This window comes from Meriones unguiculatus, chromosome 1, assembly GCF_030254825.1.
Source record: "Meriones unguiculatus strain TT.TT164.6M chromosome 1, Bangor_MerUng_6.1, whole genome shotgun sequence".
NCBI classification, from domain to species: Eukaryota; Metazoa; Chordata; class Mammalia; order Rodentia; family Muridae; genus Meriones; species Meriones unguiculatus.
In genome coordinates this window covers 163546909-163835266 of record NC_083349.1, presented here as the reverse complement: position 1 = coordinate 163835266, position 288358 = coordinate 163546909, and the positions used below count along the sequence as shown (strand labels likewise).

Genomic DNA, 288358 nt, shown 5'->3' with positions numbered 1-288358 from the left:
TTGAAAAGTAAGAGCTTAATTTATTTGGTGGAACAAGTGTCACGATGGGATAGCATTCAGGTGCTCCTACAGCAGTGTTTCTCAACCTTTCCAATACTGCAACCTTTTAATGTAGTTCCTCATGTTGTGGTGACCCCACCATGAAATTATTTTTGGTGCTACTTCATAATTATAATTTGCTACTGTTATAAATCTGATATGCAGGATAGTCTTAGGAGACTCCTGTGAAAGGGTTGTTTGACCCCCAAAGGGACCATGACCCACATGCCACTGTTGTATAGTATAAGAGATAAAACAATGATAGGAGCAGAAAAAATATTAAAATGCACCATTCCATGAGTAAAAAAAACATTTAAAGTTACAGACACAGCAGATGCTGAGAAAGTAGCTGTGATTGTTAAGGGGATACAAACCACTAACAAGAAACCTCCCCATTTCCATTGTGTAGGGGTGGGGAATAGGAGAGGTGCTCTTATGGTAAGACCTAGACCATGGGGAAAACGCTATCTGATGCAAATACAAATTAATAAGGAGAAAGCATTGAGACCCTGGGGACATCCAAGGAAGGAATTTGTCTCCTGGAAAATAAAAAGATTTTCAACTTGTCAGATGACCTTACAGCAGAGGCTCCTCTTGAAAAAAAAATAAGAAGAAAGAGCCTATGCTTCACTAGGAATGCAGTAAGTATGCTGGCAATGCCAGGACCATGTGACATTCACCAAGGAAGGCTGGAGGGGAAGCAGCCCAATAGGGGCTATGTGTGCTGCAGTAGCACAGATAGAAGGGCAAGGCTACCTAAGATCTTTGAAGCCAGATGATTCCATCAGTAGCCCCAGATACCAGACATGGAACTTCAGAACTTGGGGCTCATCCTTCTGTGTTTTGGCCTTTCTTGTTTCTGATGAATCATCCCTGTTTGAATGAGAAGACTTATTCTGTGCCACTGTATTTTGAAATGTGCATTCACAGTTAAGAGATTGCATTGAATCTTAACAGAGACTTAAATTTTTGGCTTTTGTACAATTTTGTAAAGACTATGAAGACTTCTGAAGTTGGACTGGATATATTTTACATTGTGAGGTGACTTTGAACCTATAGAACAAATAACAGAAATTGTACTTTTAAAAATATATGTTTGAGTGTCAAATTTACAAAAGATGGCCTTGTGATGGTAATATTTTCAACTTGACAGGGTCTAGAATCACCTGGGAGACAATTCTCTGCACATGACTGGGAGAAAGGTTCCAGATTAAGTTAATAAGGGATAAAGATCCACTCTAAATAAGGGCTATACCATCCCGTAGTTTGGGGTCCCAGACTGAATAAAAAGGAGAAAGCAAGTAGAGCGCTACCATTTATCCTGACTGTGGATGCAAAGCACCATCTGCCTTACACTTCTACTGCCAAACCTTCTCTGCTATGAAAAACAGTGCCTTCACTGTTTAACAGTGTGAGCCAAAGCAAACCCTTCACTTCTTAAGTTTCTTTTGCAAGGAATTTTCCACAGCAATGAGAAGAGTAACTGGCACCAAGGTACATACCTATAATCTCAGTATTGGGCAAGGCGAGAAAGGAGAACCACAACTTTGACATAAGTCTGGGCTATGCAGTGAGAATCCGTCTCCCCCCAGAAAATGAGAAAAAAGTAAAATATTAAGTGAAGATGCAACTAGGTTGATAGAGTACTTGCCTAGCACACATAAAGCCCTGGGTTTGTGTCCCAGAACCACATAAAACAAACATAGTAATGCATGGCTGCAATCCCAACACACAAAGACAAAGGCAGGAACATAAGAAGTTCAGGTTCAGTCTTAATCATATACTGGGATATATGAGACCCTATCCCCAAAAGCCAAATAAATGAAGCTATTGTCACAAGGTCTAGCTACCAGGAGACTTTGTGTCCTTGATGTCAGTCATGGATTTCAAAAGCATCTGAAATGTCTCCCATGTTGTCTAAGCATGTCTCCACCAACTTCCAGTGGTTGCCTTGGTACCCAGTAGATAAATAATGCCCTCTACTTACAGCTCCCAAATCTATAAACATTCCTTCTTCCCTCATCTTTCTTGACTTCCAGATCTTAGTGGCCATTTTATACCAACTCTTCTAGTTTGGGCCCTGATTTTGCACTTTCACTGCAATCTGTCAAGATCTATTAATGGACCATCCATTACCTGATATTTCTTGACTGTCCTAGTCCTATACCAACACAGCTCCTTTCACCCCATTTTTCTACTCAGTATTGCCATTACAGTACACTGTTAGAAGATATGCCTTAGGCCAGGTTCCTCATCAAAAGCTGCGGAGACATAATTCCATACAATCAGCAAGAGAACAAACTCTACCAGTCAACACCAAACCCTTAGGAGGGGGACAATCCCATGATAGTACCCCCAGACACCTCTTTGAGGTCATAGAGACCCTCTCACCTCACGGCAGTGTCTAAGAGAGGTTGAGAGGGAGCATGAGGGTTCTAACTTCTGATTTATGCATTAGTCTCTCCAGAGAGCCATGAGAAAATCCAGGAGCTCAATCTGAAGCCAGATGATTTTTGTGTTGCATCAGGCACACTGTTGTAGCTCTTCGGGGACCCTGGAGTTTTAGGACGTAGGAAGGGAAGGGAAGCAAGACCCGACAGTGGGAGATTATAGGAAAGAAACAATTGTGGCTAGTGATGTGCTGACTACCCAACCTGCACGGATTTGAGAAGCCGATTATTTCCAGGCGGCAACACTGATATAGAGAGATTGTAATGTTGCAGGCCCAGAAATAAAATGCCTCATCTCAGGCTAGCCTTAATCCCCTAAATAGCCATTCCTTGACCACCACTGTGTAGAAACTAACATTTTGTGATGAACACATAGAAATCTTTTGGATTCTATTAACTTAGTAGACCACTAGCTTTCACCAGCACGAAAGCTAATAATATTATCAGATAGCTCTGAGGAATATCGAAAAGCATCCTTCATCTTGTTATGGCTCTCCAATATACCCACCAATATATTTTAAACTTGCTTTGATTTATTACTTTCTTTGTCCTCTAAACTTATAAAACTTCATGAAAATGTTCTCACATTGGAAGAAGGGATTTGTGGTAACCTAAACCTGTGCCCCTGGGCCATGGTGAATCAAGTAGATCCATAGTAAACTATCTTTTATTCCCTTTAAGGTGAAAGCTGTGGTGTTTGTGTGTGTGTGTGTGTGTGTGTGTGTGTGTGTATGTGTGTGGGGGGGGTACATACTGAATGAGCCAACTTTGCTTGCCTTCATGTAGTCCTTACATCAGAACATAAAAGTTATGAGTTAGCAACAGCTAATCACTTTCAGTAAAGTGGAGGCACACTTACCACAAAGCTTGCATTTGTGCTTTTTTTTCTCCATCAAAACTCTAAGCACTAAATAATACACATGTTGTTTACTCTCAGAGTTAAAAAACATTTTGAGAGAGTTAACAAATGCATCTGCCCTCTGAGGGTTCTGGGAGGAAGTAGAATGCAGCACAGGTAGGGCAAAAATGAACCAAGACACTGACTTCCAAGGCTTCATTCTGATGGTTCATAAGAAGTACGACTTTGACTTTGGGTCTGACAGGGAGTGTCCAAGGGAGGGTGATGGAATGTCACTCAGAAGTGGAAATAGAATAGACAGCAGAAGTGGATGAAGAGAGGGAACTGGGAAGGAGATGGAATTAGGAGGGAAGCAAGGGTGGGGATCAGATGTGGGAAGAACAGGGGTGGAAGGTGAGAGGGCTGGGAACAAGAAGGGAAACTGAGGGGGGACATCTATTTGTCAATCTAAGGCATGCGATGAGATAGGCTCCTGGGAGGATATAGATGTGACTCTAACTGAGACTCCTATCAGGAACAGTCGCGAAGACTGAAGTGACCACCTGCTAGCCAATCAGGACTAGTGGAAGAAGAGGAACAACAACCTACCAACAAAACCTTTGATCTAAACATTACCCTGCCTACAAGAATTACATGGATAAAGAGGGGAGAAAAGATTGATTGAAAGTCCAACCAATAATTGGCCCAACCTGAGACCCACACCACTATAGAAAGCCAGGCCCCAACATTAATAATAATATTCTGTTATGCTTATAGACAGGGGTTTAACTTAACTGTCCTCTGCAAGGCTCCAGTCTAAAGCAGATTGATTCAGATGCTGGGACTTGCAGCCAAGCATGGTATGGAACTCTAGGAGTCCTGTAGAAGTGTTGGGAGAAAGATGGAAGGACATGGAGGGGACAGGAACCTCATTTTGCTATATAAATGCCCAGGATCAGGATTTCCCGGGAAAACAAAAACAACACTCCTATTTAGATTCATCCCTAGTAGAAATGTTCTAACAAACATTTAAGAAAGGAATTATACGAAAATTGTATGTAATTATACAAAGAGAGTAAGTATTCTCTTAAAGAAAAGGAGAGTAAATTCCAGCTCATTATATGAATCCAGCACACTTTGATGCTATGACCAGAAAAAAAAGATGTAAACACACAAACTAATGTTTTCTATTCACATAGAACTGAATATCATCAATAATATGCTATTAAAGCAAATCTATAAATGTATATTTCTAAAAGGTTAAACATGATATGCAAGTAAAGTTTATTCCATAAAGAAAGCCTGGTTCTACATTTGAAAATTAAGCAATGCAATTTTTCATTTTAAAAGAATAGGAAGATTACATAATTACCTCTGTTTAAATAAACTGTTACATCTAAACAATAGAATGTTTCAGTAGAAGGAAATGAACTATCAAGTTGTTAAAAGTCCTGTCAAAACATTGAAAGCACATTTCTAGATTAAAGAACTCTAGCTGTGATGACACACACATACATAATTCCATGTGTGAAAGGCAAATTGTCCTTAGTAAAGGTCAGTTATTCTCAGGAACTTGAGGAACAGAGGATGTATAGGGGAACGCAAGGATCTTTTAGGCAGTGAGATTGCTCTGATACAGTAATGGTGTATGCTCATCTATATATACACTTGTCAAACATCACAAAATACGTAACAGAAAGAGTGGGTGCTGAGTCTAGCTATAAATAATAGTGAAACTGCGCAAGAGAAAAGAGGACATACTGATCTGTTGTGCACTTTCCAGTTAATTTTTGCATGAAACTAAAACTCTTTTTTAAAATTAAATCTGTTCATGATAACAAAGCCTGTCACTAACATCAGATTTAATGGAAGATGTATGCAAGAACTTTCACTAGTTTCCACTTCCTTGTATGGAAGGTTCTGGCCAGTGAAGCAAGACAGGAGAGAGGAAAGTCAGATAGAATGGGAGAGTACACTCACTGTCCACTGGCTGGCAACACCATTGCACATGCTGATAACATTATAGAATCCACAAAGCTCCCACAACTTATGAGTTAGTTTGGGAAAATTAGTCATCGGAGGTCAAAATGCAACGGCTCATGCCATTCCTATGCCATTCAAAATTTGAATTGTTGTCTTACATCTTGATTGTCATGTCAGCAAGTCTAGTCCCCATATCCCCAGGAGAAAGGGAACTCTTTAAGCCACACAATTTCTCTCTGCATGTTGTCTGCTACAAGTTAAAGACCCAACAATATCTAACGTTCATGATTTTCTAGGGGTGGGGATCCTGAGACTTTTGTGCATCTCCAACATTTGGCCTACCCAAATGACTTTCAAAGAGTCGATGCTCAAGAAAATGTCAGTAGATTAAATGAAAATGTGCAAGGCAAGAATATAATGTTATAAAAGGGATATGAATTTTATAAAAGGGATAAAGGCCAAAGTAGAATAAAAGGATTGAATGGGGAGGAGATGGAAAGGTAGGGTCAAACAGGGAGTCTTAGAACAGACAACTAAGACTAATGGCTTCTTGAAAATCCATGTGGAAACCTACACTGGAGAAGTTTCCTAAAACGTGTTATATGGAAGCCATGTAAAGGAAATAACTATGAACTGAGGAAGACAATACTCCAACTGGACCTCATATACTACAAGTGAAACCCTTAGTTCTAGGAATGGATATCTTCTTGTTAAATCAGGTCAAAGAGTACCTTAGCCCCCACCCCCACCTCTCTGCTCCAAACATCACAGGCTATTGCCAAAGCTTTTGGTTACCTTCTACATTCTGACAGTAAGGTTCTATAGCTTAAAACACCACTTACCTATGTCAACAATATGGAGAAATTGAGCTGATGTCCAGCTGGAATCTTAAACCTAATTGACTAGCATTTATAGTGCATGTTACTAGACAGGTAAAGCAATTAGCAATATCACCCAGCTACAAACCATGCATTCTATAATAGTGACCTGCCTATAAGACATACTTGTTTAATACTAACACAACTGCGATGGGAGTAACCAACCAACTTTTAAAATTGGATTAAGTCCTACTCCATGAGATGAAACTCATATTTGACACTATGATTGGTTATGAACCCTAAGGAAAAACCTACTACTCTTACTCTGATAAAGAAACACAACCATGAGATGACTCCTAATGACATAGTGATATGCCCATAGCTCACTGATTTGTTCAACACTTGTGAAGAAGCTTCTTCTTACTGTCACTGGTAATTAACACAGTGACCCTCAATTGGACAATATGCAGAGAGTGAGAAACTCTAAAGCTCTCCACCCTAAACGGGACGTCTCTATCAAGCTCCTCCCTTCAAGGCTCAGTGATCTATGCCAAAGAAAAGAAAAACAAGGTTATAAAAGTCAGAGCAGGCGGATGGTTCCTAGAAAAAGAGCATCATCCAGACACAACAGGGCTGATATACATACGAACTGACAGAGAATATAACAACATGCACAAAACCTGTACAAGTTCAAACCAGACAAAATCTCAGCATGGCAAAAGGGCAATGGACACAAAGTCCCAAACCCTAACCAAGAAGCTATTTACAATTGATACCTGAGAAACAGGGAAAATCAAGATTTTTTTTTAATGGAGTGAAAAATGGGTATAAATCAACTCCATGACAGGCCTGATGACCAGGATTAGCTGCTCAACACAAAATAGACTCCATGGTGCGTGTGTGTGTTTGTTTGTTGTTGTGCTTCTGTTTGTTGGTTTCATAAATTTTGTCTCTTTGCTTTTTCATTTGTTTGTTTATATATAAGTTTTTTTGAAAGATATAAAGAGAGAGAGAGAGAGAGAGAGAATATGAACCTGGATGGGTAAGGAGGTAGGGAGGACTTTGCAGAGTAGTAAGGGGATATGAAAATACTATCTAAATAATACTGTAAGAAACAAGTCTAAGTCAATAAATACAAAAAAATGTGCAAAAAGATTTTATCACAGATTGTTTAATGCTGTAAAAGACATTTTAAAATTCCACTAAAAAACAAAAGAAGAATTAAAAATTTCAATGCAAAGGAATCTGAAATTATTTTAAACCATCTGACTCTTAGAATGGGAAATACTTGCTCTACTAATCAGGAGTCTCCAAAATAGAACCAAAGAATGGATATATATCATAAAAGGGGCTTCATAAGAATGGCTTACATATGGCATGGCTAGTTCAGCAACGACCATCTGGGGATTCTTCTAGGGATTCTGGGAAGCCAGTAGCTATTCTATTCATAAACCCAGATGCCTTGGCAGTCCCTGAAGGCCTGGAGGTTTCATGGAGTGTTTCTGGTTTTCAATCTACATTAGAATTTAAGGAAACCTGGCTCTTAAATCAGTGAAAGAGTGTAATGGTGGCAGCAGCAACAACAGCGGAATAGATGCAGTCTTCAGCAAAAAGAAGGGGTAAGCCAACAAGCCCTGCTGCTTTTTCCTGGGACATCTTAACATCCACACCAGCAGGAGATATGACCTACTGCTGCGGAGGCTGGGTTACATTCAGTGAGTTCTTTCTGGAAATGCTCCCACAGGCCTACCCAGAGGTGTGATCCTTAGTTAGCTCTGAATCAAGATGGCAAGGCTAACCATCACAGTTGCCCACCGCATGCACAGAAGATAAAAATGACCACAGCAATTTCTTTTGTTTGTTTTATAGAGTCCCTGGTGGGACTTGATCTTCTACCTGTGCTCTCTGTTATTAGCTCATTGGAAGCAAGGGGGTGAGAATCCTACTCCCAAGCTCAAGCTCAGGCATGTGGAGATGTTAGAAACTATGCAGGCTGCAGAACCAAACAGGGTGGTGATCCTTGGTGATGCTCTGCAAGAGTGTGGTGTATCTAGTTTTAACTTTTAATCATTTCCCAGGCATAGCCACACTAGAGGAACAGCTCGAAGTCAGCCACAGTACTGACTCCTCTTTCTTCCTTCCTTTCTCTCCGTAGGGACACCAAAGTCTCTACAGATAACCCAAGTCATCTCGAGATACCCAAGACCAAGTTCCCAGAACAAAGGAGATTTGGTTGCCCCAGAGAGACAAGTATAAGGGACAAAGACAGGAGACAGAGAAAAGGGGAGAAGGGGAAGAGAAGACAGATATAGCTCATAGGCAAAAAGTGATTTATAAAGGTAAAAGGGAAAACTCCATGTTAGAATGAGTTGGTTAATTTAGATTGAGAATGTAATTAAGGTGGTCAAAAGGGGGCTTTTGATTGCTGAGCTTTAATACTTTGATAGCTGGGTCTTGGTAGTTAGCCTCATGAAGAGCTAGATTTAAGAATGTAATCTAATCGTTTTTAGCCAGACAGAGGGAATGGGGGAGAAGGCCAAGGTCTCCAGAACCATGTTTGCTTGAGTGGTTAGAGTCTGTTCATCTCTTTCTTTCTTGCTTGCTTGCTTGCTTGTTTTCTCTTTCTCTCTCTCCTTTTTTTTTCCTTTTGTAAGCTTTACTACGCAGAAAAAGATTTCAGGCTAGCCTTGAGAACTATAGAGCTACTATTGCCACTATCCCTCAATTACGAGGATTAAAAGCATATATCCTGTGCCCACAGCTGCCTCTTGTGAGATGAGTGGTCTCAGGGAGCCTCTTAGCTTTTACTCACCATCAAGCAGGCTACGTTACACATACGCATCAGAAACCACTATGTCTGAACTGTACGGAGAAAAGAAGTTCCCAATACAACACTATTAGTAATTTGTTTTATGTAATATGCACTATGAACTAATCAAGGACTTTCTCAGAGCCTGTATTTTCTCTCCTGTCAGAGAATGTGAGAAGCCACGTGGCTGTTTCCCAATCAACCTGGGTGAGCGGACTCAGAAGAGAAGTCATTAGTTCTTCCAAGAATGTCTGGGGTCTTTCCTTCCTTCCTTCCTTCCTTCCTTCCTTCCTTCCTTCCTTCCTTCCTTCCTTCCTTCCTTCCTTCCTTCCTTCCTTCCTTCCTTTTCTTTCTTCCCCTGTGCACAGAGAAAGATTTCATTACTGATAAAGACGAAGGCACCAATTAGAAGAAAAGCTGAAAGTGCTGTTAGCTAACAGCCACAGGTCCACAGGTTCCAGCTGCTATTTCTTACCCCTGGGCCTCTAGAATTCTGGAGCAATTTGGGAACTGAAACATAAACCAGTAAACAGCTCCCCTGCGGAGGTCCCAATGGAGAAAACATGCTGGGTCCCGAATTTGCTCAGAAACCTTGTCTCCATATTCCAACCCAGCCAAGCCCTTCTGCTCTCTCCCAGCTGCCCTCCCAGCTGCCACCAGGTGCTCATGCTTTGGCAGCAGTAGGCCATTTGAGGCTGACAGGATTGGCTCGCTGCCTACCTTTGCATTGCCATTGGAGTCTTGCTATTCTTGTCTGTAATGGAAGACAATTGCAGATTCCCAGGAATTGTTTCTGAGTAGAAAGAAATGGAAACATGTGGGCTTTTCTGAAGGAGTTAATTAAAGACTCGACATGATGCAGCAGCTGGTTCCACACTGGTGGGCTTAACACAGCAGGAGCCTTAAGTGGTGGCACAGCAGTCATTTGCCCTGCCTTTCCATCCTGCCTGCCAGGTTTTCGCTAAATAGACTTTGGGGCATATTCCTTGGCTGAGGTTCCTCTAAGCTCTCTGTCTGAATGTGCAATGGGGGGAGCAAGCACTGAGATAGCTAGCTTAAAGGTGGCCTGGACTAAAACAGTGGTGAACATGTTGCCAAAGAGTGAGGCCACCAAGATCCCATGGATAATTCCAAACCTGTGGTCATGGACAGCCCTAGTTGAAATTTGTGGGAAATAAAATCAAACCAAAGGCATAAATGTAGGGAAGGGACCTGTGAGGTGGAGGTGGAATCTGATGAACTGGAGCAAGATAAGAAAGAGTAGGGGTGATGGTAAACAATGTACTATATACATTTATGAATTTTTTCAAAAAAATCAATTTTTAAAAAGTTTCCAGTTGAGGGGAATTGATTAGATCCTATGAACAATGATTAGTTAGTTAATTTCTTGATATATTCACACTGTAATAGTATTATTAAAAGACACTAGAAAGCAGGAAGAGAAGCTAAGTTGAAAAATAGTGGGTCACTGTAGGCGTGCCCTAAAAAGAGGTACCTCGTTGCCAGTCTCTTTTGCCTCCATTTATCTCCCTCTCTGCCATGAGGTAAACAACTTCCCTCCAACATGCCCTTCCTCCACTATCCTTTTCCTTGTAATAGAACAGAAAACCACCTATGAACTTAAACTCCTGAAGCCATGCAAATTTTAACAGCTTCCTTCATTAAGGTGTATATACAGGGTATTTGTCTCCACAGCAACAACAACAAAAATGAGCTAGTTTGTTTTTCTACTGCTGTAATGAAACACTGACGAAAATCAACCTGGGGAGGAAACAGTTTATTTATTTTATAAGTTACAGTCAGTCTATCGTTGCTGAATCCAAGTCAGAAATTGGAGCTGAAGCAATGGGAATAGGGCTAACTAGCTTGCTCCCCCTGGCTTTCTCAGCATGCTTTCTTACACAACCCAGGCCTAACTGCCCAGGGCAATGCTATCAGTGGGCTAGGCCCTTCCATAGCACAGGTTTGGAAAATGCACCAGAGATATGGTCATAGGCCGATCTGACAGAGGCATTTTTCTCAATTCAAGTTTTCTCTTTCCAGATGAACCTGGTTTGTATCAAGTTGACACACACACACACAAGCAAGCACAATGGCATTTCAATTATTTTAGTTGATGCTGAAAACTGCTAAAACTTTCAAATTTGTAAGAATGGAGTAAATGACTTTTGTTTGCAATAAGATATGATTTTGAAAAACTAGAAAAGGATGTCATGGAAGGACTGAATGTTTGAGCTCATTAAAATTCCTGAGTTGAAATCCTATCTGTACTGGTGGGTCTTGGTTATTGAGTGAATGGGTTTTAGGATCATGATTGCAACATACCTCTGTGTGTGTTTCTGATTGCACTTCCTGGAAGGTTTGACTGAGGAAGGTTGATCCACTCTGAATATGGGCAGAATTATTTCATAGACTAAGGTCGCAGAGTGAATAAAACCAAGAAAGTGAGCTAAGCCCTTGAATTGACCTCTCTGCTTCTTGGTTATAGATATGATATGGCCAGCTGCCTTACTCTCTGGCCACCAGGACTTCACCACCATGGTGGGCTGCATGACCTCCACCTTTAAGCTAAAGTAAACCTTTTCTCTTTTAAGTTGCTTCTTGTCAGGCAGTTTGTCACTGCAACTGGAAAGCAACAAATACACTCTCTTATCTGATTCTTGCCATATGAGGATACAAATTACAAGTCACCTGTTCAAAACCAGAAAGATGACCTCACCAAAACCAAGTCATGTTGGAACATTGATTTTATATGCACCATACTCCAGAACTGAGAAAGCAATTTCTTGTCACTGGAAATCCAATCTATAGCAATGGTAATTTCTTGTTAGTCAATACACTCGCTTGGTATGGTGACCCCAACTCTAACCCAGTTTGATTTGTTCTATCATCTTTCTCTATCTTCCTTATGCTCCTTTTCTTTTACATCTTTTTTTCTGGTTCTGTCCACCATTGTCAGAAGCCCCTTTTCTTTTTCTCTTTCTCTTCTAAACTTTCCTGCTATCTCCAAACTACTTAGTGGAAAAAGTATTTATCCAAAGGTGGAAGGGAGGTGGTTTATCCAATTCTAATAGACTTCACAACTACTCATTTCCTGATACATTTTGTTGTCAAACAATCTGCACTAAGTTACTGCAGATAATGGGAAATTGTGTGTGTATAGTAAGGGCAAAAAGAGAAAGTTTTGTAGTTAAGAACAGCAAACATCTTCTGTCACTGACCAAGCCACTGATAACACATCTCTTCCAATTAGATCCCCTCTGAAGGCCTATGTCTAGTGATACTGGTTCAGGAGCTGGCACTCTACATGTAGGTAGAGAAAGAAGCCCATGGTGAAAACTGCTAGTTGCTCACATGTGTTGCAGTAAAGACTTCACTGGGATTAAAAAGAACCTTAGGATAAAAATAGTCAAGTCAGGAACGCAAAGGATGACAGCTAAAGCCATATTTGAGATAACCAAGGTAAACAGATAGGAGAAAGGATAGGGGTCTAGGCCAGCTGCCCAACAGCCCTTCAGTAAAATGGTAAGGCAACATTGTTCTTTTGTAACAGAGTAACGATAGCTTCCAAGAAAGCCTCTACATCTTCCATAAGAGAATTCATCTTGTAGGTGAGGAGCTAAGAACAGCTGCGGCTATTGTTCGGTAACCGTGAGGAATGACGAATGCTTATGATAACTGACAAGTGAGAAGCCTGCAGGATCAGAGCACAGTGGTGTCAGCTGGGACCACAGTCTGCACACACCAACATTAACAACTAGAAGAACCAAAGCCAGAGATCATAGAGGAGCTTCAGCCAGCCCTAAGTGGATGGGTAGCACATCATGATTGAGACAGGGGGACACAAATGAAGCATCCCAGAGATCCTTCATTGGCTCAGCATGTGATATTCCAGAGAACTAACCAATCTCATAATAATTACCTCATCCTGTGTTCAATTTCAATAATATAAAAACAAGAAAGTTCAGTGTACTCCTCCTTGGGATCCTCTGAGTCCATTCCCTAGAGTATCTCTCAGGTCAGAATCTTTCCCTTTCCTGTAATTCTCCTTGGTGAAGCTTGTTTGTGTTTTATATGGCACCACGAGAGTATACAATGTGTCATTAGTTTTCATTGACATAGCAGCAAACTCAAGTCACTGTCCCAGATCATTCTTTGATGGTCATGAGCTTTGAGTACACTAGGTCCTTGGGTCAAGAAAGACCCCACTGCATTATAAAATTGCTTCAGTCTAGACACACGTGCCCATTTTCCAAAGGCTCAGCTAGAGAATGGGCTGCAAGTCCACCCTGATAACACCTGAATAGGGAATGTCAGAAACATTTTATGGTGTAAGGAAGCCAAAGATGAAAAGCCATGTAACAAATTCTAAAAGCTGCTCTATTCCAAAGGCCATGTTCTGGCATGTCAGTCCCTCTCCTATATCCTCCAGGTCAGAATTGGGATTAGCTCAAACAGAAAATGACAAGCCTGCATTTCTCATGCCTTCCCCGCATGCCTGGCTCTCCCACCTCTGCCACCCTCACTGCCTTTTGAAAGTGACTTTATTCTGAATTCCACCTGCTAATTCAAGCACATCCTGGTCCAGTCCTCTCCCGCTTCAGTCTGTTGAGGAGCAGCGTTTGTATAAAGCTGGAGAACAAACGATATAGATGTATGTTGCCCTGGAGATAGAAGAAGGTTCCTGAAGTCCAGACCTTCCTGGCCCATTGTCAAACACTCTTCAGAAATGCACCATTACTTTCTCCTTTGAGGCTAGAGAAAAATAGAAAAGAAACATTTAATAATAACAACTTGGCAAACAATTCTTTCTTAAGTGCTCCTATAAAGGATTCTGGTAGAAAAAGTGAATACATGAATGGATAAATCTCCCAGCTAGGCACTCTTTAGTTCTTAGTGCAATTAAGTAAAATCCTCACAAATATAACACATATATATCTCCGGTTTGCAGAAACCACATACAGAAGAAACATTACAATAACTATAATAGGTGTAATAATCATGCCAACAGCAATGGAGTAAGGCTGTTGGATTGGTTCAACTTAATAGCTTCTCTGCTGCCTGGTTTTATGCCAACTTGACACAAGCTAAGGTCATTTCAAAAGAGGAATCCTCAACTGAGAAAATTCCCCACAAGACTAGCCTAGGGGCCATGATAGACATGGGAGGGCCCAGCAAACTATGGGCAGTGTCACCCCTGGGCTGGTGGTTATGGATACATTAAAAAAAAAAAAAAAGAGGCTGGGCAAGCCATTGTGAGCCAGTCAGTAAACAGCACTCCTCCATGGCCTCTGCATCAGTTCCTGTCTTCAGTTCCCTGCTCTGTTTGAGTTGTGCGCTGGCTTTCCTCAGCTATGGGCTATAATCAGAACAGTGACCTGAAATAAATTCTTTCCTCCCCAGGTTGTTTATGGTCATAGTGTTTCATAACCACAATAGAAACCCCTAATCAGGACAGCTTTCTAATTCTTCACTTTTCTTCCTTTTTCTCTTTTTGTCTTTTTGTTTAAGAAAGAGTTATCTGAAGATTTGATGTCTGTACAATTCCTCTCTAACAAATGTGCTCTATCTGGACAAAGGTCTGACCTCTCAGACATTTGAGTTTTTTCCAAAGCTGCTGACTTCAGTGAGGCTAAGAGACTGACTTTGTTCCCTATACCCAACAATTGCAACTCATGTGACAAGGTATAGTTTATACCCTGGGTACACTGTTCATGGGAGGTAAGATGGCACAAGATAGGAAAGAAAGCAGGAAATCCCAAGCTGAGTGGTGTCCTGCTCATTCCAGTATGGACCTTTCCATCTTCCACTGCTCAGCACCTCCCTCTTTTCTACACCCACTGATGGTTCTAATCTGCCCTGAATTTATGTGATTCCAGTAGAACCTTGGTGCTGTGTCCACTTAAATGATGTCGGCATATCCTTAGTGTCAACTCTGGTTAGTGGGAAGGTCAAAGGTGCACACAGGATACAGGCTCTCAGGGAAAACTATACCCTGGTCTCCATGTCAAACTGACTTGGGCTATATATTGGGCATGAAGACAAACTGAGCTCTGTGCTCAGACCAACCACTGTTTCTGGTAATATTAAAAAGTGTTTGAGGTCTCAACCAGTAGAAAGTCAAGGCTTCCTGTGTGGTTTCCATGATCTAGCATGTAGTAAATATCTTCTATTCCAGGACTTTTTCTTATTCTGTTGCTCTCACATACCTTCCCTTGGTGTCGTACTAGTTATGGTACTTTGGACATGGTGTTTATATCTTTGGGGGCTCATATGCTCGTCAGAGACCTGAACTAAGAATACCTCTTCTTGTGACTGTTGTCAAGATGAAAGAGACATTGTTCCAATGAGAACACTTACTGTAGTGTCCACCACAGTGTATCTACTCCCCAAGGGGGTCCTGTTTCTGCTGCTGGAGTGCAACTGCTACTATAGCCAACTTCTTGGCACCATCCTCACCAGTGTCACCATAATTGTTGTCAGGTCCAAAAGAAACCTGAGAAAACTGAAAGCACCCTCTGGCCTCCAGGTTCAGTCAAGTACCCTTGGCTCTTCTTAGCTGCCTCACCCCACACTCTACCCTAAATTTCACCTCATGGGCTTCCCTTCATCCAGCTTCTCCTTTCTATATAACCTTGCCATTTTGGCCTTGTACCTTATTTGCTCTCTTGGTTGTTTTCTCCCCCTCTCTCTTTCCCCTCTCTCTCTCTTGATCATCATCTTGCTTCCCCTTCTCTCTCTCCTTTCATAGCCCAGTTCAGTTACTGGCCCCATTCAGTCTACTACTTTCTCATCTTTACTCCTCCAGATGTCTCTCCCTTACTCTCCCTCATATCTATAATAGAAACCTTGTCAACCATGCCTCATGGTGGTCATATCTTCATTTTATTCAATCATTCCATCATCCTCATTGACACAGCATCCTCCCTAGAATTATCACCATCCTCATTGACATCAGGAATATCTTCTCCTCCTTCTCCTTCTTCTTCTTTAGTTTCATCGTCACTGACACAGCATCCTAGTGGGACTAACACCATCATCACTGATATAGCATCTTCACTAGGGATATCATGATCATCACCACTGACACAACATCCTCCCCAATGTTATTTTCATTCTTGTCACTATTGTTATTAAGTATAAAAATTATGCTGAAAAGCAGTACAGGTATCACTACCCCATTTTACAGGTAGAAGATTAAAATGAAAGGGGAAATAATGATACCTTTAAGGAAAATTGAACCGTGGATATCTTAGGAAATGCTTGACTATTACAGTGTAATTTATTATGCAAAGTTGCCCTTTCTGACAATCAGCAATTGAGATGGTAACAGAAGGCTTTCAGCAGGCAAACAAACCCAGCAGGGAACCTGCCCCCGGCTCTTGTCTCTTTGCATGATACATCATTAAGCTAGACACCTTATAGAGAATAGCCAAGAGAAAGTCAGACTTCTGTGGCCTGTGGTCATCAGATCATGTTGTACGTCCTTGAAAGTTTAGCTGTCAAAGCTGCAACAATTTAATGGTTACACTCAGATTCCTCGTATTAAATCTTCATCTTCTCTGTGCATGTTGGACACCTATAGTTGAAGCCCTCCTGCTTGCTTTATGAAAAAAAAATGGATTACAATATTTATAGGTACAAGTGAAGTAAAGGAATTTGTTACACACATGCACACATGCACACACACACACAGTGAGGTAGAGGAGACATACTACTCTATGCTTCCTGTCTAATCAGTGTACACAAATATTCTACAAATATTGTGCGTTCTTTTCCTTTTCCAGCTTCTTATTTCTTTCCTGTCAAATGTTTCATTTCCAGATAATTTTGTTCCTGCTAAGAGGAGAAGAAAGCAATGACCCTGATGATTCTTATGGTACCATGGCTCTTCAGAACCTATTTGCATGGGAGTAGCACAAATCACCTTGCTTATGTGGTCCCTCAATACCACTCACTTTGGTTCACCTCTATCATCATCCATGATGCCGCATCTCTCACAGTATTCCTAAGAACACTGACCTCCATGTCCACTAGACAAGAGACAGCAATTATGCAAAGGACTTACATGTGTTGTAGAATCACAACCTCCAAATTCTTCCAAGGAGATGAGAGACACCACCTCTGGCAGACTAATGTGGGTTCTGAGGTGACACCACTACATGATTTTCTGAATGCTACAGGCAACAACTAAGGATTTACAGAGTAAAGGACATTGTTGCAATACCAAACCCCCAGGAGCTACACATTGGGGTCTTCACTGTAGCTGGGGTAGGAACAAGCAAAACCATGACATGTACACACACATGACTCATGTCCAAGTGCAAGCGATGCAGGAAAGAAAAGGAATAAATAATTATGCTTGAAAAGGCTATAAGGAATCATTATATATGATTGCCAAAAATTATATATAAGCATATGTATGTACATACATATATAGTTTAAATGAAATTAGGTTTCATGGACTAATAATACTGTCCCAACAATCCACAGACTATCCAACAAAAAGACCAGAACTGGGAGTTTCAAGATGGCAGCAGCCAGAGTTCACTGAATCTGAGTGGCAGATGACCAGAGACAGTGGTTACAGCGAGTAATCTTAAAGCTGACCCCAAAACACAAACATTGGTGTTTCCCTGATGGAAAGGGATATCCTGGGAGCTGGGGACCCCAAAACAGCTGTCTTCCAGATCCAGGAGTCTCACAAGATACCGTGGAGCCGAGTGCTAATCTACACAGGTCCCCAGTCCCAAAAATGCTCCACTGTAACAGACAAACCTTGGAACAAGTGCCACAGACACTTCCAGCCTTCGAGATCCTTGGTCTGGTGGAGGACAATTTTAAAACCATCCCTGTGTGCAGAAGGGCCTGATATTGGATGGCTTAACTAACAGTGAAGTCTGGCATGAGCAAGTGAACATGAAAGGACCGTGCACAGACTGAACGTATGTTTTCTACATATATGTAGCCGATGGACAGCTCAGGCTTCATGTGTGCCCACTAGTAAGGGAGTAGGGGTTGTCTCTGACATGTCTCCGTTGCCTGTTTTTTGATCATTTTCCCCTGGCAGGACTGCCTTACCAGGCTACAGAGGAAGAAAACAAATTCAGTCCTCATGTGAACAGATGAGCTGGGGTGGGTGGTAAGAGGAAGAATATCCAAATTAACAAAATCAGAAATGAAAATGGGGACATAACAAGACACCAAGGAAATCCAAACAATCGTTAGGTCTTACTTCAAAAGCCTTTATTCCACAAAATTGGAAAATCCAAAAGAAATGGATGATTTTCTTGATAGATTTCACCTACCAAAGGTAAATCAAGATCAGATAAACAGTTTAGAAAGTCCTATAACCACTAAAGAAATAGACAATCATCAAAAGTCTCCAAACCAATAATAATAATAATAATTTTAAAAAGTTCAGGGCAAGATGGTTTTAGCTCAGAATTATAACAGACAATTATACCAGACTTTTAAAGAAGAGTTAATACCAATACTCCTCAAACTATTCCACATTATAGAAAAGGAAAGAGCGTTACCAAACTCATTTTATGAAGCCACACTCACACTGATACCCAAACACACAAAGATTCAAAATAGAGAATTTCAAACCAATTTCCCTCATGAACATTGATACAAAAATACTCAACAAAACAATCACAAACAGAATCAAAGAACACATCAAATATATCACCTACCATGAATAAGTAGGCTTCATCCCAGGGATGCAGGGGTGGTTTAACATACAAAATTCCATCAATGTAATTCACCAGATAAACAAACTGAAAAAAAAAAAATGTTCATCTCCTCAAATGCAGAAAAGGCCTTTGACAAAATACAACAACCTTTTATGATAAAAGTTTTGGAGAGATCAGGAATACAAGACCTAAACTTAAACATAATAAAGGCTCCATACAGCAAGCCGATAGCTAACATCAAATTAAATGGAGAGAAACTCAAAGCAATTCCACTAAAATCAGGGACAAGACAAGGTTGCCTGTTCTCCCCATATGTCTTCAATATAGTACTTAATGTTCTAGCTATAGCAATAAGAGAATGAAAAAAGATCAAAGGGCTGTAATTCAGAAAGGAAGAAGTCAAAGTAGCACTATTCACAGATGATATGTTAATATACATAAGTGACCCCCAAAATTTGAGCAGAGAACTCCTAAAACTGATAAACACCTTCAGCAAAGTGGCTAGATACAAGATTAATTTAAAAAAAAAAATCAATAGCCCTCCAGTATCTAAAGGATAAATGGGCTGAGAAAGAAATTAGGGAAACTACACATTTCACACTTCACAATAGCCACAAATAATGTAAAGTAAATTGGTATAACTTTAACCAAGCAAGCCAAAGACCTATATGACAAAAACTTCAAGTCTCTAAATAAAAAATCAAGGAGAAAATCAGAAGATGCAAAGGTGTTGCATGCTCATGAATCAATACAATTAACATTGTAAAATGGTCATCTTACCAAAAGCAACCTACAGATTCAATGCAATCCACATCAAATGCTGACACAATTCTTTACAGACCTTAAAGCAACAATTCTAAACTTCATATGGAAAACAGCAAAACACAAAAACAGACAAAAAACAGAATAGCTAAAATAATCATATACAAGAAAAGAACTTCTGGAGGTATCTCCATTTCTGATTTCAAGCTATACTACAGAACAATACTAATAAAAATTGCATGTTACTGGGCGTAGAAATATACTGGTTGATTAATGAAATTGAATTGAAAGACACAGAAACAAACCCACATACCTATGGACACTTGATTTTTGACAAAGGAGCCAAAACCATACAATGGAAAAAAAAATCTTCATCTTTAATAAATGGTGCTGGTCTAACTGGTTGTCTACATGAAAAAAAAATGCAAATAGATCCATACTCATCTCCCTGCACAAAACTCAACCCAAGTGGATCAAACACCTCAACATAACACCAGATACACTAAATCTATCAGAAGAGAAAGTGAGAAAGAGCCTTGACTTCATTGGCACAGGAGACAAGTTCCTGAATAGAACACTACTGCTCAGGCTCTAAGATCAACAATTAATAAATAGGACCTTTTGAAACTGAAAAGCTTTGGTAAGGTCAAGGACACTGTCAATAGAATGAAATGACAATCTACAGATTGGAAAAAGATCTTCAACAATCTTCCATCTGACAAAGGTTTAATATTCAAAGTATAAAAAAGAACTCAAGAAATTAAACACCACCAAACAACATAATGCAATTTAAAAAATAGGGCACAGAGCTAAACAGAGAACTCTTAAGAAAGGAATATCAAAAGCCCAAGAAACACTTAACGAAATGCTCAGTGTACTTAGCCAACAAGGAAATGCAAATTCTATCTTACACCTGTCAGAATGGCTAAGATCAAAAACTCAAGCAACAGCACATGCTGGTGTGGGTGTGGAGAAAGAACACTCCTCCATTGCTGGTGGGAGTGCAAACTTTTATAACCACTTTGCAAATCAATCTGACACTTTCTCGCAGGAGTATCTTTTCTAGTTACATCCAAATTTCTGCAAATTTTGTAATTTCTTTTTTTTAATAGCTGAGCAGTATTCCATTGTGTAAATGTACCACAGTTTTAGATTCTGGCTATTATAAATAAAGCTACTATGAACATGGTTGAGAAAGTGTCCTTGTTGTGTGGTGGAGCATCTTTTAGGTATATACCCAGGAGTGGGAAAGCTGGGTGTTGAGGTAGAACTATTAAAAACAAAGAAATTACAAGAAGACCAACAGAGCCAACAAACCAGGGCTATGAGGGGCCTGCTGAGACTGAAGCACCAACCAAGGACGTTTGCATGAACTGAACCTAGGCCCCCTACAGCAGCTCAGACCTCATGTGGGTTCCCTAGTAAAGGGAGCAGAGGCTCTCTCTGACATGGACTCTCTTGCCAGGTTTTCTTTTTTTTTTTTTTTTTTTCAATGCAGTTTATTCAGGAACATTGAACAATCCTCGGACCCTGGGGAAAGCCAGCCCACAGCTTAAATAGCCTCTGGGTAGCCAACCCAGGCGTGCCACGTGGGCAATGCAGATAGGTCCACATACATGGAAGCAAGCCAGATCCTCGGCCTTAGCCAAATGTGGAGTTGTTCGTGACAGAGAGCACTCACCATCGAGAAGGTGGAAGGCGGAAACCAGCTCCATCTTTAAGGCATAGCATTCCGCAGCTCTCTACAGTCCCCCCTTTTTGTTTTAGACGCATCAGGCAAGAGTAGAGGTCTGATCTCTGATATTAGAAATAAATTGGGACTTTGTACAGATGTTCATTTAGGTGTCATCCACCCAAAGAGCATCAGACCCGTCCGGACTGGAGAATTCGATACTACGATGGAGCGGCTGAGAGTGGCCATTGTCACAGTAAATTCTACCAGAGTGGACGCAGGACTAGCCACAGGATTATCACCATGGATTGCTGCAGCCATGAATCATCTTGCCAGGTTTTCAATTACTTCCCCCTGGAGGGACTGCTTTGCCAGGCTACTGGGGAAGAGGAAAAGCTCAGCTCTGATGAGCTGGGGTAAATGGGAAGTGGGCCTCCCCTTTTCTGAGGATTAGGGGAGGGGGAGAGGATAGGACGGGGAGCCTGCAAGTTGAGGAGGGATGGGGCTATGTATGACCAGGATGAAAAGTGAATAAATAAGTAAATTAATTAAATTTTAAAAAGACCAGAACTGGGCATAAGAAGGCTCCCTTTGAATCATTGGTCAAGGATGTGCAAAAGACTTTCCCAAACAATATGGGCTATTGCTATTTCCTTTGGTTGACTTCTAGAAACTGAAGATAAATGTCTATTGCTGAAGGCACGATGCACTTTGAACAAAGAACTCAGAAGGCTCAAGCTGGATATGACTCAAAAGCCTCCCCACTGAAGACTAGCTTTCATAATACCAGACAGTGCAAGCTGCCAAGGGAGAAAATCATTCAATATTCCTACTTAAATATAAAGCCTGTAAACCGCAACAATGATCATCACAGCAAGATATCCCTAAAGCTATAATACCGGCACTTACACCTTGGTGTTAACCAACATTGTCTAATTGGGCTTAAGACCTGCAAAACAGGAATGAAATTATGGCTGGCATTGTAAACCTAGCTACCCACCCATCACTAGTGAAGTCATAGATCTCAGAGAACCGACTACTCTCATTTCCTAAACTAGTATAATTTCTAACTGCTTTCTAAACCCATATTCTCATGTGCACAGACAAGTAAAGTTCTTGGCCCTCAGTAATGAAGCTTCTTTCTGAAGCAGACAGAAACAATTATAGAAATTGATAGCTAATCATAATGCAGAGAATTACTGACTATGGGTACCCATCTCCAACAGGCACAACTACAACACAACCCTTATACACAAGGCTAAGGGAATATTACAGAAGAAGGGGCAGAAAGATTGAAAGTGCCAGAGGAGCAGCCTAATGCAATATTGAGTCTTCTACATATGATGAGCAGCCTATACCCATGAAATCGCAGCAGTATAACTACTTAAATCATGAACAATGAAAACACCAGTGTGGTTGGGAAAATCACATGGGACTGACTACAAGTAATGAAAAACTGCTGAAAGGAAGAATTAGTCTTCTACAGAGATGAACATGCATGCTATCTGGTTAAAGAATAAGAGGCCGTGAATTTAAAAGGAAACAGAGGGGAATCATGGGGGGAAGAGGTGACGGAAGGAAATGCGGGGGGTAGAAATGATGTTATTTTATTTTATTTTAAATATATAGTGCTAATTAAAAAATAGGAAAGAGAATAAAGCAAACTCACAAGTTGAAAAGAAAAGAGAAAGAAATGCAATTTTTGTAGCCCAGTATTTGGCTAACATATCCTGGGAGTAAACCACACAAAAGTAATATGTTGGCACAATACTAGTTGTCTAGGATTATGTGATTCTTTAAAAAAAAACTATATTCTTTTTCAATAGTTCATTTACCAGGCTTTTCTCTTTAACCTAGGACCATGAGTCTAGTCCAAAGATATAAGTCCTGAAACTCGTACCTGGAATAACACGTGTGCCTCTGCACAGGGAAAGCAGATCCTCCTGGAGTGCACTTTGTTCTGTTCAGGTGGCACTGATGAAACTTTGATGAAGACAAGACAAAGGTCCAAGAGCTCTTCCTTTACAGCATCCCAATATTTGAGTGACAATTGGGTGCAGAAGTGATTTGGAGGCACAAGATTCATGCTCCTCCAAGACATAATTAGATCAGCCAGGTGAGAAATGCCTGGTGTGGGTAGGACAAAGTTCTCTGGGCTTCATGCCAAAGCCAGTAAAATCAGTCTCTGTAAGAAAAGCCTAAGCTGTACTGCCCAAAACAAGTCTGTGGCTTATTTTTATATACAATTTAAACTTGAGAGCTTAATGTCTGCCTTCCTACCAAATACAGACACAACACACACACACACACACACACACACACACACACACACACATGCATGCAATCACATACAAAACAAAACAAAAATATATCTTTGGTTCTCTATTAAGAGTGGAAACAAACAAACAAACAAAAAACACCTAGAATTTTGTACTTAGAGTAATTCTAAAATGAACCCACGATTCTCCCCAATATTTTGAGATTCCTTTTCACTCAGTTGATTATTTTCACTGCTGTGCAGAAGTTTTTAGTTTTATGTGGTCCCACTTGTCAATTTTTGGCTTTATTTTCCCCAGGCAAATGGAGACCTCTTCAGAAAGTCCTTTCCTAAACCTGTAAATCTAAGGTACTGCCTATGTTTCCTGCCAAAGGGTCAGTGTCTCAGATTTCACATTAAGGTCTTTGATCCACTTGTACTCAGTTTTTATGTAAAGTGATAGATATGGATCTAATTGCATTCTTCTATTCTTAGATATTGAGTTTTCTCAGCACCAATTGCTGAAGATGCTTTCTTTTCTCATGTGTATGCTTTTGTCTTCTTTATCAAACATCATATGGCCTTAGGTACATATACTCCTGTTGGGGTCTTCTATTTTGTTACATTGGTCTACATGTGTCTTTGTGTCAATGTGTTGTTTGTTCCCCTGGGGTTCTGGAATATTTCTTGAGGTCTGGAATAGCAACTCTTCCTTCCTTGTCCATTTTGTTCATCCTTTCTTTCACTATCCTTGGTCTTTTATAGTTCCAGGTGAATATGTAGACAGTACCTTCTATTTGTATAAAGAATGATGTAAGAATTTTGATTGGAATTGTATTGAATCTGTAAATTGCTTTTGGTAGAGTTGTCATTTTCTACAACATGTATTCTACCAATCTGAGAGCATTGGGAGGGATTTCCTTTTTCTAATGTCTTCCTCAATCTCTTTCTTCAGAGATATGAAGTTATAAATAAAGTTTTTACCTCCTTGGTTAGATTTATTCCTAGATTTTTTTTTTTTAGTCTTTTGTAAATGATAGCACGTACATGGTTTCTTTCTCAACACAGTTATTGTCTCAGAAGTAGGCTACTGGATTTTATAGGCTGATCTTATATCTTGCCACTTTACTGAATTCAATGATAAATTATAGGTTTGTGGTAGGATTTTTTTTAAAAGAATTATGTATACTATATCAACTGCAAATAGATCATTTAATTTTTCTTTTACTATGTGTATCCCTTTCATTTTCTTCTCTTGTCTTATTGCACTAGCTCTTGCTTCAAGCACTACACTGAAAAAAAGTAGAAACAGTGTGCATTCCTGTTGCATTCATGATTTTATTGGGATGGTTTCAAATTTTTTTCAATGTAGGACAGTGTCATCCCTGGATTTTTCATATACAACCTTTGAGTCTCCAGTTCTGCCTCTCTTCATTGTGCCCACATCCTTCTGTTTTTCTTTCTTATCCATTTCTCCACCACTTAGTTGCTCCTCTTAGTGGTGCCTGGGGTCTCTGGGTATCTGGGGTCATCTCAGAAGTAGTCTCAGGACTGCTATGTCCCACTCGTGCATTTTGTATGGCATTAGGCAGAGGTCATCCTGGGCATGCTCTGCCCTCCCAGGTCATCTCAGTCTAGATCCCTGTCCAGATCCCTTGGTGCCCCAAACTCACGGTGGTGTCAGACTTCCCCACCCCCTTTTTCAGGGAGTGTTAAGCTACTAATATTCAGATATTCACAGGTTAGAACACTGAATGTAAACATGGCCTCTCTCCTCTCTGCCACCTACTGACACACATGCAATGGCAGTCATACCTGCAATGACTATAGGGCATTTTAAAAATTATGAACATTAATACATACATACACACATATATATATTTCTTTTTTAATTTTTTTCTTTACTAATTACACTTTATTCACTTTGTAATCCCCCCGTGGTTCCCTCCCTCCTCCCATCCCAATCCCTTCCTTCCTCCACCCTCTGCATGCATGCCCCTCTCCAAGTCCACTGACAGGGGAGGACCTCTTTTCCTTCCCTCTGATCCTAGTCAATTAGGTCTCACCAGGAGTGGCTGAGTTGTCTTCTTCTGTGGCCTGGTAACGCTGCTTCCCCCTCAGGGGGAGGTAATTAAAGAGCAGGCCAATCAGTTCATGTCAGAGACAGTCCCTGTCAATAGAACCCACTTGGATACTGTACTGCCATGGGGTACATCTGTGCAGGGGTCTTATGTTATCTCCATGCATAGTCCTTGGTTGGAAAGTACACAATAAGGACATTTGCTCAACCATGTTTGTAGCAGCCTTATTTGTAATAGCCAGAAGCTGGAAATAGCCCAGATGCCCGTCAGTGGAGGAATGGATGCACAAATTGTGGTATATCTACACAATGGAATATTACTCTGCAATAAAAAACAAGGAAATCATGAATTTTGCAGGTAAATGGTAGGATCTGGAAAAGATCATCCTGAGTGATCTATCCCAGAAGCAGAAAGAATACTCACTCATGTAGACATATAATATAGGATAAACCTACTAAAATCTGAACACCTAAAGAAACTAATTAAGAGGGAGGACTCTTGCTAAAATGCTCAATTCCTATCCAGAAAGGCAAAGAGGCTGGACATCAGAAGAAGGAGAAAAGAGGGAACATGTCAGGAGCCTGACACAGAGGACCTCTGAAAGGCTCTGCCCTGCAGACTATCAATGTAGATGCTGAGACTTATGGGCAACCTTTGGGCAGAGTGCAGGGAATCTTAGGAAAGAAATGGGAAACAGTAAGATCTGGAGAGGACAGGAACTCCACAAGGAGAGCAACAGAACCAAAAAATTTGAGGACAGGGGTCTTTCCTGAGACTGCTATATATATATTTCTTAGGAATGTTTATTTATTATTTTGAGAATTTTCTGTTTAGGCCCTACCACTTGTCTGCTGCTCAGTGACATGGTGAAGGAGAGAAGTTATCCTTGCCTCTGGTCACCTACAGCAGGCAGAAAGAGCTAGCTCCAATGCCATTAAAGCAGGAGGGCTGACCCTACCTCACCTGCTCCCAGGGGATCGGGCCTTACACCTTGCCTGGATAGCACAGTAGAACTAGCCCTGGACATGGTGGTTGCCTGTGAGCGGGTACTGAGGGAGTGAGCATGGGATAGCCATCCCTGCCTTTTGTCTGCTGTGTGATGGCACAGATGAGGGAGAGACACTCTCCTCCTCTCCCTCTTCCCTTGGTAGGCAGTTGAACTGGCTCCAAGGTCATGAGAGTGGAAAACTGGCCATGACCTTCATCAGGTGCAACACTGGAGAGAGCAAGCCCTACACCTTGACTAAGCAGCAGGGTAGAGCTGGCCATGGTTGCAGGGGTTGCTAGTGAACTGGCCTCAAGGGCATGAGAGCAAGAGAGCTGGCCGGCTGACCAGGTCAGATACCCCTCATACCCAGATCCAGGGGTTTGCATTGGACCGCCCCAACCTCTACCCCATCAGTCTACCCCATCAGCTGGAGTACATGAAAGGGCTGTCTTACAGATCTTCATGACACAGGGCAGCAACAGGACATCCAGGAGGTGCCCCAGTGAGGTTCCAGTATTGTTAGAGTAGCAAAAGCCAGAGGCCTCATACCAGACCAAGGAGTCATTGCAATGAACACTTACAAGGAAAGAAGTGTGGAAAAAAGGGTATACTGTGGCACACACCATGGCATGCTACAGCTTCCACAATAAGATTTTTTATTTTTTCTGTTTGTTGGGGATAGGTTGCAAAGGTGGAGAGCAGGAACAAAGGGAAGGGGAGATGAGTGTAACTGGAGTGTGGAATTGATGTGAAATTCACAATGATCTAATAAAAAGCTTTTAAAAAAATGTCATCATCCTTAGTAAGTAGAAAATGCAAATCAGGAAAAAAATTTAAATTTCGCCTCACTGCAGTCAGAATGCCAAAGATCAACGAAACAACTAACAACAGATGTTCCAGAGGATGTGGGGAAAAGGGAATACTCGTTCACTATTAATGGGATTGCAAACTGGTACAGCCCCCTCTGGAAATCAGTGTGGAAATTTTTCAAAAATCTAAAAATAAATCTATCACATAAAGCTATATGATTTCTTGTCATTTGCCCAAAGGACTTACTCCACAGATACTCACTTGGCCTCTATTCACAATAGCTAGTAAATAGGAAAAAAAAAAAAAAAAAAAACTGATGAAGTGACAATGAAAATGTGGCTCATACAGAGCATGGAACACTATTAAGCTTTGGAAAAAATAAAATTATAAAATCTTCAGTTAAATGGTTGGGAGTAGAAAAGTCCATATTGACCAAAGTAACCCAGACCCAGAAAGACAAATATTACATATTCATTCTCATTTGAGGGTCATATCTTCAAATCTTTAAATGTGAATCTATAACCCAGAGTAATAAAAGAAACCAAAAAAGGGGGGGTATTGAAGGGGTTATTACTAGAGAGGGAAAATAACAGGATAAAAATTAAATGAAGTAGCAAATCATAAAAACAAGAAGATACTTAACTGAGAGGGATGTCAATACAGAAAGAGATGTAGGGAATATGTTTAAAAAAACACTAAAAATTTGTAAGATTATAAAAGACTGTATAATTTTCCCCAAATTTACATATAAGACATATAAGTATGTATTATATATATATTTTTAATGAAGTTATGCCATTTGTAATGACAATGCTTCCCAAGAGCCATTGAGTATTTAACAAAAGACTATTACTAGACATGAAAAACCCTTTTTGAGTTGTTGGTCAAAGAAATTGAGAAGAATCCCCAAACAATATAGGCTATTGTTTTTCTACTTGGTTGCTTCCCAAAGGTTGAAGGCAAGTCCCTATTGCATAAGATGGCACACACTTTAAACACAGAATTGGAAGTAATAAAGCTGGATCTTACTCAAAAACCTCTCCCTGAGGACTAGCTTCTATAATTCCAGGAAGTACTGTAGAGCTGCCAAGGTAGGGAAACGACCAATAGTCCCACCCATCCATGATGCCTGTGAACCACAATAATGACCAGCATGACATCCTGAAAGGTCCAATCGTGTCATTTATATCTTTGTGGTAACCAATGTCTACTCAATTGAACTTCAAGCCTTCTCAACAAAAGGGGAAATCACGCCTCATACTGGCAGCCTAACCAACAACCTGTGGTGAGTGGATTGTAGATCTTAGATGAGAACCTCCTGTTACCACTTTAATACACCAGTGTAATCCCCAACTGCATTCTAAATACTTTCCCTTATATTTGCAGATAAATATAGCTCTCATCGCTCATAAAATGGATGTCAAATCATCTTTGTTTCAGGTAGAGACCATTATGAAAAAAACGCAACTGGTAAAGATGCAGAAAACCAGTGAGAGCAGGGTGCCCAGATTCAGTGGATACATCTGCAACACAACTCCTGAACCTAAGGCTTAGAGAGAGCAGGAAGATTAGTAAGTCTTTTGTGAGATAAGCTCTACCCAAGGCACCTCAATATATGTCAGCCTGAACAGGACCCAAATGTTGACAATACAAAAGACAGGCTATTGCGAAAGGAGAATCTCGTGGGGCCCCACCTTTAGAAAAAGGTCTATAGGCAACTGAGGACTGTGAAGAAAAGGAAAAGTAGCTATTTCCAGGGAATTACTCCCGAATTCATTTTCCAGTTCCAAGTAGTCAGCTCTAAAGTCATACACATGGAAGTAACAGTAAACAAACTGAGCAGACTATTTTTATATATTTAGAAGTGTGTGTGTGTGTGTGTTTGTGAGACAATAACAAAGAGAGACGTTAGGCTATTAATTTGAGCGTGTGAGAAGGAGGGTATGAGGAAGCAGTGGAAAGAATGAAAGGAAAGAGATAATGTAATTGTATTTTAATTTAAATATATATTTAATATAAAAATAAAATAATATGATCCTGTGAAATCTGTCTCCTTCTAAATGTTTACTTATGTGGTCATCCATCCATGCTGTTAGGAATTATCTCACAATCGTCTTCCTTGTGAGCTTGCACCTGAGCTCAAACCTTTCAATCCCATTATGACTCTAAAATGTTGCTAAATGTACAGGGACTATACCTCTTGTTGTCTCAAAAGTGCCAATTTTATTTGCTGAGACAAAAAAGCAAATTGATAAGCATAAGTTCTAGGCTTGCAAACATAGAGTAATGCCTTGCATCTCAGTGCAGCGTGTTCAGCCAAGCCAATGGAGACCACCAGGCTGTTGATTATTGTTTCTTTAAAGGCTTTCCAAAGGTCCCAAGGAAGATGGGCACGATCTGTGGTAACTTTTAAGCCCATCCAGAAGTTCTACTATTACTTTGTTGAGGTGTTCATTCACACAAATACAATGAAGGCAAAACCAAAAACCAATGTGCAGATTGGGGCGGGGCGGGGGATTAAGGAGTGTTGGATAGTAAGTTGCAGTTAGAACTAATAAGTAAAATCCTGACACTGTAGTAATTCACTCTGTAGTAAGGCCCAGAGACTACATACCTTAAGGTACGTTCCTCTCCCCGAAACTCATGGAGGGGCCTGAAATTGGGGAGAATTGGCTGTTTTTCAAGCAGAAAAGAGGGTGAGAGGAAGAGATCTCTAGGACTCTGTTTGTTATTTAGGAAAGTATAGTCACACAGGTGTGGATGTGTGCTAAGCTCAGTGTAACTGTTCCAGGGTACGGTGCGTGAATGCCCATGTGCACATAAAAATGCATTTGCTTTCTGATATACATATATGTACTTAACAATAGCTAGTCCTTAACAATCATTTATAATTCTATATGCCAAGTGCTATCCTGACTTCTGTGTAGACAGTCCCATTTTATCCCCACCAGAAACCCTAACCCTAACTCTTAACCCTAACCCTAATCCTACACCTAACCCAGCAATGGTTCAAAACGGATGCTGAGACTCACAGTCAAACATTCAGCAAAGCAAAGGGAGTCTAGTGGAAGAGTGCGGGAAAGGATAAAAGGCTGCCGACATGACAGGAGCTCCACAAGAAGACCAACAGAGCCAACTAACCAGGGCCCAGAGGGGACTACGGAGTCTGAAGCACCAGCCAAGGACCATGCCTAGACTGGACCTACATATATGTCCTCTACATATATGTAGCCGGTGGGCAGCCCAGGCTTCATGTGGGTAAACTAGTAAGGAGAGCTGGGACTGTTTCTGACATGTGTCTGTTGTCTGCTTTTTGATCACTTTTTCCTGACAGGACTGCCTTACTAGGCTACAGGGGAAGAGGATGAATTCAATCCTCATATGAATAGATGAGCTGGGGTGGGTGGATGGGGGGGGGCTCCTCTTTTCTGAGGAATAGGGGAGAAGGAATAAGGTAGGAAGGGTGAGACTGGGAGGAGAGGTGGGAGGGAGCTATGATCTAGGTGTAAATTAATTAATTAAAAAATATTCTAAAACTAAAAACTCTGACATGGTGTTAGTCAATTTTCCATTACTATAACAAAATACCTCTCCAATTAAACTAAAAGGAGAAAGTTTAATTTTGACTTATGGTTTGAAAAGTACCAGTTCATGATTGGTCACATACATTGTTTATACCATCTTCCAGACAGGACATGGAACTCAGAGAAACTGGAATTACCTAAACAGAATTGAGTCGCTTAAAAGTCCAAAATACATGTAGTAGGGGTTACTGAGGTCCCTTTCCTAGCCAAGGAACTATTGCTACTTAGATTTAGCTAAGGGAGGTAGAGTCTTTTTAATGGGAAGTTGCCTGTAGCCCAGTGAATGTGCCCCTGACCATGCACAAACACTAGTCAGACTCAATAGGTTTTATACTTGAAATAAAGAAAGAAAAGGAAAGAAGAAAGGAAGGAACAGAGGGAGGGAGGATAAAGGAGGGAGGGAAGGAAGGAAGAAGAGAGGAAGGAAAAAAAGAAGGAAGAAAGGAAGGAAGGAAGGAAGGAAGGAAGGAAGGAGTAGGAGAGTAGGAAAAGGATGATGATGAGGAAGACAAGGGGCATGAGGAGGAGAAAGGGGATGAGATGAAGGAAGTGGACCAGGAGGACGAGGACCAGGAGGATGAGAAGGACAAGGAGTAGGAAGACAAGGAGGAAGAGGCTGTGAACAAAGCTTAGTACTTAAGGCCAATTGCTCTTGCAGAGGAGTGGAATTTGATTCTAAGCACCCACATAGTGACTCACAACCATCATAACTCCAGGTTCATGGGGGTTCAATGCCCTCTTCTGACTTTCACAGATACTAGGCCCTTATGTGGCACACATACAAAAGTACATACATACATACATACATACATACATACATACATGCAGGCAAAACACTGATACATATAAAATAAATCTAAAAGAAAAGAACTTGAACTTGGGAGGCAGATGTTTTGGGGGTGCTAGTAAGAATTGGAGGAGGAGAGTGGGGGTAGATATGATTAAGATACATTGCAAACGTGTATACACACGATATATACTCACTCATATAAACATACAACATAGGATAAACCCACTAAAATCGGTACATCTAAACAAACTAAGCAAAAGAGAGGACCCTAACTAAAAGGCTCAGTCCCCATCCTGAAAGGCAAAGAGGTTGGATATCAGAAGAAGAAGAAAACAGGAAACAACCTAGGAACCTGTTACAGAGGGCCTCTGAAAGCCAGAAGAAGAAAACAGGAAACAACCTGGGAACCTGCCACAGAGGGCCTCTGAAAGCCTCTGCCCTGCAGATTATCAAAGCAGATGCTGAGCCTGATGGCCAACTGTCTGGCAGAGTGAATGGAATTTTAGGTAAGAACTGGGAAATAGCAAGAGCTGGAGAGGACAGGAACTCCACAAGGAGAGCAACAGAACAAGAAAATTTGAACACAGGGAACTTCCCAGAGACTCATACTCCAACCAAGGACTATCCATGGAGATAACCTAGAACCCTTGCACAGATGTAGCCCAGGGCAGTTCAGAGTCCAATTGGGTTACATAGTAATGTGAAGAGGGACTGCCTCTGACATAATCTGATTGGCCTGCTCTTTGATCACCTCCCCCTGAGGGGGGAGCAGCCTTACCAAGCCACAGAAGATGACAATGCAGCCACTTCTGATGAGAACTGATAGACTAAGATCAGAAAGAAGGAGAAGAAGACCTCCCCTATCAGTGGACTTGGGGAGGGGCATGCATGCAGAAAGGGTGGGATCAGAAGGGGAGGAGGGTGGGGCTTATGGGGGTATACAAAATGAATAAAGTGTAATTAATAAAAAAAAGAAAACAATTTTTAAAGCCATTTAAATATTATTAAAAGTTAATAATAATAATAATAGATAGGTTTCTAAAAATAATATTAATAGATAGGTTTTTAAAACACACTTATGAACATGCATTTGCTGGTCTTAAACACAAAGCCCTGGATTTATTTTTTCCTAAGAATCTTCCCCACAAAATCCTGGCCTTGATGGTTGGTGTAGTTCATCTTGCTAGAGCCACTTCCCACAGTAAAAATCTTCAGTCTGCCTTTGGGGCTGGGGGATACTTTAATTGCAGCTTTCTTTGAAAGTAGAGTTATTAATCCCCAGTGCCAGCACTGGCTTGTTGAATGGGGAAGAGTTACTCCCCAGCTACAGAATGCTTTAAAACAGTTTTTTCAGCAGTTCTCGTAATTCTGCTTCATCTGGCCACAGAAAACCCTCATTGGGAGTAAAACTGAAGATATGCTCATGGAGAGAACAGTGCTGCAGGCTTTAAAATGCACCTGAAGTGAAAAAGCTCCTTCTACTCTGTTTATTCCTTCCCATAGCTGCTTCTTTTCATCTTCATTTTTTGAGCAGTTGGTGAAAGGATTTCTTAATATTCAGTCACGTTAAGAAGCAGAAACTGCCATTCATGTCTTCTAAGCAATAGGTTAGAAGTTCAAGCAGTTCAAACTAAGTTCAAACAGTTGTGTCTAGATATGATATAATGTATGGGTGAAGCCTCCTCCGTCAACACAGCAGAACACTCAGGTATCTATACACAAGACATGTTCCACTGGCCCAAAGCCCACCTTCCTTACTTTATAGGAGTGCCTCAGTGTCCCTGATGCTGGGAAGCTGGAATGGAGCCCACCAAAGAAGTATTCAAAGCAGAAATATGGATCCCGAGCACTAGCAATACTGCAAGGTTTATGTATTCTTTTTATGCAACTAACTTGGAGGATATTACTTAAATGCTTTAGCCTCTCAAGTAGTTGTTGTTTTTCACTACACTTTTCTAAAATAAAAATAAAGTCATGATTTTAGGAAAGCAAGTGGTTTAATACAGATAATTCATCATATCTATGCTCTAATCACCAAATTAAGGAAAAATCCATGACACTCTTTTCCACCGTATTCAAGAACAGTAACCCAAAGGACTTATTCAGCCTTCTTTCACTCCTGAAAACTGTCAGGAATCTGTGTAGTAAACATTCTATAAAGTTGTGGTCAACTGGTGGGCATTGATGCCACTATCAACTGGGTAATGCAGAACACAATCAAAATACATTATAACCCATTATTTTGTTATGCTAACTAAAAACTACTGAATTGAATTAAGAGAAAATGCAAACCAGGGCAACACTGTAGACCAACTACCTCTAAGAAAAATCAAGATAACAATTTACCCAATGGTGGCAAGATTCATTTTTCTCAAAAAACCTTGAAAGATTGAACAGGACAAACAACATGGCTGCCTACACAGTAATTTCATCATTGTTATTCATTTCCTTAAACTTCAATAGCTTTCATTTTTAAAACAGTTTTAAGTTACATAAAATGTGTTCAGAAAAAAATAGAAGTCAACCAAGTATACCGGGCATGGAGATAACCTAGAACCCCTGCACAGATGTAGCCCATGGCAGTTTAGTGTCCAAGTGGGTTACATAGTAATGGGAAGAGGGACTGCCTCTGTTTTAATCTGATTGGCCTGCTCTTTGATCACCTCTCCCTGAGGGGGGAACAGCCTTACCAGGCTTCAGAAGATGACAATGCAGCCACTCCTGATGTGATCTGATAGACTAAGATCAGAAGGAAGGAGAGGAGAACCTCCCCTATCAGTGGACTTGGGGAGGAGCATTCATGAAGAAGGGGGAGAGAAGGTGGGACTGGGGGGAAGGAGGGAGGGGTTTATGGGGGGATACAAAGTGAATAAAGTGTAATTAATAAAATAAAATTTAATTTAAAAAATAAAAATATAATGTCAAAAAAATAGAAGTCACTTATGTCTCCCCTACTCCATACAAAAAAAATGCTTTCTATTACTATTAACATGTAGAATGAATACAGTATGTCACACCTGAATCAATATGAATACATTGTATTAACTAAAAATTCCATATTATACATTAAGGTTCACAGTTCCATGGGTTTTAACTAAGCCACTGGTCATTAAAACACCCTGCCCCTCTTGTTCACTGCATAAACACCACACACACACACACAACAAACACACACATATACAGATATACACATACATACATACATACATACATACCCAATCATGTAATGTTAACCTCCAATGATCTGTTTTACTGCCTTTATAATTTCTCACAAAGCCATATAGTTAGAATCACAAAGTGTATTGTTTTTGAGTTGGTCTTTTCTTGGGAAAATATGCTCTATTGGTTGGCTGCTCCAGTTCAAGGCTCAAACTCTTGTACCCTCAGGTGACCAACCCCACTCAGAAGCTACCTGGGGATTCACCTCATTAGATCCAGAGGAACAGACACAAGGAAGATGTTTCTACTACCAGTGAGGTTCTAAAAATTTGGATTTTGATGTGGAGGAGCCATGAAAAAAAGTTCATTTTTTTAAGTTTTCGTCCTGAATTGTCACTGTGATTTTATTAAAATCTTTTTATGTTTTCTGTATTTCCACAGTTTTTATTCTTAATTGATTTTTAAATTCTATCAAATGGTTTATTTTATCTTTTACGTTATAAATCTCTTCTAAGTTTTCAATTAATAAAAGTAATTGTACTTATTGAGTTTTTTTCAGATGATTAACTGACCACACATTACTAAAACCTAGCCATTTTTCACAATGCAATGTGTATTTTTTCTGTTTCAACTTGATAAAAATTCCTTTACTATGCATTCTCTATTCTCATGATAATTATTGGTCAGTAACTTGATTGTAAAATCACAGCTGCACTGTCAGATGAGAAGTTTTGTTTATTTTAAGATAAGCTTCTCGAGGCCCAACAATGTGAACCATGCATCCCAATTGGCTAGATGATGGACTAGTTACTCCAGGTTATAGACATTCCATTTCAAATGTCTATTTATAAAACATCTTTCTTCCTAGATTTTGATTTAGTTCTAATTTGCTTTCTAGTACTATGGTAAATACCATGACCAAAAGAAATGTGGGGAGGAAGAGGTTTATTTCATCTTACACTTCCAAGTAACATCCCATCGTTGAAGGAAGACAGGGTATGTACTTAAGACAGGAACCTAAAGTCAAGAACTTGAAGGAATCCTGTCTACTGGTTTTCTCCCAGACTCAAGTTCAGTTGTCTTTCCTATATAGCTCAGGTTCAACCATCTAGAGATGAAACTGCCCATGATAGCCATCCTATCTACTAGCAAACATGAAAATGTTCCCACGGACATAGCCAAAGGCCAATGTGATGGAGGCAATTCTTCAGTTGAGGTTCTTCTATCTTAGGTTGGTCAAGCTGACATCTAAGATTAGCCATGACAGGAGTCCTGGGAAGAAGAACTGTGTTTACTATTAGGTATTGTAGGCAGTGGGTATTCTTGACTTTGTGGAATATGGAGATGCAAGGACAGTATGAGTGGGAAGCCGGAGAACTAAAGGCCACTTGGTAATGGAGTGTGGAAGGAGTATCATGAAAACCATCCATCATTTCACATCTCAATTTCTTTCTTCCTCAGGAGTAGAAAATAGAGCTGACAATGACTTCCAGTGTCTGGATTGTGGAGCTCAGGTATATGGGGATCACTTTGTCCTTTGCTTTGGGTCACATGCCATTCTTCATCAGGTTGCTCATACTTTTCTTGAATGTTCCCAGAAGAGCTATTGACATTTATGAATTTAATAAAGGACCCAAGGGACCATAAATATTTAGGTACATGCATACACTAAAGCAGTGGTTCTCAACATTCCTAATGCTGAGACTCTTTAATATGGTTCCTCATGGTATGGTGACCCAGAACCATGAAAATATTTTGCTGCTACGTTTTAGCTGTAATTTTTCTATTTTTATAAATGGTAATGTAAATATCTGATACATGAGATAGCTAATAGATGACCCCTGGGAAGGAATCACTTCCCTGGAGTGTGCACAGCTTCTCTACCATGGTCATGTCTCTAATCTACTGAAATGGTATCTGGCCTATGAATCATGCTCTGTCTATTGCCTTTTATTTTACTCATTTCATGTTGTTCTGAGTCCAATAGTGTCCCATATAAAGGAATATCTCATGTCCAATCAGTTGTTATCCCATCCCAGTGTGGGAAGCCTAAACCTCAGAAAACCAGTGTTGGCCTTCTGGTGGATGCAGGACACAAGCCCATGAGATTGTCCAGAGAAGGGGGGTGCCATCACCTTAAATTGTTTGACTGTTCAGATTACAAACAGATGTAATGTACTCAGTGTAGAAAATAGTGTTCAGAGGCAAGTAGGAGGGGCATGATTGGACCATGAGCCAGCTGAACTGTTTGGAGTGGAACCTGTAATGTGAATGAGGATAAAAATATGATTATGAGTTATTGGTCAAGAAGAGTCTAGAGATAACCAGAAAAACAAAACTATTGTCATTGCTCTTGGTTGTCCACAGTAACTTAGATGATAATACCTTATTTCTGGAAGCATCACTCAATTTCGATTGCTAGACATTGAGACAAATCAACTTTGAACTAATGAGGAAATGTCTCTCTATTTCTCCCCCTATGTCTCCATCTTTCTTTGTGTCTCCATTCCTGTCTCTGTCTCTTTGTCTTTCTGTCTTTTTCTATCTCTCTGTCTGTCTCTGTCTCTATCTCTCTGTCTTTCTTAGCTATCTTACATAGTGCCAGAAAGTCTTACACAGCCTGTTGGGGGAGAAAAGACATCAATAATTATTCCCTGAGTGCTACAATATTGATATGCCTGTCAAGATGTACCCACCATACAATAGTGGCGTGATAGGTATAGGGATATCAACTGCTTTCTGATCAGATATGAGGCTTGCTGCACAGGAGAGATTTCATGCCTGGTACTGCAAATCTGTTCAAAAGTTCGTGACCATGGATACCATAGGCCCTAAGGAAGAACCTCTAGTGTTATCTAGCTAAGTCTTCATGCTGTCAAACTGCCTTTGAATCATATGTTTTTTACCTACAGATTTGTGTTCCTTGCAACTGTAACCAGAGAAGCTTCTTTTAGCAGTGAGTAGTGCTTTGAACAGTCTTATAACTTGTAAAAGTACTGACAGTAAGTAACTCTGCATGCGCTGATGTAGCTGGGTCATCTATCAATCTACCCTCAGCCAACACTCAGGGAATTTTACAAAAGAGAGAGTACAGAGAATGTAAGAGGTGATAAACAGGAAGAAGAGCTGTGAAATACTGATTTCTGGACATGGTTTGGCTATTGCATACTCATAGAAGCTGATGTTGCCTGCCCAAGGCTTGCACAAGGTCAAGCCTTGTGCAATGGGAAGGAGCCATTGGCAATTGATGGCTGCTGAAGAAAGGGGGGAAATAAAAGGAGAACATCTTTCTCCCAGGGGAATCAGAACTGTGTGAGTAATGAAATGAGCCTGGGAGGAGGATATGAGAGTGAGGACACCCCAGAATTCAACAGGTGAGCCTGTTGACCTGGACACATCAGAGAAACAAGACTGCTGATCGTACTGAATGCCTGAACCAGTGGGTTCAGAGAGTACTTGCTCAGGGATCATCTGAGACACAGGAAAAGCAATTGCAAATATCCAGCTCTATCGGAGATAGTATTTCTAAGAGAATTCTACCATTTTTATATGTAAGTCCTAGATACAAGGGTTATAGATAGCTGTTCATTTGACCATCTAGCTCTGTGAAGGTTTGGTGTATGTCCCCATGACAACAATCTGATAGCTGTGATTCTTTCTCCTTCTAACCTTTGGCAAGGATGCAAGTGGACACCTTCTCTTTGCATCTGTCCATTCTGTCTGCCCAAGCACAAAGAGGGTATTAATGTGATTGTCTTCATAAGACTTTCAAACTCCAAAGCACATGGCATTCTCTGGTGCAGTGTTCTGCTCTTTAGTACAGCTGAGGAAGCAAAAATAAGACAACCAACCCAGAGCCATGTCATGAGTTTATGACCTTTATGAGTTTGGGGTATCAGGCAGGACACTTCCCTTCTCTCCTCCATGCCCTCCTTTGCAAGAAGAAGCAAAGTTTAAGAGGAATATTTCTACTTACTTATTCTTATTTTGACAGTGTTTCTGCTGAGTCTGGACATTTCTTATGTGGGTTAGGTGTACAAACAGTAGAGGTTCAAAAGATAAAGATCTGGCTATGTATATTTGGAAGAGAGAGAAGAAGAAAAGAAGGAAAGTAGGGAAAGAGAGAAGAAGGAAGAAAGAAAGAGAGTGAGGTTCACTTCTGGACCTGCAGAGCACTTCCTCTTTAGTCAGTACTGGACAAGAACAGTACAGCCCAGTGTCAAAAAAGAGAATGTAGAAAGTCCAAGAAACTTTCTCTGTGGACAGGGCCCCCATAGATAAATCTCGCTTTTGTTTTCTATCACCCATCTTGGTATTATTTTGTTCTTTTGTCTTGGGTTTAGAGAATAAAGGTGAGAGAGATCATGCTATGACCAGACCACCTGCTCCTGTCTGATCTTTCTTTCTGTAAGATTCTTACCTGCTCCAAAAAGCTAACTCAGACACTTGTCCCCAATAAGCCAAGTATACACAAAAGCAAAATGAGAAGCATGGCAAGGAAATTCATTCAGTGTGACCATATAAAGAAAAACAGTGCTTAAATACACACATACACACAGCACACACACACACATGCACAGGCAGTACCCTACAGGATATAGGTCCATCAAAGAACTTTCCTATATAGAACACCATTAAGGCCAACAATTGATAAATGGATCTTCATGAAACTAACAAGCTTCTATAACAGCAAAGCAAGCAATCAATCTAATGAAGAGTGAGAGAAAATCTTTTCCAGCTGTATATCTGACAGACAATTAATGTCCAGAATATACAAAACTCCAAGAAATAGAGTCAGGAAAACAAAATGACCCAGTTAATTAGAAGTGGTCTATGGGTCTGAAACGATAGTTCTTAAAATAAGAAACAAAAATCTCCAAGAAATATTTTTAATAGTATTCAACAGCCTTTGCAATTAGAGAAATGCAGATCAAAACTATTTTGATATCTCATCTTCCACAAGTCAGTGTGGCTAAGATCAACAAAACAACTGACAATGAAGTTGGATAAAATGTGGGGGGGAGGGAACCACTCGTTCACTCTTGGTGGGACTGTAAACTGATGGAGCCGCTCTGAAAATTGATATGGAGAGCTCTCAAAAAGTGGAAATGGCTCTACCACATGATCCAGCTCCACCACTTCTGAGTATATGCCCAAACTACTTGACATCCTACTCCACAGATAATTGTTCAGCCACATTGATTCCCATTCTATTCACAATAATGGAAACAACTTTAATATCCTTCAAAAGATGAATGGATGATAAATGTAGTACATATGCACATGGATTTCTATTCAGCTGTGAAGAAAAATGTAATTATAAAAGTTTTCAGTTAAATGGATGAAAATACAAAACATAATGGGCCCAGAAAGAAAAATGTGCATGTTCTCTCCTATTTGTTAACCCTAGTTCCAAATCTGTAGACGTGAGTGTTTCACTTAGAATAACGTCACATACCAGAAAAGTAATGGGGGGAGGAAACTGTGGGGGTGACAGGAAAAGCTCTAGTGAACATGATAATATGATGGGAAAAAGAAGGATGGAGACTTTAACTGGGAGGAGGGATGAGAGGGCAATACAGGCAGAAGAGAGTTAAGAGAGATATCACTAAGGATGTTTGAAAAAAGCCTAGGGTGGTGTGTTATTTTACAGTTACTAAAGTACAGGGCTGACCGTTTGGTGGGGATAACATATTGGTTTGCTTTTCCTTGGGAAGACTATTTTTCCCTCTCAGCATTTCTTAGATGCCTGTTTTTTTATAGGGTTTCTTTAGTACCTCTATTGCTGTTGTCATGCTTAGGCAGTTGTGATAATGAGACTATGTCATGCAAGTAACATTACACAGAGAGAGCACGTTGTAAAGTTGTACTAGTACTTGTGTATTTACTAACTGTGCATATGTGTGTACAAATATATAGTTTAAATGAAGTTAGTCCACTTGGAGTGTTAAAGTTTCTTCCAATAACCATAGACTAGCAAACAAAATCCCTAGTACCATATATTTAAAAAACTCTCAAGATAATCCTAAAGCAATATAGGCTGAAGACAACATACAATTTGAAGACGGGACTTGAAGAAACTGAGCTGGGACTGACCTGAAAGTCTCCTTCCTATCCTAAGAACTACCTCCCTTAGTGTTTCAAAGTCCTATGCAATCTACCACAGGGAAATAGCAACCAACAGTCCTACCCAGCTGTGAACCCGAGAACCACAGCAAATGATCCAGTGGCACTTACATCTTTGCTGTGACTAACAGATATATCTAACTAGACATAAGGCCTACTCAATGGGATGGAACATGTGCCTAGTGGTGGAACATAGCCAGCTATATATGGCAAGTGAAATCATGGAGCCCAGAAGAGAACACACTACTTCCAGTTTTCTAAACCAATATGATTTCTAGCTCTCATGTAAATACTTATCCTTACACCCACAGATTAAGTATAGAAGTCGTCAACTTTAAAGGGAGTTGGAGGAGACATGAGAGAAATTGGAGAAGCCAGAGAAACAGGTGGAAATGATGTAAATAGTATTCATCTATGAAATTTTCAAAAAGAATTTTTTGTTATTTTAGACAGTGCTTCTCTGTGTAGCCCTGGCTGTCCTGAAACTTACTCTGTAAATCAGACTGGCCTCAAACACAGAGATCTGTTTGTCCCTGCTTTCTAAGTGCTGGGTTTAAAGGTGTTTACTACTGCCCTGCTCAAAACCATTTTTTTTTTAATTTAACAAAACTGAAAAGGAAGTTGTCTCCTGTGCCAATGAGTTCAAGGCTCTTCCCCACTTTTTCTTCTAAGCGGTTTAGTGTGTCTGGTTTTTATATTAAGGTCTTTGATCCACTTGGACTTTAGTTTTGTGCAGGGTGATAAGTATGGATCTATTTGCATTTTTCTACATGTAGACATTCAGTTAGATTAGCACCATTTGTTGAAGATGCTGTCTTTTTTCCATTGAATGGTTTTGGCATCTTTGTCAAAAATCAGGTATCCATAAGTGTGTGGATTTATGTCAGGGTTTTCTATTCGATTCCATTGATCCACCAGTCTGTTTCTATGCCAGTACCATGCAGTTTTTAGTATTGTTGCTCTATAGTACAGCTTGAGATCAGGAATGGAGATACCTCCTGAAGATGTTTTACTATAGAGAATTGTTTTAGCAATTCTGGGTGTCTTGTTCCATATAAAGGTGATAATTTTTCTTTTCAAGGTCTGTAAAGAATTGTTTTGGTAATTTGATGGGCATTGCATTGAATCTGTAGATTGCTTTTGGTAAGATGGCCATTTTTACTATATATATCCAGAAAGGCAAAGAGGAAGGACACCAGAAGAAGGAGAAAAGAGGGAACAAGTCAGGAGCCTGACACAGAGGACCTCTGAAAGGCTCTGCCCTGCAGACTACCAATGCAGATGCTGAGACTTATGGGAAATTTTTGGGCAGAGTGCAGGGAATCTTAGGAAAGAAGTGGGAAACAGTAAGATCGGGAGAGGACAGGAACTCCACAAAGAGAGCAACAGAACCAAAAAAATCTGCGCACAGGGGTCTTTCCTGAGACTGATACTCCAACCAAGGACTATGCATGGAGATAACCTAAGACCCCTGCACAGATGTAGCCCATGGTAGTTCAGTGTCCAAGTGGGTTTCATTGTAATTGGAACAGGGACTGCCTCTGACATGAACTGATTGGACTGCTCTTTAATTACCTCCCCTTGGAGGGGGGAAACAACATTACAAGGCCACAGAAGAAGGCAATGCAGCCACTCCTGATGAGACCTAATTGACTAGAATCAGAAGGAAGGAAAAGACCTCCCCTATCAGTGGACTTGGGGAGAGGCATGCATGCAGAGGGTGGAGGAAGGGACAGGAGGAGGGAGGGAACCACAGGGGGGATACAAAGTGAATAAAGTGTAATTAATAAAGAATAAATTAAACAAAAGAAAAAACTACAAAATAACTTAAATTTATACAAAATAAACTTAAATTTCAATAAAAAAAAAAACTGAAAAGGAACAAAGGTGGTCCCAGTAACCAATCAAGTCAATTTCTGGATGCTGAAGTTCAGATATGAATAAAAAGCTACAAGTGTACATGGCTGAGAAGTTCTGGTCAAGGTATGCTCGAGCCCACCATCCTTGGCTCTGCATGCTCTGTCCTGCAAAATGATCTAAAAGTTTGTCAGAACTGTATTAAATCCTTCTCTGGGAGCCAGTTCCTGGACTTGGCTGGCATGAGACCCTCAGCATTCTCTCAATATGGCATTCCTAAGGGAATTTTAATTTTATGGAGATGGTTCTTAAACTATGATACAGTATGATAGACAAAAGGGGAAACACAGAATATCTTCATTACTTCCAGGACAGTTACATCCAGAAATCTGTGTTAAATTTATTGCTCCAAGTATTGGTATTGGCTTTTCTGGCCATTATACTTAAATCCATTTTCATCATGTAATTTTCTGCTTAACTTTTAAAATATGTGTCTATATATTTTATTTTAAGCATTCAAATAAAATATTGTCCAGTAAAGAACTCTGACGAACGATTACTAATGCCTGATGAAGACATAAGGTTTAACAATGCAAAATCATATGCCTAACGAGCTTAATGGTGTCATTCTTTTAAGCTGTTTAAAAGTTCTTATTATATCATTTATTCTCTAAATGTACTTGGCAAATCTTTTTAAACATATAATGGAAAGATAAAAATAGCACTTGAATGAACTAAACGTCTAAATTAAGGGAGGCTACATTAGTGAAGTTATGTCAAAATCTAGTTTCCTCAGCCCTTGGAGAACAAGTGTGTGCAGAATCTCTAGTTCAGGTTGAGTGGATGGAAGCCATGGAACCAAATGCTCAGAGATTCCCAGTCAGTGTCATCTTTTCTGGATAGGCTCCCTGTGAGGAGGTCTCTGAACAGAACTGAAAGTCCACTAAAGCAGCCTCCGACTTTGAAGGTGACTTTCAGTCCTAGCCTGCTCCATAGGCTCTCAAAGGTGTTACAGATGCTTCACATCTGGAGACTACATGAAGTTCTTTGCTGCTTTCTGTGCTACAGGCCTGGTATATATGGGAGAAGCAGAAGAAAAAAAATTTATTCAGGTATCTTTATGAAAAAGCATAATACTAAAGAAAAATGGACATCGACCTGTGTGCTTGTGTATCCCAGAAGATGTGAGAAGTACTATAGGCCAAGCTGCTCTAAGACCAGACATGTCCTGAAGGATAGAAGCCCAAGAGCAAAGCCCCAGGATTTGGCCACTTATAACCATCTTTGCCTGTTACACAAAAGGTACCTTCTTGCTGTGTTTGCGATGAAAGGGGTGGGCATCTGAAGGCCTCTGTCAGAAGAACTAATCATCATCATTTGACTTCTGTCTTCATCAGCATATCACCTCCCAATGTCCCCCATCTCCTAATACTATCATGTGGAAATAAAAATTTCAATATATGAATTTAGGAAACACAAATCATTTAGATACTCACAAACCTCAAACCTCTACCTGTGTCTCTTTCCAGAAAGAGTATATTGGGCCATTTTAGAGAAGAGCCACAATGCTCACACCTCATCTTAGGAAAACCTAGTTTGGTCGCCATTAGGAAATAACACTTTAGGAGAATGTTCTGTTTCTGTGGGCCACAATTTAACTATGACTGTCTTTATGGTCAGACCTAGTTCTGCGAGCTCACTTAACAACAGTTAGTTCCTTTAACTCAGAGGCTCCAATGGTACACTCCCACACTTACAGCATAGTGGGAAGAGCTGACCACACAACACATGTCATCATTAGGCCAGTGTTTGACATGGGATGGGAGTTGCATTCATAGCAATGATAACTGTTAGTTCTCATTATCTTCACAGCCCTTATAGACTACTTGTGAAGACAAACATTTTAATTAAGACAAAGCATTTGTAATTTAAATAAAGAAATATCACAAGTAGCTTTGGGAAAATTTGTGAAGACAGTTGACCTCTATTTCTAATTTCTTTTTTTTTAAGTTAAAAAAGGGCATCAACCCACTCTTTATTTTAAAATTTTTAAACGAAAATATTAAATTTAACAATAGCTTCAAAATATGCAGATCCTACAATCCTTGTAGACAAAAGCACATATCCGGAATTGAGTACCCCAATGAACTCCTACATGTTTTTTTTTTTTTTAATTTTTTTTTCAATGCAGTTTATTCAGGAACCATGAACAATCATCAGACCCTGGGGAAAGCCAGCCCACAGCTTATATAGCCTCTGAGTAGCCAACCCCAGCGTGCCACGTGGGCAATGCAGATAGATCCACATACATGGAAGCAAGCCAGATCCTCAGCCTTAGCCAAATGTGGAGTTGTTTGTGACAGAGAGCACTCACCATCGGGAGGGTGGAAGGCAGAAACCAGCTCCATCTTTAAGGCACGGCATAAGCAGCTCTCTACAGTTCCCCCTTTTTGTTTTAGACGCATCAGGCAAGAGTAGAGGTCTGATCTCTGATATTAGAAATAAATTGGGACTTTGTACTGATGTTCATTTAGGTGTCATCCACCCAAAGAGCATCAGACCCGTCCGATACCTTTTTCTCAGAGGCGGGACCTGGGGCATCAACCCGCATGCAATCAGACATGCTCTTCTCTGGGTCCAAAGCGGCTGACCCTGAGTGCAGTGCTTAGCCTCGCATCCTGAGCGTAACCTTTTAGCTTTTTATGGTAGCCAACCATGCTTGGGGAGACTGTTCTGCTTCAATGGCTGTAAAGGCCTGAATGATCATGGCTTCATTACACTGTTGTGAGACTCTAATCTTGCATATACACCACAGGAAAACCAAGGAGACCAACACCAGAAGGCCTGATAATGCTCCCATGCCCGCCCATTCCTTCAGATGATTCATGGCTGCAGCAATCCATGGTGATAATCCTGTGGCTAGTCCTGCGTCCACTCTGGTAGAATTTACTATGATAATGGCCACTCTCAGCTGCTCCATCGTAGTATCGAATTCTCCAGTCCAATTACCTAAAATATAGCTAGACAATTGTTTAGACAGATTTGCAGGACAGGAAAAATACTCATGTTGTATGCTAGTGACACAAAGTCCAGCATACTTTCATTGATAGCCAGGTTGAGCGATTTGCCATAGGGTATCAATTTGCTCCTGCACGAGGTCAATCCTCTGATTGAACACCATCAAGCTTCCTTTTAGTTGAGCATTAATTCCTTTTTGTACATCTAAGGCATGAGCTACATTGGCTAAATGATTATTCAGTGTCTGAGCAGTCTGCCCAGTATGACTCATGGCTAATGCCACGGTGGTAGCTCCAACAGCCGCCAATGAGATGGCAGTAACAGTGGCAGCTGTAGTTCCAAGATCTTTTTTCTGTCTGAAGAGAGTCATAGCGTGAGGGGCATCAATGGGTACAGGCACCCAGCGAGGCATGCGAGTAACCAGGGCATACCTAAATTCACTAGCATTCCAGCATTGGGCAAAAAAGCAAGTATCATCACCACAATTACTTGGCTCTATCTGGCTAATAATGAATAAAAATGGGGGATATAAACAAACAGGTGTGGGCTTATAGGAAATATTATGAGAAGCCTTAACCCCTTCGTTGGAACGTCTTGCATCAGTTCTAGAACTAGCAGTGGTGGTGTCCGAGGTCTGAGTAGGTTCAGGAGACCATTGCCCCCAGGGCGAGACATGCTCCATGTAAATTGACTAACTCCATGTTTTCCTCCACTTTTGAAAGTCGTTTAAGGTTCTTAAAATATTTTTCCCTTTTTTTTTAAATTTTTCCTCAATTACACTTTATTCATTCTGCATCCCCCTATAAGCCCCTCCCTCCTCCCCTCCCAATCCCACCATCCGTCCTCCCTCTGCATGCATGACACTCCCCAAGTCCACTGATACAGGAGGTTCTCCTCTCCTTTCTGATCTTAGTCTATCAGTTCACATCAAAAGTGGCTGCATTGTCCTCTACTATGGCCTGGTAAGGCTGCTCCCCCCCAGGGGGAGGTGATCAAAGAGCGGGCCAATCAGATTATGTCAGAGGCAGTCCCTCTTCACATTACTATGTAACCCAATTGGACTCTGAACTGCCATGGGCTGCATCTGTGCAGGGGTTCTGGGTTATCTCTATGAATAGTCCTTGGTTGGAGTATGAGTCTCTGGGAAGTTCCCTGTGTTCAAATTTTCTGGTTCTGTTGCTCTCCTTGTGGAGACCCTGTCCTCTCCAGCTCTTACTATTTCCCAGTTCTTACATAAAATTACCTTCACTCTGCCCAACATTTGCCCATCAGGCTCAGCATCTGCATTGATAGTCTGTAGAGCAGAGGCTTTCAGAGGCCCTCTGTGGTAGGTTCCTAGGTTGTTTCCTGTTTTCTTCTTCTTCTGATGTCCATCTTCTTTGCCTTTCCGGATGGGGATTGGACATTTTAGTTAGGGTCCTCTCTCTTGCTTAGTTTCTTTAGATGCACAGGTTTTAGTGGGTTTGTCCTATGTTATATGTCTATATGAGTGAGTATATACCGTGTGTGTCTTTTTGCTTCTGGGACAACTCACTCAGGATGATCCTTTCCAGATCCCACCACTTACCTGCAAATTTCATGATTTCCTTATTTTTCATTGCTGAGTAATATTCCATTGTGTAGATGTACCACAATTTCTGCATCCATTCTTCAGTTGAGGGGCATCTGGGTTGTTTCCAGCTTCTGGCTATTACAAATAAAGCTGCTACAAACATAGTTGAGCAAATGTCCTTTTTGTGTACTTGAGCCTCTTTTGGATATATGCCCAGGAGTGGTATGGCTGGATCTTGAGGAAGCGCTATTCCTAGTTGTCTGAGAAAGCACCAGATTGATTTCCAGAGTAGTTGTACAAGTTTACATTCCCACCAGCAGTGGAGAAGGGTTCCCCTTTCTCCACAACCTCTCCAGCATGTGTTGTCAATTGAGTTTTTTATCTTGGCCATTCTCATGGGTGTAAGGTGAAATCTCAGGGTTGTTTTGATTTGCATTTCCCTAATGGCTAGTGAGGTTGAGCATTTCTTTAAGTGCTTCTCTGCCATTCAGTATTCCTCTACAGAGAATTCTCTGTTTAGCTCGGTTCCCCATTTTTTAAGTGGATTACTTGGTTTGCTGCTTTTCAGCTTCTTTAGTTCTTTATATATACTGGATATGAGTCCTCTGTCAGATAAAGGGTTGGTGAAGATTCTTTCCCAATCTGTAGGCAGTCACTTTGTTTTGATGATGGTGTCCTTTGCTTTGCAGAAGCTCTTCAGTTTCATGAGGTCCCATTTATTGATTGTTGCTCTTAGAGCCTGTGCTGTTGGTGTTCTGTTCAGGAAGTTTTCTCCTGTACCAATGAGTTCTAGGGTATTTCCCACATTTTTTTTCAAGCCAATTTAATGTGTCTGGTTTTATGTTGAGGTCTTTGATCCACTTGGATTTCAGTTTTGTGCAGGGTGATAAGTATGGATCTATTTTCATTTTTCTACATGTAGACATCCAGTTGAACCAGCACCATTTGTTAAAGATGCTATCTTTTTTCCATTGAATGGTTTTGGCGTCTTTGTCAAAGATCAGGTGTCTGTAAGTGTGTGGGTTTATTCCTGGGTCCTCTGTTCGGTTCCATTGATCCACCATTCTGTTTCTATGCCAGTACCATGCAGTTTTTAAAACTGTTGCTCTATAGTACAGTTTAAGATCAGGAATGGAGATACCTCCAGAAGATCTTTTATTGTAGAGGATTGCTTTAGCAATTCTGGGTTTCTTGTTATTCCATATGAAGTTGAGAATTTTTCTTTCCAGGTCTGTAAAGAATTGTGTTGGTAATTTGATGGGCATTGCATTGAATCTGTAGATTGCTTTTGGTAAGATGGCCATTTTTACTATGTTAATCTTGCCAAGCCATGAGCATGGAAGATCTTTCCATCTTCTCATATCTTCTTCTAATTCTTTCTTCAGAAATTTGAAATTTTTTTTATACAAGTCTTTGACTTCCTTGGTTAGGGTTATTGCGAGGTACCTTATGTCATTTGTGGCTATTGTGAAGGGTGTTGTTTCCCTAATTTCTTTCTCAGCCCTTTTGTCTTTTGTATAAAGGAGGGCTACTGATTTTTTTGAGTTAATTTTGTATCTGGCCACTTTGCTGAAGGTGTTTATCAGCTGTAGGAGTTCCCTGGTAGAGTTTTTGGGGTCACTCACGTATACTATCATATCATCTGCAAATAGTGATAATTTGACTTCTTCCTTTCCAATTTGTTTCCCCTTGATCTTCTCCAACTGTCTTATTGCTCTAGCAAGGACTTCCAGCACTATGTTGAAGAGATATGGAGAGAGTGGGCAGCCTTGTCTTGTCCCTGATTTCAGTGGGATTGATTTAAGTTTCTCTCCGTTCAGTTTGATGATGGCTATAGGCTTGCTGTATATCGCCTTTACTATGTTTAGATATGTGCCTTGTATCCCTGATCTCTCCAATACTTTAAACATGAATGGATGTTGGCTTTTGTCAAATGCTTTTTCAGCATCTAGGGAGATTATCATGTGGTTTTTTTCTTTCAGTTTGTTAATATGGTAGATCACATTGATGGATTTCCATATATTGAACCACCCCTGCATACCTGGGATGAAGCCTACTTGGTCATGGTGGATAATATCTTTGATGTATTCTTGGATTCCGTTTGCGAGTATTTTATTAAGTATTTTTGCATCAATGTTCATAAGGGAGATTGGCCTGAAATTCTCTTTCTTTGTTGATACAAGAAGATTGAAATAATCCCTTGTATCTTGTCTGATCACCATGGAATAAAGCTGGACCTCAACAATAACAGAAATAGCAAAAAGCCTACACACACATGGAAACTGAAAAACTTGTTACTAAATGACAGCTGGGTCAAGGAAAAAATAAAGAAAGAAATTAAAGTCTTTCTGGAAATCAATGAAAATGAAGACACAACATACCCAAACTTGTGGGACACAATGAAAGCAGTGCTAAGAGGTGATTCCATGGTGATCAGACAAGATACAAGGGATTATTTCAATCTTCTTGTATCTGTTGAGGCTTGCTTTGTGACCCACTATATGGTCTATTTTGGAGAAGGTTCCATGAGGTGCTGAGAAGAAGGTAAATTCTTTTGTGTTTGGGTGTAAAGTTCTGTAAATGTCTGTTAGGTCCATTTGATTCATGACCTCTGTCAGAGACATTGTTTCTTTGTTTAATTTCTGTTTTGTTGACCTGTCCTTTGTTGAGAGTGGGGTGTTGAAGTCTCCCACTATTAATGTGTGGGGATCTATATGTGCTTTAAATTTTATCAATGTTTCTTTCACAAATGTGGGTGCCCTTGTATTTGGGGCATAGATGTTCAGGATTGTGATGTCTTCCTGGTGGAATTTTCCCTTGATGAGTATGAAGTGTCCTTCCCCATCTCTTTTTATTAATTTTGGTTGAAAGTCTATTTTATCAGATATTAGAATGGCTACTCCTGCTTGCTTCTTGGGTACGTTTGCTTGGAAAGTCGTCTTCCAACCCTTTACCCTCAGGTAATGTCTATCTTTGTGTCTTAGGTGTGTTTCTTGTATGCAACAGATTGCTGGGTTTAGTTTACGTATCCATTCTGTTAATCTGTGTCTTTTTATTGGAGAGTTGAGTCCATTGATGTTGAGAGAGATTAATGACCAGTGGCTGTTAGATCCCTTGATTTTGATATTGGCTGTGGTCATCAGGTTGTGTGCTTGGTTGCCTTTTGTTTTCCTGAAGTGAGGTTATTTATTTCCTATGTTTTCTTGAATGTAGCTAGTTTTCCTGGGTTGTATTTTCCCTTCTAGTGTCTTCTGTAATGCTGGATTTGTTTGTAGGTATTGTTGAAATTTGTTTTTGTCATTGAATATCTTGTTTTCTCCATCTATGAGGACTGAGAGTTTTGCGGGGTATAGTAGCCTGGGCTGACATCTGTGTTCTCTTAGGGTCTGCATGATATCAGTCCAGGCCCTTCTGGCTTTCATAGTCTCTGTTGAAAAGTCAGGTGTGATTCTAATGGGTTTGCCGTTATATGTTACTTGGCCTTTTTCCCTTGCAGCTTTTAGTATTTTTTCTTTGTTCTGTATACTTACTGTTTTGATTATTATGTGGCGGGAGGATTTTCTTTTCTGGTCAAATTTGTTGGGTGTTCTGTAGGCCTCATGTATTCTAATTGGCCTCTCCTTTAGCTTGGGGAAATTTTCTTCAATGATTTTGTTGAAAATATTTTCTGGGCCTTGAAGAAAGGAGTCTTCTTTTTCCTCTATACCTATTATTCTTAGGTTTTGTCTTTTCATATTGTCTTGGATTTCTTGGACGGTCTGTGTCAGGAATTTTTCGGATTTAACATTTTCTTTGACAGATACATCGATTTCTTTCATTGCATCTTCTACACCTGAGATTCTTTCTTCCATCTCTTGTAGTCTGTTGGTTATGCTTACCTCTGTAGTTCCTGTTTTCTTCCCTAGATTCTTCCTTTTCATTATTTCTTCCATTTGTGTTTTCTTTAATTTTTCCAATTCTATCTTCAGGTCTTGAGTTGTTTTGTTTACTTCCTTCACCTGTCTGATTGTACTTTCCTGTTTTTCTTTTAGTTCCTTCAACTCTGTTTCTTTCATTTCATTCAGTGCTTTAAGCATTTCCTTTCTAAAGGCCATAAACTGTTTGGCTGCAGCTTCCTCTATTTCTTTACGGATGGCAATATTCTGTTTGAGTTTATCTTCCTCTATGTCTTTATGTATCTTATTTGTTTCCTCTGTTATCATCTTCATGAGCATAGTTGTTAGGTCATCTTCTTGGATTTCAGTTATGCTGGGGTGTTCAGGGCTACTTGCCCTTGGGTAACTGGGTTCTGGAGATGCCATATTGCTCTGTCTTTTGTTGCTTGAGCTTTTACGCTGGCCTCTACCCATTGTGCTATCTTAGGTGTTTGGGGTTATTTTCTGGTGGTTCCTGGGGATCCTGTGGTGGAGAGAGTCCCCTTTGCAGAAAGCTGGTTTTTCCTGAAGGATGTCTTCTCAGATTTTTGGGTATAGTCCCTGGATGGCTGGTGTTTTTTCAGGAGTTACTCACCTCAGGGATATAGACCTGAGTGGTAACTGTGGTCTTTGTTAGTCGAGAGGGTTCTCCTCTCACCCAGGGAAGTCCTGAGGGCAGCTGCCCTGTTTCTGGGTTTCTTGTTGTAAATTTAATGATCAGCTGCTGTGACCCAGTTGGACATCAGGCGCGTAGCAACTGTTTGTGCCTGTGTCTGGAGCACAGCTGAGTGATCGCGCCTCGGCCCCACTGGTCTGCTAGACTTTTTCTAGGGAAGGATTGGGTGATTTAAGTCAGTACAGTTTCCTTCCTTCCCTGTGGATTCTCTGGAGACACGGACTCCCAGTGTCTTTTTTTGCCCTGGTGCACACTGCTCAGTGTCTGCCAGCTGTCTGGTGCGCAGAAACTGCCTGTGTCTGCCTTTGCGGCCTTTGGGAGCCTGGGTGCCTCCCTAAGCTGGGTAATTTTCTGGGGACCTTTTCAGGCTGGGGGTGTCGGCTGAGTGCTCTGAGATCAGACCAGCCGTTTCCCTCCCTGTGTGTTTGCACTGGACAGTGAAACTCATTCGCTGGTGCCCTGGTGCCCACAGTTCTATCTCAGGCGGCGAATCAGGCACGCAGGCAGGCAGAGCTCTGTGCTGCTGGAGCCTGGGTCCCCGGCTCTGGCTCCGGGCTGGCTCCTGGGGTGCCCGTGGAGCCCGAGTCTTTTCCAGGGGATGTCTGGGACACCTAAGGCCAGTCCCAATCGTTTCCTGTACCCTGGGGTTATCTCTTGACTGAAAATTCCAGTCTCTGATAGTGTGGTGCACACGGTTCAGTCTGGGACCGTGACCAGAGACACTGGCTTGTGGCTCTGGGCTGGGGCTGGGGCTGGCGGCCGGCAGCCAAGAGTCTGGCGGAACCGGGATCTCTTCCGCAGTTTAGCCCGGTGAGTTAAAAGCTGATTGAATCCCCCACCGTGGGGTATCCTCTCACCTGGGAAACACAATGACTGTGTTTTATGGCCGCGAGTTCTGATTACTGGTCACTGTGCTGATCCTGCTGCTGCTGCTCAGAATGAGAGTCCTCCCGGCGCCGCCATCTTGTCCCTTATCTTTAAATTTTTTATTAATTACACTTTATTCATTTTGTATCCCCCTATAAGCCCCTCCCTCCCTCCTCCCGATCCCACCCGCCCTCCCCTTTCTGCATGCATGCCCCTCCCCAAGTCCACTGATAGGGGAGGTTCTCCTCTCCTTTCTGATCTTAGTCTATCAGTTCTCATCAAAAGTGCCTACATTGTCCTCTACTGTGGCCTAGAAAGGCTGCTCCCCCTCAGGGGGAGGTGATCAAAGTGCTGGCCAATCAGATTATGTCAGAGGCAGTCCCTCTTCCCATTATTACATATGTTGCTGACATAAAAATTAAACATATACAACAGGACAAGCAGTTCAGTCTTTGACAGCAGTCACAGTGAGTATTAAGAGTTCAGCTAGGATTTGTAAAACTAGTAGAGTACCTTTGAAAGTCTTTCTTTCAATCTGAATTAGTAGTTGAGGTTGAATTTCTTAGTCTTGGAAGCAATTTAACAGTGAGAAGAAGTATACTTGCTTAATTCTGAATTTTGCTCTGGAGGAGCATATATATTTAGCTCATGAACTATGTCAAGTTCTATGGGCATTCATATACTATTATGCATCAAGAAATAACTTAAGAAAATTTATTTTTTAATTTAAATATTTCTGTATCATTTTTTGTTTTTATTAATTACAGTTTATTCACTTTGTATCCCTCCTGTAGCTCCCCCCCTCCTCCCCTCCCAATCCCACCCTCCTTTCCCCTTCTCTACCCATGACCCTCCCCAAGTCCACTGATAGGGGAGGTCCTCCTCCCCTTCCTTCTGATATTAGTCTATCAGGTCTCATCAGAAATGGCTGCATTGTCTTCCTCTGTGGCCTGGTAAGGCTGCTCTCCCCTCAAGGGGAGATGATCATAGAGCAGGCCAATCAGTTCATGTCAGAGACAGTCCCTGTTCCCATTACTATGAAACCCACTTGGACATTGAACTGCTATGGGCTACATCTGTGCAGGGGTTCTAGGTTATATCCATGAATGGTCCTTGGTTGGAGTATCAGACTCAGGAAAGACCCCTGTGCCCAGATTTTTTGGTTCTGTTGCTCTCTTTGTAGAGCTCCTGTCCTCTCCAGGTCTTACTATCCCCTCTTCTTTCATAAGATTCCCTGAAACCCCACTCAGAAAGGCAAAGAGGATGGACATCAGAAGAGGGAGAAAACAGGGAACAGGACAGGAGCCTACTACAGAGGGCCTCTGAAAAGCTCTACCCTGCAGGGTATCAGAGAAGAAAGTTTCTTGATCTATGAAAAACATTGAAAATCATATCCCCTGTTTCTGCAGGTGTTTCTTGTTTTTGTTTGGTAATATAAAACAGCAATACAGAATTCACTGGATCTATTGCTACAGGTGGGAGACTTCAGGATGAAACTCAACTCTAAAGACAGCAAAGCTAGCACAGGGTGAACACTGGGAGTTAACAGATGAAAATGACAAAGGCAGTTCAATTACACATCAAAGAATGAGAAATTGTGACTTAGATGGTCTACTGAGAATGGCTGTTCTTAACTTCTTAGGTGTCTCCAGAAGGTCTGTATTAAATTCTTCATCCGTAACTAGGGCAGCAATGTTAGAAATTCATGAAAATGTTAGGAAGTAGAAGCTCCTGTGAGGTCATCATATTATTGGTTTTATTCTCTCAAGTGGAACTGTGGGTCAACAACTTCTCCCATTACCCAAATCCACCTTCTGCTTCCAGGATTCTATCTTTCCATTAAGCAAAGCAATCAGACCAAGCTAACATAAAACAAGGCCTCAAAAACTGTGAGCCAAAGTGAACTTTTTCTGTCTAAGTGTTCAAAGAATACATACATCACAGACAGAAAATGAGTTTAATATAGGATTCTTACTAAAGGCCAGCCAAATGCTAGTGACCTCATTATTAATCAGGATTCTTAACTCTTAAAAGTAGACTGGGCAGCCATTTTATTGCCTCCATTTCTCCATGAGGTGGGAGGAAAAAAAAACCCAAATATGCATATGTGAAAAGATCAAAAAATGAGGCCCCTGGCAAGAAGCCTTAACTAAAAAAAGAAATGGGAACAAACTGGCAGGACCAGTGAGAGCGAAGCCAGCAGCACTCTGGATGAGTCACCTGGAAACTTTTGTTTCTATGCATAAAGATGTCTCTGGTGGACTTGAAGAGGCTGTTTGAAGCTGCAAGAAAAGGCCAAGATGATGAAATGAGAACGCTGATGGCAAACAGGGTTCCATTTACTACAGATTGGCTTGGAACATCACCTCTTCAACTTGCAGCTCTGCATGGTCATTATTCCACAGCAGAAGTGCTCCTTCAAGCAGGCATTAGCAGGGGTATCTGGGCCAAATCAGAAAGGACCCCTTTGCATATGGCTACAGCTGATGGACATGTACATATCATGGAAGTGCTTGTTGGAAATGTGAATGCCAAGGACATGCTGAAGATGGCAGCTTCACACTGAGCCACAGAGTACCACCACCAAGATGTTGAATTGCTTATCAAATATGAAGCTGGTGTCCATGCTTTTAGCAACTTTGATAAATCTGCCTTTGGCATAGCAATGGAGAAAAACAATACTGAGATTCTGGTCATCCTTCAGGAAGCAATGCAGAATTAGGTGAATGCTAACCCAGAGAGAGTCAACCCTGTGACTAATCCTATCGCTGTGGCTGTTCCATTCATCTCTACCACTGGAGAGGTTGTTAACCCCACTAGCTTTATTTCTTCAACCAACACCAAAGCAACCTCAGCTAATTTAGAAGAAACCAAAAAAGGAAATTCTCTTGACTCCTCAGTCCAGCAAGTGGTGGGGAGTAGAGGCCAGAGAGTCATCACCATAGTGACTGATGGAGTTTCTCCGGGTAATATCCAAACCTCAATTCCTACTGGAAACATCAGCCAGCCATTTATTTTAACTGTGTAAGATGAACACCAAGTTCTAACTGTGCATGCTGGTCAGATTACAGAGAAGAAGATAATTGAAGGTGAAGAAGTTGCCATTGGTGAAGAGACCAAAGATGGCAGAGATGACGAACAGTGTTGAGGAAATCAAGGAAGACAGTGAAAGAGAGGTTCTGCAGCAACAGCTCCAGGGGGCCAATTGAAGAGCCCAGAAATACAAACATCAGTCCCTCAAGAAAGAGCAAAAGCCAGAACAGTATCATATCAAGCTGGAGGCTACGGCTCAGCAGCAACCCAATGGAGCTGATTTCACCATAGTTGAAAAGGTAGCTGAAGTGGGGGCCATAGTAGTGTCAGAAGGGAAATCTTCAGAGCAACACGAGTGATGAGGTCAGGAAGTGTTTCCTTAGAAACTGTTTCATCGTAACATGCAAAGGCCACACTTGCACTCATGTATCTTTTTTTTTTTTGAGAAGAGAATGCAGAGAGCAAGTACTGTGTACAAATTAAGACTGATCTTAAAAGGTAAAAATTGCAGGGCTCAGTGCCTAGGATCAGGAAGATGATGTACAGCTAGCAAACTCAGCAGGGCATTAGGGGCATCTGAGAGACCAAAGGACCAGGACCAAATCTCTCAGCTCACATCATTGTTTTAAACAAAGTACTGGGCATTGTGAACTGATTTTTTTAAGTAATTAACTTTATATCAAAAGAATTTAAGATAATACTTGTAATGCATATACACCAAGAGCCTATAATGATTATACCTGCAAATTTTTAAGTGACCTGAAAATTTGCCTTAGATTTATGAATCCAATTAGTTTGTTTAAAATCCTCCTCTTGGGGAAGAGGAAATGATACAATATATTTCTAAAGGAACAGGGCACAAGTTCTTCCTAGTTAATCCACTAAAGAGAAATGTATAAGCCAGGCCTAGTAGTACACACCTGTAATGCCAGCATGCAGAAAGCTGAGACAGAAAGCTCATGAGTTTGAGGTCAGCCTGAGCTATAGAGCCTCCTTCAATAAAAGAAGGCCAGGTGTGGTGGTGCATGCCTTTAATCTCAGCACTCAGGAAATAGAGACAGGTGGATCTCTGTGAAATCCAGGCCAATGTGTTTCACACATCTAGTTGTAGGCCAGCCAAGCCTACAGAATAAGACCCTGTCTCCAAATAAAACAAGGCAAAATGAAATGAGAGTGGAAAGGTGGCTTGGTGGCTGGTTAAGAGTGTCACTTGCTCTTCCAGAATACCTGAATTCAGTACCAAGTACCTATATGAGGCCGCTCACAACTACGTGTAACTCCAGCTCCAGGAAACCAATTGCCCTGTTCTGGCCCATGAGGATACCCACACATACATATATGAATATTTTTTAATTAAGTTCATTGAATGCAATGTTTCATGCTTTGGGAACCCGAGGCAGAAAGATTGGCATGATTTTGAAGCCAGCCCAAACTACAATGTGAAAGCATAATGTAAGAAAAGAAAATTAAATGAAGTGTGATGGTACACACCTCTAATTCTATCACTCAGGAGGTAGAGGTAGATAGATCTCTGTAAGTTCAAGACCAACCTAATCGGCAAAGAGAGTTCTGGGATACCCAGGACTACATACAAAGACACAGCCAAAATTAAAAAAAAAAAGATGGAAGAAAGAAAGAAAAAAAATTAGCAATTAGCAAAGAGAGACTGATTATGATCCCCTGATAAATTGTATTTCCATAGCTTAGATACCAGTTTAAACACACACACACAGAAAAAAAAAAAAAAATCAAACCAAGCATAGTGGTATGTGCTTGTAATCTCAGTGCTTGGGAAGGTGAGACAGAAAGACCACTGTAAGTTAGAGGTTAGCTTTGGCAACAGTAAGATCTTTCTTAAAAATTAAGAATAAAACCATGAAATAGCCAGGCATGGGGGTGATGACCTCTCCTCCCTGCACTTGGGGAGCAGAGGCAGGCAGGACTTTGGGATTTATTTATTTATTTATTATAATTTATTCACTTTTTATTCCATCTATAACCCCCTTCCTCATCTCCTCCCAGGCCCACCCACTCTCTCTCTTCTCCCCCTACTCCTTTTCTCTAGTCCACTGATAGGAGAGGACCTCCTCCCCTTCTATCTGACCCTAACCTATCAGATCTCATCAGGGATGGCAACATCATCTTCCTCTGTGGCCTGGCAAGGTTGCAACTCCCAGTAAGAGGTGATCAAAGAGCCAGCCACTGAGCTCATGACAGAGACAGCCCCTGACCCCCTTACTAGGCAGCCTATGGGCTTCCTTTGAACAGAGGGTCTAGGTCTCTCCATGCATGGTCCTTGGATGGAGTATTGGTCTCTGCAGGCTGTCTTGGACCAGGGTTTTTTGGTTCTGTTGCTCTCCTTGTGGAGCTCCTGTCCCCCTCCAGGTCTTTTTATCTCCCCCTTTTTCCATAAGGTTCCCTGCACTCTGCCCAAAGTTTGAATGTGAGTCTCAGCATCTGTTTCAATACCCTATTGGGTAGAGTGTTTCAGACGGCCCCTGTGGAAGGCTCCTGGCCTGTTCCTTATCTTCTCCTACTTCTGATGTCTATCCTGTTTGCCCTTTTGAGTGAGGTTCCATCCTCTTTCTTATGGTCCTCCTTGTTGTTTGGCTTCTTTCGGACTATAGATTTTAGTATGTTTATCCTATATCATATGACTAATATCCAGGTATAAGTGAGTATATATCATATGTGTCTTTCTGCTTCAGGTTACCTTACTCAAGATGATCTTTTCTAGTTCCCACCATTTGCCTGAAAGTTTCATGATTTCCTTGTTTTTAATAGCTGAGTAGTATTCCATTGTGTAAATGTACCACAATTTCTGTACCCATTCTTCAGTTGAGGTACATCTAGGTTGTTTTCAGATTCTGGCTATTATGAATAGAGGTGCTATGAACATAGTTTAGCAAATGTCCTTGTTGTATGGTTTAGCATCTTTCATGTATCCCCAAGAGTGGTATTTGGATCTTCATGTAGCACTATTCCTAATTTTCTGAGAAAGCACCAGATTGATTTCCAAAATGGTTGTACAAGGCTACATTCCCACCAGCAATGGAAGAGGGTTTCCCTTCTCCACAACCTCTCCAGCCTTTGGGATTTTAACTAGTCTGGCCTACATAGTGAGTTCCATGCCAGCCAGGACTACTCAAGGAACAGAAAAAAAAAATGTAAAAATAAAAGATAAAAAAAGCTGAGGACATAGGTCAGTGGTGGAAATGATGTTGTGTGTGCAAGGAGCCCTGGGTTACTCCTTTGGCACATATGTACACAACAAAATGAGGGCAAGAGTGCAAAGAAAGAAACAATTGACATCAGATTGTTAAAAGCTAGAAAGAAGATTTAGTAATATATAAAACCCCCATCCTCCAAGCTATGCTTCCAGAGTTCTGGAAGATGGCCAGAAAGAGGCTGCTGAGCTCTGAAACTCTAGTCTTGAGGTGGAAACTGTATAGTCACTGGATGTTATAAAACTACCTTTATGAGGGTCATTTGTCCTAGCACCTTGTTTCCAAACATCTATTTATATAAAATCAAGGTCAAAATTAAAAAAAAAAATAGTAGACTAGACAAGGGAAGACAAAAGGCCAAATACAGGCCTACCCAAAATAGACTTCAAAAGTCTGACCAGAAATTGGTTAAGAATGCTGTTGTTGGTGCTACTGGTGTAGCTCTTATTACCCTCTTGAGCCTTCCCTGGGAGTGGCCTCTGAATGAAATGCCCTTGGGAAGATCCAGTTAATGGACTAATTAAAAATAAGGCATGGAGAGGTGGTCTGAGTCTGTAGGTGAGGCTTGACAGCTTGGAATGTGCATCTGAAGAGTCATACTCAAGGTCCTTTCAAGTGTAAGGTAAAGCTAACTACTCAAGAAGCAAGGGCAAGAGGGGTTGCCAATGAGGACTAAAAGAGCCAGGTCAAGTGTCACAGTTCAGAGAGCAGCCAGTCTCAGTGGTCATTTTCCATACATCAGAGTAGTATAGGCTCAAATCCTGGAGCCACACTGTCTGGTTCATCTGTTTCCTTCATCCACTAACTTAGAGCTCTTGGGAGCAGCTCTCCTCACAATGACTCTGTGCCCCTCTTCCAGGAAAACATGGGTGAGGGCAGAGCCACTGCAAGGCTTGACGTAGCTGAGACCACAAATCTTTTTGTGTGCTATCTGGACTATGAACATGCATCATTGAAGCAACAAAAAGTCCTCCGTCAGTGATACCCAGCTGTGTCCTCATGTCAACTGAACTGGCCCCCATATTGTGTTAGCTTATTGTACAATCAGGATTACACTGATATAAAAGAGTTTAAAATGAATTCCAGCATAGCATGGCAGGATTGATCAGTCCTGGGAGGCCAAAGGGATAATATCACAAAAGATTATAGAGAAAAAAATACTGGGGTTCGGGAAACATTCTTGAAACTTTGATAATATTGAGTCAGGGAGACTTGAGTGACACTTGGGTAACATCCATGTACCCTTTTGTTAAGTGATAATGACTTAGGGATCCCACTGCAGAATCCAAAGCCCAGAAGACAAAATATATGATGCAGTAGAGGAAGAGGATGTCTGAGGATGGCTGAAACAGGGCAAAATTGGTGCTAGGATATGACTTCTGAGCAGCATGCCACCATTGTTACCCACTCTCATTCTCTTTGGGTCAGAGATCTCTTAAGGTGACTAGATCTGGGTCTCCACAGAGACATTGCTAAGGTTAAAGTTCTGAGGACAGTAGCTACTACCCTCATAATGTCTTCTCCCCTGGGCCTATCTTGGAAGCAGCAGAAAGCCATGAATCTTGTTTAACGATTGGTTAGAGGCATCTTCCCGACAGCCACACTTGCGGAGGTCACATCACCTGGTGCAGCATTGTGGGACACGAAGATCCCAGGTGGACTGCAGAACTTGAGAGCACATGTAATGAGACCTCCTGAGTTGCTGTGTACACAACACTTGTACTTTTAAAACAACAGAATATTCACATATGAGGGGTCTGTGCCAAGGAATGAAAAGAGGTATATCCCACACTGGCAATTGGCAAGGAGAGTTGCCAGGAGGGAAAGGGTGTCAGGGATGAGTGATTTAAGCTCTCTGTGGCTTACATGAACAGCCGTCACAGAACACATCTACTAAAGGATGTAATGATTTCCTTAGTATTCTATCCCAAAGTACCAATAAAGTAGAGGGCTCTAATATCTGAATGCAGAGATTTTATTAAAATGATAAATGACCTCTCCTGTTCTCATTAGTTTGTAGCCCAGGGAGAAGAGGCAGGTGTGGCTGTCTATGAGGGACAAAGTCCCAGCCAAAGAAATAGCCAAAAAGCCCGGAACTTAGAAGTGGGTGAACCTGATTTCCAGAACTAGGAGCACCGAGGACCTGCAAAATAGCTTAGGCTGAGCTGATGGAAGAAGGACAGGGGTGTGGCTTACAAAGAGCTCTTTTTCTCAGCAGATTCATCAGCCACTGAAGAACACTGCATGGAGCTTCCTCCTGCCAAACTCTGTCCCCACTGAGATCTGTAACATTAAGATAGTCACCGCCCCTTCCTATAAGCCTAGGCTTCTGCAAGATATTAAATGCCATTCTTCTCTGTAAAGATACACATGAGTTAATCTTTCCAAAGTCTGTGATGGACTACCCATAAAAATATGAGTGAAAGTTAATTTTAGAAGAAGATTTTTGTAGAAATGGGTGTACATGAATATCAAGAAATTTAGAATGCAGCCCAGGAAGTAGACCTGAGTTGGCTTGTAAACTAGTGAGTAGCAGAGATCTTCTGTCTACAGCCACATCCTCTATGAAAAGCAGTTGCCTTTCCCCTGATGCATACCCTTATTGGGAGCTACAAAGAGTGTTTGCCAACCTTTGAAACACTTTCTGTGCACACATAGCATGACACTCCTGAGCATGGCACAGTCACTAACACTAGACTAAACTTCTTGCAAAAAAAAAAAGCTGTGTAAAAATAATGTGTTGGTTGTTTTCTGGAATTAATCTCCTGAGAGCAGAGAACAGCGGTCACAGAGAAGGGACACACTGCTGAAATCGGATGTGTTCTGCTTTGCCACTCTACATTGTGTAAAACAGCAGCTTTCAGGCCATACCTTGACCTAGATGTCTTCGCTGGACAAAGAAGCATTTGGTTCCATTCTGAGGACATGATGATTATACCTTCTTGTGCAAGTAAATACCACTTGCCCAGGACCAGCCAATCACAGACACAACATAGTCTTAAAATTCAAAAGATACCATCCTATTTATCAGCTAACGGAGGCCATCTTTACACATGGGTATATTAAAACCACACTGAAAAGAACAGCCCTGAGAGTGCTCAAATACAGCAGACAGACTGTGAAAGCAGCTCAGTCCTTTCGATCAGACACAGAAAAGCTGTACCTTACAGACTACCATGTTCCGTGCGAAGGCTTCAACCTGGAGTGAGGTGTGAAGACTACTCAGAAATATACCATAAAAGAAAGTAATCCAAGCAGGATAGCTCAAAAAAAAAAAAATCTATCGTCAAACTGTCTCTCCAACATGCTAGAAAGGAAACACTACAGAAAATGCCTTCCTTTACTCCTAATGTTGCCAGTTTATTCAACGTCCTCATCTAGAACCCTCCCCAAAACAGGAGCGCACCTAATGTTGCAATGGTGATGGTCTCATCTGAGACTCAGCCAGAGACTAACAAACAAACAGTCCCTGACTGAGTCTGGTGTTTCCGCTAATCTTGGCCCCTGCCGATGCTGCAACACACTCAGATTGCTACCCATCCGTTTCACTGTTTGTATGTTTATACCTAGTCTTGTACCTCCCTTTTATGGCTACCATGATTCTGTACCTTGCCTTTTAAACTGGATTCACTCCCAAAGCTCAGCTCAGTCCTGTGTCTTTGCAGCTCCTGCAACCCTTAAATCTTTGCTCTATAGAAAATCTCCAACTCCATTCCTTAGTAATATTCCTAAGTGTTTCAGTACCTTACTTTGAATCTGCATCAGCTCCAGTAAGGCCTCTTTTGGACTTCTTGAACTCTGGTGAAGCCTCTCTAGCCCTTTTGTAGCCGTTTTGTAACCCACACGTATACATAAATACAGTAATGATTAGTGTTTGGTGGTTAATAGGCAATCTGTGAGTTAATTTTAGTAGCTAAGACCAAAATAAATGAATATGTGTGTGGTGGTTAGTTTTAATTGTCAACTTGACAGAATCTAGAATCACCCAGAAAGAAAGGAGGGCCTGTGCCTATGCTGTATCTATAGAGTGTTGTCTTCACTATGCTCATTCCTGTCATGTGGGAAGACTCATCAACCACACCATGCCTTGGGTAGGACATTCAGACTTGTTTAAGAGTGAAAAGGTGAGTCTAGCAGTAGCAAATATGCATTATGTCATTGCTCTCTATCACTTATAGATGTGGCCTGACTAGATACTTCAAGTTCCTGTCTCATTAATGTCCCCAAAATGATGGACTGTGCCCTGTAATTGTGAGCCAAATAAACACTTTCTTCCTTCTCCATTAAGTTTCTTTGTCAGGTTTTTTTTTTTTAAGCAACAGGAAGAGAAACAAAAACAGTATGATTGCCAATAACCAGTTATAGAGAAATAAATTAAGACTAACTGGCAAAATTTCAGCCAACAAAATTTCAACCTTGTGAATTCAATGTTATTCAATTAAATTTTGACATTCATTATAGAAAGGCACAAATATGTCAGCCTGTGTTTCTGGCATAGCATGTTCACACCACACCAAGAAAGCCTCGTATCATTAGGCTATCCACCTTAAGATAAATATTGGACCTATTGAGAGAGCAGGGCAGCCACCTCACTAGTCTCAAGAGGTGAAGTGTCACCCAGAGTGTGTCATAAGTGGCAAGGAGTAGAAATGTGCATCTATTACCTTGAAGCAGGCTGATATGTGTTGGCTCATAATCTACACCCTATCAAAGGGGCCTCTGTGGCTTGCAAACTGGAAAGAGACAGAAAAGGCCCACCCAGATCTAAAAACTGGAATTCTAGCCCAGTGAAATTAGGGGAGCCCATTAGTACCTCAACTCATATAATCAAACTTGAAAACACCTAATTTCACATGACCCACACAAGGCCTTTCTCTGGAGGGAGAAATGAAGGGAATGGGATATACTATCAAAGCAAGTGTACCAAGCCTAATGGGTCCAAGAAATCCATGTTCCAACTGCCTCTCCAATATAACTTGAAGAAAAACACACTCATATCCCACTCTAGTGAAAGGCCACACTTTTGATTGTGTTGGAGAGCACAATTGGTCTTCATGGAAGGGGAAAAAGACAAAAAATTAAGTGGGTAGGAAAGACTGTGAATTTTAGTATAGTTGAGAGCAAAAGGTGAATATAATCAAAATACCTTGTCCAGCATCCTCAAAGTACTAATAAAATTATTATAAAAGAACATATGTTTCTAATAAGACCTCTTACTCCAAGTGCTTATAATTTATATATTCTCTTTCTTTCTCTGTATCAGGCCTTTTAGGACTAGTGATGTTGTGAAATATTTATTAGGTATTCATCTCTATTTCTTGGCATGTAATTCCTAAAATCATCCTTGGAATGTCCAAAGAGCTAAATATGTTCTGTAGGCTAAAAATGTGTGTGTGTGTGTGTGAGAGAGAGAGAGAGAGAGAGAGAGAGAGAGAGAGAGCTTTAAAGCTAATCAGAAAGCGGTTGGTTACTGCAATAACACCTATGTCATTATTGCTACAGTGTATCTTGCAGGTGGGTCACTGTTGGAGGTTGCAGAGTTTGTAGTTCGATGGAGTATTCTGATGATTACTTTCCTCCTTTAACAGTGTGAAGAGTGACTTCCAGTACCATGCATGTTAGTCAGTATGGGTAAAAATTCTAATTGGGCAACAGCTCTACTTCTTCCTGCTCAAAAACGTACAGAAGTTTTGTCTTCAGCAATACATCAGTGCAGTATCTTAACTGCGACACCTACAAAATGAAATTTAAAAAAAAAAAAATGTAGCCAGGAGTGGTGTTACATGCCTGTAATGCCAGCACTCTGGAAAGCAGAGGTAGGCAGATCTCTGTGAATTTGAGGCCATCCTTATCTATAAAGCAAGTCAGGACAGCCAAGGCTACACAGAGAAACCCTGTCTCAAAAAAAAATTAAATACTTTCAGCATACAATGGCACAGAATATACAATTTCAGTCCAAAGGGGGAAAATGAGGACATAGTGGGGAAATACTTGACCAAAAAAGACTAGAAACCAGCAGACCAAATATTGAATCTGGTAGCTCCATGCCTGGTATCTAGGATCTTAGTTTCATAGGAATTAGATGGCTCCACAGTTCCAGCTTTGAAGCCTACAACATACACCTTTTTCTTGGGCTGGTTTGAACTGGTTTCACTCCCTAAATGCAGCTTTCCTTGACATATGTCTTACAATTGACACATTTTATATCCTGAATGTAGCCCCCTCCCTCATCTCCTTCCTGTCCCCAATCCTTCCTTCTTCTCCCCTATCTTCCTCTCCTAGACTACTGTTAGGGGGAGTCCACCTCCCCTGCCATCTGACCCTAGCTTATCATGTCTCATCAGGACTGCCTGGCTCCCCTTCCTCTGTGGCCTGGCAAAGCTTCATCGCCAGGGGGAAGTGATCAAAGAGCAGACAACTGAGTTCATGACAGAGGCAGCCCATACTCCTCTTACTCAGGAACCCACATGAAGACTGAGCTACCCATCGGCTACATACACCCATGCATGGTCCTTAGTTGGTGCATCAGTCTCTGCAGGAGCCCCTGGACCCAGAATTTTTGGCTTTGTTGGTTCCCTTGTAGAGCACCTGTCCCCTCCGTGTCCTTCTATTTCCCTCTTATTCTATAAGACTCCCTGCACTCTGCCCAAAGTTTAGCTGTGAGTCTCAGCATCTGGGTTCAAAACCCTGTCGAGGGGAGCCTTTTGACAGACCTCTCTGGTAGGCTCCCATCCTATTCTCTCCTTTCCACCAATTCTGGTGTCTATCCTGTTTGCCTTTCTGAGTTCAATGCTTCATACAATAGCCCTCATAGCTTTCTCACAGGGACTTCCGTGCCACACACTGCCTGGTCTCACCAGCTCTCTGACACAATGGAGGAAGAATGCATGAACCGTGTATCCTTCCTTTCCATACTTCTGAGGCCAATTCCATGAGGATGGTACTGTCAAGTTCAGCTGACAGCTTAAGATGGATCCTTGCCTACTTTTACCACATTTATAGTAGCTTTTGTGTGTTGAAAAAAAAATGCTTTCTAAGAGTAAGAAACCCCTTAGGCTTTCTTCTTTCGTAAGTTAGAAGCTCGTCAGGATGGTGCCTTTTCCTAAAGGTACCCTTAAGTACACTTATCATTATTTCAGTGCAGAAAAGGGGCCTCTCCTTAATGGTACTAATATTTTACAATTACACTGTTTCTAGCCCATGTCCTGGCTACATAATTACGCTTCCCAGAGTTCTTTTCCTCTCAAAACTGTATTTTTTTTACAGCTTTCTGACAAATTTGTTCTTTTTTATTGTAGACACACATAAGTATTATCATTAGTAATCATGTAACAGAGCCCGCATTATGCAGTCATGAAATTGCAGGACATGGGCAGAAAACAACCAGATTCTTTGCCAAAGTATCACAGCTTCTAGCCTGGTTGCTATTAGAGGCTTTGTTCCCCTTTGAAACTTTATTAGCCAGGCAGCCAGAGTCTTCATTGCTCTCTATTATTGTCTTGCAAGTTCCTAAAAGAATCAGCTGTCTAAGCTATGCTTACATCATTCAATGACTTTTCTCATTCATAGTTCCAAAGCCCTATACATTCTTCAAAAAAAAACGGTCAGGTTCTTCATAAGAACCGTGTTCTTGGTACCAAGTTTTGTAGTAATTACTGTTTGAAACATCATAACTCAGAGTAACTTAAGAAAAAGTTTATTTTGGCTTACTGTTCCAAAGGAAGGAACCATAATGTTTTGGGAGGCAAGGCAACAGGTAGCCCAAACAGGAAGTTGGAATATTACATCTTCAACCACAAACACAAATCAGAAACAGTGAACTGGAAGTGGGTGGAACTATAAACTCTCAAAGACCTGCTCAGTTGGAACTTACTCTAGAAATGTTATACCTCCTGGGGTTCCATAACTTCTCAAAACAGTACTACACCTGAGAACCTAATCCTCAAATCCACAAGTTAAATCACAAGAGTAGTGAATCTTGCATTTAAAAAATGAAAAATTATTTTGAGATTCCATCTCACCCTTTTCACAATGTCTGTCATCAAGAAAGCAAACAAGGGATAAGAAGGAGAAAAGAAAGTAAACATATAACAACACAGGAAAGGGTGTGGGGAATAGGGAGGCCTCATTTACTGTTAGGGAAAGTATATATTTAGATAGACATTACATAAATATATACAGAGTTTTCTCAAGTAGCTCAAAATAAAACTACCCTATGGCCCAGTGATTCCAGTTTTGGTCATATACCCAAAAGATTCTATATCCTTCTACAGAGAAACTTGATCATCCCTTTTCATGGCTGCTCTATTCATAGTATCTATGAAATAAAATTAGCCTAAATGTCCATCAATAGGATGGATAATGAAAATGTGGGGTATATAGATAATATAATTTTGTTCATCCATGAATAAAAATGAAATTATGCATCTTACATGAAAATTTATGGGACCAGAAACATTATTAAGTGAAGTGTAGTCCAGGCTCAAAACAAATAAAGCATGTTCTCTCTCATATGAAGATCCCAGCTTCTAATTTTTTTATATAGATGTATTACTGTGAGAGTTTACTGAGGCTAGTAAGCTAAAAGGGGGTCCATAGGATGATGAATAAAAATCTTTAAGGAAGAAGGGTAGGTTTGGGTAACAACATGTATGGTATGAAAATGAAAGGTGAAGCACTGAAAATGGAAGAGCTTAAGGAGGGTGAGGACAGGAAGAGTGAGGTCAGGGAGGGCAACCAAATCCAAGTATTATGAAAACGTCCCACAAGGAAACCTGCTTCTTTTGCATGCTAAAATCACTCAATAAGGAGACAGCCTGGTTATCACCTACCTGTAGCTCATTGATGGTGAGGCCAGAACAGAACGAATATAATCCCAATGTCTGCCTAGGCTTCAGCGTCAGTTCAAAGTGAGCCTGAGGAATTTAGTGAAACCCTGTCTCGGAATTAAAGGATGAAAGAGAATCAAGGATGGAGGACTGGAGATTCAGCTTACTGGTGGAGCTCTGACGTGATTATATGTGCACAAGACCATAGATCTAATACTGTCCACAATGAAAACATTTGGGAAAAAAACCACGAGTTCAACCAAAACAAAAACAGAAACCGACTTTGAACAGTTGCAGGTTCCCGGAGAATGAAACCTGTAGAGCTATAGAGGCTTTTCACTGTGAAGACCAGCTGTGGTTTGCTCTAAGTAACTGCTGTAGGTTACCACCTTGGTCTAGATTACTGTGCCTTGTTCTGAATCAAAGCCAGGCAGTGCTATACACTATGTGACACAGTGGGTATCAGGCTATGTGTTACCCTGGGTGACTATATTTTACAAAGCCTCAGATGGTTCTATTTTTGGTGAAAATTCAGGGCAGAATGATTCTGCATCTTATTTGTCCACATAGACACTGCCACCAACAAAGGAAGTAACACCCTTACCTAAAAGTGTTTTAGTGATTTAGGTAAGCCTAAAAATGAAGGAAGATTACGGTGGCAAAGGTCCCACTTATGAGGTCATCAAACTATGTTGTATATGTAGAGAGCTCCCAATAGTCTTGGGCTTCAGCTCATCATACTTGCTCTAATGATATTGTCATCTATCCATCCATTTGTTTGTCTGTCTGCTTGTCTCTCTGGACCAGATCATCTGTGTCATCCAGACCTGTCTTGAATTACTACTGAGTAACATGACTCTGTGAAATTGCAGAAACTTTTCAACCGGGCTTTTTGGTATCTTCCCTAACACCTCTTCACCTGTTCCATCCCTCTGCCACTGCCATCAATAAGGCATTCTTGAACTCTGCAGCCTCTTTAATCCTTTTGTAGTCATTAAATAACTCTGTGTGTCTCTGTCTCTATCTCTCTCTGTGTCTCTCTCATACACACATGCACACAATCTCTATGTGAAGTAGAATGTGTGTTCTAGTAGTTAATATTACTAATTGATATTAGAATAAAAGATCATGTGGTTGCTAATGGCCAAATGGCCATATTATCAAGAGAAATGAGAATTACTAGGTACAGACCAGCCAATGAAAGTGAATGCATCTTATGAAATGATTAATATTCAATTAATAATTCTAACATTTTGGAAAGATGAAAGCAAGTCAACCTATGATTATGACAGAGTCTGTCATGACAAACCCTTTCCCTCAGGCCTAATTCTCTACATGTCTTAAGCTGAGACTTTTATGTTATAATTTACCAGAAACTCTCCATCTTTTATTGCTTTTTGGGTGTGGCTTATCCCCAAAAAAGAACAGTTGGAAAAACTGATGTTGAAACTGTACCGAAGAAGAACTTTAATTTTGATGTGTTCATCTGGGATCCCAGGACTTTGGTAGACCCACCCCTCCATCTCTGCTGCCTGTGGCTCACTGAGATTCTCTCTTGAGTCAGCTATACCCTGGGCCTACAGCTTTTCTCGGAAGATGTCTCAAAGTTCCGACATCCCAAGCTTCCTGAAGTTTCCATTGGAACTTGGCCTTTAAGTTCAGAACATACACCTTTGTGTGCAGAAAAAGGGGAAACACCTACACAGTCAGAAACCCCTTTCATAGTGTTCTGTTTAGGCTCTCTCTTTTCAAATTAATTTGCATTTTCTCAAATTAATGCCTTTCATGGGTACGGTCTTTCCCTAAGAACTAGAAGTCCAAGTTTATCATAGCACAAGATACCAGTTTCCTCAGAAATAGTCTCATTAATAATTACAGATGCTTTGTTGTCTCTACAGTCTCCTTGTCAGAAGGCCATGTGCTGCATAAACAAACCACATTTTCTTGTATTTCTGTACCTTCTGTCTCTCTCTGTCTTTTATCGTCTCTCTGTCTCTATCTTGTTTTTTCTTGAAATTTGCTCCAACAAACAAACTAGTTCATTTTCGTTTAAATTTAACCTCATTTAAGTATTCAGAATATGGTAGAACACAGCTATAGTTCTTGCCAAAATATTGCCTCAATGGCTCCAAGCCCAGTTTCTGATAGAGTGCTTGTTCTCTGAAATTTCAGGAGCCAAGCCTCTATTTTCCACATTTCTCTCAGCATTATTGTCTTTCTAGTTCCCTTCAGAATGACCTGTTTAGCTCTGCTATAGTACTCAAGTAATTTTTGAACCCAAAGTCCAAATTTCTTTTTTTTCACAAACCAATTCTAAAGCTCAAGAACTACATGGTCAGGCTTATCACAGCAAGCACTTTTCTCTGGTATAAATTTTCTGTATTATTTACTTTCCATATTGCTGGAAACAAAATACCTCACCAAAGAACCTTAGAAAGGGGGCTTATTCAGGCTCTCAGTACCATGGTACAGTCCATCATAGTGAGAAGTCATGGTAGCAGGAGCCAACGGCACATGCTCACATTGTGTCCATAGTCAGGAAGCAAAGACAAAGACATATTTGGCTCACTTCTCCATTTTATTCAGTCCAGGACCCCAATCCATGGGATAGCATTGTCCATGTATAGAATGTGACTTGCCACCACAATCAAGCTGATTTAAAGAATCCCTCACAGGAAGAGCATGTCTGATTGCATGCGGGTTGATGCCCCAGGTCCCGCCTCTGAGAAAAAGGTATCGGATGGGTCTGATGCTCTTTGGGTGGATGACACCTAAATGAACATCGGTACAAAGTCCCAATTTATTTCTAATATCAGAGATCAGACCTCTACTTTTGCCTGATGCGTCTAAAACAAAAAAGGGGGAACTGTAGAGAGCTGCGGAATGCTGTGCCTTAAAGATGGAGCTGGTTTCCGCCTTCCACCTTCCCGATGGTGAGTGCTCTCTGTCACGAACAATTCCACATTTGGCTAAGGCTGAGGATCTGGCTTGCTTCCATGTATGTGGACCTATCTGCATTGCCCACGTGGCATGCCTGGGTTGGCTACCCAGAGGCTATTTAAGCTGTGGGCTGGCTTTCCCCAGGGTCAGATGATTGTTCAAGGTTCCTGAATAAACTGCATTGAAAAAAAAAAAAAAAAGAATCCCTCACAGACATGCTCAAAGATTTGCTTCTATAGTGATTCAAAATCCAATGATGTTAACACTGAAGACTAGCAATCATGGATACTTCAGTGAAGTTGCTTTCTTCTTTCTTTGCTTTCAACATCTTCACAGGGGCCATCTTTACAGCCAGCCCCCAGTAGCCTCCACGCCTTTTCTACTTCCAGTCTACATTACATCCTTCCTCCTTGGCTCACAGAGATGGAGACAAACTGCCTGTATCCCTGTGTCAGAAGCCCATGTCCTGGAAGGGAGGCTTTTATCCTAAGCATGGGGTCCATCTGTGTCTAGTGTCTCATCTCAAACCTTGCTTTCTGAATTTGCTAAACACTATTATTTCTGGTCATTCTTGGTAACATTTGACTCCTTTAAAAAAAATTATCACTTAAAATATGAAGTTTACAATATATCTATTGCTTTATGCACCCCCTGTTTATTCTAGTGTGAAATCGTTTTCCAGGTACTAATTAATTCTGTCAACACTTCCTTTCCTTGCTGGATAATTTGCAGTTTGGGGAAAGAGGATCCTGCGTGCATGGGCATGTTGCCAAAGGTATCTCAGTTCTCTCAGACATCGTATTTTCTGGTCTTCTGTCACTCAACCCAGCTTGTTCTGTACTCATTTTCATTGGCTGCCTTTGGCCATTAGGACAAGCTGTGATCCCAGTCGTGTTTTCAATGTAACCAGCCTTCAGAGATGAAGATATTTGACAGAGATATTTGTGTCTCTCACTTTGACTATTAAACTATGGAAACAGTGGATTCTAAGATACTGAAAAATTCCCAGGAATTTCTTCTTCTTTTTTTTTCCCCTTTTCACTTTACTTCACAAATTTTTTTTATTAATTTATATTTTTAATCACTTTACAGCCGAATCATAGCTCCCTTCATCCTCATCCCAGTTCCACCTTCACACCCCTCCTCCCTTTATCTTCAAAGAAGGGAGGACTCTCCATGTGTTTCAACCTATTGTGCCACATCAAATCACAGCAGGACTAAGAATATCCTCTCCAGCTGAAGCCAGACAAGGCAGCCCAGATACAGGAAATGAATCCAAAGGTAGACAACAGAGGCAGCGACAGGCCCTGATCCTCTTGTTAGGGGCCCACATAAAGAACAAACTACACATCTGCTACATATGTGTAGGGGTCTAGGTCTAGTCCATGCATGCTCCTTGGTTGGTAGCTCAGTCTGGGTGAGACCCAATGGACCCAGGTTAGTTTACCCTGTAGGGCGTCCTGTGGTATTTTTGATTCCTCCAGTTCCCTCAATCCTTCCTCCCACTCTTCCATAAGACTCCCAGAGTTCAACCTATTGTTTGGCTGTGGGTCTCTGCATCTGTTTCCATCAGCTTCTAGATGAAGCCTCTCAGAAGACAATTATGTTAGGCTCCTGTCTATAGCCACAGCAGAGTATCATTAATAGGGTCATGGGGTGGGTCTCAAGTTGGGCCAGTCATTGCTTTGCCATTCCCTCAATCTCTGCTCCATCTTTATCCCTACACTTCTTATAGGCAAGGCAAATTTTGGGTCAAAGGTTTTATGGGAGGATTGATGTCCCCCTCCATCAACTGGAAGTCCCATTGGGCTACAGTAGGTGGCAACTTCAGGCTTCATATTTCCCACTGTTAGGAGTCTCAGATAGGGTCACTCCCAGTGACTTCCAGGGGCCTGTCATGTCCCATAGATGTCCCAGGCTGAATTTCATTCTCTCCCCTCTTTGCCCTTCTCCCCACCCCACCGTTGCTCTCCCCATACCTGGTCCCCACCTTTGCTCTCCCCACCCCTTCACCCACACAGTTCCCCCCTCCATTTAGTTGCAATGACTATTTTATTTCCCCTTCTGAGTGAGAATCAAGCCTCCACCATTGGGCCCTCCTGTTGTTTAGCTTATTTGGGGCTGTGGCTTGTAGCATGGTTATACTGTACTTTGTGGCTAATATTTATTCTTATGAGTGAGTACAAACCATGCATGTCTTTCTGAGTCTGTCTGGGTTACCTCACTCAGAATGATCCATCCATTTACCTGCTAATTTCATGGTGTCTTTAGTTTTAATAGCTGACTAGTATTCCATTGTGTAAGTGTATCAAATTTTCTTTATCTGTTCTTCAGTTGAGGGACATTTCCAGCTTCTGACTATTATAAACAAAGCTGCTATGAACACAGTTGAGCAAGTGTCCTCCTCTGGATGGCAGTAAGTCCAGTCCTATTCTCTCCCCTGCTCAGCAACTGGTTGTAAGTTGATATATTGGCATATCAAGAGCAGTTGGGGAGCAGTGTTTACACACATTGAGGCAGGAGATTTTTCAGAACAAGGATCACAGCCAGATATGGGGGTGTACAGAAAATCACCATTTGAATTACACAATAACTTTATGCCTACACCAAACTAAAGAAAAAGGAGAAAGCTAACTCCCAAATGTTGTCCTCTGACCTCCATACATGTATCCATTATCCACCCCAACACACACGGGGTGGGGGGATTTGAACGTCTTTGTATGCCTATTATGAAACTGTCTCTTTGTATTTAAAGTTTTATTTGTGTTATGTTTGTATATGGGTATTTTTGCCTACATGCACAGATATGCCACTGGGTCCCCTGGAACTAGAGTTACAGATTGCTACAAGCTGCCATGTGGGCATTGGGAGTTGAACCTGTGTGCTCTAGAGGATCAGCCAGTGCTCTTAAACACTGAGGCATTTCTCCAGCCTGCTTTTACATTTAAATAAAACAAAGATAATGAGTATAAGTAATGTTTGAGTGAATCATTCAGTACATGGAGGAATATGGTTTTGAAGTACCACTCATTTCTGTCATTGTAATCACACAGAATAGTAAAAGGGATGTGTCTTTTTTTTTTGGGGGGGGGGGGGGACTGTGAACTCAATAATTGTAATCTGAAGAACTCACCAGTAGGGCTTTTATGCAGAAAGGGGTTGAGGAGCATTGGATGCTGTCACTGCCTTGGGATACTGAAATTCTTGAGTGAGAGACATGGGAGACATTGTGGAGCTGCATCAAGGCTTATGGGTATACTTGGATCTCAGGATTTTGTACCTGGACCCACATATCCACACAGCACACTCAAGAATACGCTTTCCTGTGCTAGGTGTGGCTTAAAGGAGATGTCTTTTTATCTTTGTGCTTTCACCCACTACTAGCCCCATTTCCTACCACAGATTTTACCATTAAACAGGATCTGGCTTAGCTCAAATCAGCTCAGATCAGCAAAGCACAAGTAACTGCCCTTTATCCTCTGACAGTTCCTCTCTTGTATCCCCTCCTAACTAGTCTTTCTGTACGCCATCATCTCACAGGGTACTCACACCTTATTTGAAGTTTCTGCTTCACTCTATGTGAATCCCACTGTGTTGACCAAGGTCACACACCAAAAGCAGTGTTTGTTTGGGCTACATGACTGAATGGATGAGTTTCTCCCACAGAAAATCCCTTGCTCCTGCTCAGAGCACATCACTCGGCATACTTCTCAACCTCACTACAGCACAAGGTCACACGATTGTTGAGGCTCTGCTCTCTGAGATCTGCTCCAGGGTTTTTCTGATCCTGTGACCACATGGCAGTGCTAGCTGCCTTTAACTGCCCTATGAAAGCCAAATGCTCCGCAAGCAGCATTCTCTCCAGACTTTTGTAGTTATAACCTTGGTATTTTTCTATCGTATGAATTACATTCTTCTCTCTAGAGTTTCACCAAGAAATTATTTCTAGGTCAAATACCAGAGAAACATTATGCCCTGCATTACAGCCCCACATCCTTGGATTTTCCCTTATGTCACTATTCAGACATACTTCTCCCTGCACAGCTGCAGAGTTAGGATCACAAGAGACACACAAGGACTGACAAAGGCCAGAGGACCAATACTTTATTGTGCAATCACATTGTGACCATCCTTTGACAAGGTCTTTGGCTATTTGATTCTCTTCATTTGGCTGCAAAGGTCATAGCACAGCACCTGGAAGCTACTGAACACAGGATAAAAGCTGAATGCATTTCAAGTGAAGCTGGATTCTAACTTCACAAACATCTGGACAGGCTATGTTGAGGACAGCCCATAGTCCTGTTGTGATAGACAAGTTTCTGTGAAGGTTCAGAAACTCGTACTGGATACTGGTTGGGGAGCAGTAAGGAACTGACTGCTTCCCTGGGGCCTGTGATAGCCACTTAGCATGGTTACAGAGACCATGACATGAAGTGGAGGTATTCAGTGCTAGAGGAACAGATATTTCAGATTCTGCATGGCATCTTATAAAGCAAGGACAAGCTCAGACCTGAGGTAGAGAAGATTACCTGTCCAACCATAAGCACCAGACCTGAACTTCTATGTGTAGAAACCACTTTGTGTTTTCTATGTAATCATGTTTTACCTTCTATTTATCATCCCTTCCCCAACTCTCTTTCTCTCTCTTTTTTTAGCTCACTCTTCTTGAGAACACAATGAGAAAGAGAGGTGCCCTCTCTCCTTTGGCTGCCTCTTCTGGCTTCTCTTTCTTCTTCCCTGGAATTTCCCTTCTCTCTATTTTTCCAACTCCCCTCTTCTCTTCTGTCTCTCCTCTGGCTGCTGTCTTAGAGAAGAAGCCACACAGGGAAGATATATAAATACCCCTTCTCCTGTCACCTGGCATATGGTCCTGAAGGTATTTCAGAGATAGAAGGCCTACCTAAGTGATCACCAAGAGCAGGAGTCAAAGCTAGAGTTAACTAGCTTTTGCCCTTTCACCCATCTCCCAGGTCTTACTTTCTCAAAAGAAAGAAAAAAAGGGGGGAGTGGCTTTTATCAGCTCATCATGGTTATAACATGCACACTCCACTATTTCTGTCGGTAAAAAGTTCAAACTTGATATGTGACTGGACAATTTCACACATTTGGGAACAGTGAAAATTAGCTCAACAGGCTGCTCTTTTCACTGCATAATTCAAAAATGACTTCGTTTGAAACTGTCATGCTATTCAGGCTAGCATTCCATATTATTATATTCATCCTTATGAGTCCTGCAACAGATTACACAAATGTGGTAGCTCGAAGTAACTCAGGAGCTTCAGACGTCATGTGTGGCCCAATGTACTTCATCATGGTTTGACCATGGCTGATTGCTTTAGACACACTCATCCTTTAGCTCCGTCTCTTTCCTCTACCTTCTGCATCAGTAGCACAACATCAGAGGCCTTTTTCCTATTCCTCTGCACGATCCCACTTTGCTCTGATTATTAATAATTCTGGGATAACACTAGGCCTACCTAGATCATTGGAAACAAATTTCCCATCCTTATGTCTTTTAATTGATCTTACATTTTTGTCAAATCCCCTTTTATGGTCACAAGTTCTAAAGAAAAAAATGGAAATCTTTAGGAGCCATTATTTTGTTTCCTTCACATACTTCCTTTCTCTCAGCCCTTGAAATATCAGAGAAAATGTACATGACAGCATGTGAGAGTAAAGCCAGGCCAGGCTTTGGGACTGTTCATGTTATTTCAGGTTTTACATTTGTTTTCTCTGGAGCTGCTCGGCAGGTTAGGAATGGAACAACTACTCAGGGTTTAAGATCAAAGCCAGAATCCAACAGTTTGTTGTTTTTATCATTTGGCTACTATTTGTGGGATGAAATAGTGTGAGTAGCAAATAGCTCACCAAATAATAGGATGTGACTACAAATTTAATAGGAACAATTACTGTGGTCTATGCAACATTCAGGAAAAAACAAATGGCTACATGGAAAGTCTTCCTACCTCTCTTACGCTTTGTTTTCCCTGCCTAAAGAGCACTGCACACCATCCATGGCTCCAATATGTCAAAATCAAAATCATGGTGTTATAATTTGTCCCCTTCGTGTGAATCTATAATGAAGCAGATGCTCAGTAACTATTTATTGGAGACTAAAATACTTCAGATCCCTAAGGAACCATGTACCCAGTGCTGAGAGTGGAGACGGAGGTGCCAGGTGGGAGGAAGTCAGCGGGCCTTGTTTTGTGGTGACAAGCTTAATCTCTCAGGTGTGGGGGCCTGCTCTGAGAGTCTGAGCATTTCCTCTATCCTCAAGTAACCTGAGTCTCGTAGGAGGCAGTGTGACGGCTAATTTGGGTTGTCAACTTGACTGCATCTGAAACCAACTAAAACACAAGCTGCTGGACACTCCGGTGATGGATGTTCCTGATCAGTTATTTGAAGTGGGAAGACCCACCTACACGTGGGTAACACCATATGGTGGCAGCCCGTGTAAAAGGACACGGGAGAAGGAAACTTCGCTTTTGCCTGCTTGTCCTCACTTTCACTGCCAAATACATCTCTCCTATGTATAGACGTGGTGTCCCTTTACTCATAGTAGAACCAGCCTCTTCAGGGATCCACTGTGGACTGAAGGCCAGCAGCTCTGCAGAAATCCTCCAGGCCTCCAGATTCCAATTGGGATTATTAAGCCATCCAGCCTTACATACTAAATAACTACTAGATTCTCAGCCTCTCCAGTGTGACAGACATTGAAGGACCACATACCTAGACCACATCTTGTAAGCCAATATAATAACTACATGTATATATATATATATATATATATATATATATATATATATGCATATATATGGCCATATAGAGAGCCATATAAATAATAAATCTCATTTATATATATATATATATATATATGTGTGTGTGTGTGTGTGTGTGTGTGTGTGTGTGTGTAGTCATTTTATCACTTCTGCTCTTTTAAAGAAACCTGAATAGTACAGGTAGACAAGTCCTTCGATAACTCCTTATATATCAACTAAACAGAAGCTCAGCAACTATTTATTGAAGACTAAAGACCCCCTCTCCAATATGTCCTCAACCACAAAGAACACAGCCTCAGGGGGCATGCCAAGAGACACAGAGAACAGAAACCTTGCCAGGTTGGTCAGATTCACATTGGGCACACCCACAACCCTCACAAACAACCACAATAAGAATGTGGTCACCAAAGAAGCAGCAGTCAGGTAATGAGTTTTACAGTGAGGAGCAGACATGTGAAAACTGCCAATGAGCGTGACAGTCTGCTGCCTGGGGAAGAATGGGAGGGACTGTGTAATCAAACGGGCTCCTCAGGTCATGTAAGGGGCAACCTCTGCAACTGTTTCTGGAAGAGTTGGGTAGCCCATACTCGTTGCTTCACACATAAAGCAACATGGTCACAGGTTCTGGGGCATTCTGTGACCTGGGATCATTTTTGGTGTTGTTGCTTATTGGATCAGCTTCAGGATTCAGGAAAACGCTATCTCTCCAGAGGAGGAAAACAGCATTCTTCAGGACAGGTTGAGTATCTAAGGATTATAGCAATAGCTGGACTACAGGGATGAATATCAAGCATCAGTGACAGGGAAGGAACTTCATGTGCCATGTGTGCATTTCCAAACTATACCAGAATACTTAGGTTATAATAGGTCATCTTTTTCCAGGATTTTGGGGGCTCCATGAAAAGTCATGATGACAAAACAACATCAACAGGGCAGTGGGGTTATAGTTTCTCCTAAGCTGAAGCAATACCTCATGACTTTGCTTTGAGTAATAGAGCATACGCATGCATATGATGCCTCTTTAGTGAGTGGTAGCAGTGTGCAGTGGAGGCACCTGGTGCTTGGAAATAGCCCTACACTTCGGCTCCATCACCCACTAAGCAGCATAAGCCTGGGAAATTCATTTAGCCTCCCTTGGCCATAACTTGCCTACCTATGAAGTGGAAAAATGCTAGTGAGTAGACTAAATGGAACAGTGAACACAAAGGTAGTTTTGTACTATTGTATTACTTATCTGTCTCCTTGCTGTTGCAAAATGCCTGACAAGGGGAACATAAGGGTTTATTTGGCTTAACATTTCCAGCAGGGCTAGTCCATTGTGGCAGGCTATGGCATCAGAAGCAAAAGGCACTAATAGAATTCAAGAGATGGAAGAGAGAATCTCGGGTGCTGAAGATACACTCACAGAAATTGATACTTCTCTCAAAGCAAAAATAAAATCAGAAAAATCCCAAACACAAACCATCCAAGAAATCAAGGATGCCATGAAAAGGCAAAATATAAGAATAATAGGAATTGAAGAAGAAGAGAAGTCCAGGTTACAAGGTCCAGAAAATAATTTCAAGAAAATCATAGAAAAAAATTTTCCCAACCTAAAGAAAGAGATGTCCACAAACGTACAAGAGGCCTACAGAACACCAAATAGACTAGACCAGAGAAGAAACTCCTCACGCCACATCATAGTCAAAACACTTAATCTACAGAACAAAGAAAAGATGCTAAAAGCGGCAAGGGAAAAAGGCCAAGTAATATATAAAGGCAAACCTATCAGAATCACACCGGACTTCTCATCAGAAACTATGAAAGCCAGAAGAGCCTGGGGAGAGATCATGCGGGCTCTAAGGGACCACATGTGCCAACCTAGACTACTTTACCCAGCAAAGCTTTCAATCAACATAGATGGAGAAAATAAAATATTCCACGACAAAACTAAATTTAAGCAATATTTGAACAGCAACCCAGCCCTACAGAAGATACTAGAAGGAAAATTCCAATCCAATGAAAACAAATATACCCAAGAAAACATAGGTTAATGATAATTTCCAACAAAAGTCAAAAGCAAACAAGCAATGATTCACAGTAACATCGCCAACTCCACAATAATAGGAAATAACATTCAATGGTCATTATTATCTATCAACATCAATGGACTCAACTCTCCAATAAAAAGACACAGACTAACAGAATGGGTGCTGACAGGAACCAACATTCTGCTGCATCCAAGAAACACACCTAAGCAACAAAGATAAACACTACCTCAGAGTAAAAGGCTGGAAAACAGTTTTTCAAGCAAATGGACTCAAAAAACAAGCAGGAGTGGCTATCCTAATATCTAATAAAATAGATTTTCAACCAAAACTAATCAAAAAAGACATAGAGGGGCACTACATTTTCATCAAAAGAAAAAATTCACCAAGAAAACATCACAATTCTAAACATCTATGCCCCAAATACAAGAGCACCAACATTCATAAATGAAACATTATTAAAGCTTAAACCACACATTGATGGCAATACCCTAATAGTGGGTGACTTCAACACCCCACTCTCACCAAGGGACAGATCAACTAGACAGAAACCAAATAGGGAAATAAAAGCACTTACAGAATCCCTAAATCAAATGGACCTAATAGACGTCTACAGATATTTCCACCCAAACTCAAAAGAGTATACCTTCTTTTCAGCACCTCATGGAACCTTCTCAAAAATAGACCATATAGTTGGTCACAAAGCAAGCCTCAACAGATATAAAAAGATTGAGATAATACCTTGTATTCTATCGGACCACCATGGACTAAAGCTGGACATCAACAACAATGGAAACAACAAAAAGCCAACACACACATGGAAACTGAACAACTTGTTACTCAATGACAGCTGGGTTAAGGAAGAAATAAAGAAATTAAAGACTTCCTAGAATTCAATGAAAATGAAGGCACAACATACACAAATTTATGGGACACATTGAAAGCGGTGCTCAGAGGAAAATTTATAGCACTAAGAGCCTTCAAGAAGAAATTTACAACATCACATACAAGTAACTTAATGGCCCAACTGAAAACCCTAGAAAAAAAAGAAGCAGATACACCCAAGAGGAGCAGAAGGCTGGAAATAATCAAACTCAGGGCTGAAATCAATCAATTGGAAACAAATAAAACTATTCAAAGAATCAATGAAACAAAAAGCTGGTTCTTTGAGAAAATCAACAAGATAGACAAACCCTTAGCCAAGCTAACTAAAAAGCATAGAGAATTTATCCAAATCAACAAAATCAGAAATGAAAAAGGGGACATAACTACAGACACTGAAGAAATCCAAACAATCATTAGGTCATACTACAAAATCCTATACGCCACAAAATTTGAAAATTTAAACGAAATGGATAATTTTCTAGATAGATTCCATCTACCAACATTAAGTCAAGATCAGATAGAAAGACTGAATAGCCCTATATCCCCCAAGGAAATTGAAGCAGTCATTAACAGCCTCCCCTCCAAAAAAAGCACTGGGCCTGATGGTTTCAGCACAGAATTCTACCAGACCTTCAAAGAAGTGCTGATACCAATTCTTCTCAAACTATTCCACAAAATAGAAACAGAAGGAACATTACCAAACTCATTCTATGAAGCGACAGTTACCCTGATACCCAAACCACACAAAGACCCAACAAAAAAAGAGAACTTCAGACCTATCTCTCTTATGAATATTGATGCAAAAATACTCAATAAAATACTTGCAAACCGAATCCAAGAACACATCAAAGATATCATCCACCATGACCAAGTAGGCTTCATCCCAGGCATGCAAGGGTGGTTCAACATACGGAAATCCATCAATGTAATCCACCACATAAACAAACTGAAGGAGAAAAACCACATGATTATCTCCTTGGACGCCAAAAAAGCATTTGACAAAGTCCAACACCCATTCATGTTTAAAGTATTGGAGAGATCATGGATACAAGGCACATACTTAAACATAGTAAAGGCAATATACAGCAAGCCTACAGCCAACATCAAACTCAATGGAGAGAAACTTAAATCAATCCCACTGAAATCAGGGACAAGACAAGGCTGCCCACTCTCTCCATATCTCTTCAACATAGTACTTGAAGTCTTAGCCAGAGCAATAAGACAACTAAAGGAGATCAAGGGGATACAAATTGGAAAGGAAGAGGTCAAAGTGTCACTATTCACAGATGATATGATAGTATACATGAGTGACCCCAAAAATTCAACCAAAGAACTCCTTCAGCTGATAAACACCTTCAGCAAAGTGGCTGGATACAAAATCAACTCAAAAAAATCAGAAGCCTTCCTATATACCAAAGACAAAAGGGCCGAGAAAGAAATTAGGGAAACAACACCCTTCACAATAGCCACTAATAACATAAAGTACCTTGGGGTGACACTAACCAAGCAAGTGAAAGACCTGTTTGAGAAAAACTTCAAGTCTCTGAAGAAAGAAATTGAAGATCTCAGAAGATGGAAAGATCTCCCGTGCTCATGGATTGGTAGGATTAACATTGTGAAAATGGCCATCCTGCCAAAAGCAATCTACAGATTCAATGCAATTCCCATCAAAATACTAACTCAATTCTTTTTAGACCTTGAAAAAAAGATTCTCAGCTTCATATGGAGAAACAAAAAACCTAGAATCTCCAAAACAACCCTATACAACAACAGATCATCTGGAGGTATCTCCATTCCCGATCTCAAGCTGTACTACAGAGCAATAGTAATAAAAACTGCATGGTATTGGCATAGAAACAGAAAGGAGGATCAATGGAACCGAATTGAAGACCCAGAAATAAACCCATGTACCTATGAATACTCAATTTTTGACAAAGCAGCCAAAACCATTCAATGGAAAAAAGATAGCATCTTCAACAAATGGTGCTGGTCTAATTGGATGTCTACATGCAGAAAAATGAAAATAGATCCACACTTATCACCCTGCACAAAACTAAAGTCCAAATGGATCAAAGACCTTAACATAAAACCAGATACGCTAAATCTGTTAGAAGAAAAAATAGGGAACAGCCTAGAACTCATTGGCATAGGAGACAACTTCCTGAACAGAACTCCAACAGCACAGGCTTTAAGAACAACAATCAACAAATGGGACCTCATGAAACTGAAAAGCTTCTGTAAAGCAAAGGACACCGTCATCAAAACAAAACGACTGCCTACAGATTGGGAAAGAATCTTCACCAACCCTCTATCTGACAGAGGGCTAATATCCAATATATATAAAGAACTAAAGAAGCTGAAAAGCAGCAAAACAAGTAATCCAATTAAAAAATGGGGAACGGAGCTAAACAGAGAATTCTCTGTAGAGGAATATAGAATGGCAGAGAAACACTTAAAGAAATGCTCAATGTCATTAGCCATTAGGGAAATGCAAATCAAAACGACCCTAAGATTTCACCTTACACCCATCAGAATGGCCAAGATGAAAAACACAAATGACAACACATGTTGGAGAGGTTGTGGAGAAAGGGGAACCCTCCTCCATTGCTGGTGGGAATGTAAACTGGTACAACCACTTTGGAAGTCAATCTGGTGCTTTCTCAGACAATTAGGAATAGCGCTTCCTCAAGACCCAGCTATACCACTGCTAGGCATATACCCAAAATTTGCTCAAGTACACAATAAGGACATTTGCTCAACCGTGTTTGTAGCAGCTTTATTTGTAATAGCCAGAACCTGGAAACAACCCAGATGTCCATCAACAGAGGAATGGATACAGAAACTGTGGTATTTTTACACAATGGAATACTACTCAGCAATCAAAAAGGAGGAAATCATGAAATTTGCAGGCAAATGGTGGGAACTAGAAAAGATCATTCTGAGTGAAGTATCCCAGAAGGAGAAAGACAAACATGGAATATACTCGCTTATATAGACCTAAAAGATAGGATAAACATAATGAAATCTATACACCTAAAGAAGATAATCAAGAAAGCAGACACGGGGTATGATGATCTATCCTCATTTAGAAAGACAAATGGGATATGCATTGAATGTATGACAGGAGTCTACCTAGCAGTGCTCCAAAATAGATACTAAGACTCACAACCAAACCTTCGGCAGAGTGCAGGGAATCATATGAAAGAAGGAGAGTTTGATGTGGAAAGGATAGGAGCTCCACAAGGACCAAACGTATCTGGGCACAGGGTCTTTTCTGAGATGGACACTCAACCAAAGTCCATGAGAGGATAAAACCTAGAACCTTTGCTCAGATGTGACCCGTGATAGCTCAGTAATCAATTGGTTTCCCATAGTAAGGGGAACAAGGACTATTACTAACAGGAACTCAATGACTGGCTCTTAGACCTCCCCACCTCCCAAGGGAGGAGCAATGCTGTTAGGCCACAGAGGAGGACTTTGCAGCCAGTCTTGAAAATACCTCTCTCTTGCTTAGTTTCTTTAGATGCACAGGTTTTAGTGGGTTTGTCCTATGTTGTATGTCTATATGAGTGAGTATATACTGTGTGTGTCTTTTTGCTTCTGAGACAACTCACTCAGGATGATCCTTTCCAGATCCCACCATTTACCTGCAAATTTCATGATTTCCTTATTTTTCATTGCTGAGTAATATTCCATTGTGTAGATGTACCACAATTTCTGCATCCATTCTTCAATTGAGGGGCATCTGGGTTGTTTCCAGCTTCTGGCTATTACAAATAAAGCTGCTACAAACATGGTTGAGCAAATGTCCTTTTTGTGTACTTGAGCCTCTTTTGGATATATGCCCAGTAGTGGTATGGCTGGATCTTGAGGAAGCGCTATTCCTAGTTGTCTGAGAAAGCGCCAGATTGATTTCCAGAGTGGTTGTACAAGTTTACGGGTCTGATGCTCTTTGGGTGGATGACACCTAAATGAACATCTGTACAAAGTCCCAATTTATTTCTAATATCAGAGATCAGACCTCTACTCTTGCCTGATGCGTCTAAAACAAAAAGGGGGAACTGTAGAGAGCTGCGGAATGCTATGCCTTAAAGATGGAGCTGGTTTCTGCCTTCCACCTTCCCGATGGTGAGTGCTCTCTGTCACGAACAACTCTACATTTGGCTAAGGCCGAGGATCTGGCTTTCTTCCATGTATGTGGACCTATCTGCATTGCCCCCGTGGCACGCCTGGGTTGGCTACCCAGAGGCTATTTAAGCTATGGGCTGGCTTTCCCCGGGGTCCGAGGATTGTTCAATGTTCCTGAATAAACTGCATTGAAAAAAAAAAAAAGAAATTAAAAAAAAAAAGAAAAAAAAAGAAAATACCTGACAAAAGGGAGTCAGATGAAAGGGGAGGAGGTCCTCCCCTACTAGTGGACTTGGAAAGGGGCAGGGAGGAGATGAGGGAGGGAGGGTGGGATTGGGGAGGGAATGAGGGATACAGCTGGGATACAGAATTAACAAAATGTAACTAATGAGAAAAATAAAATTATGGAAAAGAAAAAAAAAATTAAGGGAAGAATGCTGATTACCATGAGCCAGCAGGAGTGGGAAGATAAGAGGGGTAGGGAAGACATTAACCAATGAATATTAACTAAGTTGCAATTACATAAGAAGTATGTTAGATGTGCTATTATTCCATAGATCAGTGGTTCTCAACCTTCCTAATGCTGCAACTATTTAGTACAGTTCCTCATGTTGTGGTGACCCCCAAACATAAAATCATTTAATTGCTACTAAATAACTGTAGCTTTGCTATTGCTATGAATCACAATGTAGCTCTCCGGGTTTTTTCCCTCAAAGGTCTTAGGCAACTAAAAAAGTCATGACCCACAAGTTGAAAACTACTGCTGTAGAGTTACTAGAGATAGTAATAATGTACTGTGTTTCTCTAAATGATAAAAAGAATATTAAATATTGAGTATTTCACATGAAAAAATTATAAGTGATTGAGATGATGTATAACTGTGTCTTAGTTTGAACATTTTACAAAATACATATACATACACAGAAAGACACACATTATATAGAGAGATAGATATACAGATCACATATTATCCCATTATTATATACAATCATTTTTGTGTCCATTAAAATAAAATACAATAAATTTATGAATAAGAGCAATAATGGTGCTATTCCTTTCTTGTACTCTTGTCTTTGGTTTGCTCAGCTGAGCTCTATGTGTCTTTCTTATTGGAATAAGCTTGAAAATAATCTTCTTTGCCTGTTTTATTGCCTGGTGCAATTTTTCCTTGACATTTCCATGGCAAACCACTGTAAACCAAACTAAACATGTGAAAGAAATGCTTTCATGTACTGACAAGCAGATAGGACAGGACTGACTCCTAAAGAACAGTGAAGCACACAAGCATTTCCACTTGGGTGTATTCCCAACTGTGTGCATTGGTTCTGGATTGCTGCTGCAAAACAAAAAAAGTAATAGCTCTGTGGCTTGAAATAACAGAAGCATGTTATCTTATAGCCATTATTTCCTAAAGAAGTCAGGACCTTGGAATGGTTAAAAGAAAATAGTCAGAAATATTGTGTTTCTGGTAGACGATCTAAAAGACTTTCTCTCCTTTGGCCTCTCTGCAGACTTTTTTTCTTGCTCCTGGCCCAAGTCCATCCTTAAAGCTAACACTACAGTGTTTTCAGATTTCCTGGCACCATCTGTTTCTGAGCACATGAGAGATCCTTTATTTCCTCAGTTCTCTCTTTAATAATGAAGGATAATCTCCTTGAAGTCACCCAATTATTAGCCATAATTCCATCTGTAACTTTAATCCTCGTTCCCATCAAGGAACAAATTCACCCATTTCAAGGATTATTGGCTTCTAGGGTTAGGGGTTGCATTAGTCAGCCGGCTATGCCATGGCTCAGATTCAAAAAGTCAATTGCTATGTTCTATATGTTGGCTCTTCTAAGAGTCACATGCCAAAACCAATGTGCAAGTGTTATCAGGTAAAAGCCTTTAGGAAGTAGTTAGCTTAAAAGGACAAAAAAACCTCTTATAGGGTTAAAACCCATAACAAAGCATCCAAAAGCAGTTCATTGACTTCTTTCATCATGACTGACTCTTTTCATCATGCAGAGGTAAGCAAAAGAGTAAAATTAGACACTAAACCTTCTATTACAATGGCCTTGGATGTCCCTAATTTCAGGACAGTAAGAAAAATGCCTATTGTTTATATGCCGATACAGTACTTTTTTATGACAACTAGAAGATCACCTCCATCTTCCATTGTAGTGAAAACACATGATAATATAATATATGGATAACCAAGTGCTCAACTTATAAAGAAATTGGCCTAGAATCAAAGGAAGTACACGGAAATGGTGACACAGAAATTCACATGCATTCATTTTTAGTGATTGCAGGTTGCAACTGAAGAGAACAAGTGGATATTCGATATATAATATAGGATAAACATACTAAAATCTGTGCACCTAAAGAAACTAATTAAGAAGGAGGACTCTGGCTAAAATGCTCAATCCCATTCAGAACAGCAAAGAGGCTGGACATCAGAAGAGGAAGAAAACAGGGAACAGAACAGGAGCCTGCCACAGAGGGCCTCTGAAAGGCTCTACCCTGCAGTGTATCAGAGCAAGTGCTAAGACTTGTGCCCAAACTTTGGGCGGAGTTCAGGGAATCTTATGAAAGAAGAGGAAGATAGTAAGACCTGGAGAGGATAGGAGCTCCAGAGGGAGAGCAACAGAACCAAAAAATCTGAGCACAAGGATCTTTTCTGAGACTGATACTCCAACTAAGGACCATGCATGGTGATAACCTAGAACCCTTGCACAGATGTAGCCCATGGCAGTTCAGTGTCCAAGTGGGTTCCGTAGCAATGGGAACAGGGACTGTCTCTGACATGAACTGATTGCTCTGTTCTCTTTGACCACCTCCCCCTAAGGGAAGAGCAGCCTTACCAGGCCACAGAGGAAGACAATGCAGCCACTCCTGATGAGACCTAATTGACTAAAATCAGAAGGAAGGAGAGGAAGACCTCCCCTATCAGTGGACTTGAGGAGCATGAGTGGAGAGGGGGGAGAGAGGGTGGGATTGGGAGGGGAGGGGAGAGGACTACTGGAGATACAAAGTGAATAAAGTGTAATTAATAAAAATTAAAATAAAAAATATTAAAAATAAATAAAAAAGGAAAAAAAAAGAATTCCTATAAGACCATTTAGGTATAGATAGCACAGCAGCAAGACTAAGATCCATATGGGCCAAAATAACTAAGGTTGGACAACCCAGGGCTTACAGGTCAGCAAAAAGACAGCTGACATGAGCTGTCTGGGGCAACCAAAAGTAAGCAGTGATACAATCTTTGCTATAACTATTTATGGCAAAATGACATTTTTGTGTAATCTGTATAAATACAGCCTTGAGGTTAGAGGTGAGTGCCTTTTGTCTTCTACCTTTTCCAGTAAGTTTGTGTAGACCTGTATGGCCTACCTACCTCATGTGTGCTGGTCTGCATAAGTGTGCATGTGATCTTGTGTATGACCCATATGTGCTAGCATGTTCCTAGATGCATTACATGGTCTGACACTCAGTATCCTGTGTGTCCATAACTAAAACATGTCTTATCTGCCTATGACTCCTCACATTCTCTTCAGCCTCATAGCCTCCCATGAGCCCCCTCCTTTCCCAGCCAGGAGGTCAGACCTGACATCTGGCAGAGTCAGCATGATGCAACTTCAGAATGATAGCCTAGAAGAAGTAGACAGAACTCCTGAATTGATAAGAAAAAAATCCCAAGGTCCAGTGGCCACCTTGCCAGGAGAGGAGTGAAGTAGGTAAATTAAACTGGCTTGTTATTGACTATGCTACAGGTTGACATGAGGACATCGTGAATCATGGGAAAACAACATGGGGAGTTGGAATGAGAATGGAGATAGCAATCTCAGGAATGTGATTAAGTTCATTAAGATCCCTTTATCAAAAATGAGACCAACTGTCAGAGACACCAGCCTGTGCTGTGAATCAGGCCAGTAAGGTAGAGAGAAATACCTTCAATCCAAATGGTCATGTCAACAGACAGAGAACAGCTGTAGAGCCTACTCTCTTTATACTATGCCAGAATTGCAGAGCTGGCAAAGCTCTACCAAGGGACCCATAAACTGTCACTGATAGTAGAGGACATGAGGAAATTAGCCTCCATTACCAACTACCCCTCTTTAACTCAGCTGCTGAAGGTCCTGGGGCCATATAAACAGAGAGAGCACTAGCTAATAAAACGGTAGTAATAGGTAGAGTACATCTGTTATTGTCCAGTGATGACGGCTTACCAAAGTCTGGGTAAATGGTCCTCCCATATCAACTTAATACAGACATTCAGAAACTAAAAACTATGCCAGGACCCCAGGTGTACGCAGTTCCTCCAAGCAGCAAGCATGAGAAACAGTACACATTGTATGCCGAAACAATGGCTCTGGTGGGTAGAGCTGTGGAGCATTTCCTCCACCCTTCGGCTGAGTGCATTTTGGGTGCTAACAATACCAAGGTTCGGGAGTCAGCTCAGGCATGCAGTATTCTCCAGGGTAAGCAAGTCCTTTGGGCCTCACTGCACAGGGCTCATGCCATGCTGCTGCTAATGGATGTCTCTCAGTGGCTGAGTAAATCATAGGGGTGGATATTTTGTGAGGGCTGATTGCCCTCCAAACCAAGTCCTGTAAATTCAGATTGTGTAAGTACTATAAAGCCGGTGATGGAGGCAGCCTTTGCCATCACCTGGCAAGGGCTGTCAGCTTCAAGGGGTGGTCCACATGTACCAGTATCAGTTGCTTTGGGGGCAGCATAGATCCTTATAATGCCCCCATGTGGCCTGTGCAGAAGCCAAACTACATTTTAAAAACAGCAACAACTAAGATTAGGCACTTCCCCTCATACTAAGGCTGGACAGAACAACCCAGTAGGAATACAAGGGATCTAAAAGCAGGCAAAAGCATCAGAAACAAGCCCTGCTTTCTCTGATATGGCATGTTTGGTTGATAGGCCCGGGAGGCCTGCCATTTTCTAAAAGGAAACAGAAAAGAAGTAGATGGGGAGGGAGGAGGGACAGAACGAAGGAGGAAGGGAGGGAGAGACTAGAAGGAGAGGAGGGAAAGGAAACTGCAATCAGGCAGGCTGTAACCTATGAAAGAGTAAATTAACAAAAATAAATAAATAAATAAGCCAGCAACTAATGTGAAGAAAAGGTCACAATTTTTAAAGAGAGCAAGAAAGGGCATATGGGAAAGTTTGGAGGGAGGAACGGGAAAGGGGAAATGATAAAATTCTATTATAATCTAAATTTTTAAAATAATTTAAAAAAGTGACTGTAGGTTATTGAGACCCCCCATGCCAGATGCATCTGTGCCATTCACCATGCTCCTACTGAACTAACCAACTTTGGCTTTGGTTTGTGCCACTATGTAGTGGAACAAGAACAACTCATTTACCTGAGACAGTCAACAGTGGACTGGACATTGGTTGTGTGATGCTGCAGCATCATTTGTCATGGCTTGGTGGCTCATCAATTGGGGTTTTGAAAGAAGGTCACAGTAGTCAATATACCATTATATTGAAGATGTTATGCTAACCTCATATTCTTGTGCAGATTTGGAATCCATGTCTTTGAGTCTGAGAGTTGCTCTGAGTTCCTGCAGTGGATGATAACCAGCTCCAAAATACAATAGTCTGTGTCTGTTTAGACAAAAATGACAGAAGATGTTAATGTTCCCCTGACAAGAGAGTTACAGAACCCTTGGTACCAGTGAAATTTATATGTTAACACAAAATATGGGTCCCTCAAAAGATATGTCCTATAAAACCAAACCCTACAGAGGAGAGACTGCCCTGCCCTCTACTGTCTATCTACTGATAGATGCAGGAGAAAGCCACGACCCACATTAAATGTGATGACAGTGTAACTGTCCAGTATGGTATTTTGATGAAACAGAAGTTGGTCAACACAGCTGGTGAACTAGATTAATGATAATTAGGATAAATTAGTCTATATGCCTAAGAATAATAAATGAGCACCCTCCACTCCACAGGTACCAGTCCCTGTGACACCATCGCAGGAACACCCCTGATGGTTAAGTAAGCCTGTAAATGTAAAACACAAAAAAAAAAAGATCCTAGTTGCCTAGAGGCCTAGAGCCTGAAAGCCCAGAGAAACTATGGTCTGAGAACCCATATAACTTCCTCTTAAAGGCTTACTAGTGGTCTTGAGAATAATTAGGAGATAAGCAAAACCTAGGTGTCTGAGAACCTATAGAACACATGGTTGTTAAGTAGACTCTTCCTGTGAACTATGGTTTCAGGGAGCATCCCTAGGGAGCTGTTCCCATGAAACTCCTACTGTGTAAAAGTGGCGGGTTGAACAGAACATGAGGGTACTAAACAAACAATGCCTGGCACTAAATATTTTGGGAAAGCCTGAAATAAACTGGAAGTCAAACTTTTCTATAGCCTTTTCTGACAAAAGTGACTTTTGCCTGATTCTGTGTAAATACAGACTCAGGGTCATTGGTGAGCACCTTTTGTATTTTGCCTTTTTGCCAATTGACTTATGTAGGCCTGTGTATATCTACCTATGACCTGTGTGCTGATCTGCATGTATGACTTTACCTGCCTGTGTGAGGCCGATATGTGCCAGTGTGTGTCTGGGAGCCTATCAGTGTCTACCTGCCTAGGTCCTCAATGTCTGGGAATAGAGTATGTCTCCTCTGCCCGTGACTCTTCATAATCTTTGAATATAATGACTTCCCATGGCCTCTTCCTTTCCTGACCTCAGAGTTCAGAACTCAGAAGGACTCTTCGGGGATTAACAGAAAAATGGAGCTAGGAGTGTCTTTCTTTGGTAGAACACTTGTCTAGCATGTGCAGAACTTGAAAGAGAAGTAAGAAGAATAAAACTCAATGAAATGAGATGAAAAATAACAAAAGCCTGAATTGGATTGCAGGGGCCCACATGGTAGAATGAAAAACTCCTAATCCCACAAGTTGTCCTGGGACCTCCACCTGTGCACATATGTACACACAACATTCACACAAATGAATGGATAAATGTGAAGTGAAATTTAAAATAAAATACTTAAGTAGTTCTTTGAAAATATTAAAATTTTTGTAAATTTTGGTTAAATTGCTCAAGAAAAAAGAAATGCAAATACCAATGAATAATGAAGAAGACATTAAATCCTTCAGATATTAAACAGTAATGTGAAAGTATTATGAGCATATTTATACTGATAAAGTTAATTGTTAGTAAAAGGCAGAACCTTCACAAAAATTACTCAAACACATATAGAAAATAGAAATTCCATATTTCTATACATACATGCTTGGGCAGGCACATATACATCCCAAAGGAATTGGGTTTGCTATATGAAAGTGTGTGTGTGTGTGCGTGTGTGTGTGTGTGCGCGCGCGCGCCTGTATGTAGGTGTATATATGTGTCTGTGTGTATGTCTGTATATGTGTGTATGTGTGTGCCTATGTTTGTAATTGTGTGTATGCATATGTGTGTCTGTGCATGTGTCTATGTGTGTGTGTATGTGTGTGTTTGTATCCATGTGTGTTCTTCTCTGTGTGTATATGTAAGTATGTATGTGTGTCTGTGTGTGTTTCTGTATGAGTGTGTGTATGTGTCTGTTTCTGGGTGTCTATGTATATGTGTGTATGTGTGTGGGAATGTGTGTGAGTGTATCTACTTCTGTGTGGGAGTGTGTGGTTGTATCCATGTGAGCTCTTACCACTCTCTCTTGTCAATTGCGTAACTATAACAACCCAACACTGGCTCATTTTCCCATGTGCCCCACACTTACACACTGGGCATAAAACTGATAAAAAATGATAGTTGCTGCTTTCAGATTTCTCTGGGAAAAGAAAACCCTTAAACTACTCTTTAAGATAAATATAGCTCAACAGAATAGAATGTGCATTTTCAAAACAATTTATCAAGTTTCCATTTAAAGCTTTTCTTTACAAATAGGCATTACTAAAGAGGCTTATTTTGGACTTTTTTTTGTGACAGCAAATGTGACTATGGATTAGTTGATTGTAGATGCCTGAGACGCTTCATGGCCACATAAATAGTAAAATGGCAACTGGCCATGGCTTGCTCTTTTGTCTTCCACCAATATCCTCTGGGGAATAAATCCATAAAGTTTATGGTCTCTGCTCCTGAACCTACCATCAGTCACCCAGTAGGAAGCTCAGCATTATTTGTTTAGCCCAGTTCTAATTTGCCCTGGTGAGTGAGTGTGATTACTTCAGTTTTACAAGGTTTCAGAAATATGCCATTGTTATTGCCATCCAGCATTTCTGTGCTTTTGTTTTGCTTTGCATTTCACATTAACATCACAAAATCAAGTATTGCTTATTTAGGGGAATAAATAGCATAAACTGCTGGGTATGTGCCGTGTAGGCAGCCTGCCTTGCTCCAGATCTGCCTGTGTGGGCTGGCACCATTACACACCTGCTTTCTCATGCAGATCTCTGTTCCCTAATGCTGCTTCAACAGCCTCCACACAGTTTCTAAAGCAAAAGGGAGGTTCTGCCTCCATCAGTGCTTTATTGCAGTTGGACAGAAGACCCCATCCTGGGTGGCAGATGAGGAACAGAGCTATGGCCTGGCCAGAGCATCCCTTACCACATCTGTATGGTAGTCACCATTCACAAAGGCTTTTGCCCCACCCTCCAGCGTCTGGTGTGCCTTTTGTGAGCAAAGCACTGCAATGAGCTCTGTTTTCTAGACTGATCAAAGAAAATTGTACCTGTAAATCTGTTACACACTCAGCCAATGACAAATGAACAGTTTGCATGCTTGAGCATATTTCCAGATCCCACCATTTACCTGCAAATTTCATCATTTCCTTGTTTTTTATTGCTGAATAATATTCCATTGTGTAGATATACCACAATCTCTGTATCCATTCCTCCACGGAGGGGCATCTGGGCTGTTTCCAGCTTCTGGCTATTACAAAAAAGGCTGCCGAAGGTTTGGTTGTGAGTCTTAGTATCTATTTTGGAGCACTGCTAGGTAGAGTCTTTCAGATGCTTTCTGTGGTAGACTCCTGTCATATGTTCAATGCATATCCCATTTGTCTTTCTAAATGAGGATAGATCATCATACCCCATGTCTGCTTTCTTGATTATCTTCTTTTTTTTTCTTTTTTTTTTCTTTTTTTTATCAGTTACATTTTATTAACTCTGTATCCCAGCCGTGTCCCGATCCCTCATTCCCTCCCAGTCCCTCCCTCCCTCCCTCATCTCCACCGTGCCCCTTTCCAAGTGTATAGATTTCATTTTGTTTATCCTATCTTTTAGGTCTATATAAGCGAGTATATTCCATGTTTGTCTTTCTCCTTCTGGGAAAAGGGGAGTTTGATGTGGAAAGGATAGGAGCTCCACAAGGACCAAACATATCTGGGCACAGGGTCTTTTCTGAGATGGACACTCAACCAAAGTCCATGAGAGGATAAAACCTAGAACCTCTGCTCAGATGTGACCCGTGATAGCTCAGTAATCAATTGGTTTCCCATAGTAAGGGGAACAAGGACTATTTCTAACATGAACTCAATGACTGGCTCTTTGACCTCCCCACCTCCCAAGGGAGGAGCAGTACTGTTAGGCCACAGAGGAGGACTTTGCAGCCAGTCTGGAAAATACCTGACAAAAGCGAGTCATATGAAAGGGGAGGAGGTCCTCCCCTATTAGTGGACTTGGAAAGGGGCAGGGAGGAGATGAGGGAGGGAGGGTGGGATTGGGGAGGGAATGAGGGATACAGCTGGGATACAGAATTAACAAAATGTAACTAATGAGAAAAATAAAATTATGGAAAAAAAAAGAAAATATAAATAACCTGTGTAGCCTCTAAATTGCAGCTCACCTATGAAAGACATGAGCCAGGATTTGTTCAAGAAGTCTGCCTAAATCAAGCCAAACAGATCTGTCTCCCCTACATTTAAGTGTCTCTAGTATATTGAACATTCTTCTTTACATAAATTAAAATTCTCTCAGGATTTCCATCTGATTCTCTTTGTGACAAATGTGATTTTTATGAATTTTTTTATTTTTGTTGTTGTTGTCAACCAATCCTTGAAATTTGTAGATCCCCTAATCCTCACACAAGTTGGTATATATGCAAGAAGTTTAAAATGTGATTCAATAAAAATGTTCTTTGTTAAAAAAAAAAACAAAAAACAAACAAACAAACAAAAAAAAAACAAATAAGGCTGCTACGAACATGGTTGAGCAAATGTCCTTATTGTGTACTTGAGCCTCTTTTGGGTATATGCCTAGGAGTGGTATAGCTGGATCTTGAGGAAGCGCTATTCCCAATTGTTTGAGGAAGCGCCAGATTGATTTCCAAAGTGGTTGTACAAGCAGGCGTGGCCGTGGAGGGCTGAGCATGACGACTGGACTCGCCTCGCTGCCGGGCAGGCAAGGCGTGACAATGTCTCAGGGCTCCGCCACCCCGGCGAGGGGCCGGTGATGTCGCCCCGTCCCAGGGTTGTGGAGCTGAAAGTGGCTGAAGTACTCTCCTGTAATGTACCCGAGCGCCAGTGAGGGAGGACCATGGCCTGCCCCCAGCCCCTCTGGCTGCTGGCCCCCAGACACCCCAGCGGCACCTCTCGCTGGGAGGCGAGTTCCAGAATGAAAAGCAAGAATGGCGTTGTTGCAGCATCCGGCAGTGAAACTGAGGATGAAGACAGCATGGACATTCCCCTGGACCTTTCCTCTTCAGCAGCCTCAGGCAAGAGAAGGAGGAGAGGCAACCTGCCCAAGGAGTCAGTCCAGATCCTGCGGGACTGGCTGTATGAGCACAGATAAATCGCGTACTCCTCGGAGCACGAGAAAGCACTGCTCTTGCAGCAGACACACCTGTCCACACTACAGGCTCCTCCCTGACGTGCTAAGAAAGGATGGCATATTTCTCCTTCACAATAGCTTTATGAGACCAGTGTTATTGTCTCTTCTATTTGCCAGATGAGAAAAACTGAGACTCAAGTTGCTTGCAATAACATCTTAAGAATAGACAAAGCTCTTGTGTATCAGCATCCAAGACTCATGCCTTCACTCATGTACAGCTACTGGCCTGTACCTGGCTTTGTATCTCTCTGTGTCCAAACCACCCAGTCCTAGCAAAAGAAGCTTGAGAGCAAGGTGTCATGAAACCAAAGACAACTGAACAAAACTATGATTACAGAGACTATAGTTCATTCAGGGGTTTACTGAGGGAAATGTGGTCCTGGGTGACAAAGATTAATTGGATGCCTGAAGTTGAGGCCAGAGTGGGCCAACTACCTGGGTCAGAACAAAAGTGACCTCACCCTGACTGGAATGCACTTGGCTTAAGTTAAACTAATATCAGAGGGACAGTTCTCTAACAGCCAAGCTCCACTGTGCCTCTGTGAACTGTTTGTTTTGTTTGTTTGTAATTGGCTGAGACACTGTGCAGTTAAAAAACAGCCAAGGATACTTATGGGCAAAGGTGGTTATGATCCAAGTCAGATGAGTCATGTCAAGCTGAATCCACACACCTTCCTTTCCACATTTCCAAAACTACCTCAGCCTGCAGTACTTTTTTTCACACACTGTCCACTTATGGGAGGACAAGAGGGACTGTTCCACTAGTCTCAGCCTGAGAACCTCCATGAGCAAATACACTTCCAAGTACTCACGGAGTAGCTTGTCTCCAAAACATTATTAGAGGCTTTTCCCCGTTTCCTTCAGTGGTAAGAACCTACCTTTCTATCGACTTAGAGACAATATTCTCCTTATTATCCACCCCTCAAATCACTGTGCTCAAATATTCTGGTGATTACAACACACATTGAAGCTGTTTGCATTCATCTTAGCCATCATTTTAGTGACTCACAGTTAACATCTCAATATTCAAAAACATTAGCTCCTCTGTTCATCATACTTTCTGACTACACACACACAGAGAGACATACACACACTCACATGTACTCATACTTACATGCACTCATACATGCTTACAGTCACACACATACACCTATTACACACCTTCACACAACTCACACACATGCACACATACACACACATGCACACACTTGTGCATACACACACACACACACATGCCATTTCCACAGGATGAACAGTTGTTGACTTGAATAACAGCTGAAGGGTAATCATTCTGCTAGAGTCAGTTCTGCCCCTCACTAACACTCGAGGGAGCCTTGGGGTCACTTTGCTGAGAAACCAGCCAGATATGAGCAGAATTGAAGGTCACTGAGGATGGACCAACCCTCTCTCACAGTCAGCAACTTGTAAAACCAGGCACTAAAACTATAGGACTTGGATAAACTGTCAGAAGAATGGGGTCTGTGCCATATTATTAGTCCTAAATGGATACACAACATTTTAAAATACCTAAAGTTACTGTCTAGTCATGCTTTCTTGTAAAACACACACACACACACACACACTATCATCTCAGGAGTAAATGAAAATTGGCTTATTTATCTTCTGGGCAGGAAAACACCCTCATAGAAGGTTTCTGTCCTTAAGAAACTTAAGAAATAGTGTAAAGTTAACCTAAGATGTACATTAATAGAATGGTCCCTCTGCCGAATGCCTACGTGACCCCTTGAGAGTTTTCAGCTCTGCAATGGTCCCTTTAGCATTGTCTGCTCTTAACCCTTGACTGTATTTGACTTTCCTTTGTCATAAACTCTGCCTTCTACACTAAACACTGGGTGTCTCATCTAAACTCTTTCAACAGATATCAAATGACTGGCAGGCTAAGGGGAAGAGGCAGAGTGGTTAGATCTCAGGAATAGCTTGTCTTTCTCATTGATAAGAGGAGAATAAAAATGTCACCTACCTCTATAGGTCGTTGTGACAATTACAGAGCACAGTGCCTAAAAGCATGGTTTTAGATGCTTAGATTACTATCCAGGGTTGGCATGGACCCTTTACTGGTCACCATGTGACAACACCAAGCCATTTCTGCTCCCTGTGTTTTGCTTTTCTTTCTTCACTGTACATGAAGCTTGGTGAGAAGCACCAAAAGGTTAAAATTATTTTTTAAAAAGTACTTTAAATAGTTTAATTGGCTTTATTTTCAATCCAAGAGTTGGTATTGTCCCAATAGGCTGAACAGGGGAACTTTGTTTGATAGACAGAGGCGGATGGACAGCAAAAAGCAGAAGCGAAGAATAAAAAGTAAACTGGTCACTTCAAAGTACTTTCCTTGAAAGCCTAAGGTATAAAGACAAAATGGGGACTAATAGGTTAACATCAAATTTCTTGAGATTATTGTTTCTGCTTTTTGGTTTGGGTTTGGTTTGGTTTGGGGTTTTTATTTGTTTGTTTTGTTGGTTGGTTGTCTGGTTGGTTGTTTGGGTTTTGGTTGGTTGGTTGGTTGGTTGGTGTTTGTTTGTTTTAAGCAGAGGGAACTTCATTTTGACAATTAAGATATAAGACATAATGTTTCAGAATGCATGATGACTGGAACAGCCATAATAATGTTCAAAAGTCATTAGCCAATATATTCTGTGATTCATTTTTATTTTTGAGATTATGATAATTACATTTCAATGCAGCCACTCCTGATGAGATCTGATAGACTAGGATCAGAAGGAAGGAGAGGAAGACCTCCCCTATCAGTGTACTTGGGGAGGGGCATGCATGGAGAAGGAGGAGGAAAGGGGAGATTGGGAGGGGGGAAGGGAGGGTATTATAGGGAGGATACAAAGTGAATAAAGTGTAATTAATAAAAATTAAAATAAAAAATATTAAAAAATAATAATAATTACATTTATACCTTAGGTTTCCTCCATCCAAACCCTCCCATATACCACACTCCACTCTCCTTCAAATTCATGGCCTCTTCTTTTATTAATTGCTAGTGCATGCATATAATTTTTAATAAAACCTATTCAGTTCATATAGTGCTATTTGTATGTATGGTTTGTCACTGTATCATGATACAGCTGATACACATTTCCCTGGGGCAGACCACCCCCTTCACTCTGAGCCTCAGTTGCCTGTAGTTCTTTGTTATAGGGTTGAAGCCTCATCAGCTTTTCCCTGTCCATTTTGGCATGTCCATTTGGTATCTTCAGTTGATGGTCAGGTTGGAGCAGTCAGGTTGGTGAGACCTTATGAGCACAGCTTCTGACATTACTCAGAGACCCAGTCTCACTGCGAACTCCCTGAACCTTTGACTCTTACAATCTTTCTTCCTCTTCTTCCACAGAATTCCTAAGCCTTAGGAGCAAGAGTGTTTTGTAGATATATCCATTGGGACTGGGCTCCATAACTCTGAATTTTGATCATTTTAGTTTTCTCTAGTGGTCTCCTGTTGCAAAAATTGGGCTCAGAGAGCCTGAGCTGGAATTGACTTGAATGCCTCCTTTCATTAGGACTAGATTTTGTGACACCAGAAGGTGCCATTAAGATTTCCAAAGGAGGGAGGGAACCAACAGTTCTACCCAGATGTGATGCTTAAGAACCACATCAATGACCAGGATGGCCATATAACTTCACAGATGCACTAGTGATATGCATACCTTGTCACTAACCAATCTCTCTAACTGGTCTTAAGACATGTTCAAAAAGGGAAATCAGACCTGATATGGAAACCTAGCTCACTAGTCACTGGTAGCAAAGTCATCATTACTAGAGGAGCATCTACAATCACTAGTTTATTAAACTAGCATAATCATTAACAACAATTTATAAACATGTGTTTCACATCCACAGAATAAGTGTGGTTTTCTGAGATACTTAATACTTTAAAATTAAGTTATTTTTATTCTCTGACTGTTTAATACACATTAAATTAAGTTTAATTTTACCACCTTTTATTAACCCCCCCTCCCCTGTTGTTTGTTTTTGAGACAAGGTTTCTCTGTGTAGCCCTGGCTATCCTGGAACTTACTCTGTAGACCAATCTGTCCTTGAACTCACAGAGACCCTCCAGCTTCTGTCTGCTAAGTGCTGGGATTAGAGCTATCCGACACCACTGGACTATACTGCTCTGTTTCTTTCCCCTCTTCATTCCAATGAAATAATTTTTCTTCCCAACAAATCCTCTTCCTACTTGCATGTCTTTGTGTATGTGACCCACTGAGTTTAATAGGGTTGCCTGCATGATCATGGGTTGGAGGTTATCTACATCAGTATGGGGAACTTATCACACCCCTGAAGAAAGTGACACCCCTCCCTTAAGTGTAAATAGTTCCACAGGATGAGGTGAGGCCTCCAAATCCATTCATGGTGACTCTACCTTCATGACTTCATCAGATCCCAAAGTCTCCATCTCCTAATATCATCCATTTTGGAAGATCAAGCTTAAATACATGAACAGGTGGGGCAAAGGCAAACATGCAGATCACAGCATTCATGGAGGTTCCAGGTACTTTATGTTACCTTCCTTGGGATGAAGGTAAAGGAGAGAGACTGCTGGGAATCCAATGACCCCTGGGAGATCTACAGACAGAGGTGCATCCTCATGGAAAACAAAAATATTTCTATCTCTTAGTCTTAGGTTTGGTCTTCATTGTTATACTGTGAGCTCCCAAACTCATGAGGAGTACTGAGCTCAGTTATTGGACTTCATTACAGGTAAATCCATGGAAGGGCTTCCTGGATGGCAGGCTGTGTCAGTAATGAATTGATGTCAACCTAAAATTTGAACCAGTAAAGAAAGAGTAGACAAAGTTGCTACAGGCTTTGCAGAGTCACCATGCCTTCCTAATGAGTAGAATGGAATTTATCATAATCTCAGAAGGATGGAAGAACATGGAAAAGAAAATGGTGAGTGGTGAAATTGAATAGAAGGAACAATTTCTAATACAATAAAGCAAACTAAGGTAATTAGCTGATATTAATGTATATTTTGGGGTAGCTGGAAGGCATCATTTTGAATGTTACCAACATAAATGACAATGTTTGAAGTGATAGGCCAATTACCCTGATCTGATCATTATGTTAGAATTATTTATTAAAATGTACCCATAAATATGTATGATTCATATGTCAATTTAAATTATATATAACAAACACTTTTTAAATATTTAACACCATTAAGTGAGCAGGAAAACTCAATTAAAACTACTGTGGAATTCCAACACACCCTAGTCAGAATGGCTACAATGAAGCAAAGTACAACAAATGCTAACAGGATGTAGGGAAAGGGGACTCCTTTCTCATTGTTGGTGTGAATGTGAAATGGTGCATCATCATGAAGATTGATAGGGGAGGTTCTCCTCTCCTTTCTGATCTTAGTCTATCAGTTCACATCAAAAGTGGCTGCATTGTCCTCTACTATGGCCTGGTAAGGCTGCTCCCCTCCAGGGGGAGGTGATCAAAGAGCAGGCCAATCAGATTATGTCAGAGGCAGTCCCTCTTCACATTACTATGTAACCCAATTGGACTCTGAACTGCCCTGGGCTACATCTGTGCAGGAGTTCTGGGTTATCTCTATGAATAGTCCTTGGTCTGATTGCATGCGGGTTGATGCCCCAGGTCCCGCCTCTGAGAAAAAGGTATCAGACGGGTCTGATGCTCTTTGGGTGGATGATACCTAAATGAACATCAGTACAAAGTCCCAATTTATTTCTAATATCAGAGATCAGACCTCTACTCTTGCCTGATGCGTCTAAAACAAAAAGGGGGAACTGTAGAGAGCTGCGGAATGCTGTGCCTTAAAGATGGAGCTGGTTTCCGTCTTCCACCTTCCCGATGGTGAGTGCTCTCTGTCACGAACAATTCCACATTTGGCTAAGGCTGAGGATCTGGCTTGCTTCCATGTATGTGGACCTATCTGCATTGCCCACGTGGCACGCTGGGGTTGGCTACCCAGAGGCTATTTAAGCTGTGGGCTGGCTTTCCCCAGGGTCAGATGATTGTTCAACGTTCCTGAATAAACTGCATTGAAAAAAAAAAAAAAAGCTAAAAATAGAACTATAGTATCAAAGGTAATATTACTCCTGTGCATTTACCTAAAGGATTCTGTTCTATGCAATGGAGATGGTAGCTCATTCATGTTCATTTTTCTGCTATCCACAATAGCTAGGAAACTGAAACAGAGTAGATGTCCATCAAGAGATAGATGGATAATGAAAATGTGGTACATGAACACAACTGAATTCTATATAGACTAAAGATTTTTCAATAAATCATGAAATTTGCTGGGAAATAAAAAGAACTTGAGGGACAACCCAGCCAGAAAAAAAACAAATGTTTTTTTTTCCTCTCATTCATATTAAGATACTAATGTGGAAGTGTTTAAATTTATGTTTTTGTATTAGAATGAGTATTTGTAGAGAATAGAAAGCAAAATGGAATTCATGAGAGATAGCCAGAGAGGCCTCCTTGGAGTGAAGAAACAAATAATATGTGATACAAACATAGAGGGAACTAAATACCAAGTCAGAGGGTTTACATGGGGCTAATGGATAGTGGGAAGCAGGAAGTTGAGGGAGACAGTCAACCAAAACTAGGGATGATGGAGAAAACCTATAGAAACTAACTACTATATAAATTAAAAAGTACCATTTTTTTTAAAGTGACTTGTTCATGCTCCAGCCATGCAAAATCCCAACATATAGGGCAAGAAGGTAGATATGTAATACTACCACTAGCTGAGAAGCTCTTCTTACGTTTTGGCTTCTGGGAGAGGAAGCATCATTAATGCTATGACCCCAGAAAAGCATACCGCATACCAAAGTGGACATTACAAGAGAAGGGTCAGAAAGACTGTAGGACAAGAGGACCAAGAAGTCTGATGTAATATTATGCTTCCTTCCTATGACAAAGAAGCTGCACCCATGGAATCTCAACAACATGGCTCCCAAACAAGCCTCAAGAATTCAAGTAGATGAGAGAAACTCACTGGGCATTCTTCCCTCGATCAAGAGCTTCGAGCAATGAATATTGACTTAGAAAGGGAGAATTAGTCTTACCCATTGATAAGCCCAATGACTGGTGATTTAATACCAGGTGATCAGGCCTAGAAACATCTACAGGCAACACTGATACATAACAACAATGGTTAAAGACAAAAGACCTATAAATGTGGGAGGTCATGGGAATGATAGGAGAGAGAACAGAGAAGAGGGAGAGGAGAAACGATGTAATTCTATTTTAATTAAGTACAAAATTAAATGTAAAACAAGAAAATTCTGCTCTCAAACACCTCAAGATATTTAAGGAATAATCCCAGTGTCCGGACTTCACAAAAGCTCCCCAAACAATGCAGGAGCTGCATAAGAGGAGCGTTAGCAGGCCTTCTGGTGTTGGTCTCCTTGGTTTGCCTGTGGTATATATGCAAGATTAGAGTCTCACAACATCGTAATGCAGCCATGATCATTCAGGCCTTTACAGCCATTGAAGCAGGACAGTCTCCCCAAGCATGATTGGCTACCATAAAAAGCTAAAAGGTTACGCTCAGGATGCGAGGCTAAGCACTGCACTCAGGGTCAGCCGCTTTGGACCCAGAGAAGAGCATGTCTGATTGCATGCGGGTTGATGCCCCAGGTCCTGCCTCTGAGAAAAAGGTATCGGACGGGTCTGATGCTCTTTGGGTGGATGACACCTAAATGAACATCAGTACAAAGTCCCAATTTATTTCTAATATCAGAGATCAGACCTCTACTCTTGCCTGATGCGTCTAAAACAAAAAGGGGGAACTGTAGAGAGCTGCGGAATGCTATGCCTTAAAGATGGAGCTGGTTTCTGCCTTCCACCTTCCCGATGGTGAGTGCTCTCTGTCATGAACAATTCCACATTTGGCTAAGGCTGAGCATCTGGCTTGCTTCCATGTATGTGGACCTATCTGCATTGCCCACGTGGCACGCTGGGGTTGGCTACCCAGAGGCTATTTAAGCTGTGGGCTGGCTTTCCCCGGGGTCAGATGATTGTTCAAGGTTCCTGAATAAACTACATTGAAAAAAAAATTTAAATAATTAAAAAAAAATCTGAATAAAAAGAGTAAGACATGACGGGTAAGGCAGTGCTTAGTTGGGGAAAAAGGAGTTCGGCAAGAGTGGCAGTGCCGCTTGGGGACCTTCTTCATGTCACATAATAGCCACATTAAAATTGTAGTCTATGAAAACTTAGGGTATCAGAATAGAGTTCCAAAGATCCATCCTGAGTAGCCCTTCCAATCACCAACGTATCCTTTATGACCACCAGTTTAATTCTCTTCTTGTTTCAATTTCTGGTTATGCAGAAATTGTAACTATTTGTAAATACTCATTTAGATACATAATAAACATGCTAAAGCCTTTTGCACACAGAATCTCAAGTTTCTGTTACTGTGTCAAATAGACTTGCAGTCATATCCTAATCAGCTTGGGCTGCTATAACAGAACTCCAGAGACTGGAGATCAGGAAATAATTCAGTTCCCAGTCAAGATATGCTTCCTGGCAATCACTGTGTCCTCAAATGGCAATAAGGACTTATGTATCTCTTCTCCACTTGTAAGCATATCAATCCTTTGATGAGCCTCACTCTCATGACCTTACCTAACCCTAAGTACTACCTCTGAAGGGTCTATTGGCAAATTAGGAGCTTAGCATATGAATTTTATGGGAGTGCACATTTAATTCACAGCAGCTATTATGCAAAACTGTGGTTCTGAAAAACTGTAGGTGTTCTGAGCTGGGGCAGGGACTTTCAGTTCTTAATAAGGGATACAGATGCCCAGTGAAGCCCAACCACTGTGACTGTGAAGTGTACCTCCTGAACTCAGAAAAAGCTCCTTGGCTAGGAGCACAGTAGTGGTCAGAGGTCCTAAGCTCTGCTTTGGCCATCCTTGCACATGCTGGCTGAAACCTGTTGTGAGGAGTTGTCAACAACATCACCTGCTGTAATTACTCTAGTCTCTCCACCTCTCAGACCTCCCCTCGGACTCATGTCCTATGGTTCAAGCCTTCAGTTTTTTCCCCTGGAGTGGGGGGGGGAGGAATGCCTGCTGCCCACCATTTCTACCATTCTTTGCACTAGAAGAAACAAGGGGGGTTTATACAATTCTACCCTGAAGGCCCTTGGATTGAAACTTAAGGCAATACATTTTATCTTCCTATTCATTTTCTGAGTTGGATAGTTTCAAGAAATCTCCTACTCTTTGAGGCTTCCTATTCTCACTACAAATACAATATACTTATAACAGAATATATATGCAATACTCATAAGCATGTGGGGGAAAAAAAGTACACATGCTCTGAGAGAATAACTTTAATACATCTTACCTATAGGGGTTTTCCAAGGTGTCCTGGGACTAAAAGACTTGTGAACATCTAAGTTTAGGAAATGCTGAACATATTGCTATAACTGTTTGACAAAGTCCATGAATTTGTGTGCCTCCTCGGTTATTATAACTTACCTACTTGGTAGGAAGACCATTCTGTTGTGATGGAGACATATCTAGGAGAAACAGTCTCACAGCAAATGTCCTGATCCTCTGGCTCTTACTATCTTTCCATCTCCTCTTCCACAGTGTTCCCTGAATCTCAGGTGTGGAACCGGGCTCTGCATCTCTGCATTTTGATTGGCTGATGTTTTCTGCCTTGTGCTGGAGAGACCTAGTCAATTACTCAGGGCTAGTGAAGTCACTGATCTTAAAGGAGAACCTACAACCTCTATTTTACTAAATCAGCATTATCCCTAACTATATTCTAAATATCTGTCCTTAAAACCACAGATACGTTTCTCTTTGCAGCAATTAGGCTGTTAGTCATTTGAATGCAGTTTGTTTCTGTGGTAAGACTCATTTTTATGGTGAGATTATCTTTGTTTTGATCTGCCCTCTGGAACCTAACAGCTTCAACAAATGTTTGCTGAATGGGTAAATAATCATTTACTATACAGAAACAATTACACCCTGAAGGCCTTAGATTGAAACTTAAGGCAATACATTTTGTCTTCCGATTCATTTTCTGAGTTGGGTAGTTTCAAGAAATCTCCTACTCTTTGAAGCTTCCTGTGTTGGTCTGTGTTCTATGGTGGAATCTTTTGTTCAAATAGAAGATAAAAGATCTCCCTCCAGTGTGGCTCCTGGTGACTGGCAAGGTGGGTCTGACAAGCTGATTGCTCCCTATATGGCCACTCTACAGGCTGTTTAGGTACCTCAGCTCTGCTGAGAGATGAACATAAAAGATTGCAGTGATAGTGCTTTGTATGAGCTAGCCTCCAAAATAATTTTTGCAATACTCATCACAGAACCGAGTATACTATCTGTTAGGGAATGGATTATCCAAAGACATGGATATCAGGCAGAAGAGTCACTGAGAGTTAGCTTAGAGGTAGACTGTCAGAGAAATTCAAATACCTGCTAGTGTCCGCACAGAGAAATAAGTAAACTCGATGTTAGCGTTTAATTTTTGTTTGATTCACAGATAATACCTCAGTGAAAATAACAGCAAGAATATAAGAAGAAAACAGAAAATTCCAGCTCCCGCAGTAGTGTCGCATCACTTCTGATACCGCCTGAGAGCTGCACTGTTTGTTATCTTGTACAGTTGCTCCAGCTTTTACTCCTTCAGACACAATCAGCACTGAAAAAAATAAGTCTGTCATTAGATGGAATGCTAGGAGGTCTTTATTGAAAGAGTGCTTTCCTCCTGATCGGTGCATGTGTTTGAGACGTTTCAAACATTCTCAGATCTCACTAGTCTCAAACACAGCAATTGCACTTGGCAGCAAGGAAACAGAAGCAGTTGGACTCTTTATGTATGAGAGAAAAAGAATAAAAGACATCAAGACTGTGGGGGAGTCAGGGAAAAGTCAAGAGAGATAAAGAAGGAAAGGAGGAGAAAGAATCAGAAAAAAGAAGAGAGCACATTCTTGCTCTAAGGTACATAGTTTGTATCACCACAAAAAAAGTTCAGGCAGAAGAATATAAAATCAATTATGTAAACCTATGTATTATATAAGCTAAACACATGTATAAATGAATTAACCAATTTATTATTAATCTACAAACACACAGAATAAATGAAAGAAGGATGTGGGGCTTTCTAAGAAAAAGGGATTTCCTCTCCCTTTTTAGACCTTGACAGACCAAAGAAGCTCTTTTCTTCTCCTGAAACGTACCTCTATCCCACATTGCTTGCTTGCAGTTTTAATCCTAATAATGCCATAATTTCCGTGTCTTGCTGTATCAAAATGTGCCACCCATGAGAATCGACAGTCATGCTAAATATGAGCAGTCCCACAACCCTTGCCTCTTATAATTATTGGTTCTCTTTTGCATTCCTATAAGGTGTACTGTTGCTTTTGTTTCCAGTACATTCCACTTGTAATCTTTTCGGTTGAAATATAATCTCACACCAAGATATTATCATGTCATTAGATCTGTTTTCTGAGTTGTAGTCCATATTGCAAATAATATACAGTGTCTCTTAGTATCTGTGGAAGATTGAATTCAGAACTTCCTGCATATCAAAATTTATGGATGCTCACGTCATATATATGAAAGTATGCAGTGTTCACATACAGTATATACATGGCTTCCTAGACACTTCAAATAATCCTCCAAATTATAATATCTAGGATGATGCAAATACTATGAAAGTAGTTGTTATACCATATTGTTTAGGAAAGAAACAAAGATATGCAGGTCAGATGTCATTTTTTTTTTGGTCAGTATTTTCAGTCATCAATAGATTTAATCCATAGATGCAAAGCTCAAGGATCCCAAGAGCTTTGTTAAGAATAGGAACCCTCTTTGTAAACATTTTGGTTTCTAGTTTTATGAACTGAATAATGTGCCTTTTAAATTTTAATGTGCCTTTTGAATTATTTTAAATAAAAATAAAATTTTAATAATGTGTCTTTAAAAAATATTATCAATAAAATTTTCTACAGATTTGCTATTCATCATGATCTGTCACAGATTCTGTCATGGGGTGCTATACATCATTTATACATCACTCCAAGAAGCCTTGCTCCAATATCCTCTGCTACACACTCAGGTCTCCTAACTTCCCCCGGGCTGAGCATGTGGAAAGCTTGTCATCTTTATGACTCAACTGTTTCTACAAATAGACACCTTTTTCCTGGAAAAGCACTGGCGAGGTTAGTGAGCTTGGTTAGGTGGGTCAGATAAGGCTTCCGTGCTGGTAAAGCTGCCTTCTACTAGACAGGGGCGCCCCCATGTGCCGCCGCCGTGAGAAAGCACTCCCTTCACCGGAACCTTGATGTTAGAGCCTGGACAGGACAGATGAGGAGTGATCACAGTTATTCATCTGAGTTTTATACTTTCTGGTAGAAGACTCTTCCTGTCTGTATCTCTGCAGAGATGTTGAGGCAGTTGGGCAGGGACAGTGTAAAAAAGCAAGTGTTGCCCTTTAACAGTCGTGACTTGAGGATGCAATGCAGAAAGCAAATGTAACTGGAAATTCTGTGCGAATTGAGTCTGTGGGATCCAAGCTATCGTAAAAGTGTGTACATGCAAACACGTGTATAACTGTAAAGTTACTTAAACATATAAAAGGGAAATGCTGAAATTCCCTTGACAAAAAAAATTAGTTATATAAAATGCAACCTACCTCCAAGATAATTTCCTACTGTGATGAGCTGACAATGATTATTAAATCATCTTCTGGGTAATTTTTATTAAAATTATTTTGGTGTGAGAAGGTTGATACAGGGTCTCATTAGCTAGCTCAAACTGACTGACCTCAAATTCACAATTCTCCTCCAACCTCAGCATTCTAGATCAGAGAAGTACATCATCATATATGGCTTGATAGAGATACTTTGAATGATAACCACATATTTGCAGGCATCATGTTAATGATATTTAATATTATTCCAGCCAATGTCACTCATGTGTGACCTTCCAGATGGGTTAAAAAAAAAAACCTTTGTGGTAAGAACAATAGGGGTAATTACTGAAACTTTACTTTAAAAATCTAAGACATAAAAGAAAACCATAGAAATACAGAAATTGTGTCCAAATATGACCTAAAGCTAGACCTCATGATTCTCTAGACACTGCAGCTGTTTGGAACCATAATTTTCAATAATGTAATTACACCTAAAGTTCATATCAAGCTCATATTCCGGTGAGTTTTCTTCCACAGAATAAATTCTTATAGCTGGGTCTTGAGGAAGCACTTTTCTTAATTATCTGAGAAAGCACCAGATTGATTTCCAAAGTGATTGTACAAGTTTACATTCCAACCAGCAATGGAGGAAGGTTCCCCTTTCTCCACAACCTCTCCAGCATGTGTTATCATTTGAGTTTTTCATTATAACCATTTTGATGTGTGTAAGGTGAAATCTCAGGGTCGTTTTGATTTGCATCTGTCTGATGGCTAAGGACGTTGAGCATCTCTTTAAGTGTTTCTCTGACATCCTATATTCCTCTACAGAGAAGTCTCTGTTAGCTCCATACCCTATTTTTTTAATTGGATTACTTGATTTATTGTTTTTTAACTTCTTTAATTCTTTATATATTCTGGATATCAGCCCTCTGTCAGATATAGGGTTAGTGAAGATCCTTTCCCAATCTGTAGGCTGTTGTTTTGTTCTGACAACAGTGTCTTTTGCTTTACAGAGCTTTTCAATTTCATGAGGTCCCATTTATTGATTGTTGCTCTTAGAACCTGTGCTGTTGGTGTTCTATTCAGGAAGTTGTCTCCTGTGCCAATGAGTTCTAGGCTCTTCCCCACATATATCCAAAAGTTGCTCAAGTACACAACAAGGAGATTTGCTCAACCATGTTTGTAGCAGCTTTATTTGTAATAGCCAGAACCTGGAAACAACCCAGATGTCCATCAACGGAGGAATGAATACAGAAATTGGGGTATTTTTGCACAATGGAATACTACTCAGCAATTAAAAATGAGGAAATCATGAAATTTGCAGGCAAATGGTGGGATCTAGAAAAGATCATTCTGAGTGAGGTATCCTAGGAGGAGAAAGACACACATGGTATATACTCACTTATTTACACCTATAAGATATGATAAACATAATGAAATCTATACACCTAAAGAAAATAAACAAGAAAGAGGACCCAGGGTAAGATGATCAATCCTCACTTAGAAAGACAAATGGGATGGACATTGGATGTAGGAGAAAACAAGTAACAGGACAGGAGCCTACCACAGAGGGCCTCAGAAAGACTCTACCTAGCAGTGTATCAAGCAGATACTGAGACTCATAACCAAACCTTCGTCAGAGTGCAGAAAATCATGTGAAAAAAGTGGGAGTTGATATGACCTGGAAAGGACAGGAGCTCCACAAGGACCAAATATATCTGGGTACAGGGCTCTTATATGAGACTGTTTCTCCAACCAAGGACCATGTATGGATATAATCTAGAACCCCTGCTCAGATGTAGCTCATGGTAGCTCTGTATACAAGTGGGTACCCTAGTAAGGGGAACAGGGACTATTTCTGACAGTAACTCAATGGTGGGCTCTTTGACCTCCCCACCCCCCAAGGGAGGAGCAGCCCTGCTGGCCACAGAGGAGGACTTTGCAGCCAGTCCTGAAGATACCAGATAAACCAGGGTCAAAGGTCCTCCCCTATCAGTGGACTTGGAAAGGGGCAAGGAGGAGATGAGGGAGGGAAGGTGGGATTGGGTGGGAATGAGGGAGCAGGATACAGCTGGAATACAAAGTTAATAAAATGTAACTAATAATAAAAAAATAAGAAAATTTAAAAAGAATAAATTTTTATGGAGTAGTAGAACACTACTTCAGAGAACAAGCCACTAAGGTCATAGCAGGAGGGATTTTTTTGTTTTGCTGTTGTTGAGACTCTCACTGTGCAATATCCTGAGTTTCTATTTTCATAGTCTATTATTCTGAGAATGATGTTCATTGCCTATCCCTGAATGGCTTCTTGTGTGTATTTTATCCCCTACCATTTACTATTCAGAAAAAAAAAATCAAAGCTCTTTTTCACTGTTTGACTAGTGAAATAAAAGTGATCATCTCATTAGATTATAGAAGTTTTTTTTTTCCTAATAAATGACAAAGTTGCAAAAGAAACCACCATTCCATACCTTATTCCTTCAGTGAATGGTCTGGATCTACAGTTCCCATCTTATAAACACAAGGCCACATACAAGAAGTGCCAATCAAATCACAAAGCCACTAACACTGACATTTCAACCAAATCCAAGCAGCTGCTAAGATGAAAGCTCACTTCTTTTAGCCTCCATAATCAAATGCTTGGTTTACATTCTACTGGATGCATTTTAACTGACAGAACCTATAGTGACAATGTGAGACCATAAATGTCATCACTGGGATTAGACAGTCACAAGACTGTCTAAGCAAAAACAGTGTCAAGATTATTCATTGAAAAACATGGAAGGATGACAAGATTTAATGGACCTTTTCTTCAGTATCAACTGCCTCCTCTTCTGCCCTCACTGCTTTCTTCCCTGCTTCTGGGTTGTTGTTGCTGTTGTTTTTGAGATGTATATAATCTAGAAAATGTAAAATTCAGTGCAGCATTATTCTCTAGTACATCCCAAGGAGAAATATAAACTTAGTGGATACTTAGGTGGACATTGTGTGGGTGGTAAATTATTTATGGTTGGGTGGTTATATATGTGGAAAGATGATTGATTGGGCAGATAGATGGTTAACTCAGTTGAGAGATGACTGATCTAATAGATAGATAGATAGATAGATAGATAGATAGATAGATAGATAGATAGATAGATAATAGATACATAGACACATAGATACATAGATAGACACATACATACACACATACGGATGGATGATAGATGGAGGAGTGGATGGATGGATGGATGGATGGATAAATTGAAGACTTCTAGTTGCTACAGTTATATAGTAAAATTGGTTATTCCAAGATAAATATCTTGGAATTATATTTTCCATAATCTCGATTGCTCAAGAAAAATATAAATGCCTGAATTTTATATATGTTTTCAAACATATTCTACAAACTACACCTTTAAAAGTAAAAATAAAATTTAAGCGGTACTTAAGATAAACCACTAGTGTAACATTTTATAGTTTTTTTGTCCTAGTAAATCTTCAGGAAAAGAGTCTATATTTTATAGTTAAGAGAAATTTAGATGCTTCTACACAGCAAAGGAAACTATCATCATAGTAAACAGCTTACAAAACAGAAAAAAATGGCGGGTGTAATTCAGTTAGGAGGTTAATATATTATATTTATTTATATATTATATCAATAATGCAAAAATTAAACACCCCAAAAACCCAAATGCCCAAAGCTATCAATCAACAAATGGATGGATGAAATGCAACCATACCACAAGTACACTTGCTCAGATATGTTTATAGCAGCTTTATTTATAATATCCAGAAACTGGAAACAACCTAGATATCCTTCAACCAAAGAATGGATAAAGAAAATGTGGTACATTTACACAATGGAATGCTATTCAGTTATTAAAAATAAAGACAGTGCAATTTGCAGACAAATGGATGGAACTAGAAAGCATCTTCCTGAGGGATGATGCATGGTGTGTATGCATGGTAAAAGATGTGTGGTATGCACTCACTTACACGTGGGTATTAACCATAGAGTACATGGTACCCATGCTACAGTTCACAGACCAAAAGAAATCAAGGAGGACTCAAGGGAGGATGCTTGAATCTCACTCAGAAGAGGAAATAAAATAGATGTCTGAAGTAGATGGAGGGAGGAAACTGGGTGGGAAAAGAGATGGGGAGAGGGGGGACTGGGGAGAGAGAATGAAAATAGGTTCGGGGCATCTCTGGGACAGGGAAGGCTCCAGGCAGCAGGAGATATGGAGCCTAATCACCCCCGGTAGCCAAGTGGGACTTCAAATGAAGGAAGGGAGACACAAACCCATGCATAAAACCTTCAAACCAAAATTTGTCTTCCCTACAAGAAGTGTAGGAATAAAGATGAAGCAGAGATTGAGGGAATGGCAAACCAATGACTGGCCCAACTTGAGACCCAGCCAATGGAATAGAGCCATCCCCTGACACTATTACAGATACTGTGCTATGGGTACAGACAGGAGCCTAGCACAATTGTCTTCTGAGAAGCTTCATCCAGAAGCTGATGGAAACAGATGCAGAGAGCAACAGCCAAACAATAGGTTGAGCTCTGGGCGTCTTGTGCAAGAGTGAGGAGAAGGATAAAAGGAGATGGATGGGTCAAGGACACCACAAAAAGACCTACAGAGTCAACTAAACTTGACCCATGGGGCCTCACAGAGATTGAACCACCAACCCAATAGACTGGTCCTAGGCCCCTGCATATATGTAGCAGATGTGCAATTTAGTCTTCATGTGGATCACCCAATAACTGGAGAGGGAGTATTTTCTCAATATGTTGCTTCCCTTTTTATCCTGTTCTCCTAACTGGGCTGCCTTGTCTGGCCTCAGTGGAAGAGGATGCTCCTAGTCCTGCAGCAATTTAATGTAACAGGGCCGGTTGTTACCCATGGAGGACCTCCCCCTTCTCTGAGAAGAAGAGGGAAGAATGAGGGGAAGGGTGGGAGGTATTGGGAGGAGAGGAAGGAGGACTGCAATCGGTATGTAAAGTGAATAAATAAATTAATTAAAAGAGAAAACATTTAAAAAGAAACCTAGAGGTAAAAAGAAAGCATGAAAGCAAAAAGTAGGCTTGGGATGAAATAATACAAAGGGTACAGGAGGGTGGGGAGAAGAGTAGAGGAGGAGTGTGTAATTTTAATGCCATAATGAAACCTAGTGTTTTGTTTAAAAATTAATTTTTAATGTTTTTGAGGATTTCAAACATGATTGCACTGTATTTACATCATTTAACCCCTCTCATTCCCACTCCAACTCCTCCCACCCACAAAGTTAGTATTTTCCGTATGTTCATGTATATAGGGCTGATAACCTGGAACTTAATAAGCTATCATGGGTGTTGTCCCTGTAGAAAATGAAAAACTTGATACTCATTGACTGCCTATTGTTCTTCAACTAGGGGTGGGTCCTCTATCCTTATTGGCATGCTGACTGGTATAGTCATTGTTCAGGTCCTGTTTAGTCAAGCATATTTTTGAGATTTTATGGCTGAGGCATCCCTATCATGTCTAGAAGACCCTACCTAGTATCAGGCTAAGGTCCTCTGGTTTATGGTCATGCACAGTGTTCCTCAAGCCTTAGGCAAAGGGGTTGCATTAGAGATGCACCAATTGAGGCTGAGCATCCTACAATTGCTTGCTCTCTGCATTTTACCTGTTGCGGGTTTCTCTGATAATCATCTCTGTTGCAAAAAGAAGCTTTTATGCTGAGGGTTAGAAGCTGCATTTATTTGTATGAGTATATGTATTTATAATACATTTAGAAATTATATTGGTTTTGGAAAATGGCAGTAGTAGGCTCTCTGGTGTCCATGATGCTTTCAACCGCGGGTAGTTGGCTAACTTAACAGTACCAAGCATGTGCTCCCTCCTTTTGAGCTGGCCTTCAGTCCAAATGACTTTGTTACCTATTGGTTATTTCCAAGCTATTCCAAAGTCAGTTTAGTTTTTAGGTCAGTTATAGCTCTATTCTTTCCAGTCCTGTCTTATCTTCAGCAATAGATTCATATATTTAAATTCTGGTGATAAAGAGGCCAATGGTAACAACCTATATTTTTAAGGATTCCTTGGAGCTTTGTGACCAATAATTCAAAGGAGGATTCTTTTGCCAAACATTGAAGTATTTTTTTTAATAATCAATATTTCCTGAGGGGAGAATTATCAGTCCATGTGGCATAAATTCATTTAAAATACATATCTATGTATACATGCATGTATGTGTCTATATGTATGTACTCTAAATTAATATATATAATATGTTTACTTATGGCTTTTATAAACTTTCCTAATGTGCATCTCCTTCCTTCCTCTCTGCATTACTCTCCACTAAGTTAATTGTCTCTGCCCCCAACCTGGTTTTCCCCTTCCTGACCTTTTATAGTACCTGTGACCTACTATCTCTCTAGAACTCCTTCTCCCTGCTTCTCCTATAGAACCTTTTCACTTCTCTGGCTTCTGCAGTTAATCCATTCATGTATTCAAATATAAGGATCCAGAGCTAGGATACAAATAAATAAGAAAGAATATGTGGTATTTGCCTTTCTGGGTCTGAATTACCTCACTTAGAATAGTATTTTCCAACTCCATCAATTTACCTTCAAATTTAATGATTTCATATTTTGCCACAGTTGAAAAGAACTTCATCATCTATATGTACATTTCTGTTCTCTCCATTCATTATTAGATGGACATCTAGGCTACTTCCATTTCCTAACTATTATGAATAGAGAAGCAATGAACATGACTGAGAAAGTATATCTGTAGTAGGATATGGAGTCCTTTGGGAATATGTAAAGCAAAAAGACATGAAGACCAATGAAAGAAAATAGAAAATACAAATGTGAATGCAAAAATTATAATTAGACAAAGATGAAAAAGTACATAGTAGAGGAAAGATAACATCTTCACGAAATGGTTCTAAAAACTGGATGTTCACGTGCATAAAAACATGCACAGTTTGCAATCCTGCCAACAGTGAATGAGAATGCCACTTCTCATCCCTGCCAGCATTTGATAGCAGTTGATTTCTTTTTTTTTTCAATGCAGTTTATTCAAGAACCTTGAACAATCATCTGACCCTGATCTTAGTCATTCATACTGGTGTAAAATGAAATCTCAAATTAGTTTTAGTTTGCATTTCTCTGATTGCTAACAATTTTGAAACCTTTAAAAATATTTCTTAACCATTTTATTTCTTTTTATTAGAGCTCTCTTATCTATGCAGCCTTTTCTTGTCCACTTTGGTTTTTTGAGCCTTTTTGTATTGTGTGTATATATATATAAAATACACATACATATATATGCATATATATGTATATGTATATATATATATATATATATATCAACCTTTTATTAGCTGTGTAAGTGGAAAAGATTCTTTTCCACTCTATTGGCTCCTTCTTCACAAAATTGATTTTATTGTTGCTGTGCAGAATCTTTTTAATTTTATGAGGTCCCATTTGTCAGCTGGTGACCTTAATTTTTGAGTAAATGGAGTCCTATTACAATACTCTTTCTTGAATCTGTATTTTGTACGGTACTGCCTACATTTTTCTAGAGGCTTCAGCATTTTAGGTATTACAGGGACATATTTGATCCTTTTGAAGTTTATTGTTTGTTTAGAATGATAGCTACGGGTCTAATTTCATTTATCTACATATGGAACTCTGGCATTCCTGGCACCATTTGTTAAAGATGCTGCCTTTCCTCTAATGTGTATGTTCTGCATCTTTGCCTAAGATCTCATGGCTATAATTATTTGCATGCATATTTGCATTTTCTCTTTTGTTTCATTGATCTTTTTGTATTTTTGTCAGTATCATGCTATTTTGATTACTATCGCTCCACAATTGAAAACATCTCAATTCAGAGCAGACGTGTTGCTAACGCTAGCCAGCATCACGGTAGTAGTGATTACCTTGAAGAACGTAATTTACTATTCTCCTGGTGACATTATCTGGAGCTTAGGCCCTTCTTCTTTGGGCCTCATACAGGAAATACCTTCTTTCAGCTGCATGGAACATTCCCGATTCATCACCCCATCATATGTTCCTATTTTAGGTTTGAGCCACAAAGAAATGAAATATTATCTCTATGTGGGATATTATATTGATATATAATCAGGAAGCCAGAAAAGCTAAAATCTAGGGCCCAAAGGGATAAATATTTGAGAGTTGTGCTTAGTAGTTGTAAGCAAAACACCCAAGCATAGGCTTTGATTTTTTTAAACCTACTTTATTTGTGATTCCTTAAGACTCTAACTCCCTTCCAACCATCAACCCTAGGTAGAAGAGACAAAACGTCAATAGGGAAATGGGTTATAGGCCTCTTTAGACATGGTGTTTTGGAATGATTCCACTCTTCATTGCCAAAATATACAGCAGTCCAGCAAACCAGCAACAGCAAAAGTAGCAACAAGGACCAGCAGCAGTAGAAACCGCAACAACCTAACTGAAGTGTTCTCCAAAGCGCTTCTCTCTAAAAGCATCTCAAAATAACCTAACCCTCCCCCCTTCTGGGCTCCTATTTATGCTTTCTCATAGGGATATTTTCAGCTGGCAAAAACCACGCCCCACTCCCTCACAAGGCAGTTTCCAGCTGACCAAGATCACTTGCCTTCCCTTGAGGCTGTTATCAGCTGGCAAAGATCACAAGCCCTCTCACAAGGCTATTATCAGCTGTGGGTTCTTATGTCCCACACTTGGGATTACAACAAAAACATATTTTCATAACACAACCAAAACTTTCACTACACTCAAGAGAGTAAAGGACGATTTGTTTGGGTTCTTTGTATCAGAGGCTTCAGTGCATGGCAACTTGTTTCAAAGAACAGCATGACGGCATCAAAAACGTGAGGAACATGAGGCTACTCATCTAACTGCCATTAAGAAACATTGAGAAGAAGCATCCCACATCGTGGTAGATAGAAAGCTAAGAGAGCCACCAATGACACACTCTTCAATGACATACTTCCTTCAAAAAAGCCCTGCCTTCTACCACCTTTCAATAGTCTATTTATTTAGTGTGTAGAGCAAGCATTTCATTAAGATGTAGCCATCATGATCTATTGGTTTCTTGAACTAGTTTTATAAAAGCATGTGGAGGTATTCTCCATTCGTTTATCTATGTGTTTTTTGTTTTTCACTGTCAAGTTGGCAACCAATATTAAAACTCACAATATTCAATACGGGATTTCCTGCAGTATACCATAATAAAAGAGGCCTCTTGATGGCCTTATTTGAGTTGAAAGTATGAATCACATCCATCCCAAGGTCTCCAGAGATCTAACCTAATTTAGGGCAAAACTCACGCTGGCAGCCAACATCTCTGATGAATGCTCAAGATGATGGATACACATTACAGTCCTGGTTCTTTCCTAACACTCATTTTCTCTAGTTCATCTCTGGTGATTACTTGTCAACCTATATCAAGGAGACTTGAAATGATGTGGACAGCTTTGCTTCTTTCCAAATTTATTTTCCTTGATTGTTTATAGGTGTCTAAGGACTGTGGGTATTTAAAACTCAATAAATGAAATTGTGTAAAGTTGAAAGGCAATCTCATTTGCTATTTATGCAAGTTGGGTCTTAGTACTTAGAGTAAAAAGGCATTTGCACAATCAGACATACATAGGCAGTAAAACAATGCATGTGAAACCAAAAGGAACACCTGAGCTCAAGACTGGAGGCTGAAAGAGACTTCACAAAGAGGGTGGAGAAAACATGAAAACAAGATCAAACCATTCTATGCTTTGTGAAATCCAAATGATATTTTCTTCTTATGTTAATCTTCCATTTCCCTTCTTACAAGCACAGCATAGTATTTTCCTTCTCTATGCTCATCATTTGTCCATCATTTTACTATTTGGCTCATATCACGTTTTACTCTTACTCTGATACAGATTCCAAGTCCTCTGTCTTCAAATCCCTCCCAACCCAACCTCTCCCAGGTAATGTCTCACGATGGAGCTGGTGATGACCCATAGTTTTCTGGGTGTCCTAGTTTAACCTCAGTCTCCCTTCTGCTCAGTCTTCTTCTGCTTCAGGACACGGAGTTCCATGATTTTAGGTGTGCATCACCATGCCTCCTTAAATCATTTAGGTGATTTTTTTTAATTTGTATGTGTTGGTTAATTTCATGTTTTAACTTAGCTAGACTATCATGACAAGATATTTGGTTAACATTAGACTCAATGCTATTGCAAAGGAACTGATGGAAAGAAAGACAAGGATGTGTAGCTGTGTGGGGGTCAGATATGGTTCACTTCTATTCTTCACTGTATGGGACACACTAACAATAAGTCCCATGGCATTAACACATTTTCCCCTCCTTGGGTAGTTCTGACATTACAGAATAATTCCTACAAAACTTATCTTTAAACAAACAACCAAAGCAAAAATCCAACCTCAGACTCAAAGGACTATTGACAAGATGCCTGCTAAGAATCTACCCAATGGGGCTGGAGAGATGGCTCAGAGGTTAAGAGCACTGGCTGCTCTTCCAAAGGTCCTGAGTTCAATTCCCAGCAACCACATGGTAGCTTATAACCATCTATAGTGAGATCTGACGTCCTATTCTGGCATACATGTAGGCCTAATGCTGTATGAATAATAAATAAATCTTTAAAAAAAATAATCCACTCAATGGTAAAGTGTTTGGTTTTAATAAAGATTGGTGTGGAAGTAAAGGGGGTAAATTGTTTGAAAATCTATTGAAGACATTCTAACCACTGTGAGGCTTTAAGATAAATACATTAGATAAAACACGTAACAGAGTGATTCATTTCTGAGACAAATATGGATGGCCTATTAAAAGTCTATAGAAATATGCCACCAGGAGTGGTATAGCTGGATCTTGAGATAGCACTATTCCTAATTGTCTGAGAAAGCACCAGATTGATTTCTAAAGTGGTGTACAAGTTTACATTCCCACCAGCAATGGAGGAGGGTTCCCCTTTCTCTACTTCCTCTCCAGCATGTGTTGTCATTTGAATATTTTACCTTAGCCATTCACTAATCAAGAAGGAGGACCCTAGGTAAGATGCTCAATCTTCATTCAGAAAGGAAATGGAATGGACATCGGAAGAGGGAGAAAACAGGGAACAGGACAAGAGCCTGCCACAGAAGTCCTCTGAAAGACTCTCCCCAGCAGGGTATCAAATCAGATGCTAAGACTCATATCTACACTTTGAGCAGAGTGCAGGGAATCTTATGAAAGAAGGGGGAGATAGAAAGACCTGGAGGGGACAGGAGCTCCACAAGAAGAGCAACAGAACCAAAATATATGGGCCCAGTGGTCTTTTTTGAGACTGATACTCCAACCAAGGACCATGCATCAAGATAACATAGAACCCCTGCACAGATGTAGCCCATGAAAGCTCAATGTCCAAGAGGGTTCCCTAGTAATGGGAACAGGGACTGTCTCTGACATGAACTCAGGGGTGACTCTTTGATCACCTCCCCCCGAGTGGGAAGCAGCCTTACCAGGTCACAGAGGAAGACAATGCAGCCACTCCTGATGAGACCTGATAGACTAGGGTCAGAGGGAAGGGAAGGAAGACCTCCCCTATCAGTGGACTGGGGGAAGGAAATACGAGAAAAAGAGGGAGGGAAAGTGGGAGTGGGAGGGGACAAGGGATGGGACTACAGCTGGGATAGAAAGTGAATAAATTGTAATTAATAAAAAATAAATAAATTTAAAATGTTTTTAAAGTCTATGGAAAATGATTTCATACGAACATCTTTGTTTGTTTCTAATTGCCATAAATGTGTTATTTTATTCTTGATCTCCATTACAGACACAGAAGCAAGACAGTCCATCATGTACTGCCATGAAGAGTCCTCTCCATAAGGAACATATCATTCAGATCAGAAAGGACTAGAATATATTTTGAACTGGATATATAGAGGGGACAAAAACTTAATCTATTATATCCAATCTTTTAAACATTGCCCGTTGAAGAAAGAAATGGTGTCCCTTTTGAAGGAACTATAAAACACATAAAGTCTTTTCTAATGGAAAGATTTTAAATCTTCACTTTAGGACTCATTTCAAGTACTCCATTATACAGACAAATGACTCAGTTAAGCTCAGTTGCATTTTAACAGTGTTGCTCTAGTGTAGTTAATTGAAACAGAAATTATCATTTATTTTAAAAACAATTTAAAGACAAACAATATCCCATTTTTAGAATTACTGCTCTTGTCAGACCCAGTGTTTATTGTTTCTTGGTATATTTTTGTTAACTCTGTACAAGGAATTAATTTCCATGTGGTTGTAAAGACCAATATTTTGTGTAAATGTAAGTTCACTCACATCATTTTTCAAAAAACATAATTTTAAAACTAATTTTCCCAATGTGCAATAAAATCCTAAAAGTTTAAGTGATTCTTCTAGATGAGATCAATGTTTAAACAGACAGACTTTAAGTAAACAGATTACCTTTAAAAATTGATGTGAAATATTTAAGAGAGAAGACTAGGCCTTTAAGTAGAAAGAAAGAAAAAGAGGAAAAGAGAGAAAAAAGAAAGAGAGAGAGAGAGAATAAAGGAACAGGGAGAGGGATGATGGAAAGAAAGGGAAAGAAGGAAGGAAGGAAGGGAAACGCTCCATGGATCTCTCCTCCTTTCGTGTCTGGTTATTGATGGGCCCACTCTTGTGCAGACCCAGATAGTATTTTACACAGCTTCTCTCTACCTTCTGGCTCTTACCTTCTTCTTTATAACTGCTCATTCTACCACCACTTATTATGAGACCTTCGTGCTGCCATGAGTTTCAGTATTCACTGCATTTCACTGGAAAGAGATTTCTCTAATTAAAACTGAGAGCTATAATTGTCTATAAGTATAAACACATAATTAGAAAGTAGCTTGGTGCTATGTCAAGTTAGCTAAACAATAAATTTAAGTTGTCCACTGACGTAGGCTTTTGAGCAAGTTTACAGTACCAGCTATAGATTTCCTCCTGTGGAATGGACTTCAAATGCAGGAAAAGAGCAACTGGTTATTCCCACAATGGACATGCCACTGTTGTGTAAGCAGGCACATCTTGCCTGGAAAGTCATAGTCTGTTCATAGCTGGGTAAGGCAATTAGTGTCTTTCCTCTCCCAGAAGCCTGCATAACATATCCCAGCACCATGAATGTAGATGAATTTCTCTATTTTCTGCACACACGTTGTATGTGTGCTTTCTACAATAGGATGTTATCATTTGGCACTGTGGATAGCCGAGAGGTAAGGTAAAAGCCTGTGCTGTTGCGGGACCTCTAACTTATAAGTTATTGTTCAATAACTTATAAGAGGTTTGGCCACACATGGGACTGGAATTTTTGTTTAGTAATCTACAATCTCTAGAAGGAGCTTTTTCTAGCTATGCAGAGAATTCCCATGCCAACTTAGTTTGGTTACAAAAGAGTAGGTTTCCATGTGGCTTTCTCACATAACTTTGTTTTGGTTAACCCCTTTCCCCAACCCTTCATCTCCTCTCTCCCACCACTCCCTCCCTGTTTAAGCATTTATACCTGCAAATCCACTTCCTCCTCTACTTTCACATTACCCTCTACTATCCATTCTCCCTTAAAATGTCACAGGCCAAATGCCCTCTTTCTAGATTTCTAGGCTCTACAGAAACTGTAAGTTGAACACACAAAATCAGAGCTTCAAATCTAGGGCCCAGAACAGTTGGCATTTGTTTTCTGTGCCTGGCCTGGGTTACCTTACTCAGTATAGTTTCGGTAAATTTTATATATTTACTTGCAAGTTTCATTATTTCCTTTCCTTTCCAGCTATTAAAATTCCATTGTGCAAATGTACCAAATTTGCACTGCCCATTTATCAGTTGATGGTCATCTAGACCCGTTACACATCCTGGGTATTATAAATAAAATGACAACTAATATAAATCTGGATAATAAGATATAAAGTTCTTTGGGTCTATGCCCAGGAGTATAATGGATGGGTCATTTGATAGTCCTGTTCCTAGATATTTGAAGAATCTCCACACTGATTTCCACTGTGGCAGCACAACTCTGAACTTCTACCAACAGTGAGTCTTTCTTTTTTCCTACTTCCTCAACAGGATTTGTTGTCAATTGACTTCTTGATGATGGCCATTACAAGGGTAAGATATCTCAAAGTAATTTTAAATTGCATTTCTCCAGTGGCTAATGATGTTGAACATATTTTAAACAGTTTATTACTCATTTTTACTTCTTTTGAGAATTCTCTGTTCAGATCTGTAGCCTATTTTTTGACTGATCATTTGTTTTCTTGATTTTTTTTTTTTTTTTGGTTTGGCTTTTTTTTTTTCACTTCTTTTACATTCTAGATATAAATCTTCCATTTGATATATAACTGGCAAAGATTTTCTCCCATTATGTAAGCTGGCATTTCATTTGATCCAGTGTTTCTTTTGCTGTACGACCCCTTTTTCATTTCATGAGATCCCATTTATCAAGAGGTAGGTTTTATTTCCTAAGCATACGGAGTCCTGTTCAGAAAGTCTTCACCCATGCATCCATGCTGTAGCATACTCCCTACCTCCTCTTTCACCAGTGTCTGAGTTTTAGGTTTTGTGCTGAGGACTTCAATCTATTTGACATTTATTAGTTCAAGAGATAAGGGTCCAGTTTCATTTTTTTATATAAGTCACATTCAGTTTTCTCAGCGCCATTCACTGAAGGTGCTTTCTTTCCCCTACTATGTATTTTTGGTGTCTTTGTGAACAATTAGGTGGCTGTGATTGCATAGTCTTAAAGCTGGATCTTCTATTCCACTGATCTGCATGTGTAGGTTTTTTGTTTTTTGTTTTGTTTTGTTTTGTTTTGTTTTGTTTTGCCAATTTTATGCCTTTTTTTTTCCTGGGGCTCTCTCACATAACTTGAGATCTGGTTGTAACAATACCTCCAGTATTGTTCGTTTTACTCAGGTTTGAAGGAGAGTATTCAGAGGTTTGCTTTGTTTCTTTGTTTTTTGTATTCCTGCATAAATTTTAAGGTTTAATTTCTGTGAAAAAAATACCGTTAAAATTTTGATTCCTCAAGTACACAAAAAGGACATTTGCTCAACCATGTTTGTAGCAGTTTTATTTGTAATAGCCAGAAGCTGGAAACAACCCAGATGCCCCTCAACTGAAGAATGGATGCAGAAATTGTGGTACATCTACACAATGGAATATTACTCAGCAATGAAAAATAAGGAAATCATGAAATTTGCAGGTAAATGGTGGGATCTGGAAAGGATCATCCTGAGTGAGTTGTCCCAGAAGCAAAAAGACACACATGGTATATACTCACTCATATAGACATACAACATAGGACAAACCCACTAAAACCTGTGCATCTAAAGAAACTAAGCAAGAGAGAGGACCCTAAAAAAAATGTCCAATTCCCATCTGGAAAGGCAAAGAGGATGGACATCAGAAGAAGAAAAAAACAGGAAACAACCTAGGAACCTACCACAGAGGGCCTCTGAAAGCCTCTGCCCTTCAGACTATCAAAGCAGATGCTGAGCCGGATGGGCAAATGTTGGGCAGGTGAATGGAATTTTAGGTAAGAACTGGGAAATAGTAAGAGCTGGAGAGGACAGGGTCTCCACAAGGAGAGCAACGGAACAAGAAAATTTGAACACAGGGAACTTCCCAGAGACTCATACTCCAACCAAGGACTATTCATGGAGATAACCCAGAACCCCTGCACAGATGTAGCCCAGGGCATTTCAGAGTCCAATTGGGTTACATAGTAATGTGAAGAGGGACTGCCTCTGACATAATCTGATTGGCCTGCTCTTTGATTACCTCCCCCTGGGGAGGGGGGGGAGCAGCCTTACCAGGCCATAGTAGAGGACAATGCAGCCACTTTTGATGTGAACTGATAGACTAAGATCAGAAAGGAGAGGAGAACCTCCCCTATCAGTGGACTTGGGGCGTGGCATGCAAGCAGAGGGAGGAGGGAGGGTGGGATTGGGAGGGGAGGAGGGAGGGGCTTATGGGGGGATGCAGAATGAATAAAGTGTAATTGATGAAAAATTAAAAAAAAAAGAAAAAAATTTTGATCCACTGAATCTTAAATTGCTTTCAGTAGTATGGTGATTCTTACAAAATTAATTCTACCAATCCATAAGCAAGGGAGCTCTTTTCTTTTTTCCAGTGTCATCCTTGATTTCTTTGCTCAGAGTTTTAAATTTTTCACTGTAGACATCATTTACCTTCTAGGTTAGGTTTACACCAGGTTTTTGGTGGTTGTTGATTGGTTGGTTTTGTTGTTGTTGTTACTGTTTTGCATTTGTTTTCTGGTGTTTTGTTTTTGTTGTTTTGAAACTGTTTTAAATAGGACAGTTCCCTAAAATTCTGTTCACCTGCCCAACATTTGCCCATCCGGCTCAGCATCTGCTTTGATAGTCTGAAGGGCAGAGGCTTTCAGAGGCCCTCTGTAGTAGGTTCCTAGGTTGTTTCCTGTTTTCTTCTTCTTCTGATGTCCATCCTCTTTGCCTTTCCGGATGGGGACTGGACATTTTAGTTAGGGTCCTCTCTCTTGCTTAGTTTCTTTAGATGCACAGGTTTTAGTGGGTTTGTCCTATGTTGTATGTCTATATGAGTGAGTATATACCATGTGTGTCTTTTTGCTTCTGGGACAACTCACTCAGGATGATCCTTTCCAGATCCCACCATTTACCTGCAAATTTCATGATTTCCTTATTTTTCATTGCTGAGTAATATTCCATTGTGTAGATGTACCACAATTTCTGCATCCATTCTTCAGTTGAGGGGCATCTGGATTGTTTCCAGCTTCTGGCTATTACAAATAAAGCTGCTACAAACATGGTTGAGCAAATGTCCTTTTTGTGTACTTGAGCCTCTTTTGGATATATGCCCAGTAGTGGTATGGCTGGATCTTGAGGAAGCGCTATTCCTAGTTGTCTGAGAAAGCGCCAGATTGATTTCCAGAGTGGTTGTACAAGTTTACATTCCCACCAGCAGTGGAGAAGGGTTCCCCTTTCTCCACAACCTCTCCAGCATGTGTTGTCACTTGAGTTTTTGATCTTGGCCATTCTCATGGGTGTAAGGTGAAATCTCAGGGTTGTTTTGATTTGCATTTCCCTAATGGCTAGTGAGGTTGAGCATTTCTTTAAGTGCTTCTCTGCCATTCGGTATTCCTCTACAGAGAATTCTCTTTTTAGCTCTGTTCCCCATTTTTTAAGTGGATTACTTGGTTTGCTGCTTTTCAGCTTCTTTAGTTCTTTATATATACTGGATATGAGTCCTCTGTCAGATAAAGGGTTGGTGAAGATTCTTTCCCAATCTGTAGGCAGTCCCTTTGTTTTGATGACGGTGTCCTTTGCTTTGCAGAAGCTTTTCAGTTTCATGAGGTCCCATTTATTGGTTGTTGCTCTTAGAGCCTGTGCTGTTGGTGTTCTGTTCAGGAAGTTTTCCCCTGTACCAATGAGTTCTAGGGTATTTCCCACTTTTTTTTCAAGCCGATTTAATGTGTCTGGTTTTATGTTGAGGTCTTTGATCCACTTGGACTTCAGTTTTGTGCAGGGTGACAAGTATGGATCTATTTTCATTTTTCTACATGTAGACATCCAGTTAGACCAGCACCATTTGTTGAAGATGCTATCTTTTTTCCATTGTATGGTTTTGGCGTCTTTGTCAAAGATCAGGTGTCCATAAGTGTGTGGGTTTATTTCTGGGTCCTTTGTTCGGTTCCATTGATCCACCATTCTGTTTCTATGCCAGTACCATGCAGTTTTTAAAACTGTTGCTCTATAGTACAACTTAAGATCAGGGATGGAGATACCTCCGGAAGATCTTTTATTGTAGAGGATTGTTTTAGCAATTCTGGGTTTCTTGTTATTCCATATGAAGTTGAGAATTTTTCTTTCCAGGTCTGTAAAGAATTGTGTTGGTAATTTGATGGGCATTGCATTGAATCTGTAGATTGCTTTTGGTAAGATGGCCATTTTTACTATGTTAATCCTACCAAGCCATGAGCATGGGAGATCTTTCCATCTTCTCATATCTTCTTCTAATTCTTTCTTCAGAGATTTGAAATTTTTTTCATACAAGTCTTTGACTTCCTTGGTTAGGGTTACTCCGAGGTACCTTATGTCATTTGTGGCTATTGTGAACACAGGGAACTTCCCAGAGACTCATACTCCAACCAAGGACTATTCATGGAGATAACCCAGAACCCCTGCACAGATGTAGCCCAGGGCAGTTCAGAGTCCAATTGGGTTACATAGTAATGTGAAGAGGGACTGCCTCTGACATAATCTGATTGGCCTGCTCTTTGATCACCTCCCTCTGGGGGGGAGCAGCCTTACGAGGCCATAGTAGAGGACAATACAGCCACTTTTGATGTGAACTGACAGACTAAGATCAGAAAGGAGAGGAGAACCTCACCTATTAGTGGACTTGGGGAGTGGCATGCAAGCAGAGGGAGGAGGGAGGGTGGGATTGGGAGGGGAGGAGGGAGAGGCTTATGGGGGGATGCAGAATGAATAAAGTGTAATTGATGAAAAATTTAAAAAAAAAAGAAAAAAAATAGGACAGTTCCCCTGCTTTCTTTCTCAATGTATCATTTATGTGTGGCAAGATTACTGCTTTTTATATGTTGGTTTTGTATATTGCTTTCTTGCTAAGAGTGTGTTGATCAGTTCTAGGAGTTTTCTGGTGGATTCTTTAGGGCCCCTTGTGTAAAGCATCATAATATCTTCAAACAAGCATACTTAGACCTCGTCTCTTCTTGTTTGTAACATTTTGTTTTCTTTTCCTGTCTTACTTCTGTACTAAAAGTTCAAATACTATATTGAATAGAAGCAGAGATGACCTGTCTTATTCCTAATTCTTTTTAATTTTTAAAACTATATTTTAAATTGAAATAAACTTATATCACTTAATCCTTCTCCTTTCCTCCTTCAACTCCTCCCATGCTTCCCCACTCTTTTTATTTTCATAAATGCTATATGAGAGCCTATTTCTTTTTCTTTGAGTATTATTTTAGATATATATTGCTAATCCCAAATATTGGAGGAAAGAGACCACTGACCCAAATCATCATGGCCAAATTAATTAAAGCAAGCAATTAATTAAGGCATGCTTTTTTATTCATACACACACACTGCCTCCTCCTAAGGAGGGGTTTGAGAGGTCAGCAATGGATGTGCAGAAGACAAGGTTTTTATAGTTCAGGGATAGAGAGTTTCCAAATTAGGGATTTGGTGGGCAAAATTAGGGGGGGTTACTGGGGTAGAACATAACTACAACAAGTTAGTCATAACGACCTCCTGAAACAAAGACATGATAGGAAAGTGGACGAAACAATAGGTAATCATAACAATTTAGCCATTGCAACCCTTATGAAACGAAGGGGTTGCAAGGTGGTTATTATTTTTAAAACAAAGTTATGACTGCCATTTCTGGGACAGACGGTACAAAGCCATTTGTAGTTAAGGTTACAGGTGGGGCATAGCCCAATCCTTGAGAAACAGAGGGTTAATCATAAACAGGAATGAACCAAGTTTGTCTTTATTATAAGGCTTCTTTTTTGAAAAAGTAACTTCTAAGCCCAAGATGGAGGCAGGCTTGTTCTTCAATGTATATACATGTTTATGCATGTATTTGTGAATAAATATATGAACGCAATCTGCTGAGGCCATTTGTGTTGTTTATATGTATATGTTTTCAAGCTTGACCATTCTACCAGACAATCAATAAGGGAGCTCATCCCTGGGAGAGGCCAAGTGGGGACGCCTCTGGTTTTACTGAAAATATGTTCTGTCTTTGGCCGGGAATTCTTCTCTGTCCATGATGCCCAGATTTAATCTTTTCATGGACAAAGTTCCTGTGCATTCTTTTCACAAGAGCTTTCTAAATTTTTATTTTCTTTGATTTAAAGTTCCAATTCTTCTACTTTGACATCAAAATTGCTTTTAATTTTTCCACATGACCCATTGGTGGTAAGGCTTTCCACTGAGTTTGTTAGTAAACTTGAATTCTTCATTCCCATTCATTTAAATTTGGGTTTTCTTTCATATTTCTGTCTCTTCATTGAATTCAATTATCATAGCTTATATTGCCTTCATTACTTCATTTAGTCATTCATGTATTTCTTCACTTGGCAGGTAGCCGGATGTCTGACCTTCCACAACCCAGTGGCTGATCCTGCAGTCACTCAAGTTGCTTGCTTCATTTGAGACTGTGTCTGAAACCCGGGGTGGGAGTGTGGGTGCCCTACTCATGAGAGTGAACCGATCATAAACTTGGTGTTAGACCAGGTAGAGATCAACTCAATGTGGGTGCCTTAAGGAAGGCAGAGTCAGCTTGAGGTCCATCCCTGAGTGAGTACACAACCTGAGGCTATTTTGTCAAGCAGTGGTGCCAACGCTCTATACTCAGAATCTAGGGCTTGGGCTCAGAGACCATGGTCTGGATGCATGGTGGCCTGTTCAGGAACCCAGTACCAGGACAGATATCATGTGCGTGCACCAGGGATGCCTCAGAGGCTGCAGAGGCCTCCAAAAAGATCCTTTCTTCCCTGCTCATTTCTTCCTGCTACTAGTTCAGCCCACACTAGTGCAAACAGGTAAGAAAAAACACGGGGAAGAAATAATTTTTTTAAGTCAAATGCCAATTTTAAGCATATAAGTTCACTGTGTTGTAAATAATTTAGGTCGAGTTAATTTGGGTATGTGGTGTTTTATTTATTTCTTAAAGTTTGTTTGATAATAGAGGTTATAAAGTTTACATAAATAAATAAATAAGAACAACTCTAGAGAAGAGCCTCATTGGACCTTATGTTGTGACACCAGGGGTAGTCAGATAGGACAGATTGTCCCAGGAAATTCCCTGAGTGAACCTAAACATCTGCTTATACAACCCAATAAGCGATGTTCGGACCAATCATTTCCGTTAGCATCAACCGCAGACTGGGAATCTGGACCTTGCCTCTTAACACTAGCAGCACCTCCTTGCTGAGTGCTGTAGCATCATAATGTATTCCTGGGCAAGCGATCCTACATCCACTGAGGCCGGACCAAGTGGCCAGATGGTGAGATGTTAGTGAACCTGACTCATTTGGCAGGCCACACAGTGTGCCAGTCAGTGAAATAACAAGTGTGGTAAGAATTTATTCACAAGGCAGCCAGGCATGAGGAGACAGTAAAGGCAGACTCAAGCTTCAGTTTTATCTTACTGATAATAAGATGTTTATATTCCTGGACTGAGACATGGGGGAAGTGAGCCGAGATAACTGAGATCAAGTAAAACAAAGCTAAAACACACCAAGACTTTTGCTTGATTTCAATGGGAAAGGGATCCAGTAATAGATCTGGGGACAAATAACATTCAAAGAAGTAATTTTTAGGCAAACGATGGGAAGAAGGAAATGAGGCTCCCGCATTTAAGTCAGATAACACCAGGGAGACTGTTCGTAGAAGCATTGGTGGTTGGTAGCAGAAAGCACAAGAAACTACACTGAAGAGCACCTGATACTTTTACTAAAAGTCTCCCAACCCCATCCATTGCCACGTATAACAGTGCAGATCAAAGCGTGGCTGGGATAGAAAGGACAAAAACACCCCTTGAACAAAAGAGACCCGGGGCTCAAACAAATCTGAGTGTCAGTACTTCCCTCCTTTGAAAACTTACGTGGAGCCTTGTGGAACCAGGAAAATCTAGTCCTCACGGAAGAGGCATTCAGTTCAGTTCCAGCTCAGGGGCCTGTTTCTCAAGTCCACAGTGTCTTCAGGAAACGGGACCTCTGTTCCACCTCTGAAGTCTAGCTAAGAATAGTAGCCTTAGCCTCTATGTTTTGGGAATCTCTCGGGCAGCTCAGAAGAAGGATTCCCATGTCTGGTATGGGGTCAGGGGTGTTGTCAGGTGGTCTTTGGCTCTTATTGGAGGACCATCTTCCCAAATAAGAAAAGTTTATTAAAACTATTTATGTAGACTTTACTGTGTGCTACAGGGGTTTATTTCAGGTACATAGTTAGTAGTGTGACCCTGTGGCTCTTTCAGACATCCCTATTGTTACTTTACCTCCCTCTTTTCTGCTTCTGTATTTGCCATCCTTTCTCCTTCCCCAAAATGGCCCCCATTTTCCAATGTTTCCTATCTGATCACTTGCATCCTGCTATCCCCCTCTGTCGTTTCCCAATTCCCCTATCCTGGCAATGGTACCATTTTACTTTCCCTAAGTTTATGTAGTCCTACAGCCTATGCACTCACATCTTAAGATCTGGAGCTAGGAGCCCCCGTAATAGAGAACACGTGAATGGACTTTGTCTTTCTGAATCTTTATCGTCCATGATTTTTAACCTACCAGTGAGTCCTATCTCTGAGCTCTTTGACTGTTTGACTTTTTCATTTCAAATTTTATTTCAGTTTCATTTTTTTTCTTAGACAATCCAGCTCTATCTACTTTCATGTCCTAAATTGTTTTCATTTTTCTGTTCCACTGTTTATGTTTTCACAGTCTTATTAAGGCATTTATTCGTGTCTTTTTCAAGGTCCTTGAACATATCCATAATCGCCAGTTTGAAGTCCTTATCTTGGGCTTCAGCCAAATTGATTCTCTCAAGGCTTATTATAATAGGGCTGCTGGTTTCTTAAGGAAGCATATTATCTTGGTTGTTTGTTTGTGCTTTTGCACTGGGCTGTAGGCGTCTGGAGTTATGACACTTGAAGTATTTGTGCCCCTCCATCTCCCTACTCTAGGAGGCAGAGAAACAAGGAAGATGCCAGTCATTGCCTTGATGATGGTCTTTTCACAGGAGCCTGACTCACAAGTAAAGCAAGCAGAAGAGAAAAGTATGGACACAACACATTCAGTCAAAGAGTGCTAGAACATGCTTCAAGGGTTAATGCCTTCCTATGGCTAAAATGTCACCAGCCAGAATACACTAGATAATGTGAGTTGACTAAATATGGTCCTTGAATTTCGTCTCAGTTTGTAACATACCCACTGAGGCCTTGGGCAAGTTACCTGTAATTGCTGAGATTCAGTGTTCTCCACTGCAAAATGTGGGTATTAATGAACACTCTCCAGAAAGCTTTTGTGCTGATGAAATAGAATGGGAGAGGAAGGAGAAGTAGGAGGATGCACTTAAGCAGTCAGCACAGTGCCTGGTAAGCATTTGATAAGTATGAGAAATAATTTGCTAGTAACATCATTGAAGACTCAGGTTTGGCAATTGCTCAGGGGTTTCTCAGCCTCCAAAGTTTCATTCCTCTTCTTGCTGCAATAGTGCCCTCTAGTGTCCATTTCATCAACTGCACTGAGACACCCTGATTCGTTTACCCTGAAGTTACAGACCCCATGGCCTTTCTTCAGACAGCTATTAATTTCTCACTATATAAACCTCAAAACAAAAAGTGTGTTTCTATTTCTAGGCTTCATACAAAACACAAAGTCCCTTTGTTCTAAGGCTTAGGCAGTGTGGGTCTCTACATAAACCCAGAATTAAGGCAAACATGCATAGACACTTTTCACTTGCTATGTGCAAAGAGCTCCCTCCCAAAGAGGGAGTGCTTAGTTATTTTTCTAAGTTTGTTAGACAAAACAACATATTCTACCCCATGATGCAAAGAGTGAATATTAAATTGTACACAGATCTTTTCCTGAGAAGCATAGTGAAATGTATGTGACCAAATGCATATTGGTTTTCTCTCTTCTAGAGTGTCCTGAGGCCATATAGTTGTTGTAATGATGTTCTGTGAGCTGGCTAGTGACCCCAATGACACATTTTCTGCTTGCTGTCTTAGCTATAAGCATGGCTTTCTGGGAAATAGATGTGATTACGTTAAGGACCTAGGGCTGAAATGGATAGTCTGACTTATCTTAGTATGTCTTTCACGTGTCCTTGCAAGAAGGGACAGAAGATTGCTGGACTCTATATGAGAACAGGACAGATACATGGAAAATACCATGTAAAAAATAGAGGCCAAATATGGAGTGATGCTGTCACAGGCCTACAAATGCTTTGAAATCCACGAAAAGCTAGAAAAGTAAGGCACGGGTGGTTCCCCATATCCCTGAAAAGGAGCAAAGCTTTGCCAGACTTCTGATCCCTTGATTCTAGACTGGAAGACAATGAGTTTCTCCTGTTGTAGGCACCAAGTTTTCAGCAATGTTTTAGAGCAGCAGCGGGAGCCTAACTGTCACCGCTATGGCAGGTGGCATGGTGCTCAGAACCTGCGTTCTGTTTCCTAGATGCTGACCAAGCTCTGTATGTTAATGAGAATGTGGGTGGTGCAAAAGTTCTAGTTCTAGAAGATATGACCAATGATTAAGCTGCCGATAAACAGGGGGAGGCTGTCTCTCTTTGTCCACTGGGCAGTTGTAAAGCATTGCTAAGGCACTGTCAAAAGCTATCAGTGTTAATGATAAGTTCTAGAAGTTTATATGGGGAGCTCGCCAAGCTGCTTGCTGTTCATTTTCCTGTAAAGAAGACACTGGAGATGAAGTGAACAGACTCCCTAATCACCTGCTATTGAACTCTTTCATGGCCTGGGCTGACTTGAGTAGCCAACCAGATGACCCTCATGCCTGTGCCACGGACACCTTAAGATGACTGTGCCAAAGGCTGCAGTTCATTTCCCTGCCTCCTGAAGCCCTATCTCGGGTTGTTGAAACCACTTGTGCTAGCCTTTTTGCAATCACAAGTCTAAAACCGTTTCTATCTCCTCCAAATGAGAAGCGCTTCTGCTGGTAGCAAGGCCATGTTTCGTGTCAATCAAAAGTCCTAATGGCTATGAACGGTGCTAGAGGCAAGGCTGTGTGATTAGCCAAACAAATGTCTGTCAATGGCTCAAGCAACCCCTCTCAGGCTGTATGCAGTAACAATCTGCTCTGGGGCCACTGGGACATATTCTCTTGTGCCACCTCCTCTGGTGATATGACATCCTACCAAGTAAAGGATGCTTCACCTGCCAAATTTCTGTGCTGAAGGTGCATCGAAAACACAAAGAAGGAAGCGGATGAGAACAAATTAGCAGTAAGGATGGTAGCTGGGGAGGCAGAAGAGCTGAATGAGCTCCAGCCTCCTAGAGGGGCACGCTCCCTCTGGCAGCTTGATCGGGTGAATGTTCCCAGAGCCTGGTTTTGAAGTGCTGCCCTGACAGTTGCTGACTTACAAGTGCGGAGGCGTCGAGCCCCCTGCTGGGCATTACACTGTATGACACCACAAAGTTCCGCCCGGTGCCTAGGTGCCGCTTCCTTTTCCTAGTGTGTTTCCTTTTCCTGGTGTGTGTCCCTGGGCTTCCCAGGGGCCTCCGCTGAGTGTAAATGGGTCTGCATCTGCTTGACAGCTGTAGGAAGTCCCAAAGCAGGGTTCTGATTTCTCAGACCGGTCACTCTGGCTCCAGGACAGCCCTCTTAGTGACCAGGTCCCTCCTTCTGAGTTAAAAGCTCTTGCTTTTTATGGCCAATTCCAAGTAACCACCACGTTGACTTGGAAGAAGCCACGAAGGGGAAGCTTTGGCACAGTCACTTGCCAGCTGAATAAGTGGCTGTCCGTGGAAACTCCGGATTTGATCACAGGCAATGTCCACAGGTCTGATCCCACTCAGTGGAACCTGAGGAGTGCATGGCCTTAGGATGCCAGCTAACCCGAGTGGGAAATCCCATCTGCATGCCTTCAAGAGTCCAGCCTCACCATGGGAAGGGATGCCCGAACCTGATTGATCATGGCTGCACCCAGTGGCAATTCCTAAACTACCCTGTGGTCTGAAGAGTCTGAGAGTGGCCAGATTAGGGAAAAGGGAGATGGAAGCAAAGGCAACAAGAGAGCAGAAAGATAAGACTATAGAGAGTCAGAGAAGAGAGCTTGCTGGCTGTGTATCCAGAAGAGTCACAGCACCCTCTGAAGCTTCCAAGCTGAAGGTAACAGATTGAAAACTGTAAAGCTGGCTGCCAATGGTTCAGGGTCCCAATACCTAGTGCCTGAGGCCCTCTTGGGACTGTAATACATTTAAACACTTGGAGTTCCAACATTGACACCCAAGACAAGCAAAGGACTGTAGCATTAGAATGCCACTTGGCAGGGCCTCTGCCTGCCTACTACTGCCACTCACTGCTATCAGACTAGAGGCCAACACTGGTGACCAACCCTAGTGTGCTTCAAAGCCTAAAGGTGGCCTTAAAGTCATAACACCGGTACCTGTGTAGCTCTTAGCCCCTTTGGACACAGGCCTGGAAAGAAACATCTAACATAAGAAGAGTCCAGCAGACGCTGGGACAAGACACTGGCTGCAGAACCTGGAACAAGGGGTCTTAAGTCTGTTTTCTCTTGCTATAACAGAATACCCGAGACGGGGTAGTGTAGGAAAAGGATTTATTTGAGCTCATGACACCAGAAGCTGGGATGTACAAGATGAGGCAGCCACACTGCTGAAGGCCTCATTGAAGTGGAAATTCCTGGTTTCTTTGAAGACTGAGTTTTGCCATATGATGTTTTGCTCCAAGCTGGGCACATGATGTTTTGCTGGAGCTTGGCTCGTGAGAGGGCACGTGATATTTTGTTCTCTCTTGCAAGGGACCTCGCTTTATCCAGCCGAGATCATCCGTGGTTGGACTCCAAGGAGATGAGATCTATAGAGGCCCACACTCAGTGAGACACCGCTTTTTGGGTGGACATCGCTGTGCTGGTCTTTGTGCTTTGACTCTTGACTTCCAGAGAGAAGCGTTCCAGAGAACTTCTTGGGCAATCCAACTGAGTTTTGTGGCTTTTGCTGATTTATCATGTTCCTGCATGGTGTTGGCCTTTGGACAGGACTGCTAGTATCCTGAAGACTGAGTTTGGTAACCACCTGAAGACCCAAAGACCCTAATCAGCAGGAAAAAGACAAAAGAGATCTACAGCCTTCTTCCCTACTGATCTCCTACCTAAGGTTGGGGGGGGGGTGTTGGAAGGGAGAAAAAGGTGCTTAAGAATCCTAAATAAAGTAGGTTTGGTGAAAAATCTAAGCCTACCCTCATGTTAACTCACTGGATAAAATTTGGAGGAGAGAAGGGTACACACAGAAGGAAAAGTGAGACCAACAGCTGTGTTAACTAATCTATTCAAATGAGAAAGACATTATCCATTTAGGGATGCTCTGCCTCTGTGATTCACACACATCCCAGGAGGCCCTGACTCTCTACACTGCGACATGAGGAATTAGCCTTCCAGCCTGTGAGTGTTTAGGGGACTGATGGATGCCCTGTAGCTTTGAAATGCACTCATCCTTTCAAAGAAACCACATTATCACACCTTTCCTCGTTTTCCTCTCGGTGTCTTTTGATAGACCACAAATCAACAAATTCACATTTCTGGCCCATGATAAGTGCTCAATAAGTGAAAGACGCCAATGAATACATTAAGCAATAACCACAAAAAAGCAGACTCAACATATAAACTTACAAATGGCTACTCTAAGGAATGGCGTGTGCTTGTATATAGAGTTAATATCATTCATTATTTCAACAAATGTAGATTGAGCACCTATCAGTTGTCAATAGCTCCTCAGGTAGGCATGCAAATTCATGCCCACTTCCCCTCTCTACTCTGCGCTGTGATTTTTTTTCTAGTTTGGGCTTGTGTGGGTCTTGTGCATGCTGTTATAACTGCTGCATCCATAGGTGAAAGTGCCCTGATACTATTTCCTTGTAGTCTTCTTATGCCTCTGGCTCTTACAGTCTTTCTGCCTCCTCTTCTACAACGCCCCCTGAGAGCAGCTAGAAGGAGGTATGATATAAATATATCACTTAAGGCTGAGCATTCCACAGGCTCTTGCTCCCTGCACCTTGACTGAGAAATAGCTTAGTTTTTTCTTCCTCCACCCAGACCAGCACAGAAAGCTTAATAACTGTTTCATGCTTATACACTTTGCATCCTTTGTTGTCTGTGGGGGAAAATGCGACGTTTTCTTCCCTTCCGTGAGAGGACTTTACTTTCATACAGCTTCAAAACAAACTGATTAATAAGCACACGGTCATTGGCGCTCGTAGATGCTGTGTTAACTGTGGGAAAGGCACTTATTTTCATCTTTGAGGTGAGAAGGCTATCAGATATATAATGATGTGTTTTCCCTCTCTTCATGAGATCATTTAGTTCGCGATTCATCATCCATGCACAATCAAACCAAACTGATTTGCAAATACTCTTTGGTGCTCATAATTGCTGCATTTACTCCATGAAAGATGCTTGCTTGAGCCTTTGAGAAAACGGGACTGTCAGAGATCTAAGAACGTGTTTTCTTCCTTCATTACCACGTGATATCATTGGTCAAGCACTCCCACACACCGTTAGGTAAGAACATTCCTTGCTGCTAGTTCAACTTTGACGCAGAGTGTGAAAAACCCCTTGCTTTTGATTTTAAAGGGGGTGGGGGAGGCGCTTCCAGTGTTCTCCAAGGTGCTTTCTGTTCCCTGCCCTGAAATCAATTGGGTATGGTACATATTTCATTCTGTATCAGTGTGAACACGTTTCCTAGCGCTCATAAACATTGGGGTCACTCTGTGCTGATTGCCTTGACTTTGTCTTTGAGAAGGAAAATGAGAAGATGCCTGATAATGTATGTTTTCCTTCTCCTTCTTTCCCATGGCAGCGTATGGTATTTTAAAAGTGAATATTCTTCGTGTTCATAAATTCTGCATTGACTATCTCAAAAAACAAACAAACAAAAAAAAAAAACTCAATGGAGTCTTACAGAGTGAGCTAGTTTGAAACCTGAAAAAAAAATCTACTTTTATTCAATAAGAAAAAAAATATGACGTCTTTTATCCTCAGAACCAACAAACAATGTTTCACGAAGACATGAATATCATATTGGGTACATGAGAAGCATCTTGTTTGTGCCTTTGAGAAAGAGAGCTTCAGGTACATGATAATGAGATGTGTCTTTTTTGTTTCCATGGGAGCACTCAGTGTGTGGAACATCAGAAATTGACAGGAGCTGTCATAAAGACATACTCCTTACTGCTCATATGCATTGCATGTGAAAAAGCAACTTGTTTCTGCCTCCGCAAGAGACGGATGGCTGCTTATAGATACCACACTAACTCTACGAAGGAAGCTGGCTGGAGCTTTTGAAACAGAGGGGTTTCTCATAGCTAGAGAACATGGCTGCTCTTTTCTCTCTTCCTGAAACAGCGTTCAGATCCCAATACCCATATTAGGTTGTTCACAAACTCTTGTAACTCCAGCTCCAAGGGATCTGGCACTTTTTCCTGGATTCTATGAGCATTCTTATATATACATGCCCCCCACACACATAGGCACACACAGGCACACATACACACACACACACGCACACGCACGCGCACACACACACACATACTTTTTGGTTTTTTATTTTTTTAAAGAGCACTAAGAAGTAAAAATGTGACTCCTTTTATGAATTATAAGTTTAGTGTATGGTGCATTACTCATCTCGCTTCAAAACAAAGCTGTTTACAAAGACACACTCTCTGTTGCTCATGGAGTTCTGTATATGAGGCAGAAACACTTTGTCGATGACTTTTGAAAAGGAGTGCCAGATACCTTGCAGTGTGCTCTTCCTCCTTTTGTTTAGTGCAGTACGGATATATACCTCCTTCATCCAGCATAAACAAAATCTGATTCATGAGGACCCAATCCCTAGTACTCATAAGCACTATACTTGCAAATACTCTTTGGTGCTCATAATTGCTGCATTTACTCCATGAAAGATGCTTGCTTGAGCCTTTGAGAAAACGGGACTGTCAGAGATCTAAGAACGTGTTTTCTTCCTTCATTACCATGTGATATCATTGGTCAATGATTTCACCAATATTTCCTTTTCCCTGGTGAGCACAGCGTGCTTTTGAAGTTCCAGGCCCAAACACTTACCTGGGAAACACAGCCTGCCTGGGAGGCTCCAGCCCTGACCATTGAACAAAAGAGGACTGCAGGCCTAGGATGCTCTAGCCCCAGTCAGGCTCTTGAGAGGCTCTGACTACAAATTGGCTCCAAAGGGAACATGACTCCCAGGTGGCTCCAGCACAACATCCTCAAATTTGTGAAATACATTGCAAGTAGTCCTAAGAGGAATGTGTATAGATGTAAGCACTTACACTAATAAATCAGAGCAAAAAGATTATAAGAGCCAGGAGAATGGGAAATCTGCAGTGAAATTGTGTCTCTTAAAAATAACAGGGATGCTTCAGTCAAAATACCTCAGCAATATGGATGGATAAACACATTTAAGCAACATCTCATCCAGGATCATTTCTGCTTAGGACTAATACAATAATCATCATTCAACTCTTCATATGGAAAAAAAGTTGAAATAAAAAATTAAAATTTAAAAAACTCATTAAATATTTGCTGCTAGAAAAAAATTAGAGTGATCCCAAATAACTTAATATACACCCTTAAAGATGAGAAAAAAACAAAACAGGCAAAATCCACAGTCAGTAGATAGAGAGCAATAAATAAGGCCAGGGCATAAATTAGTGAAATGAAAAAATATCAATGACTCAATGAGACAACCAGTTCTTTAAAGCTTTAAAGAGTTAAATAATATCGGCACGCTCTTAGCCAAACAAGCTGAGAGAGGAGGAAAACTAATAAGCAGAAGACATTACCGTAGTTATAAATAAATCTCAGAAAAATCAAAAGGATGTATTTCTAAAACATTTTTCACTAAATTGGAAAATCTAAAGAAATGGATGAATGTTTAGAGGCATATGATCTTCTAAATTAAATGAAGATGAGGTATTCAGACAGCTATATAACAAGCGCCAAGGCTGATATACTATGTTTTAAAACTTCCAAATAAAAACTGTCGAAGTTGAAATAAATATATTCCTGAATTCTACCTAATAATTTAAAAAGAACTAAAAAGCAAAACTTCTCAAACTATTCCATTAAATAGGAAAGGAAGGAACATGTCAACTATTTTTATGAAACCAGCATTATCCTGATACACTATCCAGACAAAGACAATACAACACAAAAGAAAAAATATAGACCAGTTATGACCATTATGACCAGTTACAAAGATTCTCAACAAAATATTTGCCAACAGAACTCAAGAAAAGATCATGATCAAGAAAAGTAGGCTAGAAATAGTCAGGGTAGTTCAACACAAAGCGAAAATGTCATACATTGTATAAAGGGATCAAGGTCAGAAATCTCATGGTCATTTCAATAGATGCAGAAAAACTTATTAAAACATCACTATTCTTTCATAACAAAAGTCCTAAAGAAACTCAGACTAGAAGAGCTTCCCTCAGTGCAAGAAATATTATATCATATTAACCCAACACTATAAACAGGGCAGAAACATTTACAGCATTTCCACTACAGTGGAAGGGCAAGGGTATTCTCTTACTTCAGTCTTATTCAGCACGATACCAGAAAGCATAGCCAAAACAATAAGACACAAGAAGCAAATTATAAGGTGTAAACAGCAAAGGAAGAAGCAAGATGTCTTTATTTACTAATGATGAAACACAATCCCCTTCAAAATACCAATGCCATTCCTTACTAAAAAGAAGGCAATCTTAAAATTCAGATGGAAGCACAAATGACTTTGGGTAACCAAAGCAATCCTGAGCAAAAGTAATAATATTGGAGGTATCACAATCTCTAAATTCAAGTTACGCTATAGTGCCATAGTAATAAAAAAACATCATGGGACAGGCACAAAAACAGACACTTAGAACAGTGGAGTGTAATAGAAGACCCAAACATGAACATGTGCAGCTACAGCTGTTGAAAATACTCACTGGAGAAGATATCTCAGTCTTCTCTACAAATAGTCCTGAGGAAACTGGATAGCCAGCAGCAGAGTAAAACAAGAACCGTATCTCACACCTTGCCCAAAAATCAATCCCAAGTAGCTCAGAAACTTTAATGAAACTCAGAAACCTGAAACTCAGAAAATGCTAAAGGAAAAAGTAGGGGAAACACTCTAAGATAAGGCATAGGCAGAATGATCTGACTAGGACTCCCAACCACTCAGGAAATAAGCCAATTATTGACAAATGGGTGTTGCATGTATCCACGCAAGACCACGGCTCTCATTTTAAAGGCAATAAGAGTTGATTGTGTGGTCATTCTGGGTAATCATGGCTTGGGAACACAGACTTGGGATACCCCAAACTCCATGTTCCAATGTCCACAAGTTTTGTCATTTTATAGAACAAAGAGAATTACAAATCAAGGAAAGTTTAAAATACCGTTGGTGGGTACTCCAGAGAGGCAGTTTCTACAGACCTCAGATGCTATCTGACGTCATTTTAGCTTTTGGGTTAGTTGGAGCTTATAGTCTTCTAAGTTAATGGATTTCAAAAAGTTTTTAATCTACTAGTCAAATGATGTTAGTCCTGACACAGAAATGGACAAGGAATGGCTACTCAGGGGTCAAAAACTAGCACAAGATAATGTGACTAGCCTCTGGACCTGTGACATTCCAACCTTTCCACATCACTATAGTTTCAATCATTTGCTATTCGCAGACAGAGCTTCTTTTTTTTTTTTTCTTTTGCATATTGGATGTATATTCTGAGTCATTTTCTATGAAATAACCAGGTGCCATGGATGCAAAATTGAATGCATTTTAACTTGGCAAGAACCAATTGCAACAATCAGACAAACATAATCACATGTACAAATGAAGACTTTGAGTACATTATCTTCAGTTTCATACTGAAGCACTCCCTCTGACTTTTGTGACATAGTAGATGTCCCAGGGAAAAAACACAACAGCAGGTCTGGCATTCCAAGGCATTTCACGAAAGCCAGTACAGGAGGAAAGGAAAGACAAATTAACAAAATTTATCAAGAATAGAAATGTAATTCATTCTGAAAAGATTTTGTCCTGGTGTTCCTACAATGCTATATGGATTCCCATGGATAGTGAAGTGTGTTCTCTCTGATAAAAATAAAGTAACACAGAGTGTTTTATTAGCAAAAAGAAAGTAACACAAAGTGTTTTTTTTTTCCAATATGGACAAAGAGTGTTATGACTTTTTCTTTGGAAAGTTAAAAGCAAAGCAGACAATAATCCATGATCAAGTATGTTATTTGTGTTTGCTCTATGCCAATCCAAACCTTCTATCATTTCCTAAACAGATTTCTTTTGAATTTATAAATTTAACTTTCCATTCCAGTTTAACACCTAAAGATGATACAAAAGGATTAATTGATCGATATGATATCAATTTACTTTAGTGGGTGAAACCTTGGGTGTGAAAAATTCTGTTAATGACAAATCTAAACTGAACTGAGACCACTGGCAGACAGAGCTTCTTTCCAAGGATTTCCCTTCACATAGGACAGTTCCCTCCACATGGAAACATTCCCCTCCAGAAAGTCTTATGAGCCCAAGGAGCTAAACAAAAGGTCACATGTCTGGGAGGATAGGAACTTGAAAGATCTCATGGCCCCTTCCCAGCAGTATCAAAAGAACAATTGTTGCTGGAAGGAAACTGGCGGGAGGGGAAGCAGGGAGAGAAGAAAATTCTGTTCTCAAACTGCCCACCACTGTGCCGAGACCTCCAGGGATCCCACTTTGCTGAGTGGTCACCGGCCTTGGGATGTTAGAGTGGACTTTCCAGTGATGCAGCTGCTTTTGAGTCACCCCTGCTGTGGTGTGTGTGTGTGTGTGTGTGTGTGTGTGTGTGTGCGCGCGCGCGCGCGTGTGCGTGTGTGCGTTGCATCTCACCAGAAAAAGTCTGTCACTCAACAGTGGAACCTCATGAAAGTACAAAGCTTCTGGATAGCAAAGGAAGTGAAGTGAAGAGAGCCTGAAGAATGGAAGGAAATCTTTCCTGACTATACATTGGGGAGCTTCATACAGAAACTAGTCAGCCAACTCTACAAACCAAAGTACAACAACAAAAACGTGTAACCCAAACAAAAACTGAACTAAGGACCCAGAAAGAGAGTTCTTAAAAGGAGAAATGTAAGTATTTAGCAAATAATTTTAAAGTGTCCAACATTCCTAGCCATAGGAAAAAATGTAAACTGAAAATGGATATAAGGACCAGCAATATGACTCAGCAGGTAAACGCATTTGCCCCACCTGCCTGGAGACCTGAATTCAATCCTCAGACCCCATGTAAAGGTAGAAGGAGAAAACTAACTTTGTAAAGTTGTCCTCTTACCTTCACACAACCACATGCCTTGGCACATACACAATAAAAAAATACTAAAAATAATGTCATTATCACTATTATTATTATAATAAATAAAAACTACCCTGAGATTCCATGTCACCTCTTTTAGAACAGATATCCTCAAGAAAACAAATGACAGCAAATGCTGATGAAGGTGTAAGAAAAGACAAGGCTTTATTCACTTTATGTGGGAGTACAAATTGGTGCAGCCATTATTGAAAACAAGTGTTAAAAGTACAGCTTCCACATTACCCAGTGTACATGTGTGCAGAGGCTGACTACGATGTCAGTGACTGTGGAGAGGTGGGATGCTGCAGCTCCAGGGCTCACTTAAACTCACCCTCAGTGATGTTTAGACTACCAAACAGCCATTCGTTGCCCACCTCCATGTCAGACCCAACACTGTACAAGCAGCAGACAAGGCTGAACCTAACATCCTGACAAACAGATAAAACTCAACGAAACTGTTCTGCACCAATCAAAGGCCTAAGAATGCTTTCAGATAACATCTGTGGCCTGTAGTTGAGATTCCTCTGCCTACTCTAATTGCCCACTCAATGTTTCCACCTATATATGGTTAAAACACCTTGATGTATAACTAATTTTTGTTCTATTACTATGAAACTACTTTCATGTTGGAACACTGACTTTGGGGAGCGCTATATCCATGTTCCCAGGTCATCATCTCATCACTCAGATTTTACTCCAGAATTATCTCTTACTCTCTTTGAGGTGAGAGCTGTTCATTTCCTCAACAACAGCTGTCTCACCTTTGAGAATAACCCATATAACTATATCCTTCTATGGGGACACTTGCCCATCCATGCTTATTGCTGTTCTATTCACAATAGCAAGGAAATGGAATCAGCCTCTATGTCCAACAATAGATGAATGGATTATGAATACACTGGAATTTCATTTAGCCATAAGAAAATAAAATCATGCAACCTTCAAGAATGGAAGAAAATTTAAGATGTTGGACTAAGTGAGGTACACCTAAGCTCAGCAAGATATACAGAACACGGTCTCCCATGTGCAGGGCTTACCTTCTAATTTTTATGTATGCGTAAAGGAAGGTACCAGAAAACTAGTACCCAGCCCATGAGAAGGGAAAAGTAGCCTCAGCATAAAATACTCAGCATTTAAATCTCAGTAAATGCCATCTGCACTTTATTCAGAACCTTACATTTTTAAGTGCCAAGTGATAGCTCAGTGGTTAAGAGACAGGACTGATCTTACAGAGGACCCAAGTTCTCAGCATTCACATCTGCTGGATCACAACACCAAAGAATCGTGGACACACACACACATTTAAAACTCAGAAAGTCATGATTTATTCAATTTGTGTCTGGTAATTTTATGAGCTCTTTTAAGTCCTTTAATTTGTTCTGTTATGCATTGCTATTCTAATTTACTTCCAGATGTACTTCCTTTTCTGAATAATAATGCTAGTGAAATTGTTGTGGTATTTTGTTTGTTTTTGCTCATTTCTATACCTTCTGCTATTTCTACTTAGTTTCATTTTTGTTTTGAAGCCTTTCATCTTTCATTAGTTCTCATTATTTATATGGTCTTATGAAAATAATGCATACATTAAAAAGAAAAAAGTTGAAGCTGTTCACAGCTTTAAAACGCCACCATTTGGGCTCTAAAACTACTAAAATTTAATATATATTTAGCTCAAGTACAAAGATATAGTTTTTTTCCATGAGGGCAAAGAGAGTTCTAAGTAAGAGGTATCAAACTTAGAAGGCTGCTTCTAATTTATAATGGGGAGTTTGTGGTTGATGGTTTTCCCTTTGGCTCCGTTTCCTAAACTGAGAACAAAAGAAAATTAAAACTACAAAAGCTCAAAGAGCAGGCCAATCCATTCACGTCAGAGGCAGTCCCTGTTCCCATTACTAGGGAACCCACTTGGACACTGAACTGTCATGGGCTACATCTGTGCAGGGGCTCTAGGTTATCTCCTTGCATGGTCCTTGGTTGGAGTAGGAAGACAATGCAGCCACTCACTCCTGATGAAACCTAATCGACTAGGATCAGAAGGAAGGAAAAGAAGACCTCCCCTATCAGTGGACTTGGGGAGGGGCATGCATGGAGAAGGAGGAGGAAGGGAGGGACTGGGAGGGGAGGAGGGAGGGAACTACAGAGGGGAAACAAAGTGAATAAAGTGTAATTAATGAAAAATTTAAAAAAACTACGAAAGCTGCCTGAGAAGAGATTTAACTCACAGCAGAGTTATTTTTGAAAATTCAGTTTTATTTCTTGTCCATGAGTGTTGTGCCTGCATATATGTGTGTATACCACATGTGTGCCCCGTGTCCCTGGAGGCCAGAAGAGTGTTCCAGATCCCTTGGACCTGGAGTTACAGACGGTTGTGAGCCACCATGTGACTAAGCGAGGTAAAGCTAAGCTGAACTGGAATCCTCTCCCAGGGCAGCCACTGAGCTTAAACACTGAGCCATCTCTCCAACCCCAATGTCTGATTCTTCATTTTAAACTTGGTCACCTTTACTTCTTGGTGTGAGTGTGTGTGCACGTCATGGCACACATGTGGAGGTCAGAGAAAAATTTCAAGAGTCAATTCTCTCCTTCTACCATGTAGGTCCTGGGAGTCAAACTCAGGTCATCAGGCTTAGCAGCAAAAGACCTTACCCACTGGGTTACCTTGCTGACAGTGTTTTGGGTTCTTATCTCCAATAAAAGCATATACATTTTCATTACGATACAACACATAAATCACATACATATATGCATTTATATAGGTATGTGCCCATGGCCCAATAATATGTTTTCTAGTTCTCTTCCCTGAGACCATTTCAACTAGCAACAACAAAGTTTTATTAGCACTTTCTCTTTGTCTCAACTAGTGCTGTATTCCTTTGGTAAAAAAAAAAAAAAAAAAAAAAAAAAAAAAAAAAAAAAGCCTGTCTGTGTGTCTGAAAATAATGATACATTCTGAAGTCCAGGACTGCATTTGCTTCTCTCACTTTAAAACACTTGGTTGTGATGAATCTTTTATCCAGTGTCATCGAGAATTGTGTTAAGGAACATTTTTTTTAGTATTCATTAACTATGTATTCACTGCACAAAAGAAGCCTGTTTTGTGTCCTTGGTAAAAGGATACAAGATGAAACCTAAGGATGTGTTTTCATCTTTTCTTCCTTCCAAACACTTCGGTTGTGATGCATCTTTTTTTCCAGCATGGACACATTGTTTCATAAGTGCACACTCCTGTGTAGTGAGAATGTCGGTGTCTTTTAAAACCCAGTTATGTTATGTGAATGTTTTCGTGTTAATCCCAGGTTTGGGATAAGGGGCTGCCTCTGTTTGTCCACAGCCATTAACGATGATTGTCGTGTGCTCTAGAAGAGGAACGATCTCTGCCAGCTGTAGATAGTTTAATTCTGGGAACTCTGGGTAGGGAATAATGCCAGAGCTGAGAGGAGCAAGAGGCAGTCTGAAAGAGAAGGTGGCTGCTGCTTCCCCCGTGTTGTTCCTGGTGTGATCATTTGTCAAGTGGTTGTACGCAAGAAGCAAAGAGACTAGAAGTTTGAGATATGCTAACTATAAAGACTGGATTTGCCCCAAGCAATCAGCAGGGAGTAGTATACAGAAACCAACTCCACCTTTCCCCTGTAAGTTTCTTTCTCTCCTACCTAGTGCTGGGGGGTTGGAAGGGATTAGGGTGGAATAAAGGTTGTAAGGAAAGTAAGGGTATAAGAACCCAAATAAAATAGTTTAAAAAAAAAGCCAACTCTCCTGGGTACTCACAATTGCCACCATCACTCTGTGACAAGAAGCTTCTCTGAGCCTTTGAAGTAGAGAGTGTCTGAGTCCTAAGCATATACTCTCTTCTTCCCTTCCACCAGAGTCCTTAGTGTGTCATGCATTATCCATGAAGTACTGACATGAGCTCATGTATTTACTGTAGTCTCTTTTCTTAATCTCTCCACTATAGCAAGATAGGATACAAGACATAATTTCAATTTTCCTCTATTCACTTACACTTGTTTTGTGTCCTAATGTTATTTTATTAATATTTCATTAACTGCTAAAAAGAATAATTATCAATGTATATTATTCTATTGGTTCTATGATGTCATTTATTAGATGTTTCTATGTTTACTTTCTGTATGAGTTGATCTGTCAGTTGGTGAGAGTACTATATTGAATGCACTGACCATTACTGTGACTTTATATCTAGGTGTATTTGTTTTGTTAAATTAGATGCACCCCTGTTTGGGATGTGCATATTTAGACTTCTAGTGTCCTCTTGATGGCTTATTCCCTCAATTGGTATAAAATAGTCTTCTTCACCTAAATGAACATTGGTACAAAGTCCCAATTTATTTCTAATATCAGAGATCAGACCTCTACTCTTGCCTGATGCGTCTAAAACAAAAAGGGGGAACTGTAGAGAGCTGCGTAATGCCGCGCCTTAAAGATGGAGCTGGTTTCCGCCTTCCACCTTCCCGATGGTGAGTGCTCTCTGTCACAAACAACCCCATATTTTTCTAAGGCTGAGGATCTGGCTTGCTTCCGTGTATGTGGACCTATCTGCATTGCCCACGAGGCACGCTGGGGTTGGCTACCCAGAGGCTATTTTAAGCTGTGGGCTGGCTTTCCCCAGGGTCAGAAGATTGTTCAAGGTTCCTGAATAAACTGCATTGAGAAGAACAAAAAAAAAAAACAAAAAAAAAACAAAAACAAACAAACAAAAAAAAAGATCAGAAAGAAGGAGAGGAGGACCACCCCTGGTAGACCTGCCTTTCTATGTGTCCGTTCTCTCAGTTTTCATTTCGCCTTCTCTGTTCTGTATACTTAGTGTTTTAATGATGATACACTTTCTTACTTTCTTTTTTCTTTTTTTTAGTTGCTATTTTGTGTTCTATATACTTGTATCTGGATTCCAATATCTTTCCTTGGATTTGAATTTTTTCCTGGTACTCTTAAGCTTTTAATATAGAATTCTTCTCCTCCTCCTCTTCTTTTTCCTCTTCTCCTTCTCCTCCTACTTGGCCAATATGTCATACATTTGGTGTTTTTTTTTTTTTTTACAGTGTGCCATAAGTCTTATGTATTCTGCTTGTACATTTTATCCATTTATCTTTGTCCCTAGCTGAATGTTACAATCCTTCTACTTCCCACTGACTGTTTTATTTGACTTATTAAATTTTTCACCTTCAGCTTTTCGATTTAGTTTTTTTTCAGTGTTTCTGTCTCTTTATTGAATTCTAGTTTCTTATCCTATACTGACTTCCTTATTTCATTCAGCTATGTGTGTTCTCTTGAAAGTTATTGAAGACTTTATTTGCATCCCCTGTGATTTCCTTGGACACAGTTATGGTCATTTATCATTTGAACTCTTTTGTCTCTCCTATGTCACTCTCACTGATAGCCATTACTATGGATATGCCAATATTTGAAGAAGACATACTGATTTTTCATGCTTTTGCACTTTCCACTGGGATTTGTATATCTAAACTTAAGCCATTGATTGGTGGAGTTTTTGTTGTTTTATTTGTTGTTGTTGTTACTGCTGTTGTTGTCTTTGTTTACTTGTTTGTTTTTACTTAAATCACTACTCTTCGTTCTGGGAATGGTTTGGTTTGCTCCAAACCAAAAGAACCAAGTTGAAGTAAGGTTGAGGTGTTGTTTCCTTCCGTTAGACTTGAGTTCAGGGTAACAAGCTCTAGCTCCAGCACTCCCCTGAGAGTAGAGACCTTCTGTAACAGCTATAACTACCAAGGAGCAGGCTGACTGTGAAAACAATGTAAGAGTCCACGAAATACTGTTTTTGATGAAGCAGCAATTACTTTAAAGAGCAACAAGACAGGGATTGTAACCAGCATATTAGTTACTATATGTTTGGAAACAAAACACAAAGAAGGAAACAAGTGAGACTGGTGATTAATGTTGTGTTGGTAGAAAGTAGAGAACTAGAATATAAGAGAAAGGAGAATTGCAGAAGTAGAGGGTTTGGGTTAAAGGTAGACTGAAAATAAGAAATAAAAAATGTCATCAGATAACATAAAGCATTTCCTCTCTAAAGTGTCTGAGCCACAGAGAACCTGTAAACCAGACCAGTCTATGTTCTTTGGGAGAGAAAATGAAAAAGAGTAACAACAACAAAATTAGAATAAGAACAGAGTAGGGCCCAACTAGCCTGCTAAATTTACACTGGACGGATATAAATGATGACAAGACGGGCAGGGATGTGTATGTGAAAACAGACTGACCTGGTTGCTTGGTTCAATCCCGGATCTCTCAGCTTTCCTACCCTGACTCTCAGAATCATGTCACACCTGAGAGCATCCCTGTGATGAGTGGTCCTTTCGTGGGATCAGATTAAAGATGCTGGTCCGGTTCAGAGGAGGCACTCTTAGGCTGAGCCACATCTAATGTTCATGTCTCTGCATCTCTTCAGGGTTCTGGTTGCAAAGCCCAGTCCCATTATCTTTTAGGAAGTGCCACTGGGGTAAAGGCAGATCCTTGGTTTCACCAAGAAAAGCATTTCAAGCAAAGCAAATAGAAGGCATAGTTGGAGTTTATTGAATGTATTATGAACAGAAGCTGATAGCAAGAGCTGTACTCGATGATGGGGGAAAAAAATGACACACCCAGGAATATGGGTGAGGGCATCTCACAGGGATTTGCACTTCATCATATCATACCTAGGATGTGGATAATTTTTACAGTTTATTGTGTTGCTAAGCAATTCAAATGAGATCACGGGTGGCTTCTAGGGTGAGGCTGACAATATTAAATTAATAGGTAAAATTTTAGCTTTACCCAAGTTGTTGGGATATGTGGGTTCAACTTCTGCTTGGCTAAACAAAATGGTTCCTGCAGTTGTTAGGGTCAGAGCCAGAAGTCCTAACCACCTAGGCTTGGCAACTGCCCTCAATAGACAAAGTAAGAGCAAGAGGAAGGAAAAGGAGATAATTTAATTTGGCAACACTGGAAAAAGGGACAAAAAAAAAAAAGTCTAGCAACCTTCCCTACCCCAAGTCCACATTCAGGATCCTAACATAAGGTGTAAGTAGTGGGGAGGGGTATTCATAAGTAAGCTGTCCCAGATAGGTGTGGATCTTATTATCTCAACTCCCGCTGCTGCAAGTTGGTATGACGTGTTGTAAAGCTCTTCCCGGAAGAAAATCTCCCCATCTGGCTGGCACCAGACTTCGGCTTCTTCCTCCTCCTCCTAGGATGAGATCCCTGTAAAGTTCCTAATTTTGAGAAGACCATTGTTCCAACAGTGAAAAACAAAAAACAAAACAAAACAAAAAAATCAAAAAGGCACAAACATCTCCTTAGAATGTCTTCATTCATGGTAGGAGACTTATGGGTAAAATATGGGCAGTTAGGACATTTTCATTGTTTTGAGAAAAGAAAAGAATTAGTAATTTTGCTGAGATTCCCAGAAAATACTTAAGAGAATTGGGGCCCTACCCAAGGTCATACACAGTCATGTCTCGAAATTGACTTGTTGCTATGTTAACATTTTCATTAAAAATATTTCTTCTATGTTGGCTACCTTCATAGCAAGTATTATTTGTACAGGAAGCCTTGATTCTCAGTTAGCAAGGGACTGGTGAGACTTCAGATTGAGGGGTTCCTTTTCTTGCCTGTGACTGGGTAATATTCTGTCTTTCCCTCCTACCTCACCCATGCACAGACCCAAACCAAAGAAACTCAAAGAAGTGTCTGTCTGAAGGGCTTGGGTGGCTTTTGCTTTCCTTTATGTCCCTAAAGCAGCAGTGAGAGAACCCAGCACATGGGCCAGAAGGGCGTCTGGTTGTCCTTAGAGTCATTCTTTCTCAGTTTTTATTGTTGTTTGCTTGCTTTTAGAGACAGGGTTTCTCTGTGTAGCCCTGGCTGTCCTGGAACTCACTCTGTAGTACAGAGTGGCTTCAAACTCAGCCTCTGTCTCCCAAGTGCTGGGATTAAAAATGTGAGAGAACAAGGGAGAGGGCAAGGGTCAGAAGAAGTCAATGCAAGGAAAATCAGATCAACTTTATACTGGGGGATATATTTCAACAACAGAGGGAAAAGAATAAGGAGAGGGGTAGAGAAAAAAGAGAGACAGAGAGAGAGAGAGAGAGAGAGAATCCCACATCATAAAAAATAATCTCAAATGCATTAACTGTATGAAAAAGTTACTCTGTTCCATCTTCTATCCCTATACATCTTGTAGGCAGGACAAATTTGGGGCCAGAGTTTTGTGGGTGGGTTGGTGTTCTCCTCCCTCCACTTGCAGTCCTGCATGGCTACAGGATGTGGTCAGTTTTGGTTTTGTTGTTGTTGTTTGTTTATTAAGAGGGAATGCCCAACCAATGACTGATCCAACTTGAGACTCAACCCATCGGAGAGGGCCAACCTCTAACACTATTAGTGATACTCTGCTATCCTTGCAGACAGGAACCTAGCAGCATAACTGTCATCTGAGAGGCTTCATCCAGCAGATGATGGAAACAGATGCAGAGACCCATAGCCAAACATTAGGAGGAACTCAAGAGTCTTGTGGAAGAGCTAGGGGAAATATTGAGGGAACTGGAGGGGTCAAGGCCACCACAAGAAAACCTACATAGCCAACTAAACTGGGCCCATGGGGGCTTATAAAGATTGAACCACCAAACAAAGAGCATGCATGGACTGGACCTCAGCCCCCTACACATGACACTACACATAGGCTGTTAGGTCCTCAAGTGGGTCCCCTAACAATTGGAGGGGAGGGCTCTCTCTGACTTGGACTCTGTTGCCTCCCTCTGGATCCCGTTTCCCTAGTAGGGCTGCCTTGTCTTGCCTCAGTGAAAGAGGAGGCACTTAGTCCTGATTTGACTTGATGCAACCAGTTGGGTTGGTACTTGGGGGAAGTGGGGTTTGAGGGAGAAGGGGTATGAAGGAAGTGGGGGGGAAGGGTAGGAAAGAAGAGAATGGAGTTTTGATTGGTATGTAAAATCAACAAATAAATTAATTAATGAAAAAATAGAACAGTTACTCAGAAAGTATTTTTTTCTGTATGATTCCAAACCTATGAAGTGTTTGAAAAGGCAAAACTGTGGAGACAGAATGGTGGTTTCTACAAGCTACAGGAGGCAGCACACAAGGGACCCACTCAGAGGCAATGCATAAAACCTCACAGGAGGCTCCACCCCTCCCAAAGATGGAGGTTAAAGGTGGCTAGAAAGGAGCTTTTCTTCAGTTTCCCATGCTACTTTATTAAGAAAATTAAAGCCATTGGTTCACCATGCTAGACTTGGATAGAACCATCCTTTGGTATGCTGTTGGTGAGCACACGTTTGTTCACATCTCTCTAAAAAAACGTTGACACGATGGGGTTGAAGACACAACTGCTTGGTGAAAGTGGCAGGCTCTCCATCTTGGGCCACTCTGTACTTTGTGTGGAAAGAATAATAAACAGTTAGCTTCCACAGAAGACTGGAATGACCTAGAGAATGGGAGACTAAGATTTAAGCTTTATTTTTATAATGCTTCATACATGATAGGCATGGAGTTGACACTATGAGTGGGTTTTAGATTCAGAGAATCCTTGTTTGAACACTTTATTCCTTGGTTGGGTGACTATCAGGAACTGTGAAATGGGCAGCATAACCCTGGAGTCACTGTAATAGTAAAATGATGTGCCTAAAGATAAACCAAACCTGACTCAGGCTCAGAGAAAGGGGCCTCAGAAGTCTGCTTGTTCTTGCTTGCCTTCCAAGCTCTCCCACAAACACCCCCCAACACACACACACACACACACACACACACACACACACACACACACACTTACAGCTACCACCTCAGTGATACACCCAGGTTTAACCTCCTGCATACCCTGAATCATCAATCTTTCCTTAGCATCCATAGATGGTCCCCAGACTCTTCCTTCTGAAACCCAAAGTCCACGTATGTTCAAGTCCCTTACCCAAAATGGTATAGTATTTGCATGTAGCCTGCACACACCTTCTCACACAAATTAATCTACATGATATGAAGACACCCAACACAATATAAGTCCTATAAAACAGCTGTTATGCCATATTATTTTAGGGATGATGATAAGACCTGTATTTGTTAAGTTTAGACACAATTTAAAAATTATGTTTTCATCTGTGGTTGTCTGGATTTGTAAGTGCCAAATCTGCTGACACAAAGACCATGTATGCCTTAGAATCAGCCAAGGAGGGTTCTAATCTAAGAATAGAGTTTGTGGGGAAAGTAGAAGGAATTGAGTATAGAAACCATGTCCTACACTAAAGTCCAGATGCTAAGTGGTCTTCCAAGGAGAAAACTTGACAAGGTATAGATGAAGGAGAAAATGATTAAGCATGATTAAGCATGTGAGAGGTGCCTTTGTGGGGTAGGGTACATTAGGAAAAGGCATTTGGGAGTGGGTGGCCATGGCCCACAGACAGGAACTGACTAAGGTGAGAGAGCAAGGCAACCCACCCAACACCCTGACTGCAGCCAGGAAGATTAATCTGTTTATTTTTTAGTTTTTCAAAACAAAACTAAAACCGTTTGGGAAGTGTATTCATCACAGTTAAAAGCTTCCTGGAGTTTGAGAAGATCGTGTACAAGTCAATGGAGGAGGCAGATAAACAGAAGGAACTGGTTGAAGACACAATCCACAAGGTCCTAAAGGAGAGAGACGAGCTTACTGCAGACTTGAGCTCTATGGGGAAATCCTCTGATCTTTTTAAGCGCTTCGAGAAGCAGAAGGAAGTGATTGAAGGCTACCGCAAGAATGAAGAGTCATTGAAGAAGCGTGTTGAGGAAAGGAAGGCCAGAGGTATCAGGTGCTGAAAGCCCATGCAGAAGAAAAGCTCAAGCTCGCAAATGAGGAGATTGCCTAAATACGCAGCAAGGCCCAAGCAGAGGCACTGGCTTTCCAGGCAAGCCTGACGAAGGCACAGATGCAGATCCACTCACTGGAAAAGACTGTGGAGCAGAAGACTAAAGAAAATGATGAGCTGTCCAGGATCTGTGATGATCTCATCTCTAAGATGGAGAAGATCTAACCAAAGCCTATCACCAGCTTTCTTCTGTCTGTCTGTCCTTGTCTTTGTCTGATTTCTTTCTTTTGTGTTGTCTTTTAACCCCTATTTCTAAATCACATTACTCTGAAAAGACTAAAGTTTAATTTCAAACTCAAAAACAACAACAAAAAAGGCTTCCTGGAATTTGTCGGCAAGAACATCACATCCTGGTGAGACAGAAAGAGAGCCATGGCATTGCTTGTCAGCCTGAGCCATCTCCCCCATCTCTGCTTTACCTCTGTTGCTGTTCTCATGCTGCCACACAATGAGGCCAGCGGCACAGCCCCCACCCCAAGCCTGAAATCAGCTACCCAGGGTCAAGACGTTGCAGTTCCAGCCAGCTTCGCCGTGATGCCCAACATAGCCAAAGCCTGACAGGCTCCCCTCAGGAGAGGTTCTAAAGTGTTCACAAAGTAGGCAGTGGTCCTGGGGCCGAGATTCAGGTCCTCAAAATGATGATTCAAAGGCCCTGGGTCTTCTCGCCCTGTAGTGCCAGCTCCTTCCTATGCCCTCCTGAGTCAGAGGGTGGAAACAGTGATGTCATCATCGCTCATGCTTAATGTTGGCTTCACTTCGCTCTAAGGTGACTCCACTGCCATTCCTGGGGACCTCCTTCTTGCTCCAGTCCTTTTCCATGTACAACTCAGCAAGCACGGGACAGTGTTCAGAAGCAACTCCACCCCAGGACCAGTTATCTGGGATCCAAGGGTTTGTAAGACCTTCTCTCACAACAGCCCAGTGGCCTAAAGAGAGAGAAGAGAGCAAGAATTAGGACTAAGGTGGCCAACACTAAGTCAAGGGGCCCTGACAGCCTTCCTCCAGTAAGTTGGTCTGCATAAACAAAAACTCAGGGCCAACTGCATATATTTTTAAATTTTTCATATAATATAAAGGACAGCAGTTTACTTGCGTAGACATTGAAGGCACCCAGAGGCCAGGCCTTTTATATTGCTGAACACTATGCAGGAGAACCTGCTCCTTGTTCATATGGTGTTCCTAATGTGACCAACAAAACTAAAAACAAGTGATACTTTTACCATTCCTTTGTGAATATTTTAACTTACTCTTAAAATTTTTATGCATGCATACAATATTTTTTGTTCATGTCCATCCCATTCTTTAACTCTCCCGACCCCCCAAATACAGCCCCCTCCCAACTTCATGCCTTCCTTTTTATTTGCATTTTTAATTAATTAATTTTTTAGAGTGCTAGGGATTAAACCTCTAATGACAAATGAGTATTTGACAGAGTCAGTGAAAGACTTGCTTCACAAAGTAAAAATCACTACAGAAGGGTTAGCAGACAACTAAAAGAAAGAATGAAAAAAAAAAGAAACATATTGCTTATTGAGAAAAATAATACCTTTGAAGTACAGACAGATAAATGGGAATTATATATGGGAACAACAGATAATTCTAAAACAGGGCACTGCTACACCCCTCTGTGATCTGTCAGGGTTAATGTCGGATATGAAGGATCTGAATTCTGGAGCTGACCTGGGCAGCATAGCTGAGAATTGGGGCAGGGGAGCTTGTCCCTGTACCTCAGCGTCTGTGGTTCACAGTCCGAGGATGGGTGGAGTATCCACCATGCTTTGTTCGTTGTGGAGCTCTGAGGACTTCCCTCATCTTGGCTGTGATATTATGTGTTATGATTTGGCTCCTAAAGTTTCCCTAAAAGCTCACATGTTGTAGGCCTGGTCCCCAGCCAATGTTTACTGCTGGGAGGTGGTGGAAGGTCGAGGAGGTAGGGAAACTTAAGTCATTGGGTACATGTCCTCTCAGGACATAGACATTGAAGGCACTCTTGAGACTCACTGAGACTGCAGGCACTCTTTGGATCCTTCCCTCTTCTTCCTGGCTGCTTTAAGGGGTGTGTTGGGGGAGGGGCAAGATGAAAGAATGGCTCTGACACAGGTGCCTCCCACAGGTGCCACATATTTCTACCACAATGTACTATCTCACCGATGTCTAAAAGCAGCCATGCCAAGGGACCCTGGACTTTCAGGCTATGAGTCAAAAGTAAAGCTTTCTTCCTTATAGGTTTATTATCTTGGGAATCTTTGTCACAGCGACAGAAACACTAACAGTGACATGTCTCCTCGCCTGTGGAAGTGCATGACTGTACCTCATTCCACAGCACAGCACAGCATCTGAATATCTGACAAATGTTCATTGAATGACTAAGTGTCCCGATAGTTCGAGTGAGTTACCAGTTCATCTCTCAGTCATGACCCTGATGATCCACAGAGGTGATTTCAACTGGGTTTGCATATGAAATGCTTATATGGACTGGTGGCTACCTTTAAATTACGTGTCACATGCCCTTCCCTCTTAGCCGTGTCTCTGACCCAGCAATGGCACAGTCTTTCTTTTGTCATAACCCTGTAAGTTTATGCAGAGGAGGGAAGATAACTAGCACTGGTCACCTCAAGCCCTCTGCCCACTACTGAACAGAGACACCAGGGGTAGGCATCCCTACCTGTGAACACTTTCTTTAAGCTTTTGCTGATCCAGATGTTGTCCACAGATTTCGATCCTTGAGGATTCCTGGTGCTGATGTTGGTGAAGGTGTGAGCCGGGACCAGGTGGTGAAATTTTTCTCTCCTTAGGATATCATAGTCACTGCTATCTGGCCCTTGGCCAAAATCGCCTAAAATAACAACATCTTTTTCTCCTGGGAATTAAAAACAAACAAACAAAATCAGTAAGAGCAGGTGGGACGCAAAACCAAACACAACCCTTGGAAGGGACTGTTGTCTGGTTTAATCAGTCAGGGTTAGGGCCACAGGCATAGTTCTTGTTTTCCTGGTATTTCTTATATACCCACTGACTTTAAACATAGGTTAACTTGGAAATGAGGGATAGTGTGAGACAGAAACCCTCCATTCAGTATCTCTGGCCTTAAACTTATAGTGGGAAAAGAAAAAGAAGCCTTCTTCAGATATCTAACAGAAGAAGACATTGCAGCCAATCCTGAAGAGACTTGATAAGCTAGGGTCAGATGGAAGGGGAGGAGGTCCTCCCCTATTACTGGACTTGGAAAGGGGCAGGGAGAAGATGAGGGAGGGTGGGTGGGATTGGGAGGGAATGGGGGGGCTACGGCTGGGATACAAATAAATAACCTGTGATTAATATAAAAAATAAGTAAATTTTTTTTTTTAAAAAAAAAGGGGGAAAAAAAGTTCACCAAACCTTTACAGAGCACCTCCTGAGAACCTGCCTGTGTGGGAGTCAGGGATCAATAAAACGCAATCCCTGCTCTCTAGGACTTCACAGTCTAATGGAGAGGTAGGGGGTGGGGTGTTGCCAGGAGCAGAGTGTAGATATAAAACCAGAAACAGGTACTGCGGTCATGTAGAACAAGGAGGGTGGCCAGGGAAGGCTCCCGAGAGGTGACATGTCGCTTTGGTCTTAGAGGATCCATAGGAGCTGTCAGGACCATAAGGATGACAGGAACTCATTAGGAGGCAGGAAGCAATGAAGCAGGTCCTGTGATAGAAGTTGGAGTACCCAAATGCTTCCAGACTGAAGATTAAGAAGTCAGGTGTGGGCTGCTGTCAAGCCTAGTGGCCTGAGTTCAGTACCCAAAAGTCACATTGTGGAAGGAGAGAACCAGCTCCCGTTAGTTGGGTTCTAGCTTTCACGCACAAGAGGCAAGCGCCAGCTCGTCTCTGGTTGGCAGGCATGCTCTCTTTGCCTGGGGATCAGGTCAGAACAATGAAGCAGAAGAAAGACTGGTGTCTTCCCATCACTCTGTGAGCAACTCAGAGCATCCATTACATAGTTCACTATCCTCTTGGAATAGCTAATTTCTTAGATTTCCTCCAAAATTTACCGCTGTAAGTAATGCTGAAGTGAGACATTTGCTCAGGCATCTGTTTCCCTGCTTTCTGTTTGTAGAACAGAGGACCAGTTAAAAGTCTGGTCATTGTTCATATTCTGGATAGGCTATGCTGGCCTCTTTACCAGAGGCTGTGGTTCCCTCGTCAAGCCAGCAATGCAAGGAATGCCTCGCTGCACTAAAACCAAGAGCGAGCATCCTCAGCCAAGCGATTTGCTGTGTCTCCTTCCTATGCAGAGACAAAGAAGATGTGCTCCCTTGCCTTGAGGATGGAGCACCTATGCAAATTACTTAGAATTCTATACAAGAATCTATTCATTCATTCAAGCATTCGTCTGTGTAAGTATAAACAAACTCCTGGTTATCTGTTTTTAAACCCTGGGTTATAATTCACTACTATGCTATTTACTTTGCTACTTCATTTTTCCACTAAGGAGCATTTGGATTTTTTTAACCCCTTGTTGTCTTCTGGTTTTTTGGTCTGAATGCTCTCATTCTTAGTGACCTGCCAAAACACTTCAGGTTTACCTTTATTGTTTCTGGCCCAGCCTGAGAATTAGCCACTTCACCATGAAACCCTATCATCGCCCAACCATGAGCTGGGTGCTGCCCAGACTCCTCTTTCCTCAGGGTATTAACAATTCATTAACTGATTACAGAAGCTCTTTATATGTGAAAAAAAAAATGGTGACCCTCTGAGACATAAAGGGCCTTTTCAAACCTTCACTTACAGTGACAACAATGTCAAACAAATGTTCAGTCAACATTTATGGTTTTGATTCTCTTTTTTTTTGCTTTGTTTGTTTGTTTGTTTGTTTTTGAGGTAGGGTCCTCCTATAGTTCATTATGACCTGGAATTCATGATCATTCACAGGGGGGTTTATAAGCATATACCACAGTTTCATTCTCTCTCTCTTCCATATTTACAAACAGGAGATTGAACACAGTTCAGGATAGGTAAGAACTCTCTCTATCCATCTCTCTCCTTACTTATTACTTTGAGACAAGACATTCCTAAATTGCCCAGGCTGGCCTTGATTACTGGATAATTCAGGCAGGCCTTGAACATGCAACCCCCTGTCTCAGCAACAGATAGAGGGAAAAGGGCTCACACAGAGTCAACTGTACAGAGTGGAATTTCTATGAACTGTCCCCGTGCTCGGAGAATATAGCTGGATGACTCTGGGCACTGCCACCTCTCAACTTGGTGGCCTAAGGCAAGGCTTGGTCCACCGAAAAAGGAGAGAACAATCCATTTCCTGATAGTTGTTGACAGAAGTATAAGAGCCCAGTATTCCTGTAAATGCCTGGCACAGGATCTCCTGAGCAGTATAGGCCACCTCCTTTCTCTCCTGAGCCACATTAGCAAGAGTCTGCCAGAGACACAGCAGCAGAACTGACTTCCTTGTGTGTAAGGCCTACAAAGAGAGGGCAGGGGCCAAGTGGAAAGGTTGTCCCTTTGAAGTATTTTAGACATTTCTCTCACAGCCTGCAGGAAATGGAATAGTTATGAAGTGTTTCCCAACTACTGTGAATAGGAATTCGAAAAAAAACAATGGCCCCCAGCCAGCCTCTACTAGATTCCCATGAACAGGGCTGACCCTTGTAAGGAATTCACTGCAGGGAAGCCACAGGCCTAGGTAATGAGGTTTCTGTTGCCCTCTGTGAAAGGCACTTTAGAGAAAGCAGCTCATAAACAAAATAGCATACAAAAGGCCTTCAGCAAATTTCTTTTTCTTGGTATGAGTATTAATAATAGCTAAAGGGAAATCTAAAGTGAAAGGACACAAGAGGCCAGCAGGGGGCACTTGTGTGCTACAAATGACACCTTCCTCCAAGAGGACCCAACAGAAGCCTTTCCAGCTGCTCCACTTTCTAACATGTACATCATATATCCACAGGCTACGAACCAGGGCAATTCCCCCCCTATTTGGGGGAAATCAGTGCTGGTTTCTCCCAGGAAAACCAACATGAGAGCATTACTGAACAGAACCCAGGGCTCATGACCTGGGTCAACGACCAGTCACAGAGCCTTTACCAGGCACTGTACTGACTACTTCTTTGGACAGCATGTCAGACTCTGAAAACTGAATACTTTGCCCAAAGTCATGGAAGTGGCCCTCAAAGCCAGAGTTCTTCACAAAGAGCGAGGCAGGAAGACACCTAAGACGTGGGCTGCTGTCTGCCCTGACACATAGAGAGGTTGGGTCAGGAACTACAAGCATGCAATTAATCAGTGCTGGTAGAAGGAAGATCTCTGAATGAATGCAAAAGCTAGCATGTGTACTGACCAGGAAAACCTGAAGTACTGGGAGACGGAGGCAGACAACTGCCATAGAAACGAGGAAGGCTTTCAGCGAGGTGCAGACCTGAGTCCTGATGGGAAGTCATCCAGCAGGAGGGAGGCTAGGGTCAGGGGTCAATCAGTCTTATATAGCTTCACAAATGAAAACAAAGGCTCCTTTTGAATGGCATATCCAGATTTCTCACAACCCGTTCTTCCAGCTAAATGTGTCAGGTCAGGGGTGACATGGCAGCAGCTTTGCCCTTGAGAATGTGTGGCCCAAATTCTCTTTGTGGGCTCTCTAGAGTGATGGAAGAAAGTTCTGGACCAATATATCAAGAGATTCTCTTGATTTGAAAAGGGCCAATAACAACCACTGAAATGGGTCTCCACTGAGGCGCACTCCTTCCTGAGAGCCTTCCTACCAGATGCCAAGGGCAGCTCACTCTACTTCACACTTACTGGGCTTAAAGAGGGAGAGAGACCCTGTCCTCAAGTCCTCTTAGGTTGAAAGAAAGTTCTGTGAAAGGACAAGCATTGGATCCCTGCTGCCAATCGGGATTAACATTCCAGACAAAGGCAGAAAGGCCTGGAGTTTGCAAATCGGATGTTTCTGCCTCTCTGCCAAAAGAAAGCTTTATCTTCCTTTGAGCAGAACCCTGTACTCATCGATTTTCCTTTGCTGCAGGCTGGAGCATTTCCTGAATTCCCTGGGTCACCAGTTAACAATTAACTGGGCATTAGTTACAAGCAGGAGCATGGGGGGCATGAGTCACTGTCCCTACCTGGATGTGTCAAGGCCAAGTCATGCTGTGGGTCAATCGGCAGTGCCTTGGCCATGTGGAACCTGCCTGAAGTTTTCTGATAGACTCCTGAGCTCTCCCTGGAGACCAGGGGGAGAATGGCATCTGCTTATGCCTATCAGAAAAATTTTGAACCAGCATCTCTCTTTTCTGTCATCTATGAAATAGAGACGAATAGAAATGTCCACAGATATGAAACTGTCTCCAGTCATTCTTCTAATAGGTGAGAGATTAGTTGTGGGTGAAAAGTTGCCCACACAGCTACTTGTTGGATGGGATATCTGAGTTTGAACCTGCTCAACTGTTTTTCAGCCTGAATATTCATCATTTAAGAAGAACACTGGTCAGAGCAGGTCCTGACTTAAAACCTAAGCCTATGCATTCATATTCATAGTGCTCAAAGGTAGAAACAACACAAGAGCCTACCAGTGGATGGATGGACATACAATAAAATATCGCACATATAAACAATAGGATATTATTCAGCCACAAAAAGGATGAAGCATCTAACACATTATACAACACAACTAATCTGGAAAATAGTAAGCTAAGTGAGAAACGCCAGACACAGAGGAAAAACACCATGCGATTCTCCTTAATGAAGCATGTTATCAGATTCATAAATGCATAAGATAGCATTGTGGCTGTTGGACAGCAGAAGGAACAGGAGGTACCAGGATTCAGTTGGTAGGGAGTTTCACAAGGAAGGTGACCGTGTTCTGAAGATAGATGGTGGGTTCAGATGCACAACACTGAAGATACTGAAGTATGAAGTATGAAGTATGAAGATACTGAATGCTCCTGAATTGAACATTCACCAATCATCATAATGGCAAATTTTATGTCCATTTTACTACAATAAAAAGGCTTTTAAAATATAAAGTTATAGGTAGACAGAAACATTTCCGCAGCCAATCATTTACTGAATCTCCCACTATGATGGGACAATTGATAACAAGAAGTCTAGGAAGCTAGAAAAACAGTCAAGACTCAAGAATATGGGATTGATTCTGAGGTCTCCACCTGCAATTCTTCACCTTGTCACCTCCTGTCCCTCCTTCATAAGAGCATGTGCAGCTCAGCATGTGGCACCACCAGAGGAGTTCACTCAGGATGTGTTGTCACAGGGAGAAATACTATTTGTTCCTCTAGTTTTCTCCATACGAGATGCTGACAGACCACATCACTGATACGGTGACACCTGCTGGAGAGGCCCTCAGACACAAAGGTGGGGCATGCAGAAAGGTCAACCAGGATCCATGAGAACAGGGCTGTGATTGCCCCTGGGTCCATCCAAGACCACTAGTGAGCGGCTGATCTAAGAGGTCAGACAGATGTCTTGAAAGAGTCACCACTGCCTGCCCTGAAAAAGTGTTGCCAGAGATAGAGATCCCTACCTTTCAGGGTTTCCTGTAGGGTCAGTGCAAAGTTCAACAACCGGTGGCCGTCGCTGTGATTCTTGCTTGAATTCTCAGCTCCTGGGAGGGCCAGGGCTGTCAGCTGGAGGTTAACCAGGGTCAAGTCATTACTGCCAACCTGGGTAGTAGGAAATGAAGCAAAGGGAAAAGGCTTAAATATTGGTTTTTCTTTCTTCTGCAACTGGTCTGTAAATGGTTTCCTATACACAGTTGACAATGGCAAATGGGAGCTAAGCTAGCCCACATGCACAGGAGGCAATGTAGGTAATTTATTTTAGATTTCATTACTCTAAAGTCCAGCCATCCTATCTACTCCCTTGGATCTGAAAACTTTCACATATCTGGAAGTGGTGGGAATTTTGTAAACCTTTTTGCAAAACCTTAGGCAATAAGGAAGTGTCTCTAGTATCTAGATCTTACAGATTCAGGCTGTTATCCACAAGGCTAGCTTGAAGTTCCCCACCCATTCATCTTTGTTTCTTTGGAACGAACTGTGTGATAACATCTACTTTAACCTGATTTCCTCTGTAAGAACCAAAGCTTATCAACCAACCAAAGGCAGGAGAAGATAGACCCAGAGCCTGGGCCCCCACAGTGGTTCTCAAAGTCTTAAAGTACATACATATAAGGGCAGTTTATCTTCTGGGTTATCGGAACATTGCTCAGCTGCTCTAGGTGTAGCTATTCTGCCTTTTCAATTGCCATGGCAACAAACACTAAACACTTCTGAGGAAAAAAAAAATGAGTGTGATGCCCCCCCCCCCCAAAAGTGGAGAGTGCCAGTCTTGTCTTGCAGGTGTGGCTCTAGTTTGCCATTACTAGCACTGAGAGCTCTACAGATGCTGCTGTCACGGCCAGAAGAAAACACCTTGAGATGTGGACTAGGTAGGACATGCTGCCTGGAAGAATCAGCTGTGTCCCAGAACATTAGCTTTGCCTTGATGTGACTTCAAGAACAAGAAGTCAAGGGCTGGGTTGGGTGATGGCTTCAAATGATTTGAAGCCATCGTGAGCATTTTCGTTATTAGCCTATTAACTCTAGTTTGCCTCCTTATGTTAGCTAAAAACAGCATTTTACAAGTTGTTTTTGTAAGGTGTGAGGCATGGTAGCTGCTCTGTAATGCTTGCACTCCGGAAGCTGAGGGGTAGGACTGGGAGGTTTACTATGTAGGCCACGTTGTGAGGCTCTTTCTCAAAAAATAGTAATAGCACCAATAAAAATACCAGCTTGCATTCTAGCTACATGAGCTGGTAGTGGCTGCTGTTCCAGTAAGCCAGAGCCAAGGCAAATCATTTACCATTAAAAGTTAAATGTAGCGTCAGGTTTTAAAGGCATTCCTGGTCAACTCATGGATCAGAACCACAGGTGCCAGGAATGCAGACAGAACCTCATCAATACAGCAGGAAGAGGGATGGAAGTAGCCATTAAATACCACACCAGACACACCTGTGTGTGAGCATATACCACCCCCATCCCCTCTGCCGTGACAGAGATGGGCCATGGGCTTATATATCCCATGACACAGGCTGTCCCCAGGCCCCACCTCCCACTGGCAATAAATGATGCTGGACTCAGAGGTAGGACACGGGCTCCAGAGTTGCTGCTTTGGAGCACACAGAAAGGGTCTCAATGCCCAATAGAGGATGGGCTTGCTCAGTGCTCTCAAAGGATCAAGCTGCCTGACTTAGAATTCACAGTTGAGTAGCGATGAGGTTCATTGCCGCTATGGTGACCTTCTGGCTTCCTCTCCTTTGTGTTGTCCAGCATCAAAGCTCTTTGCTATTTAGGAACACTGCCCAGAAGCACAGAGGCCACAGAAGAAAGGTGGTACTCAGATACACAGATACAGTACGCAACTGCTCCCAGATGTGGCTGAGACATGGTTTCTTCGTGGGAAAGTATATATATATATATATATATATATATATATATATATATATATATATATATAAAGATATCAGTGATGGGGATCCTTCAGCCCAGAGCTCCTCCTGGAACCCACTTCCAATCCAACAAGCTCTTGGTGGGTTCCTTCTTCTTGATATCTAAACAATGAGGCCTGAGAGGTCATTGAAGAGGAGGGGCTCCCTAGAGTGTCTCTGTCAAATGTGGTCATTTTGAACACCCCACTAACTAGTACTAGGCAGGTGGGCCCAGTGAACACAGGCCCTATGCCAGATGGGCAGGCGAGGCTTGGGGAATGTCTGATTTTAAGAAAGGTAATTCTGCTGTATATCATGCCTTGCCTCTGTTGCTGAGACAAGAGCTCACCATTCCTCCCAGGTTACTGTCTTCCTTCTTTCCACAGATTATATTTTTCTGGGTCTAAGATACCCTCAAAAGAAAAAATCCCTATACTCCTGCCCTTTAGAAGGTCACCTACCAGGGATCTTCCAGCATGGGTGCTAACCCTACTCTAAGAGAGTACAGTCAAGTGAGAAAGACATGGCTTCTCTGGGTCACCATGTTACACAGACTTCCCCTTCAGAAGGGACTGGATTTCTGGGAGGACAAGAAGTGAGTACCTTGAACCTTGCAAGGAACGGGCTGGGACCCACAGCCTTCCTGTGACCGTTGCTGGGTGAGCCCTCCTGTCCAGGGATGTCCCTCAGCTCCACTCCAGCTGCCGTGTCCCACAGGAATCCAGAGTAGCAGGGGCCCTGCAGAGTAGACAGAAACAGGGCCTTGGTGCACACAGTATAGGGAAGAGTAGAGGGGCCAGACACAGTGCAGCAGGCTCTGCTGCAGGTCCTCAAGTCACTCACACACGGTGATTCTATAGTGAAGAACATTCTTCAAGCCACAGCACAACCTGCACCAATACCCACTGCAGAGTTTTTCTCGAGGCCAAGGTTGCCTGGCTCTTCTCTTTATGGAAGGAGATGAGGGAACAACAGAGCAGGCCCAGAACCACCTTTGAACCGTACCATACCAGGAGGCAAGAGCTTCCATCTCTGTTTGACAGATGAGGCCACCACTCTTCTGACTCCCCTTAAGCCTCACCACATAAGTGCCAACATGAGAGTTTGAAGATAAGACCCTACAGTTCAGGTACTGCTTGTTGATAAGTTCCTGCTGACACAAATTGTGCCCTCCACCTAGTCACTTCTCAGTATTTGCCAGATGAACAGAGGTCAGAGCTTATGGCTCTAGTGATCTGAAACTCAGCAAGGGGCCTCTACAAGTGGACAGCATTACACATGCAGGTCTGAAGCCTAGGTCAGAGGCCCTGATGGGGAGGTGCAGACAAACTTGGAGTATAGTGGGCACAGTTCTGGGCCCCCTTCTGGCCCTAGGAATCAGAGAAGTTGCTTCCATTCTGCCTGCTTCTGCCTGTGGGGCCTTGTAGAAAAAGAAAAGCATCAGTCTGCTAACTCCAGCTGAGCCACTGCTGACCACCAGGGCATTCTTAAGTGTCTGACACCGGGTCATCAAACAGGCCAGCCACCCTTGTCACTGCTCCTCTATGTTGCAAAGGGAGAAAAAGCAACTCTTAACCCTCACCACCTCTGAGCAAGCTGCTGTTACACAGTCTCAGCTCACAACCCAGCCAGACATTTGACAGGCATGCCTCACTTGAACTGTGCTTAGGAGGGAAGCAGCTGGGACAGGAACATGAGTCTTTTATTTATTATTATTATTATTATTATTATTATTATTATTATTATTATTATTCAGTTTGTTCACTTTGTATCCCCCCTGTACCTCGCTTCGTCCTCTCCTTCCAATTCCATTCTCCCTCTTACCCACCAGTGTCCCTGTCCCAGTCCACTGATAAGGGAGGTTCCTCCCCTTCCCTCTGATCCTAGTGTATCAGGTCTCATCAGGAGTGGCTGCATTGTCTTCTTTTGTGGCCTGGTAAGGCTGCTCCCCTCTCGAGGCGGGGGGGGGGGGGTAATCAAAGAGCAGGCCAATCAGTTCATGTCAGTTCAGTATCCAAGTGGCCTCCATAGTAATGGGAGCATGAGTCTTTTATGTTGTGTTAAGAATCTCCTTGCCCACCACTAAAGAAAGCGCAGGTTTAAGCATGGTCACAGCTGCTGTGTCTGGGAATTGTGGGACCCAGACAAGCCCCTCTCAGTATGTCTAAGATGCAGTTTCTAATGAAGATGGGCAGAACGAAGTCACCATGGGGTGAGGAGGCTGTGGAGCTGAGGCTATTATTACCTTTCCCCAAGGAGAAGCACCAGGGCAAGCTTCCTCACACGTCACTCATTGGCCTGAAACCCACCCTCGCCCCACAGTCCTCCAGCATATGGAAGGATGGTGTGCCCCAAGACGACTCCTTTCCAGTGCTGCTCCCCACACCTGATCAATGCCCCCCAGCTTCTGTGGACCTTCCTCACCCCTTATGTCAGAGATAACTCACTGGTCCAATAGCAAGGGAAAATCATTTCTTCCTATCTCTCTCTGCTTTCTCATTCATAAACTGTCCCTCCAGTTGGTACCCCAACAAGACTCCAGGGCTCAGGGTCCCAATAGCTGTTCAGTGTAAAAACTATAGGTTCATTATCATGGATATATGCCGCTTGACTCAAGTTAGGTTTAAAAGTAATATTTGTCTTTTACATGTCATTAATCTGGGTGACTAAGACCCACTGAGCACATAATAACAGGCGGCCAGGCCTAGACATGGCCACAGTCTAGACTGGCAGGGATCCCAGTCCAAAGTCACTATCACTGAGGCACAGTGTACCAAGCTCTGGTCTGTGCTCTATTACAGATGCTGTTTCCTTCTGTACTGGGGCTGTCCTGACTGCTGAGGAAGGTGCTGCTGCTCCCTTGGTACAGATGAAACAAGTTAGGCAGAGAGCTCTCAGTAAAGTACTGATGGCCGTCGCTCTCCCTCGTAAAGTAGGGTGAGCTGACTTGTCCCTTGTAAATGGCTGTACATTGAGTGAAAGGCATTGGGCTACCTAGCAGTTTTTATAGAGTGATCACAGACAGGGCTAGGTTCTGGATCTGTTTTTCTCACACACATATGAATAACCTCTCACAGATGGTTTGTTAAATGACCGAGTAAAGGTGAATGGACTCTAAAAGTCACATGAATTTTTACATACCGATATCCATGAAAAGTGCTTGTAAAAACAAACAGAAAAAGCAAAGTGGCATTATTCATTGTGCAGACCGACTAGGAGAGCCCTCGGCTGAAATTCTGAAAACCAGATGCATCCCACATGAACTAGCCCACTGTGAACTCACTGTCCACTGCAAAGCTAAATCCATTCTAAAATGGCAAACCCAGAGAAAGGAGTTAAATGCAAAGTTTTCAGTAGTCGCTGAAAACCAGAGGGCTTACAGTGAACACTAATAAGTAGATAGATAACTTTAATCCAGTCAAACTACAAGTATCAATCATGTAAATGCAATTCATAATGCTGTAATCAGATAAGACATATTAGAACCTTAAAACAGCTGCATCTATGAGACAATTATATAAAAACAATGTTTTATTTTTTCAACTCAAGTAATTATAAGAAATATTTCTAAAACTGTAAGAACCCAGGAAGATGGCTGTCAGTAAAGTACCACAAACATGGGGACCTGGGTTCAGAACCCAGAATTCACATTAAAAAACTGGGCAGAGTGGCCTGTGCCTATAACCTCAGCACTGGGGAAGAAGAGACAGTGGATCCCTGAAGCTCACTGACTAGCTCAGTTTATTTGAATCTGTGACCTTCTAGTTCACTGAAGTCCCTTTATCAAGAAAATAAAAGGTGGAGAGCAATGGAAGAAGACACTTCATGGCAGCTTCTATACACACACACACACACACACAGAGAGAGAGAGAGAGAGAGAGAGAGAGAGAGAGAGAGAGAGAGAGAGCAACGCTTCATGTGTGAACTACAGTGGATATGAATACTCAGCCAATGAATAATGGGCAAATATGGTAGGGGAGAGAGATGTGACCTTGGAATTACAGGGACAAAGGGCAGGCATTCAGGCAAATGCAGAGATGTCTTGGCCCCAGACAGGATTCCTCCTCCCAAGATGCTAAGCTCTCATTTCTATCTGGGCAGGAATTCATCCCTTATCAAAATATAAAGTGAGGCCTAGGATATTATAAATTATTAAAAGTTAGGGCAGATATGCAAAACTGGACCAAGGATATGGAGAAAGAAAATTTTAAGTTGCCCTTGGTTTGGGAAGAAAACTATGTTTAAACAAACACAAGACCATGCAGAGCAGTTATACAGAGAGGGGTACCTTCTGGAGCTGACTCGAAGGCTTCTCAGCAACAACGGATCTCCAGCATCCTCGGGACCCCTTCCACTTGCGGATGTTGGGCAGGATTGGCTGGTTTAGCTCTGTACAGAACTGCAAAGACAGAACACAGGTAAGTGTGTCTGTGTCTCCATGCATGGCATCCTTAGAAACCAAACACAGATGATTCTGGGTTACCACACACCACCTAAAGACCTTCTGACCTTCATCCCTGTGTTCTCAAAGACCAGGGATGGCAATGTGTTACTTGTCTACTGAAAAAAAATAAATAAATAAAAATTTAACAACAACAACAAAAATCCAGGGTTTGCAAAGAACCCTGCAACTAAACTACTACCAGAAATTAGAAAGCAAATATTTATAAGTTCACAAATCATTATCATCTGAGAATCCTCTGTTGGGGGGGGAGGTTCTCTCTACCATTCTAATTTAAACAATTCAGAAATATCTGTCTAATATCCTCTATCCCTATATCATTGTGATACCAGTGAATTCAAGGTCCCAGAAGCATGTGATAAAGACTGGTGCTTAGCTTCAAGGGGGAAAAAATGACCACAGCTTAATTCTAAACCATCAAACAGCTTCTCTGTCCCAGATGACTACCATCGCCTGTGTCATGAATACAGGATGACTATTTTTCTCACTTCTCTTCTCCTCCTCCACCTCCTCCTCCTCTTCTTCTTCAGTTAAATCTCACTACACGGCCTAGTCCAGCTTCAAATTCACAATCCTTCAGATGTAGCCTCCTAAGTGCTATAGATTGCAAGTGTGCATCCACAGCGTCTGGCTCAAAACTGACTTATGCACATTCTGTGTCAGGGGAACAGCAAGGCTTATCACTGAGGCAAAATACAACTGTACAGATGAGAAGTTAAAAAATTACTGACTGCATAGTACAAAGGCCAGCTCCTCCAACACGTTCTTCTGGAGGTGTTTCTTTCAAGGGATCCCTAGTATTTGGGCCAAGTTTCAAAATGCTTCACCATTTGGTACTGCCCCTCCCCTATGACATCCTTTTGTCCCTTAACATATCTTACAGCACACCTCTTACTTCTCTCTGTTCATCTACTCCCCGTAAAAAACACGTTCTTGACTGGCCTTTTTTTTCTTTGTGTCTGTATGTATAGTGTGTGTGTGTGTGTGTGTGTGTGTGTGTGTGTGTGTGTGTAAATTCTTGGCTAAGAGCCATCTGTTAGTGTGATCTAACTGTAAATTTGACAGAATCGAATTACCTGAGTGATAAATTCCTGGGCACCTCTGTTGAAGCTTCAGAATTGGACTAACTGAGATGGAAGACCCAGCCTAAATGTGAGTGGCATCATTCTCTGCCCTGGGGTCCTAGACTAGATTACAAAGGGAAAAGCAGGTTGAGCACTGGCCTTCACCACTCTGATTCCTGACTGCAGGTGCAACGTGACCAGCCTCTGCCGTGCCTTCCCTGCCACAATGTGTACAAAGAACACAGGGAGGCTGCAGGGGGGAGCAAGGCGCTCCTCCAGGGCAACAGAATAGATGCTTTCACAGGTCGCATGACTTTACATGACAATATTGAAGAGGCACTCATCAATGCAACTCAAAGCTCAGGAAAGGTATGGTATGGTGGCATGTTCCTGTAATGCCAGCCCTCAGAGGCAGAAGGACATTGATTTTTAAGCCAACCTATTGTTTACCCTCACACCATGAGCCAAATACAATCCTTCCTTTTTAGGATGCTTCCCTCAGGTAATGTCACAGCAATGTGAAAAGTAACTAGCATAGCTCAGAAGTGAAACACTCCTAAAAATGCAGCTGCAACCTTCAGACAACTGAGATCAGTGAGGAAAACACTTCCAGGCAATTCCTACAGTGACAAGGCCATTAAGAACCAATTCTTCATTGTTATCCCAAAGCCTCACTGTCCTACAAACAGGACTGAAGTCTCATCAGGATTTCCAGAGTGCGCCCTGGACGTTTAATCTTCACAAGTTCTCATCAGGTCACAGCTACCAAGGAAGCTTACAGAACTCCAGCACTTAGGGACACTGTCTACAGGCAGTCAGGGGTCATAGCCCGCAGGAATCCTAACCCTCGGGTAGGTTTTCAGATAGCCAAGGACACACCCTAAATTCATCCAGCTCAGACAACATTACTGTAGAAGGAGGCAGGCGGTCCAAGCCAATGGCACTATTTCTGTGCTCACTGCTCTCAGAGATGGTCTCTGGGACTACACATGAGCTAGTCACAGAGTGAGACTCACAGACTGAAACTCACTCACAGAGTGAGACGGCTTGTTAAAAGTACAAATCCTGGGTGCTTTCCAGGCCCAGCTTAATTAAACACTGAGTGAAACTAGCAGTGTGGATTTAAGATCCTCTCCAGATGACCTGAACTTAATAGTTGATTTCATAGAGGAATGAAAGCTATTACATATTTGTTAGTTCATATTTTAAAACCCGTTTATTCATTAGGAAACTTCATTGCTGACCCTATGAGCCACCTTAGTTTAGAACATCTGAAACCTGGCCCTTGTCATCCTCTCTCAGCCTATGTAGCATATGGTCCCTTGCTCTGTCCTCTCTTTCTGCATTCCTTATGCTATCGAAGAGAATAATAACTTATGAAACTTATGAGAAGATCTGTTGCACAATGAAACTTTTTCATCTCTGATTTTCAGGCTCAGAGTTAAGACATAGGATTCTCTTCTGTTTCTAGGACTAGAAAAAAAGAGCTGTACGTTTGTAAATAGAGATGACTGCACTCAGAGTTCACAGCTAACCTACACAGTAGGACACCCCTTAGGTCATGGCTGATCAAAGTGACACCCACAGACCAGCAGCATCAATGCCAGCAGGCTCCTGAGACATGCTGCATCAAAGTCCACGGGTCCTCAGGATGAGCTGTGAGCCGGGGAAGCTTAAGAAGTCAGCCTGCCTGCCTTCCCATCAGCCGTACCATGGTAGATGCTCCCGTACAGAAGAGCTCTGCTCCCTCCACTCAGCCCACAGCTGTTCATGAGCAAAGAGCCCCACAGACGGTTAAACCCAAGTGTGGGTTAAAGTCCATGACTGCACAGCTGGCAGGTGCTAGAGAGAGGGTCTGGAAACACGTATTCTCTGCTGTAGGCCTTGTCAGAGTGCGACAAGGTCAGAAAAGCTGCGGCCGAGCCCTCTCTACAGAGTTCTTGCATCCCAGAAAAGCCACTATGAAGTAAAAACATCTTCAGAAAACGTGCTGAATATGCAGAATGGAGTTCGTTTCAACTACAAAGAGCAAAGCTAATTTGCAGGAAAATGGACACAACTGGAGATAATTGTATTACGTGAGTTAAGTCAGTCTCAGGAAGACTAAAACCTCATGTTTTCCCTCATTTGTGGCTCCTAAGTATTAAATAGACTTATAAAATCATGTATGTACATATGATATTAAAGTCGAATCAGAACTATCTAGGGGAGTAAGGGGGATAATGGGAAGGACAGGGGAGGGTATGGGGCAAGAATAAGTTCAAATTACATTATATATTCGTATGAAAATGTCTTTATGTAACCTACGGCCATGTCTAATGAATGTCCACCAATGGGACCTAGAAGCATTTTGTAAGTACTCTTGATCTGGACGCTGCCTTAACTTGTTTTATGTAAGTCATCTGACTCTTGAATATTCTGCTTCACCCACCCAAAAAGAAGAAATAATAGTCTCGTGAGTACAACTGGGTCACCAGGGCATAAAGGCAAAAACGGCAGGGACGGCAGAAGAGAAGTGTGTGTTACTCAGAAAAGGTGACCCTGTAATTCTGATTAGTTCAGCCCGAATACCAACACACCACCCCCCTCATTCTTCTCAAACTCTCATGTCTAACTCATCATCAACCTAAATCAGAGTTAAGCTGGTTCCTGCTCCTTTCTACGTTAACTGTTTAGTATTATTATGGGGGTGGTGTGTGTGTGTGTGCCACGGCACATGCATGGAGGTCGGAAAACAACTTCGTGGAGTTGAATCTTCTTTATCTTCACTTATCTATGTTCTCTACAGGCTTACATCACAAGTGCTTTTACCCACTGGGCCCTATCACCTGCCTCTCTCGTTCTTAATATAGCTACTTAATAAACCCTGCTCCTAATTGACTGAATCTCGGAGGTTAGACCCACGATTGAAAGTTGTAATAAATTTCCCCAGGCAGTTCTCAAGTTTGAGAAGCTCAGACAAGCTGGACAGCTGCTATGGAGCTCAGCCTTTCTACCTCCATAACTCACTGTCTGGGAAGACAGCTTTCATTATTCAAAGCAAAAACCACTTTAGCTTTTCAACCCCACACCTTGAAAGCATCTGACTTGTGGCTCTCTGCAGCTGATACATGACTTCACAATATAACATCTGAAGGGGTTCAGCAAGGCACACAGCAGGCATGCTGCAGTGCTTAGGTAAGAGTTTGTCGATGGATTCCACCCTCTATTCAATCCCACTTACAAGGATGACCACAGACACACCTTGTTTCTCTAGCATCAGTCCAAACAGAGGAAAATCGTTTTGTTTTGCTTTTTTCTTTTTTAACATTTGCCCCACTCAGTGACCAGAAAGATGATCAGTGCTATAGTATGTACATAAAATATCCCCAAAAGCCTACGTTTCAAAGCCTTGGTCCCCCCAAAAGGTGGTACTATGGGAAGCGGTGGATGCTTCAAACTATGGGGCCTACCAGGAGGATATTGTGTTCCTGAGGTTATGTTTCTGAAGATGCTATTGGGACTGTGGCCCTTTCTCCTTGTCATTGATTCCGGGCTTCCAGTTTCTCCACCATGCTCTTTCCACCTTCAGGTTCTGCTGCCATAGGCCCAAAGGCAACACAACCAAGTGACCATGGACTGAAATGTCTAAAACCATGAGCCAAAATAAACTCTTCTTCCTTAAAAGGTGCTTGTCTTGGGCATTCTGTGTCAGTCACAGAAAACTGATTAACATAAACAATAATGAAGAAATGATGAGAAATACTAAATCACCAACCCCACCCTAATTCTTGACAACAGGAGGTCACGTCAAACACCGTAATGGCAATCTACAGGGCACCCAGGGCACTGACGTTGGGAAATGTCAAAATAAAAGACTAAGTCCTGCGGCTGTGACATATCAGTGCTTGCTCATGCTGTGGGTCTGCTCTGGACCAGCTGACTGCTTATCTCTGCAGTGACCAGAAAGCCCTAAAATGTGAAATAACCATTTTCACTCATGGACCTTTGCACTTTTTTATTTACTTTGACCTCTCCTGCTTTCTAAAAAGAATATTCCTTAATTCAATTGGTCATGATTAGGAAATGAAAATGAAAATGGTGTTCCAACCCACTGGGAGGCTTTGAGCTTCCTTCTACAGTCAAGGGAGAGAAAAACCTAGCTCTGTGATGAACTTATAAATATGTACTGTTAATGGCGACCACACAGTTAATTGGAGGCAGATCTGGAGTGCTGATAGACACTTTAAAGCAAACATCACATGGCCACTTCATCCTGCTTCCTGGAAGGATAAGGAAGGTTGGCTCCACAATGAAACCTCAGAGTCAGATTTCCAGATGAGGTTGTTTCTCTGAGCTGGTGTTGTTAATTGCTTTCCTCGTTTTGGACGTGACTTCCCTTTGACAATGAGTTTCCCATATGATGATGCCGATTTCCTCTGTGTTCTCAGTGTGGCCACTGAAAATCCAATCTGTGTTAGTGGATGACGAAGGTAGAGTGTTTTCTCCTTATAAACATACATCGCCATGGAAAGGAGAAGCCCCGTCTCAGGTCAAACAAGGTCAAGGGACTCAGCTTTCATCTGAATATGATACAACATGGCAAAAGACAAGGACAGTGCTAGTAGAAATGTTAGTGGGAAGTTAGGGCTTATCGTTATTGAAGTGTTCAAGCACAGTGCATGACAGATGATATTAGAAACCCATACCCCTTACATGGCAGGCAAAAGGAAGGGATGGCCAAGGTGCATAAAAAATATCAGCCTGGTGCATAATAACACTAGGAAAAAGCTAATTTCACTGAGTATATACTAAATAGTAACTATGTTTGATCTTCTAAATACAAGCCTATTGTGAAGTCCCTCCAAAATATCAAGGCGTTGAAAGGCCATATTGCCTGTGAGATAGAAATAGCCTGCCTTAGCTCTCTATTTTATTGGGACTTAAGTCTTTGGGGTTGATTTGCAGCCTTACCAGCCCTGGCACACCTCTTGGAAGAGACAGGGTTCTCAGGGAGAATGCAAGCAATGCCACCAGAGAGCCAAGCAAAGAACAACTCCATCTCCCTTTCCCAAACCTTTATGAGAAGAAAAAGACTCCCCAGCTTATATTGTTCGAGGATAAGCACCCTGTTCCTACAAAGGTGGATAAGGTGCAGCTAACCTCAGCTCAAACACAAACACAGGCACTGGGCACCTGGGGGAGAGCACAGAGGATTCCATTTCAGTCCCTGCTACTCAGAGGCCTAGTGAGCAACTGGACTTTTCAATAGCAAAAAAAGGCCCTAGGAAGAAGGTAAAGGCGCTGTCAGAACACTGAGGCCGATATTCAGTGGCTTGGTTCCCCACAAAAGGTCTACACCAGCCTTCCTCAGTGTCTCCTATAAACTCCCTTACTTACAGTGCCTAGGATAAAAGCTTACTCTTAATCCTTGTAGGCTAAATCCAACTAAATCCAATAATAAGAAGAACACTCAAGTACCTAATCATGTACAAGCAGGTGTGCTTCTGTAAAAACAAAACACACACAAAAATAAATAAATAAAAAGGAAGAAGCGCACAAAAAAGGGAAGGGAGACATTTCCTAAGAGCCTCAAATGGATCAGGTACCTCTCACACCCCGGCATATTCTGTCCAAAGCTGCAGTCCCTCTGGGTAGGCAGTGATACTCCCAATGGCATGGCTGGTTAATCACTGCCAGTGAGAGTACCATGATGAAAAGGCAGGACTAACTAACTCTGTTGCTCCAAAACATTCAGAAAACATTAGCCAAGACCCCAGATGGCAGTGTATGCCTGCCTGCACACAAGGTATACTCAGACTGCAACTTGTTAGTTCTCTGAACTGAAGGCAGCTTTGCCACCGACAGCTAAGCTGACATGCATGCCATGCCACAGGTCAGCCCTCTCTGTGGTGGAGACCGTAACCATGGGATTCCATATGTAACCATAAGGGTTCCGAATATGGCAAGGGAACTCTGCCCTGACTTTCTCTGTCCAGAGAAGCCATGACTGTCAGCTCTTCCGTTATCACATGCTACTGTGAAAGCAGCTCCTCAGCTCCTCTTTCCACAGGGACCAAAAGGAAGCTCTGGCCTGCTGTCTGTCCTTGTCTAAGCCCCACACTATTTCATCATTACCTGTTTGTACATGAACTGTCTCCAGTGGCTGTTAACTGATCATCTCTGCCTGTTCCCAAAACACAGCAGACATGAGACAGTAGCGTGTACTGAGGAAGGATTTAAAATAAAAACAAAAAACAAAAACAAACAAAACAAAAAACCAAAACAAATCTTTAAAGGGAAGTTTTTGTTTCAAAAGCAAGACATTTTATGGAGACAGAAGCAAAATTAGGAATATGCATAAGAACACTTTGGATTTTATGTTTCAAATTGCCAGCTTGTCACTGTGTCCTTATCATCATTTCTTTCTACCTTTCAGAAAAGTTCCAAAACCTCCTTTCTTCTCTCAAGGTCTTTGGATGCTAAGACTCCGGTGGTAATCTTTTGTTCACCTGTTTTGTTTTGTTTTCCCTATATTGAATGTAGTGGTTGGTATAAGCTCAGGTAATTTATAAAGCAAAGACAGAGAAAGCAAGTGCAATACCACTGTGCAAAGACCACCAATACTAGCATCTCTAGAAAATTCTCTCTAGGCTGTTTCAAAAGAATCTCATCAATAGATTTCATCTCCATTCACACATACCCCCCCCACACACACACATACACACACACCTGTATTCTGATTTTCCTATATCCATGGTCCCCTTCCCTTTTCTGAGACAGCACCCCAGTATGTATCCCAGCAGGCTAGCCTCTGACGTATCTTTCTGTCTGACCTCCCTAGTGAGATTATGGGGGACTGCCGCTGTCCCCCTGTCAGGATCGTTTGTGCCATACTTGTAGAAACTCCCTTAAAACCACCTAGTGCTCTCTCTAATCATTACCTATCATCTACAGCGCATCCCCCGGACAGTGAAAGTTTCATTGGCTGGAGGCGATTTCGGCCTTTTGGGGGTTATTCCACTATGAACATTCGAGAGCCCCCTCACAATCTGGCAAGAGACCCTCACGCACTCCACCTGCACATGCTCATCATGCCTTTTATCCGTGTTTCAAATATTTTAAGACTTTGAAATTACACTGTCTTAGTTTCTGAAAGCAAATCAAGAGTTTTTGCTTTGTTTTAACACGTACTTGCGGTAGATGAGAACACAGGGGCCTAGAGAGCACATGGCCAAAGATATACTCCACCTCCCAGATCTGTGACCAGAACGACTGTGACATTTTCTCTTTTGTAAATGTCTGATGAGTACAGAAAAGGAAAGTCCCCCTCCCCCTCAAAAAAATAAAAACCTTCTTTTCTTTCACCTGAAGACAGACAATGCTCACCTTTATCTCTCTCTCTACTGTTGGTTATAATGAAATGCCTGTATGGAGAATTTCTCCTGATGCCAACCTGTATTCGCTAGGACCCTCAGGTGAGTGTCAGTCCCAAAGCAGGTAAGTAGTTTGATTGTTTTTGAGTTTAGAAGTGTCATTTGATCACCCGACTAGAACTTTGTGGAAATGTCTGTGATCAGCACAGCTGCCTTAAAGAAATCCACCAGATCAAAGCAGCACACCACTGCCATCACAAGGGTTCTCCAGAATGTGCCCTTCAGGACTATGTTTGTTATCTAGCACCAAACCTGTGTTCTCGTCCCCTTCATTATTTCTCGAAGCCCCACCTCTCTGTGAGGATTAAAGCCTCTGTGCACAAAGGCTTAAAGGAGACATAAATATTTGGTACAAAACTGTTCTGGTCCTCTGATAATTAGGAAAGAACACGATTGCCTGCCCAGCTTCATTTGGCTAGGGATGAAGGCTGGGGAACAGAGGTGGAGACAGTTAAACAACACCCTAAAGCAAAGCTGGACCTGTGACTCATGCTATGAAGACAGGACTGGAGAAACCTGTGTGCATATTTGCTGCTGGTGGGGAATCTGCCTCAGGTGGGGGAGGCTTCTAACAGAGGTGATGTCTGAACTCAAAACCCAAGAGAAAGAGGAGCTGACTAGAGAAAGAAGTGGTGGGAGCATTTCGGAAGAGAAGAGAGCATGCAGAAGATGTGTAGTGAGAAAAGCGTGGAGAGTTAATAGAGCAGAGAGCTATTTAGATGCAGCAGAGACAGCAGAGGCAGCATGAGCTTGCAGAGTCCTAACCAGGGGAGGAAGACTCAATCCCTTGCCTACAAGCACCCGTATCATCACCAAGACTATGACTATCACCAAGCCCTGCAGTCTCACAGGCTGCACAGCTGCACTGCAGAATGCAGGTTGAGCTAGTGAGTACAGAAACACAGAGCCCACTGTGGGGTGGGGTGGCTCCTTAAATGCGGTATCACAGGAGTTCTCTTCACACACTTAGCAGAGGACTGCATGGCCCAGTAATTCTTCAAAAACTAGCGAGAGAGAGAGAAAGAGAGAGAAAGAAAGAGAGAGCGGGAGTTTTGGGGCAAATAAAATAAGCTCTTCTTTCCTAATTAGGCACTAAACTTGTGAGTAATGATTGAAACTAATTATTCTAAGTGGAAGCGAGTCTGAAAATAGCAATGCGTTTTGAAGGATTTTGTAGCTATTTTGGGAGAGCGTGGGGAAGCTGCAGACAGGCTTAAGCATATCCCAAATCCCAGGAAAAAAACTGGGATGGCCACGCCATGGTTTACACTGAACATGCTTAGTCACAGAATCTAAAGGTTTAACAGCCTGAGAAACACACTAACAGTTGAGGAAGCAGAGCTGCCTGATACTTCCTCCTATGCTGCTGAGCCCCCGTGCAGCAAGAGCTGTCAAGCTGTGTGTCACAACTTGGAACTTGTGATCGAATGCACTCACCCTGAACTTCCACCACATGCCAACATATTTCCTAACACAGGCCTTGTTGACCTAGTCAAGCATACCCCTTCCCCTTTCTAGATTCATCTTTTCTCTTTGATGTCTGAGAGAATGGATAACATGTATGGAAGAAAGACGTTGTCGCTGGCCTCCCCCAAATCACCCTATGGCAAAGTGATTAATAAGAGTGTGTGATGGTAAATCATTTAAAGCTTTTTTTTTTTTAAACTTATCTGTGGATAAGTGCTTATCTGTGTGTGGATAACCACATAGGCCAGAAAGGGATCAACTGCCCTGCAGCTGCAGCTACTGATGGTTGTGAGCTGCTGATGTGGGTCCTGGGATCCAAACTCAAGTCCTCTAGGAGGGCAGAGAGTGCTCTTAACCTCAGAGCCACCTCTCTAGCCCTATGTGGTTAATCTTGACTGTCAACTTGACTGGGCTGAGAAGGGCCTGGAAAATTAATAAAGTGGGCCTCAGGGTATATCTGAACATATTATTATTATTATTATTATTATTATTATTATTATTATTTTGACTAAGAGGGGGAGGTAGAACTGGTACATCCCAGAGGTTGGGGCTGCAGGAGCAAAAAGCTAAAACAAGATTCAGGTACACCAGCATGCTCCCCATCTACTTCCTGGTTGCCTTGAGGTGACGAGTCTCCTGTCAATCATAACGAACAGAGGCAAAGACTGTGGGTTGAAATTTCAGGAACCACAAGTCAAAATAACCCCTGCTGTAAAAGTTGTAGGTCAGGAATTTCTGCCAGAGTGATGTAAAAGTAATGACTATGGAGCACTTTACCCCGGAGGGCTCGAGAGTCAGATGTGACAGAAGAAAGGATGAGGATAGAAAGAAGATGAGAAGTGAGAAGAAGGCTGCAAGCATGAGGAAAGCTCGGTGCTCAGGTGCTCAAATCCAAAGGAAATCCCTTCAGAGTGGAACAAAGCTGCTGTTCACGTTAGCTCCTGGGCCTCTTCTGTGAACGCCCACACATCGTTAAAGCTCCAGGGACACGCTTTTCTCGGTCTGTGCATGCTGACAGCCAGCTTCCTTTGTGACTCTCTCTAGACTGCAGAGCCCCAACACTACCTTGTGCTTCTGTGAAGGATCCAGTGTTATTTAGGAACTGTCACATTAAACAGAATTAGCACATAGGAGGGCTTGGGGAAATGGCTCTGGCAGCCATTTTTCTTAGAAATGCCAGTCTTTAGCTATGCTGAACCGTATTTATATGACCTGCTTTCCTCGGCAGTAATCATAACATGAAGACTTCAAAGCTGTGGGTGAACGCAATGTCAATTCACGTTTGATTTACATTATGCCAAATCCTGCTCTCTAAAGCTCTTGCATTTCCTATTTTCCTCCAAATAGACTCCTCCGTAGCTTTGAGTGTTCTTTTCCTGTGTGGGCAGCAAAGGATAGAGAGACCTACAATTTTTCACTCCCAGAGGCTTGGTGGCAGCAAGAAGTGGAAAGCGTCTGAGATCCATTAACTCATAGTTTTTCTACGCTAACAGGGAACTAGAAAGCTGAATCCCCATGGGATCTCTCAGTCAAGTGGCTTTCTCACTAAATTTCTGGCCAGGTACAATGCCAAACTATGTGATGTTAGTTTCACAAGGTTTTTTTGTTTTGTTTTGTTTTGTTTTTGTTTTTGTTTTTTGTTTTTTCTGGATCCTTCCAGGATACGGGCAGAAAATGGGCTGAATGCAAACTGGCCAGAGAGGTTAGGAAAAGGGCACTGAAACCAAGCTGAAGGGCAGGCAAGGTTTGTATCGTGGCCACCATGGCAGTGCTATGGGGCAGGGAAGCCACTTCACATTACTGTGTCCGGCCACCAACACGTCTGTCCAAGCCCGTCGAGCCTCTCAACTCCCTTCTGGAGCAAACACAGTTGGTCTTCCCATGGGTCCCACATCTGTATTTACAGATTCAACCAACTGCAAATTAGAATTATTTAGAAAATAAAAAGTGCCTTTGTGTGTGTTGAGCATGTATGGACATTTGTTAATATCACTCCCCAAACAATTCAGACAAGAACTGTTTGCATAGTGTTTGTATTGCATCAAGTATTGTAAACTGAACTTGATTAAATAGTAAGAGAGGGTATATGCAGCATATATGCAAATATTTGGGGAATTGGTGTAGAGGGGTCTTGAGACAATCCCCTGCAGACACCAAAGCACTTCTGTATAAATAATAGGATAAAAGGATCACTCTGCAAACAATGTAAATGAGAGACCGCGACAATGACATTACAGGAATCAAATTATGATTTTGTATTTGTTTTCTCTCCCAGTTTTTCAAACTCTAGAAATTTCTAACCATCATAAAATATCACTTAATTTGCTTAAACTTTATACACATGCTTTTCCTTTTCTACTCTCTGGCCTTTAAAACAAAACAAAAACAAAACAAAACAAAAAACCTTACTAACTGCTGTTACCAAAACCTCAAAAATGCCCATGCCTCACCCTGAAATGAAGCATACATAAGCACTTGCCAGCTCTTGTTCATAAATATATTCATATAAACTAAGCACATAAAAGGAGATGTGCAGGCAGGGAGAAAGCAAACCAACAGACAATAGATAGCTGCAGATGCTCTGCCGGGTGTTCACCCAAGTGGAGAGGAAGAGGTGGGGAGATGATGCAAACCTGCAGTCATACAGGCTAGAAGGCTTGGGAGGTGTACTGCCTCCCACCACAAATGTACAAATATTGGCATTTAGGCAAAACCCCGGAACTTCCTCAGTTTCAGTGCTTTGTATCATAAACGCTGGGGATCTGCATTCATCCTGGCACTTCTGATCCCCAGAGATCTGCAGAGCTAGAACAGTCAAACTGTGAGGGTGAGGTGATGACGCAGCTGTGCTTCTGCAGAGCCACTTAAACCCTTGACTGTCCACCTGTACAGAGAGCCACGGGCAAGTAAGACCACCAGTGCAGGGGACATCAGAACAACTCAGATGAGGAGCTGTTTGACCTGCTTTGGATCTCTGTTTCCAAGCTAAATACTTCTGTATGATAAATGAATGTGCAAAGGTTAGGTGGAGCAGACTTAGGAATGGGCAGGGATGGGTGGCAGTGGTTGCCAGTGGTGTAGAACTCGGAGGCAGGTCTTTCCATCCTGCTGTCGGTGAACACTTCTGAATCACTACCCAGATGGGGCAAAAGCTCTGGAGCCAAGCTGGACACTTCCCAAGGAATCTAGAATCTTAAGGCCCGAATTCATCATTTCAATGTCTTTGAAGGTTAAGAAAAATATTTTATCAGCTGTAGGAATTACTCATCCTAAATGCAGAACTGACAGTTTGTCAGAACACTCCTCTGAATTATTTCTGGCAAAGCCAACTTTAACAGCCAGCTCAATCAGGATATTTTACCTGCTGAGGGCATCCAGCACTGATGTGTTTAGCAACTCGGCAAAATCAGTTTCACCTGTCTGCCCTTTTGTTTCTTTTCAATGACTGACTATCCTAAACTTTGCTAAATACAAAGTCCTTCTTCAGAAACCATAATGAATGAATCATTCATAAAAACCTAAGAATTTTTTAAAAGGAGTGAATTAAAAGTTCTGCCCAGGACTAACCCATTGTTTACATTTCCTGATAAGATAAACATTGAGGATAAGCTAAAAAATGTCAGGAAACTGTAAAATATCTGCCACATGGCTGTCTCAGCATCTACAGGTGGTATTGGATATGTACTCCTATTATGAGGGCCAGCACCAACCTGTTAAAAAAATGAAGTAAAGACAAGCAGAAACCTTCCAACACTGAAAAATTCCTTAGCATCCCTCTTTCAGCAAACTAACACAGCGGTTTTCACACATTTTCACTTAGCAGCAGATACGATTTTATATGGCAGTCTGATATACTCTATTTCTACTTGTCTCCCTGTCATTCAGCTATCCATATACCTACTCACCCAGCTACCCATGCATACATTCACACACACATACTGAAACAAATGCTAGGTGAGACATACTAATCTTATTTCAAGAGCTAGTGTTTGAGAGTCAAACTCCATGTCTTCTCACTACAAAATCCTTGGTGTTTCTAGAGTATCTTGACATTTTGACATCTTTGTTTTCCCTTTGAGCAAACCATACAGAAATTTTGTACTTTATGCAGGTAATGCCTTAAACTCATCTCAAGCAAATGAAACTGTCACTAATACAGAACCAACTTTAGGACACATATGGGTTAAGAATTTCCGCAAACTCATGAGCCATTGTGACAGGCCGGCAAAACTCTCTCAAAATTCTCTTTGGTGGTAACAGAAATCTTACTAAAACACAAAAGACTAACTGCTCAAGGCCTAAATGAAGCTAGTTCTCCTATGCACATTTAGACTTGAATGACTTCCAATGGGCCAGGCTCAACCGAGCTGAAGATATAATGGAAGTAGCCTCTGTTCTTTTTTTGTAGACCCATCTGTTGCCTCTGCATATGTCTATGATACACGTGCATACAATCTCTGTTCATTTCCTCTATAGGTCTAGAATCAACTCAAAGACTAAGATATAACAATGGAACTTTTAGAGAATGCAGGATAATGAATTAAACCATCAGACGAGTACCCCAAAAATACAACCAGACAGGCAGAAGATGACAGACATGGAACTCCCCAAGGGGCTCAGCTGACAGGCCACACTTGCTCCAAGGCTGACTGATTTCTTTTTTCCTGCCAATTCATACTTCTGTGACTTTAATCATTTTTTTTTAAAGTTACATGCAGTGGCACATGCCTAATCCCAGCATGTGGAAGGAAGAGGCAGAAGGCTTAGGCTAAGGCCAGCCCAGGCAACATGAAATCTTGTCTCAAAATAACCCCAAACAAAAACAATTAAAAGATATTTTCGAAATCTAAATCCATGGATTTCCAGTATCAAAATATACGTATACAAAAATTGCCCAAAACTTTACATATAAAAACTTTAACATAATAATTTAACAATAATTTTTAATAATACAAAATAAAAAACTTTATTTTATATTGGATGAGAGAGAGTTGTATTGTGTAAACGAGCTCATTTATGGAAGTCAGAGAGCAACTTCTAAGGATCAGTTCTCTCTTTCCACAAGAGATCTCCAGGGACTGAACTTGGCTCGTCAGTCTTGGCAACAAGCATCTTTACCTGCTGACACATCTCTCTGGCCACAGAGAGAATACTTCTACAGTTAAAAGTGCTATGAGTTAGATAAAAAATTGTCTACAGAAATTTATTATATTGTCATTATTATTAGACAAGGGCTATGCTCTTAAGTCCCAAGGAGACCAAACTGGGAGGAAGCCTGGCTAAGTATGTGCACTGAGACTTTTATTTGAATAAATACCAACAAAGAGAAACAGGACAATGGCAAAGAAGAAAGGAGCTCAAGTCTCAGCCTACTTCAGGTTTCAGGAGACCTAAATATGTCTGATGGGGTTAAGAATAGGAACCAGATAACCCCTTAAGGACCCCACGATGAGAATACCTATAAGCAATAGAAAGGAATGCAAGAAATACTGTTTTGGCACCAGTAAGGTACAGTGTGCAAAATCTGACCAGATCTGACCATAAAATCTTTCTCCATGAACTTGTTTCCTTGAGATTTAGCTTATTGCATTTTCAGTTTGATCCACACCAAGCATCTTTATGTTCCTTTGTGGTTTCATTTTTAACCTTTCGGTATTGCCAAGTGAATTGTTTAATTTCCACACATCTGTGCATTCTCCAAACTTATTTTTCTTACTGATTTCTCATTTCACCCCATCTGTGCTCCATGGCTTTGGGCAAATTGATCCCATGATTAAAACCACATCCATAAGATGCATCCATGTGGACAAGAAGAAATGACTGAACATATCTAGAGTGAAGAAATGAATCCTACCTTTACCAGTAATAACACCTTGATGAGGCCTGCAGGCTACTGAAGCAAGGGAAGTCAATCATGTATGAAGGTTCATACATGAATTTTTCTGGGAAAAGAGCATGTAGTTTCCATGTGACTCCTAAAGGAAACCACTTATCTAGAAGAGAAATAGCAAACAGAAAGGGGTAACTGGTATATAACTTGAGCAGGGCAGCATAGGCTACCTCTGTTACGACCCCTGGACTCTGTCCTGGTGGCATGAGAGCAGCCACAGACACTACGTTAAATGGTGGTTATATTTACCTTAGAGTGATAATCCACAAAGACAAGCCATAGGCCCGATTTAAGCCACCAACTGGAACAGGCTGCTGTGGTCCAGCAGGACCCACTGTGCAGGCTGCCAGGACATTCAGAGGAGCTGTTCCATCTTTGTACCACCCCATCCTGCAGAGACAATGGGGATCCTTCCTTATTGTTCCTGCCTCCTGCTCCTCCCAGGGCAGCTGTCAGGAACCTTAAAATGTTCAATCTAGGAATATCACCTCAATCATACAGGAAAATTACATGTTTCTCGTATTTTCTGGATCTGAAAACATTAGGTTAGGGCCCCTTTTCTGACAACCTGCTTTTTCTATTTTGTTTTGAGTTTTTGTTTGTTTGTTTGTCTGTCTTAGTTTCACTAGTGTAACTAAACAAATGTGTAACTGCTAAAGGCAGTCCCCTTAGCAGCTACAGTGTGAGCTTCTTGCTGGGAAAGTGAACATCTTGTTCACAAATGTGGACATTCACCAGCACAATGTCTAATAAATGGCGGGCGGGGGGTGGCACAATAAATATTGGCTTAAGGAACAAATATATACACATGGTCATTATCAAAGCAAGTAGAAGCTTAGTCTCCTTTTCGGTAAAAAGTATATCGCATTGCTACCAGCCTAAATGTTCTCCCATTTGTGGTAGTCACACACCCATCCCTGGAGCAGATAGATCTACCATAGTCCTTTTTCAAAGCTAGCCTTTTTCTGCAACACTGACCTGCCTTCCAATTGTCCACAACTGCAAAGTGTGCGGCAATGTGCTTACTATCTACCTGTGTCCACAGACTGTTTCCTTAAGAGGCATGCCCAGCAAGAGGCTCTGGTTAAAGAGTAGGGGCATCTCTGAGGCTAATGAAGCTTACTGCTTATTTCAGGGTCAGCCTCATGTCACCTGCCCTCCACAGAAATGACCAGCATGCTGCTCTTAGCAACTTCAACTTTACACATTATGTTTTTAAAACTTTGCTAATATGATCAATTTAAAATAACTTCTCATTCTATATACGCTGACTTTTGATAACTAATAAAGCTAAGGGAATTTCAAGAGTTTTATTTGGGGAAATGGAAAGAAAGACAGTGTGAGCCCCTGAGTATATACATAGTACCCTGTGGGGATGTCAAAATATCAGGAAAAAAAATGTACCTTTGCTCCCACTCTTCTGCTCCTACTGGGGATCAAAGCCAGACCTTATATATGCTATAGACAAGCACTCTACTACTGAGTTAAACCCCAGCCCCACCTCCTTTAGACAGACTATGGAGCCTGGCCCACAGTTCACAAGATGCTCCAATGCCCAGCAGTGAGGTTCATGGGTAGACCCCAGGGTGCAGTCTGGAAAGTGGAGCTGCCCGGGGGCTCGAAGCTGCAGCACACCTCTAACAGAGTCAGACTCCACTTGGGGGACTGTAAGCTCCAGTGGGAGCCCAATTTCTGCTCGCTGGTCCTTCTAAAGTGGCCAGCTTCCTGCCAGGCAAAGGACAGTGATGACAGTAATTATGACCACACACAGCTCTGCTCAACCCAGGGAGAAAACAAACAACCTCCATAGATGTGTGGATACCAGCCACTCAACATGACTTTCACACTAAGCGCCAGCTAATGAGGAACTAAGTGCGAGGGATAAAAATGACACCGAAGATCCAAAGGATCTCATGCTGATATTTTTAAAGGACACGTTTTCCAGAGAGTATTTTAAAGTATTTAAGCCCAAAGGCAGGGTGCGTCTGCTCCATCATTCTACACATTCTTTATGGTTCTGTGACCATCTGGATATGGAAGTTAGGCCCCTACGCGGAAAGGTCCTCGCCTGGCCAACAAACCAGCTATGGCTGGGGAAGAGAAGGAGGGGCACCTCGACACCCTTAGCCTCAGGGTACTTTCTTAAACATCTGTAGGTCTGGTATATACAGCTTGAAGAGTCCCTCTGGGTTGAAACACTGTGATTCTATACAGACCACTCAAGTGTAACGTTTTACAGCTTTACCCTCTTTGGTGTAAAATGCAACATGAGATCAGGGCAGCCACTGCACTCATACAAGCTAAATTAACTGCAAATCCAAATCGCAATAGAAGACACTATCTGTGTACACGTCAGTGAATCTGAAACAGGGTCCCCCAATTACTGCCAGGAGCCTAGCTAGCATCCTTAGCTTAGTCACCGTATCTGTATGAACATTGTTTGCCTCCTGTTCCTTCTGAAGATCTCTAGGGAACTATTAACTTCCAATTCCAATGTTGCTAGCACTAGGTTCTGGCTGGAAAAGCGACTACCGCGTTAGGTTTAATTTTCCTAACCCCAGGCCTGCTGGCGAAATGAATATACATTTATCACACACAGAAAACACCAGAGTGGGGTTTGGAGATCATTTGTTCCACCTAGCAAAAACCTAGACAGAGGGCTGCACTGCAAAGCCAGCATTCTAAGAGAAACTCTTCATGGCAGCGGCAGCAGGGAGGAGCACCTTGCTGTCCAGGCTTGGCCAATGGAGGCAGGGGGAAGCTAGGGATTTTCCTTTAACACCTGCTAATGGCAACAGCAAAGCTCAAGCTAAGCTTCTACAGAGAGGAAGAGACAGCACTGATGGTGAAGATGATGAACGTGACAATGGCAGGAACAGCAGCTCATTGACAGTGGTAGGGTAATTACGTATGGACACGCCGGTATTTACGAATATACGATCTCTTTCCCTGCATACATTATTCCATTCAGTTCTCACAAAATTCCAATGAGTAGTTACAACTGTAACTCGGCGAGCTGGGGGAAAAACAAATGCGCAGTTTGTGAGTAACCTGCCCAGTAGGCCTCTCACTGGTAGTTAACCAAGAGCTGGGCTCCACGGTCTGTGCCCTTGGAGCTCAGCAATAGAAGATGGCGTATGACATCAGCTGATAGGGACTGATGACTGAGTGATGCTCTGGGGATAGGAGGCTGGGGGCAGATCAGTTGTGAGCTGAGTGACCTGGGAGACTGAGCTCACAGGTGAGCGTTGATCACAGTAGATCAGTAGGTGGTCGTCCTCTGTACTGCAAGGTAAAGGTGATCACTAGTCAGAACAGCTAGCCAAACTATTGTCTGCAGCCTTGCAGGAAACTGTTTGAAAGGGTCATTGAAAAAAAAAATCCGATCATTCTAAATCAAGCTATACCAATATTTTTATTTCCTTTCATGTAATGCTGCGTTTGAACGCACTAGATGGGTCTGTTTTTAAATCCTGGGAAACAAGTTCCAGTGACTTGAGTCCAGGAAAACAACAGTTCCTACTCTCAAAGCAGAGAACAGAGACAGGCAGGTGATGAGTGTGCTTATTATTCTCGGGACCTAAGCATTGTGTGGCATGACACACACACACACCCACACACACATTACATATGAGGAGAACATGGCCCTCCAAATCAACTTAACGGGTCTCATATGGGCACACAGAGACTAATGTGGCAAGCATGGGGCTTGTATGGGTTTGTACCAGGCCCTCTGCTAATAATTTTTTTTTTTTGAAATAAGAACTGGACAAGGAAACTTAGATTGTTGATTTTATGGCTGGTAACATATTTTTTAAATAACTGACAAATTGCTGGAAACTAGGCCTTGTGTAGTGTTCATAAAAAATAAAAATCCCCTATCAGTGGACTTGGAGAGGGGCATGGGAGGAGATGAGGGAGTGAGGGTGGAATTGGGAGGGAATGAGTAAAGGAGCTAGAGCTGGATAAAAAGTGGATAAACTAAAAAAAAAAAAGTGAATAAACTGTAATTAATATAAAAAATAAAAATTTAAATTAAAAAAAAGAAAAAGAAATATTCAGAGGCACAGCTTGCCAGGTGTCCTTGGGTTTCTCCCCAGTCCATGCGGCTAACTCGATGCTATGACACAGGCCTGTAATCCCAGCACGAGGGAGGCAAAGGCAAGATGATCACTGCACATGGAGGACAGCCTGTTCTACATAGTAGTTCCGGGCCAGTTAACACTACAAAGAACAGATAAGTTACAAGAGCCCCAAACCTAGGAAACAGCACCAGGACAAGTAGAGAAAAGACAAGGTAAAACACAAATGTTCCCTCGTTACAGGGTGGGCAAGAACCAGCTCTGATGAGCATAGCTCTAGAGGCAGCATGGAGAACAAGATCAGAAGTGAGGAAGGGAACCCAAACCTCCAGGAGGCCCTTCTGACAGCCTCCAACATCACAGTGTGGCTGGAAGGCATCCCAGCTCTGGGTCTTGTAGAGAGCAGAAAAAGCTCAGCTAAAATACTGAGATCATAGTAACAATGGCTGACAGTGAGGGAAAGAACATTGGAAATCTTTTGCTGAGTCCCTTAAACACTGCCAATCTTTCATGTTGTGTCTTACACAACTCAAACTTTTACTGCTCAGATCTAACCTGCCAGTGCCCGTGTAAGAGAAAAGGCCTTTCAGAATCATTACCACCTTCCACAACAGAGGCTTGCACAGGCCCCCACCATTAGGACTGAAGTCAACAGGTTCCAACACGGTGAAGCTTCAGGAATTAAGTGACTATTAACTCCAAAGGCAGGTTTCCCTGTGAAGCCAGCAAGACGATAGTGAGAGAGGTTTCAGACTTGCAAGCTGTACTGCTGAGACCTTTCTGCTGGCTCTGATTCTTACTAGCAGGAAACATATAAATAAGGTTTTAAGTGGCTGCGTAAGAGTGTTTGCTTTGCAAGTTATGAGGACCTGAGCTCAAATTCCAGCATCCACATACAAGAGCCAAACGTGGTGGTTTGAATAAAAACGGGCACGGTGGCACACGCCCGCACTCCCAGTACTTAGGGAGGCAGAGGCAGGCAGATCTCTGTGAGTTGGAGGCCAGCCTGGTCTGCAAAGTGAGTCCAGGACAGCCAAGAATACACAGAGAAACCATGACACCCCCCCCCCCCAAATTGGCTCCCATAGAGGTGTGGCCTTGTTGAAGTAGGTGTGACCTTATTGGATGAGTGTGTAACAGAGGGTGGGCTTTGAGGTTTCAGAAGCTGGAGCCAGGCCTGGTGTCACTTTCTCTTCTTCCTGCCTGTGGATCCAGATGTGGAACTCTCAGCTACCTCTCCAGCACCATGTCTGCCTGTATGCCACCACGCTTCCCCTCATGCCAATAATGGACTAGACCTCTGAACCTGCAAGCCAGAACCAATTACATATTTTCCTTAAGAGTTGTCGTGGTCACAGCATCTATTCACAGCAGTGACACTTTAACTAAGACACCAGACATGGTTGTACATATCCATAACCCCAGCACTACAACAAAGACAGGCAAATACCAGGAGCTTGCTGGGCCAGACTAGCAGAAAGAATGAGCTTCTGATTCAGTGAGAGCCTCTGTCTCAAGGCAATAATGCTGACAGCAGCAGAAAAAGTCCCCTCCCCAATTCTTCTCTGACTTTTGAACAAGTATGTATGCTTGTGCACGCCACACACACAGAGAGATCTACAAATAGAATGATGGTATCTGCTTCTTTTTAGTTGCCCCACACATACACCTCCCAAAGAAGCTTCACTGGACACAGAAGTAAATTTTTTGCATTCTAATAGGTTTGTGACTGTTACAGGCTACCCAATAATCACTGTGGTAACAGTAAACAGGCCTCTCCTGAACAGTTCTTGGACTTTGGTGTGCACCAGTCACCTGGGCTCTCTGCAGATGTGGCTCTGGTTGAGTGGATCTGAGCCAAAAGTCAGAGTTCTGCAGTTCTAATGAACTTCCAGAGCTACTGGCCCAGGACAATGCACTGAATAGCAAAGCTGAATGGTTTACCAGGGACTTTGCTCAGTGGCTTTCTAGCCTGGCCAAGTGGAAGGGGAAATATCATCTGTGAGGCTCTTCAGGGAACATATCTTATTTCAACAACTCACTGAACCAATCTTACTGAAAAACAAAACAAAACAAAAAAACCACACACACATACACACAAAAACAAACAAAAGAAAATGAGACAAAGAAGTACTAATCCAGGCCACATATCATGTGTCACTCAGAATATAACTAGATACCAAGTGCACAACCACTGGCTGCTTTTGGGCACTTCTAAAAACGTTTACGAGTTGCCTAGCATGCAGAAACCTCAACACTTTTGGAATGAATGGGTGAAGGAGCAGACAACTGCACAGAAGAGAGCAGCAGAACTGCAAATTCTTGGCTCTCCAGCACCTGTCTCTACATAGATTTCAATCATCCTATACAGCTTTCTGCTGGTCATCTGTTGAGACAGGAGGATGCAAACCCACCATCAGGCTTACAGAAAGTGAAGATGGTCAGGAGGTGGAGGAAGACAGCTGGAGGTGGATGGAACAAGGGAAGCAACATATAGAGATGCTAACTTGTGGAGATCACTGAGACCCAGATGTCCTCCTAAGCACCTTTACCCAGACTGTCCACTTAACTCTCTTTTAAACCTTTGTGAATTGAGGATTATGGTTTTCATCTTACAGCTGGAAACCTGAAGCACAGAGGATAAGTAACCCAAGATAACTCAGGAAGGAAGGAGAAGGCAGGCTTTGGAGCAGAGCCATAGAAGCTTGGTTCTCAGGGTGGCACAATGGCTCACTGGCTGGCAGCCAGCCACAGCAAGTCCGACGCCACCTCTCTGATCCATTTTGCGAGCTTTGGTCCCTTGAATTGCCCTGGCTGTGTGGCTTCTCTAAATTGGACAGTAACTACTTCAAAGACATAGCTGGTATTTTGGGCGCCTGTATTTTTATTATACTGATGTGCTGGGTTTGGAAGCACCATGGTAATAGTTTTTTTTTTTCTAACTTTTCAAAATCAGGAAGTAAAACAAATAACTTCAGTGAGTACTGGTGCAAATAAAAAATGGGGCAAGTCTTTTAAATAGTTTCAAATACATACAAAAGAAATCTCAGAACTCACAGAAGTTTCAATGGTTATTTTGCATCATCTGCCTATCTTCTCTTTTCCTCACTCTCTCTCTCTCTTTCTCCCTCTCTCTCCCATATATATACATCTAATATCCCATATCCCATAATATCCCATATCTAATGTTTGTGTGTGTATATATATATATATACACACATTACATAGATAGATAGATAGATAGATAGATAGATAGATCCCTCCTTCTCCCTCTCTCTACCTCTTCTTCTCTCCTTCGTTCTTTCCACTGTCTTTGCAACCTTTTCAGAATGAGTGGTAAGATTCGTTCCTATATTCCTTTTTGTGATTCCTGAGGACCAGGCCATTCTCTTAGATGATCACAAACAAGTCATCGGCTTCAGGAAACATTATGGTTAATCTTGTACCATCATCTAATCTAGCATCTACGATCAAGGCTGTCATTTGTCCCATTGATAGCTTTTATAGTCATCATAGAATGTTTTAATAGCTGGATATATATGAAGCACTGATATGAATAATTAAGAATTGATATGAGCAGAGTGCTTTGGCATCCAAAGAGCCATCTGGCTACCTACATTAACTCATTTGCCTCATATCTTGATAGTCCATCAGAAGCACTATCCTTGTTTCATTTCACATAGAAAGGAGGCCAAGTGGAGCTTCAGAGTTCAAGCCACTCCCCATCACTCACAGCACTGCTTGATGTCCTTAAAAACCTTCTCCACTTTAGTCCCAAGAAACTGAGCACCAGCCCAAGTATTTTAAATTTCTAAAACAAGTACTAGTGAATCTCTCTAACCACTTAGACATTTATGTCAACCTACAGAGTACAGTCAGCACCTGCAGCTACATTCGTAGGATGAGTCCTGAGCTTGCCCAGGGCAGTATACTGCATGAGTACACTAGCTCCCACAATGGCATTTAGGGCCTGGCCTCCTTAGTACCTGCCTAGCCTGCATTGCTAAACCCATTCCACTCTACATCCAGAGTTAGAATTCACAAGTAAAAGACGTCAGTTCCAGAGTTGACTTGAACATGGAAGACAAAAATGCACCAATATCTCTCCATAGCACTGGTGTGGAGGTTATTACCCAGTCTTCAGCAACAGCCTAAAACACTGTCACAGCTAGGCTCCTGGGAGTCTCTGGGGCTGACCCTATTTGAGACTCCAAGCAATGGGTGTTAAGGAGTCAGCACCACCTGTGGCCAAGTGGGACTCCCAGTGGAGGGAGAGGACACTAACCAACACATAAAACCTTCGACCCATGTTGGAAGCTGGTCTGATGCTTGTTACTGGCCCTCAAGATCTAGTTACACCTATCCTTGTTTTGTAAACCTGCCTAAGACATACCTTATTGGTTGATTAAAAGGCCTATACCTGGGCAGGGCAGAATGGGGTAGGCATGGTTAAGGTTCCCAGGCTTGGAGAGGAAAGAAAAATTACGGGAGACAAATGAATGGGAAGAGAGGAGGAAGGAGGAGGCCACGATGGGTTAGTGTAGAGAAGGAAACATGTGAACTGGGAGGAAGTACTCCAATAATAGGGCTGGAAAAGCCCAGATGAAGAATAAAAGCAGGTATTCATAAGATTATAGATGGAAGATAGTCCAGATGAGGATGAGGGCTGGGAGAGGAAAGGTGAGGTTATTGAGACAGTGTAAGTGAAATATCTTCCCAGCCTAAGGTAAATAAGGCAATTATAAAATCTAACATGTATCTGCATCTTATTATTTGTGACACCAGGTTAGATAATATCGCTATGATAATCATAGGGCTAACAATAATAATAAACATTATATAACACAACAGCTTTTTTTTTTTTTAATATTTACTACAACAGAGCCAAAATGTGTCTTGTCTATAAGAAGTACAGGAGTAAGGATGGAACAGAGACTGAGGGAATAGCAAACCAGTGACTGGCCCATGGCTTGAGACCCATCCCACGGGAGAGGGCCAATCACTGTCACTATTAATGATACTCTGCTAAGCTTGCAGACAGGAGTCTAGCATAACTGTCCTCTGAGGGGCTCTGTCTAGCAGCTAATGGAGATAGATGCAGAGACCCAAAACAAAGAAAAGAGCTGAGCTTGGGGAGCACTGTGGAAGAGTAGTAGGAAGGATGGAGGGAGCCAGAGGGGCCAAGGGCACCACAAGAAGACATACAAAGTAATCTAACCTGGACCAATGGGGGCTCACACAGACTTAATCACCAACCTAAGAGCATTCATGGACTGATCCTAGATCCCCTACACATATGTAGCAGATGTGCAGCTTGGTCATCATGTAGATCCCCTAAGAATTGGAGCAGGGGCTCTCTAACTCTGTTACCTACCGTTGGATCACTTTCCTCTAGAAGAGCTGCCTTGTCACTCCCTGGTGGGAGAGGATGTGTTTAGTCCTGCTGTGACTTGAGATGCCAAGCTGGACTGATATCAATCGGGGGCCTCCCCTTCTCTGGAAGGATGGAGAGAAGGTAATGGAAGGAGGGGGGTGTGGGAGTGAAACTGAGAGGAGATGAGGGAAGGAGCTAAGATCAAGATGTAAAATGATTAAATAAATAAATAGATAAGTAAATAGATAGATGGGGAAAACAGTAAAAGAACATTTTCACAACCACATTTATTAAATTTATTTATTTATTTAACATTTTAGGAATGTGGATTCAAATCCTCACTTTTCCACTGAGTTCATTTGCCTTGGGCTAGTTAGCAAGTGTGTCTGGCCCTCAATTTCTTCATCTACATATTCAGATAGTCAAACGTGGAACCAAGAGACACTTGAAGCCTGGTGTGTGGCCAGTCTCTTGCTCCTGCCGCTTAGAAGCAGAGGAAACCTTGTACAGAGTGTGGCCTGGCTTGTGATGAGCAAACCCCCACTACCCCCAGCTTGGAGGAACAGTTTCGGCCTGCAAGCATGCACAGAGTCTGAGGACTGGGAGCTTTGAATGAAAGTCTGCATGGCTCACTGCCCATGGAGAATAGAAAGAAGCAGACTGCTTCCGTGGAAAGTGCTGCCTCTGGTCAGCATTTCTTGGGAGCAAAAGTCTTCCTGCGTGGCAGAAAAACAAAATATTTACCTTTTCCAGGGCTTCTTTATCAAGCAGTTCTTGCACAGCTAGAAGTTTGATGCTGTAAAACAAACAAACAAACAAAAAAACATTTAAAACAAGTCATTTCATGTCACCAAGCATCATCACACACGTCACAAAAACAAGAAATCTCAGGCCATCTTTCCATGTCACCTCCTACCTTAAAGTGACTTTTTTGTTTGTTTGATTTAAAATGACTGTTCCAAATATATTTAAAATGTTTCTAAACTCTAAAAGTAATCTTACCACAAGATTAAGTGCTTCTGTTTTCAGTAGAAGTTGAATGACAGGACACATTCACACTCTTCCTCATAATCCAGAAAGGGAAACAACCCAAATGTCCGTCAGCAGAAAAATGGACAAACACGAAGAGAGAGAGAGAGAGAGAGAGAGAGAGAGAGAGAGAGAGAGTGTGTGTGTGTGTGCGTTAAAAGGAAGGGTATTCTAATATATACAACATAAATCATAGATGCACCTCAAAGACATGCTAAGTGAAATAAGTTGTGACAAAAAGAGTGATTTCACTTACATGAGGTACCAAGGATAGCCAAGCTGGAAGAGATTCTGGGGCTGGGAGTGAGGGGAATGCTATTATCAAGCTATTATCAAGCTGGAATGGCATGTCCCTGAAGGATGAAGAAAAAGTTCTAGAGTTGGACAGTGGTGAGGGAATGTGCTGAAGCCCCCAAAAATGTGTGTTTAATAATGGTTAAAATGGTAAATTTTGTTACATAAATTGTGTTTATATAACAAAAGCATCCTTAAAGTGACTGATAATTGTTTCATGCAAAGAACTTGAGTAAGTTCTGAGGAATAAAGAAGTCAACAGTCACTCATGGTCAGTGTTACTCTTCACTCACAATCCCTTTGGTGGTAATGAGCAAAGAGTAAACATCACATATTGCTCATCAGGCACTGATGGCACCTGACTGTGTACATGAGGCTGAGAATGTGTGTGACTTTAGAACATGTTACCTGCTGAGGAGTTCGAGGCCGCTTGGAAGCCACAGTCAAATCAGAACATAAAGTGAGGTATACTGAGTGGATGAACAGACAGACTAAGGGGAGCCTGTCTCCACAGGCAGCACAGAAGGTTTCCTGAAGGGACAAAAATAGCCTTGCCAGGAGAGAAGATTGGAGGAAGGTTGTTTGCAAAGGGATATCCAAAGATGCCAAGAGGAGTGGGCAATGTTCCTGTTTCTAGGTTAGGGCCTGGAGCCTTGACTGTATCCAGTGACTGAGGTGACAGGATTCAGTAGTGGGACAATGCTTTCTTTATTAGACTCTCTGCTTCTGAGGCATGGTGGAACATGAGCAGATACAGTCAAGGATGCAGGCAAGGCCTAGGCAATAATGAGTACATGAGCAAAAGCATGAGAATTCAGACACAGTTTGGATAAGAGTGAGCTGTGAGTCACGTTATAACATTCCCTCCCCAAGGCTGATGTACCTATCTATGGTCACTGGTCATTGTAGTCCAAATGTCACAGGTTGCAGAGAGCAGACGTGAACCCTACTTGTCATACATATCTGCCTATGGGGATAATGCCATTGAAGGCTCACACTACCTTAAAAACTTCTTCATGTTCTTGACACAACTAAGCAAGTACATCCTACCAAATGCAATGCCTTCTCTTACTAGCAGATCCAAGAGAGGCAACTGGTGCCTTCAAGGCCTATAATAAATCCACCACCACCTCCCTCCACGATTCGGGTGCTAACAGACTGCCTCAGGGCATTCTCTCCACTAGCCATTGACTTCTCTCTCATCCACTGGACAGATTTGCTTCATCTGTTTCTTAGAATTCAGAGACTCTTTATGACCATCCCCAAGCCCCAAGGAGATTCTCTGGTCAACCAGAGGTGAAGGGTTTCTACTTGCATGTTGTTTCCCTCAGGGTACTCACTGCTCTCTTTAAAGGATTATTGCTGTGGTGCTTCCATTTATCCTCTCCCAACTACTGAAGCACTTTAAGCCTGAGGGCTCAGATGTCCTTGCCCATAGCTACTCTTGAAATGTCTACAACAGACATGTGTGAAACATTCAGGGAATATTTGCTAACCTCATGGGCCAAGTCACTTCAAAAACTCATACATTGAAGTCACATGTCAAGTTATGCCTCAGTTTCCCAACATGAAAAAACAATGCCTTAAGGGAGGTGCACTGGCAAAAGCTACTAGGCATGGTTGTATAGATGACTGTTGTTAATAAAATCTACCATGTGCTGGCTCAAAGCCCTTGATCCCTCCTCAGCACATTCTGACTGCCAGTGAGCAAAGCTAAGATTCCAAGTTAGCAATGTGGGCAGAACGTCTGTGCTAAGTTAGGAGGATCCAGTAACAGCTCACGTTACAAAAGCTTAAATTGCCTCTGAAATAACTACTGGAAACGTTTACTCCGGAGAGACGTGTTAAACAGATTCTTGTCCCTGACTGTGTGTGACCACAGTGTCTGATCTAGTGTCCAATATCAGATGTCAGCTGAGAAGTCACTGACCTCTTCTTCCCCATCCTCAAAGACACCACATTCAACCTACTGAAGAACACTAAAGGAAAGCTCTGGAGAAAAAAGATATTAAAATAACCTCCACCAACTCTAGGCTGTTAACCCCAGCTCTTTAGAACAGGGGTGGCATCCACGTGTTCCTCTCCAACCATCCCTGCCCCTTGCCACCTCCTTCCATGGGGCTTCCTTCCACTGAACTGAAAGTGAACTTCAGAATCCTTCTCAACCCCTAGCAAGCCATGGCCAATCTACTAAAGATGATAGCAAGCTCAAGCCCACTTAACGTCTGCTCTAAAACCAACACCAGCATTAATGTCATTGGGAAAAGGTAGAAAGAAATGGACATTCTCATACTTAACATCCAGACCCAAGATGGAAGGGCCGCAGAGGCCGGGGGAATGATGATGATGAGATGCTCAATCTAGACAGCGTGTACAATGGAGCAGGAGCAACACAAGTTAGTCGGTCACTGCTTTAGAGCTGGCTGCAACAGACCCTTCAGCAAGCTCTTCTCCTGAGACCTACAGGCTCTGAAGGCGTCCTCAGATGTCCAATTAGATGCTATCCCATTGTGCTATTTCTAATGTTGGGTGCTCCTCAAGTCTTGGATGTTTTTACCAGTACTGATGATATCCAACCTTGTAACACGACAGGTACTCCCTGAGAAACAATTTCACGCATATTTAGGGGCATCGAACCTATTTATCAAATTTTCCATTTGATACCATCCAACTTCTTACTCTGGAAGATCAGCTGACACATTGTTTTCAATTCTGCCCCACCTTCTGTTCCTCCTTCCTTCTGCTAACTTCACACATCCCCACTGAATATCTCCTACTGTAGAAACCACACCACGCTTGGGTCAGGGGAGGCACCACATGTGAGCATAATAATGCCCCTGCCCTCAAGAGCTGAAAGGAGCAAAGGTGCTGGTTAGGCTCACATGCTCAGGGGACTCCCCCGAGTTCCAGTGTGGCTATGAGCCTCAGAGCCTGTATCTGCAGGTGGCCTGGTACCTGCTGAGTATTCTCTGAGAGCAGCAGAGACAGGCATATGAACAGCACAACAAGCAGTCCTTCCTTCTCCTGTGTTCCACTTAGAGACGAGAGGGAAAGCACATACAATCGGCTGGCAGAACTGACTTGATCCAAAACAGACCATTTCACTGGCAAGCTCTGAGGACAAGCAATGCTGAGAAGCACCTAGAATACACACAATTAATTTTTGCCACATACGCCTCAAGGAGGCAGAGTGCTGAAGGGCAGTGTCATTTTTAGCAGAGCAACAGCTGGCAGGGTGAGGTCTCTAAGAGGATTAGGAAAGGCAGCAGGGAGATCGCACTCTCCCACAGTGAAGAAAAGTCCCACCATGTCAGGGGTAAGCCAGAGAGCAATTGCAATCTGGGTAGTTGGGGGCTACTGACTGAACAGTCCTCAGTAGCCCCTGAGGGCATGGACAAGAGCACTCTATAGGGCCTACAATAGTTTTTGTTTGTTTGTTTGTTTTAGAATTTCATACATGAGTAGTGTATTTACATCATTTCTACCCCTTGTCCTTTCCCTCTAACTTCTCTGAAGCCCCCCAACTCCCTCTCAGCCTCATGACCTTTAATGTTTATTGTCTTATACACACACATATGTACATATAAATATATGAGTTCATTGAGTGTTGCTCATATATATATGTGTTTAGGGCTGACTACTTGGGACTGGATAATCTGTCAGGGGGAAGACTGATTCTCCCTCTCTTAGCAGCCATTAATTTCATGTAGCTTTCACCTAGGGGTGGTATATTTTGCGATCTCCCCCAACCATACTGCATGATAACTGGTGTGTGGTTCTTGTTTAAGCAACCATATTGTTCAGCTCTCATGAGTGCAGCTTCCTGTCATATATAGCCAACACTATCTCAGAGCAGACACTCTGGCCCTCTGGATCCTATGAGCTTTCTGCTCCCTCTTCTACTATATTCCCTAAGTCTTAAGTGTAAAGGTTTCATAAAGGTTCTAACATGTTTAAGATTAAAACTCTCTAAAAACAGGCATATGTTCAGAGAGATTATATCCTAGTCCAAGGAAGACTGATAGAATGGCACATAATAAATCCATGAGTGACTTATGATGACACATGTATCGTCACATGGACAAAACACTTAATCCTCTCTTACATACTTCACACTACTGGGAGGCAGTGAGAAGCAAGGGTAGCCTTTGCCTCAAAGCACCTGATTCTGATGAAGGAACCAGACAATCACATCCACCACATGGTGAGCACCCTTCAGGGACACAAGTGCTATATAGCCCACAGAAGGACACCAGACAAAGCCAGGAGGCTCCTCTTTTTGTTTTGTTTGAGACAGGCTAGGCTGTATGTAACCTAGGCTGGCTTGAATTCATGATCCTCCTGTCAGAGCCTCCTGAGTAAGCACCATATCAGTGGAGTTTTTAATAAAATAGGAGAAATGAATGAATAGGAGAAAACCAAGAGAAACCTCACCTCAGTTATTAAATCTGGGAACTAGAGGGAATAAGTAATTAGGGAGGAAAGTAGAGATGGAGAATAGTGAATTATATCTAACATTTGGGTCTTGCGGCCTTGGAATGCAGTATGCGACAGTAACTGGCTGTAATTCTCAGCAAGTCCTGAGCTCTAGAATTGGACAAGGGGGTAGGAAGAAGGTGTCAAAGAAGGTAACTTCCTTAGGAGGCCAAACACAGAGAACAGCTATCAGTAGAGGCCCTGCACCATAACCATTTTATATTATTTTTATTTTATGTGTATTTTTTTTTTTGTGTTTGAATATGTCTATGTGCATCATGTATGCATACAGGAACCCGAGGAGGTCTAAAGAGTTGTAACTGACTGTTGTGAGGTTCAGTTGTAGGTGCTGGGAATCAAACCCAAGTCCTCTGCCAGAAAAGTAAGTACCCTTAACTGCTGGGTCATCTCCCCAAGCCCACAAGCCATAGCCATTTAAGAGATGGAAAGAAACACAGTATGGGAGTACACTTGGGAGGATAGGTCAAGAGGAATGTGTTCTCTGGGCCAGCTCATGCCACACAGTAAGATAATGAGTTTGAAGAAGCCAGCATGGGCTACAAAGTGGAAACTTGTCAAACAACAACAACAGAACTGGGAGGGCTTCCAGGAAATTGGAAGGAAGCCTGGAGCCCAGAGTCTAGGCCACACTTTGGACAACAAAGGCTGATTCCCAGAAAAACCCCAGGGATGGTGGATGCCACAATCCAGACAGTCAGTAGACAGCAGATAAGAAGGAGACATAGTCAGGTTAAAATCTAGGCAAAAGATATGTCTGTCTTCTCATCACATGGCTGGCCTCAGCCAAGAGGATAGCTCAGGGTTCTGCCCATTCTATTCTGCTCTATCCTGTTCCTCTTCTTTTTGCTTATTTAAAGTGTTTTTGTTTGTTTTATTTTGTTGCTGTTGGTGATTGATTTGTCTTTCAGTAGGATTTCACTCTATAGCCTAAGATATGACATGTTGCGTATCCTCATACTTGTTTGTGGCAATTCTCCTGCCTCAGCGTCCCAAGTGTTGGGATGACAGGAGTAAGCCACCATGCTCAGCGCCATCCTCTATTAAATCCTGTTAGTTTTGATCAGAGCATATGATTGCTGTTTGCATATTATGGCAGGACACAAGGGCTCCAGAGAGTTCAAAGAGTGCCCAGGGTAGTTTTGTGTTAATAAAGCAACCTTCCACCATCTCCTCTACAAGAAAAAAGAGGAATGTGAAGACTCTCCATTTTAAGAGCCCATGTCAAGCCTTACAGAGATCCTGGGAAGGCAAAATAATCCCAGTACATCTGTGATGTTAACTCCAGGATCCGGAGGAAGAAAAGCATGTTTCTAGCAATGGGAAGCAACAGCAGGCACCTGACAGGGAGCTTCCAGCAAGGGTAAGAGAAGGAAAGGGGTGAAGGTGCAACCACAGCCTGGCCTGGTGGACATAAGCCAGGGCCACTCTATTCAATATCCGTGTATAGTACTTAGGAAGTTGAACAAATTCAAGGTCAGAAGTGGTACCAACCCAGCTTCCCCTATTCCTCCCTTGACCTCAGAGGAGCCTCAACATGAACAAGGTCATGAAGAAACCGCCCTTGTGGTCTTCAGGAGAGGTCAAGAATGTGAAGGCAGACTTGTTTTCCCTAATGTGTAACTTTACCACCATTGGGAAACAGGAGTGTGAGCCTCTGCTGGGCACCAACTTCTCAGGAAGGCACAGGACCTGCTTTCCTCAGACACATCTGTCGTCACTGCCAACAAATATGCTGGCACCTCATTCTTCCCCACTGAAGCTGAATGTTACTACATATGTCAACTCTAGAACAATCTACATGCATTTCAGCCTGCATTCCCTGCCCTTGAAGAGTCCACAAAACAGTCAGGAAAAGGAAGGACCTTCTGTTTATGTTCCATTTTCAGGTTTTCAACCACTTGGGCTTATTACCATGATTTCTATTTTCTTAGAAATGTATTCAGCTTGCCTATATTTCCAAATTTTGAGCAAAGAACCATACTAGGACAACCTGTTCATCCAAATCTATGTCCCCTTCTTCACTCTTTCATGTCTGAGAACAAAAAAAAAATCTTTTTTCATCTTAGGCAATAGGTCTAGAGTTGTCCAGCAATATGGCTTAGTGAGTAAAGGTGCTTTATATCCGTTTGTGTTTGATTTTATCGAAACCCTCATAAAGATGGTAGGAAAGAAGTGACTCCATGAAGTTATCTTCTGACTGCCATACATGTGCTTTGAATATTGTAGTTGTATCACTTTCACACCCTCTTCCCTTTCCCTCCCCTTTCAACTTTTCCTGGGTCCCCCCCCCCCCCATACACACACTCCCACTCAAATGCACGACCTTTTCCTTGGTTGTTACTGTTACATAAACATACACATGTGGTTGGAGGTTTGGTTTCTTTAAAACTCAGTTATGTTATGTAAGCAGGTTCTTGTTTGAATCCCAAGTGTGAGATATGTGACTGCCTTAGTTTGTCCACAGCTGATAAGAGCCTTGAGAGAGGGCAAGTGATCCTTGGCAGCTAATGACAGCCTCATGATCTTCGGCAGCTGGAAACTGCCTCGTGAGGGGGATCGCCGTCTTTGCCAGCTGGAGTTAGTGGAATTCTGAGGACTCTGGGAGAGTATAAATACCAGAGCCCAGAGAGAGGAGAGCTTTGAGAAGATAGATGGAGGAGGAAGAAGGCTGCTTGTTCATCCTGCTGCGTTTGCTTTTTGTTGTTGCTGGACTGCTAGGTACCCTGACGACTGAGATTGGTATTTTCCCAAAGAACCTGATGACCCTAAGCAGCCAGAACTAACTCTAAAGAGGTCTATGTCCCCTTTTCCTTCTAACCTTCTTTCTCTCCTACCTAGGGTTGGGGGATTGGAAGGGAGGTAGAGGCTTAAGGAACCCCAAATAAGAAAAGAGTTTAAAAAATGGTGCCTACATACACATATAAAAACCTACTGAGTTCACTTAGCGCTACTCATATGAACACATGTTTAAGACTGACCACATGGGACTAGATAGCCTATCAAGGGGCTTGACTTTGAAGAAAGCTGATTCTCCCTCTCTCAGCAGCCTCTAATTACCTGTAGCTCTACATCTAGGGGTGGGGCACTGTGAATTTCCCCCTATCTGAACTGGCACATTGACTGGCATAATACAGGCCTTGCTTAGGCAACCATATTCTTGAGGTTTTATGGGCATAGCATCCCTGACATATCTAGGGAACATAATCTCACAGCTCTTGCAGTCTTTCTTTCCCTCTTTCCAGTTTTTTTTTTTTTTGCACTTATTGTGTTAAAGAGTTACCTGAATTGTTTCCATATCACTAAGCATGAAAACACTTTAGTCAAGGATGGCCTGAATATGCAATGGTGGTTTAATGAGCTTTTATTTTCAGTGCTTTTGGAGCCTTCTTAGCCTGTATGAGCGTGTTCTATGATGCATGTACAATAAAGGAATCACCTAATGACTCACTGCTCCAAATGTATCTCTGTTGCCAAGTGATACATGCCCATAGTTGGGTTTGTGGTTGTTTTTTTTTTTTTTTAATATATATATAATTCTAAAGCACCATAATACAGGGTGTAATCTGTACATTTTTTACTTTTTAAAATATGTTGTCCAATGAACAATTGCTGCAAACAGCAGGATCACTGGTACTATATGCAGCTTGCTGCTTATATAGGGTTGTCCTATGGACCTTGGAGATGGGCCTTTCCAATGACTACAAATATCACTCATTTTTTTTTCTTCCTACTTAGACTCCAGGTAGGTATATATGAGACCTTTGGGAAGAACCAGGGCAAGAAGGCCATGATTCCCACTGGCTAGGTCTCTATCTCCAAGGTACAGACTGAGGCACATGTGACTGAGGTCCTACGATGGTCAGGTTCTCTGGCTACTAGAAGTTCCACATCTCAAAGACATAGGACTTCATCAAGTTTAACTTTGGATAAATACAAAAACACAGCAGCCGAGAGTGGTCCATCCCAAAGGACTGGAGTCAGTTTGAGCTGTACTGCCTCCTGCTTGTGGGGTTTTAGGAACCTCAGGTGCTATGGGGAAGGTGGGAACAGAGTCCAGCAGACACTCTGTGGCCCTAAGCAGGGACTACACAGCTTAACTCTACATGCTGATCTGCTCACAGGGAGCATCCACAGAGGTGGGCGTAAGCACACCCTGCTCTGAGACGTTCTGTAGCCATTAAACCTTCCCTGGAGATCAGAAAACAGAACGAACTATTTGGGGGAGGCATAATATTCCAGACAGACAGGCAGCACAAAACATTTCATCTCCTCTTCACTTTAGGTTTCCATTGTAAGATTTGTGATTTTGTTTTTCCAGGTAGGGTCTCTCTGTCCTAGATCTGGCTATCCTAGATCTCAGTCTGTGGACCAGGCTGGCCTCAAACTCAAAAGAGCCACCTGCCTCTGCCTACCAAGTGCTGAGATTAAAGGTGTGCACCATCACAGCCCCAGCTTGGGATTACTTATAAAATTCAACTGTTCAGCTTTTAATCAATTCTATAGATGACATGTGTTACGATGTTAAAAGCCTGGCATGCAGTGGCCAGGGTACTTATCCAGAATTGACTCACTGGGACGTCCTTTCACTACACAGCAGGAAAATTACTTCTGATGCTAGGAACTTCTTGATAGCGAAACATTAGCAGTGCTCTCTAGGGCTACCAAGTTCAGTGCTTATAATAACCATTCCCATTGTAGTCTATTTTAAGCCAGAGCTGTGAAGACAAGTGATCAGCTGGCTCTTCTACAACTGCAGAACTCTCTAGTAAGAAGAACTAGAGCCTAACTTACGTGGCCCTTCAGATTTGTATGTTAAAACCCAGTAGCACTCAATGTAAGGTTGAGCAGTGGTTTATTATGCCATGAGGGATAGAGCCTTTAGACAGGTGTACCTTATTCTACTGTGCTGTAAAGATTCTGTATTTGGTAAAGATGAGAAGATACAGAAACTCTAAACTAAACAAATCTAGTGACAACCACGTAATCGCTTTGCATCTCTGTCACATTCTTGTCTGCATTTCAAATTTCTGCTTTGTTATAAAAACTGTGGCCACTCATCTATGATGCTATTGTAATTGTTTGGGATGTCATACAAGTATCATATAACACAGTAAGCTTAATTAGTAAATGAGCATGTCTACTCCCACTGAAAAACTGTTCCCCATCTCTCTCCTTCTACTCAGGCCTCCCTAGCCTCTGAAACACAATATAGAAACCAGGCCAGTCAGTTGCATTGCCTTAACATCTGTGAGTGTCCACATAAAAGGAAGAGTGTAAAGCCTTTCCCTTTAAATCAGTGGTCCTCAGCCTTCCCAATGCTGTAACCCTTTAATACAGTCCCTCATGTTGTGGTGACCCCCAACCATACTTCTTCATACTACTTCATAGCTGAAAATTTGCTACCATCACAATGTAAATATCTATGTTTTCCAGTGGGCTTAGGAAATCCCTATGAAAGGGCCATTCAGCCCCAAAGGGGTAGTGACTCATGGGCTGAGAACCACTTCTTTAAAAAACTAGACATGGGCAAGCTTAGTGAAAAAGAATCACCAAGCAAGGCAGGACACATGCTGCACCTCCAGTGTGCCTAACAGTTAGCCATGTTGTGAAAGCAAAATTAATAAATTAAAAAAAAATTAATCCTTAATTAAGCCACGCTGATAATCATTAAAGAGGTTTTTTTTTTTTTTTCCTTTGGGGGGGGAAGAAAGTCCGGTACATGCTTCTGTGGCTCTGAGCAGAGACTACATGGGTAAAATCTGCATGTTGCTCTGCTCTCAGGAAGCCTCCACAGATGTGGATGTTAGCACTCACCCTGAGGCTAATTCAGTGAACACAAGAAGGATAAGAAAGAATACAGCCTCACTGTTGACAGGGAAATGTTTTAGTGGTTTGGACAGATCAATCCAGCCACATCAGACACACAATCTAATCCAGAGCAAGGCCCCACGCTCTAACCCTGTGACCACCCCAGGAGAGCTCAGGGAGCTGCAGAAGGTAAGTCTGGTGCTTAAGGAAAAGGCCATGCCCAGAACACAATGCAGGTGAAGCAACAAGTGTTGATGTGAGAGTCATAGGAAGCACACAGGGCCCTCAGACCACTGTTACAGGCTAACACAAGTCCTGAGGACTTCAGAGCAGGAGACATCAAAGCCTGGCATCATAAGTGCTCTCTCTTTCTCTCTGTCTCTCTCTCTCACACACACACACATTAGGAGTAAATTTAGTTGGTGACTTTGAGTGGAAGCCAATGCTCATTTAATGTCCCCAAATTCCTAGTGCCCCTGAGAATTACATGGAAATCTACTCTGCTTGTGCTCCGTAATTGAAGCACCGGAGGCTGGATGGCAGTGTCCAATTTGGTTTCCCATCTATCTGCAGCTGATTGTTATGACTTACTTCCCAGAAAGGGTTCCTTTCAAATATTACTGGATACTCACAAAACACCTGGTCACTCATGAGCTCTGGCAGATATATCCAAGAAGATTAATGCTGCTTCTATGCCTGCCAACGTAGCTGTCCATTATGAAGGCATCATGTCAACTATATGGGCTTATTACTTAAGAGATGTGTTTATAAGGCTTGATCTGCCATAGATTTGTCTAATGGATGTGGGCAATGTGAACTGGGAACATGCTAGAAAGGATTTACCATTCTAGATGCCATTAAGAAATTTATGAGAGGTAAAGACGTCAATGCTAATGAGAGTTTGAAAGAACTTGATTCCAATCCTCATGAATGATTAAAAGGTTCAAGACACGAGTGGAGGAAGTAACTGTAGAGGTGTGAGAAACAGTAGATAGCAGGAATTATACATGGAGCTTGAGAGTATGTCTGAACTGCCATGATGTCACGTTAAGCAAGAGGTGAAGACTTGCTCTTACGAGAGAGCAGAGAAAGTCATCTCCTGAGATGGAACCCACAGCTGACAAAGGTGCTGTCAGAGATGTGAAGGGGAAACAAAGGTCTCTCAGTGTCAATGGAAACTCAACCGACAAATACATGATCATCTCTACCTTTCAAAGAAGTTCTGCTATGGGTCATGCTATCAGATAGTATCATGTTCTACAAAGAAATCTGAGAGAACAATCCAGACAGTAAACTTCACTGTTATTCTAAGAATTAACCCCAGATCCTGAGCAGTGGCCACCAGCACCTTATTCAATAAGCAGCATCATGTAAGGAAGACCTCCCACGACACCCAGAGAAGGACTACAACTCACTGCAGGCTCAAATGAGCATATGCTGTTTCCAGCACTGACATATTTTAACTACAAATGTGCACATTTAGAAGATTACATCCTATGGCACGTATACATTTTACTTGTACTTACGAAACCAAAGATAATTCTGCTATCTCTCTGCAGCAAGTCACCTTGCTGCACAGGAACCATCTTGGTGGATGCATGTCAGGAAGGCCTCAGATAGCATAACTCATTTTACCACAGACAACACAGCTTGAAGGCATCTTACACGTATGAACTAAGACACAGGTCCTCCTAGGATAACAACTTGACCATCACTTTTACTTGGACTTCCTGGACTCCAAAGTATATACCTGTGCTCTAAGTACAACATATTTTATGAGGTCAGCGTCAGAATGTGTGTGATTTTAAATAGACCTGTTTCTTCAAAACTATCAAATCTGTATGTAGGATTTATTAAAAATTAAAGCTCCTTTACCAAAATGAGAAGAAAAAAAATTCTAAAAGTTAAAGTACAAGATGTTGGAAAGGAATTAAATTATCAGGCCATTTTAAAGTGAGAAGTGAAATGCTTTCCTTAAACTAGAGTACTTTAAGAATGTTGTTGCCCAGTGGTAGTGGTTCACACCTTTAGGTGGATTTTTGAGTTCAAGGCGAACCTGGTCTGCAGAGTGAGTTCCAGGACAACAACGGCTACATAGAGAAACCCTGTGTTGAAAAAACCAAAAGAAGGAGGAGAAGAAGAGGACTATGTAGCAAGTTTCAAACTGGGATGAAAGAAAGAAGAAAAAGCATTTTCCTCTGACGCACAATGAGCTAACTGCTTCCTAAACACTCCTGTTTGCATGATATCAGAGCTGCTGTCATTAGGTCTACCTCAAAGATAAGGTCAGTACCATGGTCCAGGATGCCTCATGAGAGCAAAGCTCCTTCTTCCACACTCAGAGCCTAGGACAACAGAACCTCCCCTGTATCCTAAGCTTCTCCCCAGTGTCATATCCAACAGGGAAGGGATAAAGCTGCAGAACACCTGGGTTCTTCCAATCCAAGTGACTATGACTCAAGTCAGATGTGCCTACACTGGGCTCTCCACTCAGCATTATTCACTCCACATCCAAGTGAACTTGGGGACTTCTAAGGACAGACTTCCCCCTCTGTTCTGGCTTACTTCTATAGACTCAAGTCTCCCAAGCAGGATAAAATGGCCATTCCTGCCCCCCTGTCCTTCCTCTTACCCTCACCGTGCTCTTGTACCTTTGTCCAAAGCTCATCAACTGGAAATGACTTCTGAAGACCTGCTTTACATCCAATCACATTTCAGACAGCAAGTGGTACTATGTTTTCTACATAGGAATTAACAGGAGCGATCTACCCAAGCTGGAATGACATTCCGAAGTCCAGCTTTACATATGCTTATATTTTCAGGCAGGAAGTGGGTACTGTGCTTTCCACTTAAGAAGCAATGTGAACAACCACTTCTGGGGGCAATTTAAAACAACAAAAAAAAAAAGCCATCCCAGTGCTTCTGAACACCAGGACGCTCTCTATCCCCAGCTAGGCTCGCCACTGCTCTTTTCAGTTCATTGCCAACATTTTAAGAATGTTGTTCATTTTATTCTTCTAAGAAAACATAAACAGGCTTACCAGACCATTCAAGTAAAGATGAACTTTCTGCTTTCGAGCACACTGGGAATTAGAAAGCTATCTAACACAGCACAGGCTCCATAGTTCCAAACTAATGCTCCTGCCAGAATTCATCTGGCTTAAGGCTGACCTTTCCCCTCTTCTCAAAGCTGTTCTTCCTTTAGAACCAGATGAAATTTGCCCCTGGGTTTTGTCAGAGGCAATAGTCTCCCTTCGCCAACAAAAAGCAAAGTTTACTCCTTCCCTGTAAATGCAAACCAGCCAATAGGATTCTCTGGTCAGGGACTTGTTTAAAGCAGTGGTTCATGAGGTCACATTTCAAAGATATCTTTTATTTAGGTTTTAGGAATAAGTTTTCTACACAGCTTTTCTTTTTCTGAATACTTAGGAAATATATAGAGAAATAAGAGACCATGAACCATAATCCTGCTACCTGGAAATTAAGACCATTAGGGTCGTAATTATACATTGTAGACTTTACAAAAGTGAACATAGTACCCAAAGGGACTTGACATCCAACTCCACAGATAAATTGTTCAGCCATGTTCATTCATTGCTGCTTTATTCATAATAGCTAGAAGGAGAAACAGCATAAATATCCTTCAAACAACTAACAGACAATGACAATGTCATACATATATACTATGGAATACTATTCAGCTGTTGAAAGAAAGAAGGAAAGAAAGGAGAAAGGAAAGAAAGGAGGAAGGAAAGAAAGAAGAAAGGTAGGAAGGAGGAAGAAAGGAAGGAAAGAAAAAGAGGAAGGAAGAAAAAGGAAAAAATAATGAACCTTCTGGGTAAAAAATTGATTGGATTAGAAAAGATAGTATCAGGTGGATTAACCCAGACCCAGAAAGACAAATGTCACAAATTCCTTCTCATCCGAGTCACTTAACTCCAAATCTTGAGATATAAAAAAGATTCCTGCAGTAACTGCAGAAACCAGGAAAGCAAAAGGGGACTATCACTGGGGTGGGGTGTGGGCGAGAAAAAGAGAGGGAATACCAGGGTACAAGTGATCTGATGGCAGAAGTGAGCTCTAATTAGGGAGGAAGGAAAGAAGATGGTAAAATAATAAGTATATCTGAAAAGTCATAAGGAATAATACTATTAACTATCTACCTAAAATATATATTAACTATCTACCTAAAAATGTACAACATGTAAGTTTGTGTATAAATGTACATACATAGTTTAAAAAATTTTTTTCTCATCTAGTCTGAAAATGCTCCCTCCAAGAACAAAAGACCATCTAACAAAAACCCTACTGCTAGGTATGAAAAGGCCTGTTTTAAATTGTCAGTCAGGACTGTCCATGAGACTCCCAAAGAACACAGCCTATTATTGCCTGTACTTGCCTACCCCTCAGACAGAGAACATAAGTCCCTTCCCTATTACTAAAGACACCATGCCCTTCAGACACAGGGCCCAGGGGACCCTGAGCTGGAACTCAAATGAAAGCCTTTTCCCTGAGGACTAGCTTTTGTTATACCAGCAGACACCATATAAGCTTCCAGCTATGACAGCCGTAAACCAAAACGATGACCAGCAAAGCGTGGTAACACTAAAGGTATAATAGTGGCACTAATACTTTGGCAGTAACCAACAGCTCTCTAATTGGACTTCAGATTCCTCAACAAAAGGAAAATCATGCCTGGTACTGGAAACTTAGCCAGCTACCCAAAGTTAGTGAAGTCATGGATCTTGGAGGAAAACTTACAATCACCACTTTAGTAAAACAGCATAATCTCTAACTACATCCTAAGTTATTTGTCCTTATATCCACAGATAAGGGATAAAGTAGTCTTTATCCCTCATCAAGGAAACTTCTCTTTGCAACAAAGACCATTACAGAAAGCCAACCAATATGCATAAGTATAGAGCCCAGCCTCAACAGATATAGCTACAAAGTACTCCTGTATCTAAGGCTCTGAAAACATTGCAAAAAAAAAAAAAGGGACAGTAATACCGTAAGAGCTCCACTTTCCAGTGCAAGCAGACGTGCAAATTTTCTAATTAAGCTCACTGTGTTATATAGTACTTGTACAGCATCCAAAGCAATTACAGTAGTAATAACATAGATCACTGGTCACAGTTATAATAACAATGCAGAAATTTGAAAGGCAAGAATGTGACAGAGATACAAGACGCTTACATAGTTGTCAATCCTTAGTTCAGTGCAGGGCTTCTACAAACCTTTCCTCTGTACTAAGTACAGAATTTGCTATGTGACTATAGGTCCTAGGAATGTCAGAAGCTGTACCCATAGAGTCTCTTCAACATGACCTAAGCATGAGTTGAACAAGAACAAGAACAATAGGCATGCTATGGTAGAAAGCCCAGGAGGCCTCAAGAACTACAGGCAACTAAAGAATGTTGAAAGCTTGAGAAACAGTCTTCCCCAGGGAAGAGCACACCAATTGGTTACCCAATACCAAAAAGCCATCCCTGAAAATGTGGATACAAGTAACATTATATAAACTGAGCAAGTTGTACTTATGTATTTATAAATATGTATAGATACATATAGAGAGATGGGTGTAACGATGATTAATAGAAAAAAAAGAGGCCATGAATTTGAAAGAGAAAGAACAAGGAGTGGTGTACAGGAAGTTTGAAGGGATAGAAGGAAAGACGGAAAATGAAATAAGAACCAGGTTAAATAAATAAAAAAAATAATTTTACAGTTGAATGTGGGCTATGTGGATCTCTTAACCCTAGTGTTGGTTGTCGGGGTCAGGACAGGCAGTTAGATCCTAGAGCTCATTGACTAGCTAGCCAGCCTAGCAAAATCAATGAGTTCCAGACACATTCTATAAAACTGAAGTATTATACATACTGTTTTCTGTCATTTGTAATTATCATAAAGTAATATAAAGAATCACTAATAATTGGCATGGGATGTCATTAAGTATTTACAAATATGTAAATATATGCTATAATTTACTAAGCCTTAGTGGATAACAGGACTTTTAACTTTCCACTGTTCTAATCAGCATTGGGGTGAAGTACTTTGAGCAACATGCTTTCTTCATGACTTGAATAAACTGCTTCCAACAGAAAATTCCTGGGAGTACAAGGTCAAGCGCTATGTAAATTTCTGTGGTTTTTAATAACTTCCGCAAAATTGCTCTTCGGATTCTACTAGAATTTGCTAGGATTCCACTGTTTTACAATCTACCCTGGTCCTAGCTGTGTTTAGTAATTAAAAACACTATATCTGGAGAAGGGTATTATGCAGTTTAAGTTCACATTCATTTGGTCACTGGCTAGTCTCAATGCTTTCTGCTTTCGCTGCGTAATGGTGTCACAGGGGAGCAGCCCCAGAGATCTGCCTTCACCCCCAACCCCCATGAGCTCTGCTGGAGGATCCAGGGAGCCCAGCACATTTATGTAGAACAATCAAGGGACACCAGGGCCACTGCACCTGACAGGTCCTTGTGCCTCTGATTCCTTCTTTTATTAACTGGATTTATTTCCCTGGATAAATTAAAAATGCTATTAAAGGCCTTTTAAATTCCCAAATACTCTTGTGAGAAGGTACTGATATTCTGTCCAAAAAGTTTTGCGTGGGGCCCATCAGTTAAGGAGGACTAGAGTCTATTCTATGGACAGGAGTGTTTAGAAAGATTTGTTTGTTGGCTCAAAATTGGGAATAGCGGAGAACCTAAAGCTGAGCTCACAGCCTCCCTGTGGCTGTGGTAATAGCACACTTACTACAAGAGTGCCATGAAAGAATTCATTGTAATGGACATATATTGGGGTCTGTACAGAAACCTAGAAGTTTTCCAGAAGGAGAAGCGGTACTCCCCAAGAGATGTGGCAGGAACTAACCTGCTAGTATTTGCCATCTAGCAGCAACCCTAGCATCAGAAGGAGATCCCTTGCTCCCAGGATCTACCTACAATTCTGTATTCAACAGTGAAGGACTTGGACCCAAATCCCAGTCATCAAGACCCACAAACATTGCATGAATAGGCTTTCAGAATGTGAGAGAGCAAGCATCCTCTCAGGGAGCAAGGAGCACCAGCTGTGCATCCAGAGCCTGGGCTGTGAAACTGCATACCCTGGTTTCTGAACCATCTTCGGATAAGGGAATCTGCTCGGTCTCTAGTTCCCTGAACCTCTCTCTACATTACAAAGAAAAACACTCCACTTACCTCTCCTGCAATTAGTATCTGCTGCCGAGTCTCCATGCTGAGAGCTGCAGCTGAGAGGCCAGGCCCCTTAAAAGCAACTGCAAATGCCTGTGCTAAGCCGGTTTTTATCTAAAAGGTGTAGTGGGGGAGGAGGCGACCCAGAGTGCAGTTAGGGGGCTAGATGACCCACAGTGGGCAGAGTCACAGTGAGGACTGGAGCCAGGGACCTGGGTCTGGTTTTTGTTAGGCAACAGCCTCTCACCAGTCTTCAAAGGCATGAGCGCCAGACACCAGAGCTATGAATTCCAGCTGCTGTGTATGAAACTTTATCCTCCAGCCTGCAATTCAGTTCCCTTTGGTCCTCCAGTCTGCAATTTAAAATACCAAATTCGGGGTATTCAGCCCAGGCTCTGGCTCAGAAACTTATATGCAAATCACAGCCAGGCCTGGAAAAGTGCCTGGGATCCCAGCAGAATCTGCAGACCCTGTAAAATGGAACAGTCACATGACAGGGCCCTCTAATTTTATCTGTCCAGTTCCCCTCGCTTAGGGAATTCAGAAGCAGGTTTCTAGCAGACAACTTCAAAAGCACTTTCAAAAGAAGGGGGGTGAGGGGGAAGTCCAGTTCAGAGGCTCCTGCTTAAAGGTCAGCCAGGGCTAATTAGTCCATGGCAACTGCTGGTCTGGTCTGTGCTTTCAGAGCAGGACAGTGGTTCTCTAAGAAGGAAGACCATCGTTTTTGTTTTCTTTTGTTTTTTTGTTTTTGTTTTATTGAGACAGGGTTTCTCTGCCTAGCCTTGGCTGTGCTGGATTTGCTTTGTAGACCAGGCCTTGGACTCACAGAGATCCGTCTTGCTCCCTGAAGTGCTGGGATTTACAAGCCTATGCCACTGCTCTGGGACCATCATCTTAAGTAGGTCCCAGGTGGGGCTTTGGAATTTCCATTCCTAATGAAAAGTGAAGGGTAGGGCAGGTGCTGTCAGACTGAGTGACACTTTGAAGGACTTATCACTTGAGAACCTCATGAGGTTGTGACATCAGACTCACAGCCAGCTTTCATGAGGATGCAACACCAGCAACCTCTTCCAGACACAGCCAGTGGCTTTGGGGACAGATATGGGGCAAGACGAGACAGCTCCACTTCATTTTCTAGATCAACTTCAGTTGTTCATCTCTTATGAACACTGAATAATCAATTGTCATAGCCTGAAATTACGCCCAATTTGTTATATGATCACTTTTTCCTCCTTAGACATTTTTTCCATCTATCACTGTTTGAGGTCCACTGCACTTAACAGCTTTTCTGTGGCTTTCTTCCTCATCAGTCTACTTGTGTTCTTGACAGATTAGTCATAATCAGACCTACTTCTATTCCTACTCTATAACAGCTTTTTCATTCTTGATCACCTAGAGCCGATCTTTCTCAACACTAACACGGGTCAATACTGATGCCTATTCTGTCTGTGAAACTCTATTGATCCTTTCATGGATCCCGACATCTCTAGTCTTCCTCCTCTATCCTCATAGATCCATCCTACTTCCCTGGTTTGCTTGCTGGATATAGACTTAGATTCACTCATCCTCCAAGAAAACCCATGCCAACCAGTGTGCTGGGCACCAGTGACTAACAATGGAGAATTAGACAGTCTACCAGCTGGTGGACCTGACACTGTGGTGGAGAACATGCCCATAAATCAGCTAATTACACGAGTGATAATGAAATTACAAATGGGTCAAGTGGTCAACTGGGAGGTGCAAGAGGCTGAGGTTGTAACAACATGTGACTAACTGGGACTTGGGGCAGCAACAGCATTGTGAGCAGAACAGGCATTTACCTGACACTTCTTTTACAGGGGCCTTGAACGTCAGTGAACACAAGGACCGACCAGTTGTAAATTTGGCACTTTGCCACGCTGCCTGTCAGCACCTCAGTGACAGCAGTTTACGGCATCACCCACCACCACTGGGTACAGTACATTTCTACTGTCACTATATGTTGCATATTTTCCAATGCAACATGCATCCACTTTACAAGGCCTCTATCTTGTTTGTTCTCTGTCTGCCTGTCTCTCTGTTTGTCTCTGTCTCTCATGTCCCCACTTTGAGGCTGCCTTTCACCCTCCCCACTCCCACAATAAACCTCTTGCGTTAGATCTATTGCATGGCATGATCTCTTAGTGGAACATCTTGTCCCCCAACCAGCCAAGGGAAACTTTCCCTGCTTTATCATTGATGCTGTGACTCTGGGTATGTACATGTGTATGTAACTGAGATTCAATTCTATGTGTAACTTGTATTCAACTCTCACTTTAAATACATATATTTAATATAGATGTTAATATAAATATAAACAAATTATACATATATATTAGAAAATGTGTTTTTAAGTAGCAAACATGTGGCTCTCCTCCATCTTGGCTGGCATCATCTTTACTAACTTAAACATGTGCATGCCACGTGAGTTCACCATCTTAAAATGACCATGTGGTATAAAGAAACCATTGTGAAACCTTAATCCTAAAGAGCTCTCTGTTTATCAGTGTATTTCCTTTTAGAGTAAGGAAACAACAACAAGTCTCAAATGTTTGGATTGGTACACATTTTTGTATGGCAAATAGAAATTTAAGATTTTACTTGCTACAACATACTGACTACTGACTATGTGATTCAACACTGGTTTAGAATATAGTGTATACGGTGATAAAATTATAAGGATATAAAGGTCTATTAACAAAAGCTAATTAAGATATATGTCTGACTACTTATGTCTTTGCTAAGACAAAAGTTGTTTAACACCAAGCTGCAAGAAATTTCAAAAAAGTAACATGTTTGATAAATAAGGTACATTTGATAATCGAGATCTATAAATTCCTAAGGTCGACTCAGGTTCAGGGTAATATTTGTTTAGCTTCTTTGTCTTTCGAGTTCTAGCTATTTGGATAAACTAAGCCACACAAAAAACAATGGCCTATAATGGCCCACTATAAAAGGATTAGTTGTCAGTCTCTTATGAACTGTATGATTAAAAGTTTCATTTGATACTAGAAGAGCTTCAATTCAAAAACTGTTATTTTTAAAGCTAATCCTAACAGGGATAAAACAAAAAGTCCTAGTCTTATCAAAACTGGTAACGTATTATAAACTGTTAGAGACAATGAAGAAATGTGTTCAGAACTATACTTGTAGTCATGATAGGCTTGATTTCTCCTCCTGTATGTTTTCAAAGTTGAGTCTGAAAGAACTAGAAACAAGTAAAGTTTGTCTATTTAGACATACTTAATAGATAGATGGTCCTCAAATGCTTCAAAGATCTGCTGACTATCGCATTAAAAAGTTTAATAATAAAAGCTTTCCATGATAGACATGCCAGCTCCTGGCAGCACCCCTAATCTCCTCCAAAAAAGATGGATGGGCACAAAAGAACTCTGCTTAGAACTTCCTTTAAATGCAGCAAAGTTGACCACTGTGTCAAAAACTGTCCTTCACCTTAACTGATGACAGAAGGCTGTTCAAACTGTGGACAAGCAGGACACTGAGGTGTTGATTGCCCTGCTTTACCTAGACAAAGAAGGCCAGTCCCCCCAAGTTTCTACTCCACAGGAAAGTATATCAGATCTTCTGGGGCTGGGGGCCAACGACTGATGCTTCCCTGAAACCTCTACCTCCAGCGACCACAGAGGAACCTAGGGTGACTGTCCAGGTAGCCAATAAGTCTCTGTCCCTTTTAATAGAAACCGCTTGGTCAGTACTTCCTGGTTACTCAGGTGAAATGTATCCTTCTCCAGTTGATGACTAGGCTAATGATACGTTAGTCAGTTTAAAAGCAGCAACCAAGGCTTTGGCTGTCTTCTCAGGTCTCTTTAGGTGTAAAATCAGGCCACAGGCTTCACTCTCCTAGAGCTACTATGAGGTCTAGACAACAGTTTACCTTGTTACCAGATTCAGAAGAGATAAACTCACAAAACAGATTTCAATGTATCTTTTTACAATTCCTTTATTTAAAGAAACTCCCCTGCCCAAACTAATCAACCACTTGTGTCTCATGGTAAATACTTGGATAGAAAAGAAAGAAAAATAAAGGTGTAAACTTTATGGAAGCTCTGAGGATACAAAAGCTTAAGTTGTGAGGATCTAAGAAAGTGTCTTACTGTCTAAGAAGATGTTTTATGGTTTGTAAATGCAGGATATAACTTATGGTGGACAAATGCAAGTGATAAAGGTTAGAGGACACGAAAGTTTAAGTGGTGATAAGAAAGTAATTTAAGGTATATAAGAGAAATGAAAAATGCTTCAGACTTCTTTCCCTCACTATGCTACTGTTGTATTAAGACTTCAAAATTTAGCTGGGAGCTCTGGCTTACACCTATCCCAGCACTCAGGGAGACAGAGAAATCCTGTCTCAAAAAACAAAACAAAAAAACAAACAAAAACCCTTTATAAATTCAGAGTTTAACATTAAGCAACGGAGCTCTGATAAGCTATTAGTAGGTACCTCTACTATTATCATAGTCACAAACTCAAGATTTTGTATTTCCTTCGATTTTCTTCTAAGTAAGATTTAAAAATACTCATTGTGGCAGAAATGTCCATCTAATATAAATAGAAATGTATATGTATATATACTGTCTTCCGGAAGGAGTGAAGAAGCCCTGCTTTCACAGTCTGTAGTCATACTGAAAAGCAAGACCACGTGAGCTTTTGCCCCTCCTGCTCCATGGAAAGTTTGTCTTCCACTGAGCTTGCCTTAAAGAGTATTCATGCTTTGAACTCAAAATCATTTCCCAAGCTTCATCTGTGACACAAAGGTGTAAAAAAAAAAAAAAAAAAAAAAAGTCTATTGCCTTTTCTACAATATGGATTTCAGTACAGATTATAAACAATGGTAATGCCAACATGGCTAAAACTTATGTTTTTCTGTAAACTTAAAAAATTCTTGTATGCTTCAAGGAAAGATTTGAATCCTTTCAAGGGTCAAGTGGAGTGCAGATAAATACTCCTGTCAATCCTGTTTCCCCACCTGCCTATTCCACTTATTCTTGAGGGTGGGATCTCCCTCCCTTTTCCTGGTCCTGGGACTCCCCTCCTTCAACTACCAGGATCACGGCCTGAAAAGTTTCATATGTACACCTAAGAACAAATTCTCCCCTACATTTCTTAACTTTATTTTCTGCACTTATGTCCCAGCATTCTACCAGGTCCAGTTGTTCCCTCAAAATCTGCATTCTGAACAGCTTCAGTGTGGCTAACCCCAGATAGTACAGCCTCACAGACTGCTTCAACTAGGGCCTGCACTTCCCTAGCCCCACATGGCCCACAGAGCCTCAACAGCAAATAAAACAGCCAGCTCTTCTAGGACTTGGCCAGCATCCCAGGTTTCTTGGGTCCTCAAAGATATCATCACCCCTAGACAACAGGAAGCAGTCTAAAGAGCATGGCACCCTCATTCCTGCCTCACCATCACCTCTTCCTATTTCTTCACCTTTTATAAAAAACAAAGGGGAGAAATGTAAATCTGGTGCCTCTACAGCCTGCCTTTCAGCGGCTCAGCAGCTTATGTCATCAGTCTTCTTCACCCCCTGCTACCAGGTACAGTACATTTCGACTGTCACTATAAGCTGCATAATAACTCCTATGCGACAATCATCCCCTTTAAAACATCTCTCTGTCATGTTCATTCTCTCTGACTCCAGTCTGTCTCTCTGTCTCTATCTCTCTCTCTCTCATGTCCCCACTCTGAGACAGTCTTTCAATCTTCCCCCTCCCCATTAAAGCTCTTGTGTTAGATCTGTTATCTGGGTGATCTCTTAGCAGCACCCCCTGGCCCCCAACCTGCCAAGAGTACCTTTCAAGGCTTTATCCTAATACTTTTCTTCTGCCATCTCTGCATCCCTTCCAATGCATCATCTCTTCCATAATGATCACTAACCTTCAAGATCTCTCTCCCCACCAGAACCACCCAACTCCCTCCCCCTTCTCCCCCCACCCCTTTCCAGTTCTCTTTATTCCTTTTGGCTCTCTTATTTCCAGTGCCTCCCATACCTTCAACTACAGTGCTTCAGAGAACCTCAACCTCAACATATTAAATGAGTCTTTTCAAGCAAAATTATCTCAGAGCCTTGTTCCACGTCTTAGGTACCATTCAATCAATGCCCCACCACATGCACCATATCTAAGAAATCCCCCACACTGGCTAATTCTAGCTACTCAACCTCCTCCTCAATACATCTATTATCATGTTAAACGTCCCAAACCCAGAGCCATACCTTCCTAGTTCAAGAAATACATTTTGCTTATTATCACAAAAAAATGTTTATTATGACAGACTTTGACAATAGAATAAATTAAAGGATGACTGATAACATACTTGTATATATCACCATATTCATGTGTGTCCATGCCTCATGTTTATGAACTATAATCATGCTATTAACATATATAATAGATGACTGCACTAGCACATGACCATGCTTCTCCTGGGTCTGGACTTGCGCATATGCCTTGCTTGAAGCAACGGAATATTGGCAAGCATGGCTCAATAGAGGTCAAAAATGGATCCATTAAATATTCTTTTGAATTATTTTAAAGGTCATGTAATATTTTGTATGTGTATGTTCTACAATTTGTTATTCTCTATCACTGGGCACTTTTTCATTTTTACTTCTCCATAATTTATGGTAAATATATCTGCACATTTGTAGGCATTTTAGATATTTCCTTAATCTGGATTTAGAGAGTTACACTTCCTATCTTAAAAAAAAAAGTGTATGTAGTTAAGCCTCTTAAAACTCTGTGCCAAAAATGCAATTTCTAGCCTTTCTCCCACCAGCAATTCAGGGAAGTGTCTTTCTTAAGGCAAGCCCTGCTACAGTAGGTAATAAGGAAAAAATATCCCCTCCTTTTCCTCAGCATTTCTCACTGCCAAATTCTCCAGTGTGGCATGGCTGCTGGTAATTCTTCTGTGAGTGTTCTCTTATCTGTCCTTGGGCTGATTTTTCTATTAGGGTAGAAATAGTGGGGCTGGAGAAAAGGCTCAGTGACTAAGAGCACTGGCTGCTCTTCCAGAATTAACAGTTTGCCAGCACCGAATGGTGGCTCCCAACCATCTATGACTTCAGTGCCAGGGCATTCAACACCCTCCTCTGGCCTCCCTGAGCACAAGGCATTCATGCGGTACACAGACATGCATGCATGCAGGCAAAACATCCATACACATAATTGTCTTTGAAGACAGGAATGATTTTCCCTCTTGATTTACATAGGTATTTATATATTAAAATATGTAAACTTCCTTTGTATATATGCCAGCCAAGTTTTAAACACTGACTTCACGTTTTGTTTCTAATGCTTGGGATATACCAAGTTCCTTTCTAAAGGTCACCCGATCCACTATTCTGTCTTTTCTCCTATTTTCTCTGGTGTTCCATGCTCTAAAAGCCAGCTCTTCTTTTGAACTTCTGGTTAATTTGAAAGATCAGTTATATCCTTTAATGTACACTGTGAGGGAAGGACATAATTATTTTGCACTGGTCACTTATGCACTTAGCCATCCATTACCATACTGATCTGCAACACCTGGGCATTGCGTGCTATGTTCTCAGAAAGGCTGGGCTGTTTCTGAGACACTAATCTGCTCCTGTAATCTATCTCCATTTGTACTCTAATTTGTGTTTTAATTATCATCCACTTATTGTATGTTCTGCTTGTGTAATTTTATATACTCACTCAACAAACATTAACCAAGCCATAGAATGTGCCATGCACCAGGCATGGGGTACACCACACTAAATCAGGCCAAACACTACTCTCTGTTCCCTTTTCTATGGGAGATCGAGTGCTGAACAAGCAACACTTACTGAAGACTTACCCTGTGACATGTTCTGCTAAGCAGCTCTGTGTCAGTTTAAGTTCTACAGCAGCCCTAAGTCAGTCTTCCCAGCACTCTCCCATCCCTACCTCCTCGTTCTCACTTCCTTCCATTTCATCCATCGTCACTAGCCATGGGACCTACAAAGCGGTTCAACACCCTTCATCCTCCTCCAAGCTTTCCCTGAACCCTTAATGAGGCTTTTCCCCCTCTGGAACTGAGAGAACCATCACCTCAAGGATCATTCATGGTAAAGCGGCTAATCTTAGGTCCGATGTCATGAGATGAAGTGTGCCCAGCTATGAGCCATTGGTCTCTGAAGCCTCTCACAACCCAGGGCACATGAAGCTGGAAGAGTAAGCAGGCTGGGGACCAATTCCTTTTGTTAGAGAAAAGCAACAGGGACCCTCTTGGCTGTTCCAAAGGGCTTCTGACACTGTTTACATGGGAACTTGCATACACAAGTGAAGGGAGGTCCCCATGAGGCTCAAGGGACTTCTAACCTAGGTGTGGTCCCATAGAAGGTATCGCAAATAAAATATGAGAGCCAAACACTTCCAGAACTGCCTCGGGAAAAGCAGAACAACTACATCTCAGAGATGATGTGTCTTCAGATGTGAGACACTTGTCCTGCCCACCGAGTAAGAGTCAATACCATGTGTTCCTTCTACCAGGAAGTCTTCTGACTAGGAAGTGTGGAACAATTGGGTAAGTGGGGCCTCAAGAGCCACAGAAAGCTATATAAGCAGCTGCCTGGGTCACGAAGGAGCACTGCTTCGTGACTCTTTTCTTTGTGCCTGTGTTTAAATAGGAAGCTGTCCTGTAACTGACAAAAAAAAAAGAAGAAGGGGCAAAATGGTGGGTACACAGAGGGGTCATGAACATGCTGGTTGTTTAACAGGACTCAATTGAGACCAGATATGGTCACATAGATGAAAAAGGAAGGGAGGGAGGCAGAAAAAAAAAAGGTATGAATATACTGTCAAAAACAGTGTGGTGAGGATGAGAATGGGAGAAAACTATAGCTGTTAGCAGTGTACCAAGATGGACTTCTGAGAGGATGCCACAATACTCCTCCAGGTTAGGAGAGCTGAAGCAGGGTCATAAGACAAAGGAACCTTTTGCAGGACCCAGCCTCACCCCAACATATAGACACTAGTGCATAGAATCGGGACATAGGAAGGGTTGTTTTCCTAAGACAATTAGCTCTCAATGACCCTGACCCGAAACAGCTCACTCTGCTCATTCTGCTGAAGGCTGAACTTGAGTCTCTACTTGGAACTGACCAAGGCTACAGCTGCCATGACAGAAGGATCTAACATGGATGGGAAAAGGACCATCCACCCTTAGAGCCCAGTGCCAGTGGGCTTTGGCTGTTTATATGAGGTCATGAGAACTGGTGCCTTCTGGGGAAAGAGACTTCAAGATGCAGAGATGGCTGGCTGAAGTAGCACTCTGCCACATGAGTGGGTCAGGGAGACAGCTCCAAGAAAACAGATCCTGCCCCTACTCTAGCTTCCAGATACACATAGACACAAGATCTACCAAACCAAGAGCTGCTCCCTCTGTGGCCATGGTTGAGTACTAGAAAATTACACTTGACTTTCTTGAGTCTTATTCTCCCTATCAGCAAAATGGGGTTCAAAGTTCCTGGTGGTGACAAGATGGACAAAAGCTTGGCTAGGATTCTCAACTCTGCACTTTACTGCAACCACAGACATCTAAATGTCTTTCAGGAGATGCCAGGGGGCCGGAACGCACATTAATTATTAGGCCAGGTACTGCCCACAAACCACATGGAATGCCTAGCAGATATGCCCTAAGCATGCACTCCACATGATTCTTACAGCCTGAGGTATTCAGCGGAGACTTTAAGTTCTTCACATTAAACCCAGCGGAGACTTTAAAGTTCTTCACAGATGAGAAACCCACACGAGGTTCACAGCAAGATGGGAGAATATGTAATACTCCACACATCCATGACAAACATAATGGCAATAGGAGCTCACACAGGCAACCTAAGGGCCAGCAAATCCTCTGGGCAACCCAAACACAAACCAGAGCTGTCACTGAGAAGAAACCTCATCACTAGCCTTGGTCTATAGACAGCCCTCATTATTGTTGGAAAATTAGATGCCTTAACAGCTAAGTGAATTGGGTTTCCAAGGGACCATCAGTATAATACAGTGAGTAAACAGCCTTGAAGTCAGATGCAAGATCAAAGCTAAATTTGAGTGTGTTAGAGCAAGTGCTTGCCACATGCCTAACTCACGCCCAACACGGTTGCTACATGGCCCGGAAGTCCCACACCATCCTAAAAGACAGGCACTGTTACAGACCTTTCTATATGGGTGAAAGCACTAAGTTACAGCGTGCTTGCTCCAGTCACCCAAAGACATGAGAGCTGAGCCCGGTGTAGTCTCTCCAGCTAGCCTGAGTACCTCAGATTCCCTAGACATCAGGGTCACCTGGGGCAGGAATGGGGCATTCATTAAAACAACCCAGGGTTTCATTTCCTTGACTGGAGTGGTGCTGGAAAATATGAATTCCTGAGAAGTTCTCACCCAGCTGATGATGACACTGGCCTGGGGACTATAGCCTTATGGAAAACTGCTATTCAAAAGGACAAGTGAACAGATGGTTTTAAAGAATCCCTGGGGCTACACATGTTCTCGTAGGGTCTCAGGGTTCCACAAATACTCAACTGATTCCAAATCAGGTGTTTGGGGCCTTCCTGCATCTAACGTTCTAACCTATCTCATCCCCTGCCACTATAGTATCATCACATCCCACAAAGCCCACTCCCCTGAGCACCAGGAGGTCAGTCACTGCTAACCTCATAGCCCCAGGACAGGAACATGACCCATGTCCTAACGTGGGCATCCACTCTGTTCCCCCATCCTGTTCTGAAACAACAGCACACAGCAAACCATAGGGCTCCCCTCAGGCAAATGTGAAACTGACAGGGCCGGAAACTGACAGGGCCGAACACTGACAGGTATGCACACCTGATTCTGCAATTCTAAATACTACCATCTACCTTGCATAGGATTGTACCTGCCCTTATTAAACAGCTGCTACTGAAGGAATGTGGAAAGGAGAATACAGGTCCCCTGTGTTCAGCACAAGGTCTCCCCAGCTGAGAAAAAACCTCAGCCCAACAGCCACCTGTCTCTGGACACAGCAAAGCTGCCCTTGCAAGGCCTCTGCCAAACAACCAGGAACCAGCATCTCTGCTTGCAAAGGCCCAGGGGCTCCTCTGAACTCCAGTGACCTGGTTCTGCTGGCCCAGGCCCAGGCAAACTGCTCATTCGGGTCACTGGGATTCACACTTCAAAAGCAGGAACAAGCTGATGAGATAAAAATAAAACTGCTGAGGCAGAGGAGGTGCGCCATTCCTGGAGGGCAACAGGCTTCAGACTGCTAGCTGTCTCCCTATTCTGCCATAGGGGTGCACAAAGACCTAGAGCAGACACAAAGCAAGAGCCCAGCTCTCTGTCTAGGTTTAAAAAAAAAAAAAAAGGCAGTTCCCCTTACCCCTCCCCACAACCCCAGGGTATGTATGAAAGACAGAGTAATGCACACATCTTCACATCTGTATGTGTGTGATAATGATGCAGAATTGCATGAACAATCCCTTGCCAAATACCATGCCCAAGATGTCCTTCCCATATGAAGAGCTGCCAGAGGATGGCCAGCCTGGACTCCTGGGTTCCCAGCCTTTCCTATAAATACCTAGTGGGGTTTCGAGCAGGGAGCCTAACCAGTCTAAGCTGTCAAGAAGACATGCCAAGCTAAGTTCTCACTGAATACATAGTGTTCGGGATTCACTGCCCAGCTCCTCCCCTTTGCTAGCACAGCTCTCTCGGCTCCACCTTCTACTCAAATCTTCCCCTCAGAAGAGCCTCATATCCTGGGCAGAACAATGCCTTTCTCTTGTGCTGTTTATTCAGGTAAAGTAAAATACACAGAGATATTTCAAAGGGTCACAAGAAAATTGGAAACACTCTGTGATAATTTTATATTGACTCTGTTCATGAATGTTCAAATTTTAGATATAGTGGATAATTATAAAAATTACTAAAGTGAATGTTAAACTGTTTTTCCAGAACTTTTAAAAATTTTCTTCTAGGCCGATTTAAAAAGCAGCAACTGCTCTTGTTGTAACTGGCTGGCAGTGGTCTGCAGGCAGCCTGCCTAGCAGCACTCTTGCATCAAGAAGGGACCTGAGTTTCTTAAATTCTTAGGATAAAATGCTGTCTTTTAGCCAGTGTCTCGAGTGACTGTGACCACTTAGTCTTTTGAAAGCAGGGCTGGCATAGTCCGACTGGTGGGAGACAAGGACCTACATGTCACTCAGGATCTGACTGTACACAGGGCCAGCACATGAATGGAAGACAGCCTCCTCAATTCAGTACCAACTCAGCCATGCTGGCAGCTGGAACCTGTTAAACTCAGCAGATTCCTGTCCTCATTTAGTTCCCTGGCCCCGTTACCCCAGAGTCCAGGGATAAATTTCTAAGGAGTTTTGTCTACTCTGCTTTTGGCTACCCTCGTTCATTTGTAAAAAATGTCCCTTTGGTAGAGCACTCATCAGTCATATGTAAGGTCCTATGTTTATCTCCAGTAACACACACAGAGAGAGAAAGAAACAGACAGACAAACACACATACACACAGAGAGAGACAGACACAAACACAAGAGAGACAGAAAGATACAAACACATACACACACACAGACAGATACAAAAACAAGAGACAGATACAAACACACACACACAGACAGAGAGAAACAAATGCAAACACACAGAGGCACCCTCATGCTGCTACATCTGAGCAGAAAGAATCACTAGTCATGCTGATGACCTGAATCTCTTAGATCACTAAATTTCTGAGGATCTTGCTTTTACGCATCCCAACACAGCTCTGGGGCTGCAATAGCAAAGAAGCTAGCAATCTCTGCTCAGGGAAGTCCAGACTTATCTTTGCGCTTTTTTTTTTTTTTTATTGAAAATAGATTCTTGAGCTGGCTCGGGTAGAACACACCTGTAATGCCAGCACTCTGCGAGGCAGGGACAGATGGATCTCTGTGAGTTCAAGGCCAGCCTGGTCTACTAAGCAAGTCCAACTCCAGGACATTGAAGGCATCCTGTGTGGAAAAACAAAAACAAACAACAAACAAACAAAAAAGATTATTTTCTCATACAATAGAACTGACTATAGTTTCCCCTTCCTCTGTTCCTGCTAGTCCCTTCCCACTGTCCTGTCCTCCAGATCCACTCCCTTTCTTTCTCTCATTAGAAAAGAACAGGCTTCTAAAAGATAACAACCAAACATGACAAAATAAGACATAAGGTGAAGCAAAAACTATCATATCAAAGTTGGACACGTCAACCCAAGAGGAGGAAGAAGTGCCGTAATAAAAGACAAAAGTCAGAGACCCACTTGTTCTCATAGTCAGGACTAGTACTTAGCTATTTAAAAAAAAAAAAAAAAGACATCATGAAATTTGCAGGCAAATGGAAGGACCTAGAATAAAATTATCCAGAGTGAGGTAACCGAGACCCAGAAAGACAAATATTGTATAAGTGGATATTAGCTGTTAAGTAAATGATAAGACAAATCTGTAGACCCAGAGAGGTTAGGTAAAGGGCTCTAGGGGGACACATGGATCTCCCTGGGAAGGGAAAATAGAATAGATTTTACTGATAGACTGGACATGGAGTAGAAATGGGAGCAGGATGGATCAGGTGTGTGGGGGGGAGTGATGCCATGAAGGGAAAAAGAGTGGTAGGAGAGATAGCAGAGATATAAAGTATAGGATATTCTCCTCTTCACAAACAATCAGATTGCAATGATTCAGACATGACTCAGCTCTAAAAGGAGTCTTTAGAGATAAGACTATTTTCTTCTGTGTGTCTTTTTAATTATCTTATTCACATGAATAATCCCTAACCATGGTGTCCTTGTGAAGAAACACCAGCAGCATGGAAAGGAGTGAGTGACAAACTCACACCATTGTCACTAGCTTTCCTCTCCCTTACCCTGTCTACTTCACTCTGCCTTGGGCCAGGGGTCCAAGCACATCTACCTGCCCTCCCCACTGAAAGTCAACATGGCTGGGGAGAATGGAATGACCTGACATTTAGGCCAAGTGAAGAAGAGAAATAAGCCAGGGCCAGTGTTTTGTGCTTACCTAACCTGTCAAAACCGAAAGATAACATCCCTCATCAACGGCCCACTATTTATTCAGCCGTACTCCACAATGCCAAGCATTGATCCAGGACCTAGGAAGCCTACACCTATAGCACTACCCCAGATCCTAGCTCTTTCAGACACACCAGAGAACTCATCCACAGGATACTGAGGACAGAGAAGAGGTGCATGCCAGGAAAGTGTCAGCCCACGTGAGAGCCATCTAGCCTGCGGATTCAGGACTCCTGCAGGTACACTCTCCTGTGGTTCCCGGTCTGTTCTAGATGCAGCTGCAAAGAAGTCAGAGGCCCATTCAGCTCTGAATGTCATAAACCTAGAGCCTCAGATAGGGAGCTAAGTGACCCTCATCATCATCATCATCCACAAAATGGGCTTTCTGCAAAGAGACTTAGACGGTTCAGTTTCCACCCTCTGAAATTTGTTTCAGCCACTTGCAAACCCCACCCTGTTTTTCCTTCTTTCTGCCAAACCAATAACAACAGGCCGTGTGCCCTGCATACTGCCCTCATCTGTGAGAGAACACATGAGAAGTGGTTATGCCCACAAGAGATTTTCAGTCTGAGAGACACAAAGTCAAGAGATTATCCAACAATATAAAGTGGGAAAGACCAAGTGAGTAATCTGGTACAGCTGGTCCTGGAGACAATCCAGGAACCAAAGACCCGCTCCCCCTAGATTCCTCAGTCACACACTCTATACTCAGCAGACACTTACACTGTCATTGCACAGACCAGAGGGCCACCTCCAGGCCCAACCAAGACAAAGAGAGAAAAAGCAGTGATAGTAACATCTATAAACAGAGATCAACACTTCGCTGTTGTGTATTCTATTGTATATGTCAACCTGGCTGGGGTGTGTCTTAGTGGGAGAGCACTTGCCTAGGATTCTGGAGGCCTGGGCATAGTGTATGCACACATGCACGCGTGAACACACACAGAAAGACGGTGACAGAGAGAGAAAGAGAGGCACACAGGCAGAGACACAGACTGACAGGCAGACAGAGGGAGAGGCGGGGGCATAAATTGGGAATAACAACAGTACTTATCTCATAAAGCCATGAGGCACTAAATAAAGTTTATAAGTAAAACAGTGTAGCACCTGACAAGTTCTAAACAAAAGTTACTCATCAAACAAGGCACAGGAACAAATGCCTCCCTGAAAGGCTGAGACAAGATTATCTCCCTGAATTTGAGGCCAGCCTAGGATACATAGTGGGTTGAAAGTCAGACTAGATTCTGTCTCTGAAAATGAGTTATTTATCACCCCTAGCCATGCCACCACTATCATCATCACAGAGGCTGCTATTTGAAGGAAAACTATAATGCCTTTACCCAGTGTGAATATTTTTAATACCACCGAAAAGAGAATCTAATGACTTGGGGAAGGACTGAAATATTGAATTAAAAGGTGGTTTGTAAAACTATACAGATAACACTTAACTGTGAGCACAGAAAAGAGACTAAGAGAACATTTGCTGGGTATCTGAAAGCAGATGTTCTGTGTTGCAGTATTAAAAGTTGCATCATGATGAACACTGTTAACCAACAATAAAGGGGGAGAGGTCTTCCCAAGTCATTCCAAAAGTCTTTCCTCTTCAGGTCTAGGCACTCAGACCCCAAATGCCAACCACAGTACCCAGCACTCATCCCCAACATGTCAAGAGTGATCAGCCAGCCTCATCAGAAAGCCCTGTTGTAGCCAAACTTTGGCTACTTATTGAATTCTTTTTCCTACCTCTCTATACCAACCCTAACCATTCCAATCCCCCAATACTAGGTAGGAGAGAAAGGTTAGAGGAGAAACAGGACATGGATATCATTAGACTACTTCCTGCTGATTAGGGATGTACAGTGCTTGGGGCAAATTTGATCTTCATTATTGAGATATCTCCAACCAGCAATCCAGCAAACAGCAATAAACAGCAACCAGCAACAGGAGCAGGAGCAGGAGCAGGAGCAACAGAAGAGGGAGCAACAGGGGCAGCAGATAGGGGAGCGGCAGCCACGGCACCTCTGGGGTGCAGTGTACCTTTCTGGCATTTATGTACCCTTTAAAGAGTTCCCAGAATTCCAAACGTAAACTATCTTCAGCTGGCAAAATCACACTGCTGCTAAAGCATGATGCAAATCATAGTCAGCTGCTGTTGACAATCTGAAGCAGCCCCATATTCCACACTGGGGATTAAAACACAAACATATTCACATAACATTTCTGTGTTTTTAAAGAAACCAAAATTCTCACTACCATATTACCATATGTGACAAGAGCAAGCACAAGAACGCAGAAGATGACAGGATATTTGAGAAGCAACAGCTTGACTGGCCTGCTTCAGGCATGAAATAAGAATCAAGTTCCCTGAAGCATGGAGTTCAAGAGCTGGACTTCAGGCTTGGGAAGTCTAGGCTCAAACCCCAGTTCCATATGCAGACTGCATGTGGACCCATCTGCCTTTCTAAAGCCAGGCTCAGAATTAGCTAGCAGTAGCTCCACTCTGAAGTGTTGGGTCACAAAAAGCAAATGGCTCAGTCCTCAGACACACTGAGTCATTCGAGAAACACTGGCTTACTTTAAGAACAGCCTGTTCAGCACCTGAATCAAGCTGCGAGTTCTTAAGATTTGCCACTGACATGCAATCTGCTGTTCGTTTTCCACAGATACCCTTTCAGGCTTGGATGCTGGCCCCGTCACCCTCAGAGCCAGGTGACAGTCCCAGTTATAAGGTGGTCTGACAACACACATTTACTGCCAACAGGCAACCAGCATACTTGGCACAAGCAGTAAATGGGGCAGGAAACACAAACCTAGGCCAGAAAATAAAGACTAGCCAGATCCCTGACAAGATCCTGGCCAGGACACCCTTATGCAAAGGCCCTGACAGAAATCTCAGGCTGTCTCCAGGGAGAGAATTCCACACAAAGGCCTGGCTGGAATGACCTATGTCCTCAAGATCTTTCTTACACATGGTCCTATCTCCCAGCTCTCACAGAGACTCTGGTCCAGCCCTCTCCACTGTGGAGGCACACAAATTGTTCTCTTAGCTTTGGAATCAACTCCTATATCAAGTTGTCAAGTAGAGGACGCCTCACACTTGGATCACAGATCACCTGGGAACCCTGGAAGACCGCCAACTCTGAGCTTTTGAGTTTGCAGCTCTAGCAAGCTATCCGTAATGCTCATTTGCTGGTCTGGGGAACCATGGTTAGAATGTTCAGGGCTCTGATCTCTGGGCCTACTTATCTAACTTCTGGCCAGGATTTCCAATCTTGCCATTCACCATCTGTTCTTCTGAGAATCTTCCTGATACCCCGCCCACTCAAGATTGATTTTATATCCCAGCAGTAACCATCTATGGGATCCCAGTGTCTACACTGTGTTGTGCCCTTCTTGTTTCTCTTCTTGGAGCAGGCATTCCCTCTGTGTAGACTCAGACCAGGACTTCAGAGGATCCAGATGAGACCCTGAAGAGAGCCTAGACCAGTCCAGACTTAGGATGCCCTCCCATCTCAATAACCTATAGAAAGAAGGAACACTCTGCCAATCTTCCTTTCCGGTTGAGAGACATCTAGGCATTGTTCCTCTTCATGAAGAGCAAGCAGCCCAAGCAGTCCACCTGGGCTGGGAACAGGAAAGCCAGCAAGTCCTCCCAGACTAGGTACATGGAGGACAGCAGAATGCATCTGCTTTTACATTTGTGTTTCTGATCTCAACCATAAAAACACAATTTTGTGTTGTGGTCTTGCGAATGCCACTTCTATTCCTATTTACATTATACTCTCATCTTCAAATATAAAAGGAATTGTGTTATGGAAAAGCTATGCCTTCTGTAAACTGTGGTTAGTATTGATATACAGACATCCAGTGGATATACAGATCACAATACTGGAGACTGGAGCCCGGGTCTTGAGCATGTGAGGCTGTGACCACTGAGCCACATCTCCACTCTTTCTATGGGGATATTAACTGATACACAGTACAAAGCTTTGAGATACAATATGACAGCTTGAGGCAATGATATGTTTGATGACCCAGACAAAGTAGTTATACCTACCTCTCAAATTTTTAAGTATTTTCTTCTGTTCAGAAGCTTTCAACTCCTCTCTTCTAGCTCTTCATAACATATACAATAAGTTATTGGAGAATACACTCATGCTACTATGAATCCTATGAGCTTCCCTCAATGCCAGTGGTTCTCCACTTTCCTACCTTCTCTACCCTTTAATACAGTCCATTATGAGGTGGTGACTCCATAGCTCATGATACTTTTCGGTGATACTTCATAGTTGTAACTTTGCTACTGTTTTCCGATGGTCTTAGGCAACATCTTTGAAAGAGTCATTTGACCCCCAAAGGGGTCATGACCCACAGATTGAGAGCCACTACTCTGTCTGCTGAGTCCCCCCTCTCTGGGCAGCCTAGACTGGCTATCATAATAGCTTCTACTTCTGTGAGATCAGTTTGTTTAGCTTCCACATGAGTGCGAGGCAGGTAAGGCTGCACTGCTCAAGTTACTGCACATTTCTGGTCACCATTCTTTTCAGCATGCGCATAAAACTGCAAAGAATTTGTTCTTAAGAGGAAAGAAAAAGAATCAGTGCACACAGAGCTGGACAGCATGGTCATCGACCCCCAAGAAGCAAGCTGTCCACTTCCAGATTATTCCTCCCAGGATGGTGTGACCTCTGCCACTGTTCGGCAATGCCTCTGGGGGAGCTTTTCCCTCCATGCACGTGACTCGGGGAGTTAGCCGCATCTGTTCTTCTGCTGTCTTCTCTTTTAAAAATAATTTGTGGTTTGTGTTTTCACACAATACAGATTAGCTGGCTGCGGATGCGTCACTGCTCGCACACCATCACTCAGAGAGTTTAAAAATAAAAATCACATCTGCAATGCAAAGCTCACACGCTCCCCTTTTAGAGCAGGGCGAAAGGCTTTGGCACCCAGTGCGTTCTTTTAAACTCAGTTCAGACCTCCATATACCAGGACAGGGCACAGAAAGATGAGGAGGTTTGACCTGTGTGAATCTAGCATCCTTGGAAGATCCGTAATGTTACGAAACCTTGACCTTTCCAAGCCTATGCTTTCAAAAGCAAGGGCATGTGACAAGAGCCGGGGAATAATCTCCATCTCTTAGACTTCCAAATCAGAAGTTCACAGTCTCTGGTCACAAACTTCCCCTATAGTGAGTACCTTCAAAACAAAAGAGCATCTTCCTAAAATAAAATGTATCCTGTCAGTCACCTGGGGTTACAACAGACAGACACAAGCCTATATCTAGCCATCCAGTGTCTGAAGACTTGTGCCAATGGGGGTGGCTCAGTCTGGACCAGGCAATGAATATATCCCTTGGTTGCCACAGTATTCTCTCTGCTTCAGTGCAGGGTGAAAATCTCACAGCAGAAAACAAACAATATTTATCTCTAGCCAGTCCTAGCTCTGGCCTTGGCCATAATGGGGTAAGACAAAGTGACTAGACAGGAGCCATGTGCAAGCTGCCAGTACAAGGGTATTGTCACTAATAACTCCAATGTTTACCCCTCTCTTGTGTCTCTCTCCAGGCCAGTACAACTACACCCTAGCCCCCACCCCATCCCTGACCCCTGCAGCATGAAGCATACCTCTCGCCCATGCATACCTGGGAGCTATGCTTTCTGAAATACTGAATTTAGGTTATAACAAAAAGCCATGCCTGACCTATGAAATGGCTTGGGGCTAACCTGGAGCCTCATCTCCTTTCCTATGAACTCCCTATTGCCCTCCAAGCATATGCTCAGATTTAGAATCACACTGATTGAAATACCCAAAATGATGAGACCTGGTACAAACCAATACTTCTACGAATGTTTCCTTGACATCAGGCATGGTCACTCTATCACCTGGCATAAACATAGCTTCCAAGGAAAGTTTAGTTTTCTACCACTTGGCCTAATGGGAAAACTCCAAAGTTCCAGAGTAAACACAAATGTAAAAGTCATTTCAAGTTCAGTGACCTCCTAAGTATTTTTCTGGGGAAGAGGTCAGTGGCCGGCAATGACTTGAGACAGACAGTAAAAGACCAGAATAAAGGAAGTTGGGTTATTCCGGTTGTGGTGTCTAAAAATCTTGCGCTAACAAGCCCTAGGACACAGCCTCAAGAAAGATACATGGTTCCCTGAGGATCCTAAGACATGCAAGCTGTAGACTTTGGCAAGCTCCACTGCTATCACAGTAAAATAGATACTTGCTTTGCAACTGGGCTTAAAAGAGTTGTGATGAGCAGATGCAGGATCCTACCTAACAACACAATAAATTAGCCCTGCCACAACACAAAGGGCACGAAGGAAACAATCTAAGCTTCTGTGGAACTATTCAAAGAAGTACAGGTAGGATTCTCCTTAAAGAGTCATCTCCAACTCAAGATGCATGGGGTGGAAAAGCATCTTTCCAAAGTAGCAATGCTGTAGACCACAGTGATAGTTTGTGGTAATGGAGCACAAAAATGGGAGTTAGGCAAGGGATCTGGGGATCCACAAGGTTGACACATGGAAGCTTGGTGCTAGTGTGTTCAATAAAATAAAATATCAGTGCTAGCCATTCTACTTTTTAACTGATTCCCAAGAGAAATGTGTGCTTGTGAGCACCAACACACATGTACAAGAATGTTCTCAGAAGTACAGCTTGTAATGACAAAGACCTGAAAATAAACTAAGTGCTCAACAGCAGAATGCATATCATGGTATGCCCATCCAATGGAATACAGTTCTACGGTAAAACTGAGTAAATGACAGCCAGGAGCAAAAGGTAAGAAGGAGCCTCAAGAACATGAGGCTGAATGAAACAAAAGTAACTGCAGGGAATGTATAGGCTGTAGCTCCAGTGATACTCAGCACAAGATATCTGTGTAAGGATAAGAACTCCTGTGTGCAGCTACAGGAAAGCAAGGGAACAATGGGGCATACATTTCTTGCAAGCAGTTACCTCTGCATAAGAAGAGCACAGAAGGAACATCAAGGCGATGAGATTCTCTTGCTGAAGTTGCATGGGTGGCACATGGGTTACTCACTGCAGCATTAATTCTGCCTTCCACACATCTTTTGAATACTTGCTTGTTTTTCAGTTTTCAGACACAGCCGTATGTTATCCAGGCTGGTTTTGAGCTTCTTGGACTCAAATGATCCTCCAACTTCAGATGCCCATGTAGCTAGGAATGTAGGTAAGTGCCATTGTACTTGGCTTCTGAGTACGTGTGGAGGCCCAAGGTTGAAAAGGGAACTTCTGTCAAATGCTCTCTGTCTTATGTATGAACACAGGGTCTTGCATTTGAACCCAGAGCTCAGCAATAAGGCTAGTCCAGCTAGTCAGTGTGCTACAGAGCTTCACCTTCTGAGAGCTGGCGCTACTGGTGGGCTCCCACAATAGGTAGCATTTCTAATGGAAGTATTTCTTGAAAAATAAAGAGTCTGCTACTGTCTCTGAAAGAATTGAGAGGAGTCCTTCACACCCAAACTGAAGATGCTACCAATCTTCAGGGGAAGGAACAGTAGGAGACTAGCTGTTCCAAACCCTTGTCCTACCCTCCACAGCCCTAGGTCTTATGTTCCCAGGCTATGCATACCTCTTGACTCTGTCACTCGGCTAAGATCTGTTCCAGTTAAGCACTGTCAATGGCTGCTATCAAAATGGTACCTCCTACTTCACAGAATTACCTAAACTCAGCACTCCAGAGTAACGTCCACAAAGAGTGGCCCATAGGCTACATCCAGCATACCGTCTATCTGTTTACATCATATAAGAATGGTTTTGACATTCTTCCCGTGTGTGTGTGTGTTTCCACGAACAAATGTGAACACAAACATGTGTGTACACATGAGTGGAGGCCCATGGTTGACAGCAAGGACCTCCTAAATCACTCCCCACCATATTTATCAAGGCAGAATCTCTCAGTTGAATCCAGAGCTCACCTGTAAGGACAGTGTAGCAACTAGAGTTGTTCCCCATCTCCAGCGTCCAAGTACTGGACTTACAACACAGCCTGCATTTCTGTGGGCTTTCAGTGCTCCTCCAGGCCTCACATTTGCACAGCTTTAACCACCTCGCTATCTCCCAAGACTGATTTTGGCATTTTTAAGTTAAGTTTGTCCTCTGACAATTTCATATATATGTGATGTATATCATACAGACAATTTATCTCCCTCCCCATCCTGTCCTCTCTCCCTCTCACCTTCATCTTAGTATTTCAATAGTTTAAAAATCAAAAGGAGAGTACACATTTCATAGCATAAAATATATGAAATTCAACCATTACTGCTAACAACATTCTGCTGGCAAACAGTTCGTGTATGCCTTCGCTGAGGAACTGCAGGACTGTATAGCCTTCCTAAAGGAAGGCAAAAAGCCTGAGATGTTTATACCTGACCCCTGACAGAAAATGCCAGCTGACCCCTACCCTAGAAACAAAAAAGCTTGTTAAAACAATCAAAGTATAAAAAGAACAAAACAACAGTTTGCTTCTTTTGCTTACACCGTTTGTAAGACTACATACAATCTATAAACTACACTTAAAAAAAAAAGAAAAAGCTGAAGTAGAGGGCCAAGGATGTCACTCATTGACAGAGCACTTCCCTTACATACACAAGACCCTGGGTTCAACCCCCAGTACAACAAAAATCAAACAACACAAAACCCACAGGGTTGGGAGCCACTTGGAAACAGCAAGAAGATGGGGCCCAGAGAAAGGCCATCAGGAACAGCAAGCCTATCAGGACACTGCTGGAGCATGCTCCGCACTGAGCCGCTAATGTGGAAAGGTGCAAATGTGGAAAACTTTCAGCCTGAAGGAAGCACAAAGCCACAATAGCTGCTCGCAACAAAGCTGTTCTGTCTCATCAGGTGCAAAACAGGCTCACGGGCTGGCCATGTTTTGACAACATCCCCAGTGCCAAAGCTACAGCAGATTCTGGGCTAACTGCGGGTAGCTGAGGGTGCAGTTCAGAGCTATTATTGGAGCAAAGCTGTTCTGGGGAGACGGTCAGGCAGGACGCAAAGGCCAATGTGCTGCACAGACAGAACCCACACTCCGGTCAACTGTGTGCTCTGTGACCTTTGGGGAGCAGAGGGTTGCATTAGCCAACCCAGACCTTGTTCCAAGTGTGAGCCAGGTTTCTCTGAGTCCCTGTGTACATGACAATGTGTGCGCCGTCTGCACATCACAAGATACTCAGGGATGGCCCACAACCCACTGTTCAGTGTAGGTGAATAAACAGAACAAATGAGCCTGTGAGTTAGCTTAGACACAGATTGCCATCCCTCTAGCTTCCTCTCTAAGGCTTGCCTCACCCACCAGCTGGCGACCCTGTTCATCCCAACTGGCTCCTTCTGCCAATATGTGGCTCCTGCGTTTCATGGAAGAAGGAAGAAAGGGCCTACAGGACACAGGATATAGACAGCAAGGTCTAGTTGAATGTAACATGGAACAGAATAGGAAGATGTGGCAAGATTTAAAAGAACACAGGCAAGGAATTTAACTTCACAATGCTGCTTTAACGACTTAGTCTATGTGTTGGTCTGTATCATCAGTGGGAGAGAAGCAACTGTTTTGCTTCTGCTGTACAGGGGCCCTGACAGAGACGGACAGGGATCAGGAGTTCCATGCTGACTCATCTACTTTCCCAGCCTCATGTGAGAAGGCAAACCACCAAATGGCTTCCCACAAAGACAGAATGAGAGGTCACTAGTGAGTAGTTTGGTTTTAATTACCAAAAAAAAAAAAACCAAAAACAAAACTGTCCTCCCTCTGTATTGACATTGTACCGACAGTGTCTAGCCATGATCTCTTCATGTACTGCAAATATGAATAAATGAATATTCTTCTACCCCCTTCTTACATGAAAATGCGAGAAGATATATACTTTTCTGTGCTGTACCCTCTGAACAACATAGAATAGGAGCCTTTCCATGTGCCCTTGTCTGTTCTCTCTGTCACAAGCTGCAATCTTTTCTGGCTGGCTAGAGCAGTTTGTTTCAGATAATGCACAGATTGCCACACAGGACAGTGCAATGTGTACCTCTCCACACTTGTTTGTAAGATAAATTCCCAGTGGCAATGTCACAGCGTTTAATTTCTCCTCATGCTACGAGTTTATAAATCATCTCCATTTCTGTGCAATGCTTTGGTTCCTGCTAAGAAGCAGAAGACATAGGAAGCAGGGCCAACAGAAGTCTCAAGAAAGAAACCCTTGTTTTTTGCTCTTGCTGTTAGCAATATTAGGAAAGAAAGAACAGACGGGGCAAGGCTGTGCTGCATCCTACTCCTGCTGAAAAGTGGAAGAAAGGACAAACGAGCACACGAGATACAAAAATAAATGCACTTAACAACTCCATAAAGAGCGAAGCCTGAAACCCCATTTAATCTGAGCACATCCTAACTTGGTTGTCACATGTGTCTTTTAGACAATCATATCCTCGTTGCTTATACCTTCCTCTATGTGAGGGGAGTGTTACCTGTGAGAATAGTGGTGTTTTAGATAGATCCAAGCAAGGCTTTGCAGAATAGCAGTTGGTCCCTGAGTACTCTCTCTTAGCCCCATGCAAAGAAAGCATTTCTAGCATGGAGCCAGGAGATGTCAAGATCAGAGGCAGGAAGGATTTTCCCCATGACAGGTACCATCCACTTCATGAAAAGACCAAGAGCCCTATCCCAGGCATAGTCAAACTCTGGCAGTCAAAGAAGAGCTTTCTCTTGAACAAAGAGCCATAGAGAGAAGGGCTCTTGACCTTGGCTTTCTTTTTGGCTTTGGGTTGGCATACGTTCATTGTACATGGTACTGACTTTCACAAAGATATTTTTATGAGTAGATAATCCAGGGAGATGTGGGGAGAGGTGGACTTTAAGCTTCTTAATGAATAAATCATACCCAGGACCACGTTGTTTCCTTGAGGGCAACTGAAACAGGTCCATCCTTTCAGAAATGGACCTGGTTACTTTCCTGGTTGCTGGATACTATTGGGGCTGAGACTCAGGGGTAGAATGTGGGTCATTATGGTAATGACAATATCTAAGGACTTGCAGGCAGGGTTACAAAACTGGGAGAATCTAACATGAGCTCCGGGCTGTAAGGAAAAACTAGGGTTATATACATACATACACACACACTACACACATGTGTACATGCCACACACGTGCGTGCGCGCGCACACACACACTCTGCATATGAAGTCCTTCCTAAAGCAATGAAGATTGAAGTTTTCATTCTAGAAGGCCCTCTTTGACAGAAGCATGTGAACAGGTAAGGCTGAACAGTAAGCTGCACTAGAGAGCCAGGCTTTATGGCAGGGACAGAGAGGAAAATGACAGTGGCAATGGGCAATGACCAGAAGTGTGTCAAACACTTCACAATTAATTCCACGAGTTGGCACACAATTAATTCCATGAGTTGATACAACATTATCTTGTCTTCCTAAGGATGAGCCCAGGATGCTAAAATGACTTAGTTTACACACAACACCTGTTGGAAAGAGTAATAAAACAAGGAGACATAAAAACGGCTAACTTGTATTAGAAGCCATTAAAGGAAACAGCAGTAACTCTGCATAGCAGAGAACTCGTCCACTGCCGTGCATAAGTGACAGTGGTGTGACCTTTACCGTGGTCAACCCAAAACCTTCCTCATGCCCATCTGCAGCTGATCCCTCCCTGTTCACAATCCCAGCCCCAACACCTGACCCACTTTCTATAAAAACATAGAGAAATAGTTTAAGGCAAAGCTCATTAGATCATACTCAAACTTATTTCCCCCTCCCATCAAAGACATTCAGAGTACCTAAGAGCTACTTCGGACCAGGAAGCACTATTTTTAACATGTACAAACTTCATACCATATGCCATATGCCTCCCAGCTTTTTCCTCACTGACAATGACACATTTGGTACTTTGGCATTAGGAATTTAGCTTGAGTCATATTTATAATAAGAGCCAAACATATATCAAATTAACATGACTCAAAGTCAAATACAGTATCTTTTACATTTTAAGTGTTCCTCTACACACAAAACAATAAAAACATTATTCCAAATACACTTCTGTTTTTAAAACCCCCACAGAGGCTTACAAAAACTAATTCTTTAGCATCTAAAGCCCTACAAATACTCTGCTGTTGAAAACTACAAAAGATATGGCTCAGAACATCCAAACTGAAACAGATAATTTTGCTCAGACATCCCATAGCCTCCGTAAGTAATTTCTCCTACCTTAAAAGACAGCCCAGAGATTAAAAAAAAAAAAACAAACCTGCCCTTCTTCCAAACTCCTACCCTTTCTCAGAGGGAGAAGATTAGCTTCAGACTTCTCAAATACCCACTGTCTTCCCAGTGATTTGACACTCCCTCCCACAAAATCTGGAAGGCCTTGCAGCACTTTTTCTAGGAGGCATTTTCCCACTCAGGTCTTTGTGTAGTTTCCCTGATTCCTCACATCCCTACCCAAGCCTGGCCTCATCATCAGCAATGTAGAGCAGTAGTTCTCAGTCTCTCCTCTACTCAGTAAGTAACAGCGAGGGGCAGGGATAGCTGGGGTTACCCTGAGCCTTGCCTCCTCATTCCTACCTTCTGCTCTGCCTATGTCTCTGGCACCATCCCCAGTTCTATCCTTGTCACATACCCATATCTCAAAAGCAAAAGAGCCCACTGCCATTGTCTCTTGGATCTCACTGTAAGAGGCTGCCCATGTGTACTCTTCAATGTCACAGAGACACAGTGGTTCCCGATTTCAGTAACTCTCCCCTGACACCTCCTTCTCTGTCCAGCTGAGGTCCCAGGTCCATAACCTCTACACTGAGTTTCTCTTTGCCTATTGATTGCCTTCCCTCTCCTATAGCCAGGGAAAATTATTCAGGCAATGTAAATGCCCCCATGCTACTCCTTATGACTTTAAAATGGTTATAAAGCACTGGCATGGACCAGTTCTGACATAGAGGATTCTGACCCATCTGGAGATTTCTAGAGACGCTTTGCTTACCCCATGTAGGGAAGGCCGGCCCTTGTGGTATCTAGTGAATAGAGGCCAAGGATTCATTAAACATTTTTTTTAAACATGGGCCAGTCCCACCACAAAGAATGAGTGGCCCAAAACTATCAACAGAATGTGAATCTACAATCATCTCAATACAGAAGTAATATTAAAAAAAAAAAAAGCAAAGCTGATAGAACTGAGGCCAAGAGAGGCTCCCACAAATACACAGCCTTCTTCACCTTCAAAGGCCAATGTAGCCCCTACCAATTAGTTCAGTATTATAATGGGTTTAAGAGTGGGGGGAGCCAAACCTTAAGAATGAAATTGTACTTTGAAGAAGACTGTGACCTTTGGTGCCAGGTGGCCCCACCTGTTCAAGATCTGCATGTGGGAAAGCAGACGGGCATTTATGCCTGTGAAAGCGGTCATCCTACAGAGAGAAGGCCAACATGGAGGACATAAATAGCACGCAGAAGGCCCTGAAAAAAAAACTGATGAACCAGCAGCAAACAGTCCCATGATTATCTATGGGTTGTTGGCAGTGAACAGAAACTAGTAACCGGAGCAGGGAGGCACAATGACATTGAGCCAGATGATAAAAAAAAAAAAACGTCCACACGGGATTGTTTTGTTTTGTTTTGTTTTGTTGTTTTGTTTTGTTTTGTTTGCCTATGCGTCTTTGCACAGTGTGCCTCTCAACCCCCACGTACTCCCTGAGCTTTAGCCCAGGGCACCTCATCTTCTACCAGCCTGTGTGTGGTGCTTCCCCATAAGACTTCTCAACCTTCCTAATGCTGTGACCCTTTAATACAGTTCCTCAGGCTGTGGTGACTCCCAACCATAAAATTATTTCATTGCTACTTCATAACTGTAATTTTGCTACTGTTATGAATTATAACTTAAATATCTGATATGTGACCCCATATGTAAGAGAGTTGTTTGGCCCCCCAACAGGGTCTCGACCCACAGGTTGAAAACTGCTGCCACATGGAGCTACAGCTCAGTAGTAGAGTGCTTGACTGGTACATTGACTGGTACACACAAAACGCTGGGGTTCAGTCCCAGATACCAGTAAATTAGCAGATGCACTGTCCAGGGCCTCTGGGTCAAGGTACATCCACCAAGAAGCATAGCTGAAAGAAACAGAAAACAGCACTGGCTGGCTGAAAGGGGAAGCGCCACTGCACAGGTCCCTTCAAGCAGTTCTACAGGAAGCAGCCCTGAGTACCACCACTCCCTGCTGCCAGTCACAAAGTCTGCTGTCTGCCCAAGACCTCCATCCTGTGTCAAATGTCCCCATAGGCAGATGGAACTTTACATATTCCATACTCTTTTGGATAGAGGCCCACTCTCCCTCAATCTGAGATCCGCAGGGATACATTGTGCTAGACAAAGGAGCCTGCACTGACAGCTTCATCAGGGGGTGGTGAGCACTGCTGTCCACTCAGTCTCATCAGTAAGGTGATCTCTCAAGCTCTGAAGGAATTCAAAAGAACAGTACAAAAGTACAAGGTAGCACAACCTGAAAAGCAGTAGCCCAAGCACTGTTCATATCTTTTTGTGTTTTGAAAGTTTCATACAAAAACTCAAGGAAAGAAAGGAAGGAAGGAAGGAAGGAAGGAAGGAAGGAAGGAAGGAAGGAAGGAAGGAAGGAAGGAAGGAAAGAAGGGAAAGAAGGGAAAGAAAGGAAAGAAAAGAAAACTGTGCTGTATAGTTTGGCCTTGAACTTCGCAAAAAAACAAAGTCAAGGTTCCTGGCTCCAGCTCCAGCAGCCACCAGGCCACTGGACAGCAAGAGACAGTCTCTGTTTCCATCTGCGTTGCACTGATAGTAAATCAGTTGCCAGGTACCATTCGGCTTGTCTAAAAAGAGCTACAGGGAAGAGCTTGCAAACAATTAGTCAGAAGGCAGTATCCTGCCAATTGCACATAGGTTCTCCCAACTATGCTTACTCACTGACAAAGAGAAAAAAGCAGAGATGTAATTAGCACTAAAGATAAAGATCTATTTTTAAAGATGGGTATTTATAGCTCTCACATAGTCAGACACTCTATAGGTACAGACATATGCAAACATATGTCTATGGCCAGATACATACAAATCTGGGTACACATGAGACACACACACGAAAAAGGTTTATAAAATTAAGACTCCATTAATTGACCCAATTTGAACCATGAAAGATAATTTCAAGGTTGCTGACCTCAAGTTTGATCTGCAATAAAGTCTGAATCACTGCTGGATTTATTTTGCACAAATAAAATTGGGTTAAAATTTAAGTGTTTATAATTTACACACATTATTTTAGGTCTGTTTGCTTCTAAGCCAGCAGCATATGTTTTGGCTTTTCTACTAGGTCTGTTAGTATATACAAAAATATACCTGGAAAATCTAAAGTTTACAAAATAGAAAAAAAAAAAGCCACTCATTTATTCCTTTAAGATATAAAACATGGGAGATAAAGGGGGGGAGACTAGAAAGACAGCTAAGTCAAAAAAGTGCCTACCAGGCAGCCGTGAGGACCTGAGTTCAAAGCCCCAGCACCCATGTAAAAAGCTGGGCATGGCGGTACACACCTGTAACCACAGCACTAGGAAAGAGGGGCAGAGACAGGCAGACCCCTGAAGCTCCCTGCACAATGAGCCTAGCAGAATCAGTGAGTTCCAGTTTTGGTGAGAGACCATGTCTGAATAGCCAAAGTTAGAGAGCAACGGGGCAAAGATAGCAACACCCACCTCCCGTTTACACGAGCACACACGTGTACACACCAGCACCAGCAAGTACATGCACCATGCACACACACACACAAATTTAAAATTAGAACTTTTTAAATCCACAAAGAATGGGGAAGGGTAAAACTAACTAAAATGAATGAGAATGACATAGGGGATAAATTTGGAGTAGACCTACAGATGTAGAGAGAACTTGGAGAGAGCTTCCAAGTCCTGATCAACTGGTCGTTATTTCTAATTAGGAGGGCTTTAGAAAAACTAGCCCTGAATTAGAAATAAAATGGAATGGTTTGCATGTGGGTCCCCCAAGGTCACTCACTTCACACTTAGTGAAAGGTCAAATTACAGGTGATTAGGACAAACAGCTTTGTCCTCCCGATACTCAACAATACCCGTTCATTACTGTGAGTGCTTTGGCTATCAGAAGAGGGTGGGGAGTTCTTTTTTTTTTTTAAATCATGTGTATGTGTGATTGTGTTAGCTGTTTGAACCCCTAGGGCTCCAGTTACAAGCCTGAGCTTGAACAAGTTAAAAGTTATGAGCTACCTGATGTGGGTAGTAGGAATTGAACTCACGTACCCTCCATTTTCTCAGATGGAGGCTCAGTTTGGTAGGAAGTTAAGCACTTTTTCCTACCACAAAGAAATTATTCCAAATTATGCCCTGGTGCAATGACTCCATGACTGAGGAGCAAGAAAGAGGGGAAGTAACGCATGATCTCCCCACCCTTCCCGCCCCAGCTTAGCAGTAGGCATGAAAATACATGCCTCTCACCCCTGAGCCAGCTCTCCAAAAGCCAGTTTGGCCCTCTCAAGTCTCTTGCCTTTCAACCTTCCACTCAGAAATGATATGGCTCGAAGGTTCTCCCTAGCTGCTAGCACTCTGTTCTCAGGCACCCCCCAGTCTCTAGAACCATGAACAAAACACACTTCTATTTGGATAAATTACCCAGTTTAAGGTGTTCTGTTACCACGCCAGAAGATGGGCTAATAAATAAAAGATGTATGTACGTTAGGGAGAATATCACTGTGATGGATAAGGAGAATTAAACACTTCCATGGAAGATGGGAGTGGGAGTGCCTAAGTGTGGTGGATGCATGAGCAAACTGCTCCTGAGTACAAGGCCTTCAGAAGCAGCCGCCAGCTGGAAGTCTTCAGAACTCAGAACGTACATTTGTAAATTAATATCATAATTCTCACTGATATTCTAAGTACATATAAGAACCTCTTTACACTGAGAGTGGATGGGAGGAGCATGAACAAGAAATGACAATTTAAACCCAAAAAGCAAAGGGAAGTGGAGCCTGCACTGGCTGGTGACCAAGTCCCATGAAGAAAAGGGTATGACTCAGCTCGCCACAGCTGGGGTTGAGAGAGATTAGGAAATAAACACATTGCATGTAATTTCATCTGTGCATGATGGCTTGGCCAGTGTCCTGTAGCAGGTGCTCCTTCAAGGGACTTCTCCGACCTGCAGGCCAGAGAACTGTAGGAACTGTAGTAAGATTCCCAAAGTTTACCTCTCACTGCAGTTCCTGGCATACTGTACATTACATTCCAGTTTCAGATAAATGCCCCAAACTTCCAGCCAAAACACATAACTTAAATGAGAAGTTGGAAGACACTCAGTACCTCTGAAGGACTCCACCGAAAGCCCAGTGCAGATGCGCTGCTCCTGCAAAAATCATGGACCACACCAAGTGGAAGCTGCCAAGTTCTTCCCAGATGGAGGCTTGTTGGGAAGGATGCTGAGTACTTTCTCCTATTACAAAGAAATCATCTCAAACTATGTCCCTAGTGTTATGACTCATGACTCAGTGGCAAGAAAGAGGGGAAGACAAACAGTCGGTGCACCATCTTTTTTTTCAGCGTAGCAATACATTTGAAAATAACCTAACCCAAGGCCTAAATATAGATGTTTCTCCAGAGAAAAAGAGGTAAACAGCCAATAAACACATGGGAAGATGCGAAGCATCACTGGCTATTGAGGAAATGGAATTCAAATCCTGATAACACCATTCTACACCCAATAGAATGGCTATGGCCAAAAAAAAATTCAAAAAACAATAATAAGTGTTGACAGGGATTTGGAAAACATGAGCCTTCATACCCTGCTGATAGAAATATAAAGTGATCCAGCTGATCTAGAAAACAGCCTGGCAGTTCTTCAATATGTTAAACACAGAATGAACTACAACCCAGCAACCTGACTCTCTGGCTATAGTCAAGGGCAATGAAAATAACTATATAAAACTATATAAAAATGTCTTCATGGATGTTTCAGTCAGTATTATTCATAATAGCCAAAATGTAGAAAAAAAACTAGTATCTATCACCATAGTGAAATATTACTCAGCTCTCAAGAAAAAAAAAAAATGGAATGCTGACACATGTTATAAAACAGATGAACCTTGAAACATGCAAAGTACAAGGAGTCCAATTCAAAAAGCCAAGGATCCAGATGAAGAAAGTACAGGCAACAGGAAGTGACAGCTAACACATACGGAGTTTCTTTATGAGCTGATGAACATGTTCTGGAATTAGGTAGGTGAGAACAGTAAAACACTGTGAATATAATAAAACCCACTAACTGTCATGTTACTGTGGTGAGCTGCAAGGCGAGGAAGTGATATTTCAATTACAAAAGCAAACTGAGCCACCAAACAGCCCAGCATTGCTGGCCTCACAGTGACAGACTGGGTGACTTCCTGGCACACTGACTGACAACCACCTTGAGCTCCGTCCATGACTCAGGGTCCCTTCCCACAGCTCACGCTGTCTCTCTAGCCCCTCGAGGTATAGAACTGTCCTGTTCTGGACCTGCTGCCGTCTCTCCACATTTACAGATTCTCTAACTCTATTTATAGAGGAGACTGAGCCTGCTCCCTGTTCACCAGCTGAGAGACCTCCTGCTTAGATTCTTCAAGGAAGTTCCCGCGTGCTGGGGCAACCTTTTCTTCACATTGTGTGAAGGTGTGTTAATTCTGTACTGGCAGAGCACTGAATGCTGGCAGGATATTGGAACTGTCATTTCTATGGCCCATCACCAGCCTTATATTTTGTAAATATTCATGCTTCCTCATTTGCCTACAGGCAATCTAGAATTGTATCAGAGGTTCTAAGTGGTTGTAACAAATAGCTGTCGGCTAATATCCAGACAGGAAGTGGAGGGTGGGACATCCAGGAGAGAAAGGGATGCTGACTGAAGAGCCAGATGTGGGAGATTCAAGAGCAGCCTCTGAGGGAACTGACACAGACTACAGCAGAGCAGAGAAAGGCATAGAGCTAATCACATGGCAGGTCATAAGCTAGTTAGTCAGGTTAAGTTTAGAGTAGCCAGGAGACTGCCCAGGCAAAAGGCCTAAGCTTTACACTATATAGAAGTCTCAAGTCATTATTTATACCACTGGCAAGTCCTGCTACACTCATGTTTTTGGTGAATGTACTGTACCCACATTTTGGTGTGAGGGTGAAGCTAGTTACTGAACATAAAAATACTTACAATGTACAATGGCACTTGAAACAAATTAAACAATAAATGTGACCAACATATTCTTGCCACGAATTTCTTGGTGCTACTGTGCCAAAATTATGACACTGAACACAGCTGCCCCTGTGAAACCTTCAGTTTAGGAGAGTGGATGGCATCCGCATGCAATTGCACGGTCTGATCCGGGAGATCTGGATGGGCGGGCTCTTTAACAAAAGTCAAAGAAAGCTTGGCTTGCATTGGCTCTACGACAGGCACTCTGGATCTCACCTTCTCACTGCAGGTCTAAACAGCAGACAGACGCTAAATCCCTACCTGATGTTAGTGCCGAGGGTCTGGCAAGCTCGTGCATCAATATTACCTGGGGCTAAGGGTAAGTAAGCACCAAGGTTGGCAGAGTAAAGGATGCTGCGCAGGAGTGAAGGTGGAACACAAGGCTACAGGGCAATGCAGCTTTCCCAGAAGGGTGCCCAGACTGGCACCTCTGAAGGTCAATGCAGGGAAAACTAACCCCAGCTCCCAAAAGCTAGGCCAGACCTAGCTACCCTCAGAGGACACTGTCACCACAGGGACTGGATGCCAGCCTTACTCTGTGCACTGGATACTTTTAAATTATCTCAGCAGAAAAAATTTAGAGATTTATCTTCCTGACAAATGGCCAAGAAAGACATATTGATCAATTCTTCCTAAATGATCTCCTTACACACTGAATGACAGTGTCCCCTCAAACTTCACAGGTTCTAATCCATAGTACCTCAGAATGTGACTATTTGAAGTGGGGCTCCGCAAAATGAGCCGTCCCCTCAATCAGTACAACTGTTGTCCTCACAGGAGAAGAGACTTGGGTTTGTAAAGGAAGAAGGGCCCTGTGAAAACAAAGGGAGATGAAGGTCCCCAGGGAGGAGCCAGCCTCAGGGAAACATAAAACAAAGACTACGGCTAAGTCCCTGGTCGTGGTTCTTCACTCCAGCACTGAGACAATGAATTTCAGCTGTTTGGGCTGCCCAGCACTTGATCACGGCAACCCTCTTGACTAATACACCACCTCAACTACAGAAACGATCGCTCCTCCTCCTTAGAATTCCAGGCACTTGGCAGAAAATAGAGGTCATGTTCCTTTCCTTCCTAGTGAATACAACCAGACAGAAGAGACTTCTGCAACTTAGAAGGAATGTATACATCTAAGAATATGACTCTTAACAACAGAACCGACCAGTCAAAATACCACCCAGACACCATTTGGCCCTCCTTTTCTTCCTTCTTTTCCTTTTTTGATTTTGACTGAGGGGAGTGACAGTCCTTAAGAGACTACAGGGTCTCATGATGGACCTCAGGATTCCTGGACACCATCCTGCCTCAGGCTCCACAGTGCACAACCCTCTTGGCCTAAAATGGTGAGTTTTATGAACACAAATACTATATCTGAGCCTGGTGTGGTAGCACACACCTCTAATCCCAGCATACAGGAGATAGAAGCAGGCAGATCTCTGAATCAGAGGCCAGCAAGGTCTATATAGAGTTCTAGACCAGCCAGGGCTACACAGTGATACCCTGTTTCAAAAGACTATGAATATAAATAAAATAAATATAAATAAATAAATAATACTATATCAGGGCTTATGAATAGCTATTGTAATCTTGCCTCCCATTCATCCTACAGGTTATTTCTATGTCTTGATTTGTTTGGCTAATAGCAATAAATTTTTGCTTTTCATAGATAAGTGGTTACAAACATCTTAGATGTTCTTCAATTAAGTTTATCCTAGAGTTAGAAAGGCAAAAGCGACTTTTACTTCTAAGTCAAAACTAGCAATAACTAACAATGGCTTATATTATAAATGTAGAATCATCAAATTACCATAATACAAGACCATTACCATTTTCCCTGCTATTTGACTGTGTTCAGTTCAATTCACATACTCTGAAATGCTTGCCTCCACCATTGGGAAATCTTACAGATTTTTTACATTAAAAAATAAATAAATAAACTTTAAAATTCAATTCAGAACAATTTTAAAAGACTGTGTAAATTTTGAAACTTGGAAAAATGTTTTATAAGGCATCAAATCCAGCCTTCCTTCTTAAAAATCTATTCTGCCTCAGAGTAATTCACAGATTTCATAAGCACTAAATTTTAAAACGGTGGTTCTCAACCTTCTTAATGCTGGGTCGCTAAAATACAATTCCTCATGTTGTGGTGACCCCCAACCATAAAATTATTTCATTGCTACTTCATAATTGTAATTTTTCTACGGTTATGAATCGCAATATAACTGTCTGATATGTAGAGTACCTGATATGCAATCCCTGTAAAAGGGTTCTTGGACCCCAAAAGGGGGTCATGACCCTTGGGCTGAGAACCAACTGTTTTAAAACCTGCTGACCAATGTAAGTGTTAAGTCAAAGAAAAATAAAGTAACATGAAAGTCCATTGCCTTATACCCTTCTGAAAGCTGAAATGAAATATTTAGGGAGAATTGGTACACTGGAGCAATCAACTTGTGAGTTTATAACTAGCCACATCTTTTGAGTCAACTTTGAGGAAAATGATGAGTGAATAACAACTTGACTTACTGCCCAGAATCTTCAGTCTCCATACCCAGCAATACTCTTTATACTTCATAGTCTGGGCACAGGTGTCAGTGTTTATTTTGTTTTGTTTTTGTTTGATTGAGTTTTATTACTATTATTATTTTGTTTTGTTTGAGATGGGGATCTATGCAGCTCAGGAGGACCTTAAATCCACAATTCTCCTGCCTCTGCCTCCCAAATGCTGGAAAGACACCCATGTGCCACCATACCTGGCTAGTGTTTGGAGGTTCATCCACACATACTGGTGATTTTACACACATACACACACACACAAAGAGGTTTGTTTTGTTTTGTTTTGTTTTGTTTTCTGCAACTTCAACTCAAGAGACCCACCAGACTGACTCCTTCCTCTGTCAGTTCAGACTTGGGAGGCCCATAGCACACTGAACATTCCTGATTAGATCAGCCATGCCTATGGCATCCTGTGCTTGCCATAAGCCAGCTGTATCTCTGCCTACACTGTTAATGCTGGTTTCACACATTACTACCATCTCCTAAAATATGACACCAATTCACGAACAAGAAACATGAACATAAAGAAAATTTGTTCCTAAGAAAATAAAGAGAAATGTTTGGAAGAATTCTATAAAAACAAATTATGTAAGAAACTTCTGTCAAAAAAGCTATGGGCAAGATAACTATAAAAGACTCAAAAGTCATTATACCCCAGTTTGCTTTGGCAATATCCTTGCTCCACTTTGGAGAAGCAAAGGCCAGAGCAAACACATGCACTCATGATAGCATTGCTATATATCCGCAGACTGAAAGATCTCAGAGCAGAATGAGTAGGAGAACAGTTCGTCCAGCCACACACAGGCTGCACTGAGGTTTGATGAACTTACAGGTACTTTCCAACCATCAAACTTAGACACTAACTGATGTGACTATAATTCATACTCCGCTATTGAAAAGCCATGTGACCCTGGCAGAGGTCTTGGCTTCCCTGAGCAACCCCTTTTTACATCCATTAGTCAGAGACAATGATGGTGGCCATAGGTGACACTGGCCAGGCTCAGACCTCAGCCATAGCAAGTCCAGCGTTAATATCAGTTTTTGTTCTCAGCATAGTACTCTTATGAAACAGACATAAAAGCTCCAGCCCCATCAGGTAGGGAGACAAACATGAAGTATTCTGCTGTTTAAAGTGAGACTTTAAGGTTTAAGATGGGAGATTGCTGTGCTAAGAACAAATGGCAAAATGACACCAGGATTTGCAGCAGCAAAGGCTTCTACCAAGAAATAAAGAGGAAATGGAGTCCACAGCAAGAGGCCAGGAAAGCCAATCATTGGAACTTTCAGACCACAATTGTTTTACTTTTTCTTCTACTTAAAATAACAGAAAACAAAATCGTGTCATTTGCAGGAAAAAAAAAATGGATGGAACTAGAGAACATTGTGTCAAAAGAAATAAGCCAACTGAAGACAAATATGTCGTGTTTCCTCTCAAATGTGGCATCCAGATTGTTTTTAAAGATGTGACATTGTTGAAAGGGTCTATTTGGGGAAAGCAGTGAAAACAGCAGTGGGGCTACACGAGAATAACAGTGGATGGTGAATGTTAACATGCTCATTACACACGCATGAAACTACCATGACGAAACCGGTTACTCTATTAAAAAAAAAAAAAAACAAAGAAAAAGAACATTAATTTCTTTAAAAGGGGTTTTTAAGAAATGTGAGTCAGACTGAATTTGCTCAAACAGCTTTAGGAGAGGTTATTAGTTACTGGATCAATATTTTAAAAAGCAATCTATCTTAAACCTCCCTTTCAGACTGCATGCTTTTAGCCTGAATTGAAAAAGTACCAATGTGACCCTCCAGAGTTCAACCAGTTAAGAAAACTGCAGATCCCTAGTATTCTGCTGTTTAAAGTGAGACTTTAAGTTTTAAAATGACACCAGGATTTGCAGGATGTGGGAGACAGGGACAGGCAGGACAGCATTCCCCTGGTGAAGCACTCCATTTCAGGACTTTACAGCAGCCTCACAATCAAAGGCCCGGCCTAACAACTTAATCAGGTAATGGCTGGACCAAAATAGAATCTTCAGGAAACAAGGGCTGGTTGGGAATAAGCACAAATCAACATTAGTTAGATAACTATAACGGGGGGGGGGGGGGCACACAACGACACAGGGTTTCTTTATACGGGACTTTGGAGGGATTCCAGACTTCTTTTACATGACATGTTTACTCTCCATACCCTCCACAGGCTCCTAGCCACCAGGATCAACACATGCGGCAGCTATCAATCATAACACTACAATAACAGTGATGCAGAATAAGGCCTGTGTGCAATCATATGGAGTAAGGTCAGGATGCTTTCACCCAGCATTTTTGCAGCATCTCCTTAATGTTCTGATTTCAAGAGTTACTAAGTATGGAAGCCCACCTTGCTACCTCTACAGGATACAGAGATTCCATTTGCTCTGTGAGGAGCAAATGGAATTGTAGTAAAATGCATCATTTCATATGCTACTAGCAAATATAATTAAGGAATTATGGATTAAGACATTTGGTTTGTTTATTGTTTGTTTGTCTAAGACAGGGGTTGGCTGTCCAGAAATTTGCTGTGTAGACCAGGATAGCCTTGAACTCAAAGAACTCTACCTGCTTCTACTTCCCCAGCGCTGGGATTAAAGGTATATCACTATACAAGACTCAAAGAATTATGATAAAGGCAGTAGCTTCTTGTGCTAATTATTTGTATGCTAGAAGCAATGTTCTGTGTTTCTTAGTCTTCAGATCTGCAGGAAGAGGAAGGCATGGAAGGTCTGCTAACTAATAGTTCTAATTGTTGCTGCATCTTTTTCCTTCAAATGCCAGCCTCCCTCCCAGTGAGCTTGTTCCCAAGGTCGGTCCTCAGCTCTCCCCCTAAGGCTGAAGTTTCCACATACCCAGTGGAACCAAGCACACTGGTAGCCAGTCCCTGTGCTCTCTGGCCCTCAGCACCATTCACTTCCTCTCTCGTATGTCACAATGCCTTGATAACGATCTGTCACATTCCTACCTCCTTCAAGACTGTCAGTTTCCTCAACACAGGGCAGGTCTCTGTGCACTGACTCCACAGAGGAAGAAGCATAGACTGGGTGCTCAACCATCAAGGAAAGGAACTGTCATAAATATCTTCTGACAAAAAGTTACCTACAGTCCCTAAGCATGACCTTGTTCGACACGTCATCGATGTTAAAAGCAAATAGGGCCTTGCCGGACGCAGCTCTGGGACAGAGGACAGGCCATAGCCTCAAGCTGCTATGGGTGCCCAAGACGCTACCCCCCTGCCCAAAGTACAGCGCGCACAGGGCAGAGCGAGCTGTGAGGTCAGCGTTGTATCATGTTCACACAGCGCAGAAGCCAGTTGGCCACACAGTTTCCGAATTTCAGAATTTCTGAGCCCGTCTTCTAGGAATTTCACAGTGTTTCAAACACATCACCACCTGATCCTCACATCATCCCAGACAGACAAATGCCTTCAGCTTTTTACCTCTCACTAGGTCATTTCCACCCGCTTCATCCAAAGCAGCCGTAACAGTGTGACAAGAATTCATCTCACTAGCCCCTACCTCCACCCCCAGATTTTCCATATCTGGATATTTTGCCATATATGCAGCATCTGGACAAGACCTTCCCTGACTTCCATTTATCTAAACAAGCTTCTCTTTGCCTCATCTCCATCATCCTCAGTCTTTGCACCCACCTGCCACTAGGTACCTGTGTGCTGACATGCTTATCTTCCTATCCAGAGGGAAATTAAGTGAAAGCACTGGCTTTGCCTGAAACAGCCTCATACCCAGAAAAAAAAAAAAAATTGCCTGACTGAATGTTTAATCACCTGGAAAAATCAACAGTATCAAACCTCCACAGGACCTTGACATTAGACCCCAAAGAAACTCAGCCTTTTTAAAAAACAAACATAACCCCTTTCCTTTCTGTGAAACAAACCCTGAGTGATGCCCACACCGAGACCTCCCTTTACGCACCCCACCTTCTCTTACAAAGGCACAACAGTCTTCATGCGGACCACCTTTCTGGAAATGACCCAGAATTCCTTGGCTCTGCAAACCGGAACTCCACCTTGGAGGGGAGCCCAAGGTCTCAAACTCACAGTTAAGGCCAAGAAGAGAGGCCTTGGCGTCCTCTGAATTTGCTCAACACATCTGGCTACCACCCCATCCTTTGGAGGAACAAAAACAGGAAAGGCACAGAGGCCTCCTGAGGCTGAGACTGTTTCAGGGATTTGGGTGAAGCCATGCTTCTTACAAAGCCCTGATGATTGACCCAAGACAGGGAGGAAACTGAACTATGGACCGGCTAGGGTCAGAAACAGAACATGGAAAGACATATTGAATTTGGTAAAATATGCACTCAGTCCTGACTTTGAAATCAGACAAATGCCTAGCTTCAAATCCTGGCTCCAGAATCAATCTGTCTGTCTATCTATCTATCTATCTATCTATCTATCTATCTATCTACATTTCTTTCTTTCTTTCTTTCTTTCTTTCTTTCTTCCTTTCTTTTTTATAAGACAGGGTTTCTCTGTATAGCCTTGCTAGTCCTGGACTCACTTTGTAGACCAAGATGGCCTCAAACTCACAGAGATCTGCCTGTCTCTGTCTCTGCCTCCCTGAGTGCGGGGATTACAGGTGTGAGCAACCATGCCCAGCCTATCTATATTTCTTAAGGCCACTAGGTTGTTATTCTCAACCCTCAGAGCCTCTGTTTCCACAGCTATCAAAAGAGATGTCACCACGTCTACTTTAAGAGGATTGCTGAGAGGTTTTGCCCCCTGGATATTATATTTGGTTCATCTTCCTACTTTTTAATTCCCCAACATGAGCCAGTTATTCATATGGAAAGAAATACAATACCAAATCAGTCTCTGTGGGTTAGCAAAAAAAAATCTGGGTTCACCACACTGTTTCAACATTGAGCCATACAAACTGACTGACAGGTACTTAATTCTGCTATGGAGGAGAGCAGAGCTGATCCCTGTACTGTGTTTATACACGTACACATCAAATGTACATTCAAGACAAATTTTTTAATGAACTGAAAGACAAAATGAATCCTGTCTACGTTGATTCCACTAATCTAGTCTGACAGACTAAAATCTGTTATTGGTGGGTTTTTTGGTTTTTTGTTTTGTTTTTTTGTTTTTTGTTTTTTGTTTTTCATAACTATCCATATTGCCAGCCATTACCTGTGTTTGCTAATGAGGACTTGGCAAGAAGTAAGATTAAAATCATTAAAAAGCTAACTACTTTGACACTTGGAGTTTCCTTCTGATATAGAATATGGGGGAAACAGGCAACTGGGAAAGCAAATCTCTTTATTTCTTTTGGAGATTACCTGTCAGCTCTCCCCATGTTTATCTTCAGAATCCAAAGGGATGCTTTAAGATAGAATGATTACTCAGCAATAAATAAACAAACGCTGAAGGACCATTCCTCAAGCTGACTGTCACTGCATTTTGCATTTCAGCAGAAGCATTTTCTTTCATTCTTGCTCTATAAATACTGAAGGAGGAAGAGCATTGCCTAAGACCAAGGTTTGGTAATCAATCTGATGAAGCCGTCCCTGCATAGACACCACATGCCATAGCGTGGTATCCCCGGAAGGTTCCTGGTGACTGTAATTAGCTTGCTCTGGAAGGTCCTGCCTTAGGGTTCACATGCAAAACACGGCTTCTTATAACTCAAACATGTCCTTCTATTGAATCAGCAGCATGCCAGCTCAGTAGACTCCAATCCCCACACAGGTACGTTTCCTCTAAGAAAAAGCACACACTTGATGAGCAACACCCACAGAAAAGAAGCTAAGGGACAGGAAATTCCCTCTACAAAGCTGCCCAAGGCTTGCTTTCTAATGGACTTAATGTCTATGACTGGCAAAGGAGGTGGCAAACACCTTTGGTTCACACAGTGTGGGACACTAGCCAAGAAGCAGTGTAGAGATGCTGCGCCTAGGCAAGCAGCACACTTGTGAGGAGTAGGGTATAGTCAACTGGTCCCAGTCCTTGTCCCAGGTGAGTCACAAAGGAGCTGTTCCAGAGGCAGGTTTAACTCCTTTCTCCTGCTTCCTCACCCAAAGATGGAGAATCTCTAAAACATTCCCTACTTTTTATAGTTCCTGGGGAGATCAAATGGGTGTGGAAGCTGTCAGAAAAATGCAAAGGCACACCCTAAACACAGACACTCTTCTAGTACAAGTATACACCTATGAAAATAAGAGCCACCACCTGGAAATCTACATGATCCACACGTGCTCACACAAATACGCTTCCTGTTACTAACAAAGGGAGCTACTGGGATGTTGAGAAACTTCTGTGAATCAGTGTGAGACCACAGCTCTTGGCACTCGGGCACTGCCTCCTGTCCTCAAGGACTCTGGGACAGCTTCTGGTACCCTAGGACAGTCACACAGGCAAATGCTCCCACTCCAGCTTTGCATGGATCAGGCGCTAAGCCTCTTACTTAGGTTTTACCAGTCACTAACTATGTGCTAGGATTCCTCAGACTACTGACTGAATTGTGATCAGGCCAAAGGAGTCACCAACTCATAGGACATCTTTGTTTGCATAGTGCGAGGACACAGCGGAGGTGGAGGTCACCTCCCTACTGCTTATTACAAGAGTTCCCTTCTACACTTCGTTGGGTTTGGGCAAACTTGCCTGAAGTCAGCAGCTAAGTATTGTCGGTATTCTTCTAAGAAATCCAAAGAGCCAAACAGAACAAGATCCCAGGGACTCCATGCTGGACAAGAATCATTACTGCTCTTCTCGGGGCAGGCTCTGGCGATTCCATCCTTGACCCACTGCCAGGCCAGCTGCCTGAGTAGCTCCCGAATAGCCAGGACTGCAGGCTTTGTGTCCAGTCCCTTCTTCCACTCTCCAGTCATACATCCTAGAAACCGATAATGCCCTTAATGCCTGCCCAGACTGAACGCTATGGGAGCAAATGACTTCAGAGAGGCCAAGAACAGTCAAAGGCAGGAATAAAGTAACAACAAAGTTACAGAAATGCTCCACACAAAGTCACAGGAGACAATTCAAGGGGAGGGTCTTTAAAAAGAAACTAGGCACGACTGAGATGGCTCAGCAAAGAACAGGGTGCTTCTCAAGTTCTGGAGTTTACCAGAAGCACCAGGAGAGGTGGTGACCTCCTCTGACCCCAGGGCTTCTTAGGCACTGGTTGATGGTACCAGTCTAGGGCCACACTGACGCAATAAATGGACAAGAACTACCCGTGAGATCACCTGGACTGAGAGACTTCAGATTCTGCCTCGTTCTTCTCTTTCCACTAGGCAAACATGCTGCTGTGCCCCCAGCAGCTGTGCAGGAGCACAATCACCAAGCCCATCCCGATGTGTCTACAGGGCTACGAAGAAGGTGTTTGCAGAACGAATGAGTTCAGGTGACAAACAGGCAATGCAACACAGCAGGGAGACGAGACTTCAGTGGTCTCCTGGTCCCTTTCTCTGCTCCGTTCTGCAGTCCTCTCTCTCCTCGGCAATGAGAACGTGCCATGGGACAGTGCCAAGAAAACGTTGCAGCCCGCTTTCCTCCTCACTTAATCTGTCCTGTTGACCTGCCACAATTCCGAGGTTCTACACTGAGAGTTCATTCCTCACTTCCAAACACCAAGAAACCACCTTGCCAAGCAGGTCAACCTCCTCAAAGGTGGGCGGCAAGGAACAACCAGCACGGATTGCACCCCAGATCCCTGCAGATCAGGATCTGAGGAGTTCCGACACGGTAAGGAGCTAATGGCATTACATTGCACACCATTTTACAAAGAGCAGGAGTTCCAGCCCTGATGCACTGCTGTGCTGTGTAGGGAGTTAGCACGTGTTCCTACAAACATTGGAAACATGCTCTCCCATTGGCTGGACCTGCCAGTCTTTTCTCCTTCAGTTCAGAAGGAACAATCTGCCAGTATCTACAACCAAACTGGCCTTTTCTAGCTGTGGGAAAGGAGGAGGAGCATGCTAAAAGCCAAGTTCAGGTTCAACAAGGAATAGGATGCCAAATGCTTTGTTCACAGCTCCCTGACAAATACAGTGTGTGTGTTTTTATATACTATGATTCTGTCCATGCAAATAGATGTATTTGATGGGAAAAAATTACTTTCCTTCCCATTATTGTAACTTTTAAAAACTCAGGTTTTTAGCAGGGCAGTGGTACTGCACACCTTTAATCCCAGCACTCAGAAGGCAGAGGCACTTGGGTCTCTTAGTTCAAGGCCAACCTGGTCTACAGAGGGAGTTCCAGGACAGTCAGGGCTACACAGGAAAACTTGGGGGGGGGGAACCCTCAGGTTTTTCTGTCATGCAAAACTATGCCTCAGTTCCCAAGCTGAGTCCCTGATTCAAACTCCATGAAGCCCTGTGAGCCAAAGACCTTCTCTAAAGCAGAACCCATACATAGCCACAACTCAGGAGGGGGTCCAGCGCTCAGTAATCAGCTCTAGGTGACAATACTGGCTGAAACCTCAGGAGCATGGACTAAAAGCTCTTTCCTCTCCCTCACCCCAAAGGATCCAACTTATTTGTATCCTTGGATGAGGCCAGGCCTCCATGCCTTCACTCCCAGCACCCTTGGTGGTTACTGTCCTCACCTGTTTTCCAGAAGCGTCATGCACACCACCTCTCGGACCCCTGGGTTATTGGCCTTCTCCACAGAGCAGCCCTGCAAGTTCCAGGTGGCCAGCCTAAACACGAGTCGCCCATCCCTCATACCTCCAAAGGCCTCCACCGAGGGCCTCATGGAGATAATCTGCGTGGGGCCCCCTGGTGGCAGGTCCAAGTCCTCGCTCTGCAGGCTCAGAGACGTGGGACTAGGATGAGGTTTGGCAGTGAAGGTAAGACCTCCATTGGTGTGGGTAGATGGGGGCCTGGACCTCTCTGCAAACACCTGGTGTCTTATTCTATCCAGGAAGGCCGCATTGATTCCATCCATCCTCACCAGGTCCTCGACACTGCGAAAAGGCCCATGTTCCCGGCGGTAGTCCACGATGCTAACCGCCATCTTCTCGGTGAGGCCCCGGACACTCATGAGCTGAGCAAGGGTGGCTGTGTTGATATTGACTCGTGGAGTGAGGGGTACAGCGGTGGCCAGGTGATAAGACTGCTGCTCAGCCAGCAGATCCCGCCTCAGGGAACTGGGAGAGTGCTGAGCAGAGTTACCCTTGCTGCTCACGCAGATCTCAAACTTGACCTGTTCCAGTTTGGTAGCGCCTACGCCACTGACCAGCGCTAGGTCTTCCACCTTCTTGAAGCCGCCAATATACTCTCGGTATTCCACGATGCTTCGGGCCACTGCACGTGTCACCCCAGGCAGGGTCATCAGTTCCTCCTCAGTGGCCGTGTTGATGTTCAGCCGCTCCTGATTCACCAGGATGTTGCTGAAGTTGCAGGCTGCACTGAACTTGCGGTTATGGGACAGGTCCGAGGGGTCTCTGGGGATAGAGCGATGGCAGCCCAGGGTGCTCCCCATGGCCATCCAACACAGAACAACTCTGGATAAAGAAGCCCGGGGGCCTTTATAAGCACAAAAGAACGGGAGGTTGCAGGTCGAGAAAGTTGCTGCAGACAAACATTAAATCTTCCATGATTTCCATCAGAATTACCTTTTGCTGGGCCGCCTAGAAATTGACATGGAAATTAATTAAAATTAATCAATCAACCCTTTGCACTCCCGTAGTGTTGTAAGTTCCTAACTAGTGGGGGGACAGGTCAACTTCAGAAAACGCAGACACAGAAAGGCTTCCCCCTTGTGGGTTTTCCTCGGATTATTTATCACGCTGGGTCCAAAAAAGGAAGAGGGCTATCCCCATTAGCCTCATGCCTCTCTGCTCTGACAACGCTGGGGCCACCTCCTCACTTCGGACACGCTCACAGGGGCTCCTGCAGACAGACAAGACGAAGCCCCTTCTGCGCTCAAGTCGCTGCAACTTGGGAAGTCTGAGCTGAGCGTGTAGGCAGACACCGAGCAGGGGCTCAGGGAACCACCCCCGGCCCTCCGATCGCCGCGTCCCACCTCTCCGCCGCTCTGCTGGCGTCGGCTCCGGGTCCCCTGTGGCTCTACGCGCGCGTCCAGGCTCTTTCTCCGGGGGAAACTCTCAGTGCCGCTCTGCCGGGGCAGGCAGGGCTGCTCCTGAGCGCCAGTGCAGCGGCCGAAGCTGCACCGGGACTAGCGGTGTCACCACTGCGTGGATCCAGGCCAAGTTCGCCACCCAACTCGGGATGCGGGAGACGGCGGAGCGCGTCCGGAGCCCCGCGCCGCGCACCGCCGCCGCCGCTCTCCGAGGGTGTCACAGCTGAAGTCAGGTCGCACCGCCCGCCCGCGCCTCCGCCGGCACGGCCACGCCTCCTCCGGGCCAACTGCTCCTCCCGCCTCCCCGCGGCACGTAGGGGCGGGGCGCGAGCGGCAGGGGCGGGACCATTGGTGGGTCCGGTGGAGCGGGATCCAGGGCGGGGCTTAGGGGCTAGGCGGGCAATAAGAATGGCTCACAGGGAGCTTTTGAGCTGGTCTGCTTTTCTGAAACTTAAGCTGCGATCAAGCTCTAATTTTGTCCTAGGTGAAGCCATCCGGGGCCGCCCGGGGCAGGCTGGAATCTTCCCTCAGAGGTAGGCTTGTCCTGCATATTCAGAGCTCCTGAAACTTTCAGACAGGATAAAATGGGAGCTAGTTCAATTCTCTTGCCATTTTTAGGCCTTTCCTCTACTCAGAAAGATCTCATTCATCCAGTACTGCCTAGGAACCATGTGTCCCTGGAAGAGGGCTTGCGTCCTGTGTGTTCACAAAGGTTGTACGTATTCTGCCAGTTACAAATTTATCTGAGAAAATAAGGTCATGATTTGTTACGTATTAAATCTAATCACACACACACACACACACACACACAAAGGAAGGAAATAATACTGGGAAGTACAGGCGGCTATCCAAAACAGTTTTTGGATAACGTTGTGAAATGACAGTTTAGTTAAAGATTAAAGAGCCCAGTGCATTACAATGGATATCTGAAGCAGGAATATTTGGTTAAACAAACCCTGCAGTGCAGCAGTGACCTGGTGATAAGTTGGATACTTTGACCAGAGCTGTTAGCGACCTCTGAAAGAACAGATCTGAACCCAGCCGTCTGTCAAGGCTTCTGATTTGAAAGCCAGCAGAAAGCACTCGGATGTGAAATGAGAATGGCAGCCCAGCACTGGGTGAGACGCTAGGGATGTTAGGGACCTCACTATTAGAAGTGAAGTAAACCCCAGTTAGAGGAGCTTAAACAAAAAGGGGTTTTCCTCCATGCCTGGGAAATAGTTGCGAATCCACCTCACGTCGAGCAGGTCTGCATCCTTGCTAAGTATTGTCCAGCTGACCTGACTCTCTCCACAACTGCTGCCGACTGTCTGTCTGTCAGCTTCATTTCCAGGCATTGCTGGCCTCACTTGACAAGAATACCCTGGGAGGTGAGGTAAATGACTACAACAGGTAGATAAACAGAAGTGTGCCACCTGGACAAGTGCACACATCCCAAGATAGATGTTTCAGATGACCGATGACCAAACTGGTGAAAATACAGAACAAATGAAACTTCCACATATCACTAGTTGGGAGCAGAAGTCTGCTTTGCAGACTTGCTTGACCGTTCTTTGAAAGTTAAAAGCGCACTCCCTGCACAACTCAGCCATTGTACAATTACAGGTACTTACCTAAGAGAAAGGAAGGCACAAAGCTCCAAATGCTCTGGGTGTTTGTAGGGTTGTTACAGTCAAAGATGAGCAGCTTCAAGTCACCATGAATCTGGGCTTGACTGAGTTTGTCCTGCAGCGGTCCCAGTGTTAAAGCATAGCCCTCAGGGAAGTGATGGTATTGGAAGTTGGGAAATTTTAAACTTGGGGTGGCACTTCCTGGGAGGTCACAGAAATACCACCTGTTAAAGGGAGTAAGGGGATGTTTGAAGGACCCTGAGTCAGTTTTTGAAGAATGTTGATGGGAAAAAAAAAAAAAAATTCTGGCTCCTCCTTTTGTTTTTGCTCCCATTCTCATGATTACCCACCCCCTCCTGCTATTGTGATGCCATGAGGCCTAGCCAGAGAAGACAGCCATGTCAACTCTACTTCCTGATGACTCCAAAACCGTATGCCAAAAAATCTCGTCTTCACAAATACTTCATTGCAGGTATTTCATGATAGTAACATAAAACAAGTAGTCCAATAAAAATAAATAAAAACACTTCTGGGATATTGTTGAGCACGCTAGTTAACAAAAGCAACAACGGAAAAGAAACTTAAAGAAGCCAGGCAAAAAGAGAACATGCCCCATGATTTATATACAAGCTAGAAAATAGAAACTGTCCCTGTGCCGACAAGGTACCAGTGGTTGTGGGGGATGGATGGAGGGAGGAGCAGACTAAAAAGGGCACAAAGTCCTTTCAAGGTGGGAGGTTGAAACGCTGCCTTAGATGTTCTGGTTAAATATGGCAAAAGCAATAAAACAGTGTATTTCAAATATACACTTTAGTGTAGCTAAATAGTACTTCAGTAAACTCAAGCAAATCTTCAAAAAATAATTCTAAAGAAATACCTTTTTTACTTAAAAGAAGAGATGAAATTGAAGCAGGCCAGAGTAAACCTGCTGATAATTGAAAACTGTGAGAGGGGACAAGAAGTTAAGTCAACAGCTACCAAAGAAGTATACACTGCTCAGAAAGGTCCAAGAAATGGAAAACCGGACTGTAAGATAACCAGCAGCATGATGGATGACCCAGAATCACCACTCATGTAGAGACATTGGTAAAGGGCTTATTACACATGGAAAGAAAGCTTTAATGCATTTTCTTGATTCTCCAAGGATATGAGAATTCTAGCTGACCACTGAGTTACATGAAGATGTTAGAGGTTGTATCACTCCAGCCAAAAGCCACATGTAGTATGGCCTTTGCTCATTTAAACACAGTTCTTATTTAAGGCCTAGTCAGAGGGGATCAGGTCGGTGACCTTTCACTTTTTAGTCAGCAGTTTCAAAGATAACGAGTGACAAGGGAGAAGTGGTGGAAGTTACTAGGCAAAGCATTTGTCAATCTCCAGTTTCAATACCACAGTCCAGGCACTCTTAGACAGTAATGAGCCAAGTTCTGATTCCCTCTATTCCCAGAACTCTTGGGCATCAGGGACATAGACAAGAAATTAGGAAGAATGCTGACTATTATTAAAGACAAGAGGAAAGGGACATGGCAATAAAATACTGGCAATTTAGTCTAAAGGACATCCCTAGGAAGTGAGGGTTTATGTAAGATACAAAAGATAATTGGGAAATGATGCCTCAACCCACAGACTCTCAGTCCCTTTAAAGCAAAAGCAATCCCCACTGCCCAGATCAATAATGTCAGGCTACTGACAGGGACCTTGGCACCAACGTCATGCACTGGCCAAGACGAGTGTTGTTCCAAGCAGCAGTGTATCAAAGCAACAACACCTATATGTGTGACCTTGACAGTAGATCTGCCCCGTGTACTAAAGTGCTGCTTCCTGGGTTTGCAACTGATCAAAGTCCAGGCATCCTCAGGGCTCTGGAACATTCTGTATCAGGCCTGCCCCACTGCAAGTCATGCCTTGGGTGGCAGAGAATGACCCCTGAAAGACACCTGGACGGTGTCAACAGAAGCTCCTGTGGCCTCACACCTGGTCCAGGAGTCTGCACGCAGACATTCAGCGGGAACTCCACCTAGCAGCAGAGGCCCCACAGCTAAGAGTGCCCAGAGCTCTGCCACAGGCAACCTGAGGAGACTGTGCCTGTTCTCTCAGTAAGCCAGCCTCCCAGAGTCCTCCTCACCACACACCTCTCCCCACACTGTGGAACCCAGCAGCTCACTGGAGGCTCCTGGCTTATCTGCAAGGAGAGGCCACACAAAGGAGAATGAAAGCAGCCCAGCCCACTCACCCCCAGGCCCAGGTCCACAAGTGAGGCCTCTGGAACCTTCACCCAGTCCAGGTACAGCAGATGTGCCTAGAGGAGGAGCCCAGTAGAGATCCAAGGGCAGAGAGGCTACCCAGCAGTGTGCAGGCACCCATAGGTTCTGAGAGAGGACAGAGGTCAGAAATCAGCTCAGATGACAGTGGCTCCTCACAGCAAGCTTATCACAGTCTGTGGCTTGTTTCCCAGCAGGAAGAGACAACAGCACAGCTCCCAGCCCTGTCCACACACATTAATGTCCATGCCTGTCCTCTCCAGGTATTGGTTTCCTTTAGGGATGAATTGTTTGTTTTTCAGTTTGGTCACAAGATGATTTTCAAGAGCTAAGGGACTTCTCCTTGAATAGTTGCCCATGATGGTTCAGTGACAACCATATTTGTCAGAATAATGTGTCAACTCTGAGACAAGAATCACGAATTTGTTCACCACTTTGGTTTTTGTATTTTCTTTTCTTTTTAACTTTAATTTTTATTTACTCATTTTTAATCTAGGTCATAGCCTCTTCCCTTCTCTCTTGCTAGTCCAGCCCTTCCTCTCTGTTTCTCCTATCTCCCCTCCCCTACTCCTCAAGGAAGGGGAGCCACCCACTCACACACACCCCCAGCATATGGGGTGTGGCCTGTCGAGATAGCCCCACCAGAGGAAAGTGATCAAAAAGGAGGCAACAGAGTCCGTGTCAGAGTCAGCCCCCATTCCCTTTACCAGGGAAACCCATATGAGGACCGAGCTGCCCATGGGCTTACATCTGTGTGGGGGACCTAGGTCCAGTCCATGCTTCAGCCTCCAAAGGCCGCCTCTGGGCCCTGTTTAGTTGGCTCTGTCGGTCTCTGGAGCTCCTGTCCTCTCTGAGTCCTTCTATCCTTCCCCTCACTCTTCTACAAGACTCCCTGCGCTCCACCCAATCAGACATGGAGGATAGTACAGAGAGGACGTGAGGGGAAGGTGAGATCCAGGAAGCAGTGCAGCCTCTGCGGGTCCCAGACCAGGCAGCTTCTCTCCTATTTTGGGCAGGTCCTTGCAGCTGAACATGTATGTGCCTTGAGGCAATACTTAGGAGAGCCACGGAGGAGTAGGTGTCCTCTCAGCCAACGCTGCCTGAGCTAACCCTTGGCTATTGTGTATTTCCCTCCTCCGCCGTGTGCCGCAGTCTTGGCCAGGAGAGTCAGGCGAGCAAGGCTGCAGGCGCTTCCTGCCTCTCTTCACCCCAGCGGTCAGCACCTCGCCCTCACCAGTTCTTTGTACCATCTCAAGCTCAGTTTGGTTCAGACTTTCTGCTTCGTGCGGATACAGACGGGGACGCTTGGCTTTCATGCTCCCCATGGCCTCTCTGCTCAACACCTGAGGAGTCCCATCCCTGCTCTGAATCCCTCTTCATGCCCCCTTCATAGCTGACCTGAAACACAACTCCTCTCCAAGGAAGGTGAAGCACCTCCTCCTGGTCCCTATAGTCCTGACTATGACCAGAGGAGGAGGCTGGGGTCGCCGCGAGTGGCTTCTACTTCTGATCCTTCTTCACCTGATCCCGCCTCCCCAGAATGCAGGGAAGAGCCATCTTCAGACTATCTGCTTTGCTACCAGTGAAGTTGCTTTGTGGATGTGGAGAGACCGTAATGCTGGCTGTGGCCCCCACGGGGATCATCTCGTGTCTAGACTCAGTAAAGGAATCACGGGCGTTTTAGATGCGCTGCTGGTCTTCTGCCCTGAGCTTTGGCTCAGGCTCTGGTTTTCTGTGTTGCGTTGTTGTTTTAACAACTTTCAAGGAGGAATTGAGGTGGGAAGGACAGGCACACTGAAACTCAGCTGCTTGGGTTGCCTGCGATGCTGTGTGCTTCCTTGCAAGATGGGAAAGGAGCATGGATAATAACGGAATTAGTGTAGGGCCGATTCTTCAAGGAGAGGACAGCACCGTCCAACTCTTGGAGTCCAAGGGCAGAAGAGTGGCCAGCACCCCTTTCTGCTTCTACTGTAAGTCCCAACATAAGTCTCTTCCCTCTAGAAACCATGGACACCGTGAATTCAGTGTTCCCAGTTTCTTTACTATGACTATATGGAATGACTATATATAATGTGTTACTTCCTCCTCCAGGCCATATCATCCATACATCCCTCTTGACTTCCTCTGAAAGCCACTCCTAAAGGCTAAGGATGAGGCGAGTTTTTAGGATGACTGAACACTCCCTGGAACAAAGAATACAGAAACTAGTATAATTGCTAAATCTCACATTAAGGACCTCTCCAGGTTTATGAGCACTGCCAAATTACTTTCCAAAGTAGCTGCACTGTTTGGTATTTCCACCAGCAATAAGTGAGAGCTCCTGTTGCTTTATGATGACATCCAGGATTTGGAGTTGGGTTATTCTAATAAGTGTCCACTGGCATGTTACTGTGGTTTTAATTTGTAGTATGCTGTTGAAATGCGTTGTGGAGCATTTTTGTCTTTCACTGCCATTTGTATCTCTTCTTTGGTTGACCTTCAAAAGCTTTTTAAATTCTGGCATACACAGAAGCCGGAGGTCAATCTCAATGTCATTCTTCAGAGCTATTCACCCTGCTTTTTTTTCTAATGGAGCCTCTGGCTGGGACACCTAGGCTCCCTGATTCAGCTTGGCTGTCTGGTCAGCAAGTATCAAGATCTACCTGCCCCTGCCTCCTCAGCTCCCGGAATACAATCACGCGTCAGCATGCTTTTCAGATGGGTGCTGGCATGAACCTCAGCTCTTCAAACTCGTGTAGCAAGTATTTGACTGGCTGAACACTTCCCCAGGCCCTTAAAAAACTGTGAATCAAGTTTTACATTTGTTTGTGTCATGTTGTAAGAGTTCTTTGTATATTTTACACAATAGTCCATTACTAGACATGTCTTTTGTAAATAGTTTTTCTAATCTATGTCTTGTCTTCTCATTCTCCTGTTAGTGCTTTCTGGAGAGATTTTTAATCTTAAGCAAGTTCAGTTTATCATTTGTTTCTTTCAAAGATTGTGCCTAAAAGGTCATCACCAATCCCCAACTCCTTTAGATTTCTCCTTCTGTATTGTAGAGGTTCTGTAGTTTCATACCTGACATTCATGTCTATGATATGTTTTGAATTTTGTGGTGAGTCAGGAGAATTGTCATTTAAATTATATAAGACCTACTGTGAAAAAGAATCTGTTGACTATATTTACTTGAATCTCTGCCTGGGTTTTTTGAGATATTATTGATACATTCATATGCTGGGAGTTGGACCCTCCTTCACCTCATGCAAGCAAGAGATAGACAAGTGCCCAACATTCTGTCTACACCGCCTTGATTACTTTGACATTTTACCAAGTTCCAAATTCAGATAGTCTCAGTTAAAAATTGTGATTCCCCTTCAGTATTGAGCTGGTTACTCTGTATTTTGTCTCTGTATAAACACTTTAGAGTCTGTTTTTTTTTTTTTTTTTTTTTTTTTTGTTGTTATATTTTGGTTTGGGGTGGGTTTTTTGTTTGTTTGTTTGTTTCGGTTTTGTTTGTTTTTAGCATCTAAAAATAACATGCTAGGATTTCTACTGGGATTGTATTGAATCTATAAGGTCAAGTTTGCAAGAGCTTGACAGTGTTAAATCTTCCTATTGGTGAACATATGATTCTTTCCATTTACTTAGTTCTTTTAATTTATTTTCTAAACAATTGTTTTCTTCCTGAAGGAGGAAGTACACATGCCATAGCACACATGTGGGGATCAAAGGACAAACTATGGGAGTCAGTTCTCTCCATCCACCCTGTGGGTCCCAGGAACCAAACACAGGTGTCAGGTTTAAAGAAACATGCCTTAACCTGCTGAGTCACTTACAGCCCAGGCATTTGGAATTTTTATCAGCGTTTCATCTGTTGTCTCATAGGGATCTTACAAGGTTATACCTAAGTATTTCACTTTTGAGGATAGTAATAGAAACAATGTAGTTTTTAGTTCAGTTTCCCTGTATGCATTGCTGACATGAAGGAACATGGCTGAGTTTGGTACATTGGCCTTCTCTCTGGAAACCCTTATATAATTGTTTATAAGCTACAGTATATATTGAGTGTCAATTATCTTGGAGTTAATGCACCAGTAGTCATGTTTTCTTTGAACAAAAAATGTCTACTTTCTTCCCAGCCTGTGAACCCCTTATTTCCTTGCCTTGTCACATTACTTTGGTTGGATACTCAGCATGATATGCTAAGAATTGCCATTGCCTTGTTTCTTTTTTTTCCTCCTCCATTTATTTGTTTATTTAATCACTTTACAGCCTGTTCCCATCCTCCTCCCTCCTCCCCTCCAGTCCTGCCCTTATACTCCCCCACCCCCATCCCCTCCTCACTTTCTTCTCAGAGAAGGGGAGGCTCCCAGGGGTACCAACCCAATACTACTCAGCTATTAAAAACTAAGACATCATGCAATTTGCAGGCAAATGGATGGAACTGAAAAATATCATCCTAAGTGAGGTGACCCAGACCCAGAGAGAAAACATGGAATGTACTCACTTATAAGTGTATATTAACCAAAGAGTACAGGATAACCGTGCTATAATCCACAGACCCAAAGAAACCAAGGAGGGATGCTAAGGGAATGCCATGTTTCTTATGTATCAGGAAACTTGTGTTTTCTCAACATTAAGTGTGATATTTCCTGTAGGCTTTTTGTAGATGTCTTTGACAATTCGAGGAAGCTTCCCTGGGTTTCTAGTTTGATAAGTTTATGTCATGAACAGGTATTGATTTTTTTAATTAAATATTTTTACTCTACCTGTTGATGTAATTGTGTGAGGGTTGGAGGATTTGTTTGTTTGTATTTTTTCCTCCTTTGTCTTGATGATGTAACAAAGGACATTCACTGATTTTATGTTGAAACAACCTTGCATAGCTGGGATAAATCCCACGAGGTCATCCTATACAATTCTTTCTATCCATTGCTACATTTGGTTTCATAGATGAGGATTTTTGCATCTATGATCTTGGATAATATTGATTTATAGTTTCTCTTTTGTAATGTCTTCATCTGGTTTTGACATTAAGGAGATAAAGATTTTAAAGCAAAATTAATCAGTACATTTTCATAATGAATCAGTAAATTAAAAGATTGTGAGACTAATCCTTATTTAGAATCTCCTCGCTTATTTGCAAATGTGTCATCCTACTTACCAGGTGATCGCAAATGCTAATGGAAGTCTAGATGCTTGTTTCTTACCGTCAAACATATGAGAAAGAGAGAGATTCCAAACATTCTGCTTTTAAAATGTGAACATAATTCTTTAATAACAGAGAGAATAAGTGCCAACAATAATTATATATATGCTTTTTATACATGTAATATGTGTTATATTATACATATATTATATATACTTTGCATATACCGAGTACCAAATATATGTATGTATATACAATAAGGGCAAAGGCTGTAAAGAAAATACATATATAAATAAAATTTATTCTGTATATAAGTAAAAAATAAAGTCACTTCTCAGAGAGCAGAATTTTGTTTGTTTTGTTTGGTTTCAGTATTGTTTAATTTATATCCCTACTCACAGAAGATTTCCCACCAGGAGAATAATGTGACTGCTTTCTGACTTGGCGGAAAGTGACCTGTGGCTTTGCAGTCTTTCTCCTAACCTGGTTCCACTTCAGAATCCCAAATACTTGCCGTTGGTCCCTGAGACTTTTAATTTGGACCAGCGCTTCTATCTAGTACTTAAATGCCACCATTCCCTGGAGAAAAGGATCACGGCAGATTCTAAACCTATTTAATTGCTTTGTTGTATGTTGTTTGGACTTCTTGTTTTTTGGAGTGTAACCCTGGCCTGGCCTGGCCTGTTCCTTGCCATGTAGTCCCCCTGGCCTTAAACTCTCCGAAATTCCCCTGTCACAGCGTTTTAGATGCTGGGATTATAGTCATATGCCAATGCATTAGTTGGCGTTTCTATTGCTGTGATAAAACACCATGACCAAGGCAATTTATGGAAGGAAGGTTTATTTGGGGCTCATGGCTCCCGAGGGATAAGACTCAGTCACGGTCATGGAAGGGAAGTGTGGCAGGATGGCAAGACAACTGATTCTGGAGGCTGAAAGCCGGGAGCTCACACCCTGAACTACAAACAGGAAACAGAGAAAGGGAACTCCCTCAATGCCCACCCCCAGTGACATATTTTCTCCACTAAGGCCATATCTACTAAGCTCTCCTAAATAGCCAACAACCAGGGATCAAGTATTCAAATGTCTGAACTATCAGGAACCTCATTCAAACAACCATAGTCACTATGTCTGGCTTTAAATTGCTTTACAATCTAAGATGGAGGGAGGGAGAGAAGAAGGAATGAAGGGAAAGAAGAAAGTCATCAGAATGAAGCCATCATAGAAATAGTCTTAACCTCTTCAAACTTTTTGGTTGATATATGAAATTACTTACAGAATAAATACAAGCATCCCCTCAAGTGCAAGGCTAAACCACCAACATTATGTCTATGTCTATCTCTCTCCAAAAAATCCAGTCTCTCCAAAAAGCAGTAAACAAACATAGGGTATCAAACCCTATCCCTGGATATTCCCTCCTGAATTCCTGTTGAAGGGGGCAGCTATAATTCTGCTGGAGGATGGTTGTGGTATATTCTAGGGCACAGACTAGATAAATAATGCCAAACTTTACAGGCAGGTAAGTTAGTCACAGCAGAGCTAAGGCCACACTAAGGGTTCCAGCTAACCTCAACTGGTCCCATAGCAGTGACCAGGGTCAACTGTGGTCACAGATCCCAAAATTTTTCAATGTTCAAGAACTGGTCTGTGAGCTATTAAGAACAGGAAGTCCCCCAAGCTTCTGGAGCAAAAGGATTCTGGTTCAGAATACAAATGCTTATAAGGAGAGTAAAAGGGTCCAAGTCTTCATTGGGCTTCTAGCATTCTATCTTCATGGAATACTGGTACTAGCTATAGGTCTTTCAAAAACTCCATGGGTGATCTCACCTGGCAGTAGCAAGTTTCATTCTTTCCTGTGGGCCTCATTCCCATGTGCACAAGAAGGGCCAAGAGAGTAAAGGCCTCCCTGCCTTGCTTATCACCGTGGTCCAATGTCTAGTTCAGGGCCTATCATAGGTAAGTGCACAGAACTTGTGTCCAGATTTTAAAAGTAGCTTAGCACAAGGCTCTCAAACTGAAGCTGCTACCAGTTAGAAACCAGAATACCCATTCATACCGTCTAGAAAACTCAGGAGACCCTATTAAAGCCCAGTCTGTTGACTAATAGACTGTTTCACTCCATGGCTGATAATTGAGGTCCTTTATCATTCCCCTGACATTCTAAATGACTTCCAATTGCCATTTTATTTCTTATAGTGCATTTTGGTGATCATTGTGGTAAGACCCAAACAAAATAAGAACTTTATTTCCATACCCCAATGGAGAGCATTTACCATCAGAGGCCCAAGTCCCCCTGCAGAATTATCATTATTGTAGAACTTAATGTTCATTAATCTTTAAAGGTGTTAGGATTCTTGCCATTACACTTAGGAAATAAAACTTCCATTTGCTCTATTTTTTCCCCCTAAAAAGCAGAAATTCCAGTTAGTTTCTGTTTTCTGCACTTTCCATAGAAGAGTTTATTCTGCTTTTTTATGAAATGCTTCTCTTGATGGAGCCTGTTTCTCTGACTCCTAGTGCCTAATGAGAATCTCTCTCTCTAGGCACGAAACCACCTAGACAGAAAAGAAAGCAACTGAAGCGATGCCTTAAGAACTGTGCTGCTGGGCATGGGGTTGGGAGGCTCCTTCAACTCCACTGTGGGCAAGAAGAAAAGAGACCTGTGCTGAGGCTGGGGAATAGAGAGGATGACATGTACACAGAAAGAGCAGGTGACCTTAAGTGTCCTGTCTAAACACCTGGCAGAAGCAATAGTTACCACTGTCAACACCAGGACCCTATCAACCTCAGGATACCATTTTCTGGTTCTCCTCTTTCCTTCAAACATCGACATCAATATTTTTTTATAACCATGCCTTCCGGGATATCAGGAAACTGAATGACTGGTGGGTTCCTTTACCCCACATCCTCACCTCCCTTAAGAATGAATGAATGGACTTCCTGTCAGTCTCATAGAGCATCTCTAGACTGGGACCTGATGTCTAAGAGGAAGAGAGATTTAGAAGGCCCCAGACAGGGCATTAAACACCATTATGCTTCTCTGTGGGAAGTCACTCCCTTTTAATTTCTCTGCATGCCACTCTACAGCTTCCAGGAGAAGCTCTCGGTTGAGGCCACTGTGACCATAATATGCTAGCACATCTGTTAATGTCTCCCAGGGGGAAAGCGCTGACCTCAGACTCATACTCTAGGCAGACAACAGTATTAGCTTGAGTTGCATTCTGTTGTTTTCTCTGCAGGGTTATTTTGCTTGAATAGCCTCTATTTACAGCAAAACCTGTTGCCTGCTGTCTTATATTCATGCATGCATTCTTATATCCAGGGGGCACTCAATGAAGTCATAAGCTGTGAAGGTGTACAAGAAGAGTTGCAGTGGGAAGACAGTCTAAAAGGCAGTGATTCTCAGCCCTGGCAAAACATAAGAACCTTTAGGACAGTCGTTGGTTAGTTTTTGTCAACTGTCATATACTAGTGTCATCTGGGAAAAGAGAACCTCAATAAAGAATTGCCTCCATCAGACCACCCCTAGGCAAATATGTGGCATTTCCTTAGTTAATCATTGATGTGGAAGGGCATAGTCCATTGTGGTAGTGCCACCCATGGGCAAGGGGTCTTGGGTTAAATAAGAAGGCAGGTTGAGCAAGCAATGGGGAGCAAGCCATTAAGCAGCATTCCTCCATAGTTTCTGCCCTAACTTCCTTCAGTGATCTAGTATGATCAGTACATGTAAGCCAAATAAACCCTCTCCTCCCCCAGGTTGCTTTTGGTCATGGTGTTTATCAAGCAATAGAAAGCAACCTAGGACAGAGCCCAAGAAGCACCATGAACATCTTTCAAAGTACGTTTTATGGTCATAAAGTGTTGGATTAAACCAATGAAGTGCATTTTGTTGCAGTAAAACTTCTCATGGCCTTTAATTTATTCATGTGTACAGAAAATCTCTAAAAGGAGGTAACCCAGACAGCATTTATTTACTGTTAGCTGGAACATTTCACATGACTACCATTTCTTAGGAAAATACTATGAGGTGTGTATAGTCATGTAACAGGGCCCCAAACCTTAGCACAACTGACACCATGTTATAGACAACATTCTGACCATAAAAACCAGCACATAGGGCCCACCACCTGCCAAAACAAGAACAAAGACCTAATCCATCAAAGATTTCGGATCTGTGTCTGCTTCCCACTGGGGGTATCCGGGCTCATTGTCTGGTGGAGCTGGAATGAAGGGAGGAAAGTTTAGCCTGGCACAGGTGAGTGCAGTGCAGTGTAGGTGAGTGGTGAGAAACAGACTTCTTGGGAGGATCAAAGGCTATTAAATCTTTGGGGGATGAGTAGGGGCTATGGAGTTGAGTGTATATCATTGGCCAGGGCAGGGGCCTGAGGATGCCTCATTTGCATAAGGAGGAAAGGAAGTTTAACCTGGCTGCCAGGCTATATGACCTCCTCAGGAGGTCAAGGGATGGAGCACAGGGCTACAAGCAGTTGGTCATACAGCCCCAGGGCAGAGAGGGAATGGTCTTATTACTCCTGTCCATCTCAGGATGAAATTTCCAGGCTTTGGAAACATCTCACCCAGATCTTGTTCCTGACTGGCTCCATGACCCAGGGAAGTCCCTGAATGTACTAATGTGCATTCTGGCTCCTGTAGTTCTCACTAACTGTACTTGGTAGCTGAGGTGTGTCAACCCAGGATGTGGGTCTTAAATTTAAAATACAAAGAACTGTGAGGATCGGGGCTGCATTATTTGGAAAAGTTCTTCCTGAAGCCCCTGGCCAGTGAGAAATACTTTCTTTTCAGCTTTAAATACTTTAACGGTCAGATTTCCATTATTATGATAAAAGTGCCTGAGACAAACACTTTACAAGGAGGAAAGATTTATTCAGGCTCATAGTTTCAAAGATTTCAGTTCATGGTTTCTTGGCTCTGTTGGTTTAGGCCTGTAGCACAACAGCACTTCATAGCAGAGTTCTGTTTACCTTATGATATTACGGATAGACAAAGAAAGGAGCAGGCCCTCCCACAACCACCTAACTTCTTCCAGCCAGGTTTTCTTCTAATGATTCTAAGGACACCACCACTCAATTATGCCGTAAGCAAACAACTCAGCTTTTGACATGGGAATCTTATGTGTGAGTATTTGGTGGTGGTGGCAGGGGAGCAGATTCAGATCCAAACTACAGCAGGTCACAATCTCTAACCACTGTGACTCATTTATTCCCCTTACCTTATTTTTCTTCTAGCATTTGCCTCTTATGAATCATATACTGTCTTCTCTTCCCAATTAAAGGATGAATTCCAGAGGGGACACACTTGAATATCAAGTATGTGCAGCACCTCCAAGAGTGCTTAACCCTTTCTTTATGAACTGGTCTGTAAGGGATAGTCTCCCACAAATGCCAGTACTTACTTAGCAGGGTTCCTACTGATTGCAAGGATCTCAGCATAGTTGTACACTGAATTAAGGAGGCTTTACATCACAGGAAACTGGTTACACAGGCTGACAGCCAAGCTCTGGAATTACTTAATTCTTATAGCTTGGGCAAGTCAGTTGACTTTGCCAGGTCCTATTTTCCTCACAAAGAAAAGTAAGCAGGAGCTAGAGAGATGGCTCAGTGGTTAAGAGCACTATCTGCTCTTCCAGAGGTCCTGAGTTCAATTCCCAGCAACCACATAGTGGCTCATAACTATTTATACCCTCTAATGCCCTCTTCTGGCATGCAGATGTACATGCAGATAGAATACTCATACACATAAAATAAATAACATGAAAGAAAGAAAGAAAGAAAGAAAGAAAGAAAGAAAGAAAGAAAGAAAGAAAGAAAGAAAAGCTGGATTAGAGAACCTTCAACTGCCCAACTGCATTTGTTATTATAGGACAAGAGGTTGAATTAATGTATCTGATATATTCAAAACTGTCCTTATTACTTCCTTAGAGTTCTGTAAGGTTTATCTTTATGTAGCTGTGAACTCTGGTATTTAGCCTATAGATACTTAAAGTTGTTATAGCCTCATGATGAAAGTGACCTCTTTATTATTATGAAATTACCTTGGGTCAGGCAGTGGTGACAAAAGCATTTAATCCCAGCACTCGGGAATCAGAGGCAGGTGGATCTCTGAATTCCAAGACAGCCAGAGCTACACTGAGAAACCCTGTCTCAGAAAAGAAGAAGGAGGAGGAGGATGAAGAGGAAGAAGAGGAGGAAGAGTAAAAAGGAAGAGAAAGAAAAAGAAAAAGAAGATGAAAAGAGAAATTACCTGTTTGTCCTTTGTAATATTTTTTGCTCTGTCATCTACACCGTATATCTACTTGCTTTTTAAATAATAATATTAAGAATAATATTGGTGAGGAATATCCTTTTTCTCTTATTTTACTTCTAATGTATTTATGCCTTTTATTTTATTTAAATTCAGTTTGTCATAGGAAGAACATGGTCATATTAGCTTTTTAATATGGCCCATTCCTTTCATCTATTTTTTTCTTCTCTGATTTTGTTTTCTCTTCTGGATTCTTTCCTGTGCCATTGCATTACCATGAGGTAATACAGTAGTCAAGGCCCTTCCCAGCCTTCAGAATCGGGAGCCGACTATATTTCTGTCCAAAATCACTAAGTCTCGGGTGTTTTCATAGCAGCAGGAAAACACTAAGAAAAGCCTTTTCTTTGTCTGTTATTGTTGCCCATCCAATATCTCAATTTGTATCTTCAGGCTGAAGCACACATGCATTTAAATTGCGGTGACTGATACATTGAGACTTAAACATTTTGCTATTTTTTTTTTCTATTTTTTACATTTGATCTCTGCCGGCCAGCTTAGGCTGCAGAGCATGAGACTGTGTTCCATTTGTTCGTCCTGATTACTTCTGAACTGGCTACTTTTCTATAACAATTTTTCTTATAGTTCATGTACTATGAACTTTATGTACATAATAGGCTTACTTCAATAACTTTTTAAATTTTCTTTTTCTTTCTTTCTCTTTTTTTTTTTTCTTTTGGTTTTTTTGAGACAGAGTTTCTTTGTCTAGAAACTCACTTTGCAGACCAGGCTGGTCTCGAACTCACAGAGTTCTGCCTGCCTCTGCCTTATGAGTGCTGAGTCTAAAGGCTTGTGCCACCACTCCTGGCTCACTTCAGTAACTGGAAGGAATGTATGTAAAAAATGTGAAATAATCATCCTCAATTATAAAACATTTTTATTACTTTCTAAAGAAGCCCTATTCTTCAGCTGTTGCCACTGAGTCTCCCCATTATCACCCCCACCCCCACTTGCCCTAAACTATTTACTGCTTCTGTAAATTTTTCTATTCTAGACAGTTCCCTTTAGTGCAGTCTTATAGTACAGTCTTTTGTGACTGGCTTCTGTCAGTTAGCATTAGATTTTCAAGTCTCATTTATGTTACAACATATGTCAACACTTCACTCCGTATTTCGAGCGAATTCCACCGCACACCATATTTATTTAACCATTCAGCAGCTGGCAGACTTTGGGTTGGCTTTGAATTTTTCCTAACTTCAAATGATGCTCCCACAACACTGATGTATAAGGCATTGTACAGATACATTCAATTCTCCTGAGAACATACCTGAGGAGTGAAATTGCTGGATGATCTGAGCAGTGGCCAAAGCTATTGCAAAGTTGATGCTTCTATTATATGTTCCCTCCCGCAATGCTTGATACTCTTACTTCTCTACATCGTCTCAATATCTGTCAGTGTCTGTCCTTTTTTGCCAAAAAGTTTTGGCAAAAAGTTGCTGGATACCAAGCTGTATCTCACTGGAGGTTTAATTTGCACTTCCCTGACAACAAATAACACTGGCACCTTTTCAATTGCTCACTGGCAATTTGTGTATCCTCCTTGGTAGAACAATTGTTTTTATTTCATCCTATTGCCTCTGTGGGCTTCTTAGAGGTATCTGTTTGTATCATTATTTTTATGGTTATTTCAGAGTTGTTGCTGCTCATGTTTAACTAATCGTCTGCCTCCAAGTGGTAATGTACTGCTTTGTGTACATACCCAGAAACTTTACAAAGATATACTTTCATTTCTCCAGGCTCAGCTCCAAGTTGTTGTTGTCAAACCTCTAATTAAATTATATGCTTTCTCCCCCTTTGTAATATACTGGCACTTTGTTATCGTGAGAGAATAAGCTTGTCAAGGGCAGAGAGAGAAAGGACAAAAACGGATTAATTGAAGGACTTTGTATGCCTTCTGGAGGGCAGGACTAGTCCAGCTGTAGATCACCAGAGAGAAAATAAAGAATCTTAAGCTCAAATATTGAAAGGCAAAACATATCTATAATGGCATGCGGGGTGTGGGTGTGGGTGTGGTGGCACACACCTTTAATCCCAGTGCTTGGGAGGCAGAGGCAGGCAGAACTCTGTGAGTTCAAGGCCCACATGGTCTACACGTCGAGTTCCAGGACAGCCAGGGCTACACAGAGAAACTCTGTCTTGAAACCAAAACCAAAGAAAAATGGCAGAGCCTGCTTAGGAATCCTGAAGGAATCTTCAGTCTTCACCAGCTTCCTTGCTTTGCTGACGGTCTCCTTGTCCACACTCCTCAGCATCCACTCCTCTGGGTTTGTAACTAGCGTATTTACAGTTGCAGTAAAGACTTGTGAATCAGGGTGGAGCAACCAAAATTCTTGGCCTTAGTGACAGCGCAACTTGGATTCAAAGGGTAGTTGTTCACGTATAGGAGTAAAACTACATTCTTGAGAATGTCCTCACTCGTTGACATTGCAAACTCTTAATTTAATTTAATGGTGGGATACACCTTTACTCCCAGCAATTGGGAAGCTGAAGCAGGTAGAACACTGTGAGGGCCATGCCAACCACAGCTACATAGTGAGACTCTGTCTCAACAATGGAACATCTATAACAAAATAAAAAAACAAAAACCCTCTCAATTGTGGCTGAAAGCTAAAAGAAATATGACATAAGCTCCTTTCTGGATACCCACCTGATTTAGTCAATCGTCATTTTACGTTCTCTGCATGTTTTCTCAGACGCTTATGAGACAGCCTTTGATATGGACACAGTCAGAAGGAAGACAGCTCTGCACTGATAGCAGCAAAAACGGGGTGATGCTGCTACCCATCAAGGAACACCTGGACCTCTCAGAAGATGGAGGAAACAAGAAACCTAACATCAGTCTTCAGTAAGAGCGTGACACTGCAGCACCGGCTTCGGGATCTCCAGCCTCTAGTCCTGCTGAGATCGCTTCTGTGGCCTTTGCCTCCCAGCACAGCAGGGGTCCCTTCAGCCCAGACTATGCCCAGATTCTGCATTTAATGACATTTTCTTGTTTTCTAGTCTCCAATAAGTTACACTATCTACTCATTCATCAGAGCCATGAGAGACACTTGGCCCTCAGGATAACCTCAAACTTAGACGGCCCCCCCTACTAGTCACACAGCTGAGATAGTCATCTGTTGGTGAAACGACAACACAAGGTCTGCCCGGGCGACAGCTGCCCACGCAGATGCCGTTGCACGCATGGCAGTTGCAGAGCAGCTATGCCTTATCTTGCTCCGTAACAGGAGGTACCACATCAGTCCCTGAGATAAAGAGCAACTTCAGTGCCCTCTGATTCAGTGGACTCGGTGACCTGCGGGTCAGAGATAAAGAAAAGTGCACCTCAGATAAGAGTGTGGTACAGGCAGGAAACAATTAAAGGGACCCAAGATCATGCAAATCAGTTCGTTTGGGTCAACTAAGCAAGAAGCATCAAACAGATGGGCAGGTAGGCTGAGAGTCTCCCAGCCAAGCTCCATGGGATAGCCTGTGCCCAGGCAAGCCTGGGGAGGATTCTGCACTTTCCGTTCCCTTGAGAGGTTCACAGAGTCCTTGTTAAGGCCTTTGAGAAAATTGGCAGTAAGGATGTCCACTCTAGTTTTTTTTTTTTTTTTAAGGGTGTAGCAGAGCATGCTGTGGCCTCCTAATACAGACTAGTCATTTTTGCAAAACCAGAGAGACTAGATTTTTTTTTTCCAAAGGTCATTCAGATAGTGGAATCAACTTGTATATTTGGATTCCAAAAACCAATGCTTTAAAACAATTTTTTCTTCTTAATGAATCTGTATTTAAGTGGTACTGTGTACTGGTATCCAAATACAAAAATGAATCACATAAGCTTTGCCTCATATATTCTTTTCTGTCTTCAGTGTAAATATATGATAAAATAACAAATAACACAGAAGTTGTGGGGAAAGGAATGGGAGGGAGCCAGAATATTGTGTGAATATGGAATCAGTCCCTCCTGAGGTTTTAGGTTAAGTCACTGGTGCTGTGTTAAATTCTATGACCTGACATGTCTGCTGCCCCCTGGCCCTTTCTGAAGACAACTGGCAGCCAGAGGGGCTGCTTACAAGACAAAGAAGTTTTGATCAGGGGACACTGGCTCACAACTTTCCTAGACTCTGATACAATGCTTGTGCCATGGAAATACGGTAGCCAGTCTGATTTCCTCAAAACTGAACTCTGGGATTTTGAAATAAGGAAGTGGTGAACAAGTGTCTACAGACTAGAGCATAAGCAGGACAGGAAGGGATGCCGAGACCAGTCCTTGATAAGTCGGGAGGGAGAGAGCTTGAAGCATGAATAGGAAGTTGAGGCAAGAGGACAGCAAAGGAAAGGAACAGACCACACAAAGAGAAGAAGATAGGCTTGTCAGTCGCCAGTGGCTTCCAGTTATGGAAGGTTTTCGCCTCCATCAAAGCTGTAGGCTGTGCATTTCTGACAGTAGCTGTTCTCTTGAACACATACACACACACACACACACACACACACACACACACACACATTAAGCTACCTAAAAACAGTTCTTAGCTTGAGTATTAAAGAGTCTAACTAGGTTTTTGAATTTTGGTAAAAGTATCTGTACCATAAGGTTTTATCCTTTTAAGAATAGAGTTGCTGACATTAAGTACATCACATCGTTGTGCACCTATCATCACTATCCATCTCCAGAATTTATTCTTTGCTAAATAAAATTCTGAACCCATTAAACAACAGCTCCCTATTTCTACCCTAAGAAACTGTCCATCCACCTTCTCTCTGTGAATCTGAGACCTCTAGGAAGTTCATGTAAACAGAATTACATAATATTTGTTGGCCTTGGGGAACTGGTTTGTTTCACTTAGCATAATGTCCTCAAGCAAGTGGTGTCTATTCCTCATTTTACATTTTCATCACCAACTCACACAGGCACATCTACATGTGTTGCTGTTGTTGGCACTAGTAAGAGACTCACTCTCCTTTAGCAATGAATAATAAATAGTTCCGTGTCCAGATGAGACAGTTTATTCCTTCACCCATGGAAGAACCTCTTGTTTGCTTTAAAGCTTGACAATCATCAATAAAGCTTCTAGAAACATAAAAAAAAAATTGAATATATTTTTTGAGTGAATAGAGGTCTCATCTGGCTAGATACTGAGGTGGATGATTTCATGGTCATGTAAGAGTGCATTTAGTTTTGTAATAAACCAGCAAACTCTCCTCCAGTGTGGACTTCTCACTTTGCATTTTCACCCGTAGTGAGTGGCATCTCTGTTGCTCCACATTCTCAGCAGCCATTGGTACTGTCAGAATTTTGGATTTAAGGAATTTAATAGGCACAGCACATCTGTTCATTTGTTTACTTGCTATCTGTATGTATTCTGTAGTTCAGACCTTTTTGATAATTTTGTTTGTTTAGTTTAGTTTCTGAGACAAGGGCTCATATTGTAGCCATGACTGGCCTGGGGCTTGCTATGGAGACCAGACTGACCTCAAACCCACAGAGATCCACTTGCCTCAGCCTCTTGGGTGCTTCAGTCAAAGTCATTAAAGGTATGTGCCACCATACCCGACTTCCTACCTCTGTCTTGTGTTTCTCCCTCTCTCAGTTTTAAGACAGAAATGAAGGCAACAGCAAGCTCTCTGTAACATGGAAAGCCTTACTTTTCCAATGGTGTTCATCAAAATCACTTGACAGGGATTTAGACATTTTATCTGGGTCCTTCCTTTGCACTTCATTTGTTGGTCATGGGGTTCCTCAGAGAGGATAGACAGTAAATAGCATTTAGAAGTATGATTCCAAAGACAGATATTCAGACACCCTAAGAACTAGCAGGACTATTTCATCAACACACTCCATGATGGGCCACTGACGTGGCCCTCCTACCTGCCCTCTCCATCAGACAGACAAGAGTGGCCAAGCCACACCAACTCACTGCTACTTGGACTTCTCTACCTATATCTCCAACTTCACCTCTCCTAAGTTAAACCTGCAACCTCTCTTCCCACCACACACACACACACCTCAATAATGCAGATCTTACTGAGTTTGGAAGGTGGAGGACATCCCCCTGCAAATCTTCGTGACTTCCATGGCAGCTGATCTTAAGTGTCCCAAAATCTGTAGCATCTCCTGCTCTACTATGCAAAACTATGATACATCTCTTATTCTTCTTCAGGGTCTATGCACAGACCCCTTGAAGTTTCTAGAACATGCCAGGCTCAATGTCCTTGAACTGGTCTCCTCCTAACCCACCCAGTGCCACTGTCATTGCTCTTCTTCACCTTACTTGACCCCTGCCCTGCTCCAGTGTTACTGGCCAGATCTTGTGGTGTCCTTTCACTGTGCTAGGGGTCACAGATGGCCTTCCTAGCATCTCTAGCCTCCCAGCTACCTTTTAGTTTCTCCTAAAGAGGCAGTGCTGCTTAACTTACTATGTGATGACCTGCTTATTTCTGCCAGCACCATAAAATCAGCAATATAAATTTGCTCTGCTCACAGTCAAGTCCTGAAGCCAGAGACGCAGCAGTTCTTATCCTCCTCCCTCTCACTCCTCTCCAGTTACATCCTGCCCTCCTGACAAATCTTCATCCCTTCTCTCAGGCCTGTCCCCCACTTGCTTCCTCCTGCCCTGCCCAGACTCTTGCTAAAAGTTTCCTCCCACTCAGCTGCTGAAGGTTTTCTTCTAAAAGGCAGTTTCACACTAATCCCCCAGGGCACTGTTGCAACTCCCTGGGTCCTAACCTGTGTTCCCTAACAAAAAGCTCCAGCATGCTCTGCAACTCCCTATCTGGACCCAGTTCACTTTTATGTATTATCAGTGAGGCACTTTTCTGTATTTACCGTTGCACAGACTGTTCCTTTTGTCTCATACACCAGGATGGGGTTTTTTCCATGTACCTGACCCCATTATACTCTGTACTCAGCAAGCTTTTATTCTCTTAAAAAGATTTCCTAGGGATACCCTGGGCCTCATATATGTTAAGGAAATGTTCTACCACTGAGCTAGGCTCAGGCTTCTATTTAACCTTCACATCTGGTTAATGGAACCCTCTTCTGGAAGTCTCCCAAACACCTCAGCACCCTAGCACAGAGGCCAGGCACTCACATATTTACTTTCTTGACACCATCATGAGTACAGGTTCCTGCCTGCCTCCTCCTGGCACGTAATCAGGATTTGCCTGGGTACACTGATTTCCAGAAATGTGATTGATGGCCCAAGTCTGCAGCAATGTCCTGAACACACATAGCATTCTCACCAGATACTTAGCTCACCAGATACTGACAAGTCTGTCCCAGAAAATGCCATTGCAGATGTGCCATAGAACTGAGAGAATAAGGCTGATCAAGCAAGGGCTTTTTGTGGCATCTGACAAGGCTAAATCTCTTCCCTGTATTTCTTCCATTCCCAAGTGTCTATGTGTTTAATTCTTTGTATATATTTATAAGTGCCTAAAATATGTGTGTATACAGACGTTTGCCCACAGCTCTATTCTGTACACATGTATTTCTATGTCACTGAAGATGTTATCTGGGAGTCATTATTTAGGGCCTGGCTGCGTGGATATTTTATTCTGGCCTTGCAGAGTCGGTGAGCATTCTGTCTTCAAACAGAATGGTGGAGGATGTCTTAGGTCACTTTCTTTGCTGCTGCAGCGAGTACCTGAGCAAACCGTCTCAGGGAAGGAGGGCTCAGGCTTATAGCTCCAGACAAAATCTACCACAGCAGGGGAGTCACAGTTGAAGGAGCACGAGGCTGCTGGTAAGCAACCAGGAAGCAGAGAGCAATGGATGCTCATGTCAGAGAGCTTTCATCTCTTTATGACACCCAGAACCTCAGCCCAAAGAATGGTGTTGACCAATGGTGTCGTCTTCCAGGGGAAGCTGAACACACTCACTTGTCACCTAAGTGTCTAGAACTAAACTCAGATGCTTTATTTTAGGGTTTTACCACAAATTTTTAATGTTAATTTTAGTCTAACACTATATACTCATAGGAGACTTTTGATCATTAAAAATTCTGACATGTTCAAGACAGTGATTACATTAGTCATTTTTGCCCTTTCCTTCCAAATTGTTGTTGACTAATGATTTAATGTAACAATATAAACAAGGTATGCAATTCACTCATTCAATTGGTCATTACTCTTGTTGACCAGGAAATCTCACTGTGTGTCTGGGAGTGGTGATATACAAGATGAACAAAATGTTTGAGTGGCAATAAATACTGTGGGGAGAAAAAAAAATCAAACATGCCACGTGCTGTGAAGCTGAGACAATGGGATCATTACGATTCAGACAGATCTCTGATCAAATGTCTCGCTGACATTGAGCTGATAGGGAGGCAATGTCAGATGTTCTTGCCAGGTGTGACCTTCCCTTCACTGTGGCCATTTGTTTGTGTAGCTGTTGCCATGTCATTGAGACCTGCCTGTCTGAGCCCAGCCCAGCAAGGTCTACCTTTCCCCTTGTGTCCTCTTGGCAATGTTTGCAAAGCAGGTGGAGCTCAGTACCTGCTTGTCACAGTGTTGAGTAACAATGACTTGACCAACACAGAAGCAGATGAGGGTCAATCTATGGAGATTTATGGTGTTTTGATGAGTTAAAAAAAGATATCCCAAGGGCTGGAGAAGTAGTTCAGTGGCAGAGTAGTAGGGTATGTGTTTATCACGAATGAGGCTCTCGGTTTTCTCTCTCTGTGTTCCTCTCTCCGTCTCTCTCTGTTTCTGTCTCTCTGTTTGCCTGGGTCTGTTTCTGTCTCTGTCTTTCTGTCTCTGTCTCTGTCTCTGTCTCTGTCTCTGTCTCTCTCTCTCTCTCTCTCTCTCTCTCTCACACACACACACACACACACATATCATGAACCAGCCAAAAGGAATTTATTGTAATGTTTGGGCTGCCTATCAAGGATCTTGGTGAAAAATAACTATCAGAAAGGATTTCAGCCATAAAATTAGAGAAGGAGGAACAGAGAGTGACCTGGAACACTGATGACGATGAAATTTTAATATGTTTATTTTTGATTCTGTCAGCCTTTCCCAAGAAGCCACTAGTACCCAAAGATGGAATGCTTGGAAGCTCTGTTTGCTTTAAAACTTAGTCTACCATACCACTCTTCTAGCCAATGACTGACAGACCTTTGTGTCAGTTGGTCCACCTGTGTGAGTCAGGTCTCCACTTGGTCCATCTGCCACTGTGGCCAGAATGGCCTGACAACAGTGCAGCCCTGAATGGGTGTGTGAACTCCGACCATAGCAGGGTTTCAGCTGCAAGAGCTGGAAAACCAGGAACCTAGAAATGTAAGTCAATCAATTCCAGTCTAAAATTCCCACCAGATGACTCATTTAGGGAGTTATTCTGTATCAACACCAAATACGCTTTTGATGATTCTACACAGTTGATACCTTGGGTTATCACTCAAAACTGCCATTCGGAAACCTTCCGCTAATGGCTGAGCTAGCTACAGGTCAGGGCAGAACACATGTCTAACATGAGTGAGTACCTGGGTTTAACTCAGCACTGGAAGGAAAGGAACAAAAACAAACAAAGAAACAAAGCAGAGCAAAACCTTTGGTAAATATCAGTATACCCCACAGATAGACCAAAACATCAGTAGGTTAATTAAAAAGGAAAATATTTGACTAAAAGCAAAATGTGACTGGGTGCAACGGTGCATGTCCCCAGTTCTAGATACAGAACTAAGGAGGCAGAAATAAGAAGACTGCTTGAGCCCTAGAGTTCAAATCCAGTCTTGGCACCAGCAAAGATCACATGTGCTCCCTTGAAGGTGCTTCTTCAAGGTACTCACTACTCTGCTTTCCACCAGAATCAAGGACAAGCCTTAAGAGCTTTATAAGTAGACATATAATGTGTACTGTGTCTACAGAGTCCCTCATAAGCCAGGAACTTACCAAGCAAGATAGACTGGCTGGCCAAGAGCCCCACCTGTCTCTACCTCCCCAGTGCTAGGATTACAAACCCATGCCAACGTAACCAGCTGGATTTACATGGATTGTGGGGATCGAATTCATGGCCTTGTGCTTACAAGGCAGGCATTTTACCAACTGAGCTATCTTTGAAGCCTCACAACATGTATTTCTTAATTCTTGGCTTTTTGAAAATACTTTTAAAGTTTTTGAGATTATAAATAATTACATCATTTTCCCTTTCCTCCCTCCAAAACCGCCATATATCTCTCTCTGTTATCTTTAAAATCCACAGCCTATTTTTTTGTTGAGTGTTGTTAATATATGTGTTATTTTTTTCCTTAAATATAAAAATACAATCTGTTCAATCTGCATAATGTTACTTGTATGCACGTTTTCAGGGCTGACCATTTGGTATCAGATAACCAATTGATGTGCTCTTCCATGGGGAAAACGATTTCTCCCACAATCAGCATTTCTTAGTTGCCTGTAGTTCCCTGTGTAGGGTTGAGGCCTTGTGGGTTTTTTTTTCCCCCATCGACATTAGCATGTCTATTGTTGTTGTCTTGTTCAGCTCATGTTTAGGTAACCGTGTTGGGAAGACTTTATGGCTGTGGCTTCTGAAACACAATCTCACAATAAACTTTCCTGATCCTCTGGCTGTTATGATCTCTGCCTCCACTTCTGCAATGATCCCTGCAATGAATCTTAGGTACAACTGTTGCCCTGTAGATATATCAGTTGGGACTGGACTCCACAACTCTGTATTTTGATTGGTTGTGATTTTCTGTAATGGTCTCTATCTGTTCCATGACGGTGAGAACTATACAATGGTTATAAGAATGTGCTTAGAATATATTTCGGGATTATATTGTTTCAGTAAAGACTTGGTGGTTGTAGGTTTCTACTGTAAGATCCATGATTTCACTAGCAGTGGGTAATCAGTTAAGGTTCCAGTACCAGGAATGATTTCTTTCATGTTGAGTGGGTCTTGAGTGCAAATAGAGAGCTGTTGGTTACTGCCAAGTAGAACATACCCTTAAATACTACATCACCCTTAAAGCTATCAAGCTATGCTTATCTTTGTTGTGGTTTGTAGGCATCAAATCCTTTCTTTCCTTCTTTCATTGCTTTATACCCTGATCCCAGCTCCCTCCCTCCTCTCCTCCCAGTCCCACCCGTATGCCCCCTCCCCCATTCTCCCCTCTTCTTCTTCTCAGAAAAGGGAAGGCCCCCAAAGGGTACCAACCCACCTTGGCACCTCAAGTCACCACAGGACTAAACGTATCCTCTCCAACTGAGGCCTGACAAGGTGGTCCAGCTAGGGGAAAGAGATCCAAACATAGGCAACAAAACCAGAGATAGCCCTTACTCACATCGTTACGGTGTCTTACACTCGTAATAGCAACTGATTGAAATATACATTCCAGATCCCAGAAGTTCAACAAGTGGACACTTCACAGAATGGTCCATTGTGGAACACAACATTTCAAGAGGGATCTTGCTTCAGTGAGCTCCATGAGACATCTAGAAGTGTTTCTGTGGTGGAAAATGAAGATCACAAGGAGGAAAAGAGGCCATGGTGTCCTTTGTGGGTAATTCCTGTAACACTGGCCCTTGGATGGCAGAGGGATCTTACACTTTCTTTAGTCCCACTAAGCACTGAAATTCTTGCAGTATAACTTGAACACTATATGAATGCTGCCACCGTGCCAATAGAGGCCTGTCTCTGGGGTCAGTCCCCCTCTCAGAGCGATTAACTGCATTCATGATGAATTTTGTTACAAACCTTACAAAGGGAGAGGCTTCTGGGTATTTAGGTCTACATTCTACTTTAAAGTTGTGTAGTGTTTTCAGGAATCATCCTCAGAGGCCCAATAGTTACGTCTGCTCATCCTTATCATATCTTCTTCAGCTCAGATATTATACCATCTCATAGTCTTTCCCGGCCTTTGTGGAGTTCTTCTTACAGTAGAAGCTGCAAGGAATTTTCACTTCTGATCCCTTGGTGGCTGCCATCTTGTATAAGCCTTTGAGAGTGTCAGGGGATCACATGTGTACATACGAACGGCATGTGCTTCCTGCCTGCCCTCTCCAATCCTGTGAGGCGCATCCTTACCGCATGGGTAATCTGTTAGTCCTTGACTAGTATGCCACACACCTCTGTCTGACTTTCCCATGATTAACTTGCCCATTCTTTGTGGATCAGCATGTGGGTGGTTTTCAGTGTTTTGGCATAAGTCGTGTTATGCATGCCATGTCTTTCTTGTGTGAGTCTCTCTCGGCAGCTACATGAATGGATTTCTCTTAGGCATGTGACTGGAAGTAGAACAGCTGGATTGTACCACAGCTGTGTGTGGGACTTCGTACGCAGGAGCAAACATTTGTCCAACGGGGATATACTGATCTCCCTTCCCATTACTAGTGTCCCGTTTGTTCTCTCTTCCCTGGCAAAGCTTGTTCCAGGTGAAAAGACACCTCAGATGTGCCATTTTGAAGCAGCTTAGCTAGTGGATGAGAGGGTGGACTTTACTCAGACCGTTTAGAGCAGTGGTTCTAGACCTTCCGAACTTTGCAACCTTTTAATATAGTTCATGTTGCAGTGGCCCCCCAACTATTTTCATTGCTTCTTCATAACCGTAATTTTGCTTCTGTTATGAATTATAATGTAAATGGCTATGTTTTCCAAAAGTCTTAGGCAACCCCTGTGAAATGGGCATTTGACCCCCAAAGGGTCATAACCCATAGGTTAAGTTGTTGGTCTAGACTGTGTTCCTGGTTCTTCCTTTTCAGTAGATCTAGGACATGAGCCAACTTCCCTAAAATGAAGCATTCCACCCCAGATTCCTCATTTGTTAAGTGGGAACAATAACCAGAGCTTCATTCTCTTGGGCTTGCGGTGTGCAGTTTATAAATTTATAAATATGGGCTCTCCCAGGTATTCCAAAAGGACACTAGGAAGCCTCCAAAGAGGTCATTAGGGACCCCTGGGAATACTACCCTCAGCCTCTCTCTTGCTCATAGCTGGGACAGCTGTGCATAGAGCACAGATAATGCTTGTGCCCGGGTCAGATGGCTGAAAGGATGAACCTGACTCCTGTGAAGAGACTCAGGTCGGACTCAACAGAATGGGAGCTGGGAACAGATGGTTGAGCAGGCCCAGCAGCTCAGTGTTCCCAAAGGAGAAAGGGCCACACACATTCTACTTACAGATGCCTTCCGGCTTCTCTCACTATTTTTCTAGCTTCCTCTCTGTGCATTCAGGCCCCTCATTGCCTTGGAAGAGCTAGATGTTGTGTGGAGGCAGAAGTCAAGTGTACAGAAAATATTCAGAACAAAACGCCATAACAACTGGACCATTACAACAGTTCATCTGGTGGGCTTTTGCTTTTGAGGAAATGAATATCAAATCAACTTCTCATTTATGTTTCAGAAATGTTTGTTTCCTATCCTCATTTAGTTCTTTGTCTTACAGTTTTTCCCAGAGAAGATTTTCTCATTTTTTTAAATCAAGCATTACTGTGAATCATGCTGCATTAAAAATGAAAGTTTGTGCTCATGGCAACTAACAGCATCAGAAAATAGAAACACGATCCTCTATTAAAACTGCATGAGGCTCAGCACCCACGAAGAGAGCTTTCTAAAGAAAACCAGCCCTCATATTTATTAGGGCCAAAATACACACAAAAGATGTATAGATGTATAGAGTCATGTGTAGAGTCTCAACCAACTGAAAAAGCAGCAGCTTTCTGTGGCTAGGGACAGGAATCACAGGGCTCAGGTTGGGAGACTTGGGCATATCACTTTGGCCTTCTGACTTGTCCTGTTCTTATCTGGGACAGATAGAGAACAGCAGTTCCTATTAACTGCTTCTAATTCTACCATTTGGAGATGCTGAAAGTACCTTGGTCATAGGTTAAAACCTAATTTCCACAGCACTTTGTTTTTCTAAATTGGATGCCTTGTTCTGCCTGTTCACTGGCCTACATGGACATAGCAAAGACACGTGTGAATGTGATAGTATGAATGTTCTTTAGCACATCCTAGCAGAACAGGGAAACTGAGTCATCTGCCTCCACCCCAACCTCTAAACTTGACCCACGAAAAGCTGATGGTCCGCATTCTAGATGCTTTATTTAAAACCCTGAGATGATTAATTTCCATCCGTCAACTTGTTGGAATATGCAAACAACCACAGTTTTAATGAAGCACACTTCTGGATGTGTCTGTAAGCCTCTTTGCAGAGGATTAGCTGAAGGAGGAAAACCTACTTTGAATGTGGGCAGTACCATCCTGCTCTGAGAAGGTGGATGCCACTGACTTCAACTCACAGATGAGGAAACTGGGGAGCAGAAGAATGCCTCTGTTTTGGTGGGGGAAAGTGCAAAAGCTAACTGTGACAGCCTGGACTTTCTAAGCCACCACTGCCAGCACTGAAAGTTAGGGTTCATACAAAAGGTCATGTGTATATGAGCCTTCACTTCTCACTTAATGCTCTCTCTCTCTGTCTTCTGACTTGACTGTTTCCTGAGCACATACCCTAGAATGACTAGGTGAGATAATTCTCAGTGGCTGCCAAGAATAGGCTTGCTGTCCAGTGAGGGAAAGCTTCAGACCACACTGCCCAAGCAGAGTGAAAGTAGGACATAGGGGCTCCCTGTGCCTAGAACATCCGTGTGGGCTCCAAAGACAGTAGCAGAAGCTGGGCCACACAGCCACCTGCCATTTGCCAACAGCCATCGGAAAATATCAGGATTTATCCGGGTAAGAAAATCGAAACCTTAGTTTAAATATAGATGTAACTGTGTGGCCCAAAGCAATTAGTAAAACCGAAAGACACAACCAGATACTGGGATAATCAGCAAGAAGGCTTCTGCTGTTCACACTCATCACCAATTTTATTGGTGTTATTTTAACTTATCTTTGCCACTAATGGCCCATAGCCACCCACTCTTGAGGCAGCTTCCAGGCAACATCAGGTTTCTGCTCTAATTTTATCCTTAAAAATTTTGAGTTAAGAGGAAAAGGAAGAAAATCAGCCCTTGGTAGGAGGTAGATGGAACCCAGTCCTGTGAGCCCTGGAGAGGGCACAGGCTCAGGTGGAGAGTTGACGGTGACCAAAATGAGAGGCTCTTGGTCTGAGTGTC

At 42.2% G+C, this 288358-nt stretch overlaps 1 protein-coding gene, 1 non-coding gene and 2 pseudogenes across 2 annotated transcripts; 2 read left to right on the top strand and 2 right to left on the bottom strand.

Moving 5' to 3' along the window:
- Nucleotides 1-25034: 25034 nt before the first annotated feature.
- LOC132651864 (small nucleolar RNA SNORA17) lies at nt 25035-25162 on the bottom strand. The gene has a single exon (XR_009589420.1). It is a non-coding gene; the product is annotated as a small nucleolar RNA SNORA17 (small nucleolar RNA).
- Nucleotides 25163-54996: 29834 nt separating this feature from the next.
- Nucleotides 54997-56181, top strand: LOC132652266 (GA-binding protein subunit beta-2-like; annotated as a pseudogene).
- Nucleotides 56182-148688: 92507 nt separating this feature from the next.
- Nucleotides 148689-258256, bottom strand: Eepd1 (endonuclease/exonuclease/phosphatase family domain containing 1). Its single transcript, XM_060371094.1, has 8 exons — nt 257947-258256; nt 256526-257551; nt 193975-194026; nt 167765-167875; nt 164080-164214; nt 161533-161671; nt 155687-155881; nt 148689-153947 (listed from the first exon to the last, which is right to left on the bottom strand). The coding sequence occupies exons 2-8, from the start codon at nt 257407-257409 to the stop codon at nt 153748-153750; spliced, it is 1716 nt and encodes a 571-aa protein (XP_060227077.1). The 5' UTR covers nt 257410-257551; nt 257947-258256; the 3' UTR covers nt 148689-153747.
- Nucleotides 202639-202737, top strand: LOC132651451 (small nucleolar RNA SNORA70; annotated as a pseudogene).
- Nucleotides 258257-288358: the final 30102 nt, after the last annotated feature.

Coding starts and splice junctions, on each gene's coding strand:
- Eepd1 (XM_060371094.1), bottom strand. CDS start 257,409: ATGGCCATGGGGAGCACCCTGGGCTGCCATCGCTCTATCCCCAGAGAC. Junction 194,027..256,525: donor ATGACGCTTCTGGAAAACAG/GTGAGGACAGTA, acceptor TTTGTTTTACAG/CATCAAACTTCTAGCTGTGC. Junction 155,882..161,532: donor CCTACAGGAAACCCTGAAAG/GTAGGGATCTCT, acceptor TTTAATTCCCAG/GAGAAAAAGATGTTGTTATT.